Source organism: Strix uralensis, chromosome 4 (genome assembly GCF_047716275.1).
Source record: "Strix uralensis isolate ZFMK-TIS-50842 chromosome 4, bStrUra1, whole genome shotgun sequence".
Taxonomy (NCBI): domain Eukaryota; kingdom Metazoa; phylum Chordata; class Aves; order Strigiformes; family Strigidae; genus Strix; species Strix uralensis.
In genome coordinates, this window is record NC_133975.1 from 40393578 (window position 1) to 40597387 (window position 203810).

At 37.8% G+C, this 203810-nt stretch overlaps 3 protein-coding genes and 1 long non-coding RNA gene across 18 annotated transcripts; 2 read left to right on the top strand and 2 right to left on the bottom strand.

The window, feature by feature from the left end:
- Positions 1-371: 371 nt before the first annotated feature.
- Positions 372-8077, bottom strand: SPCS3 (signal peptidase complex subunit 3). The gene is made up of 5 exons (XM_074866433.1): positions 7815-8077; positions 5570-5645; positions 2859-2933; positions 1297-1412; positions 372-815 (listed from the first exon to the last, which is right to left on the bottom strand). The coding sequence occupies exons 1-5, from the start codon at positions 7955-7957 to the stop codon at positions 683-685; spliced, it is 543 nt and encodes a 180-aa protein (XP_074722534.1). The 5' UTR covers positions 7958-8077; the 3' UTR covers positions 372-682.
- ASB5 (ankyrin repeat and SOCS box containing 5) lies at positions 8072-49637 on the top strand. Of its 8 annotated transcripts, none has more exons than XM_074866424.1 (11): positions 8072-8402; positions 9710-9870; positions 10629-10760; positions 18699-18971; positions 21055-21347; positions 42075-42154; positions 43599-43706; positions 45136-45286; positions 45421-45555; positions 47441-47632; positions 49016-49637. In XM_074866424.1, exons 5-11 carry the CDS (start codon positions 21152-21154, stop codon positions 49141-49143), a joined length of 990 nt encoding a protein of 329 aa, XP_074722525.1. In that variant the 5' UTR covers positions 8072-8402; positions 9710-9870; positions 10629-10760; positions 18699-18971; positions 21055-21151; the 3' UTR covers positions 49144-49637. The 8 variants fall into 8 exon arrangements, with proteins under 8 accessions (XP_074722525.1, XP_074722527.1, XP_074722526.1 ...); XM_074866426.1 differs by having other exon boundaries at positions 18699-18790; XM_074866425.1 differs by having other exon boundaries at positions 10649-10760.
- Positions 49638-52318: 2681 nt separating this feature from the next.
- On the top strand, positions 52319-76417 carry LOC141942676 (uncharacterized). 4 transcript variants are annotated; one of them, XR_012628703.1, is made up of 6 exons: positions 52461-52767; positions 53161-53372; positions 55126-55226; positions 55884-57995; positions 75531-75603; positions 76357-76417. It is a non-coding gene; the product is annotated as an uncharacterized LOC141942676 (long non-coding RNA). The 4 variants fall into 4 exon arrangements; XR_012628702.1 differs by lacking the exons at positions 75531-75603; positions 76357-76417 and adding an exon at positions 52319-52428 and having other exon boundaries at positions 52647-52767; positions 55884-58306; XR_012628701.1 differs by lacking the exons at positions 75531-75603; positions 76357-76417 and having other exon boundaries at positions 55884-58306.
- WDR17 (WD repeat domain 17) lies at positions 58668-130825 on the bottom strand. Of its 5 annotated transcripts, none has more exons than XM_074866436.1 (31): positions 130793-130825; positions 126941-127085; positions 104218-104346; positions 102954-103137; positions 101677-101907; positions 96876-97127; positions 96024-96146; positions 95496-95683; positions 94139-94307; positions 92089-92180; positions 90843-90925; positions 89850-89936; positions 88953-89117; positions 85572-85774; positions 85299-85448; positions 85067-85197; positions 83248-83373; positions 78606-78761; positions 78257-78321; positions 77904-78036; positions 76326-76417; positions 75297-75396; positions 73980-74119; positions 71475-71495; positions 70380-70491; positions 69522-69663; positions 69332-69434; positions 68360-68461; positions 63183-63278; positions 62814-62997; positions 58668-61112 (listed from the first exon to the last, which is right to left on the bottom strand). In XM_074866436.1, the coding sequence occupies exons 3-31, from the start codon at positions 104338-104340 to the stop codon at positions 60993-60995; spliced, it is 3873 nt and encodes a 1290-aa protein (XP_074722537.1). In that variant the 5' UTR covers positions 104341-104346; positions 126941-127085; positions 130793-130825; the 3' UTR covers positions 58668-60992. The 5 variants fall into 5 exon arrangements, with proteins under 5 accessions (XP_074722537.1, XP_074722535.1, XP_074722536.1 ...); XM_074866434.1 differs by lacking the exons at positions 126941-127085; positions 130793-130825 and adding an exon at positions 113349-113414 and having other exon boundaries at positions 58668-59441; positions 60989-61112; XM_074866435.1 differs by lacking the exon at positions 126941-127085 and having other exon boundaries at positions 130793-130821.
- Positions 130826-203810: the final 72985 nt, after the last annotated feature.

A 203810-nucleotide genomic window follows, 5' to 3' on the forward strand; every position in this document is an offset into this window, starting at 1 on the left:
TCTTTTCTTACTGACTTATGCTTCATACACTGAAAAGATTTTTTTATTCTTCCAGTTAGCTGCATTTTAAGCAGTTATTAAAATGTTTTATAATACAGAATTGCATGTGGGCTACATCAATGGTACACAAAACAAGATCTACAGGCTGACAGATAATGAACTATTGGTTTTCAAAGTAGTTGTTGGCAGTCCTAAAAAGGACCAAGCTTACCTCCTGTAACACGCTAAGCATGCACATTTAGCAAAATGCTGTAAACCAGAATAGCCATTTCCTTCAGGCACTCGCAGAAACTGACTCCAGAAGGTGTATTTGAGTTCTACACAGACTAAATAACTATCACAGTACCTCAAAAAACCACAGTAAGTCTACCTTCTGGTTTAAAAATGTTTATTTAAAAGAAAATGAGATCTATACCCAGATGGCCAGGAGAAAAAACAGAAATCCTCGGTTTCCCACCCCCCCAAAACATTACTGTGCAATTCACCTTTCCCTTAAGTTTCAGCTTCAGTGTTTCAATTAAAAAACCCCAAACACACCTGAACTTCCATTTCCTTCTGCTATGCTGAGGAAATTAAGTACCTTTCACTGAAGGGTTGCATGGGATGTGAGAAGAAACTGCCATAAAATTTATTCACAATATACAAGTATAAAAATATCTTGCTTAGGATTCAGTATTATAATTTAATAACTTTTCGTTGTTTCATAGGTATCTGGGAAAGGTACAGACACATGTCCTGATCCTGTTACAAGAGGTAGAATGCCAGCATTTGGTACAACATTCCAGGAGAGAGTCAAAGTGACATTCCTGTTTCCCCTGCAAAAGCAACAAAGACTATCAGTACAAATACTCAAGTTAACCAATTTAATTAACAATAGTAAATAAATTAGGATACAAATTGTTTTCATGAGTCAGAAACAATGGGCTTTTTCATTTTATGTAGTTACTTCATGAAGTATTATCTATTTCCCAGATAAGCCTTTTTTTTTTTTCTGTTACCTAACTCCTTTGTAGTGGAGTGCATCACAGAAACAACTCTACACAGACAAGAATATTGGAAACAGAAACCCAGAAGCCTATTGCTTATATTAGCAGTGTATCTTCTCGTCTACAGAAGAAACAGGATATCTTGTATTACAAGGTCATCTTCTAACAGTCAAGCTACAAAGATGCAGTAGACTGACAGAATATGATAGAATACATGTACCTTACCACGGCAGTAAAACCACATATAAAATGCAAAGTAAGCAAGTAAATCAAGACACCATGAACAATAATTAGAAAAGGATTTACTTACTTGAGACCATTTCCATCATCGAAGAAAAAGTACTTTGACTTCATGTCTTTCAAGAACAGCCTTGGGTTATCGCCTCTCAACATTATCTTGTCCCAAAGGACCACCTGGTTTAGAGCCTAAAACCAGAATTGTAATTAAGTCGGCAAGGTACCTTACAAGATCGTATTCAGTCACTGGAATTTCACAGCATTGTTCATCTAAAAACCCTGAAGTTGAAATACATGCTTGTAATCCATAACTAATTTAACAAAATAATGCTTTACAGGAGGGAAAATAGTATTACTACAGACTGAGATGTGGCACAGAATAAATGGGAACAACGAAGAACAGCTCAGTAAAACACGAGAAAGTCATTTAAAAAAAGAAAGTCATAAACTTTCAAAGTCTTACAAAGAATGATGGGTTTTCCTTTTGAATTGCAAAGTTAAGTCACTTTTCAAGCAGTATTTTGACTTTGTTTCAAATAAAGGACTTAAATTGAGCTATCATGACACTGCCTAGATATTTAACATTTTTCCAACTTTAATGAAAAAAACCTACTGGAATTGCAAGTGTAACTCCAACAATTGTATGAACAAATCAAAAGACTGACCCCAAAATCTCAAGTATTTGAAACTTTATACTGTTCTTTTAAGTAGTTAGGTGCTAAAGAGTCTTGTTTAGTACCTTACAGAACAATTTAGAAAAAAATATTTCTCAATATTTGTAAGAACTATTGATGTGAAAAAAAAAACCCTAAGATGAAATAAGACAACAAAGTCCCAGATATAGAACCCTAAAAACTATTTTAGTACAAACACAGTATTGGCATGTATAAAGTAACCAAGGTACTTTAAAATAAAAAAGAAGTAGGGAGATAGTTTTGTGTAAAAAGTTAAGAAAAAACCCCAAGCTTTCACTATATCCTTGCAAAGTGACCACAGTAGCTTTGACTAGAATTCAGTGGTACCATGGCATCATGATGTTTCATTAAGGTAATTTATTTCCATACACTGTTGTACATAGCTCCTACCAGATCAGTGAAAAAAGCCTTCAGCTATCCAAAGTGAAGTATCAGTAGCAACCAATTTAACGGACGCAGCAAGGCCAATTATTTTGAGAAGTATGACCAGATAGCATAAATGTATTATGGGGCTACAGTAACTGGTACAGGCAAACACATCTGTGGATCTATGAACAAAAGACCCACCACACCTGGCCAGACCAAAGGTCACTACATCTTGTTTCTAACAGCAGTCAACTGCAGAACATTAGGGAAAAGTAAAACAAACGGAACAAATAAGTGAAAAAAAAAATCATTTACAGTCCACTATTGTCAGTGAACAACCAGGCATGTGTCACTGTTCTCCCACTCTGCTGGGCACATACCAAGTTAGGTTTCATGGGGGTGAATTTCCCACCTGGCAGTTAACCTGTCAATAAAATAACAATCTTGAAGGCCAGTAAAACCGGTCCAAGCTAGTAGGAAATGCTGGTGCCTTAACTCTTCCCAGCAGACCTTCAGAATGTTAAAAATAGCTGCAGTACAAAATGAGTAATTGCTTCAACTTTTTGATACTTACATTGTTTTTTGTTGAATATTCTGCAGACAAATATAGAAACAATTGTTTAACATTCCAGTCAAATATACTCTGCAGATGTATGCAAGTTAAGAAATATACCATATTGTACTTACATAACCTTGTTTTATTTTTACAAGATTATATAGACTATGATAATTACAGTGAGTTCTTACCTTTCAACATACCTCATCTTATTTATAAATCAGAGCCCTTCCAGGAGTTCTAATATATATTTTAATCCTATTAAAGCAACAGGTTTTGGGGCTGGTTTTTTTTTTACTATTTAAGAAATCTAACAGCTATTTCCTCCAATGATTTAAGAGTTCTATATTTGACACTGCAACCTAGTAACAATAATCCACTGCTAGACAATCTATTATAAAACCTTAAACATAAAAAGCAAGACAGAATTCTTCAGTAAATACCTTCAAGGCAATTATTCATACTGTCAACTGGTATCTAACTGTGGATTGAGATACAGTGGCATTAAATAATATATAAACACAAAATTAACAGAGCATAGAGAGTTGAAAGAGCCTATAATACCCACATTAGAGAAGTTAGTAGATGGGAAGTATTGCATATTGGAAGGGACCTCAGGAATTAGCAAATTTAATTACCTACTTACTACAAAGAAAGTCAGCTTATTAGACTGGAACAAAACTGCTCAGATTTTTGATCAACAGTAAAGAACTGATGACTGCCATTTGAGAGTGTCAGTATGATAAGGCTGTTATTCTAAATACTTGTCTGCTTACTTAGCAATAAAATGCACCATGTGTGACTGCTAAGGAAAAGACCTTTTAACTCACTTTTATTCCAGTCTTGTTTTTTATTCTATTTGACATTATCTCAAAGAATAAATTGATTCCCCAACCAGCTGCAAAAGCTGTTCTATCTTGTTTCGCTCATCCCAAGACTGACTCATGTTAAGCCGCTAATTCAAAAGGCAAGTAAGGAAAGAATTTAATAATTAACTTCTGTTGCTGCAAGGATAGAGCTATTTTACTTGAACATTTTTCATCACCTAACTCAAAACAAGATTCTGAAGATCTCCTTTGTAGGATTTCTTAACACTTGCTGAAGTTAGCCACGAATTAAATAAGCTAAAAAGAGTTTGTGAAAACTGTCTCCTCCCCTTTCCTTTCTCTAGTTTCTTTTTCTGTCATTTTACTTAATTCTTCCTAGGACTAACAACTTGTTTCCCTTAGTTAAGAGAGCCCACGTACCAGTAGCTCTTTACAAATTTTGTCCAAAAAAAATAACCAGAAAGTTGTATCTTACAACCCTACACACTGCAAGGTTTATTTATGCCAGGCATGAAAGATTAAGTCAGAGATTTACATAAAAAGTATAAAACTACTGCTACTATTAGAAGTCATTAAAACATGGAATCTTTATGTCCACATACTGCAGACTAATCCTTGTACAAGAACATTTCTTTTAGCGGTCCTGTCCTGCCTTGCTCTGTCTCCTCCTATATACACTGCATACAATTCATCTGCTTTTGAATTTTAGTCTCTGATTTTAATATGTATAAGCATTTCAGAGGTAAAACTCAGACTTAGGACTTCACGTCTCCTGCTTCCATCTGATAAAAAAAATCCCACTTATTCCTGTGTAACGCACATCTGCAAAAATGTGATTAACCTGTTTATCCAGCATTCACATGCATTCAAGACTTCTATTTTGTTTGGTCTACTTACACAATGTCGTATTCTCCAAAACAGGGCAACTGAAACACCGAGGTAATCAATGCCTTGCCTAACAGTGACAAAAAACAGCAGACAGGGAAAAATCTCAAGAATCTCAGCCCAGCTGCAAAGCAAGGTTTAGTGTAATCACCTGAGGTAAAGCATGCTGTCTCATACTGACTTCTGCAGAAAAACACAGATTTTTTTTTTTTTAACATCAAGACCCTAAATCCTAAGAATTATACCCTTCTACTGTCAAAAAACCTATGCAAAACAAAACCAAAACATCCCCACATAACCCTCTTTCCTCAATAAAAAAAGACGCTAACAGGGAAGCAGAAAAATACAAAAGAAAAGTCACAAAAAGGTAACAGCAATGAGAAAGAGGCCAAAAAGTAATGTGATAAATTTTGTAGTACCTCATATGCTTCCCAATGAATTTCATAATATGCAACATTAAAGATTTGATAGTTTAACATCTAAGCAAGTAAAGGATTACAATGTCTTTTCATTTTTAAAGGAAGACAGGTACTCGTATGCAATTATTATGTGGCCAGAACTTTGAAAACCTCACAACAAAGTTTGAAAAGTGCACTGGAGTTTCTAGATTCAGTATGACAGTCAAAACAGTATGTTATATAAACCCTATAATTAATTCACACCTCAAACCAGCAATACATACTTAACGGTAACACCGTCCAGATGTTAAAATACAGTTCCCATGATTAGATACAGTGCACTTCACTATAGAGCTTCATTTTAAAACCAGGAATTTAAAAAAAAAAAAGAGAGAAAACATGCCCTGTGTCATCTACTAAAGACAGAACAGCTACTCCAAGTTCTATTTTACTGCCCTAGCTATGTAAATACTACTTTTCACTGCTTTAAATTTATATTTTAAGACAAATTGCTAGTTTTCCCCAAGTCCTGAATATCTGAACATTAAGTGGTAACAAAAATAGATGTAAAGATGTTCTTATTTCAAAGTGTTTGCAAACCATTTTTTCCATTAAGGATATCTGCAGTAATGTCAAATGTGATGAATCCCAGATCACTTCTTTCTCTAGGTCCAGTGAAATCTTCTACATTTTTTCTAAGACAAAACAAAACACAAGATTATCTTTCCTCATTATTTCTCTTTCATGCATTACATAAATTATTCTTATTACATATTTCTCTCATCCATTTCCTGTACTTTCTTTTAAATACTTTTGGCTAAAATATAGTCAACATAACAAAATAAAACCTGCCTTCCAGAAACTACAGAGCCCGTTTTGAATGACAGACCTTGCCACCACAGTAGTCTAAATTATACAAACAGCCTATAGACTTTTTCCTGTTAACAAAAATCTGTATCTGTACCTAAACTGCAACACATTTCATTTTAGTAAAATATGTGTTAGCCATCCGCAAATATATAAAGCTGACTGGAACACCGCCAGCATAGCTGTCTGCTGGCAATGATTTTCAATATTATTTCTCAACTTTCCATAAAAAAAGCCTCTAGTGCTCAGTCTCATACAAGACACTTCAGCCATTCTGATAAACAGAGTTTATGTTTGTAATTCACACAACTTAGAAGATTTCTCACTGGAATGTGTTTTCTACATTATTATTACACATCAATGTTTGGAGGAATATCTGACATTGCCATACTAAACCACATTAGAAAAAGAAACTGGAAAATGACACACAGAAGATATTTTCATATGTATTCACAAAGCTTATCAATTTACCCAACTTACCCTCTACAAGGAAGAATACCATAAGCAGGCTGGCAATCAGCTAATGTAACAAAAATTTTATGAATTATGAGCTTCTTACATTTATTCCAGCTTGAAGATTAGTCCATTAAAATATCATTTCATTAAAATTAATCTTAGTAATCTCAAAGAAAAAAAAGTTTACCAGCAGAAAAAACACTTTTGGAGACAATAGTTAAGAAAAACACCAGCAAGACTTCCCAATGCAGGCCTTGCTATGAATTTCCATCCCTTTGCAAAAAGCAACGTCTTTTTAAGCAGTAACCCTTATCAAGCACTTGACTTCATTTCTGAATCACTGTCAATGTGGTGGAGTAATGGGCCTTAAGCCTGGGGCATGCAGAACTTCTCAGAAGTTCCAAGAAAAGCAACTAAGGTATAACATCTCTCATTAATACCAGATCAGCGCATTGTGGAAGGGACTGGTATAACACTGTAAGTTTCATACAAATTAGGTATTAGTATGCTACTTCATACTCATCAAGCTCATCAGAGCACTCAAAAATATGCTTTTATGGTGGTTTTATATTGTTTGCAATCCTCAATCTAGCATAAATACAGAATTTATTTCCACGAGAGATTATACCAATACAAAAGGCACTGGCAGTTCACACCCTTTATTTGCATTCACCTCCCCTTTCGAACCCTGCCGCTAGCCATCCACTCCTGCCACGTACCTTGGGGTGGTCCAAAACTCCATGAGCTGCTTTAGCTCACTGACTTGGCCAAAACCAAACTAAATGAACTCATTAGTCGAGCTAAAACAGCTCAGTCTTCTATGAGCCCCATTCGCCTGTGCAGCTCCGGTAAAGGACCATGTGGCTAAAAGCAGTAGCAAAGACTTCCACTTTTTGGAGGCTGTAGCAGCTGCTCAACTGCTCGTGAAACTACGGCCATACACACTTAACTTGACGAAAGTTTCCTGTGACAGTTTCCTTTTAAAAAAAAAAAAAAAGTAAAAAAGGTTCCCTGGCACAAATTTGCATCGGCATATTGCGTCACGTGGGCAACATGCTTTTGATGTGGTATCACGTATTCCACACCTGGTGCATCTCACGGGAAGATAAACCAGCCCAGTCAGGCCACTGTCACCGAGTTCGAGGAAAAACCCAAGGGAACTACTTAATTAAAAGAGAGGTACTAGGGAGAGAAACCGTACATTCGCTTACGTCCCTGCAGTTTGCCGCGCTGACCGGCAGCGAAACGCCCAAGGCGGGCGGCGCCGCCCCAGCTCCCGCCCGGCCGGGGCGTGCGGCGGCGGAGCGCCGTCGTGGGGCTCCCCCATTGGCGCAGGCGGGAGCGAGGGCGCGGGCAGGAAGCGGGGACCTCCGCGGCCCCGGCCGGGGCAGCCGCCGGAGCGGCAGCGGTAAGGGCCGCCGCCGCCGCCCCGCGGCCGGGCGCTGGGGCCCCCAGACAAGCCCCTTCCCCGCGCCGGCGGGCAGCCGCCGCCCGGCCCGGCCCTCCGCCGCCACTCCCTCCCCTTTCCCGCCCGCACTCACAGCGTGACCCGGGAGACGGCGATGCTGACGGGCACGCTGCGCTCCTTGAAGGCGGTGGTGATGAAGCAGCCGAAGGTGAGCGCCGCCATCACGCTCAAAGAGAAGGCGAAGAGCGAGTTGGCCCGGGACAGCACCGTGTTCATCTCCCCGCTCGGCCCGGCCGCCGCGCCGCGCAGGCTCCCAGGCTCCGGCCGCTGCTCGGAAGGGGGGCGGCTCCCGCGGGCCCGGCAGCGCTGGGACGCGGCAGGAAACGGGCGGCGGCGCCTTCACTGGGCCGGCGGAGGGAGGGGCGTGGCCTCGCCGAGAGCCCGCCCTCTGGGGCGGGGCCACACGCCTCCCGCGCCTGCGCTCGCGGCGGGGGCGGTGCCCTCCCGCTTCCGCCGGTCGCAGCATGGCGGCGCGGCCTGTAGCTGAGGGCCCGCCTGCTTCCTGGCTGGTCCTCTGCTGCCCCCCGTGTGTGCTCCTACTGCATAGCTGTTAGTTTTGCGCCGCGATGCCTTTTGGGACCCGCGCCCTCCCAGACCCCTTTCACACTTGGGAGTTCGGATAAAGAAGAGGGTTATCCCCTTTGGCTGTGGTGTATCAAAGGTGACTGACTTTCATAAAAGAGCCTGTACAGTATTTCTGCATCGGTCTGGTTTGTAGAAGAAAAAATACCTGAAGGCAAGATGTGCCTGCTTAGTTCTGTTCTGTTCAGCTGTGGGTGGTTTATTTTCCTTCTGTGAGCAGGTGCTGCAGTGGCGTGTCTATCTCCTGCGTGGCTGTGGGAAGGTCCCCAGTGCTGCTCACAGCCGTGGCCCCTCAGAGCAGCACATGGGGGAGGCACATCTGGGAGTGGGCCCCGGTGGAGGGCTTCGTGGCGTTGCTATTCACTACTCTTGCCATTAATTCTAGCAGTATATATTCTTACCCTAGTTCCTTCATAACTTTGGGGGGAAAAAAGGGATGTTACGTGTTGGAGCATTTTTTATGAATTAATTGCCACCTGCTATGTTACTAAGGCATTTGTTCTTAGAGTGAAGTTAGTATTTGTAGCTCTGTTGGATTTTTACATTTATATAATAAAATGTAAATAACTTTTGAGGTGAAGGCTTGTTTTTTCGCTTGATGTCTAGATCTTCCTTTCATTGGCATTGTGCCTTGCCATTCATAACCTTGTTTCCTATAGGATGTTCCTATTCATTTCTGCTTTGTTGCATACATACACAGTATGTAAATATCTTGTCTAGAAACCTTATTTAGTAGCACAGCATGTCACTGGAATCCTTTTTCTTTACCAGACAGCTCAGTGGTCCTGCACCATTCTCAGGATGAGGCAGTCTTTCACCTTACCCCTCTGAGTTCGTTGAAATTTTGCTTCAAATTGGTGCTAACAAAGCTTAGCTTATGTAGTAAGGTGGTTTCTAACTCCTGTTCTTAGGTCTCTGCTTGGCACCCATTCCTGCTCCCAGGACCTGCAACATTATGAGTCTGAGAACTGGAGGGGGAAAGAGAGCCTGTATACTGGTGTTTTGGGGTTTTTTCCATATTCCACTGTATTAAGTACACCAGGCCTAAATAACACAGATTTCTCGGTGTGGACAACAGGTGTCAGCAGTGGTTCAGTTATATTTAACTTCTTCCCAGCGCTTAAGATCCCAATGCTGTAAATACAGGAGCTCAGATACAGGGGTCTAAAAAGGTGGAAGGCCTCATGGTGACTGAAGGGATAGGGAGAAGAAGGTGTGGACTGTCAGGACATTTTGAAATTCATAAGTTCTGTAATGATGGTGCTGTTTCTTCTCCTCCCCTGTAACAGAGTCAGGTCTGTGATTCAGGGAAGAAAAATCTTTGCAAATAAATGTTGGGAATGGAAGAGGCAAAAGATCATACTAATGCTCTGTGTTTCCACCCAGCTTGAGTATCTGCAGCACATCTCTGTTTAGCACTATTATTAAATGCAGGATGTGAAGGATGTGGAGACATTCCTTGCAGCTGGGAACCTCTGTTCCACTATGCTGTTGGTTTCTGTGTCTGTGCATTTGCCATAATGAAATCAGTCACTGGCCCAAAGAGGGTAAGTTCATTGCAATGTTCTGATGATAAACTCTGCCAGTTTGCATTTGATAATTCTTGACCTTCCTGGTATTTCAGAAGAGTTTCAGAAACACAGAGAGTTTCTTTTGCAAAGGTTTTATTGACTAGTTGTTACTTTATGTTTTGATTTTCTATTCAAAATGTTCATTGTTGTGAGGTAAAGGTTTTTGATTTATGGTTTATGGAACATAGTGTTACTGAAACCTTGGATAACTGTTACTGAAAAGTGGGTACTTTTCACAAAAATATTTGAAGACTTAGAAACAAAAGGAAGATTTTACTGCAAACTGGGGAACCTAAACATTTGAAGTTGTTAAATCTTTGCTATAATCAACAAGATAGTTCCAAATGTGAATGCTATTATTTTCTTATATATGCAAACAAAAGGCTCATTTGCCTTTGCTCTTGCTTTTAGTTCTTATAGTGGGTACTCAGTTTTTCATTAGATATTAAACAACTCTGCTGTTGGTGAAAACTTAAATAACTAAGGCAGAACCTGTAGGAGTAAAGTAGTGAAATTTCCAAAGCAGTCAAGTACCTCAAGAAGACTGAAATCAAAAGGTTTAGCCAAATTCATGTTAGCATGTGTTTTAAGACAAATTAATAAATATGCCTGTTGCTCATGTAGTTTTGGATTTCTTTTAGTAGAACTCTTAAATAAATGTCACTTAAAAGCACAGTATGCAGGGAAAGACAGATGGTGTAGTTTATTCAAGGACTGATCCATTACTGTTTCAGAACAAAGAAATCTTCTGTAGGTTTTCGATGACTGAAAATCTTGCAAAATTAAAAGAGGAGAAAAATTTTGAAATTAAGAAGGCAGTTGTGAAGTAAGAACGGAAGAGGATTATACGCAATAGCTGTTTGCTGGTAAGTTCCAAGTTGTTCTGTGAAAAATATAAAATCTGTTCTTTTAGTAAAGAATAATGGCATAATATTAATGTCAGAAGTCACTGTCAGGTAAATATATTGTCTTAGTCTGAATTGATCAAATACTATAATTCTGAAAACAGATTTATAGAATCTTGGGGAGGCAGAAATGTTTGGGAGACCATTTCTAAGATGCAGTGGTGTAAGGTATTCAGTGTGCCTGAGCAGTCTACTCAGGCCCAGACCAGCGGAGCACCTAAGGTATGGCAGTGCTCAGGCTGGTTCTTACTTCAAGAAATTTCAATTGTTCAACTGAACAAAATGCAGAGATGGGATTGGGAGCAGTTCTGAAACGTAGAATTCTCCCTTCTTCTGTCCTTCCCCAGAATTATCCAACTTCAGAATTGTGCTCTTAGGCACTCTTTGAACTATTAATGTGTTCTTTTATTATAGTGTCGGCACTTCAACAAGATTGATCCCAGTCAGCAACTGGTGATTAGTCTTCTGAAAGTAGCTTGCTTTCTCTGGTTGATATGTTTCTACTCTGATGTTCAAGTTAGTGAGTGATTCCTTTAATCATCTTTAAACAAAATGTCAAGTGTTGACATTGACCATCAGCAGAGATCGCTATGAGTTCTTTGTTTTTCTGCTGAAGTCAGATTGGTTCTAACATGGTACACATAGGCAGGAGCTTCAAGGTGGCTGACAGTTTGGGGTGTATGGTTTGTGAATTCCAAGTGAAGGGGAGGTGTTAACTGTAGCCCACGTGGTAGCAACTTCAGCCTTCTTGGAGCTTAAATTTCTAAGTATACATGTGAAAGTTTAGGTGCCTGTGGCATTTTCGGCACCTGGCTAGTTAGGTGAGGACTGTATAGATAACTTTTTTTGGTCTAGGGCCATGTCTATACTTACTAAATTTTACCATAAGTGCTAAATCCTTTATTGAATGTCTTTTATTAATTATTGAAATGTTAACTCTTTAAGAGGCAATAGCAACACACAGCCTCTTGGGCCGCGCTGGCAGTGGCGTTGTGCAGATGAAGATTAATAATAAATTAAAGATTAAGAACAAATGTGGCCATGAACACCTTGGGGAATTTTTGTCTCTATTGCAACAGCCCCCTTTCAGCTAGCACCTCTTCTAGGTGGACCATTTTTACAAGTGCTGTGGAAAGGCTGTGGCTAAGAGAAGTAGTCTTTCCAGACTGCATGGAAGGGTTTTTGTTTCTAACGTTCTCACCTCTGTTTTTTTGCTTTGGATCTACAAAGCATGGAGAATAAGAAAATAAGCAAATGTAAATTTTCATTTGCCTCTGTATTCTTATTGCTAGTCCTTCAGCAAGAAAATCTCAGGAAATTTTAAATTTCTGATTTCAGAATGAACTTGATATTTTATAACACTGTCTCATTTAGCGGCATAAGAATGTTGCGTTGGAGATGGAACCAAGTATTCTTGGCTCCAAAAGCAACTCTAAGTATGTTTTGGAGCCCAATGCAGTTCATTTTTGGCTCCTGGCAGGTTTGCTATTGCCCATTCCATGGCATACGAAGCCATGTTAGGTAAAGTCCTTTCATACATCAGTGCTTCAGCTGAAGCTTTCACACTTCATTGTTCTTTGCATTCTGTGGCAAGAAGCCTGTGTGCTGCTGATCCACCTCACTCTGGTTTTACCTCATTTCCTAAGTCAGTTACAAGTTCTTCATCACAAAGTATTTTTATGTCTCTTGTTAAAGCACCAAGCAGAGATTGTCATGCCTCGGCTTGAGGAAAAGAATGTTTTGCAAGCTCTGTCATGATGATATCACTTAACTGATACCAATTTTAGTGGATGGAAAAAACCTTTCTGATATGAACGCTAGCCCTGAGAGTCAGTGTATAGTGACATATACTTGCAGAATAAACTTTTAACTTTAATCCCTACCAAGTCATGAAACTGACTTTGTAATTTCCTTTTATTAATACCATTCACAGGCACCAAAATATACTTTACACAGAAAGGAGACAAATGAAACCCCTTTTACTTAGTCTAGAAGAAAACCTGACAAAAGTCAGAAGAAAGGAGATGTAAAGTTAAGAGAAACAGATTAATTCACTGGTTTTAGAAACAGTTTGTAATGAAGAAAAAAAAATCAGTTAAACAATCAAAGAAAAATTAACAAGCAAACTAATATAGAATATAATTAACAATTTTTAAAGGAATTCAGATTGGTGACAGAAAACATTAACAACTCAGAGATACTGTTTTGAGCAAGCTTTTCACTTTGGAATTATTGACAGTTGTCTCATCTTGATGACATAATTTAAAGGTCTTACACATAAATAAATAAATAATTACTACAGATCTAAAATAGTTTCATAAGTCCAGGTAGTATTATTTCAAACAGCTGAAGAGGTCTGTCTAGGTTTCAAAGTGGCAGAGAGTTATTAGTTACAGGTGCAAATCTGGTCTTTTGAAAACTCAGTTGAAACAGAAAATTTCTGTCAAGTTCATTTCTCATAGTACTAACTGTATATGTGATGAAAACCAAATCTGCACATCATGGCTCTCTGGGATTTGAATGTTACCGATTTATTTGTATATTTACTTATTTATTTACAGTTATTTAATAAGAACATGTAACATTTTTGCAGTTCATTAAAGAAAAGATCAGCTCTAACGACTACAGAAATACCAACTACAGTTGCATGAATTTAGATTAATAGGGTGGTTCCACTGCCTACTAGAGAAATGAGAAATAGCAAAGTTAGTTCTGTCAAGCTAGTTCAAACACCAAAAGCATAGTAGCTGTACTACCACATACCTAAGGAAGAGGGTGAGTTAGTTGCTGAAGAAGGAATCTGTGAAGTTCTATAGGCAAGTGGATGGTGATTAAAACATTTGATGGACCCAAGAAAGGAACTGTACAAAGGGAAAGAGATGCAAAATTAGGAGACTTCAAAGTTTCACTGATGCAGCTGTATCAGTACATTGAGTCATCAAAAATTACAGCTAAATATACTTATTAAGAGGCAGCTTGTATGTGCATTTTGACATTACTCTCCCCTCATAGTGTGCTACTACTTTTTAACAGGAGGTTACTATCTCTGTAGCAGAATAGGTGGTAGGCAGCATGAGTGGCTTTTTCAGTGTAAAGTCCAGCAGGTTTAAACTCATCAACAGCTTGAATTGACAGATCTTGAACTGAAGTGGCTGAATACCAATACACATTCCTTCCTGTTGATTTCCTGGAGGAGAGAAAGAGGGGCAGGGACCTTTAGCTGAGGAATGGATTCGGCAGCTGGAGGTGGTAACTTTTTAAATTCCTGGAGGGCAAGATTTGCTAGAGTTTGTCTGTCAGCAGGCTGTGTGTGTCTGCTGTCTGACACGTTTCTGGTTTATGGTAATGTCTTCAAGGACACACACAACTTATTTTTGAATCTTCTTCTGTAATACTTTTATTAACTGGGTTGTGTTAGGTATCCAAAGAGAACTGCAATGAATACAGCAGGACAAATTTACTATGTTTATTAGGAGAACTCAGATTGAGTTTACTTGTAAGCAGATCAGTTATACCTGCTTCCTTCTGTATAGAACTTTATTGACAGTGATTAGATGGACTGGTTAAACAGATCAAGCACGCTCATATGATAATGTTGCTGATAGCAGGGATTGTTTGATATTAGACTTGAAGTGGAATCTATCACCATAATGAGAAACGGCTGTCTAGTGGGTGTCTAACAAAGTGATACAGCTTTAAAATTTCTGTATATTCTTTCAAAGAACTGAGAAACTTAGAAAACTGGAATTTCATAATTGCTTAAATTACTTTTTGTGCTTTTAAATACATGTGATATACAGAATGTCTGCTATGTCTAGAGATACTGATTGAGACTTAAATTCTTGACCAGTAATTCCATTCTCTGGCAATCCAGATAGGCAAGTCTGTACGTTAGAACTGTTTTCTAAGATAGAAGTAATATTTTCAACAGACAGGAAAGACCAAACACCTGAATAAAACCAATTTAAATTAACTAAAAGTTAGCAGTAGAACAGGCAAACTTTCCATGATGTTACAAATGAAAGGTTGCATCATTCACGTACCAGAACAAATTGATTTGTACAGAACCTAAACTGTATCAGAGCACTGATTTTAATAGTGGAGAATAAAAAAAGTACTACCGTATCCACCCAAAGGCATGAATTTAGACTTTCTGGAGAAGTTTGAGAACTGATGGAAATAATGTGCATCACCAAAATACAGAGAGAAACTATACATGTTACAAAACTTGCATAAGATAAATTTTTGTGCATTAAAGCTTTATAAATGATTTGGTGTGTTTCATAGTCTTGTGAGAGAACAGGAATGGTGTCTAAATACATAGCTGTTCAGTAGAATGAGTGTCAAAAGTCAGAGCATGACTACTAAGAGGAGGAGGGTGACGTGTTTTATGACACTGATTTTCCCTGTTACAACACTTAAGATGTCATTGCATTGCATTTTGAAAGAGACTTTTGGTCAAAGTCTTCAGTTAGGTGATAAGGAGACCAGCATGAATTATGAGAACTGCAGAAATCTGGATGAAACATAACTTTGGATATCAGTTATAACTTCACATGGCATTGTGTTGATTCTGAATAGACATGGCATTAAGGTACTTCAGGAAGAAAAGCTGTGAAGAGGAGATGTAGGTCTTTATTTGTTTTACAGTGTTGTGTTTGCTTCAGTTGGCAACACAACTGTCAGATATTTGTGCTGAGAAAATGGCTTTGTCATGTGGTCAAGTAAGTCTATAGAATTTTTAAGGATAGCAACAGGGTGCAGTGAAAAAGCAGTTCAGATCTGAACCAAGTTTGGTCTTTTCTGGACCAAAGTTTGTGTTCTCTCACTTTTCTTCTTTTCACTCCCCCAAAACAGTAGCACAAAGTCTGTACTTTGGCCACCTTTTCTCTTCATATTTGACAAAGAAAGAGTAGTGTCTGGGTTATGCTAACGGGCTTGAATTCCTGTTTAGAAAAGGACTCAGCAGCTGTTTGATGTCTTCCAGTCACTCCCAATTTCTGAATTTCTTGTAGCTATCGGATAAATCGGGTTTGTTTGTTTTTCTATGCCTAAGCATAGATGCATAATACCGTTACCTTATGAAGGATATTTTTGAAAAGAGTGTTTAATATTTTTTGAAGGTTGTTTTTGTGGTATGTCTGTCTTTTTTGTCTTACCTCCAATGTTAACTTAAGGTAGCATTTTGCATAGCAACATATATGAGCAAATGCATTTTAAAATAGTTTCTCTGTGTCTAGATTTATTCAGTTCAAATGCTTTGAATAGGAGATAATAGAAAAAATTACTTAACATCAAGGAGGAAACAACATAAACAGCATTCAATAACTTTAGATGAGTGTCAGATAAAATTTTAAGTATTGAGGATTAGCATCCTGTACACCTACTAAAATACAAGTCAGCAGGTCACTAAGCAGGTCATTTTTCATGGTGAATTAGATGTTGCCTTTTCAGTAGTTCAGGCTTCTCAGCATTTTTGAGTCCTTCGTCTAGTATTGTATGCTTACATCAGAAACTTAGTACTAGAACTGATTTTATTTTAAACTCTTTCTGTTTCGAGGTCATTGTTTTAGAAGTTTCTCCTCATGGGTTATCTATAATGTATACAACAGTATACAAAGCACCTAAGAGTTCCCATTCCTCTGCCTGGCATCCTATTTCATTAAATTATCTTCTGTTATATTTGTTATTAGGCAGAAGTTTCTAAACCAGAATGACTATCTTAACTTCTTGTGTATTTTTAGCCAAATCTCTGGTATATGGGGAAAGACATGCAGGTGAAGGTCATACAAATAATTCCCTATAGTGTATTGTATATCTCATCTTTAAAAAAACATTTTCAGACATTTAGATGCATCTCCAAAATACTGAAGCAAACTATTAAGACTAACTGTAGCAGAATTTGTGCCATGAGTATAATTACTCTTCTACAGCCTATATTTATATTACTTTAAAAGATTCAATTAGAAGTAAATATATTTTCCAGAACTAAAGACACAGTATATGCTGTAAAGAAATCATATTTCTAAGGGTTTTACAGTCTTTAGTATTAAAAAATGCCTTCAAAGACTAAATATTGTCTCAGTTGTGTTATTTTTTCTTGTGTATCTTGCCTTACTGAACATTAAGCACACCAGTCTTCTAAAGCATTGAGGAGAAATTGGCAGAATAAAATAATTAATGTGCTTGTGTAATTAATCATAGAAGATAGAGCATACTTTTTTCTGAAAGTTACTCACTTAGGGTATGGGTAAATTGCACGAGATTTCACCATCAGTTTGAACTAGCATAAACAGGAGCCACTGCTGAATACTGTCTGCACTTGGCCACTACACAGTAAGGCATTAAAGAGCAGGCTACTTTGAGCACTGAGTTTGAAATGAACCACTTTTGTAGTCATTATAAATGGCAATATTGTTATCTTGAATATACTTGTTATGTTCTTTAGAAATGGTACCTGACCAAGCTACATTAAAAGGGAATTTAAGACCATAAATTCAAGCATTTTAAGTTTTTTAAATGGTTTTAAAATTACAATAGTTACTTTCCAGAAATGGGGAAAACACACCAGAGAAATGATGACATTGTTCTTGTTTTATTTGCTGGGAATATACTAGTATGTCAAGCTAGGGGGATCGTTGTCTGTCACAGTATTACTATGTTCTTAAAACAAAACAAAAATCCTAATATGGTTTATCTGCAGTGTAGCTTGATGCCATTTTCCTGTATGCTATGATGAAACCTTAAATGTTGTAATAATTTTACATGCTATCCCTTTTGTAGCCATTAAGTGAATGAACATTCAATATTTCATTTTATTTCGTTTTGTTATCCAAATTATGTATTGAAAGAAAAATTATTAGATAGCTAATTAGTTTCAGTACTGTTTTCACCAGAATATCTGAGTGTTTTGTTAACAGCAATGAAGGTCATCTTCAGAATGCTCATCTTGAGTGGTCCTTTTAAACCCATTTTACAAGTGAGGAAATGAGGCAGAGAAATTTCATTCCCAAAATTCAAAACTGTACAGGAAATGTGAATGTCCAGATTAAGCCACTGCTCAAGTGCTTTGATATTTTTATTACATTGTATATTTGTTACATATTGTTGATGCATTTCTGTTTGGAAGCTCTCAGTATCCTGAACTGCTTCAGGACCAGACTCCAATCTCTTCATGTTGCTATGCAATAGAAAACTTGGAACACTTGTCAGTTTTTTATGCTCTTTCATGGCATCACATTGACTGTCCGATCCTTTATTATGCTTCTACTTTCTGATTTCTGTTACAACATCTGTAGCTTTAGCTTTCTGTTACTGGTTCTCTCTCCCAGTCTGCATAGGCTTGTTCTCCGCAATTTTATGTTCAAGTTTCAGTATTCACAGTGTTGGTTCTTCCAAAAAGCTGTCTGAGCATTAACATCTGAACAGTTGTTCTGTTTTCATGACTGAGTGCCTGGTAGCATCGATTTGCCAACAAGCTGTAATGGCAATTTCAGCAGAGTTTAGTAGCCTTAGAGTAGGATAAAATTGGTTATTCTGTGCAGTTGGGAGAGTTTCCAGTTAGGGTGGCACATATGAGTTATAGAGCGTTGAAAAAGAAGAAATATTATTGGAAAAGTAATTTTGCCAGCTTCTTATGAGCGTGTGTGACCTGAAATTCTCAAAACTCATAATTTCTTTCATTTTTATGTAGTTTGTAACTAAGGAATGAAATTTTTGAGAGGTCAGAAGACAAGCTTTGATACAGAAGTTACCCTCCTGCTCAATGTTCATGTTGTTTCTAAAAGCAGAAGTTTTGCAGATTGATGAGGATCTTTGATAGATCACTTACAAAATATTACATGCATCCACAGCCTCATTTTTGAACATGTTTTTGTTATTTTTGTTGACCCTTTACAGAAAAATTCAACCTGAAGAAGACAACCTAACAACTGAGAAATTTCTTTTCAGTGATTTATCTACCGCAGTTATAAGAAGCAGAAAACACTATTGTAAGGGGAAGATTAACTCGGCGCTGCTGTTAACTCCAGCTGTTATTTATAGTAGTTGCTATTTGGATTTTCGCCTCTACAAAGAAAGACTATTTTGTTAATTAACAAAATGTGGGAGAAGTTCAGATGAGAAAGTGCAATTTCTGTATGACAATATGGAGTCAGGAAAAAAAAGGCTCAGGTAAAACAGTATAAAGAAAAAATATTTTCCATGAGGTAATGATGATTCTTCCTTATTCTGGTAAATTTGCAAAACAGGTACTTAAGATGGCTGGGGAGTTCTGTGGACTGATTGAGTTAAGCTTAATAATACTAGCAGAAATATGGAAGAAGTAAGAAATTCCAATATTGGATGTGTTACTAAGGAAAATATCATTTCTATTAATGATTGAAACGGAAATTGGCAGTGGTGGCTCAGAACATAATGCCTATTTATCCTTATGGAAAACATGACACCTCAATTCAGTGTCAGATAACAATGTGCCAAATATAAAAAGGGATTTTCATTTGGCATTTTAAGTACTCGCTCCTGCTTCTAACTATGGTATGAGGAGAGCAGTTCCTATTCTGGCTGGATGAGAAAATGTCTATAAATGAAATTTAGGAGAAAATGTGTACATTTTTCACAGACTAATATAGTTTACAGTGTAAACTGCTTTTGAATTGCCTTTTCTAGTTACTGTTTTGACTTTTATGTGGATTAAATTTTTTTCAAAGAAAAAGGCTGAATGTCTGTTTCTCTCAAGATAAGCATAATTCAGTTCCTGTTTGCGAAGAATCTTGATATTTATTTCCAAGCACATTTCCTTTTATCATTGTCTTTTCTTCATTGATATAGGTTTATTTGAATGTAGTTTCCAGAAAACATTATAGTTTCTTACTCTAATAAATTACTTCTGGAGCCAGATGATAAGAGGTTTTTTATTTTGTATCCTATTTGAATATAGTTTCCAGAAAACATTATAGTTTCTTACTCTAATAAATTACTTCTGGAACCAGATGATTAGAAGTTCTTTATTTTGTATCATATCTTTAATGTCTGCTATGCTGTTCATTGAAGTCAGGGGGATCTGTGGATGCAGTGACATTTGGATCATACTCTCTGTTCCTGATGGACAGTTGCCAACATTCTAAAATGTTTTTTTCTCACCATCAGACAAGAAAATCCAGGGTAGAATAGAAAGGGTGTTTCAGTTTAAGATTACTATGGGTAGAATATTTTAAACTGGAATTCAAGACACTATTTCTTTTATTTAAAAGGAAATATGAAAGTTTAGAACAGGACCCTTTCTTATGCTGCCATGATTCATTATTTTAGGGTTATAGCTTAGGAATCTAGTTCCGTCCTTCAGCTCCTCAGTTTGTACCATGTTGTGACACCATTATTTACTCAGCAATTACTCACACTAATGGAACAACTTGTGCATATCTGCTCATAACTGTGAGTAATAACTTTATGGTATATAAGCAATTCTTAAAAAATGTAAGGAATTCAGATTCCCCTCTCTAAAACTGACCAAGAAGTACAGCCTGTCATGTCATAGGTTTAAAATAACACGATGAAGCACAATGAAATGTGTATCATAAGCATTAGAAATTTCCCATGTTGTATATTTACCATTGCATTTATTTTTAATTAATCTAATTTTAGATGCACCAAGATCTTATTTATAAAAATATCTAAGAGTTTGATTCTTATAATCTACTCTGAATACTGGTTTTTGTATAATGCTATAAGCAACGTATACTAGATATTTTCAATCAGCCTGAACAAGATAATAAGAGACTGTCAAAGCTGGTATTTATTAAATCCCTGTTTCTTTAGTAATGTGTATTTCAAGTGTTTACTGATGTGGTTCTACTTTTGTAAGAAAAAAATATTAGTCTAACATAAAATGAAGTAGCACAAAGAACAACTGTACTTAAGCAGGAGAACTTATTTTAACAAAAACTGATTACGTGTTAACCTGGTTTAGTACATGAAATTATTGTTCTTAATAATAATTCTTATGACAGTGTATTTTTTAAAATGTATTAATAGGGTAAATAAATGAAATAGAAATGCAGAATTTGGAATGAAACAGGCCTTCTAAGTGGAACAAGTACAATCCAGGGTCTTGGAACCTCTGTCTGTTATATTCTGTCCCACTTGAATATCACCAGGCTAGCAGGAGTGGTAGTGAACTCAATACTATGTACAGTATAAATAATCGTCATATTTTGAGCAGCAAGCATCATGACCAGCTGATATTTTCTTTCCTCAGGACCAGTTGTTCCCAAGAGTGCGTGGCTGAAGCCATATGATCTTATCAACACATTTGAGAGCCCTACCCAAACACTGAGAGAGATTTTGCTGCAGCAATGACTGTCATAGAAGAAAGTCGCCCTTTTGCCCAGCAGCTATCCAATGTCTACTTTACTATACTTTCACTTTTTTGTTTTAAACTTTTTGTGAAGATCAGCCTTGCTATACTTAGTCATTTCTACATTGTGAAAGGAAACCGTAAGGAAGCAGCAAGGATAGCTGCTGAATTTTACGGAGTTCCTCAAGGACAAGGTATATTTGTACTTACTATCTTATCACTACTGTTTGGGGGTTTTGTTGCTACTGAGTTTTTTCCAGTCAATTACTTATCTGCTAGCCTCATTTATATTCAGTTTGTCAAACGATATGTGTGAGTGTTGTTTTTTTTCTGTAGTTCTCACTGTATTTTTTTAACAAAAATGTTTTGTTAGATTATTTAAGCGCTTTTTTTGATTAATATTAAGTTCAGAATAAAACTGAAGTATTACAGCCAGTGTCCTGTTAGGAGAGAGGCAATACTTAAGATGGCTATATTTAAGATTGCCGAATACTTCCCAATCTAAGACTATATTCCCAGATGCTTCTGAGGTTCCACAGCTTACCTATATGTGGTTGAAATTTTCCACGCTTGGCATGTGATTATTTTGCAACACTTTAGTGAAACTAGTCCAGATATTTCTGAGAATTATTTCTTGATTAAGTTAAAATTTTCTTATAATAATTTATTTGAGAAGATACAGTCCTTTTGTACTAGTGTCTTGGCACATATCAGGAAGCTTACTTACTGTTTGTCAGGGTGAGCTTTTGGGCATCTGTGTGGAAACCCGTCAAATTTTACGTGGTTGAAAGCTCTTGTGAAAATTCCTTTTTCAGTTTGCTCAAGCAGAACTTTGGTAGAGGTGGGCACTACTGTTCCCCCAAGCTCATCTATGGTGAGCCAGTACCATTTTCATTCAACACTTTTTCTGGGTCACAGAACACAGAAAACTCCTTGAGAAGATGCACCAGGTGGTTGCTCTACTTGGGATCCCTGCTGCCTTGCTTGTCTTTATTGTTGTTCCTTGTGTTCTGGGATGACATCAAGTTGGAGTTAGGCAATGGAACAGGAAGAATTTTCTTGCCTCTTCTCACCTTTACCACTCATCCCTGGGGCCTATGAAGGAAAAGAAATAACCTGAGTTAAAGGCAAAGGGAGAAACTGTAGAAATGAGCCAGAAATGGTTTCAAAGCTAAAGATCTTTTCAGTCTTCAGTGTTGGCACAAAAGCTAGACATTTTGTGTGTATGTGTTTACATTTGCAAGCCAGAGACACTTCCTAAAGCAGGAACTAGCTTGCTTTGCAGAAGGTTTACTTGAGGTGAATTTATATCATGTATTCTCTGCACAGTTTAAAGATCTGAAACCCAGGGGTTTTACATCTGAGTATGTTAGTGACATAATTTGAACTTTTACACATGTGTGTGAACATATTTACAAATACACATATATGTGGGGGTGTGGGGGTGTACTATGTATTCACTACAATAGGATGGGAAGGACTGACTGTCTATCCCACTGGCAGAAATATTTGCAGGGAATGTGGTAGCCCTCACTTGAAATCAATAATTTTATGTCAGAAACTGCTGGCTAGCTCTAAGTTGACTCATTTTGGGAAGAGTAACACAGAACCTCGATAAGGAATGAAAAAGATTGGGGAAAAACTAGAGGGAAAGGAATAACATCTATCAGGTTGGAAAGTCAAATAGTCTCTACAGTGTTACCTGTTGCTGAATCCGGGAGACTTTAGTGTGGTCATTTGTCAAATGTCTAAACTATTATATCTAAATAAATGTATATTCAGCATTCTAGTAGCCAGCCCGTGCAAAAGGTGAAAATCTATCACTCTTGCAGGTTACTGTTTTGCTCAGGTAGCAGGGACTTATTTTGATTTATAGGCTCAAACAGATGGTAGAGTTTCTGGTTTTCTGTTTCATTTATTAAAAGAAAATAGTGCAACTATTTTGTGCTTAAACTGTATTTTTACAACTTGACACCAGTGTGTCTTAATTTTTCATTGCCCAACTCATAGTATTTGGGTCTGGACTTGTAAAAGTCCTAAGCACAGGTTCAGCTAGTGTTACATAATCTGCAGATTCAGCCATTTGTTGTGATTAACAGGACCAATCCTTGCTCTTTGGGATGCAAATAAGACTCCTCAAAATTACTATTTTATCTTATCTTTCCTATACCTTTGTTCTATGTTTGTAGAAGGGGGCATGTTACTGTCTCAGCTCACACAGTGTTGTGGGATTTGGTTTATTTATGTTTGTGAAATACAGTAGAATACCTCGGTAAGGTTTATACAATATCATGTAACAAAATACCCTGTTCAAAGTAATATCTGGAAGATGTACAATAAGCAGTGTGAAACTACAGCTTGAAACAGTAAATGATAAAATTAAATACTGAATATCATCTTAATTAGTGATCCTGTTCTGTGTTTTTTCTTAAGCAACAGAGAAGCCTCAGCAGAAAGAAAAGAAAAACCACCCCCATCCCCTGAAAATTAGCCTATCATTGCCTAATTGAAGTTTATACTATTTCAGGAAGTAATTCAAATTAGAGGAAATGTTAGTTTTCATTTTCTAGTTTCAACCTAATTACATACTCTTAAAATTCTGTTAGTGTTGGTATTTTCAGTTTGTTTGTAATAGTACAAAAATGAATTTTTGCTATTATAATGACTTGCCTAGGATAGAGTGCTATAATTCTGAAGAAGAAAAGAGCCTTTGGAAATAATGTGCTACTAGGCATAGGTATTATTTCATGTTTACTGAATTGAGTTCTTGAGTTAAAATAAGACTTTCTTTTATGAAGCCTGTCTAATTGAGGACATTTTAGGTACTGAGCAGTAGTACTTGGTGGAACTCCTTTCATCAAACTGAGGGTGTACAGGCCAGTACAGGGTTTGAGGCCCAGGCGTCGCACACTTCATGGCTGACTTCCTTTGTTTTGTGGTTTGTTCTTGGTTGAATACAAGGAGGCAGCTTTACCTGTGTGATCTGCCTACCGTGGTCTTGTTGCTGCATATTAGCAGTGAAACAGGTCATATTCCCTAATATTTCAGGAATATTTTCTCTCCAGTTTGGATAGTCACCAATCTACTGTTAAATCTATCCTTTGGATGTCGTATGTATGTGAACAGCTGGATAGGAATAGGGTCCTAATAATTAGTTAGAAATTATATTGTGTATGTGGCATTGAAATATAAGAACTAGATCAGTGTTCAGCATCAGCCAAGACCAGAAAAGTGTTTATGAAAGCTCTTCTACTTGTAAGTCAGATTAATTTGTTTATGGAGATGAAGTCTTAGTAAAACTTTTGTGTACAGCTGAAAGGCACCTTCAGAGGTAATTTGGATGCTCTAGGATCAAATATATGTGGGTTGTCTGGCAAATGTTTGGCTAACCTGTTTTTAAAATGCTTGGTAATAGTGATTTTTGCAGCAACCTTGTGCAACCAATTACAGTTTTTACTATTCTCATCACTAGAATGCTTCCCACTCCCCCCAAGACCTACCTAAGTCTTTATTTCTGCAAACTAAATACATAAAATATGAGTAAGGCATTTATCAGTTTTTCTCCATGTATGAAAAGTAATCAATTTAAAGACTATTACAATGCATCTTTCTACCTCTACTGTTTTTGTCTTTTCTAGAATAAAGAAAAAAGGATTTAACTTGGTCTGTCCTCCTAAGTTTTGTTTTCTAGGCCTGGAATTACTGTAGTTGCTCTCTTTTGGACTTCTGCCGGTTCACATACAGTTCATAGACAACTTTATTGATGTCTAATTCCCCATGTTAAACAGAGTGCTCCAGCTGAGTCTTGGAACTGTTAGCTGCATAAAAGCAGAACAGTTATGTCACGTGCCATATATATGATACCCTATGTAATGCCTCCTGGAATGATGCTTTTTCTTTTCCTTTTTTTACCCCCTAACAGTAAAGTATTAAGGATATACAGTCTGTAGCCTATAAATCCCATGTTAAAACAGAGTCACTGTACTATGCATTTGCTTTTTCCTCTCTAAGTATAATACCTTGTACCGGCCTTCAGCTAACTTCATGTTCTTGATATCAGACAATTTCTCCATTTTACTCAGGTCTGTTTTGAATTGTTTCCCTCTGAGCAGTTGCAGCACCAGCAGTTTAGTGTCATCTACTGATTTTTACATTTGTTTAAAGACCCATATTCTTTTTTCAGTGAAGTCAGTGGTGTTATTACCATAAAAGAATTAAATGCGAAAGGGATCCATTCTGTTATAAAGGTCCCATTTACTGGATTATTTTGAACTTCGGCACTAATTTTGTAAACTCTTATTCATATACACATACTTGCCCCATTGAATTGAAATCAGGGACTATAGCTGTGTTATAAATAGGTTATGGTGCCTAGCTTTTCTTTTTTTATTGTGTTGAAGTGAACAGGTATTTATACATTATGCTAGCAAAGTCAACATTTTATTAATTTACTTCTTTATGGAAAAAGCCAGAGGATGTATATGTTTATTCCATTTTAAAATTCTGTGCCCCTACAAACTGACCTACAAAAATTAACTTACTTGCAAATTAACTTTAGGTATAATTAGCTCCTTAGCAGGCTATCTGCAGTGACAGTGATCTGCACAGTAAGATTTCTTTTCTCACTGTATGTCCAGACCTGTGAAGAGTTAATAACTCATCCTTTTGTACAGCTGTTCCTGGATAGAAACCAAAGGATCAAAAGCAACCTTTCGACTCTTCCTACTATACCAACTAGCTGGTCATATCATGAAAGTGCTCTGTATATACAAGCACTGAGCTGGAGCTTCAGCTGAGCTTTATAATAAAATTCAGTAGCTTTAGGATGAGATAGTAACAATGTGGTATGAAGTGATTTCAAAGTGTAAGTTTATATCAAATCTTAAGAGTTAATTAATTGTCAAGTGTTTTGAGTCTGTAAGATATAAACTCTACTGACAAATACTGGTAAGAGCTTGGTTTGTATGGAGGAGTCCATACTTTGATAATACAGATAACTTTATAGAAGGAGGTATAGTTCCCATTCATAAACTTTTTATAAGGCAAAAAGAGTCTATTTTATCAAAATTAAACCTGATACTCAGTAACTCTCAGAATGCTTTTAGCTGCAAGCAGAAGGTGATATAGAGGAACTTTCTTATGAAAGAATAATTTTCCAGAAGTTAATACAGCATAAATGACAAACAACTACTCATGTACTTATACAGATACCTGGGATCTGATGCACAACCTAAGTAGTTCTGACAACATAAAATGCTTTTTCTTTAATACCCTCTTTTTTAATTATGTCAACTCTCTTTGCAAAAAATTGCATAGAATATCACTTTATGTATAACTATACTATTCTAAAGTAATATTTGAAAGTTATTTGAAAGCAGAATTTGTATTTGTAGTATTTGAGTATATCTCCTCAAAATACATTACACTGTTTTTGCAGAACTGGAGAGGTGAATATTCCCTGATTTCTTCTAAGTTTAAAAAAAATAAAGACTACTCTTGAATGAACATAGCAAGTTCTAAGCTACTTGTCTTTGCTCTATCTGCCTTGGCCAGGCATGGTAGGAAAGCTCAGTACACTAGTTATTCCTTGTTACCCTAAATGAAGACATCCGTGCGATTGTGGTAGATCAAGGCTGGAGTCCCCATCTCCTTTCAGGATTATGAGACTTGTAAATAGTATGAAGCCTTTTGTTTCTTTCTTTTTCTTGTTCACTGTGTGCTGCTTGGGTGGACCCAAGAAAGCGGTCCATTAAATACAACTCAGATAGCAAATAATGCTGTGTTTCAGTGTTAGAGATCTGCTGTTTGGAAAGCTTGATTCCCTTTTGAACTGTAGTGTATAATTAGAGCAAAGTTTTCCTATTATTTTATTCTAACAAGTTGCAATTGATAATGTCACTCAGCAACAGTTGTTAGGTAGGAAAGATAGGCACAAGGCATTTTCTCAACTCGCATTCCACAGAGATCACAGTTCTATTAATAAAAGCCATATAAGACCCCTACTAGCTTCCTGGATACAATAGGGATTAATTTAGTAATGACAGGAATATTGTATGGCATACCTATTCACCATACCACTTGGTGTAAGGCACCCCATTTAGCATTTGTTTTTCATATGCGGCACGTAAGCTAATGGTATAAAAATGCTTAAGATAGTGTGAATGTTCTTTTTTAAAAGTTCAGAAGGGAGTTTTTTTTTGATGGAGCTCATCACCTTCTCTTATATGCTAAATAACTTTGCCTAGTATGACAAATAACTGTCAAAGAAGAGTCACACTTCAAAATAAATCTCAAGAAGACACTTGCTTAGAATGAAGCAAATGACAGCACATATCAGCAAGATACCAGAACCATTTTCCTCTGAAGAACATAATTACCTTAAAGCGATTTTGATGAGAGTTACATGATGCAACTAGACTGGTGTGGCCAGAGTTCTGACCTATTTGCAGTAACAAAAACCAAGCACATCTGTTGGCAAGCACTGACTATTCCCTCACCTTAAAGAAAATCTCTGAGGCTACAGAAACTTCTAGTGAATATATCTGCTGAAGCCTGTTTGCATACTGGCTTCCCTGAACGGAGATACCATGTGGATTCCTTTGTGTTTTTTTATTTATTTGTATGTCAGAATCTCCTTGAGAATAGCATTGCCACAAGCTGTATTTCATGGTCAGTATCGTTTATGTGCGCCTCCCTAAAATCTTTTCTGAAGATGGACCTTAACTTGTCACCAACCTAGGTCTTGTTGGCTTGCTTGATGTGCACGCTCTTAAGTTAATGCACATGGAAATCCCCTTCATCAATCGATTATTTTTCTGGAAGAAATGAACAGTAAGCTTTTGAACTACAAACAAGTACAAAATGAAACATTATGAACTGGGATGTAGCTTAAAACCTGGGTTTTTAAAGGTGCATAGCAATAAGACTGAAACATAGTCCTGGAGCAATCTGCCCGCAAGGCCTTAAAGACTGCTGTTGTTAAAGAAAAGTCATTAAGAAACTCCAGTACTGGATCAGAGCAAGCTCAAACATATCTGCACTGGTCTTTTTTGCAGCGGTGGGGCGTAAGGCAACAGGGGAAGACCAAAATAGCATAGCTCCCTGAAGGTGATGTTCCTTCCCTCAGCCGTAGACGGGTTATGGCCACAGTTCTGCTATTCACACGCCTCTCTTGTAGGGGATGTTCTCAAACATTTGCAATGCAGGCAGGCAGCGAGTGAACTGCTGCCAGAGTTAGATGATGATGGCTTTGGGGGAATGCATTACGTGCCTAAGTAGTGAGCTGTATTCATGATTGCAGCAATGCTGGCTGGTTGGTCATAAATCCATTATGGCATGCTGCATCTGTTGCACTAGTGGATGTTACTCTTTGCTATGTCTAGAGTCTTTCTGGCAATAGATATGATCTCTCTCTCTTTACGGCTGTTGTCTCATGGTAATTGGCCGAAGATCCACTCTGTGGTGCTCCATACCACTCCCATGCTGACTACTTCTCTCATGCCTTGTGTCTTTCTTCTCTGTCAATACCTGAAGCCCAGGCCTGCTTGGTAACTGGTTTGGCTAGGTTCATCAGCATGACTGCTGTGATTTGGTTTACTTTAGCCCACATATTAGCAAATATTCTGTGTTACCAATGCGTGTCTGCATGAAGAGGTCTGGTGGGTACACACTGCAAATCCACAAGCCAGGCAATGTAGTAAATGTATCATTGTTCCATATTTGACCTCTGTGGGGGCTGAGACAGAGCCTTTATCATATCAGAATTTTAAATCTTTTCCTAGCCTTCCATTCTGATTCCCATCATCCAAGGATACAAGGCCTAACATCTGCAAAAATCTCAGAGGGAGAGGTAGGAAAATTACTAGCCATCCATGCTGTTGCTACCTTAATAATAGTAATAATAATTTGTATTTCCAGCTAAGAGACAGTGATGATACTGTGTAAAGAGCAGGACTGTGTAATAGGCTTTTTTTAGTGCTTATAGTGTCATAGAGAAATGTCACTTTATGCTTAAATAACTAATAACCATTTAAGTATTATCTGCATATCTGCTGGCATTTGTTAAGATGTGGAGGACAGAGGACTGGTTGGTGACACCTGGGTAATGCCCAAGCTTCTGGTTGACTGCTAATGACTTTGAATATCATTGTATTGGCTGTGAAGTATGACTTGGTGCAAGAATCTGTTTTTATATAAAAAAAAAATAGTTCCAGTCCTTTCCCTGTCCTGCTGTTAGAGCTTTATCACTGTACTTTTATGGTGCATTTAAGTTCCTTGGCATTGAGCCGGCACTGCAGGATGTTATAGTGGCTACTGTGGCCTCTTAGGATGCTTTGTTTTTGTTGGTAACCATGTTTCTCTACTTATTTCCAAAAGTTGCTTTGTCTTGGCTTCTCTTACAGGGAGGAGTGTTCAAGATCACTCTGCTGGTTCATTTCTGTCAACGTCAAATAACAGGCAACTCTTGGGGTACTGGAACTGAGATCCAGGGAGCCTATCTATCATTTCAGCTTCATGGTTGTAGTCTGTGGATCACATTAGCAGGAAGAAGCAGTTTCTAGTCCTGTTCCAGATTTAGAGTGGCAGGTTCCATGCAGTCGCTGTGACCCCATAATAATCCTGGTCATAAAAGTAGAGTGAATCTGAAAGTATAAAACAGTTTGGGAAGCAAGGTGGCTCATTAGTTGGGTCTTTTGAGGAGGGTTGCACACAAATGCAGTTTTGTCCATTTTTTCCTAAGATAAATTGTTGTTACTGGAGTTTGGACTGTATTGCATTGGGCTGCATCATGTGTTGAAAGGTCTGGGGGGGGGTGTTTGTCATTGTTTTTATTATCATATTTTTTTGTCTGTTATCACAGTTGCATCTTTATTGCCTTAAGAAGAGTCTTTAAAATAGAATGAGTTTCCCATTGAAAGGGAGGAGCAAAGATTTCTTTCCATTTTCATTCCCACCTCTTAAGAACTGCTGCTGCTGCTGTAAACTCAGAGCTATTTGCTGACATAGAAATGTTGAAACTTTACTGATACTTCTTTTTATAAAAATCTGGATAAAAAAGATTGTGAAGAAAATAACTTGAAAGTTTCCTTTAACAGTTTTTCCCCTGGGTTATAAAAGTTGAATAGAACTAATTGTTAGTGAAATGCAGTGTAGTGGTTTATTTAAAGCTTGTCTGCTAAATTAAGTCAGAATTCCAAACTCTTCAGTAAAATCCTCCAGTTTCCTTACTCTCAGACTGTAGTGTCTGCCCCTTATTCTGGCTGCTTTTTGCAGGTAGCTGCATTGCTTCCATGAGTAACTATAATCTAAATACTGTCCCCAATTGCTTGTGTGCCAAGGCAGGGAAGGTAATGGTCTCTACTGTATTTTCTACATGCTTGGATATCTACTTAGATTTCTGTTACAGGTTTTCTGGTGGATTTTGGAAGTGTTTGAGTTTCTTCTGTAGAGAAAATCTGAACAACAGAATCTGAGTGCCAAGCCCTAAGTAGTTTCAAATATTAATAGTTTTATTACCTAATAAAGTCGAGAGATACTGATTCTTATTTTGTAAGCCAGTGCATGGATGGCTGACTTGAGGAAGATCCCATAGCAATTCCAAGTCAGAGGTGGAAGTGAACTAGTGAGTTCTTCAGTCTTACTCCACAGTTTTAACTGAATGTTCATTGCCTCTTTATATCAACATCTCAAGTATATTTTTAATACATTTCCAGTTCTTTTCTGATATTGTTCAAACTTGCTTTTTTTTTTTTAACTTTTATTTATGTACTGTTTTAATAGGACTTTTTAATGGCTTTTGCCCAGAGAATAAATGGTTATGCCTAGCAGAATTTAGTGAAAAGCTGCTTCTAGAGTACTGAATGGAATATGCTTCACCTCTAAAGCATGAAAAAAGATAGCTCATATTTGTATACATTGCATTCTGATGTCCAACAAAGTATTCAAAGTAACTTCATAATAATGAGTGGCAAGTGTCTATGGAATAGAGGTACTTTTCCTAGTACTCTTGCCTTGACGGTGGCCTAACTCCCTTGGTAGCTCATTGCTTCCTATGGAGTTCTCTGGATGAGAGTGAGCAGGTGCTACTGACTCCTTGGGGGTCTTCCTCTTTGAAGCCATGGCAGCTGTCCGTGTATCTGCTGGCTTCCTTGCTCCTGCAAGTCACACCACTGAGACTAGTGAGAGAGAATGGGGGCTGGAATATTTGTGGAAAGCAAGTTGTATGAACTACTTCCAGGTTTGTAGCACTCCCCTAGAAGGACCCAACTTCATTCTCAGCTGACAGCCTCACCCACAAAACTCCTACAAAAACATGTGGGTCTTGTCTTCCTAGCCCACTGTCAATCCCTGCTCTGCAGTGCCAGATGCTTTGCTTGATCCTGATCCTCACCCCTTCTCCTGAATGTTCTGGGTTTCCATTCCAAATGGAAAGGAGTGTAAAACTGAGATGAGCCTCAGAGCCATGGCAAGTACAGAAATTGTCATCTGTTATTTCTCACCTGGAGAATAGTGCTGATATCTTCCTGACACAGACACATGTATACACATCCTTATTCCTGTTAATTCATCTTCCAGTACTTATTTACTTGAAGAAAACACTACAATTTAACAAGTAATTCTAGTATTAAAGTGATATATTTCTAATGTGCCCTTTCATAATGAGCCCTTTCACGAAAGCTCTGTTCAAGACTTATTTGCAGAATCTGATTGCTGAATGTGTAGAAGTGATTCTTTCAGTCTGTGAGATATTCTGGTTCATTCAGCTAGATAAAACCTGAGGAAAATGGCTTTCAGAAAGCAGCATAACGTCTGGGAGAGTGCAGTTTTGTTCTCCCTTGTGAGAATAGCAGTAGCCCACTTGCTTCTGTTCTGTAAAGAGTGTAATGCCGTTCCAGTAGGGCAGTTCTCATGTGCTGCCATTTCAAGGTGAAACTTGCAGCTGCTCATTCTTCCCCTTACCCTACATAACTACAATCTTGCCTCTGATTTTCTCTTAAAGAAAACCAAGAGGGATATAGAAAATGTCATTAAATACTTGTGTATTATTTCAGCATCGTAGGGCTTAATTTTTGTCAGGTACTTGAAAGGAGGAGTATTAATGAAGCCCACTAATGTTAATTTCCTTTTAAAAAGTTTACAAAATGGCTAGTTTTTATATCAGTAGAAGAGGATAGTAAGGAAATGCCAGAAGGAAGTGGTTGGGGAGGTAAAGGCAGCTTCTTAACATGTTACTAGTACAGAGAAAGCACTGTCCTTTATCCATGCTGGAATTTTATCATGGATTGCTTCTCACTGCAGATTTCTGTATAGTATCAGCATGATACATAGTAACAAACAAAAAAATTCTACTACTAGTTGGCTGCCCTTGTATTTGTTATTATGTTTGAAAAATATTGACTTGTGCTTCTGACAAGACTATAGCCTTACTTTCATAATGTGATCAGACTTTGAAAATAACCAGTGAAATTTTTTTTTTGTAGTCAAACCATATTTTTATTTATTCAGGATGTAGTTTCTAGTTGACATCTGTAGGATACCTTGTCCCCTATTTAAAAAAAACCAAATCACAAAGAACCAGAACTACTTCATAGTTTCATGGATTCTTCTGAATTCCAAAATCTCTCATAACTGCAAGTTACATGTAATAATTATTGTTTCTATTATTAAAACAATTGCCATTCTGATAAAACAGTTTTAGTTTTTCTGTTTCAGGTTGCTTGTTGTTCAAGCAACAAAGCACTGAATGCTTTTGCTTTAAGAATCTGTTTCTTTTTTGGTTAAATGATTAAAAAATTAACACCTTCTTTCCATTTAAATCATGTAAATAGTTAAGACTCATGCTGTAGCTAAGCTGATTCTTTCTCTGTTTTAAAAATAGAAAATGCTAGAGCAGTCCCTCCCTTCCCCCACTATGTACTCACTAGTCCAAGCTAGTAAATGTTACTGAATGGATTTCAGTGTTGTAGCCATTCTACAGTAAGTACAGCAAGATCCTTTGTGAAAAAGCAAAAGGAGGAAAAAAGGTAGTAGAAATCCATTTGTGGATGTTCGTCAGACCAGAGTACCTGCACCAATGACAGACAGTCTTTCCTCGAGAAACAAATAATGGCAACAAACACTGCTGTTCAGAGGAGCCAGAATCTCCCCAAAAGACGCCTAGAAAGTATAGGGGAGTGTCCTGCAAAACGAAAAGCTAGCTGGGGTATTCTGACCAGCCAAGGTTAGTATAGCAGCCATTTCAGAAACCGTGTACTGAAATATGCTAAGCTGACCCAATTTATGATGTTCTAGCTCAAAACTGTTCTTTTTTTTCTAGCTGTAATATAAATGCATGCTTATGTTAGCAGCACTTTATTGTCTTGCATGGGTTAATACAAGGGTGTTGAAGCTATTTTTGTTCTTTCTGCACTTTTATCAGCTGATCTAAAATAAATTTTCTTGTTTATCTGCCCTATTTGTTTAAGGCTTGACTTACCCTGACTTTTGCTGTCCTGTCACAAGGTAACTGGATACTGAAGGCTAATTGTTTACAACAGGGAACAGGGGAATGAAAGGAGGGGGAGGAGTAAACTTTACATATAACTTTATATGTAAAGAGAAGTTTATAGGTAGTTGAAGTAGGAAGCAATGGGTGAACTACAGGTGACAATTATTGTCCTGTACTAAGATACTAAAGACAAAGATATAATTAATTGTAAGGGTTAGCATAGAGAAGTACTTAGGAGGTATTTAAGTTGCTGGACACTGACATTTTCAGCAATGGGAACAAACTGTTATAAATGTTTAGGACTGCTGTTGTCTGTGCCATATTTTCCTAATTTTTTCATAATACAAGTGTGTAAAAGGGAGCTTTGAGTAATTGTGAGAATCTAATAGGAATTTTTTGAGAGTGATCATAATTCCAGTTAATATTGACCGTATCATAAGGCTTAGAGTGAAACAAAAAAGAAAATAAGGAAATCAGACTTTAAATTCTTGATAATATGATATCAAATTAAAAACTGGAGATGTTAAAATAGTCAAGGAAAGGAAGAGACAGGAAAGAGAGATTTGATATATTGTGCATAAAAATAATTATGAATTTACCATGTAAAATGTAGCTAAATCTTAAAGGAATCAGTTATTCTTAAAATACCTTTGCTAATTTCCAGTACTGCCAGTTTTAGAATTAAGCAATATTCAAGAATTTAAGCAACAGTTACCATAGCTTCTCAAGTAACTGTTTGAATGCAGTGGTACTCTAAGGTAATATTTATTCATCAGTTTTAAAATGCAGTGTATGTTTTACCCTCATATTGTTTACTGTTTGGGCTAAGATTTCCTGATATATAGTAGCTTTTATTTATGAAGATTTCAGCTAGTAGTTCCAAAAAACTAGGACATTCTGCCTCCAACTGAAAATAAATTTTACAGTTTATCTGTGTTAGCACAAGCCACTCCTTGACATGGTTCAGGGGTAGGCTCTTGTGCCATTCTTATAAAGAAATAGCCACAGCTAGCGGCTATTCGAAAATTTTCAAAAACACAGTAAAGTAAAATTTTCTGAAGAATCCATCTTAACACAGTCCAGCTACTTATAGCCCCTTTGTGACTGTCAAACTGGGCATATATTTTTCCTGATGGACATCTTGAAGTACTGAGAGACTTCTGTTGCAGTTGAGTCTTCTGATTGTTACCGTTCACTTGAATAACAGGTATGTCTAATATCAAATCTGAAGGAGGCTCTTTTATTCCCTCTCTATTCCCAGCCATGGAGGTATCCAAACCGAACTTTATTCTTCAGGCACCCTTGCAGAGCAAAGGAAGAGAAAGTCATACTGCAATGCAGTATGTAATTAAATATGCAGATTGGAAAATGGACTAAAAGTGATGTGGGGGGTGGAATATGTCATTATAAGACTTGGTAGAAGGGCAAAAGGATAGAGTCAGGCTAGGAAAAGGTCTTCAGCCTACCAGCTTGAAGGTCCGCAACCAGACTGTTTTACCAAAATCTGGACGTGGCAAAAATCAGCACAGTAAGGCCCAACTTTGCTGCCCAGCTGCGTACTGCTTTTAAGGCTAGGGATTAGGCCACATGCTGCATTCATTCTCTGGCAGGCTGGGAAAACACTGAGAATTCTGAGCACATCTTGAGGAAAACTGCTTGCAGTCTGGATTAAGACAGACTGCATTTGAGGAGGAAGATTACTCCACGCAGAAGTTCTCCAGAGTCTGAACTCAGCTCAGAATGTCTGTATGCCTTTTCTGTCACCTTCTGGTGAAGGCTGCTGAAAACCCCTTACTTTTAGTGACTTGTCCAAGGAAATAACAACAGACTAAGAGTACTACCTGCTGCTCCACATACTCTCATCAAATCTGATGTGGGTCTAACAGATTACTGAATGTAGACTTTGATGGGAATTTATACCTGGCTGCTCTAGCTATGGCACACAGAGTTTGCAAGCTACTTTCAGCTAGAAAAATAGCAAGTCAAGTTGTTGATCCTTCAAGAAGATGGAAAAAACAAACCGCATGAGCAATGGACAGGGGAGTTGTTGCTGTGCTTTCATGTGACAGGCGAAGGGGCCTGACACACTTCTTCCTGTGTGTGCAAGGCCCGGCACAGAGCCAGCAGCAACAACTGCTGCTGCCGCTGCCATCATCATTACCATTGCCTTCACGTAGCATAATGTTGCCTCTGTGGGGAAGCAAGCAAATTATGTTTGGATATCACTGTTGTGGTTTTTTAGGATTTTTAGTACAGTTTAGTGGCTCATGTTTCTGTGTGAAAAGTATGTTAAATTGGAATGCCAAAGCACTCAAAATCTAGGAATTGTTAGAAGTAATGTTGCCTGTGCCATGCTGATTCGATCCTCTAATGCATTATAACTCAGTATTTGACAACACAGTCACACACTGTACTTTTCCACAAAGCCCCTGCTTCCTTTGGTGTGCAAGATGGATGATGTTATGAGAAGGCATTAGTTTTATACTCAGAAAAAATACACCCTATGTTTTCCTGTATGTTGCAGAGGTTAGAAAGTCTGTAGTGAATGGTAGGGGAAAAGGGTCAATGTTTTAATGTCCCTAAAAGCAAATTCTATTCTTGTCTTTGCTGTGGCACCTGTGTGTTTTAAGACCAATCATCTAACCTGAAAGTTTCTTGACTGATCATGGTTATTATTATCTAAGGCTGAAATTTCAGAAGCTCAAAGCTCTCATAACCATAATTAAACTATGCTTTCAGTGTACACTCTTAATGCTTAAGTCCTCTGGAAAAAATAAGTTATTAGATTGGTTTTACAATTTAAGCATTAAAACTCTCTGTCTTTTGGTTCCTTAGTTATAAAACTGTATGAATGGATGATGTTATGAAGATAGATTCAGCAGGGTTTTTGAAGTATTTTTTGTTATTGGGAGAATACCATGAGAAAGGCAGTATAAAATTAACAATGTTATTTATTGTCAGTTTATAGTTTGGATAGCATGTCTTAAAGAGCTAGAGATCCTACTAGATATGGAGATACAAAATAATTTTAATACAGCACTGGAATGTCAAAACTAATGCGTGGTCATGTAATGTGGTTGCATCATAAACAGAACTGTGTGGGAAAATACACTTGGTTTGTATGGTTTTCAAGAGTAGGAAATTGTTGGTGTTTGCATTTAGAATGAAATCTCCAACTTTTGAGACACATTGCACAGAATATTGTTTTGAACCAATCAAGGTTTCATTTTTTTGTATGTGTAAGTTTATATATTTATGTGTTTATATATTGTCATATAATTTTCAACTGAAAACAAAGATTATTTGAAATATTGAAATTAAATTTTTAAATGCCACTTGAACTACATCTTCTCAGACATATTTTAATCATCTCTAACCTAAATTCTGATTCTTGGGGATCTTCAGTGTGATTGTTGTAATTTCATTTGTTGAAAAGAAGTGGCTTCTGTTTTGCTGGTCATATCTAATCATAGTAGTTAAGCACCACAGATACATTTCTTAACTTTTAAATCCTTGATTTAAGATTCTTTTCCAATAGTTTTTAACATCAAATATCAATTAAGTGGTTGACACCCTTCTTTATCCTGCAAGAGCTTTAGACAAATGGATGATTTTGTAGTGCCACAGAAAAATCTGTTAGAACTTAATTACGTATAGGAAATATCAGGCAGTTTTAATAACTGGAGTGAAGTGAGTCCGTTGATCTTGGGACTATAATGTTACAGAGTTTTTCTGTTACAGTTATTGGTCCTGTGTGTTGCTTCAGTTGCCACAAACTGAAACACTCAGAATGCATTTTAAGGAGTAAAAGGTAACAGTGATGAGCTTAATCCATAGCATTTGTTAGTTTTGCAGAAATAAGTATTAGCTGTAACACTTTCCAGCAGTCTGTGTTTCTCATCTCCCAATAATGAACTGTGGCAGGCTTCTGTTTTCAGTTCTTCTCTGATGATACTGCTTCTTCTGACAACTGGGACACCATCTATTTATCCTTAGAGCAGTACTTTTCTAAAGTGCTGAGCTCTGGTATAAATCTTCTCCCAGTGAAGTCAGTGAGAAGATTTTCATTCATTTCCAGTCCTCCTTGTTTTGAAAATCCAACTTTTTAATGTACCTTTCATACTGTTGTTTGGTTTGGTTTGGGGTTTTTTTTTGTTTGTTTTGGTTTTGGGGTTTTTTGGTTTTTTTTTTTGTTTTTTTTTTTTTGTTTTTTTTAAGACTACACAAGTTTTTAGAAATAAAAACAAAAGGATGGGATGACTGGAGTTAATGACCTTTACGAAAATATTTTTACTTAGTATTTTACTGCTATGATCATAACTGCAGGAATGGCTTACAGATAATTGCAGGTGGATGTAAAGGAGTGAAGTCAGTAGAAAAACATGAAGAAAATAACATTAATGACTTAGAAATGGATCAAAGTCAGAACTGAAAATCCCCATTTTGGGGGATTTTTCATTGCTGAGAATAGTTATCAATACCCCAATTTAACAACCAAAGAATTGTTCAGAAGATAATTGAGGCAATAGTGAACTGCTAAAAGAAAAACACAGTTCAGCGTACTGATCAAATAGCATTTGAAACATGTTCAGAATATCTTTGCTTATTTCTTTTCTAAGTATGAGTAAGTAGTAAAATAATATATGAACATTTGGCAGTGCTTCCCTTACAAATCTATGTACTAATACTGATTTTTGAGGATACAAAACTGTGTGTCTCATTGTATGAGGTTAAAAAAGGAGTTTGTCCTGTAGTTCTTATTCAGCAGAAGGTTCTCTTGGTTTTACTGTGAGTTTCTCTTGTGTTGAAATTCCAGTTAATCTGTCTTGGAAGGCAAATGAACAGATACTGGCATGATCAGAAATGTGAAAAATGAACAAAAAGGGCCACAGTCCTTTAGCATAAGAAATGAACAGATACTGGCACATGAACAGAAAACTGGCACATTCAGAAACGTGAAAAATGAGCAAAAAGGGCCACAGTCCTTTAGCATAAGAAACTGGCAACTTGTATATGCTCATATCTTTAAAGCTGTGTTTACTGAAGGGTGAAAGTTCATATTACAGTGAGCTGCTGATCTCCTTCCAAGCATAGCTGGAGTGTATTAAGAACAGGCCCAACTAGCAAGAACAGATTTTTTTTAATTTTTTTTTTTATTTTCCAGATTGAAAGCAATGAGTAGGATTTATAATTGCAATTGGTTGGAAGTACCATGGGGTGATGGAGATTTAGGTATTGTATGATACTTTGAAATTTTTTTTTTTTAACTTTGCCTGTTAATACAGTGAATATGTTTATTCTTTCTTGTTAGTGTTTACAAAGCAATGTAGGCTGCCCTTCCTGGTAAACTATACACCAGAGAATTTGGAACTAACGTGGCTTCTAATTATAGTTAGAGGTACTTTGTATACAGCATCTGTCAGAGACAACATCAGTAGGGAATTAATGCATTAGCAGTTTTGGAATAGACTATGTTTGTTGTCTCTAACAGCAGTATTAGCTATGAATGAAAAAATGTCCTCGTTTATATTCTTGATAATGCTTTCCAGGTGAGAGACATAGCAAGTCTGTAGATTAGTAGAAGGCAGTAATCTAGACAAAGAATTTATGTTAAGACACCTTTGATGTTTATTTATGATACATATTTATTTTGAACATATTTTTGTCCCTGTGGTATTTAATGATTAATTACTACGTTTATTGATAAATCAGTTGGAATATGAAAGGTTTTTTTCCAAACCTGGTTTGCACAAAATATTTCTGCAGAATTTTGCTTATAGATTTATTTCTAGTAGAGATGACAAGCATTTTGTATTTGATGGATTTAGCAGAAACAGCTAGCTGCTGGATGTCTCTACATGAAGATAGGGATATAAGGTGGGTCTACGTGCAAAACAGAGCTCACAATGGGTGTCATTTGATTCTCAAATGTCACTGGAGTAATGACATTAACAAACATTCTTCTGAGCAATCCAAGAGGGAAGGAGGTGAAAGATAGGTGGAAAAAAATGTTGCTTTCAGAGCCTACCTGCAGCTTTGTTCTGTTTAGAGACATACACAGCTACAAAAATGTCCAAAGTGTGAGTGTATTTAATGGGCATAAAAACGTCATTACACTTACAATTTTATTAGAAGTTTTTCTATATAATAGTTAAGTGTCTTCTTTTTTTTCCTGTTAATTTAGTAGGATAAACTGTCAAGAGAGAGGTGTTCTCATCTGTAGAGATAGGGGGACAAAATTTCAAAATCAGTCTCTAAATACAGCTTTTAATTATTTTTTGCAGCTGTCAGCAGGAGAACTTTATGGATCTAATTAATTTGAATTTAGAACGACTCAAGTGCTGGTTCACATACTACCACAAAAGGAAAACATTGGTCAAAATTCTCATAGTGATTGAACACATCCAACCTACAATAGGATAAATATATCTGAGCTTATTGGGATGACAGAAAATACTGATGTTTTGTCAAAATCAAGTCACTTTAAGATTTCTGAGCCCAGTTTTTGTAGTATAATGCCCCATAAAATCCCAGTCATTTTGTGTATGTTTTTTTTTAGCTGTTATTCTGACCAACAATAAGAATTGCAAAATATTACATGTAAAATCTAAAGGAAAAAATATAGGGAATGATGTGTGCACATGCACATACACATGCACACACAGATGATCAGAGCTTATTTCAAATAATTCTGAAAGAGTATTGGAAGCTGAGTCTTGCCTATGGTCCATCTACTCCCACAGATGAAGGAGTACAAGGAGCTTTACAGATACTGGATACTCTGACATTACAGAAATCTCTATGCATTTTTAAGATCAGGTTTACAAAGCTTTAATCTCCTGTATATTTTAACTTCTGTTATCAGCTTTATATAGTCTTATGATAATTTAAATACTCGTCTGTGCTTTTGTTTTGCTAAGTTTTTGATTCAATAGCATCCAGTAGTGCAGAGTTCCACAGTATAGTTATACGTTCTGTGAGAAGATACAGTTTTACATATGAATAAGTTTTAGTTTAATTCATTAACACCTCTAGGAAAACTGAGGTTTTATCTCAATTTCCATATTGTGCACAATTTGGTGTGTTTTTAAGCATGCCCTCATTTCTTTTCAGGTTGAGCAGTCTTAATCTATTCGGTTATTCTTGATGTGATTTGAGGGGGTTATTTATTGTAACCGCAAGTGTGCTTTCTGAAACAGGCTAGTGGACAGAAGGGGTCCAGTAGGGAACAGGAACAGAGTCTGTTCCTAGTCAGTAGTTACCTTAGAGGTAGTTACCTTAGAGCTTAGACTGGTGATTGCCAGTGATTGAGCCTTCTCATTTAAAATTCATTGCCTTGTCACTAAAATGCAGTCACTGGCTTTGCAGGCAGTCCTAGTCCATTGCAACAGACAAAGTCAAATACGTTTACACACTGGAGATTCATCTGCCGTTGTTACCAATTCATCATACTTAGCTAATTCTACATTTCTTAAGGGATTTTTTGGCAGATTGATATAACTCACGTGAATGATTGTATTAGCATTTTACAGTTTCAGTGATTTTCTTCTTATAGGAATAAATATTGGTAATTCATAATATATTTTGAAGATGGTTCTTCTTTACACAGTCTCTCAAAACTTGATTTGCAAAGTTCACACAAAAAATTGATATCAGCTATGCCTGCAACCCTGTCTGGCTGGAGGGGACCTGTCAGTGGCCAGTCTTCTAGAGGAAAGGGCAGGTTCTTCATCAGGAGCCACTGGATGACTCTGGGACCTGTGTTGGGAGTTAAGGGGACGTATGTCTGTAAAGGCAGGGTTGTTGTTTGTTTTCTTTTCTGTTTTTCCCTCTGTTTTTTGGGGGGTAATAAATAAATGAAAATAAATGCCAAACCTTTACATTAAGCATATTTAGCTATTTTTAGCCCCAATAGCCTATTATAGAATGAGAACTTAGACTTAATACTGTATTTCTACTATAGCCATTTTTTTAGTGTGATTCTCACTGTATTTCTCTTCTTGCACTTGTGTAGTAGCTGCAGAATAATCTCATCATATATAAGTATTTCCATATTGATTTTCACATACATCAGCTTTTTTAGGATTTTTTTCAGGCAGGTTTATATCTGGTTTAAGTTCAAATATCAATTTGTTGAAGTCTGTAAATTTCTATATGCCAGTTGCAAAAATAAGTCATATTATTACTGAAATCACTATATCAATATTTTGTTCTCTGTACCATATAATAATTTATTAGAGATGTTTACAGTTAATAATAGAGCAGTTTTTATTGTCTATAAACTGATAATTTGAAATACGGTCTCTAAAGAGAAAAAATTAATTTCATGGGACAGTTAACTTCATTCTGTGCATTATATTTTCTGCTTTGCTCTATGCATTCCAAAATCATTCTAATTCATATGGTTTACTCAATAAATGTTGTTATTATATAGGTTCTTGGGCAGATCGCTCACCTCTGCATGAGGCAGCCAGTCAAGGACGTCTTCTTTCTCTAAAGACTTTATTGTCACAGGTGAAGGCTGCTTTCATTTTTAATGTTACTTAAGTTCTCAGCATAGAATATTAATGCAGATTTAGTATGCTTTGCTTTACTTTTTTCACTTGAATTTTTCAGAGAAATACACATTTAGGAATTTTTTATATGATAAAATGTAAGTTAATTAAAATATTTTGTCTGTATGTTTTAGAACTTCCCCCCAAAAAAGCTTTTTACAGAAGCTGTATCTAAATGTGTATCAATCAGTCTTCCCCTCTTGCATGGTATAAGTCAGTGTGGTGCCACTGCTTTAAGCTCAGCAGGGTTAGTCAGGAAGATACTTGTTGAGGGGAAGAATCACTGAAAGATTCTGTGTTTTGCATAGTTGTGATTAAAAAAAAATATATTTTGTTAATGGCAGAGGCTGTAAACTGCTTAATTTTAATATTACAGTATTGTCATATTAGCTACTACTATACTGAAAAATTATGCAATAGAATTCATCTGATGAAAGCAAATAGATGCAATTATTAGTTTTTCAGAATCAAACAATGTCTACTGCAGAAAATTTCAAGGGCTTGATGATTTTATCAATCCAAGAAGTGTTTTCCTTGCTAACATTCATGGCTTTAGATATTTCAGACCTTAAGTCAGAGAATCATAGAACCACAGGAGACTTTAGGCTCAGGGCCTTATTGAGTTTTAAAGATCACTGTGGTGGTTTAGCCCCCGCCGGGGTCTGAGACCACGCGGCCGCTGCCCCTCCCCCACAAAGGGAGTGAAATACAAAGCCCCAAGACTGAAATAAGGAAAGGTTTAATACAACAATGCAATAGCAACACAACAACCAATAACAATAACAGTAATAGTGATAGCAATGAACAGAGCAAAATAGCTACCAAATACAGCAGTTTGAAGCACGATGTACAAAACCACGAGTGCACCGCGCTCCCGTGCCAGGAAAATGTGACCTGCCAGGATGTGACGTCCCCATGGTATCTGAATAACCCGGCTAGAGCTCCCCCCCACTGCTGGGGAAACTTAACCCTATCCTGGTTAAACCAGGACAATCACCAAGGGTGGAGATGCACTAACCTGTCTGGACCCCTGTTTAAGGGTTTCACTGTCCCCACAGTGATTTTTTTTTCCATATGACTAATTGGAATTCACCACATTCCAACTTGTGTCTGTTGCCTTTTGTCCTCTCGCTGTGCATCCCAACAGTCTTGTTTCCATCTTCTTTATACCCTCTATAACCTATTCCTATTTCTGATTTAAAAAAAAAAGAAGAGCTGACAACTTCTGTTATATACATTGATTGATGAACAATTCCTTTTATGCTTACTGACGATTTATTTATTGCAAGTAGAGTTTTAAGCCTATTTAGAGTATTGTAAACTATTCAGTTGAACAGTAGTACGAGGAAAGGACTCTTAAGAGCTTTTGTATGATCTTTATATGTCATTCATTTCTTGTTTAGGGGTACAATGTAGACACACTAACAATTGACCAAGTAACTCCACTTCATGAAGCCTGCCTGGGAGATCATGTAGGATGTGCAAGAATCCTTCTTGAAGCAGGAGCAAATGTAAGGGTGGTTTTTTTTGTATATGAAGTCCAGTGCTAACCTTGGTTTGACTGAGAAGGATATATTCCTTAATTATTATTTTTTTTAATTAGTATTTCTCTCTACTCACCCTATTGATTGCGTTGATCTCATTTAATTACAATAAACTGCCATTTGAAAGCTAGCAAAGGAAAGTGATGGGCATACACTGAGACATATTAATGAATTGGAGAGAATTTGCGAGCAGTATGTGACCAGTCTTACTTCTCTGAATTTAATTACGTTATTTCTCTTCTAAAATATGGAATGCGTCCCTCTCTTTACTGGTTTCCTCTTGCTTTGAGTGGCTTGCGGAAGACAGCTCTTTTAACTTGCAGAATGTCTTTTGTCACACTGTACCTGTGTGCTCTTAAGATTCTTTGGTCTGAGTACAAAAAAGCACTGGCTCTTTCCTGTACTCCTGGCACAGGCTGGCTGTCTGTGGACAAAAGCAGGACTTTACACACCACTTTCACTACAATCTCTGCTGACATCAGAAGATCAACTGAAGATGCATAATTTCCCAAGTTTCTGATCTGTGATGGAAATATTTATTGTCCTTATAATTCCGTTTTGAGAATCATGTAGGATATGTCTATGTTATTACAGAAAAAGAAAAAAAATACATAGATGCTCCCCAAACCAATTCCTCTCCACTTCAGCTAGCACAAGGATCCTAAAGATACAAAACTATAGATACTATAGACAAAACTATAACAAATTTCATTTTCCTATCTGAGTTTTTTTAGTACCTTTAATTGTTTTGGTGGGTTTGGGAGGTGCGTGGAAGAGGATAGGCCAGAGTCCTGGAAGGAGCCCTCTCCTAATGCCTGTGCTCCTTCCTTTAGTATTTTTAGCCCTCACAAACTTGCCTAGTTTCTCTCCTCATTTTCTCACACTGGGAATATTAATTTAACTAGTGAGGTGGCAAGGTTGGTCTTAAAACAGCGAGCCTGTACTATTAGCTTTGTCTCCATCCTGTGAAATACCACTCCAACCTGGAGATTAAAACCACAGAAGAAAATGGCAAATAATTCTCACATTTAATATGGAGTTTGCATTCTTGACAGAGCTGCGGAGAGAAGGTCCCCATTATCCCATGTATCAATGAAACAAGCTAAGTGCAATGACTTTTGAAAATTATTTACTGCATAGATGTTAATGTGTGCTCTTTAGTATTCCAGGTGTATTTTTGTTTATTCAACATAGTTTAACAAGAATAGTAGAGAACTAATTTCAACTGAGGGGTGTGGTGAGAGGAAGACAGTAAGTAGCACAGGGACTGATCAGTCAAGCTATGTTGTTTTAACCAGTAAATTTTTTGCTATTTTAATGCAATTTCTAACTATATTCTGTTTAAAATTTTACCTTTCTTTCAGTTCTGTTTGTAAATAGATTTTATATATTCTAGGTAAACGCTACAACAATTGATGGAGTGACACCTTTATTTAACGCATGTTCGAGAGGCAGTGCAGCATGTGCTGAGCTCCTGTTAGAGTATGGGGCCAAAGCTCAGTGGGAGTCCTGTCTTCCGTCACCAACTCATGAAGCAGCCAGCAGAGGTACAAATTACCTGCTGAACAAACACGGAGCAGTTGACGAATGTCTCAATAATAGCATTAAGAAATGTGTCCAATTTTGTCTGTGGGACAGCTTACTGAAGTCAAACAAACTCTGTCGTGCTTTGTACTGACAGGTCACAGTGAATGTCTGGAGGTACTGATATCCTGGGGTATAGATGTTGACCAAGATCTTCCTCATTTAGGAACACCTCTGTATGTAGCATGTGTTTCACAGCAGATCCACTGTATTCGAAAGCTTCTTTATGCAGGTATGTCATGACTGAAATAAAAACATTTCTAGTTTGTAAAACAAGCATACTGTACTCATCTTTGAAGTGAGCTGTGCTCAGCCAATGAAACTAGAACCCTTGCTTGCAGGGGTCTACTTCTAAGTAGATGTTCATTTTCTGTAGGAAAACAAAAGTTAAAATATCAGCTTTGAGAAAGGAATTTTATATAGTAATCATTGAACTTTCAACAGAACTTTTTTAGCAACGTAGTCCCACCCTTTTTCATTCTTCAGCATGTTGTGATTGATCTTTTCACAAGGCATAGAGGCTGAGGTGCAGAAAGAAGAGGTAAGGTAAAAGGCATTTGATCCTCAATTTCACATTATTTATTTAATCAATTGGAAAGAGATCTTGGAGACTCACTCTGTTTCAGCACAGGTCCCAGGACACAGTTGGCATAGCTAAAGGATCATTTGCTGTGTTTCAGGTAGTGACATACAGGGCTTTTGTGTCCTGCAGCAGAATGAATGAAAGTGTATACATGAACAATTACAGACTTGCCATCATTGTACCAGAACTGTTTTTCTAGTTAATTGCAGGCTGTTTAGAACTTAAGTAGTTAAATTATTTCTCATTAAGTCAGTCTCTTTGTATGATTAACTATCCTATCTCGTAATTCTTATGTTTAAGAACTGCAGAAGTAGAATTAGCATATTTTGCGATTCAAATACTACCATACATTAAAAACAGTAACAGAAGGGCATATTCTACATTTGTTCATGCCCTGAAGTAGAAAATGGTATGTAAATTGAGCATATAAGTAACTACTTCTGTCAATCTGAATTTTTGCATATTTTACCAGTTTATGAGAATGTGTTAGAAATTGAAAAGCAAATAGACAATGAAATAGGCAAGAGAATGATACCGTGGAAGTACTGTCAAATTGTTAATACTGAGAACAATGAGTTATTCAGACTTCAAATCTAATTGCTAGGCCTGTGATATTATTAAATTATTTTACTCAAATGAGAATTAAAAAAGCAAAAATTGTTGATTCAGGGAGAAAAGTTGGTACAGAAGCCAATTTTTAGTCTCACAAGGTCAGTAAAGCTCTCTTAAGAAGTCTGGGGTTTTCTTTTGCTAGAATAGTCTAGAAAACTGTTGGGGCAAATCCAGTTTTAGGGGACTAACAGCGAAATTCTTCCATACTAGCTTTTCTTGAATATGAATGCATTATTGCAAATTAATTTAGTACATTTGAATTTAAAATAAATTAGCAGTTCCTTATTAATACAAAAGTGTAGTAATTAGAATTCTGTGGATTGAGAGAATTAATGTTTTGAGGTTTTTTTCCCTGTTGGCTTTCTTGACTGTGTACCCCACCTTAATTAATTTTACGTCTTTTATAGAAAAATAATTGATAAAGTTTGGATGGGAATCTATTTCAAACCCTTTGCCAGCTTCAACACATGAAAAACTATGAAGTGTCCAAGTTAGATTCCTTCTTGAGTTGGTGTACTTACAAAGATACAAATACTAGACTTCAGTCTAGTGATTCTTTTTAAAGACTTAAGTATATTTTTATGTAGCAAATCTTCTTAGATATGTACAAAATGTACTTTTTTATAATTAGGGCAACAATGATGCTCACATGACCTAATCTGATTTTTCTTTTCCTCTTTTTGTAAAGTATTTTCCTTTAAATTCTAGTTGTGTTTATGTAATAAAACCTAGGATACACATATGGATTAAAACCCCCCACTGATATGATTAGCTATACAATAAAATTAATAAAGTGGCTAAATTTACCGTGGCATTCTAGGACAGTGGGGGTTTTTTTTGTTTGTTTTATAACATCATCTTTAGTCAATGACAGTTTAAATTAATCTCTTCTTACATCTCTTTATGTGCATCTACCCACCAGGTGCCAATGTGCAGAAAGGAAAGCATTTGGAAACTCCACTCCATGCTGCTGCCCAGCATTCTAGTACAGAGATTGTAAACTTACTTCTTGAATTTGGGGCAGACATAAATGCCAAAAATACAGATTTTGAGAGGCCTGTTGATTTAGCTGCTCCAAGCAGTTTAGTGGAGAGACTGCTGCTCCTCCATGAAGGTAAGTTTTACATGTGTTTTTGCAACTATAACTTGTATTCTTTAAAAAAAAACCACCTTACCCCCCAAAAAAACCCCAACAGCCCAAACAACCCATGTTATAGAAGCTAACATTGTGCTTTATGAAATGAATATATTAACATTCAGGTAAATTCCTTTCTAACTATAAAAATACACAGTAATATTTCGTTTCAGTCCAGAGCCTGCTGACCAAGCAGCATCAGAATTTATACTAGCTGAAAAAGTATCATCTTATGTTTATTGGGTGTTTACACAATGAGACATGAAAGCTGCATTTTCATTGGCTGTTACAGGCCTTGTTAAAAGGAAACAGAATATTTCAATTTCAGATTAAAAATATATTTAGTTTTGACCAGCCGTCCCAATATTTTTAAAAATATATTTTTAAGTGCATATAAAGCACTTTATTTTGATTGTAGGCAAAAAGTATAATCAGTTTCATTCTGTAAATTTTATTTACTGAATTATAAGTACCTGAGAAATAGGATTCGACACTTAGGAGTCCCTTAAAACTCATAAAGGTGTGTTGCCTTAGAGAGAGAGACAATATCCCAAAGGGAACTGGATTTGTTCAGACTGACCTATGTACAGTGTATAAATCAGCCACAAGACAAATGTGGGAAATTAGCAGAGAAACTATTGCAATAACCATGGGCACCTCTTTAGAGGTGAACTGACAAGTAACATTCATTTATGTTTTCCTTCAGAAAACATCTCTTTAGTCTGAATGCTATTAAAAAACCCCTCTAAAAACAGTTGGTTATCACAAAATTACCAAGGCTAGTAGGATTTTTAAAAGCCACAGACAAAAAAAATAATTGGCATGAAACATGTATGGCTGTTTTGCCCAGAGAAACACAGCAATGTGTTCATTTTGAGGGAGCAGGAGGAGCGTAGAGTGACAAAGGCGTTATCATGAGCTAGTAATACCACTAAACATGGTCCAGGATCACGAGGTATTTTGCCTGCTTATATTTGTTGCAGTGATGCATTGGTAGTGCAGCTTGTAGTGCTGTAGCATGTATTTCACCTGTTCTATGAACAAAAACTTTAAAAAACCTGCAGTTTTTACAGTTGTTGACATCAGGTATTTTCTGGGAGCAGGTTTTTAATTTAAAAACACAAACTGTTTGATGACCTGACCTTGCTTGTTTGAGTATTTCCCTAATTATTAATAAGGTTTCAGCAGCCCCAGTCTTTGAGGGCAAAAAGATGATGAAGGAAAAGGAAGGAAGGAAAAGGACAAATATGCAAAATGTGAAGTTTTTTGGTTTTTTAGAAATTGCATTATCGTGCAAGACTGTTGTAAAACAAAGTACTGGCTTTTTATATTTGTATAAACACCTTTCTTTTTTGTTTGCAGCCACACCACCTTCTCTTTGTCAGCTCTGCCGACTATGTATCCGAAATTACATAGGAAGAGCTAGACTGCATCTTGTCCCACAACTCCAGCTGCCAACAATACTGAAGAATTTCTTACAGTATAGATAACATAGTAATTAACCTTCAGAAACTTGAATAACAAGTACTTTTTCTTCATTCTGTTCATTGTATGTTTTATCTGAAGAACTGCTGGGCGGAAAAAAAGCCTTTTGCATATTACTTAAAAAAAAAAAAAGCTATCTGACACCTCGTGTTGGTATATAATAATAATAATAATTGGGAGCCATTCAGCGACTGGTACCAAGGTGCTAATAAGGCTGAATTGACTAAGTGTGCTGACACTCTGGGAAAGGATTGTATAGCTTTAGCTTAACACTTACTAAATGATTTAGTGCTGTTAATTTTAATTGTGTTTATACTTTTAAAATCTGTTTGACACACCTGAACCACAAAGAGTTTCTTCATTATTATTTGTTAAGTTTGTCCATCTGGAGTCATTATTTCATGTGTTTTTAAATTTCTATTGTTTGTGTACCTAAAAATACTTGGTGATAGGTGCACTATATACATTGATAAAAATAAAACAAATAGTGAGAAACTTTCTTTATTCTTCCTCACTGCCTGTGCTGTGAATTGGAATTATGCTGCTGTGAACATAATCACAATTTTTTCAGCCATGCACCATTTATAGATTCTCTGTTTATTAGCACAGTTAGTAACTTCAAAAATTCCAGAGGAATATTCCTCAAAAGCCTTAATGCTGAGATACTTTTGATCTCCTCTTGTAAAACAGAATTATCTGTGCTCTTTCCTTATCTTTTCATAACAATGCTGTATCACAACTCATAGGCATATTAAATAATTATTTGCCTCAGAGAAAGGCATATATTATTGTACAGTATCTGTGAGGTTTCTCAAGACATATTTTGGAGATGTGGATACTGAATCTTCAACCTCAAATTCAAGAGGTGGATGCAAGACTCCAGAAGTACATTAGTTCCCTGTATCAGAACAGGTATCACCCTGAAAAGGACATTGTTTCTCTTGCTGTCCAGTTTATAACAATTACCCAGCTCCAGAAATCATGCTGCAGAATTCCAGAATGCTCTAGCAGGCATTTCTTTGATCAGGTTGAAATGTTATTGTCCAAGTCTCTAGCCAGAGCAGGAATGCTGACACCCCAAGAGCCATTAGGATACCCAACGGATTTCTGCCTCATGCCCTTGCATGGTGACAATTGCCAGTCATGTCAAAAAAGGTGATCTATTTCATTGAAATACAGCACTCCTTCTCTCAGTCTTTTCATTGGGTCTTTCTCTGAGAACAGAATACTTCCTCAGTGACTGATACTCAATTCCTGCAAAGCAAAGCATGAGACATGTGAAAATTAAACACTTGCCCTTAGTGATTCACCCTCTTCCATTCCTTTTCGCTGACTCCTTTCAGTATTTCTGTTCCTACTGGAAAGATGCTAAGTGAGGAACTAACTATAGGGGAAGTTTGCACAGAGAAGAATGCTTACTCAGTTGCTAAATTATATCCACCTAATAAAAATGCAGCACTCTGACACTTGTTAAAAGTAATCTTAATTTGCTTCTGTTCCCTGAAAAAACTCTAGTGAAGGCCTCTTCAGGAGTCCCTGTAAAGGAAAGTGAGATGCAAGTAGAAGGAACTGCTTAGGAGTCCATAAGGTACATACTCTGTAATGGAGCAAGTTGGGTGGTTTTGGTTTTCATCCAGAAACTAGTAATTTGTGGTTTTATGTACAATACCATTACTGTGTATTACTTCAAGAAACAAGGAAGTGCCAAGCCAACCATGGCACTGTAGAACTTTTCTATGCAGAATGAGATCATTTAGACCCTCACCTTCAGGTGTGCACAGCACTTTTCAAGTTTGACTCAGGAAAAGTGTCATTAAAAAAAAAGCTCTCTCATGTTCTACACAGTAAGATTAGTTTTCAGCAAGCATGGCTCTTCTGCAAAACACCTGTTCAAAACAAGACCAGATAATGTTAAAAGTTTTGCTGAGAGTCACAACAGAGTCCAAGCCAGCTTTTTGCAAATAGGTGTGTTTGTGCTCTCGTGGCATTTGCAGCGTCTGTTCCCAACCATTTCCACTGATCCTTGCTGTCATCAAAAGAGCAAACAAGACCATCTTTAAGAGTTTACAGGTATTTGGTACTACTTTAATTCTGTAGAATGCTAGACTAGCGGGAAGAGCAATCCAGAACTAGTTTACAGTAATTTATGACTTCAATCTCAGGCAACATGCAGCACTCAACATAATCTTTAATCTTTTGTTACCAGGTAATTATATGAAAATAGAGTCACTTTGGCAAGCTGAGCCAAGTTGGATGGGCATCACTTCTGTTACTATGTAACAGGAACAAACAACATAGGGAATGGATGTTGCCCTGGCAAGACTATGTACTGGAACAGGTCTCTGGCAGATCAGACCATGCTAATGCCACATACCAAAAATACATAGTAATGAAATGCCTGACATTAATGTTTGGCAAAATTCTTTCCAAAAAAATGATCCCTTGTTTAGCCAGAAATGAAAGGGGCTTGCTATTGTTCTCGTTATGTGGGGGCCCCGTTACAATGGGGCTCTGATGGGTTGAATTCTTGGTACGAACTAAATGTTATGTATTAAAATATTAGGAAACAGGATCTGAAACAAACATTGAACCACGTCAGAGCACTGTTAAAGACTACTACAGCACACCCAAGTTCAGAAGGCGCCACCTTTACTAGCTGAAGCATCTCTTGTTGTATGAATTATTACACCAGTAAAAAAGCATCACAAGACATTTTCAGGAAAAAAAAGTTGTGTAATATCTCAATTCTTCAAAGAAATCCAGCTCTGAAATCCTGCAGGCCTGCTGGCATGGCACTCGAGACACACAGGCTCTCGGAGAACACACGGAACCTGCCGGGCGTTTATGGCCGGAGCTGCCCCCGCCGCCGGCGGCGGCCGCGCCCGGGCCGCGGGGCTGCTCCGCCCGCCCCAACGGGCCGCCTGGCAGCGGCTTCGGCGGCCCTGCCCGGGCCCTGCCCCTGCCTGGGCCCTGCCCGGGCCCTGCCGGCGCGACCGCTGCCGGGCTGCGGCGAGGGGCTCCGGGCGGCGATCGTGGCCCTGCGCCGCCGCGGCTTCCCGGCAGCCGCCGCCGCCCCGCACCCGGCTGGGCTGGCGGCAGAGCCCCGACCCCTGCCCCGGGCAGTGCCGCCGGTACCGCGCCGGGGGCCGGGGGGCCGCGGGCCGGGGGGCCGCGGGCCGGGGGCGGGATCCAGCGCCAGCGCCCGCCGGTGCTGCCGCGCCCCGCGGCGGCCGTGGGGGCGGCGGGGGGGCCGGCCTTAGTGCTTTGAGTTCCCACTCCACGAGAATGAGGTGGATAAAACGCAAACGCCCAGGCTCAGGAGTTGCTTTCGGCGAGATTTGGCTTATTTTTTGTATTTGTACAAATGAGGCCTTAGGACTGAAAGCCTCCTTGGGTGAATAAAAGGTTTTTCTGGGGCAACAAGAAATCGCACTTTGGGTAACAAAACCGTACAGGCATCTTTTTCACACCTCCTCATGCCCGAAATATTTTTTCCTGTTGTGTTAAGTTTTTGCGAAACAGAAGCTGAACCTGGCCCAGCAGCTGCTAGAGGGAACTCTCTTCACTGCAAGCCAGGAGCAGCAGGAGCGCCAGTGCAGGACATCCACGCGTTGCTACTAACCGAGGAGGTGAGCTGGTGATGCCTACGGGTGGTTTTGTCACTGTTCATCACTAGCACTGAGCTGTTACTCAGTATCTTTCATATCTTGTCCTGATTTGGCAAGAAATAGCAGAGTCATAAATGAAAAATGTGTTTTAAAGTGAAATTTGGCTCTGGAAGAAGAGTTTGAGAAGCTTTAACCTAGCTGATTTTGCTCACAGGCCTCAATATCAACTGCTGCTGGATTCCCTTCAGCTTGACCAAATTGCTTTGGCCAGGCTATTTAAGATGATTGTATACTTGTTTCCCTGTTTTCAAATTAAGTTAATTATATGTTATAGAACCGTAAAAACTAAAAAGCTAATACTGAGTGATTTTTTAAAAATATAATCAATTCCTGAACACTTTTTTTTTTCTTCAGAATAAAAAAAACCTCAAGACAGGGAGGTTGGTTTTCCTGACTACTATTATCAGGCACAGGCACCCATGGTCACCAGATCAGCAGCTTCAAATGCTATCAAGAGTAACATCAAACTAACAGAAATAATGATGGAGCCCAGTATTAACATAAACAGAAGGTTAATGCCATCATTAATATGTACATGGAAATGCAAGAAGGGGAAGAGGATCTATGTGAGTGTTGTTGGTTTTTATTTTCTTAAAAAGAAGAACAGGACCAGAGCTTGGGTCAGTCATGTTTTGCCACAGGTACAATGCTAAGTGTCAGAATAACTGAAGGCAGCGAGCAGCAGGCCTCCTTCGGTTGCCTTTGTCTTGCTTGCTTAAACGTGGTTGGGGAGTGCCATTAGAACCATATGGGTGATAACATGAATTGGGTCATGTGTACAGTCTTTTGAATTTTTCCCAGTGTTTCGTGATGTTTGGTGACTGCTGTGGGACTACATTCAACATTCATTGGGTAGTGTATCAGGTTATGCTACTGGAGTAAAATCTAAATTTAATAAATAGCACTTCTACCATTAACATGTTATTGATAAATACTCCCCTCTGCTACTCCTGATTACTCAGGCTGGTGAGTTCCTTAGCTCTTCTTGGCTGAATCATTATACCTATAGTAGAGATAAAACTTGTCACTGATATTCTTTGAAGAACTAAATGGCTCTGGGTTCAAGGGAGTAGCAGTGGATGTTGAATAGTGTCCTTGTAGTCAAATTACCACGATGTAGAGTGGGTAAGTGGTTGAGGAGGTGCGTGGAATATTGGCTGGACTGTCATATTCAAATGGTGTGATTGAATTGTGGTAGATGATGTCCAGCTGATCCTTAGGGATCACTTCTTGGGCCAGTATTGCTTAATGTCTTTATTAATGACCTGGGACAATGGGATGGAGGACATACGTAGCAAACAGGGAAGTGACTGACAAGCTGGACGTCCCTCCAGGTTCAGAGGGACTTCCACAGGCTGGAGAAACGGGCAGACAGGACATGACACTCAGCAAGGACCAAGTCCAGCACTGGGGATGGAGTAACCCGTGCACCGCTACAGGCTGCAGCCAGTTGGTTAGAAAGGACCTTTGCAGAAAAGGACGTAGGAGTTCCTGATGGAGAAGCAGTTGAGCCCTGATGGGGGCCAGCAGCATCTTGGGCTGCGTTACTTAGTAAGGGTGTCATATACCAGAACTTTGTGAAGTGATTCTGATCCTCTGTGACTCTTGTGAGACTGCACCTGGGGCACTGCACTCAGTGTTGGACCACCCAGCACCAAACATACATTACCATGCTGGAGCGAGCCCAGGAAGGGCAGCCAAGGTGGTTACTGGGCTGACCTACAAGGAGCGGCTGAGAGGATTGGGTTTGTTCAACCTGAAGAAGAGCAGGTGAAGTGATAATACAGTGGCTAATTATTTCCTTCTTCTGCTAATTAGGCTAATTTATGTGAAAAATGAGTATTAGGAATTGAATCAGTGATAGCATCACATGGTCTTCAAGAGTAAAATGATATTTTTCAATCAATCAGTTTGAGTTTATAATTCTGTTCATTTTAATGTTGTTTATTACTCCTCTCTTCTGTAAGAGAAACTATATGACCTTTTTAAAAAAAATGAAACTCCTGTATCAATCCAGTCTTGCAAGTATTTGTACATGTATTGGTCTTGCTGCAACCAGTTCAGATATTTTGAGGCCTATAGAGATCATTAGCCTGTCTAGTTTGACCTCCTCTGTCTTGCAGGCCACTGCATTTCACCTGAATTTTCTTACATTTAACTTCCAGTGTGTAACAACCAGTGTGTTAACTAAAGCATGTTTTGTTTTGTTTTTTTTTTTTTTTTTTTTGAAGACACTCTGTCTCAATTAAAAGTCATTGTGGCCATATCAATTATGTTTCTCAAATTAAGTTGAGTTCTCTGGTTTGTTTCCTTTTGGAGCCCTTTTCTAGGCGGTGAGTTCTCAGTGTCCTTCTCAAAATGCTGGCACCGACATGGAACCTAACATTCCCCTATAAGTCTGTTCTATGCCACAGACCATGGTAAAAAAATCTCCTCTCCTATTTTTTTTAATGTACCATGTGTTGCATGTACAGGGACAAGTTCTTCCAGCTTCTTGATACCAGTGGCAGTTGCAGGAGTAAATGAGGCATATGCAAACAGAATTTAGACATTAAAATTCCGCTGCATCTTGCCCTGGTTTCGGCTGGGATAGATTTAATTTTTCTTCTTAGCCAGAATAGTGCTGTGCTTTGGATTCAGTATGGGATTTGGTATGAGAAGAATGTCGATAATACACTGATGTTTTCAGCTGTTGCTAAGAAATCAAGGACTTTCCAGCTTCCCATGTCCTGCCCATGTGCAGGTGTACAAGAAGCTGGAAGGGAGCACAGCCAGAGCACTGGACCCAAACTGGCCAGTGGAATATTCCATATCATGTAACGTCATGCTCAGTGTATAAAGGAGGGTCAGCCAGGAAGGGGGAGGTTTCCTCTCTCGCTTCCAAGATTGTGGTTTCGGGATCTTGTTTTCTTTGGATTGCTAGCCAGGAACGGGCTGGGTATCAGTCGATGAGTGGTGAGCAATTGCATCTGTACTTTCTATTATTGTTACTGTTTTATTTTATTTCAATTATTAAGCTGTTTTTATCTCAACCTATAAGTCTCCCTTTACCTTCCAATTTATTCCTTATTCCCCAGGCCAGGGAGGGTGAGCAAGCAGCTGTGTGGTGTTTGGCTGCGGCTGGATTTAAACCATGACAATCTTTAAAATTTCTGAAGAGAATAAAGTATTCTGATTGACAGATGTCAAATGAAAAATTTGTTCTGGACCATCAGAAGGATGTATATGATCACAGTTCATCAGAGGTTGTTTTCTTCTTTCTTTTCTTCAATATTGGATCTACTTTGCCAAGTAAGATGTTTAACTAGAATGACAATTATCGTACTCTTCAAATAGTTGTTCAAATTCAGCATGTGTGGTTTTAAGACATACTGTGTAATTTCTCAACATTCTATTTCATGCTTATGTATGATGATCTCATGCATGTTATGCCCCCAAAATGCTGAAGCCATCCCATTTTAGTGTTTTTCAACATATGCAAAATGTTGAAATTAAAAAGAAGATACAGTGCACTTTTACCACAGAACCTGTTTAATGTTTCCCCTTCTCTTTAGAGGGTTTGTTTATGGTTTTTTTTTGTGTACTATTCATTTTATACAGCTGCCAAGATCATCTGGGTGTCAGTCAAGTGGGGGGAAAGGGCTGTAACTGCAAATAAACTAGAGAACTGAACAGCTAACTGATCAGATACTTAACATACTACTGAAATGAACAACTTGTGATTTTTGCTTTAAAGGGTGGTTTAACATTAAACGAAGTTTGGGACAAAATGCAGCATCTTTGTTGCTCCACATCCTCTGAGAACATAGCTGGTATCCGAAAGGAAAAACTGTTTGCCACATCATCTAAATTTGTTTCTCACATCACATTCAGTCTTCATTTTAATCTTTTCAGATTGTGACATTGTGTAGTTTGGTTTACTTTTACTGTAAAGGCAACAAAGATTTTGTGTTTAAAATTTGAAGTCACCAGATACAATTTCTTAGAAAATAGAAAGTTTGGAGGGGGTTGCCATTATTTTTTTAACATAACAATCCTTTGAGCTTTTCCCTGGCATAGCATCTACAGAAATTATTCTAATATTCAAAAGTGCTTCTATTACCTTCCTGAGAGCTTTGGTTTATTCTGGATACTTTCACCACACTGAAATCAGTTTTCCTCCCTCCAGTTACATAATGGAGATCTTCATTTTGTTGATGAATGCGTGACTCGGCAGGTACTCCAGTCCTGACCTAAGCAGTAACACCCACAGCCCTGACAGACACGTGGGCTGTGTAGGGAACTGTGGGAGATGGTGCAGGAAAAGCAGGACAGGAGGAGGCAGCCCTGCAGCAGGTGAGGTCTCCGCTCACAGGCATGCTGCTGAATGCCCCGAGGCCCTGCCCCCATCCATGCCAACCTGAGGGGCTGGTTTGGACCCTGGTAGCAATAGTCCCAAACTAATCAGTCAGATCAATTTTCAGGTTCTTTGTGTGTATTTTTCACTTTTCCCACCAACAGTAGTCTATATTGGTTCAAATAATCATACCCTCAGAAGATGGTAGTGCTTGGGCTTTATGTATATATAGGGCTAAAAAGCTGCTTTCGTAAGGAAGGATGAGGCCTTCTTTCACTGTTTAACTATAAAATTGTACACTAAACTAAAAAGGTGATTAAAACAGCCCTGGCACTTTAAAATTATGGAGTTTTAATACTTTGTATCTTCAAAGGCACTGTCTTTTAATATAGTTTGCCAACTTTTCCCTCCGCCCCCCCACCCTGCATCTAGATTCCTCAGAAACAAGAGGCAAAACAGGAGTTCATTTTAAAGACAACCAAGTGAAACAAGCTGACAGATCCTCTTAGGATGAATGATTGGTACCTCCCAGGAGACCACCAAAAGGATTACCTAGAGCATGGAACTTGAAACACAAACCCCATTCTGATTACAGTAGTGTTGATAAATAATCAACAAAAAGAAATCTATTTTACTGTCTGTTAGGGAATAATGCTCTTTTAAGCAAATGAATTGTAAACCTCTTTAAAATCATCATATTCTAAAATGCAACTTAAATTCTGCAAGACTCTAATTTACTTGGTTTTGTAACATTGCCTTGCTTCCTTTTCAGCTTCATTTCTTCCTAGAGCTGGTTTACTATTTTATCAGTGAATTTTTCTGATGCTACTGATACAACATTAGAAGCCACAAGGTATAACTGTTGCATGTGAAATATTCACTAAATCTGAGAGTGTACTTCATGTGTTCATATCTTGACCTACTGTGCAAACTTCACAACTGCTTTTCTAAATCTATTCCCCACCCTGTGTTTTTAGCAAGTTTTATCTAGAGCAAAGATGATCCTGGATTTCATTTCCTTCCTACATAAAGGTGTAAGCTTCAAGTTTTAAATAAAGCTAATGCTTATTCTGAAAAGAGTATCTAGACTCAGTAGTTTAGTTTTGTTTTCTATGTAAGGAATGAAGGGCTTTTCTTGCATTAGTGTCATCTTAAACTGTTGTAACTCTGGATTTAAGTGATTTTACCCAATGAAATTCAACAACATGGATTTAAAGTGTCATATCTCATTTTAATGTCATTCTTTGCAATGGGAAGAGTTTATTGCATGACAGATTTTATTTTTGTATTGTTTTGGAACCCACCTAGGAAAGTCTCACATGTGACTGCAGTCTGTGAAGCTTATAAACGCGTCAGTAATGTTGGTCAGGTTCTTTCAATAGAACAGTTAATTTGATTTTGTGGGGATAAATTGATGTTAAACTTAACTGAGATATAATAGTAATTGGAAAGCACCAGCTGTATAGCTTGATAAATTTCTTCATTCAAATAGAAGTACAACTTTTACAGAAGAGTCAAACAATCATTTGAAGACAAAGGATTCTTTAATATTAAGGGGAAATATCTGTATTTGACTAGCTGTGCCAGACAATGAAGTCACACATTAGCAAACAATCTGAAATTATTTTTGAAAATGATGAATCTATATAGTTCGACAGTTGCAACCACAGTTGTAGCAGTAGACACAATTACAACCTTCTCTGCATGTTCCTCTAACTCACCACATGGGGTACAACCACATTAAAGAAAATGCAACCTCATTTTATTCACAATGACTGTTACCTGATGGATTCCCAACATAAAAAGCACCCTTTAACTTAATTTTTGTATTTCAGCAATGAGAGTGTTCTTAACCCTTACACTAATTTAAAGAGGGACTAGATTTGTCTAAGTTTCCATGTTAAGGCGCAGTTTATGTGCAACAAATTGATGAAGTTATACTACATACTGTAAGATATTTAAACCAAAATATTGGTAAAAATCCTTAGGACACAACAAAAGATTTTAAATACAGTGGAGTGGCAGTTGAGTCAATCCTTCAGATCCCAACCATCAGTCATAGGGCCGCAGGTTCAGTTCTTACCTTTGCTCTCCAACTCTGTATTAACAACTTTTACATATAAGGTTGTACAATTTATGTGAAAAAAGATAGCTAGTCTTTCATTTGACAGAAGCAACACATCAGATACTGACTGGTGGAAGATTCTTTCAAAAACTATGAATTTTTATTTCTGAAGTCCCAACTCTCATTCCCCAAGCTCCACAGGATTAAACAAGGAAAACATTTTCCAAACAATACCTGCAAAAAGTAAAACATTCTGTTCCAGCATCCAAGTATGTACAAAAATGTGTTTGTATAGATTACAAAACAGCTAAGCTTTTTTTTCCCCCAATATATTCTTACACCAGAAACCCTGTAATAATACTCTAGAACACTGAGAGAATAAATTTTAACTTTTTAAAGAGGGTGAAAAAAAAAAAAAAGGGAATTTTTTATTTCTAATCTCTATTCCACCTTTCCAGCATGGTGGCATTGTTATTTCTAGGTACATAAGAGCATTGTTTACCTATATATCTAGGATTTTGTTCAATAGGGTCTGCTAAGAGACTTGTGTTATTTCCAGCTTTACAACAGTTTCTCTAGAAATAGTTCTGCCAATTTTAAATTTTAACTTCTTTACATTTTATGTAACTATTAGAATTTAAAAATTTATTTTAAAGCAGCATCAAAAATATAACAACAATAAAGTAGATTTCTGGTTGTGTGCCATCAATTAAGCTAATAAAGAATACTATAACCAAGGCATCTTTTCCACAGGGAAGTAATTCTAAGAATTATTAATAAGATTTGCCTTATGGTTAAATTCAGTACTATACACAGCTTTAAAGTTTAAATATTCTTAGTATTCTATTGCCATAATTTTCTTTCCATTTGAGCACAGCTTTAGTAAATAAAAATATATCCACAGATATTTACTTCTGGTCTGTCATACTTTATGTATATTTATAACTAATACAAAATGTAAAAAGAAAGCAAGCATTTTAAATGTACATAACATACTTAAATAATTTCAATACATTTGCTGTTTGTTCCTTACAAACCCTTTGTTTTTAAAAAAAAAGTTTTATAAATACATTTTAGCTTCCAGTGAAAGTATAAGGGGGAACAGTTGCCAAAGATGAACTTACTAAAAAATAGAATTTTATAATCTAGATATTCAAACCTATCTAAACAAAACATTAGTAAACATCTTTGTTCTGCTATTAAAGCACAATAACTAATGGATGAAAAAAATCATCTAAGCACTTTTTATATTTTACTTTTGCTATAGAATCCTGTGTGTAAAAATTAGTTAAAATTAAAAAGGGGGACACAAGGTGTGAAACAGCCACAGGATTCCAGTCATTCTAAAAACAAGTTGTAGTGGCTATCAATAAAGTCATTCTATTATGTATTTGAAAGTGTGTTTATGGATTTCACAGTTTGCTACCAATATTTTGATAATGTGCAGATAGTTGCTTACTTCCTTTACAAGGCATCTGTTTACACAGAGTTGACTGAAATATGTCTGTATTGTCTGACAACGCTTATTTAAAAAAAGACATGGCTGTCTATGAAGTTAGGACTTTTTTTCTTTGGATTCTCAAATAACATTTTCTTTGGATTATCAACAAACATTTGTATAGAAATCCTTTTTTTGTTCTCATTTTACAATTTCCAAAGTCCAAGTACTTGCCCTTCAGGAGGAATCAACTGCCATCTTTCTGTCCTTTGACAATCAAGGTTAAATCAGTATTAACCCCCAGAATGTTATTTTAAGCACTACAAAGTACAGAGGAAAACACCTCATCAAAATGGGTTAAGTCGTATTCCTGTTCCTAGTGGTGAAAAAGGATTCACTTTGGCCCACATCAAAGCATCGTTCAGTGAAATAGCAGATTTTCCATCTTCAAGGAAGAACACTGGACCCTGTACAGCAAAAATGTTTGGGGAGGAAAAGAAAAAGAAAGTACACATGTGTTATGTAAAGGCTACCACAACAGAATGCACATTTTGTTTTATCTGAGAAGAATGTGAAAACCTGATTTACAACTATCATCTATGTTTGTGCAAAGATTGTAACCCACCAACTTAAAGCTTTGATAATAGTTACACATTATAAATTGAGTGAACTTGTTATGTTCCAAAATCTGGAGATCCCAACATTTCGTAATCCTTAAAATTTTAGTTTTATTTTCAATAATTGTGGTATTTTAGATATGTTTGTCAATTATTCCAGAGTTAATTTTAGTCTGAATTAGAAGCTGAGGTAACAAGTTTTTTTCCTTCAGAATACAGTACATATTTCATTGTGTTTGTCATTACCTGTGCTGATCTGTGTGTTTCCCCATCTACAAAAAACCCAATATAGTGCCTCCATAAATTGCTTGAAAACATGAAGTCTACAGAATAATTTAAAATGTTCATTATGAAAGGACAAAATACTAATTTATCTGATGGAAGAGGAGCTATTTGCTAATTTCTTTATTTGACAAAATACAGTCTCAAACCTGCAATTCAGTTTAAGTGCCCTCTTAAAGAGTTATGCTCTCCAAACATGCTACTTAAAACTTGTAAACCCATGCAATCAGGCTGCTGTACCTTAGTGTTAACCAAGTGACATGTGAGCTGGTCTGCATACCTAAAGCAATGACTCCTAATGTTCAGTAATCCAGAAAGAAGGGTATTGTAGATGACAAGCTGGTGACACCGTATTTGCTATTCTTGTTGAATGGATTATTACAACGGCAGCTTTATGTGGCTGTTGGCAAATGTTGAGAGTATAGCCACAGACAGCAACTGCTGGTCTGATATGGAAGTGTTGGCAGCAAGGGTTTTTTTTTTTTTTTAGACTTGAGGGTCTGCAGTTTTGAATTTTGTTTACCTCAAAAATCCCACTAGCATTTTGCAATCTCCAGTTTCTGATGCAAAACTATCCCTCTTAATCCCCAAACAACCATGTTACTCTTTGGGGTGGCATCTTGCACTGGACGGAGGAAATAGACTCAGCCTCATGTAAGAGAGTAAATTCACATGGAGGAACTGTCTGGAGACAGGAGCCTGAGGGTAGTGTTTTCAGGCTCTTGTCAATTTTCCCTTTATGAAAGAGGTGTTAAAAGGACTGGTATGTATTGATCGTAAAGTTCTATGTGAGTGATGAATAAATATATTTGAATATTTGTCCTCCAATATCTGGCTTTTATTTAATCATGAATTACAAGTTTTACAGTAAGCATTTCCATAACGATAAAATACTAACAACAGAGTAATGTTAGTGTGTGGTTGAAGATAAATAATTTCCTGGTTTTTATTCAAGCTGTGGTGAGGTAGTGGGCAAAGTTCTGTCTAAAATTACATGCACTTTAGACAGAACATTTGTCAAAGAAAATCTGTCTTTCCCATGGAAATTAAAAAGTTTTGGATTGGGAAATTAGGCAATTATTTGATTGGACAATTCTTTACATAGCTTTTCTTATATAGCACTTGTCCTCCTTTAACTTCTGCTACTGTGACACCAGGGAAAAAACATTTTTCTTCCCAAATGATGGGAGAGACCTTAGATTTGTGGCAACCTCACGACTAGTCAATGCTATCACCAAGAACGAACTCCTCAGCTCTCTGAAACCGTACCTGTATCCTTAGCCCTGTCAAACAAGAGATGTGAACATCTGAATGACTAGGAAGATTTGATCCAGTGACATAGTCGGGCCCAACCATTCCCTTCAGAGGCTCCTCTTGTATTCGTGATACGAGTGATGAATACACTGTTCTCTGTGATTCAGATGGCGGGGTGCATGGCAATTCGTCGGTAGGCCTATGAACAAAAGACACTTGTTTTTCAACTATACGTCTTAATTTGTGTTAGAAGCTGAGCGCCAAAAAGTACTAATTTTTTACATTCATATTCATATTTTACAAAGGAAGTAAATACTGCATTTACAACTAAATGATTAAATACTAATAGTCTCATTCATGGTAGTTTTATATTTTTCTACCTACTTGTTTAATTGAGTACAAGCTCTCCATGCCTCTAGTTCCTCAGAAAGCTGTTCAATTTTCAAAGGTACAGATACTTCCCGTCTTTTTAAAAGCTGACTGAAAAGGAATGCAAGAAATTGAAGTCCAAATTAATTTTAACAATGAATATTTTCTTAAAAGGAAAACAAGATAGTAGTAATATAGGACTATTTGTGATTGGATATAGAAATAACTTCATGGAAATAAATTGATCCTTCACAATAATCACTATATTAAACCTTAGAAATATTAAATCACTAGATATATAAGTATACCTTCTGATTTAAGTTTGATTTTAATTCCTGTTACTATTATATAAAATTCCCATTCCTATTATATTAAATCCCTATTCACACCTTATTTAAGCTTGTCTTTAGCTCTATTTTTTTCTTTGAGGCTGTTCTATGTTTTAAGACTATATGTGTTCTTATTTCTTAATAGTGACAACTTTACTAAAATTAAGGATCCATTTTGCCTACATATAGTAGATATGATAAAAATACAATTAGAGTAACATGGTTTAATACATGCTCTGAGACAGCCTTGTTTCACCTGATTACTTGCGGAAAACAGTTTCAAAACCCTTGCAGTGGATGCATTTTTTTATTTATCACAATGTAATACAAGGGCCAGTTATTCCCTGACCTAATTCAGCAAACTCCTATTTGTGTTGCAAAGCCTTAGAAAAATCCATCTTAAGATGGGCTGGAATCTAAAATAATCTATGAATCCTGAAAATAATGGGCAACCTGAGAAAAAAATTTAGAGCAGTATTGTTCTGTGGTTCTTTAAATCCCAGGAAAACTTAAAGCATAACAGCCAAAGTATCACAAACTGAATCTCACAGACAGCTTGTTACTAGTCTATTAATTTCCTGTAAAAGCTTATATTTCATCTTCTTGTTTTCCATACATAAGTCTGGTGGAGGAGCAAAGAAAAAAAAACAAACACATGAACAGTCCTTTTCCCTTTTCTTTATCCTCTCACCAAGTTTCAGAGACGAGGATGGCTAAGAGGAAGGAAGTGTTGTTGAAACATCTAATGGGGAGGAGTTGAAGAAAAGGAGCAAACACAGTTCTGACATGTTAAACTTACGTTGTTTAATTATAATTGTTAAGCAAGTCTGATAAATATCAGGAGGTGTAGGAAAGCTCACAATTCTATTAAGGTATAAAAGGACTGGACAACATATATGCAACATTTATTCTTGAGGAAGAGATAAATGAGCTGAAATTGTTAGCAAAGCTACAGTGGTCAGTTAGTGCAGCTAGTGGAGCAGTAACAGCATGAACAATGCCAACACAGCTTGCACTATGAAATCAGTGACGTTTTGGAGCTGGCCTTGCTAGCCAGCAAATCAGGTGACAACTCCAAAAGGATCTGACAGTCCCAAATGGTGGAGGAAAAATGGAAATTAGTTAGCTGGATAGCAGCATGGTTACCAAACCAGACAGGAAGACCAAACAAACATGGTTATACTCTGAGGAAGGAACACTAAAGTATTGTATGTAAGCCTATTTTATTAATCAGGTAAGATAAAGATTATTGATCTTAATCTTTCTCCTTTCAAGTCCAAGTTGGTTGGTTCAAGTCCAAACGGAACAAGTGGGGTTAGGTCAAGTGTACCAAGTGAAATCAAGTGGGTCAGGTTGAGCTTATCAAGGCAAGTCTGGTCAACTGGGCTGGGTCAAGTCAAGCAGGCCAAGTCTGGTCATGTCAAGTGGGTGAGGTCAAGTCAATTGGATCAGGCTGAGCTGCTTCAGGTCAGTCAAATCTAGTCAGGTGGTCTAGTCAGGTCAGGTCAAGTCAGGTGATGGGTTGGTATTGAATTGGGCCAAGTGGGCAGGACCAGGCCAGGTCGGATCAAGTGGGCCAGATCAAGTGTTTTAATGTCTGGGAATATTAGATTACTGAGTAACAGAAGGCTATGATCTAACTGACATCATGGAGATGTGGTGGGATGGCTCCTGTGACTGGAGTGTTGGAATGGAAGGATACAGGCTCTTTAGGAAGGACAGGCAGGGGAGATGAGGAGCGGGGATCAACCTCTATGTCACTGACCAGCTGGAGGGCATGGAGCTCTGCCTGGGGATGGATGAGGAGCCGGCCGAGAGCTTATGGGTCAGGATTAAAGGGAGGGCTGGGACAAGGGACATTATAGTGGGGGCTGTTACAGGCCACCCAGCCAGGAAGACCGAGCAGATGAGGCCCTCTGTAGACAGATAGGAGCAGCCTCACGTTCACAAGCCCTGGTCCTCGTGGGGGACTTCAGCCATCCCAATACCTGTGGGAGGGAACAGCACAGCAGGGCATAAGCAATCCAGGAGGTTCCTGGAATGCGTTGATAACTTCCTTCTCCAAGTGATAGCGGAGCCAATGAGGAGAGATGCTATCCTGGACCTTGTTCTCACCAACAAGGAGGGGCTGGTGGGGAGAGTGAAGCTCAAGGGCAGCCTTGGCTGCAGGGACCATGAAATGGAGTTCAAGATCCTTAAGACATCAAGGAGGGTGCACAGAAAGCTCGCTACCCTGGACTTCAGGAGGGCAGACTTTGGCCTCTTCAGGGATCTGCTTGGCAGAGTGGCACGGGCTAAAGCCCTGGAGAGAAGAGGGGCCCAAGAAAGCTGGTTGATATTCAAGGATCAACCCCTCCAAGCTCAGGAGTGATGCATCCTGACAAAGAAGTCGTCAGGTAAGAACACCAGGAGGCCTGCATGGATGAAGAAAGAGCTCCTAGACAAGCTCAGACACAGAAAGGAAGCTTACAGAGGGTGAAAGCAAGGACAGGTATCCTGGGAGGAATACAGAGAAACTGAGCAGCCAGGGATCAGGTTAGGAAGACCAAAGCCCTGATGTAATTCAATCTGGCCAGGGACATCAGGGGCAATGAGAAAAGCTTCTATAGGTATGTTGGTGATAACAGGAAGACTAGGGCAAATGTGGGCCCTCTCCAGAAGGAAGTGGGAGACCTGGTTACCTGGGACGTGGAGAAGGCTGAGGTTCTGAATGACGTTTTTTCCTCAGTCTTCACCAGCAAGGGCTTCAGCCACACCACCCAAGACGCAGAAGGGAAAGGTGGGGACTGGAAGAATGAAGAACCGCCCAGGAGATCAGGTTTGAGACCATCAAAGGAACCTGAAGGTGCAGTAGTCCATGGGACCTCATGAAGGAACATCTGAACGGACATCTGAAGGAACTGGTGGATGAAGTGTCTAAGCCACTATCCATCCTATTTGAGAAGTCATGGCAGTCCAGTGAAGTTCCCACTGACTGGAAAAGGGGAAACATAACACCCATTTTTAAAAGGGGAAAAATGGAAGACCTGGGGATCTACAGGCCAGTCAGTCTCACCTCTGTGTCTGCCAAGATCATGGAGCGGATCCTCCTGGAAACTGTGCTAAGGCACATGGAAAATAAGGTGACTGGCGACAGCCAACATGGCTTCACTAAGGGCAAATCGTGCCTGACAAATCTGGTGGCCTTCTACAACAGGGTTATAGCATCTGTGGATAAGGGAAGAGCAACTGATGCCATCTGCCTGGACTTGTGCAAAGCATTTGACCATGTCCCACACGACAATCCCTGTCTGTAAATTGGGGAGACATGGTTTTGACAGATGGACCACTCGGTGTATAAGGAATTGGCTGGATAGCCACACTCAAAGAGTTGCGGTCAATGGATCAACGTCCAAGTGGAATACAGTGACAAGTGGCATTCCTCAGAGGCTGGTATTGGGACTGATGCTGTTTAACATCTTTGTTGGCAACATTGACAGTGCGATTGAGTGCACCCTCAGCAAGTTTGCTGACCACACCAAGCTGTGTGGTGCAGTCAACATGCTGGAGGGAAGGAATGCCATCCAGAGGGCCCGTGACAGGCTTGAGAGTTGGGCCTGTGCAAACATGTTCAACAAGGCCAAGTGCAAGGTCCTGCACATGGGTCAAGGCAATCCCAAGCACAGATACAGGCTGAGTGAGGAGTGGCTTGAGAGAAGCCCTGCAGAGAAGGACTTGGGGGTGTTTGTGGATGGAAAACTGGCTATGAGCCAGCAATGTGCACTCACAGCCCAGAAAGCCAACTTTATCCTGGGCTGCATCAAGAAAAGCATGATCAGCAGGTGATGGTGATTCTCCCCCTCTGCTCTGCTCTCATGAGACCCCACCTGCAGTACTGTGTCCAACTCTGGGGCCCCCAACATAAGAAGGACATGGACGTGCTCAAGTGAGTCCAGAGGATGCCACGAAGATGATGAGGGGGCTGGAGCACCTCCTGTATGAGGACAGGCTGAGAGAGTTGGGGTTGTTCAGCCTGGAGAAGAGAAGGCTCTGGAGAGACCTTATAGGGGCCTTCCAGTATTTAAAGGGGGCCTACAGGAAAGATGGGGAGGGACTCTTTATCAGCGAGAGTAGGGATAGAACAAGAGGTAATGGTTTTAAACTGAAAGAGATTAGATCCAGATTAGATATAAGGAAGAAATTCTTTACTGTGAGGGTGGTAAGACACTGGCACAGGTTGCCCAGAGAGGTTGTGGATGCCCCCTCCTGGAAGTGTTCAAAACCAGGTTGGACAGGGCTTTGAGCAACCTGATCTAGTGGAAGGTGTCCCTGCCCATGGCGGGGGGGTTGGAACTAGATGATCTTTAAGGTCCCTTCCAACCCAAACCATTCTATGATATGAATTCTGTGATATAAGGTCAAGGTACGTTTCTTGGTGGGAATGAAGCTAGTGCCCAGTCATTAACTCTAAATTCAAAGCCTGTCCTTGTTGCTATTGAGCAAGTCTTGGCTAATAGACTAGGCATAGATACAAAATTAGAACTGTTACTGGCAACATATAATCATGCATGGAGGTCATGCTGAATACTCATCTACTTCTAAGAAGTTTTTTTCTTACAGAATGAAGAGTTTGACTGAAATCCTGGCTTCACAAATTGTTGCATTACCTCACAGGCTTCTACATGTATAAAGAAAGTAAAGAAGGTTCTATATGCAGGCATGGGTATATCCTTTTAACTTTATAACAGAACTGGGAACTCAGAGTTGGTTATTTGTTTTTTTTTTTGGGGGGGGGGGGGGGGGCGGGGGGGAATGGGGAAGTGGGGACAGTGTATGGCATACATCATAATATATTTCTCAGTGTTACTGAAAACATAACATTACCTTGTATACTCATAAAGTGCAGGTACAATGCTATTGTACTGTCTTCTGATAGCAAGTAAAGCACCAACATAACCACACAAAATCAGCAACTCATTCCGAAACCTGTAAGCGGACAAGTATTAATCATGAACAATAACAAGTATTTGCAAAAACACTAAACAAACTCATAGTCTAATTATAATTTTAAAACCTAATTTATCCATCCATTTTGTGAATATGTTTGCTGATTATACTTACTTTCTGTGTGATGTAATTGTTAAGAACAGACTCCATCTGCTTTTCAATTATTAAATTTTAAATAGCTTGTACAACACAGTTATTAAGCACAATTATGTAAAGTTACAAAACCAATGTCACTCAGACCTTTTAATGTGGTAAAACTCTTAAGTGTAAATAAAATTGCCCCACATATTAGGGTGGACTCCAGTTTTGCCAAGTTTCCCTACAGGCCACAGATAAGAGTTAAGCTTTTTGCTCCTTTTAGTTCTTCAATGTACACCTGTGCAGGCACTCAGGCCTAGCTTCCACAATCTGTCATAAAGGTGAACCACAGCTATTCAACTATTTTAGAGTTAATTCTGAGAGCAACAGCTCAAATTTCCTTAACAATTTGAGATAGAAACCTGTATTATGTGTGGTACCACTGCTCCTTCTTCAGGAAGCTGAAACCAGAGCTGATCAAAGTGAGATTCTTCAAATAAAACCAACATTGATTCACTCATTGTAAATGCCCCACAGAAAAGGAAGCAGTAAAATATCTTTTTTTTTTCCCTTGCTAAACCTTGAAAATTTAGGAAAATTCCACTTTCTATTCTCCAGATTGGGAACTAGCCTGCTGACTGAAATTTTTTTGTACCCCTTTTCTGGTAAGCAAAAATGATACTAAAAGTGTGCACCTATATATTTTTTTTTAATTCCAAAAGTCTCCTTTAATGAAAATTCCACTTTTATAAGTAAGGAAAATATACTCACTCACTACATTTATGCAACACTAATCGTTCAGTGCGTATGTAACTCAGAAGATCAAGATACGGACAGACTGAATCTAAAGTCCAATCTGAGCCACAAAGTTGTTCTGTTGAAAAACAGAAACAAAAATATCTCAAGAGGCAAGCTATACAGATTACTTAGCTTTAAAAGGTTTCTTTATCCAAGTACCTACCTTTCACATACTGAATGCCAATAGGGAGAGCCTTTTCAGGTTCGCTGCTTAACAGATAGTACTTTATAGTTTCGAATATATCCCCATCTGCCTGAATTGTCTCTGCCAACCGCATACATTCTTCTACATCAGGAAGATTACACTAGAAAACAAAGATTTTGCCAAAGCATTATTGTAACATTCAAACAATTCTCTAAGATGCAGAGAAATACTGAAGTTTGATCAAACTCTCACTGAAAGAGTTGTCATTGTTTGAAGGACATACCTGCATATAATTAAGAAATTAAGACAGCCATCTAGACCAGAGAACAACACAGGAGGAGAAGGTTCTGTAACTTTAATTTAAGCAGTATCAGCTTTCATTGCTAATGTTTTTGTGAACTTTTTATTACTGCTTAATAGATGTGCAGTCTGAGTTGAATTTTAAGGGATTTAGTGGAGCAGACCCTTTTGCTGCTGAGGAGGAAAGGGGGATTTAAGATTATAGACATAATACGTAAAACAATTCAGAACAGTACAGAAAGCTGATCTGCCAAGACATGAATAGGCTGCACTTCAGTGATGAGGAGGTTATAAACCATACTGACAGGTAATTCTGAAGAGCATAATTTACTTCAGGAAGTAACCCATGTCATGGAAAGACTACACACAGAGTAGAATTAAAGAACTAAAGATCTTCTTGTGCAATACTGAAAATAAAGTCAATGAAGACTAAGAGCAAAAAAGATATGTAACATATAAGACTGTCAGTGATAAATTCATCCTACAGATTTATTTGGCCTTAACTTTTCTGAAATTAGTAAACAAATCAATACATAACCTCTTGTTAACATTCAGGTAAATTCTTTTCCATTGTACCTTTTCATGCAGGTCATTTATTTCTGCTACGCATCCAGGATAAAAAGCACATAGTTTTACTAACTGCAGTTTATTATCAGGAATCATCATAAGAAGATCAGCTGCTAAATCCCTGCACAAACAAAAGATGACATGTAGTTACTCTTGATGGTTTGTTATAGGAGGAAACTCTAGTTTTCTCTTTTACATTCCTTTTATAAAGAAGAGTTTACTGAAAAAAAAACCCTTTTTCCATAGAAGAGCAGAAACAACTTCAGCCTCTAAGACTATTTTGGTGCAATAAATGAGACTTAACCTATTAATCTTTTTGAGGAAGTCACGTGTTAATTTTCTGTTGCTTTACTTGGTTGAATTAAACAGCTGTGCAATCCTAAAGCATCAGAACCACCTCAAAGTGAGATGGAAGAATATGTGAGCAGGGATGGGAAGGGAGAGTAGGACCTGTCCAGTTTGAATGAAAGTAAGATGCTAATGTGGCTCTGTGTCATGAAACCATCCTCAAAGGCTTGAGGCTTCTAGAGCTCCATGACATCAGCATAAAGTACCTCTCAGTCATCCAGAACGGCTAGTGCTTCTGTGACATTACAAAAGAAGAATTATACAAGAAAATAATGTGATACCTATTTTTATCCTTCTGAAAAGAAAATTGTGTTTTAGCAAACTGACATTTCTGAAATATTCTTAACTTTTTATCATCTGTTACCTGCTCCCTCAATACAACAAGCAGCTGGAGGGAACACATGTAAATATTAAGAAATTATTTTGAAACAATTTTTCTACTGAGCTTTTAATAATTGACTATTCTGGTTGTTCTGTGACTCTTCTATTCATGCAGACATCATTTCTCCTGTGAAACACAAGACTGACTTGCCCCTGTGTAAGGCAAAAACTCCTACCACGCTCCCCAGGCTTAAATGCGGTCTTTGGCTTAAAAATATTTGAGTAAGCTACTATCCAATATTTGCAACTGCTTTTTATCCCACTTTCAAGTATTGGTCACAATTAAAAAATGAGAAAACTTATTTTAAGCTTATTTTTATCATCAGTAAAGTCACACGCTTTTCAAATCTCTCTTTCTATAAACAAGCAAAATACCTGTATCCAAGTGATGGAAAGCTAAAAGAAAGACATTGAAACAGTAATGAACAAAACTTTGTTTTGTATTCTTTCTTTACAGAAGAAAAATCTAATAGAAACTACAACAGCAAATCTAAGGGTTAGGTTAACTGACTTTAACAACAACAAAGTAGTTTTCCAATGCCTTTTGACAACCTAAAGAAGTTAATGCCAAAAGGTCTTTGGCTAACGCCAAAAAATCTGTTATACTATTACCATGCAATAACCATTTCTCCAAGTTACAGAAAGGCTCTTTCATATAGGATAATACAGGATATTTCACAAGTTCTTAAACTATTTTCAAGATCTGCTACTCACATGTACTCATCTTCATAGGCAATTTAACCATTTTTTAAAGGTGATTAGAAATTGCTCAGCCAAAAAACTGAAATCTAACATTTATTTAAAAAAATCCAAAGAAGCCTTCATATAACAGCCTATAAATTGTGTTACCTGGAATGTTTTTTTAAGAAGTAAATGGAAAACACTATCAGTATAAAGAACAAAATCAGGTGGCTGAGTCTGCATATGCAGAATTCAGTATGTCAAGTAAAATACCACTAGCCTTATGAATAGTAGAAGGTTGCTTTTAATGGCATTTAGGTGCTAAACACAAATAAAATGAAAATGATGTTCTTAAACAGTCACACATTTCCCCAAGGCTGTATATTTGGAAAGATGGGGAAGAGTGTGGGTATGAATGTTTAGTTTTGACTTTTTTGTTTCGATTTTATATTTCAGAGCATTTCTAAAAAAAAAAAAACAACCAAACAAACCCACAGCAACAAAAGCCCCCCCAACCAAAAACCAAAAAGCATTCCATCAATAACTTATTTAATTAACAACTCATCAAGGTCCTTGCGGTATTCCTTGAGGTGTCTACAATTAAGCGTGTCTCTACAATGAAATGTTTCCAGTTAATGGATATCCTTAAGCATAACAAGCAGTAAAACCAAAAAAGAAGCCCTTCAAATATCAGAGGCCCTTGAACTCCAGCTTCCCCATACATGATCTTATACATGCAGAGGACCAAGGGTATTACACTGTGCCAGTATCTCTTTATTACAAAATATTAAGAGATTCAGGAATCTCTAATCTTTTCTTACAGAATAGAAAAATATGCTGTAATGATAACAAATCAGAATCCAGGATTGCAGGTTGTAGCTGTAATAATAGGTGTTCAGTATAGCATATGAAACCCACTGACAAATCCAGATGTATACTTGGGCAATATGCAGGACATATAATTTTATGATAATTTTATCACAAATACCCACATAGACTTCAGTGTACACGTGCCATAAGTTTGCAGAAGTTTTATGTACATACACATAAATGCTGTACTATTATGAGTACTTGTTACAGCATTGAGATCAGAACAAGCTTTTGTTATGGAACTGGAAAAGATATACATACATAACACCACATCCACTGAGGCTACATAAAAATCACTCTTCACAATGAAGGCACGGAGATCAGAAAAAGAGCTTCAGAGACTTCAAAAGGCGCAGATGGAGTTGCCAAAACAACCCCGTTTGAACTGGTGCAATGCAGACATGCTAAATCATTGCAAAACCAAAGCAGCAAGTCATCCATTTCCTATTTTATTGTTTTCTGCAATGGTTTATTGTCTAAGGCAGGCTAAATGCTCTGTAGAGAGGACTTCCACTATGTTTCTCTCAGGCTACCTCTAGATACTTAAGCAAGTACCAACTGTGGCAGAAAAACTGATGTTTAATTGCAGTACCTGTTTAAGCACGTTTCTATGAAATGTTAATTCTGAAACACCTGTACAGCTGCCAAATATACCTTAAGAAGATTTTCTGCTTGTCATTGGTAAACAAAAAGCAGACCAAAACTGTATCCTTCAAAGTAAAACCACTACAAGGAGGAAAAAAAAAAATTTAGAAGCGATAGTTTCCCCTATACGCAACAGAGAAATTACTTACTCCTGCAGAATTAATTAGTAATCCTGTTTCATCCTTAAATCTTGTCAGCTATCTTGTATTCCCAATACCAATATAAAAGAATTCCTCAGCCTCTCAGATTTTTATATTTTTCAAGCAAGTACTTAAAAATCACTTCACAGATATTAAGCAAGCTTCTGACCTTTTGACTTCATAATTCAATTCTAGCCTTTGTCTGAAGCAGTCATTTTTACTCAATACAGACTAGGATTTTCTATGCTACCTATTGCCCAAGTAGCTAGGGTTTTTTTCAGCGGGTTTCATACTCTGTTTGACAATGACTCTTCTCTCATTTACAATGCATACATAATGTATTTTGAGATTAAAGCAGAATATTTGCATGCCCTGTACTTCGAAGGTCTAATATAGCAATTCTTATTCAAGCAGCAATTCTTATTCTACCTACCCATAGTGATTTGGTTTCTATAAAAGTTTCAGAATGAAACACCTTTATTGTTTTGTCAGGGGGGAAAAAAAAAAAAACAAAAACATCTTCTTTGGATTAAGAAATTCTTACCATGTTGTTACTGTCATACATTTTCTTGCTAGTAATTCTAGGGCATAATGTGTTGCTTGTGCTGCACTTTCTCCTAAGACAGTACCCACACTGATTGCCAACTCCAGTTCATTTCCACGAATCAGGTTTGCCATCGCAAGCTTGCTCAATGAAAAAATTATATCATTAAGGGACACAAGCATTTCTGGGGATTCACCATGTTGAGCATATGACATTCATTTATGAGACTGCTTTTCACAGGACAAAATATGCATTAATTAACGCAACTTTATATATAATTTGGATCTCTCTCAAGAGTAAATAATTGTGCACCACGTGTTAATCAGTTTTTAAACAACCAAATAGATTTCCTTTAGCAGAATCTTCCTTTATTCAACCAAAGAGATTACATAAACATCATCCCAAAGAAGCATGGTAGCAAATCCTTTCTAGTCTTAAGTAAGGACACTAGCTTTCAGAGTACATATTTCCCCTCTCTTTTGATGAAAGGAGACTCAAAAAAACCAAAACTAAACCAGGAAGGACTCTCCTGTTCTTACCCTCTTTGGGCAACTGGAGTTGTTGATAAGCATAGCAGAATATTAAACAGTAAGAGATTACACAACAACTTGAAATATGCCTATTTTGAAATACAGGCATTAGCTGATTATTGCTTTCTCTCTGAACAACTCATTAAGATGGAATTTTACTCATTTTGGGCTAGAGATTTTGGGATAGAGGAGGAAGAACATGTTGAGTCAGCAACAACAAAATCCAGAGAGAATGAGGAAAAGAAACAATTTGTAAAACTACAAAGTGAAAAATCTAATAAAATGTTTCTTATATGTCAGCCCTATTTTTGTACTGAGGGAGGGGGATTTTTTTCCTATTTAATTCATCATTTAGACTGCAAACTCTTCAAGGTAGAGAGTGCATCTTTTGTAGCACAATGAAGTTCCAGTTTGAATGGGCCTTTTGAGTCACTATAAACAGTAAACAGTAATACTTGTGTGTATATGTATATCTGTAAGGTATTTAGGTACCTTATATTTTCTAATATAACAAGATACTGTATACATGAAAACACAATTAAATAATAACATACTACTTTCTGTGCATGAGAGAAATCTTAAATTTAACAGAACCAGGGGAGTTTTGCTACTAACTTTAATATTGTAAGGATCAAGCTCTTTATATAAATGTATACAAAGCAAATACCAAGTATAAGTAATACATTTCAGAATGTAGTCCATACATTTTGAAAAACAGTTAACGTGGAGATGTAAAAAGGAAGTCAATGCTGACCTTACCATAATTAAAAGAGGAAAAAAAAATTACCTCTATATTTTCAACAGCCAGATGGCAACATGCTGCAAGCACTGCATGGCCATCCTGGAAATACCATTCTGCCAATTCTTTACTGACCTTGTGCAGGAGCCTGCAAGAACAAAACATGAATTTTGCAAGGTCACTTAAAAGTTGGGGTTCTTTGGCTCTTAATTTACATACAAGTCACCACATCTGCTTCTGCACCCTAAATTTATCTAAATTTACCCTATATTTATCTTACAGATAATGACACCACTAGCTTTCAAAATGCAATCAGTTTGAGCTTCATCCACCACTTATGTTGGTGCATATGCAGGTGGGTCAGTTTCCCAAAATCTACATCAGGATGGAAATGCCTCTTCAGATTGACAGAAGAAAAATCAAATATTTGGATATTCATTTAGTACCTGTGAACTCTGCAAAAATCTCTAATTGCTCAAAAATTGCACATGCAAATGAAGTAACTACACAGCCTCCAAGCTGCTTTTGTTACTACACATAGAACTTGATAATGTAATTTAGGTTTTTGAGCACTGTTCTAAACAAGGACAGATGCATGATTTCTTTTATGGGCACATACAATGAAAATATGGCCATTAGTGTACACTGTCGGAAACTTCACTGATGATAAACAGCAAAGCTTCAGGAGGAGAAGGTGCATAAAATAATAGGGTCTCACAGATACTTGTTAATGCTAATTCTTACTCTACTTACCAAAAGTTCTAAGTTAATATGCTACATATTTAAACATACTTAAGGGCATAGGAATGCACCTTAAATATCATGCAAATGAAAAGCATATTTATAATTACAATACATACCTATGAAAAATCCATTCAGTGCCAGAAGGCGGCACAACAGGGGAATTATTCAGTGTATCATCAGTTAGTAACTATCAACTAAGTACTAGAAGATGTAATATTTTGTTGTCAAGTTCTACATTGCTGATGTCAAATTAAGCCACTAAAGTTTATCTCGCTTGATGACTTTATGTGCTCCACTAAAATGAGCCTTTAGCTATAAACTAGAATAACTTACTCATTATAATCATCTGTATTGTTTCCACCAGAATTTGAAGATCCACTTGTTGCGGAGAGTGGTGACATCTGTATATTTCCCTCACAAGCCGCCTAGAAGTGAATAAAAAAATGGATTAATGAATGCATCAAACTGAATATGAAATGTGATTTTTCAACAACAAAAAAATAATTTAAGATCTATAAAAATTCTTCTAAAGCCCAGTTATAACAAAGGAAACGTTTAAACCAATTAACTTACTCATAACTAAATCTTAACCTAGTTTTATCCAGCCATACAAAAATTCTCCAGAAGCAAGACCTCTTCCTTCTTATGCATTTGTACAGGATTTTTCCAGCATTTGAATATGTTTAAAATGGACAGAGTGCTATAACCTTGATTTTTACACCCCAAGGAGCAAGTGGCTGTGAGGGAAGGATGAACTCCCTAGATACTCCTCAGTAGTTATACCAGCAAATCTGGAAAGGTTTATATAGAGGTAGAAGCTGAAACTTTTGTTCAGTTAAATGTCTGGCAACAAATTATTTCTAACATTAAATGAGAAGAGATCAGTGTGGGTTAAAAGGAAATTCTTTCATGTGCTTTAAGGTGTAGCTGGGATAGCAACATTAAAACTCAGGGCTCAGTTAAAAGGGAAAGAAAACCATGTTATTTTATTGCTTAATGTTAGCTGATTAAACTTCTGAGACAAAGACTAATTTATGAATTGTAATAAAAGCAATCCCCTGCAACACCTCTCTAAAAAGAAAAATGAAGATCTTTCTAAAGCTTTAAGGTCCTTTAAGGTACAAACATTATAACTTGTTAAATTTAAGCATAACTCAAAGTTCCATTCTGTGCACTATTCAGCTACTATTAGAAAAACAACAACATACAGATAGTTTCTAAAGGACAAATTCATGTGCATTATCAGAGTTCTTATCTCGAGGCAACTGAATGTTCAAGAACAGGTAGGCATGAGAGAATGTACCAGGGACAAATCTTGGCATTTTATTTAACAAACTATATTAGCTATGCAGAAATTACTCAAAAATAATACATGAATGGTGAGAAAGCGTGAAACAAAGTATCAGTCTTGCATGTTTTGTGTGCCCTTTAACTTGTGTTTACATTAGGAACCAGAAAGGACAAATGTGCTTTCAATAATCTCTTGTACTGTTTTTTGCATTAATTTGAACGTTTGATTTCCTATATTGATTACTACTGCAATTGAGTAGTTTCACCCAAAGATGCTATAGGAGGTAGTATAACCAAGATCTCAGCAGAAATGCAAGAGAAATCCTACACGTCTTTGATGTTAAGGGCAATACCGACTGCTGAAAGTCAATTGAAGTAGAAAACTAACCTAAGACTGAATACATCAGTTTTCATTACGGGCATTTGATTGCAATTTAGAAGAATCAGGCTTAAAATCTGTAAACATGAGATAACTTCTGCATAAAAACTAGTCAATATAATACAAAAGTATCATTAATTAGCCATTTTGCAAAAATGAACAGACCTAGCCTTTTAAATATGCTTGTCATCTTCAGAGTTAGAAAGGAATAGCTAAATACATCTCCCACACTGTAATAATACCTGTGCAACAAGAAGAGCCTCTTTAAGCTGGCCTCTTGAAGTAAAGAAAGAAACTAGTTTCTTCACATCTCCAATAGCTATACAGTATGGGATGACATCATCACTTTCTTCCTGAATTAACTGATCAGCTCTCCTAATTGAACAAATGAATAGACAAGAGAGATCTACATATATACATATATTGCTGAAATACTCTACAGTTCTATCCCAAAGCTTACTGAATAAACCGTAACATCACTGGAATGCTGTAACAAAAGCAAAGTACAACTGCTATTAGTATCCATCCTTCCTACTTGTCTGTGTCCTTTTGTAGACAGAAGCTACAATTCAGCATCATATTTTTATTACCTTACCTTTGCATTAGCTTCCTCCAGTATTTCATTGATACACCAGGTGCAACTGAGAGAGCTTTGTCCCACTAGAAAAAAGCAGCAATACATTTAACCTGATCATTTTATTTTGAGAAACAGCTGTATTTTTGACTAGTTTCCTGTTTCTTCCATTAAAAATAAATTTGTCAAGAGATTAAATAAGGAATGAGCTATGCATTAGACTGCATATGTTAAAAAATATATAATTGGAGCAAAATTACTCTTTTCTGGACTTGTGACCCATTTTGTTGCTACCCCATCTTTGCTAGGGTAGCTAGTTTTCAGAAACCTTCATATTTTATTGTTCTTCAATAATGTTCTGATATTTTACCTCTCCAAGTTCTACCATTAGTTCACAATATCGCTGAATTTGTCCTAATCTTAAATGTATTTCTGCAGCTTCTTTAAGCCTTTCCTCTTTGCTTGGTGCACCAATACCACCTCCATACTTGGACATTTTTACTGTTGTCAGTTCTTGTGCCTTGGACTGAAGGAAAAAAAAAAAAAAGATAAAAGTAGTCAAAAAAACCAACAGTTTTCTATGATGAAAACAAGATTTCTCAAGAATGAAGTAGTATCAAACATGACAATGGAATATAAAGGCTATCATTTAAGAAAAAAACCTTTTGAGGAAAGGCTAATTGGAAGAAATTACAATGAGATTACAGTGTAGTATTTACATTGTTAAAGTAACTGTGTTAGTGTTTTGTTGCACACATACATTTGCCTGGATTATCTTCCTTTAATCTCTTCTATATATTTTTTTAATTCTCAACCATTTTCTCACATGTAATAGTAATTCACTCATATGACCATCATAAAAATCTTGATATTTTTTAAATTTCAAAAACATATTTGTAAACATAAACCATACAGAGCTGGAAATTGTACTTATTACCATTATAATGATGTCCACATAAAGAAAGAATAAAGAGAGTAGGCTCAACCTGTGTCCTGATCTGTCATACCACATTAACCTTATGACCAATAAATGATTTGTATTCCCAACCACTGCAAGTTTTATATTAGTTGAAGAGGTAAGATTAAATTTCTCCACCTGGCAGAGTTTGAGAAACAAGTTGCAACAGGATCACATTTAAATTAAAAAAAAAAAAAAAGCAAAAGTAGCTTCACTTCACATTTCAAAATTCTCAGTTTAACTCTATCATCAATGCACGTAAGACAGCGTTTGGCTATTCATGGCTTTACAATACCACATAAGGAGGATAGAGAATGGATTTTGAACATTCTTCACCAAAATAAACTGCAATAAACACAAACGGCAGTTACTGAGAAAGGCAAAGGATATGTTTTTTTAAAACAAACTATGTTACTTATTTTCTTGGCACCTCTATTTTTTTATCATTTTCATGCTGAAGTCTCCAATGTATCCTCTCTGTTTACTAGAAACAGAAAAAACACACAGGTTCTAGGTCCCTACTTCATCATGAAATGCCTAGGTGCTGCAACGTCTAGGTGCATTATCCAGTTTCCTAAGAAAAAACTGGTATTAGCAGCCATACGCAGGCAGTCAGCATCACCCTACCCCTACTTTCTCTTACAGCCCTCAAGCAAGATTCTGAGTCAGCAAAACCAGGACAAAAATCTTTTAATTAATATGAACACTTAATCCAGATCCACAGAATAATCAACAGTTACTGTAGTTACTCTAGGTGACCTGAATTGTAACTGCATGAAATCATGTTGCAGGGATAAACAGACTTCTTGCACTGCATGAGTCAAGAATTAATACAGTCTTCTCAGGATAACTGGCTGAGAAAATGGGTTTTTGGACACGTGGACTCAAACATAGAGAGCTTCATAGTATAGGAAGTAGGTAGCATGGGGAATAAACAACCTAGAGACATGCGCATGCCTGGGGGGCTACAATCTTATTGGCATCACAGAGATGTGGTGGGATGGCTCCTGTGACTGGAGTGTTGGAATGGAAGGATACAGGCTCTTTAGGAAGGACAGGCAGGGGAGATGAGGAGCGGGGATCAACCTCTATGTCACTGACCAGCTGGAGGGCATGGAGCTCTGCCTGGGGATGGATGAGGAGCCGGCCGAGAGCTTATGGGTCAGGATTAAAAGGAGGGCTGGGACAAGGGACATTATAGTGGGGGCTGTTACAGGCCACCCAGCCAGGAAGACCGAGCAGATGAGGCCCTCTGTAGACAGATAGGAGCAGCCTCACGTTCACAAGCCCTGGTCCTCGTGGGGGACTTCAGCCATCCCAATACCTGTGGGAGGGAACAGCACAGCAGGGCATAAGCAATCCAGGAGGTTCCTGGAATGCGTTGATAACTTCCTTCTCCAAGTGATAGCGGAGCCAATGAGGAGAGGTGCTATGCTGGACCTTGTTCTCACCAACAAGGAGGGGCTGGTGGGGAATGTGAAACTCAAGGGCAGCCTTGGCTGCAGGGACCATGAAATGGAGTTCAAGATCCTTAAGACATCAAGGAGGGTGCACAGAAAGCTCGCTACCCTGGACTTCAGGAGGGCAGACTTTGGCCTCTTCAGGGATCTGCTTGGCAGAGTAGCATGGGCTAAAGCCCTGGAGAGAAGAGGGGCCCAAGAAAGCTGGTTGATATTCAAGGATCAACCCCTCCAAGCTCAGGAGTGATGCATCCTGACAAAGAAGTCGTCAGGTAAGAACACCAGGAGGCCTGCATGGATGAAGAAAGAGCTCCTAGACAAGCTCAGACACAGAAAGGAAGCTTACAGAGGGTGAAAGCAAGGACAGGTATCCTGGGAGGAATACAGAGAAACTGAGCAGCCAGGGATCAGGTTAGGAAGACCAAAGCCCTGATGTAATTCAATCTGGCCAGGGACATCAGGGGCAATGAGAAAAGCTTCTATAGGTATGTTGGTGATAACAGGAAGACTAGGGCAAATGTGGGCCCTCTCCAGAAGGAAGTGGGAGACCTGGTTACCTGGGACGTGGAGAAGGCTGAGGTTCTGAATGACGTTTTTTCCTCAGTCTTCACCAGCAAGGGCTTCAGCCACACCACCCAAGACGCAGAAGGGAAAGGTGGGGACTGGAAGAATGAAGAACCGCCCAGGAGATCAGGTTTGAGACCATCAAAGGAACCTGAAGGTGCAGTAGTCCATGGGACCTCATGAAGGAACATCTGAACGGACATCTGAAGGAACTGGTGGATGAAGTGTCTAAGCCACTATCCATCCTATTTGAGAAGTCTTGGCAGTCCAGTGAAGTTCCCACTGACTGGAAAAGGGGAAACATAACACCCATTTTTAAAAGGGGAAAAATGGAAGACCTGGGGATCTACAGGCCAGTCAGTCTCACCTCTGTGTCTGCCAAGATCATGGAGCGGATCCTCCTGGAAACTGTGCTAAGGCACATGGAAAATAAGGTGACTGGCGACAGCCAACATGGCTTCACTAAGGGCAAATCGTGCCTGACAAATCTGGTGGCCTTCTACAACAGGGTTATAGCGTCTGTGGATAAGGGAAGAGCAACTGACGCCATCCACTTGAACTTGTGCAAAGCATGTGACACTGTCCCACACAACATCCTTGTCTCTAAATTGGAGAGACATGGTTTTGACAGATGGACCGCTCGGTGGATAAGGAATTGGTTGGGTGGTCTCACTCAAAGATTGCGGTCAATGGATCAATGTCCAAGTGGAATACAGTGACGAGTGGCGAGAGCTGGGGTTGTTCAGCCTGGAGAAAAGAAGGCTCCAGGGAGACCTTATAGCAGCCTTCCAGTACTTAAAGGGGGCCTACAGGAAAGATGGGGAGGGACTCTTTTTCAGCGAGAGTAGGGATAAAACAAGAGGTAATGGTTTTAAACTGAAAGAGATTAGATCCAGATTAGATATAAGGAGGAAATTCTTTATTGTGAGGGTGATGAGGCACTGGCACAGGTTGCCCAGAGAAGCTGTGGCTGCCCCCTCCCTGGAAGTGTTCAAGGCCAGGTTGGACGGGGCTTTGAGAACCTGGTCTAGTGGAAGGTGTGCCTGCCCATGGCAGGGGGGTTGGAATTAGATGATCTTTAAGGTCTCTTCCAACTCAAACCATTCTATGATTAGCAGAGCAGCTGCTATTATTACAGTTAACAACACCAATAAAAAACTTCTATCACTTAAGTTTCATAAGGTATGTAGGAGACTTTTTAAAGAGTCTGTGATTTTGCAAAAGAGACAGCCTGCAACAGCAAACAAGAGGTGATACATGGCAGGTATTTAGCCCTGGGGGTGGCAAGTGGGGAGTTATGCATTTCCTGATGCATGCCAATGAATACCTTTCTTCTACTTCCAACTCTGTCATTACAGTACGGGATTCTTTAGTATTCCTAATAAGTCCCTGACAGAACCACGTAACCCCATATTCTGCACAAATTTTTTGTCTGGTTGCATATTCATATATGCAGCTAATAAGAAATTTATGGCCTAGTACTTGAATTTCACATTCATATCTGAGTCACTCTTCAGTTGCATATCTATATTAATTACAGGTTCTTGTTTTTCCACTCCTTCTTTCAGACAGCTACAAAGCATACTTCTGCTGACTCCCCTCCATTTTCAGACATGAATTCCCCTGTCCTTGCATTTGAACATAATGTTCGAAACGTCATGTTTATACATCAAAATAATTTGACTTTTCAGTAAAGTACAGTATATATAATAGGGAAGACAAACTTGCTTCATAGTTCAAGCTGTAGTGATGCTTGCTTTACAATTTCTTTCCATTATTTTGAAAACTGCTTTTCTAGTTAATAACTGTCTCCTAGCATTTTAACACTGAGCATGCATGAAGTCATGCAGATTGGCTAGATGCTATTGTTCTAACAGACTAGTATTGCACAGAGAACTGATATTGCATAAATATGTTTGGACATGAAATAAATTGTGACACTTTTGTAAATCATTAAATGTTATTTTAAAAGAGTGAAATACTATATGGATTAACAAAACAGTTTCACATACTGTTTATGCTTCACTTACCATTCTAAATCTAATGAGATGTTTCATATGCATAATTCCTTTGCAGTAGTGTTGTGGAAGCAAACTGTCATCCTGTCCTTTTATTACAGCAACCAAATCCCATAAATTTTTGCTGCCTCCTGGAGGCTAAAATTGTTAGGGAAGAAAAGAGTTGTATTACAGTAATGTTCAAAAGAGAAATCTGAACTTAAAAAGACATTGGAAAACATTTGTCATTCAATTCCAAGAAATACAACTTCAGATCATTTCAATATTAGAAGCTTTACTATGAAGACATGAATTAGTTCAAGACACTACAACTCCTTCAGTCTTCTTGAAGGCTGTGAAGATACAGCAAGATCCATGAAGTATTTGGTTATGTGTGGACATAGTTGAGGGCTCACCATTAAGGGTTCTCCCTTTTGCTCCCAAAGGAATACAAGCTATCTAGTGGCTACTACTGGCATAAAACAACATTGGGCTGCTGGGATGCAGGAATTGCCCTAATACTTGTATACCATTTTCTGTAAAGCAAAGGCATGGGCCAAGTAAAAAACAACTTCAAGGCTTGACTGGTACAATCTGGTTTCCTACCTTAAAATAGGCACATATGATATAACTGTATATGCACAAAATATTGCAGGCCATCAAGGCCATTTTTTTTAAAAAATAAATTTTACGCATTTTTATTGGTCTAACATTTGAATCGATCCTTCTATAGAACTAGGACAATGGTTTAACACTGAATGAGGTCTAGAAGAGAGAGAGTAATTAAAAGCTTTGACCTGAAGGAACTTTTCTAAGAATAACAGGATTACAGGTTTAGAAGACCTATTATTTCTGAGCTAGTGAAAAATGGAAGATCCTATAGGAAAAAAAAAAAAACCAACAGATGCACAACACTATTTTCTGGACTCAAAAAGCACCACAGATGATCAAAAAAAGTTTTTGTTCTTGGAGAATTCTAATACTCTTATAACAGTGTTACTCTCGAATCAACATGGGACATCAAAAATCTGTAACTTCTGTAAGACAAGGAATTCCATAAAATATATTTTTATTAAACCAGGAAATGTCAAGATTTGTATTTGAGGAAGATTGTTTCAGCATTTCTAAATCATACTCTTCAATCTAGCTAGAAATTAAAACATTTTGGATGAACTAAGTCTTTGTAGATTAGTGTAGTGATTTAAATTACAACAGTACTTGACACAAGCTGTAGTTCCAGGTCATTTTTGTCCTTGTTCTACGTCAAGTTCAGCTCCTATGCAGGTAAGCACTCACAGGGACCCAGTAGTTTATGTTTTTAACTCAATTGCACAGAGAGATTGCAGTGATTTATAGGAAATATTACAGTACAATGGAGCAAAGGCTCTGGGGCACCGGGAACACTGGGGCAAGGGTCATCCAGATCTACATCTCCTAGAAGTAATATAGCAGTTTTAAGTAATATAGACATGGGCAGTTCAAACCTTATCTGTAATGAGGGTGCCCTTTTGATGGATTCAAATTAAAACCTTCAATGTTGTTTAATAAAACACATCTTTTCATTTTCTTCAATAGAAAATTGTCAAATCAAACTTTTCCTATGGAAAATGAAATTATCCTACCTATTTCACTTTGTGAAAAATTGGTGTTCACAACTGACAATTCAGTCATGGACATTTTTACATGCAGAAATGTTAAGAGACAGAATTGATTTCCGCATATTTTCTGAGCTCCCTTTAAGAAGCAAAGAAAAAAAAATTGTAGAGAAGAAAGAAATTTCAGTTTTGGAGATTGACTTCAGAAGAGAAAGTCGCGCACACTTACAACATCCTTAAATTTGCAGAATACTTACTGAAAAACATTCTGAAAACCACCTCAGTTTTTTTCCTCGAGGATTTCCTGTCAATTTTTCCACTTCTTGTTTAATATCCCTGGAAACTTTACCACACAGCAAAGGAGGAGCACCAGATTCCACAGCACGATCTAACACGCACAAAGATTTATACATGAAAATTTAAAAGAAAAGAGAACAAAAAAAGTATAGTAACATACAGAAAATTAAAACAATGGTATATACAACTTACCTGTATTACCAATAATCTCATCCCAGCATCTATCTGCTAAAATATTTATTTGTAGAGGGTTTATAAGAGGTGTCAATGACCAGAGTCTCACAGTGGAGTCACGAGAGCAAGATGCCATAGTAAATGGACGACTAGGATGACATGTTAGTCCTAGCAGAGAGGGCATTTAAAAATGTAGTCAAATAATTAAGTTTATCTAATAATCAGTTTGATTACATTATAAATGTTAAAATATTTTAAAATGCATTTCAATACAGAAATTAACAATATTACCATATACATCTGCACCATGATCATAAACTGTGTCCAAACATGTCCCATCTCTTGTGTCCCAGACTCGAATTGTATAGTCCCAACTGCCGGATATTAGAAGGTATGGAATTTCAGGATTCCACATCAGTCCCCGTACTGGAGCTGTATGTCCACTAAGAACATTTATACAAGCATCCTGTGTATAATCCCATATTCGAACAGTACTGAAATAGAATAAAAAAGACCTATGTCCATCATATCACCTACTGAAATATGATTATCTCTCTACTTCAGCAATAGGCTAAGCTTAAAATTTATCAGAATATTTATTTGCAGTATGTTTATAGAAGTTTTAATAGGAGGGGTTGGAGCCACTGCTCTTCATGTTTAGGATGCAGTTCAAAATACACCAAAGACAATTCACCAGCGTAAGAAAAAATTCCATCTTCCACCTAGTCTTTCAAAGTCTTACATATACCATTATCTTAGATGTCAGTGAGAGAAAGTTTGTCCATATGCCTGCATGCGTAATAAATTTCTGTTAGAACTCTCAAGGGGAAAAAAATGAAAGAAAACCAAAGCAAAACTGCAAGATCTATCTTTCCTATGGCTTTAATAGCCCTCTAACGACCCAGGAAACTACAGATCTGTTAGTCTAACCTCAGTTCCTGGAAAAATTATGAAGATCATAGTGGGTACTATTGAAAAGCATTTAAATAATAATGCAATCATCAGACACAGTCAACGTGGGTTGACAAAGGGAAAATCCTGTTCAACTAATTCGATATTCTTCTACAATAAGGTCACCTGCCTAGTGGATGAAAGGAAAGCACTGGATGCAGTTTTTCTGGATTTTAGAAGACTTTTGATACTGTCCCTCACAGCATCCTTCTGGACAGGTTCTCCAGTGGTGGGATGAGCAGGTTCACAGTGTGCTGGGTGAAGAACTGGCTGAACAGCTCAAAGGGTTGTAGTGAATGGGGCTACATCTGGCTGGCAACTCGTCACCAGTGGTGTTCCTCAGGGTTCAGCTCTAGGGCCAGTCCTGTTCAATGTATTAATCAGGAATCTGGATGCAGGAGTTGAATGCACCATTAGCAAGTCTGCTGATGATAAATTGGGAGCTGCTGTTGACTCTCTTCAGGGACAAGAGGCCTTGCAGAGGGATCTAGACAGATTGGAGCACTGGGTAACAATTAATGGGATGAAATTTAACAAGTCCAAATGACAGATTCTGCACCTGAGACAGAGTAACTCTGGGCACAAGTAAAAATGGGGAGAGGAGTGGCTGGAGAGCAGCCCTGTAGAAAGGGGTCTGGGGGTGCTGGTTGACAGCAGGCTCAGTATGTCAGCAGTGTGCCCTGGCAGCCCAGAGGGCAAACCGCATGCTGGGGTGCATCAAACACAGCACAACCAGCCAGGCAGAAGAGGTGATTATCCTGCTGTATTCAGCCTTAGTGCGGCCTCACCTTGAGTACTGTGTGCAGTTCTGGGCCCCACAATTCAAAAGGGCGTGAAGGTCCTTGAATGTGTCCAGAGGAGAGCAACAAAGCTGGTGAAAGGGCTGGAAGGCATGTCCTGTGAGGAGTGGCTGAGGACTTTGGGTTTGTGTAGTTTGGAGCAAAAAAGGCTGAGGGGCAACCCCATTGCTCTCTACAGCTTCCTGAGGAGGGGAAATGGAGAGGGAGGTGCTGAGCTCTTCTCCCTGGTATGCAGGGGTAGGATGCGTGGGAATGGTTCAAAAATGCTCTAGGGGAGGTTTAAACTGGGCATTAGGAAGCATTTCTTTACCAAGAGAGTGGTTAAATGCTGGAACAGGCTTCCTAGAGAGGTTGGTTGATGCCCCAAGTCTGTCAGTGTTTAGGAGGCATTTGGACAATGCCCTTAATAATTTGCTTTAACTTTTGCTCAGCCCTAAACTGGTCAGACAGTTGGACTAGATGATTGTTGTAGGACCCATCAATTTAAGTATTCTATTCTATTATCTTCTCTCCTTTAAACATTTGTCACATGGTCGAAGTAGACACCACATTATCTTAAACTGTGAAACTCCCACCACAATTACACAAGTAATGAGGAAGAATTCACACTAACTTTCTCACTGGTTTTTTCTTCCCTTTTAACCAAGTAAGTTTCTAACATTTCCTTTTATTTTCAGTAGTTGCTATCGCTGGGTACAGCTAATTGAACAGACTACAGAATGAGGAAGTTAAAAGTTCATTTTCTTGAAAAGATCATTGTAATTCTGGCTAAACTTTATTACATTATCAAATACGTTACCAAAGCTCACTCATGGCAGCAAAGCCACGTATTACAGTTTCTCCAGCGCTGCAGAGGGGCCATTTGATGGACCATGCATCACAAAGTAGAATCCACAAGTTCGAATATGTACTCATGTATGACTCTTGCATGCTGTTCCTATGTACTGTATAAGTCTAGGTGCTAAACAGGTCATTTGAAATAGTTCTGAGTTTGACTATGAACAAGAGTGTTACCAAGTACAATAAACTCAAAAGACTGTTTATTTTCTGTGTTACCTGGGACTCAGTTAGTCAGTGATCCCCTTCCCTCAAAGTGCAAGTGTGACTGGATTCTGGAAATCCCTCTGTAATCAAGTCTTATTACATAGCTATGATTGGTAATAAAATCAGAATATATCATAATGACACTATGACAGAATTTTCAATTCATTAGGTCTTGCCCATGTGAAATAGAGAAGATTTACACACAAAAATTTTGTTGTCAAGTTGATTTCTTTCATGAATCATCACACTATGAACTAACAGATTTTGCTGCAAGCATGGATATCTAATCAATGATGCTGGGGAAAGCAACAGAAGCTAATACTCCAAACTTGTGATCCTTCACAAAAACGTTTTGTATACTCTGCAGGGAAGTGGCTTAGAATCGTAGAAAAATCCTTCCTCCTGCTTACCACAGACCAATGTGTTCTCCCTCTAAAAAATGTCATCAAAACCAACAGAAGTACCTAGCACTCATCAAAAATCAGCACAGATTCTACTTCGTTATATTTTTGAAAGACATCAAATAAGAGCGGGTCTTGCACCCATGTCTTTAGACATAATGTAAATGTGTGGCATCCTCCTTGTATCATTCCTGGAAGTAACAGGTATCAGTCACTGACTATACTCTTTGGAAAGCATTTGGAAAGTTGCATTGCTACAGCAGTTATGACAATTTTAGATAATGATCCTGCTGCCCAAATACTATATTAAGCTAAAAGCAAAGCTACAGCCTGAATCTGAACAAGGCAGAGATTTAGATTATTGTATTATTCACAGAGTTTTTAGAGGTGCCAGCACCAGTACAACTAAAGATCTTAAGTTTCTCTAATAGTCCTGCTTGAGATTTTAAGTTTTCCAATAGTTCAGAAATACACACCCATCATCAGAGCCGCTGCAGAGGATTCCTTCTCTCAGAGGAGACCACCGTACATGAAACACCTTTGCAGTATGCCCTGTAAAAACCTTCAGTGGCTGATCAGAGCTGGTTGCTAAGTAGTAAACACGAACATTTTTATCCTCACAACCAGTAGCTATCATATCTCTGCAAAATAAAAACAGTAAAATCCTCAGTCACAGGTATCATCAAAAGTACTTATGTTGTTTTAGTTTAAAAATAAATATGTGTATTTTGCAATTTACTTAAAAAAATAACATATTTTTGCTTCTCCTTTGTCTTTTTAGGATGTAATTATTGATAACCCAATTAAATATACTAAATCAGAAAAAAAACTCTGATAAATATCCATTAGTTGCAATAGGGAATAGTATTTAGAATAGACTAGCTGCAACAGGGAAGAGACTATAGTCTGACCAAACACCTAACACACAACTATTAATAGATTGAATTGCTGCCTAATTGTTTTTTGACAAAGACTTCTCATGTTGTTATTAGGAATTATCTGCAAAATTAACATATATCACAGTGTATTTAGTTGCCTGCTGTATCATCAGCTTAGCAGTCATTAAAAGGAAACCAACCTAAACCCCTCCTTCGTGTCTGCATTTTGTTCTCCATTATATATTCAGCCAGAGAAATTTTTTTTTCCTCTCATCAATGTGAAAAGATCCTCTTTTGAAAGCTAAGTAAGTTCATTCTGGGCAATAAAATACACTACTGGGAATATAGAGTGACTACAGACATATCCTACCGTGGAACAGAAACAATTTCAGTCCTCTAATATCACAGTAAATATCACGTTCTAAATAACTCTGTGTTACTTTATTGGATTTAATAAGTAAATATTATCAATTCTTTGGGTCAATTTTTACTTACTTGTTGTTTTGACTCCAATCACAGCCAAACACTGCAGCTGGATGCTTGTACTTGTGAAGAACCTTGCCATCAATGGTTCGAATAATACTGAAACCAATTACAATGTAATATTATGAGGAAAAAGGCATTCTGAGTAGGCTATCCAAAAGTCAAGTTTGAGTCTGTGCAAATAAGCCAGATATCAAAAAAAGTATACAGAAAGAACATGAGAAATCTTTATTCCTACAGCCCCTTAACTAAAAGACTAACTATATATTTCTGAACAAAACATTTAATTGGACTTCAGAGTCCATGTTCCTTCAGAGGGGCTGTAAAGATGTCCACTGTGGTACCTCCCTACCTGAAAGAATCCTCATAGCCCAAAATCTAAGTTTCAGCTATGGCTTTAAGGTAGAAATAGCTCTTTAGGGATTTAAAAAAAAAAAAAAAAAGGAAAGAAAAAAGAAGTTGATTGTTTTCTAGAATTCATGCTTGTTATGTTTGAGCTGAAATAACATGGGTAGCAAAGGGAAAGAATGAACAAGGATTTAAAAGTGTACTGAAACACAATACATGCAAAATTGTTCTCAATGGGCAATTACTTTGGTACAATTCTCAAATGGTACAACTGCAATTACTTTGGTCTAAAATAGTGATCCCTAGTCCTTGAAATAAACTTAGAAAAAATTTTAAAAATTAAGACAAGCAAAGTGGGATAGCTTTTGAAAAGTGTCCTCCATATCTACAGATAAGAAACCTAGAAGAATATACTTGGCTAAATAAAAATCAATACCCAGTTTCACTGAGTGTCTTAGACACTATTCCTCTTGCAAATATCTCCTTTATTTTTTTCTTAAAATCATGAAAAATATATCCTAACAAGTACAGGAGATTAATATAATCCAAGTTTTGCCCAGTAAGAAAAGTTTTCAATTTAATCAGTGACAGTACTGTCGAAGTTTACTGATTTGAGAAGTGCATTTTTTTGTTTTGTTTTCTTCCAGTAACACTCACCAAAATCCATCACTGCTGCAGGTTGCTATTCTTTTGGAATCTTTATGACTCCAGGCAATGCAGAAGATTCCATTCTTTCCATGCTTCAAAAAATGCAAAATACCTATCAATAAGAAATAATTCACTCCTTTTTCTCTCATCTATTGACTCATCTTTTTTATTTGAAAAAAGATGAAGCTCATATGGGCTTCAGCCCTTTTCTCCCAGTAAAGTATACTGTACAGAAACACATTATAATGAGTTCCCAATATAGCTGGGATATTTGAGAATTCAAATCCAAAAAATTGGGACTGAGGAGAGACACAGTAAAACTGCCATACTCTCCAGGATCCAAGAGACAAAACTGGGTCAAGTTGAAGAATGAGCAACCCATAACTATATAAACCTGAAGCTTCAATAAAGGTTAGCTACTTGTTGGAATAATGAAGTTAGTGGGCATGAATAATTGTGGTATGTGAAAACTCAAGTGGGACATGTATCAGGATGAGTGTTTGAGAAAAGATGTTTAGTAGCACAAGTGCAAATCTTCTGAGTGTTAGAACTCAGGAACTCCTGAATGTATGTATATGTGTTTTCTGCCTCCCCACCACCCCATCTCTGTCTTCTTAAAGAGCATCTTTTGTCCTCTGATGCAGATGCCACAGTTAATTATATCTGTATAATCTGAAGATCACAGCTATAAACTAAGAATACACAAAATAGTACAGAATACCACAACACAGTATTAAATAGCTCCTGCTGACAATAACAATTATGCTACCATTTCAGGACTTGCAAAGGCCTGCATAGATTTCAGGTAATACAAGGCAAGATTCTAAATAAGGCATACTGTTTAGTGTACTGCAAAATAGAGCTTTATTGGTCTAGACTTCAGGGACTGATGCATTTTTCTGGGCCTTACATTTGAAAATACAGAACATCAGTTTAAAGTCTATATGTCCATATACATTTACATATTTAAGAAAAAAACAGCTATGCTTTTGCTGTGTATCACTACAGAACTGATTTTAAAATAATGGAGACCATCTGGTGCTTCATCATTCTCTCATGACAAACGCAGTCTGAGAAAGTAAAAATATTTCTGCCTCAGAGATAAACTGGCACCCACATAATTATTTCTATAGATTTTTATATTATAGCACCTTTTGAAAACATATGAACTTTGACCCATCTTTATTTATTGACACTAGAGGAAATTACTAACTTACATTTCATATAGACAAAAAAAGAAGTAATCTCATTTTACCTCACTGAATCTGGTTATCATTTTGCCTTTTGGGACATCCCAGATGAAGCCACCGTTTCTGGATGTTGCACCAGCTATGCAGTTTAGATCTCCTTTAGAGAAAGATAAGTTTTTAACATCTCACAATAGATACAAGATCACAATATTGTTTGAGTAGTGTGTTTCTACTTCAAATTCAGAAAATGATCAATGGCACATAAACAAGAGTTTTTCATAGTTTAAAGCCAGCATTTGATAGTAACTCACATATATCAATTTCAGCAAAAGCCTGACCTGCTTTTCTACATTCCTATTTGAGGAAAGGTCAAAATAAGAGCTGTATTGTTGTAAAAAGTATTCTCAATGCCTGCTGAAAGTCTTGCAGTTAAGGTGACAAGAAAATAATGTCCACGATTCATATGCCTCAAACTGAAAAACAAATACAATCTCAATGTTTCAAGCTTAAAGTTGTAGCAACCACAGCATTTTCTTTTAAAGTTCCCTGTGTACTAAGACAAATCAGGAAGAACGTGACAGAACATGTAACCGTACTTTGCGTTCTTAATCTTGCACCACTGCAGCACCTAAACCTACCAAGAGTGTAGCTGAATCTGTTACCACACTCTACAGGGTGGAAAATCTGAATATATGACTCTGTAGTGAGAACCTGAAGACCGAATTCAGGCCTAATCCAAAAGCCACCAAATTCTCCTCACCACAGTGACCCTCTATCCCAATATAGCTATACTTTTCCTAAATAGCTACATGGCACATTATATAAAAGCTTTGACTGTTTTATACCACACTTCAGAGGTGGAAAAGGCAATCTATACAGAAGGAGTCTAGAAAAGTACATATATAATTTGAGATTCAGGTAGGAGAATGATAGGAAAAAAATTTAAAAAAATGAGAGTAATGTTCAAAGGTCTTTTGAGACTACATACAAATGGTGGCATGAGTAGGATTATATATTAGGAATAAAGTACAAGGCAGAGAAACATTCTCTAGGAGTAAGGGATGTGAAAGAAGCAGGACAAGTTCTGTATGGGATGGACGAGGAACTTTTGGACAGAATGGTAAGGAACTGAAGTTGAAGCACATGCTTCCAATTAGCTTTTTTTTTTTTAAAAAAAAAAATCAGAATACAAGACTTGAAAAGCACCCCCACAGTGAACAAACTATCTTCTCAATGTGAGATACTACTACAAACCGAGTTTAAATTTCAAACCAAAATAACACAAAAGAAAACACCATGTTTCATATTGCCATAATTTCCATAGAGCAAGACAAATCATCTGTGAAGAGGAACAACGTGCAAGAGACACTCTAAAATGAAAAAAGTGCAAATTCATTTCACATATGCAGACTACATTGAGCTTCATATCACAATATTTCTTTACTGTCAGCTATTATTTCTTAGTTTAAAAACATAGGAGAGAAAGGCAGTCAGCTGAATTATTTAGACTTTTAAAAAAATGCATCTGCTGTCCAAAGAATTAAAACACAAGAGAGCCTACTTATCATCAACTACTGACATTAGTAACTATCAGAAATGTACTCCTGGGTTCACCTAAGTGGGTTGCAGAACAGTTTTAAGAAGAAAATTTCCAACTGACTTCTCTAAGAAAAAGTAGATGTTTTGCAGAAAAGGTTCTCCCTATTCTAATAAAGTAAAAGCAGAGCTCTTCAGTGATGAGAATCCTACACAAAGAAGGAAGAGAAAGAACTAAACACATACTTTCCACTTTTTCAACACAAAACAGAATCTGAATTCTTTTAATTAGCTGCTTCCCATGCAAAGAAAACTTTCTCATCATCCACATAATGTAATGCTAGAAAGGTTCTGGAGATTTTCCTTCCTCTATCCTGGCTCAGTATGAAATACTGAGATCATTCCTCATAAGGGTAAACCTCAACAAGGTCTGAAGCATTGAATTCTACAGGTTTCACAGATAATAGCTATGCTTAAACCTTTTAAGATTTCTATCTAAAATTAATACTTTTATAACACAAATTCTGCTAGTCAATACTTATTCAAAAAACATTTAGACCTAAAGCAAAATATTCTTACCTGGAGCCCAAGAAAGGGAATAAATAACCCCCTCATTACCAGGAGATGTGTAAACTGCTGTTAAAGTATTTATGTCCCAAACTTTTATTGTGCCATCAAATGAAGCTGTAGCAAGAAGATCAGGGTTATCAGGTTTGAATTTGCAATCAAAGATGGTCTCAACATGTCCCTTGAATGAAACAAATATTTAATCCATTTTTATTACATTTGATTTTTTTTCAGAATTTCAACTCTAGATCAAACTCTAAAATAAACTGTATTATAACTTGTCAGGTCAATTATGAGTTCCAAAAACCCTGTATGTTATGGCTCATCAGTCAAAATTAAAAAGCATAAAATAGCTTGGACTATAACACTCCTCCCTTTCATAGATCATTATTAAAGACACAAAAATTCTGCCCTGAAACAACAGGGTGATGCAAGGCCAGGGAGCTGTTAGCATTTTCCATTGGAACTCAGTTGCTAAAAAAATTGAATTAAAAAACTTAAGCTAAAAACCAAAACACACCAAGAAAAATTAATTTTTTAAAACAGAATTAATCTGACCCTTTAGGTAAAAAGTATCTGACTGAAAAAATAAAGCTTTGTATGTTGAGCATGTTCTACAAGTTTTCTAGTATTCCACTGAGTTTTCTATGCTTCTACACTGTACTGCAGTTTAAACGTCAATCCATTAAAAATTTCACATTCAATTGCTTGTTTTCGAAGACATGCATTTGTAGACTTTAACTTGACACATACATGAGAAACATAATATGTAGGGACTTTTTTAAACCTCAGCTGCTTTACAGGACCAAACCCATTAAAAATGGAAAAATAACACCGACTCTATTCAAATATGTATTCTCAGCACAACTGAGAATCATTCAAGTTTTTCCAATGAAAAGGAAATGAGGAAAGAGGAAAAGAGAAAAATCCTCAAGAATAACAAAAATCCCAGTGAAGAGGCAGCTCACCTAATACGTTATAAACCCAGTTTTGTGTTTCTGCTTTAAAGATGATTTAATAATTCAGTCTTTGTCATTTTAAACTGAGTGACCTCACTGAAATGCACATATTTTTCTCTCTGATTTGACTAGAATTTTTATTCTGGACTTTCCGAGAAGGCCATCAAATCAAAATTTCAGTTAAAAAGAAGCCCACGCCCTTAAATCTTTATTTCTGGATGAAAACAAACTGCCAGAATACTTCCAACAGGATGTGGTCTTTTGCAACAAAGAACTACTTTCAGCTTCACTCTTTCACATGATAGAAACTGTTTTACAGTGCTGTGAAGACTTCATTCTCCATTTTTTGCTGTTAGAAGAAGTGTATAAGCCAAATAAGCTCTCATTCCAAAGACAGAGATAAAACGTACCAAATCTCTAAGGAAATCCCACTTTTTGGCTCCCATGTCGTAAAGCCCCACTCCACCATCCATGAAGCAACAGACAGCATGACCAGGAGGAAGAGAAAATGCTTGGTTTTGGGTTAAAGTTGGAGGAGGAACAGCCTCACTTGTTGAGGATGTATGGTGATTTTTAGTAGGATACTGTGATGAACATGCTTAACAAAATAAAGCATAAGATATTAACAGATAAGATTATTTTTCACTTAATAATAAGTAACAATTAAAAAGAGTAAAATGCTTTGTATTCCAACGAGGCTAAACACAAAAGAAATGAAGAATTCCTGTATGAAGCCTGGCCTAGTAAAGCAGGACCTTATAAAGTGCTTGATCCTTTACACTTTTGTCTAGTTCACTGGCACCAGAAGGTATGTTGTTTAATTAAGAACTACAGAGATGACAGAAATTTAGAGATTGACTTAGATATAACAAGATTCACAAACAAGATTTTCTTAACTTGCAGCCATTGCAATGAATAACAATAAAAATGACACTTACGCTTTTTCTTTGGAGGAGAACTTAGCACATGCAAACCATGGAAACCAGTTTTCTTCAATTTAAAGTTATCTATAGGTGTTGTACGTGATACATTCCAAACACGTAACACACCAACCTGAGAATCTGAGGTTTAAAAAAACATACAAAAAATATTTATTTTTTAAAATTTGTTATCCTCTTTTTACTGTACACAGAGGTATGAGGTTTAAGGACTGAGTTAAGCAAAAATACAACAATGAATTAAACTTAGAATCCTAAGAAGAATTTTATAAGCAGGCACTGTCATCTCCATGGTAATATCACTATTAACAACAATAATTATTAACATTAGTTATTTAAACTTCAGTAGATAGATTCTATGGAACCTCTCTCATTATAAAATATTCTCAGTCTCGCTTTTCTTATTCATTAATTCAACCTCAGCAGTAACTAATGTCTATGGTGTAGACGAGAGGCAGGAAATACATTTTTTTTTTTTTAATCCTTCTAAAAATAGAGAAAGAAAAGCAGGGGATCAAGAAGTGACATCCACTAGTAAAATACATTTTTATTCCTATTCACATAGTAACTCTCACATTTGTTGCTAAAGTGTGCATGAGGAAAATATTATTTAGTATAAAAAAATAGTTTAAAGTCACTTTTTCATGTACTCAACAAATACAGAGCAAGTAAAAACTGCTCAGTGTAGGTTTGTGTTATCTTCTACAGTTTTATGGGTTGGGTTTTTTTGTACAATGCATGTATGCTTTTATTTGTAGAAATGTTAAGAAACAAAGATCAAACTTGGTATCAATTTTGAATATTCAGTCCTATATTTATTAACTTTGTAAAATCAGGAAACAAAAGGCTTACCTCCAGTTATAAACATTCCAGGTGCACTAGAAACCCAGGCTAAACACTGAACAGATGCTGCTGCACTGGGAAAATTAAAAGTTGTGATACAGGACAGAGATTCAGAATCAACTAGTCGAATACCATTATGTAAATTAGCAACAAGAAGGTAGTCAGTTGACAAAGGGTCCCACTCCAGCGCTGTAACTGGATCTTCTTCATCTGTTCCTTCAAGAGACTCTGGTCTTAAGACATGTTTCTGATTTTTAGAACCTTTAGGGGCACAAGGAAACATTATTTCAAAATGAAATCGAGTATATCTTTTCAATAGTTACAAGTTTGTAAACATCATTTTTATCTCTCCCTGAAATTTTTAATAGCCTGCTCCACCGTCTGCACCAGTGAAATTAATGAGCTGGCTTTGCAATATTTGACTTAAAGTAGTTCTGGCTCCATCAGATCTGACTTTAATAGAGCAAAAAATAGAAACAGCTGTCAGGTTTATTAAGATAATTTTACACTAAAGAAAAGTATGTTAAATCATATACATTGTCGAAACAATTTCCATGAGTAGAGGCCTGCAGTGCAGCCTAAAATACAAGTCATTTGAGTATAAGTAAATCTGCATCCCACAGCAAATACAGGCAAAATAAAGGCAGTATGAGCTAGAAAAAAAAATTGTGGTAGTCAAAATAGTGTTTATGAACAACTGCCTTTCCATTTTTTCTTCCTCAAAACTATGTGTGCAATTATGAAGCGTTCATAGATTTTCCTAGATGAAGCCAGAACAGGCCTTTAAATATCTAATTGGATACCTGCATAACAGAAGACATATTTCATTTGATGATTGAGAACGACAATTTTTAACATTAGGAAAGACATCATCCCACAAAACATGATGTTTAGTTCCCACTTTTGTTTTTTATGGAGAGCTGGCTCTTAGTTTTATAAGATAGTGTACAGTCCAAATGAATAATTAACAACATAGATCTGTATTTTTGAAGTTGTGATCTTGTAATAAAAAAACAAACTCATTTTATACCCCTTTTCTAGAAATAAGGAATTGACATCTTCCATTTATCAGTTTTTAATCTAATTTTCAATTTTGATAATGAGGAATAGAATTGATTTGTCACATTACAATAAATGCCAAGACCTACCTATATTCCTTAATGATTGATGTAGAACAAAGACTACTCTGATACATACTAAAAATAACGTTGAAAAGCTTTTGTTCACTGAGTGAGGGACATTCTGAATATTGTAACAACTCTCATTATGATCTTCCAGGGAAAATGCTATTATTAGTGCTCATTATATCTAGGGTAACTTTATAAATCAATTACCAGAAACGAGGGAAATAATTTCAGACTGCACAACAATTAATAGCATAAACTGATTCTCATTCTATTTATGTTTGTAATTATGACAACTGTAAAGTTGAAGTTGTCTCCTTCTGAAGCACCAGGAATAACAACGGGAATAACATCAGAAATATCATCAGATAGCTGCCTTAAATTTACCAAAAACTTTGGGATTCCCGCTTTCTTTAACAATGTCCCCTGCTTACATTTCAATTCGGATTTTTTGTTGAATGAAAATCAACATTCAAATGAAAACCAAGAACTAACAACAAAGCAGAATTGACATTTTTCAGTTAGCTTTACAAGAACTAAAGGCAAAAAGTCCTCAAGTGATCAAAGCCAGTCATGTTCAAACACTTCAGACCCAAGAAAGCAAATCAACTGGTGGGAGAGAATGGATATCTAGGAGCTATTCAGTTTTACCTGTGCTTCACAAAAGAGTCCAGAAGCAAAGCTCTTGGAAAACCTGTTAAATTTTATTTTCCATTAAAAGAAGACATCAGCACTGTGAATCATGCAAATGAGTCACAGGTCATTTAAGTAAGCTGTGCCTATTTTGAGAACAAATGAAAGGTAAACTAGTACAGAACATTTGACTCTATATGACTGCACTGTATTTCTTTAAAAACAGGGTACTAATCTTAAATCCTTGCATATTTTTTCTTCACACTAAACGTTCTGCTACATTAATGGATAGTCTGGAGTTAACAAGAATAAAATTGAGCCACAAGCAAAAAATGTAAGTAGATAACGATAATGAAAAAAAAAAAAAATTGTGTAGTCTGCTAATTGTGCAGCTGGGACTCACATTTAAATAGAAAGACTAGAGCTTTCAGTGAGTCTACACTGAACTTTCAGGCAATTAACAGGAACTTGTGGATGTTCGGGTTCTCTCAAGTTAGTGTTTTGTAGGATATCCTACAAAAGCACTGAAACCTTTAAAAGTAAGGAATAGGATTTTTTTTTTTTTTTTAATTTATTTCATTTGGTGACAAACTAAGTTCTGGTCCAATAAGAAGTCATTTTACACATTGTGACATGAGGTAGATGAGGGCTGAACTTTGATCTCAAAGCAGAAAATTAGCTTTCTAATTCTTATTGAAAAGTACCAATTCTTTATGTGTGTGTCCCCTTCTTTTTTAAATAGTGGGCCTATAATCATCCTATTCATACCACTTTCTTCTTCTATGTATTGTTATTTTTTAAAAGCTACCAATTACAAAAGTCAGATGAATTTTTACTATAAATTCCAATCTAGAAACCCACAGGTTGATAAAATAGGTAATTTGGATAAGCCTACATTTGCAGTTATATCTGACTGTTAAGACACATATTAAAGTCATTTATGAAAGTGTAACCACGGTAATGATACTTATATTTTATTACAGTAATACAACCTATTTTTCAATATTACCTAATTTTGAGACATATTTTAATGAATTTATCTGTTCACCAAAATTTTTGTGATCTATTCTTAAACACATCTATGTTTTTATCTAAAATTCTTTGTCTTTTTCTACTAGTGTAAAGAGAGCAAGTTAAAAGAAAACTAACACTTGTCTGTGTTCTTTCAAATTCATTATGATTGCTTCAATGTCATTGTCTCAATTACAAGAATATAATCCTTTGAACTGAAATATTCAAATTTCTTATTGTATGCAAGTCTGGGCTTTGAATGGCAGATCTATGGTATTTCAACTAGTAGTTGTTCTTCAATGCATTTGAATTTGTTGTACTGATTTATACCACAGAGCAAAATTTGCCACTCAGTTCTGACAATTAATTTGTAAGTAGACCTCTGCAGATCAGTGATTTTTTGTTACGTAAAATCAAATAGAAAACCTATTTGACTAAAAAGTTTTTTACATCCATTTCATTGAAAGAAGTGTGTTGAGGTTTAAAAAGCACTTAATATGATCCAACAGAAAGTGTACTACATTTCTTGAGTAATTTTGAGAAAGTGAAATTCTAAACAGTTTAAAACCAAACACCTGAAAAGTTCACTCTTTAAAAGCTAAAATGCAACATTTTCTTTTTAAGTCTAAAAAATTTATTAGATAAACTGCACTACTGAAATCCAGGATTTTCAGTGAAAAAGTTCTGACAATTTTCACCCAACTGTGTATAAACTTTCAACTTATTTCTCTGTTGGAAACCAAGAATCTTATATAAGTCAAGAACAGGAAACAAATTTTATGGTTATTTTTATTTTAAAATTATCTTAATGAATATGTATAATATTACAATAATAATGGAAAACTATCCTACCTAGAGAGACAGGCAAAATTTCTGTGATAATCTAAATTCAATTTCAAACTGATGCAAGTAGGTTTTTTCCTCAGCAGTAATGGATAACTTGCAATAAACAAATTTTTATAGTAACTTCAATTGTGATACATACAAAACTGCTACTGCTGCTAGCTTTTTTGGCCAATATTATATTTGCATTTGCAGAACATTATTTTTGACATTTTAAATTATTTTCCTACTATTGCTATTTTCATTTTCAAATCATTCTAGACAAACTTCATGAAAAGCCTCAGTTTGATACATATTTAGAGATTATTATACTAAAATAGATTTTCTTTTCCCAATGCCAATACTAGTACAGTCAGCACTACAGAAGGAAGGGAATCTATTCTCTGTGACATCCTGAGTGATAACTTAGTAGAGTGAACTGAAGGAGAATAAATTTTGCATGTCTGTTAGAGCATAATACTATGTAAAATGAACACATGATTTAAAAAACAATTTTTCCCCACAAAGTTGAAAATCAGTTTTTACCAGAGGAAGAAAAAGTAGCCAGAAAAAAAGATTTGAAATAGTCCACCTAATACAGATATCTGTCTTTGTAGAAAGCTATTTATGAAAGAGTGCTAAATTTTAGCTTTAAATGAGCTTATCAACCAGACACCTTCACAAGCAGAGTACTGAACTGTTTATAAAGTATGCACAAATGTGCTCAGTGGATTTCAGACAAAGAGATAAATATTTCCCATTTAATCTTTGACAAAACAGAATCATGAAGGTAATATGAAGCATGACATGAGATTCTAGCTACAAAAGTACAGAGGACTCTAGAACAAATGCAAGCAAAGTAATTGACTAAGCAAAAGATTCAAGTCAATTCAGAAGAACAAACTTGCTGGAAAACATAGTTCAGTAGAATATCATGGCTGTTGTCATTCCTTAAAAAAACAGTTTACTGTAGTTGTGGAAAATTGCAATGTTATCTTGGTCACAAAAGGGAGAAGATACAAAGAAAATGCTCTGCACTCTTTATCTAAGAAAACATTTTTTTGCGATATTGAAGGAGTAGGAATACTATGAACTAAGAACAAGTCTTATATATGTACATACATTATAAAACCTAAATTTAAAAAGCACAGAATTACACACATATACAGAGACAAGAAATACATATATAAAAATAAATATTTTACCATATCAGTTTTTACCTGGCTGAAAAATAGATAGGCTTCCATCAGTATGTCCAAATACTACTTTTCCTTTTTTCTTTGGATGCCATCTAAACAGACTGATATCTGACAAGAAACTATGTGCTTCTCTATGTACAGTTACCCCGCTGTCAGGTCCTGAGATAGTCCAAATGTACAACGGACCTCTGTGGGATACAAATGCAACGGCATCACCTGCATTCCAGCACCAGCTAAGTGACGCAGGAATTCCTGAAAGATACAGGTAAACCTTATAAGAACAAGGATATGAAGTTCAGTGTATTACTGCTTGACCCAGTATTAAAAATTTTCTTGAAAAGCTGTAGAAATAATTATTCTACATAAAAATGATCAGACTGAAATTTAGACAACTGCGTGAACATCTTACAGTGTAAAAGTATATGTATTGAAAAATAAGTATCAGGCTTTACATTAATGCATAAACTGATACAATATTCCTTTTAGAATAGATCAAATCAGTGTGGTTTTTTTCCTACTTATTCCTTTTGCAGGATATACAAGATGTACAAGATTTTCAGAGGTATCCTATGTGTTCTGGAAAGAACGGAGTAGGGGGTCCCAAAATGTCTTAGAACCACTTGAGATACTGTTTCTGGATTGCACCTATTTTCCAAGAATGCAAATGTAGGAGTCAAGGACACATGATAGAGACTGACAACAGAAACACAGTTACTGGTGTTGACTGAAGGGTATGAATCAGAACTGGGCAGGGAAATGTGCCAGTCACAGACAGACATTTAACCCCCTACACTTCTATTACAATCTCCAAATCATCACTTTCAAGTCCTCAGAGAAGATGCAGGTAGACAAGCATTAGGCTATTTAAACAAAAACTGGTTTTCAAATTCACTGATAATTTATACTTGAATCTGTTGAAGGCTACACTTTATTTGCTTTCATTTCCATAAAGTTGTCATGAAAACACATAAGGTGTAAAACTTAATTATTTATCCTTTTACGCAGTGATGGAAAATATTTTTTTTCCCGCTAAACAAGAAATCAATGGCAAAGTAAATTCCTGAATTGGTCATGTACTTTAAAAAAATTAACCTTTCTTTACCAATTACCAGATGGTTGAGAGCAATTTACTCAAATACATTATCATTATTTTCTAAAAATATGCAACAAATTTGACAGGAATATTGTGCTAAACTTCTGGCCTATCAACTGCTTAAAGTTTACTCTATTTCAAGTATTTCTGATACCTGTGGATGAAAAAGCTGTACGGATCAAATAGATCTCCATGTCTGAAATACCTTTTGTATTGTCCAGCTTGGCCACAACTTTCTGTTCAGTCACATTCCAAACAACCACTAAACTATCTGCACTGGCACTTGCAAACACGTCAGGATTGTGGGGACACCAAGATATGGCTGTGATTGTCTTTTTATGCTCAGACATAATTGCTTGTAGCTTGAATTCATTGTATCGGTGATCCAGCTAAACAAAAAGTAAAATTCATTTCAGAAACACGTATTTTGTAAACTCACTTTAAGTACCGTTGGGTTGGAGAGTAGTTTATATAACAGTATTAGACTTACAGATGAATTTATAGTGGATTTAACAAACGTCAGTACCTGACATCTCAATAAATTAAATTCTCATACATTTGACTTGGACAGAAAAGTTGTCAAATATTCAATTAGTCCAACCAGTATTAACATAGTCTGTCCTCTTGTCACTTATAAACTATCATATTCTATTAATAACTGCACTCGAACACAATCCTAAAATGCTTTATTTATAGGCATGGTAACAATCATTTAGTAATCTGCAAGGTGTTAAACAGGATAGAATATGAAAATGAGTTTGAAATCCTTCTAATTTCTTAAATCACTTAGTACAATTAAAAACAATAAATTAAATGCCCAAACCTGACACAGTAAATTTTGTTTATTTTAATCCTACCAGCAGTATAACTCATGAAGTTAAAATAAGTGCATCCTTTATTTCCTGACATGTTTCTCAGCCTGAAAATTCCACATCAGAGCATTTCTATTTTTTTGTTAGGTGTTGATGTATAGTAACTGCGAAGTTCAGAAGACCATGGTGCTGAGCAGTTCAGAAACGAAAAAAAGTAGGAACTTCTTCCAAATCAAAGAAAGATAGGCCACTGAATCCACAACTTTGCACAGTGGATTAAACTACTTCAAAAGACTACTTTCACACTACAGCTTCAAATGAAACCATGGAATTGATTTCTCTCAGAATCTGCTCTTTATCACTGCACTTCATTCATCTCAAGTGTTTGCTGGATGGACAGTCTGTCTTTTAAGAATAATTCTTGACATATACAACTTCGAATATAAAGTTTATATCAGTCTTTTGCACTAGCTATAACAAGCAGAAAAAAGAATTTGGAAGGGATATCTTGAATGGAAGACTGAGCTTTATATAGACATCTTCTCAGCAGCAATCATACTTCCAAAAGCATTGTAGAAACATTTACTGAAAGGGTTCAAAGTGAGATAGGCAACAGTGTAAAAATATAACTAGTCTGTTCAATAAAAATAATCTTACCTGATAAATATAAATAGCAAGGGTAGCACAGTAGGCAAATCTGTCCCCACTAGCAGCACATACATCCTTGTTCCATGGCTGACATCCAGCAGCTAAAAGTCCCACTTGTTTAACCTGTGACATTTTTGCCTTTAAAAGAGAAATTCATTAGACTACAATAAGATTACAGAATGTTAAAGAACAGAATAAGACATTTTTGTTCCCATAAATAACATATACATATGTACCTTAAAAATATAGCTAGCCTTTATGTTTTAACAGTATCATCTTGTGTTTATGAGGTACAAATGAATGTATCTGAAACAAAGCCAAGCAGATGTTCAGACGCTTCAGTGCTACACAAGACTGTTCACAGGAATTAATTTGGGAGAAAAAAAAGGAGGGGGACAGCACGTGAAAACTTAAATTGTTCTTGATCAGCTGAAGCTGTTCTTCATCACTTTCAATTTCTTCTGCAGTCTGGTTCAACACTTTCTACGTTACAATGCAATGCTTTCTCTGCTCTGTTCTTCCCTTCCTTCCCCACAAAGACAGCTGGACAAAATAAACCATATGCTAATACTTTTGTTTTAATTACGTTAAGCAACATGTCTAAAAAGGTCTTCACACCACTTGCATAGAACAACTACGTATTACTTATTATCATTATCCTTTTTGGAGAAGCTTTCTAAGTTTTCTTAACAATTACTGTTTAACAAAAAAGTTGAAGTAAAGTATGCCTTCACTGTCCAAAACAAGTCTCAAACTACCAGCTCTGCTCAGAATGAGGCAACAACTGACTTTAATGTAAAAACACAGGAAATGTTTTGCCAGGCCAGACCAATTATCCACCTAGCCCACGTTTCATTCATGATAATATCAAAATGTTACTTAGAGCACATGAGCCTGGCCATTTTTCTATGACCCATTTACATACTCTACTATGACCAAGAACGCACACATTTGTAAAGGTATTATTAAAACTAAAATCCTGTCTGGGTTGTACAAGATGACCTCCAGAGGTTCCTTTCAACCTCAACCATCCTGTGGTTTAAGAAAACATTCAAAATAAGCCTTGTTGCGTTTATTTACAGCAGACAAGTAAGGAAGGCCATCCGTTTTCACAGAATCTCTGAATTCACTTAGAAACCAGTCTTCATGTGATACAAATGTTCCAGGTTCAAGCCAACTATCAACTGATGCAATGCCTGCTCCATCAACCTGCAGAAATAATTGTGGCTTTACCACCACTATAGAAGGCTCCAGTGGCCAAACAACTACAACCGAGGTTGACAAGGATGACTAAGTAGATCACAGTCTGCACCAGTGTGGTGATCTAAATGGCAGAACAAGGTCCAAATACCTGCAAAAAGGCTTCAACACTTCTGCATAGAAGTTAAATCAATCCAAACAAGGCTCTGTGAGCATGACTGAAAGTACTACCCATACACAGGATATTTAGATAACCCATAGTTGAAAGCTCATCTTACATCTGACTTCAGCTGGGCTAGCAGCAGAATCCTAATACCAGAAAACAATTGTACTTGTGTCAGTGAGAGCTCCTGCAGACAAGAATCTTCTTGTGCAGACTGGTGAAGGACAGTTCTGCTGAGTTTCACCATAACACTAAGTGCTTCAGCATGGGATAAGGTAAGGTCCAGACATAAAAATTTACTTCTCCAACTATGTTACAGAATGTCTCATTTAAGGACATGTTTATACTGTGGATAAATTAATGGACTAAGGGAGATTATATGGAAAAACATTACATGGAGTATGTAGGATAGGATCTTTAGGTCAGAGAGCTGAGACTATAACCTTCAAAAACAAGGAGAGTTACGTTCAGTTCACCAAGTGTTACGTATGTTTTCAAGCCCCAAAAAAGGAAAGGGAAATAAAAAGAAAAAATGAGACTTCACACACAATCAAGCATTTTGAGGGAGCAACTGCTGATTAAGTGCAAGGGTTCGTTATGCAACGCTTGGCTGTGTAACAGCTTTAGGAGAGATATGTTGTCTGCAGATCACTCTTCACCTACTTGATAACAACTGTATGGAGGGGGAAATATTTTTCTGAATGACATTAGTATTAAGGCACATATAGAAAAAAACTTTATACAGGTATGGTGATAGTGACCTATAGTACCCAAGGGAACCTACCAGTCAGTGTTGACAAAAAGCTTATTATATAAATGGTAACAAAGTTTCATTTTAATGCATATATACAAGGGATGAAAATGAAGTTGAATGATCAATTTTATCTTCCATTTTTCTTGTCTGCCTGAGGTATCTACTTGGCAGATAAATAGTAATGAATAAATATAAGAAGCAACCTCCATGAAATTGTAAGTCTTTCACTTTGGAAAGTGTGAAAGAAAAAAATAAATTGAAAGAGACTTATTTTGAGTGCTTCTTTAGTAGAAGATCAGGATCAGATCAAACGTTTGGGACTGATCATCTCAAAAATATCACTGACTGTAGTTAGAGTGCTTAAAGGTTCTGACAGTTCTAAATGCCTAAAGAAAATGAAACACCCATGTTTAACCTCTGAAAATTTTGGTAAAGGAAAGTGTACAACAACAGAACGGATATATGCAGAAAAACAAGTTATAAGATACAGCTCTGCTGCAGACCAGCGCTTTGGCTGTTAGCCTTCCTTTCTGTCTCTGACAACAACATTAATCTTCTGACTTCTGCAGCAAATAAGTTAGAGATTCTAGAGAGAACAGTTCTATAAATTGTATCCCTTTGAGGTTCAGTTGCAATCCATATTATGTCATAAGTTAAATTTATTTCTGTGGGACTCATGTATCTTGTTATTTAAAGAATCATCATCATCACAAAGTCACAAGAAATAGATTGCAGATTTCTGATTTTGCCATTTAGTGTTCTTTTTAGTAAAATTAAAATTCCAGAGGTCCCTTCTGTGCAATTAAAGTATCAATCACACCTATTCAGAAATATTTGGATTTGGGGCACTCAGAACTGCAACACAGACTTTTTCCAGTTACAATGAAAAAATAACTGGCACCATTAACAAACACTTTCTCTAAAATTTAAGTCACCCAGGTGATTACATAACAATTTACTAAAACACAGAGTAATACCTAGAACCAGAACTCTTGGTTTCCACTCTTGATTCCAGAGAAAATGATGGCTAAAACACTAGATGTGTCAGCAAACAGGTAAGGAACATTTAAAAAGTCATGGTGAAGTAGAAGAGAATTAGATGTACAATACTGGGTTATCATAGGTTTAGTTTCTAGGTCTACCACATGTAAGACCGATTAAAAGTTAACATCTCTTGAGACACTAAGAGTGCATAAATATTTATTTAATCGTAAAAACAGACTTGTCTTATTTTGTACAGATCCTCTTTTTTACCTTCTCATATGGGAGCTAAGAGGTTCCTGAGTTGATGAAGTTTAATCTGTAAGAAAATATTATCTTAAATCTTGTTTAATTTGCAGTTTGATTACAAGTAAAATTCATTGTAAAGTTAAGATCTATTACAGATGCTAAAACAGAATTCCACAAATGTTTCTTTCAGAGTAACAACAGATTTGTCTTGTAGGATTCTGCAGTAATCTGTATTAAAAAAAAAATCCTCTTAATATATTCAATAGACCTTCATTTTTAGCCTGATATGAGAGAAGGTTTTCATGACTATATGAACTCTAGTCTATAGGAAAATACTATTCTAAGTGGCTGAAAGTAAGGAGGATTCTAAACCTAAGTGCTGAAATCTAGAACAAAAAGGTGCTCTACACTGGTTTTACAACTACCATGATCGCACAAAACAGACTAGCATTTTGGGTTTGGAGATTGTTCCACTGCTAGTGCTACTACTTCCATGTTTTCTATGCAGCTGATATACATAAAAGCCTCTTCATTGTTATTTTTTCATGTCATCAGGACACCTGCATAGCTTACGGTATTTCAATGGTTTTCAAATGCATATGTCACTGATCAGAATTCAGGCTACGTTAATCATGACCAGAAATCATTTCATCAAATGGCTATAAAATTATTTCAGCCTAGTTCTGAATGTATGTCTATAAGCATTACTGGGTATGTCATATGAAGTACTGTATTTGAAATAGAACACATTTGTCTTCTTTGTTCTACATTTACATTAATGACAAAAGGTCGTACATTTTTTTGAAGAAATTCATCAATAGAAGCCTCATTCACAAGTGTAATTTCAAACAATCATTCTTTTGATAATGTACTATTTTTCTTAGTCTGACATCCAAATCAAAATGTCTCCTAAATAAGATCAACATTTAGATTTAAAAAATGCTGCCTTGTGATATATTGTTATTTCACTAAGTTAGTAGTTCATGCTTAAGAAGCATTATTAAACTTTGATTCTTCGTATGGATTTTTCCTATTCAAGTATATGTTAAAAATTACATAGGTAAAATATTCTGAGCTGTATTATAGAAAGGAATTTGCACTTTATTTATTTAATAATATTTGCATTTTTAAACTTGTTAATGTTTCCTGTTCCTTGTAATGAGTTATATACTGTTTTACAAAAAATACTGTAATTAAGAAGCATTTGCTTTGAAATTCAGTACAAGAGCATCTAGAAGAAATTACAATTCTGTGTCTTACTGACTGTTATTCTCTTGTAAGTACCATGCATTAAAGCAGTTTCCTGCAGATCTTTTCAGACATTATAGATTTCTGTTGAATATACTTATAGTACAAGGGAGAAAGCAGCATTCATCAGAACAGCCTGAGTAAAATGGCAGAAAACAAGAAATGCAGTATAACTGAATAAATATATATGTATGATTTCACACAGGTTGCTTTTTTATACAATGGAGATTTTTCAAAATAAGGGATGTACAAGTAATTATATCGGACTCTTAAGAATAGATGGAAAAAACTGTGCATGTAAAAAAACGTACATCACACTGGGAAAGCTATCAAAGGATGCCCACAGTTTCCAAGGAGATGAAGGGAAGAGGGAGGACAACAAAAACCTTTCTTTTCAATTGGCATGAGCAGCAACATTCTAAGTCCTTCCTTGTTGCTAAATATAGAAAAAAAATTAAACTGAAATTTTGTATACCATAGAATATTATTTAAAAATAATAACTGAATGGACTAGATACATAGACATGGCTATATATCAATAACTTAAAGATAAATGCCTAATAATCCCTACCTTAGCATAAGTATCATTTTTTGTAAAACACTTAAGAATTTCCACGTTCATTCCGATACCTTGCTGCTCCCAAAAATGCAAAATCTTGCTCTGGTTGTAGAAGGAAATCACTTTACTTGACAGATGAAGGAACTAAACCTTGATGTTCACAGAATAATGCAGTTACTAAAGGATGCAGGAGAAAAGACTGAGCATTGTGTCGCACCACACACACAAAACGGCAGTGTCAGTAGCCTGGCAACTGCAGCTCTTTAACAGGCACCATTTTAATTTTAACCTAACTCTGTTTTCTCTGCTTCAGCTACTTAGTGTATTTCATTGCTGGTTGTATTTCCTGAGTATACTACAATGATATTTACAGAATAATAATAGCTCTTTTAATCCATCACTTAGCACCCTTTAATTATCAGAGGTGTGCTTGCATGTTATAAGTTTTCATAAATTTATAACCATCAAACACAACCAAGAACACATGCTTATACTGTTAGCGATCGTGGTTCACATGGCGTATGACCTGTCCAAATGAGAACATATGCGATAGGGCATGCACACTAAAGTGAATATACTGTAGCCTTATGCTAATCAATATGCTTCTGTGTACACAAACCCCCAGTTTCTGAACAGCTATACGTAGTAAAGTATTAGTGTTCTCTGCTTCTGTTCATTCTATTGTCACTATCTTCAAATTAAGTTCATGTATTTTCTTATGTGGAAAGCTTACTGTCACTCCTGTATGTCTGACACATAAACCTGTTATATCTCATGCAGACTACTGTCCCCAGGTACCGTTTTTTTTGTCAATATGCCAATGATAATGTAATAATTAAACATCCTCTTTACTGATATAAAAGTGATGTCTCCTTAAAGACACTGGGTATATTTACCCACCTTTGTGGGAAAATCCATTGGAGATGAAAATGTGACCTGTGAACCATAGAGTTTCAAACTCACCACTCTATCCAATGGGACCAGTTTGAAGCACCAGATGAAACAATGAATTTATCTTGTTAAAAACATGAAGGTCTTCCAACCTACCAAGAAGTCTCTGCTATCCTGCAAGGCACAGTGGAAACCAACTTCTTCCTAATTGCGCCTGCCTCAGTAACATCAAGTCTCATGTAAGAACATAAGCATAATTAGTACTAGCCTTCTTCCAATGGGGTTGGAAAACACCAAGCACATTATAGCCACATTGAGAAATTAAATTCTGATTATTATGTCCAGACCTATTAAATAAAGGATAATTGAAAATATTCTGGTACATACGCATCTTAAAAGCCAATAGACAAATTAAATTTACTAAGACTAAACAGAGCAATGACATTTCCAAAAACTTCAATGTTTCTGGAAGGACCATTTAAGAAGTTAGTACATTTTCTAAATTGTATTCTATGCTATCTATGCATTACATTTAAATGTATTTATATCCATTACTTTATGAATCTGGGAATCTCAAAAGTAAAAGTAAGCACCATCAGAAGATAAGCAATCTTACACTATGAAAACTTTGACAATATGTATATTGTCAAAGATCAGCTGTCATGGATTTTAACAGATCCATAGGAAAAAAAGGTTAGAAACAAAGAAATAGATGGCAGTGTCATATTTCAGATATAATTTCTTAAGAACCAGATAGCTCAGTAACAGTTGAGCTACTCCCTTTAAACAAAAATTGTTCCTACTTTGCGCGGAGTACCACAAAATGGTAAAGAATTTTCAGTTCTTGATGTGAACAATCAAAGTGCAGTTACTAACGTAAGTCTCAAATAATCTTACTGACACCGTACACACACTTCTGCTAGCAACTGCTTCTGCGCAAAAGATGAGCAAAAATTAACTATATTAATCATGACAGTCACAATGTAGAATAATGTAGAATAATTACGTAGGTTTATGCATGTACTGCTCTCACAAAAGTTAAGCCCTTCATGCTTCCCAACAGAATTTAAGGTAGCCTACTGCTTAAGAGTGTCAGGTTGGTTGCTAGTTTACTACTGACCACTATGGACAAAGAGTTTGTATGCTTCTCTGTGAAAATTAGAAAAGGTTTTTCTACATTTGTATACAGTTCATGACACACAGACTGACTGTGGCTCTGGAAGAATCAGAAGATTGACCAGAGGAACGAAGAGAATGCCTTGGACAAGGCTTTGAATTTCAGCAAGACTCTTTAGAAACACCAGAAGCCTTGGCTAGACTGTTGCAACCAGCATTTGCAGATGGCATTTCATAACTTATGATAACCTGTTCAAAATAAGTACATTCAGTTATCCAGATGCTGACTAGGAAAAGAACACTGCTATTAAAAAGATCATTTTTAATGAACAGTGTTCTACTAGTGTTCACAGCCATTTTAAACCTTCACAATAAACTCAGAGCCAAATTACTACTAGAACTGATTTAACCACAGTATCTTTGGTTTCACAAGGGAAGAAGGTGGAGACCTCTCACTGAAGTCTGGATAAAGTCTGGATTTGAAATCATAGTATGAGACTGTATTTTTACAGAAATAAACACTTATTTGAAACCAAATATATTAACTCAAGATAGATATCCTGCTTAGAAAACCTAAGGCCAACCTTAAAAGATCATAACTTGAGGTAAGTCTTACAAAGGAGTGTTTTTGACTGTCTTGACTACAGTACTTGTACAGTTTAACTAGAATATCCTTTACTGTGAAGCTTTAACAAGATAATCTAAAAAGCAACAATAGGGTTTGAAACAGAACATGGAGAAGTGCTGGTACTTCTAATAAGGCATCACCAGCAATGTTGAACTACACACCTAATCAACCTGAGACATCGTATCTAGCAGTGGTAACAAAAGTCATACGGTACCAGAAATCTAGTTTTTAGATACTGTATGATATACAAAGAAATACATACAACCATGTTTGATCTCAGTATAAAGCATCTAAAAGTCTCCATAAGAATTTTGTTCTCATCTTCCAACCCAGAGCTACCACAGTCACCAGAAGATTGCTTTTCTACTGGCAAATTGCCAAGACACTTTTGATTTCAGATAGTTACCTCTTGATGCATCTCACACGTGAATCCCTGACATGAAGCTATTAAAAGATAACTCCAGATCTGAAACATTCGTATCATCAGTGACATGTAAAATGAGAACAGTGTAAAAGTATTAAAATCTCCTAGTTTTTAATACTTATGAGCATGTAACTGGCACTACCGAGTAATACACAATAATACAATCAAAGCAGCTGCTAGCTCTTATGTTTCAGTAGCATCTCCTGCATTTTGATTAATTAGCTAAGAATATACTATCAAAACAAGAAATAGAAATTACAGAAATATATGGTTACATAAAGGAGCTTGATACAATGAAAGAAATGTGACTTATATTCACCTCCCACCATAAATCTATGAAAGCAGCAGTAAATCAAGCTTGCCCGAGGTATACAGTTAATAAAATGTTAAAAAAAATCCAAGATATCCTGCAAATGTTGCTATAGTAACAACTCCTCCTCCCTGGAAAAATGTTGATGAAAACATACAGATATCCAAGGTACAACTTGGAAGTAACCCTAGGTGAATTTAGTATCTCCCAAATATTTTTGGTTTTCTCAATTACTGCTTATAATTATTTTAGTTTACTTCATGCACAGTATATCAATTCCTCCTAACCCAATAAAATTAAATGTTTGATTTCTATCTCATTACTTGTTAAAGAATTACTACTCATTAAATTATGCAACCTAAAAAATGCAAGTAGGTGGCCACCAAACTTCCAATATCTTTTATCCAGCTATCAATATTAATTTTCAAAAAGCTCATTTTAGATGTGCTTAGATGAGATTATCTCTGATTCAAGACCTCCTTAAAGCTACTAAAAAATCCTTCTTAGCACCACTATGGGAATATTACTTTTGGTACTAGTAATATAATAAACAGCAGCTTAAAGAAGAAAAATATAAAGGAAGTAAAAGAGAAAATATTAATTTAAACAATTCTTACTCGTTGTTGTCCTTCATACCAATCATCTTCATCAAACCAGTGGGAAATATAAGTCATCCAAGCCATGACAGAAGGCACAGTTGAAATAAAAAATACAGGACCTGAACACAGGTAAGTACAATGAGTCCTGTGCTAAAATTTACTCAACACTACAACAAGCTACTCAAAAGATGAGAGCTGAACTCTGTGATATGATTCTACATTAATAAGCTTTACATTAATAAATATATAATCTGAAATATTTTTAGCAGCAATTTAAATGCTGTATGTATTGGATTCTGAACTGGAAAAGAGAAATCACACTAAAACACTAATTATATATTCCAGTATTCTAAATTAAAGCAGGTCAGTGCTTCAAGCTCGGTTTTACAGTGCTTCTGTGCTCTGAAAATGAGGTGCTGTTTGAGCCATTCTTATTTGTCTCCTAAAAAATTATTTTCCTTTTTTTCAAATGTACTGTCTGTAAGAAATGTGGTTCAGTGCACAAAAGCTTGTATTGAAATGTAAAACACCTTCAGAATCATGGGAAATGATGTGTTTTGGTTATGTAGGGAGTGGTTTCAACTGGCACAGTAGGAGGGGCCATGATTATTGCAAGTGTCAAATATGTTATGTTTAACGTTTTTTTAAAAAGGGAAAAAGGAAAGAAAAAAAGATCTGCATCTCTGTTGTCTGCAGCCAGCAGAGCCTGAAGGGCTCAGATACAGCCACCAGCACTGGCTGGGAAATTTATAAACCCTGATTTTCACTAATTCATCAGAATGCATCTGCTTCTTTTCTCTCCCTCGGGCGCGTTTCACATATCTGACTATTTATTCCTTCTGCAACTAGTTATCCTTTTCTGGTATGCTCACAAGTTTCACAGCAGATTTCACAGTGCATTATACCAACGAAAACAAGAGGTAAAGCGAGGAATAAAAGCTGTATTGCTCAAACCACAATTCAGTACTGCAGCAGCACACTTCATGAGCTGTGCTGTTTAGGAGACATTATCATATATATCTTCCTGACTGCATGGTTGCAGCAACTATCAAAACCTCAACAGAGATTACAGACACCTAAAAAAACCCCAGTTTCTTAAGAAATCTAGAACCCAGACAACCTCTGCCTTTCTGTACTGGATTAACAAGCTGTTTCCCAAAATTCATAAGATAATAAATGTGAAAGCTAGACTGTGAAGTCAAATGTTCAACCAAGAGATAAACAAAGCAAAGTAGAAAAAGAACAGCTGGAAGTACCAGATATTAACCTGGAGTTAGCAGGCAACGCTACTTAAGAGCAACTCAGTGTCATTGCCAGGCCTACTCTAGCACACATCGTTTCCATTAAGGCTTTCATATGCGCAAGCTACATTCTCAGATACACAGCAGGGAAATAAAGAAAAGCAGCAATACTTTTGCTTTCCAACCTCTTAGTCAGAAATTATGACACCAATGGGGAAAAACAAAACCCAAACCACACACACAAAATAATAAAAATTTAAATCAAGACACCCACTATATTTAAGTGAAGTAGCATTCCCGGATTAGCAGACTTTTTTTTTTTGTGGTTATACAGTCCTCCAGATAAATGGATACATACACAGGAACATAGAGAGGAACTTGCCACCATACTGCTGAAAAACTTAACTCCTAGAGGGAGTTAACTCCTAGGGGGAATGATTCTGGTAAAGTAACTACATTTTAGAAACTAAAGTTGTATGCATATGTAATAACTAGTATGTAAATATATGATACCACAGAAATTATATTATCAATGTATGTTACAAGTCAAAAAGGTCTGTTACTATTTACCACTCACAAACATTAACTTCTCATCATTTGAAGTGGAAATTGCAATAGTGTTGGAAGTGTGGGAAAAGCAAAACAGCGAAAAATCTGCAAAACACACATTTCCTTAACACATGGTGCCCAGAACAAACACAGGGCAGGATGGAGATCCAGTGATTTGTGTTGCCATGGTACCAAGAAGCGAGGTGGAGGCCACATGGTCCTGTTCTTCCACTTTTCTCAAGGAACATATGACATGACTATGCAGATTTATCTCCTGCTTTTCCTTCCCCGTCTCTCAAGGACTGTTTTGCAGTACTCTGCAGACCTTATCTCTCATGCTTCCTCTTCTCCCACAAAAACAGCACACACCTTGCACCAAGGAACGTGCTGTGTCATTACTCAAGAAACAATGGATTGACCAGAGTCCCACCCACTCATACATACATACTTAGAGAAATACTACCGCAAGTTTGTATCTCATTCGGAGGGACAGATCGACGGGTTTGTGCTCCTCTCCACCAACCCCCCAGCTCCCGCGAGAAGGGACACCTTTTGGCAAGATTTGGGCCCTTGGCTACGTTGAGTGATTACCCAGCAATTAAGTGTGTGTGATTGCAATCATTCTTTTTGTGTGTAGTGCTATATAGCCAACCTGCAGTTTGTGCATTTATCGTAGGCAATCTCAAAGAATCTGTAGATGTTGCATAAGAATAAACCGTACTATTCGTGAACCTGACTGCTTCTCTTGAATGCAACCAGACCTACAGCATACGGGCTGTTCGTGCATCTGGTGTCAGGCCTATAGCTACGGCCATAACTGGCATACCCATTAAGAGATAAGTCCAGCCGCCCCTAGCCCCTCTAATCTCTGAAGACTAGCTAGAACACAAGGGGATTCATCTCTTACCAAATTAATTCATTATCTTAAATGCAACAAATAGCTATCAATGCTGTAATATATGTATAATTATAAAAACATGCTTTAGAGAAATGAAAGATATCTTTCTGGGCTCAACACTTCAGCTGTTTTATATTACCATGTACTTTTTAAAAAGCAAGTGAGATACAAAAAATAAGCCAACTAAAAGCATACAAAACTAGCATTCTAAATTTAATGCTGTTCCGAGTCATTTCACAATGCTCCTCCTGCATCCACAGTCATATTAGCACATATTCAAGTGCATTATCCACACTGCCCACAGCCATCACCAAGTCTCACTGAGATTGTCAGAGGGCTATGAATGAGTCAGCATGCGCTGGAGAAGGCCAACATCTACAACTCCATAAAGACAGCTGGACAATACAGGACTGTAGACTCTCAGGGAGACTTCCCATTAGGAGTAGGGCTCTTAATTGCCTGTGGTAAGACCAACAGGGAACAGCATGAGTAGGCTACTTTGCCAAGTATGGAAGTCAGAAGCCAAAGGTGACTGCAAAGCAGGCAGAGGTGGGGGGATGTGGAGGGGGTGGCCTCACTGAAGAGGAGCACAGTACTCAAGAGCAGCAGAACAGGTCCACTGACAGTAACCAGGTTCAGGTGACAGTCCAGTGATCACCAGTCAAGTTCACAGCGCCAAAACAAATCCAGGATCAAGACAGGAATTCAGCAAGGCAAGGTGAGGAGCAGCAAGGTGTTAAGGGCAGGCACATTGTGGCTATGGTATAGTTCAGGCAAAGACCAAGGCAACAGCCTCGGCTCCAATGCACTCTAGAGCCAAGGGGTGGAAAGTGCATGGATGGAGACCCCAGACAAGGTTTCTCATAGTTCTTTCTCCCAACTTCACTATTTTCATGCAGTGACCCAAGTTACACAGCTGCACCATAGCAGAGCTTGCCTTGAACACAGAGAATTAAACTGCTGGCATGAGGAGGAAAGAGAATAAAGGTGGAGACTCCAGAGCAAGAGTTATCGGCTGGTCAGGTCAATTAGAGCCAGTACATTGGCAGAATGGAAGATGCAGAGGAGCAGCCATACCATCGTTACATCAGAGTCTTGATGCTGTATCTTCATCAGGTCAGAGTCTTGTAAGCTCAGAAGAAGTCACTACACTAGCACTCTGATGTAGAAGGAGTCTCAGTTTGAATGCCTATGGTCAATTTTATTTTCTCACAGTATAACACTTAGTAGTGGGAAGCAGCTGACACTGGCAGTATTACGCTGAATAATCTAACAGCATTCAACTATCCTGAGTTCTGAAAAGTTCCTCTGCTCACTAAGTCTCCTGTGTCCTTCATCCCAAGAGTGTAATGAAACCCTGTATCTTGTTACCACAACAGGAGAAGGCTTTTCCTGTATTGCTGCTTGATAAACTTCAAAACCCCAACTGAGTTGGAATGGGGATGGCAGACAGAAATGGAACAAAAGATGTTTATTAAGGTGAAAGATACACTGTGGAGATATGGAGTGACTGAGGAGCTTGAGACTATACCAACAGCTGCCTGGATGCTCAATGAGCCAAGCCTGACAGCAGATAACTGTATAAATGGCAGAGAGACCAGATATCACAACTGTAACCTATGAAACCACGAGTTACAGGGATTCAAAGAAACTTGCTGACTCAGGAGGAAGAGTACAAACTAGGCAGATGAAGGAGATGAAGATGGCATTACACAGTTTATTACCTAGATGGGTCATACAAAGGTAATGCTGTTCATATAAGGTATTTCCACTTATAGAATTATAGAATAGGTTGGGCTGGAAGGGGCCTTAAAGGCCATCTAGTTCCAACCCCCTTACCATGGGCAGGGACACCTTCCACTAGACCAGGCTGCTCAAAGCCCCATCCAACCTGGCCTTGAACACTTCCAGGGAGGGGGCAGCCACAGCTTCTCTGGGCAACCTGTTCCCGTGTCTCACCACCCTCACTGTAAAAAATTTCTTCCTTATATCCAATTTAAATTCACCCTCTTTCAGTTTAAAACCATTACCCCTTGTCCTATCCCTACACTCCCTAGTAGAGTCCCTCCCCATCTTTCCTGTAGGCCGCAATTAACTACTGGAAGGCCTCTATAAAGTCTCCCAGAAGCCTTTTCTTCTCCAGGCTGAACAACCCCAACTATCTCAGCCTGTCCTCATAGGGGAGGTGCTCCAGCCCCCAGGTCATCTCTGTGGCTCTCCTCTGGACCCACTCAAGCAGGTCCATGTCCTTCTTATGTTGGGGGCCCCAGAGCTGGACACAGTACTGCAGGTGGGGTCTCACAAGAGCACAGTAGAGGAGGAGAATCACCTCCCTCAACCTGCTGGCCACACTTCTCTTGATGCAGCCCAGGATATGGTTGGCTTTCAGCTCTGCAAGCACACATTGATGGCACATAGTCAGTTTTTCTGCTACTCCCAAGTCCTTCTCCGCAGGGCTGGTCTCAATCCACCATTGCCCAGCCTGTATTTGTGCTTGGAACTGCCCCAACCCATGTGCAGGACCTTGAACTTGGCCTTGTTGAACTTCATGAGGTTCTCACAGGGCCCACCTCTCAAGCATGCCATCCAGAGGGACCTGGATATTGCTTCCCTCCAGTGTGTTGACCGCACCACACAGCTTGGTGTCATTGGCAAACTCGCTGAGGGTGCACTCAATGCCGCTGTCCATGTCGCCAAAGATGTTAAACACCGTCAGTCCCAATACCAATCCCCGAGGAATGCCACTCGTCACTGCTCTCTACCAGGATATCGAGCCATTCACTGCAACTCCTTGAGTGTAACCATCCAGCCAATTCCTTATCCACCAAGTGGTCCATCCATCAAATACATCTCTCCAATTTACAGACAAGGATGTCATATGGGACAGCATGAAAAGCTCTGCACAAGTCAGGTGGATGGTATCAGTTGCTCTTCCCTTATCCACCAATGCTGCAAACCCGCTGTAGAAGGCCACCATGTTTGTCAGGCATGATTGCCCTTAGTGAAGCCATGTTGGCTGTCACCAATCACCTCCCTATTTTCCAACTGCCTTAGCATAGTTTCCAGGAGGATCCACTCCATGATCTTCACAGGGACAGAGGTGAGACTGACTGGCCTGTAGATCCCTGCATCTTCCATTTTTCCCCTTTTAAAAATAGGTGTTATGTTTCCCCTTTTCCAGTCAGTGGGAACTTCACCTGACTGCCACGACTTCTCAAATATGGTGGATAGTGGCTTAGACGCTTCATCTACCAGTTCGCTCAGGACCCATAGATGCATCTCACCAGGTTCCATGGATTACTGCACCTTCAGGTTCCTTTGGTCTCAAACCTGATCTTCTCACAGAATCATCAAGGTTGGAAAAGACCTTGAAGATCACCTAGTCCAACCCTTAACCTAACATTGACAGTTCTCAAATACACCCTATCACTAAGCACTATGTCAACCTGACTCTTAAACACCTCCAGGGATGGGGACTCCACCACTGCCCTGGCAGACAATTCCAACACATAACAACCCGTTCTGTAAAGAAATGCTTCTTAATATCCAGTCTAAACCTTCCCCGGTGCAACTTGAGGCCATTCCCTCTTGTCCTATCCTTTGTTACTCGGTTAAAGAGACTCATCCCCAGCTCTCTGCAACCTCCTTTCAGGTAGTTGTAGAGGGCCATGAGGTCTCCCCTCAGCCTCTTCTCCAGACTAAACAACCCCAGTTCCCTCAGCCGTGCCTTGTAAGACCTGTGATCCAGACCCTGCACCAGCTTTGTTGCCCTTCTTTGGACACACTTGAGTAATTCAATGTCCTTTTTGTAGTGAAGGGCCCAAAACTGAACACAGTAATCGAGGTGCGGCCTCACCAGTGCCGAGTACAGGGGTAAGATCACTTCCCTGTCCCTGCTGGCCATTCGGTTTCTCATACAAGCCACCATACCATTGGCCTTCTTGGCCACCTTGGGCACACTGCTGGCTCATGTTCAGCTGGCTGTCAATCAACACCCCCAGGTCCCTCTCTGACTGACAGCTCTCCAGCCACTCCTCCCCAAGCCTGTAGCGCTGCTGGGGGTTGTTGTGGCTGAAGTGCAGAACCCAGCATTTGGCCTTATTGAAACTCCTACAGTTGGCCTTAGCCCATCGCTCCAGTCGGTCCAGGTCTCTCTGCAGAGCCTCCCTACCCTCGAGGAGATCAACACTCCCACCCAACTTGGTGTCGTCTGCAAACTTACTGAGGGTGCACTCAATCCCCTCGTCTAGATCGTCAATAAGGATGTTAAACAGGAGTGGCCCCAAAACCAAGCCCTGGGGGACACCACTCATGACTGGCTGCGAACTGTATTTAACTCCATTGACCACAAATCTTTGGGCCCGGCCATCCAACCAGTTTTTTTACCCAGCTAAGCGTGTGCCCATCCAAGCCTCGAGCAGTCAGTTTTGCCAGGAGAATGCTGTGGGAAATGGTGTCAAAGGCCTTACCAAAGTCAAGGTAAACAACATCCACAGCCTTTCCCATAAGCATCCAATAAGCAGGTCACGCTGTGGTAGAAGGAGATCAGGTTTGTCAGGGAGGAGCTGCCTTTCATAAACCCATGCTGACTGGGCCTGATGATCTGGTTGTTCCACATGTGTTGTATGATGGTACTCAGGATGAGCTGCTTCATCAGCTTCCCAGGCACCGAAGTCAAGTTGATAGGCCTGTAGTTTCCTGGATCATCCTTCCAACCCTTCTTATATATGGGTGTCACGTTGGCCAATTTCCAATCTGTCGGGACCTTCCCAGTCAGCCAGGACCGCTGGTAAATGATGGAAAGCGGCTTGGAGAGCACCCCAGCCAGCTCCTTCAGCACCCTCGGGTGTATCCCGTCTGGTCCCATAGACTTGTGTGTGTCTATGTGATGCAGTAGGTCACTGACTATCTCCTCCTGGATTGCGGGAGGGTCGTTCTTCCAGTCTCTGTCTTCTGGCTGAGGAGGCTGGATTCCCTCAATACAACTAGTCTTGCTATTAAAGACTGAGGCAAAGAAGGCATTAAGCACCTCAGCCTTTTCCTCATCACTTGTTACCATGTTTCCTCCTGCATCTAGCAGGGGATGGAGACTCTCCCTGGTCTTTCTTTTGCTGTTGACATACTTAGAGAAACATTTCTTGTTATCTTTGACTGCTGAAGCCAGATTAATTTCTAGCTGGGCTTTAGACCTCCTGATTTCCCCCCTGCGTAGCCTCACAGCATCTTTGTAATCACTGTGAGTGGCTAGCCCCTTCTTCCAAAGGCCTTAAACTCTCCTTTTCTCCCTGAGTTGCAGCCAAAGCTCCCTGTTCAGTCAGGGTGGTCTTCTCTGGCACCTGCTTCTCCTACAGCACCTGGGGACTGCCTGCTCCTGTGCCATTAAGAACTCCTTCTTACAGAGTGTCCAGCCTTCCTGGACCCCTATACCCTTCAGGATCATCTCCCAAGGGATTCTGTCAAGCAGGTGCCCAAACAAGACAAAGTTAGCCCTCTGGAAGTCCAGGATGTCAGTTCTGCTGTCCCCTTTTCTGGTCTCTCTAAGAATGGAGAACTCTATTATTTCATGATCGCTGTGCCCTAGTCGGCCTCCAACCGCCACATCATCCACCAGTCCTCCTCTGTTCACAAAGAGGAGGTCCAGCAGGGCACCTTCTCTGGTTGGTTCACTCACCAGATGTGTCAGGAAGTTGTCTCCCACACATTCCAGGAATCTCCGGGACTGGTCCCGCTCTGCTGTGTTGTATTTCCAGCAGATGTCTGGGAAGTTAAAGTCTCCCACAAGAACAAGAACAAGCGCAAGCAATCGTGAGATTTCTCCTAAGTGCCTATAGAATATTTCATCCACCTCTCTATCCTGGTTGGGTGGCCTATAGTAGACCCCTACTACAACATCTGCCCTGTTGGTCTTCCTCCTGATTCTAACACACACTCCACCCTGTCTTCACTATACTTGTGCTCGAAGCAATCATAACAGTCCCTAACATACAGCGCCACCCCACCGCCTCTCCTTCCTTGTCTGTCCCTCCTAAAGAGCTTGTAGCCATCAACTGGCGCACTCCAGTCATGGGAGACATCCCACCATGTTTCTGTAATAGTGACTACATCATAGCTTTCCTGTTGCATCATGGCTTCAAGCTCCTCTTGTTTGTTACCCATGCTGTGTGCATTGGTATAGATACACTTCAGATGGGCTGATGTCTGCAGCACCTTTTCGCATTTAGAGATCCTGAGTCTGGCCTGACCTTTCACAGGTGTTACCACAGTTACTGATCCATCAATATCCCTTGCATCTCATACAGTGGGCAGTTCTTCATTCTCTCAGTCCTCTGTGTCTTGGGTGGTGTGGCTGGAGCCCTTGCTGGTGAAGACTGAGGAAAAAAAGTCATCAGAACCTCAGCCTTCTCCATGTCCTGGGTAATCAGGTCTCCCATTTCCTTCTGTGGAGAAGGCCCACATTTGCCCTAGTCTTCCTTTTATCACCACATACCTATAGAAGCTTTTCTCACTGCCCTTGACATCCCTGGCCACATTTAATTACATCAGGGCTTTGGTCTTCCTAACCTGATCCCTGGCTGCTTGGACAGTTTCTCTGTATTCCTCCGTGGCTATTTGTCCTTGCTTCTACTCTCTGTAAGCTTCATTTTTGTGTTTGAGTTTGTCCAGGAGCTCCTTCTTCATCCATGCAGGCCTCCTGGTGTTCTTACCCGACTTCCTCTTTGTCAGGATGCATCACTCCTGAGCTTGGAGGAGTTGATCCTTGAATATTATCCAGCTTTCTTGAGCCCCTCTCCCTTTCAGGGCTTTAGCCCATGCTACTCTGCCAAGCAGATCCCTGAAGAGGCCAAAGTCTGCTCTCCTGAAGTCCAGGGTAGTGAGCTCGCTGTGCACCCTCCTCGCTGTCTTAAGGATCGTGAACTCCACCATTTCATGGTCACTGCAGCCAAGGCTGCCCTTGAGGTTCACGCTCCCCACCAGCTCCCCCTTGTTGGTGAGAACACACAAGCAACTACTGTGAAGGCTGTAATGCATGTATCCAGCACAATTCTAGGATCTGCTACGACAAGCAGCTATGTGCCACTGTAGAATATAGTGGCTGCACAAATAAGTGTAGGAATCCTTCATGTAAGGTGTTGATACTGGGAAAGGTCTATGTTCTACTCTAAACATTTAAATTATTATTTTTTTTCCAGCTTTACCGGTTGGTAACATGTATAGTCTAAGAGATATTGAGATTACAAAGGAAATTTCTTCTCATGTTTATGAGCATCATCTTTCAAGGATAACAGAAATTGCACAGTAGTTCTGTGAATATTTACAAAGAACACTGTCTGAAGTGACAATGGATCAATCCCACCACCAATATAAGGTTCTTTAATCTGTATTTGGATTCCTAAATCAAATTATTATCAAAAAGTTGGATATTGAACAGGTCAACTAGATTTCAAAATCAGAAACTTCTACTAGCTTCAAGTAGGAGAGGATTTCATTTCAAGTAAAGACTTACTTTATTGACAATGACAACCTTCAGTTATCTTAACTGTGGACATTAGGCAGGACAGAAAGCCCAAACAGTAGGACATTTCCTCTAAGATACAGTACAACAGGAGTAAGATAGTAATTGGGTTTTGTCAACTGCTTTTAATGATTCTGCCTTATGTGATAATAAGGAAGGATGTACAATCTAAGAATAATGGCAGTTATTGGAGGTTACCACCTCCAGTACGGCAGATAAAACAGCTGAATACTTGGCCCCAGAGTTTGCTTGACTAGACATAAATACAAAAAAACTAAAACAGTCAGAAGGATAAAATGGAAGTGATATTGTAAATTGTGATGCTTTAGGATAACAACATTACAATGTGTGGTTAAAGTTCAGCGCTACAAAGGTCAAGAATTACAAAAAAACCCAAACAAACCAAAAATAGAAATCAATGTTTATCTTCTATTTGTATTTGATATGAAAGTTGGATCTTATTTCTGGACAGTCCAGTGCAGATATCTTTTTATTATGAGAATAAGCTACTACCTTGCCCTCTACAAGGACACGACCTTAAAAGAGTCTGAAAGGATATGCTGAATAGTGGCCTCAATCTCTACACAATGAAACGTATACCTAAATATAACATGCATATATAGTTTACCTAGAAAACAGGGTAAAGGATTACATCTGAAAATAATGATCTATATGCCATTGGAACAAACAAACTGATACTATTCTCCCATGCTATCTGGTGATATCTGAAGTCAGAAATGCATTTCAGTTAGGAAGAAAGATCTTCAAGAACAGAAGAGAGGCAAGAAATCTCTCTATCTTGATCTTCCACTTTTGCCACCAAATTTGCTGTTATTTAATAATCTGTAGTTGATATACTGTGCCAAATCAACCCATGCACTTATTTTTTTTTCCAAATGCATTTCTAACCACTGTTTATGTTTCATCTTAAATCTTATATAGAGAAATATTTAGACGTTTCTCTGCATGATTTCTTTAAAAACTCAGTTTTGATGTACTCTTGCCATAAATCAGTAGCATTAAGTATGTTTTAAACTTAAGAATGATTTTCAATTGATTGACTACATTCACACCTCATGGGAACTGGTACTTTAGTAAGCTTGTCTCCAGATTCACTTTACCCAATTCTATGACAAAATTGATTCTCCATCAATCCACATAGACATTATTTCATAATATGTCCCACCATAGCTCTAAAAATTATCTACTGAATTACTGAAGACTAACATGCTACAACTTTACATTTTCTCTTCTGACACATTTTGAAGCCACAAAATCAGTTACAGGAATTAATGTCTTCGTAACAAAAAACACACAACAAAATAACTCAAGAACAAAATACTTCAATGAATTTTTATACTCTTGTAATCTAAGGAATTTTTACTTTCAATAATTTATATGGTATTATGTTAATTTATTACATCAATATCTATAGTAAAGAAGTCAATTAAAAAGCCTCAGGTTTTACTTATTAATTAAGAACCTTTACACTGAGACTATGAAGCATGTAACGATCCTAAAATACAATGTTTACAGTAAGGCTGTGCAGTAAGTAAACATAAAATAATGACACAGCAAACCTATGTCTCAGTGATCCTATGTCATATGAGGTCAGTTAAGAATTAGATTTCCTCTACTCCTCCCAAGCTACTAATGGCACAAACGTAAGCAGGGCTCTAAATGGTTGTCCTTTTTATTTTTTCCCATCATTTGCTCTTTCCCAAGAAGCTCTATGGATTTATCAGGACAAGATGACATACAGGATAGCCTGGCCACCTAACAGCGATTAGAATAAGCTGTAACAGATGTGCAACACCATCATCACCACCAGATCTGCATCAGGATGAGGCTTTAGAACAACCTTCCCACAAGAGTACAAGGACAAAAACATAGCTACTTTTAAGATTGAGCTTTATCAGTTTATGGAGGAGATTAGGCTCTAACTGCCAACAATAGCAGTGGATTGGACTTGATCATGCATCTTCCTAAGGATGTTCCATAATTGCATCTTGAAAAATAAATTCAGTGAAACTTTACAGCCTTTTTTTCTTTTAAGAAAATAAATTAATATCTTGAGAAAAAAAATGTTTATATGTACAGTACCACTGTTACTATGGCTTAGCAGATGCTTCCATTCAAATTCTGTGAAGAATACATATAACATTTAAGAAAAGAGGAAGTTATATATATGATATTCAAATCCCTTGGTCAGAAAAGACAAACAGGGCACACAGCACATGTGGAGAAAAATTATAACGTTATTCATAAAGCCATGTTTATACTGAAATGCTTGTCTGTTTCACAATCACTACCTGTATAAAAATCTGAATGTACTCAAAGCTGAAGTGCCCTAGTTTCTGGAGGGAAAAAAAAAAAAAATCATCCAGGCTGTCAACAAACAGTTAATATGGCCAGAAAGATGTTGCTTTTATTTTCTGTATCATGCTCATAGGATTTATCTATGTTTAAGTCATTTAATTCATTCAAATAAATTTAGATAATAGTGCAAATCCCTGTCTGGAACGATAATGATCACATGTTAAAGTAAATATTTTAATAATAATAATAACAACAACAACTTTTTAAACTATATTTTGCTGATTTGGATGTTAAGATAATACTAATTGTTATTTAATTTATATTTATTTCTACATCAGCTATAAGAAATAACAAAAACACTTGCTCAGTGTATTTAACTCAATATATCAAGAACTTTCCTTAGCGGAAAAACATTTCAGCATCTGAAGCACAAACAACCCCACAGAGAACATAACTTGAAAGTAGAAAATGAAAAGAAGAAATAATTCTCTCTACCTGTGAAGTTCAAGGTAATATTTAAAATCCCTCAGATCTCAGTCACATCCCTGTGCTATTCATCATCTGTATGTATTTGTTAATGGATTTGGTGAGCTAAGAGAGGTTGAATAGCCGAAGTGTGGATGACATCCAGCTGGATATCATTTGTACAAATTGTACTCTCTCACACATCTGCTATTACTAATTTTCCAAATTTGGAAAACTAGCTAAAGCTGGACACAGGCAAAATAGAGCTGATTTTATTAGAAAAACAGATCAACTCTTGAAAAGTTTGTCTCCAAGCTAATGTTCTAAAACACTGAGATTTTGCGCCCTAAGAATTTTTACAGAGCAGTCAGTTTAACAGTTCTGTTCAGACACTTCAAGGGCCACTTGTGCTCCAATAACCACAAAAGCAAAAAGAACCAAAAAACCCAAATACCACAACCACCTCCAAAAAAGAAACCTCTTTAACTGCAACAAGATTGTATTCCATTCTCTGGAAATCTGAATGGGATACAACTACATGCATGTTCATAGCCAGCAGGTTTAAGTATGAGAGACGTGCTGTAGGTTAGTAACAAATGATTACAGAGTTCTTCCCAACACTAACCTCCCACTTGAAAGTGGAATTCTTAATTGTTCTTTCCTGGCATCTAAACTTATGTATGAATTTGATCTTCAAGATCTGACATATCCTCTTTCATTCCATCATTATCAGTCTCCCACTACAGGTGTTTTCAGACAACAGGTAATAACTAGAAAAGGAAGTTAAGAGAATGAAAATAGTAGCATTAATTTTAGTGCTCTCAGACCTTGGCTTGCTGGGGGGGGCGGGGGTGTGAGGAATCAATGCTACCATAAACAACCCAAATGATTCTTCAACCAGATAGAAGAAGAGAATACAAAAGGTCAAAACCAAAAAGATTAGGCTTCAGACTATCAATAAACAAGGCAATTCATGTCTCATTAATAAAGAGGTTACTGAGTAAGAGGCAAAAGCAGGTTGTCTAATAGTGCAAGTAAATGCCAACAATTATATCTAAGACAGGAAAAAAAAAATCTTCAAACATATAAATCGAAGGGATGGGATAAACTCTATCCCCCCAAAAAAACCTGCAAGTAGAGATGATTTGGTTTCAAGAGACCACGAAACTGAATACGAACTACACAACTATTGTAGAACAAGCACAATGGAATCAGTCAAAAGGAGAGTGAGGAAAGACCCTTACAAAATAAGTCAAACATTGGATGTGATAAAGCACGGGAAAAGTATGAGCCATTAACGGGATGTGGCCACAAGAAGAGATATACAATGCGTTAGGAAAGCTATTTTCAACGCAGAAGGAAGCTTAACACCATTATACCAGGCACTCACGCACTATGTTTGGTAAGCATATTTGGGAGAGATGGATTTAAACATATTAAATGCAGTGTTTTAAAAAAGTGATGGAAGGAGGAGGTAATTACCAGAGATATAGAAGTTTTATTTACATCAAGACACCATAAAGGCTAAGCAGCTGGGTTCAAATTGGCCATGTAGGCCGGAAAGCAGATAAAGGTTCCTATACCTGAACCAAACTTCTAGTCAGTAGAAACATTAAGAAAAAAACTTCATTAAGTAGGGAAAAGGCAGTATTAACTTCACCAATATAAAGACCTATAATATACAGCCCAAGAAAAAAGATGACATTAATGCTCTTCCACTCCAACAACTGCTTCTGAGAGCATCCCCCATCATTACCTAGGAAATTAGACACTAGGCACTGAACGGAAAGATTCATCACTTATGAAGATTTTAGAAATTACTAATTATCAACTTGTCTGCTTACACACAGCTTCCCACATAAAACTCAACAAAGTAGCAAAGGTGAAAAATCTAAGGAGGAGCCTCAGCAGAGATGACTCTGGAGTCAAGGTCACCACCGTAAGTGCAAACACCACCAAATGACAGAAAGAACTGGAAGAGACAAGTTCCCACACTTCAGATTGCCTTGAGACCTTGTATATGATATTGTTTACATTAAAAAAAAAAAAATCATCAAAACTGTACAAGCCTTTACTCCTAATCTAGTAATCCCACACATCACAGCAAAACCAAATTCTCCAACCTGTGCTAGAACCAGATAAGGAAAAAATGGCCCCAATAGATTCAGCCAAGATGTACTTATTAAAGGACTGAAATGGGGAAAAGAATAGCATACAAAGCTTCCATTCTTGCCCAGCGTACAGCTCAGCTGCTACCATAAATAATTGCTAACTGAACACTATATCACTGAATTGCCTTTACCCTACAGGTGCATTCTCAGTTCTCACAGCCAGTCGCTATAATTCAAATGTTATATTGAGACTCACTTCTCTTCTTGTGCTGCATATCTTTTGCCTCATATAACAAAATACGTGAGTTACATGGTATCATCACTAGAATTTGCTGAAGTAACTCTTATTGTCCACATCAACTCTGACCCACAGACTGCAGGAAGAAGAAATATTGCTTTCCCTAAGTTATCATCTCCTATTCCCACTGTTAGAAATAAAATACTGGCCCACTGAGTTAAATGGACCATTAGTCAAACTCACTGAGGACTTTCTAATGTTGTTCTTGATACGTGGTCATAGCAGATGACCAAATTACAAGTTCATCATTGTGTTATGGGTCCTTTAAATAGCCAGAGCTATTCAACCAGTCCAGGATTTGGTGTAATAGAATGAACAGAATGACACTTCTGTTGAAACAGAGATGGAGGAAGACAGTAGATATCTTGTCAGGGAGAATAATTAATAAGTTACTAAAAAAATTAGTAAGTAAAACAATACTCACAAGGTATTTTATAATTGTTGCATTATCTGTATTACTCCATACATACTCCACACTACCTTTGCAAGTTATTTAGATCATCATGTCTCCATATGGGTTACAACAGTTAGTCAGAGATGACTAGTCTTAAGTGAAGCTTTTGAACAGTTCTGATATGCAAAACATAAATAACAATAACACAAACTTAGCTTGACCGATTTGTGCAAGGCACTTGTTCTCTAACAAAAACCTTAAAATATATCAGTAACCTACATAGCTGTGCCTTTAATCAGGAAATAAATGGCACAACCTAAGTGAACTGCTGCTATTTTAAGACTACAAAAAATTAGGAAGTGCAAAAGTTAGCAACATGACCTTAATTTAAAATAATGGGAGATATGCCTTACCATGAATAACTTAAGCAAAGTAAAACTTTGCTAGAGTCTGAAGAACATCTGATTGTTCTCTGTATGGGTTTTTTATCAGGATTCTTCTCCCTAAATGCTCTTATGAATAGCACGAAACTGCATAATGTCATGACAAAATATTTAGACAAGGCATAAAACCAAAAAGCTCTACACTCCTAACATAGAAGACATTTAAACTCTAGAAGTAGTTAGAAAGAGACACAATGGATTTCTCAGCCCATGACATTTCTGAAAGACTGAGTGCATGACCATCAGAAAGATGTTCTTGAAACAAGCAGTTTTGGGGCTCGAAAAGGAAATTTCTAAGTAATTATGTTCTATATCATGCAGTGGTTAAGCCAATTATCAGGAACACTATGGTCTTTATTGATCTTAAAATCCAGGATTATGATCTTTACTACAGCATTCCAAGTGAAGATCTCACTCAGATTTTCCTTTCATGCCTGCCATTTTCAAGTCTTCCAAAACAGTTTCTCAAATCTCCATGTGACCATTTGCATGTAAGCCTACATCTCTGAAGACATCAGAAGAATTTAACAGAACTTTAAACTCATATTTCTTCATTTGCAGAGTCTGCTGTCTTAAGTTTGTTCTCGTAAGCTTTGTTTGCTTAACCTTTAGTTTGCTTTTGTACTTGAATAATATTTTTAGTTCTGTAAACTTGTTTTTGCTCCCCCCTCCCGCACGTGTCCCAGCTGGGAAAAGCACTTTAATATAAACAAGCCCAAATCTCTCCCTCCCTACGGAGTGCAAATGTTTTCCACGCATTTCACTTCCTCTAAAGATTGCTGCCTCCGCGTTTACTCGATTTTAAGTTTATGTTCCCACACAAGTACGTCTGTACAGGGATACGCATACAGTAGAAAAGTCCCCAAACCAGTGGGAAGCCCCAAGTACCGTCAGCCCACTCCTGGGTACCCCAAGTACCAGTACCGTCAGCCCACTCCTGGGTACCTCAGACCTTCACACCCAAAGCCGCGAAAGCTCGGCAGGACCAGGCCGCCCCGCCTCGCCCCGGGCCGCAGGTGGGCGCAGGGCGGCGCGGCGCGGCCCGGCCGAGGCCGCAGAACCGCCGCCCAAGAGACAACCGAGCCCGCACCGGCTTCAACCGCCCGAGTCGGGCCGCGCCCCCGCCATACGGCGGGGCGAGGAAATGCCGCACCGCACACCTCCGGCCCGCTGCCCGGCGCGGAGCGGAGCACCCCGGGCCCGCTGCCCGGCAGCGGCCGCCAGCCCTCACCTGTCCGCCCGCAGCGCCGACAGCGCGTCCGCCGCTACCGCGTAGGGAGAAACCAACCCCGTCTCCCGGGCAACCCGGCGGGCCCGCCCCCGCCGCGCGCTCATTGGAGGGAGACGCCGTCGGGAGGAAGCGGGGACCGCGTTACTTGGCAACCGGGCGGCGCGTGCTCCGCGTTCCCCTGCGGAGCTGCGCCCCGGGGAGACCCTGAGACCCGGGACACCCTGAGGGGCCAACCCCGGGCCCAGCCCCGCGCTCCCGGCCGGTCTGGAGCGGGACGGTAGCTGGGACGGTGAGGGGGGGGAGCTTCCAGAGCCAGCAAGCCGCTTCCCCGTGACCGCGAGGGGATCAGAAACCCGGGTCAGGAGGGAAGGGCAGACTTCAGGCGCTCCGAGGATCTCGGGGAGCGCTGACCTTGTACCCCGGACGGCGCTGTTGTCAAGCTAAACATTTTAAGATGACATGAATTTTGAGCCGTCTAGCTATAGGGACATGCTGAGAGACTGAAAGAACTGTAGTCTATCGTGTTACACGCTGACGGAACCCGTCAAATGCGAGTCACAAAACGCATTCCGCTGGACCCAACTCCGCCAGCCTGGCGTCATCAGGTACATAGATGGGCGTTTAATCCACAGACATTTATTGGACAGCATCTGCTTGTTTTTCTCTTCTACTTTTTCCCTCCTTTGGTTGTTTGTGCTGCTGGATGGTGACTTGCACCATGGAATGAACTTGTTTACTGAACAACTATTTTTCCTTGAATTATTGTTCAGATAGAACAATTTCCTGATTCAACTCACTACGTCACTGTGTTTGTGTCAATGCAATGCAAATAGTGAGGAGGTAGCCCTTGAGTTGTGGAACTACAACTCCAAAGATAGTTCTTGATTTTTCACTAAAGCTAACTCAACCTCTGTAGGTAGTACCTATGCATGCTCAAATAAGAAAAAATATCTTCTTACTCTGGACAAAAAGAATCTATTGCTTGAGGAGATCTGTGCTACAGTGTAATTCCTGACCTTGCCGATAGATTCTTCTTTAGCAGAAGAAACTGAGAAGAGGTGGAGGGGGTACAGCTCCAACACACATCACCTGCCAGCAAAAATTTTGCTGAATTTGCTTCCTTCCTCGAAGCCTATGCTAAGTTTTAACCTGTATGATCTTCCTGAAGACCATAACAATCATAGCTGGTCATACCAGAAGTCCCAACAATAGTCAATACAAGAAGTAGGTGCCAAGCAAGTAAGGAACAAAGCCATACAGCCTCTCCCTCTTTACCTTATACCTTTTGACAATCATGAATCAGGGACTTGGCATGCAAAAGGTCCCACAAGCACAATATTCCATCTCCAACAAAAGCTTCTAGTGGAGGTAGGTGCAAAGAATATAAGGAAAAAATGTATTATTTCCCTCTTGATACTATATTTTTTGGCAATTAAAAACTATGAGATTCCTGTACTAAATGTTACATTCAGATCATGGATATGTACCCCTGACATTTATCTGTCCTCCTAAACTTTTTATCACTAAAACATCCCACCACACTGAATTCTATTATGAAAGTCCTGCAGAAAAGCATCTGCAGTTGTTGCTTTTAAAACATCCATCTGGTAATCTATGTGCTTCCTTTTTAATGACAGGTAGAAAATAATTTTATGTTCAATTTCTATGTGCCATTCATGCTTTCATAGCTCTTTTCATCCATCCCTTTCATAGGTTGAAGAGATCTAGCCTATTTTGTCTCTTAGATAAGACCTCATCTATAAATTCAAATGGCCATCCTTGTTGCCTTTATCTTTTCTAGTTCTACTTCATTCTTTTGAGATAGGGTGACTGTAACTGCCTAAAGGTTATTGCTGGAAAAGAGATGGTCTGTGGGTCATAGGACAGGTTCATGGGATCATAAGATAGTACAAGAGTATGATTCAGATTACAACGGGCCTTCTGAGACAATCTAGTCAAACCTCCTGTTCAAAGCAGGGTGAGCTACGAGGTCAGACCAGGTTGCTCATGGCTTTATCTTGGTGGTCATCTGCTGAACTTCATTTTGTTGACACTTTTCTTATGTTGGGGGCCCGAAACTGGATGCAGCATTACAGATATGGTCTAAGAAGTGCTGAGTAGAGAAAAAAAATTTAAATATTTGTAACAGAAAAATGTTTTAATACTTACTCTTTCACATATTAAGGATAGAAACCTTTTATTTCAATAGGACTGCTCACATCTGAGTGCATAAAGTTGTAATTTTCTCTGGATTCTGAGATTATATTTAGCACTGCAGTCTCTGTTATGTTGTATTTTATTTTGGTTAGTCAGAAAAGTAACACAATTTTTACTGACTACTGTGAGTCTTGATTAATTTAGGCATACATAACAACTCCCTTATGGAAGGAGTCCAGCTCTACCATGCTACTAAGAACAAATCCTACTACTTCTAACTTCTGTGTGACTTTCAGCTCAAGAAATGTATCATGGTGAAATGTGCTATCTTATTGCCATCCATGTCCATCATACACTGCCTTATCTAGAGCATTAGTTAGAGTTGCCAGCATCTTAAGTTTTTACAGAATTGTATCTTGTTCTTTCTCAGTCACTGAAAGCTAAACTGAAGTTTATTCAGCTAGTTGTTTCTTTTTTTTTACCAGAGCTCTGTATTTTCTCCTTCACTCATGTTATTAGTATCATAGAATCACAGAAGGTTGGAAGAGGCCTTAAAGATCTTCTAGTTCCAACTAGAAGATGGCAGGGGGGCCATAAGCAGGGACATCTTCCACTAGACCAGGTTGCTCAAAGCCCAGTCCAACTTGGCCTTGAACACTTCCAGGGAGGGGACAGCCACAACTTCTTTGGGCAAATTGTTCCAGCATCTTACCACCCTCACAGTGAAGAATTTCTTCCTTAGATCTGATCTAAATCTACCCTCTTTCAGTTTAAAATAATTACCTCTTGTCCTATCACTACACTCCCTGATAAAAGAGTCCCTCCCCTGTAGGCCCCCTTAAGTACTGGAAGGCTGCTATAAGGTCTCCCCGGAGCCTTCTCCAGGCTGAACAACCCCAGCTCTCTCAGCCTGTTCTGCTAGGGGAGGTGCTTCAGACCACTGATCATCCTCGTGGCCCTCCTCTGGTCTCGCTCCAACAAGTCTGTGTTCTTATGTTGGGGGCCCCAGAGCTGGACACAGTACTGCAGGTAGGGTCTCACAAGAGCAGAGTAGAGGGGGAGATTCACCTTCCTCGACCTGTTGACCATGCTTTTTTTGATGCAGCCCAGGATACGGTTGGCTTTCTGGGCTGCAAGCACACATTGCTCAGTCATGTTGAGCTTCTTGTCAACCAACACCCCCAAATCCTTCTCTGCAGGGCTGCTCTCAATCCATTCTCCACCTTATGTGTATTTGTGCTTGGGATTTCCCCGACCCATGTGCAGGACTTTGCACTTGGCCTTGTTGAACTTCATGAGGTTTGCACGGGCCCACCTCTCAAGCCTGTCAAGGTCCCTCTGAATGGCATCCCTTCCCTCCAGTGTGTCGACCGCACCACACAGCTTGGTGTTGTTAAAACAGGATACATTTACCTTGTTGTAGAAATAGAACTTCAAATTGGATCAAAAATTGAGTTTTAATTTCCATCATATGTAGAATCAATAAGTACTCAGAATTTTGGTAACTCATTTTATTCCTATGATGTGACTGACCTCTGGTGGGAGTCAGCAAATATTATTTTAATTTCTCACTAAGAGGTTTTTTCCACCAGTGATCCTATAATACTATTAGGATGCTGTCTGGCAAGGATCATATGCTTTTCTACCTTGTGTTAACTCAAATTACATCTAGCAAAGGATTTCACGTAGGACTCAGGCTGATGATTATTCTTCTCCATTCTTGCTGAGAATTGCTTATTGAAAGGTGTCAAAAGAAGAAAATACTTGAAAGAAGTTTCATTTGTTATGCTTACTTCATGCAGTTTTTTTATTAGATGCATACAGTCTCTGCTGTGGCTAAAATCAATAGCTCTGAATAAGCTATTTTAAGTGGAAGAACTCCCACCTTGGCAGTGCTGTTGTTGTCCATTAGTAGTTACAGCATTAAGATTGCCTAGAATTAATTTCAGGAAGTGGAATATCTATCACATATTCCAACATTTTCAAATGAAATCAGAACAAACCAGAGTGTCTCACTTGCCCTTAGTGACTTGTACGGGGTAGATTTTGAACACAGAGGTTCTGCAGGACCTGAGGAAGTACAAAGTGACAGACTCTTCCCAGCTGATGATTACCAGTAGTTTTCAAGAAAGCAGCTTTTTTTAGCAACATTGGATGCTCATTACTCTTAACTGGCTAGCAGACGGGTTCCAGTTACAAAATCTAGCAGCAGGGTGAGAATCACTTTGAGACTGGGGCACTTAGATTGAAGTGCTGGACTGGTAGGTGTATAAACTGCCATTACCATTAATTTCTCTCAGGAGTCCCACAATGTGGGAGTGTCAGATCTGTGCAGCTGTGGGAGATTCAATATGTTAAGAGTCAAATCATGTGTTACGGGTACATGATTAAGAGGCAAGTTGGCATTGGCCTGTCAGCACTCCACAGCTGTGGGAGATTCAACACTTAAGAGCCAAATCGACATCAGCTGGTCAGCTCAGCCAGAGAGCTCAGTTTGGGGAGCTCCGTGAAAGTGGTAGAGCTCTGCTCAGGGAAGTTCTGCTAAGGTGGAGAGCTCTGCATGGGAGAACTTTGTTTGGTAAGCTAGGTAGGAGCTCTGTCCTGTGCTGGCTTGGAGAAGCGCCAGCTCTACTCTGCGCCAGTCTGGAGAAGCAGCAAGGCTTTGAGGAGAAGCAGGCCTTGGAAGAAAGATAAGTCAGCTTGGAGAAAGCATGGAACTATTTCTGGGAGATAAGATTGATGATTGTCTAGTTGCCGATTTGATAATCGTGAAGTAAGAGCTAAGGTAGCGAGAGCATAAAGTACGTACCATTGTAATAATAAAGGATTTTCCTTCTGCACCTCAATGGAGCGTCTGTGCCTTAGTTGCCACGCCACAAGGTCTTTCACAGTCTCTCACGGAGTTGCTCAGTTTACTAGAGACTAGGTGTTTAGGGTAAAATGAATTGTTTGCTGGAATCTTTTGACTGTATTGATTAGATCATTACTGACTATAATGGGAATTTTAAAGACTTAAATTTAAGTCACCTGAATCCCTCCCCAGTTACTTACTGGCAATGGACTTTTAGCCTAGGTAATGCCACCCTTCTGCAGTGATCCTGACTATAAGACCATTGCATATTGCAGAGTTACTGGCCCAGATAACATTGACCCTGGGAAGGCACAGCCCTGTGCTGTGCCGTGCATCCCGCCTGGCTGTCAGGCCTGCGGTGTGCTACACTCATCCCATGACTGCAGAACAAACTCAGCCAGCTCCTTTGTAACAGAGGAGGCCGCAAGCCATGGTACCAGTGGTTATACCACCTGCATGGCCTTGCCTTTATCTAAAAGTGTGCCAGGAATTTCTCCTGTGAATATCCTTCTTGTTTACAGCAGAAATGATGAATAGAGTTGTTTTCTTGTAAGAAAATCCTATAGTAGCTCAAATGACCAACATGGGGTAACGTGTTCTACAGGCATGGTCTGCACAGTGTGCTGCATAATGATCAGAGGCCCATTCAATGCTGTGCAACTTTGGGTTCCCAGCATCTAAAGGGAGGTAAGATTATCTGTACTATTCTCTCTATATTCTTAGCTGTAATGGAGAGCATTTTAAATGATAGTTTACAGAGTCTGAGTGCCTTTCTAACTGGGATCCTATGGACCAGCACCTCCTGATGCAAAATACTTCCTTTTCTGTTTTTTTTTTTTTAATTTTTTCAGAAATATTTGTGGGATTTCTAGCCTACTACAAAAATAACTTCAGAGCCATATTGACGCTAGTTAAAACAAATATTTTAGAATCAAAAAACTGTGGAGGCTGATTTTGTTCCCTTCTTCAGGTATTGTACAGCTCCGGTTGGCTTGGCAAAATTCCTTCAAGGCAGAAAAAGCAAAGAGCTGGCAAATGTAATTATGTGTTACTCCTTTTATTATAGACCAAAATAGGTAAATTTTATAGACTAGAATAGAGGTACACTGAGAGCATTATGCACTTGCACATCTGTATAGGAACAAACTCTTAACAAAGAGTACATACAAGTCTTTTTGTTAAAGGCAGTACATACTAATGTCATGATATGTGCTCAGGTCATATAGCAGTAACTCATGCCCATGTATGGGTCTCTACAACAAAGGCCTGTGATTAAACTATCAAGATTCTGCTTGAAATCATTATCTCCTTGTTACAATGTCTTCTGCAGTGGCCCACTACAGCATCTTGCATAAATATCAACCGCAAAACCATGATAATTTCTAACTCTCCTGGATGTTACAAAACATGTACTCAATGGACCTATTTATTTAAAAGTACATTGTATTCTCCCTCTTGCTTGCTTCCTTCTCCTCCATAGCCTTCTTCAGAGAGATGGGTATAAACTGTCCTATCATTCAATCACACTAACAACACCTCTGATTTCACAGGTAACAGTCATATTTTTTTCTCAAATGGTTTATTTCATACACTTCTATTTAAACTTGAAGCAATTATTCTCATCTTACATTTAGCATTAAATCCTGTGAAATAGGTTTCTTTATTTTTCTCTGATTATCTTGGCACTCATTTGAACTAATAGATAAAGATACCATAAAAACATTTGTGTTGAGTCAGAAGCTATATGTTATGAGTTGCTTATGTTTTATAACAACTAGGCACTCAATTTTTTTAGTTTTAGGTATTTGCAGAAACCAGGAGTCATTTCGGGTCTTTAATGATAGACAACTTTTCTACTCATTTTCAGTAACTCTTTGCTGGTAGAAAGGAAGAAGATTATATTGCCAGTTATACTACAACTCTTTTGTGTTGGTTTAAATTTATCCTTACTCATGCTGTAAGCTCTTAACACTTACAATGAATTTTGGTAACCCCTACCTGGATCACAAGAAAACAAGGCTTGAGATGCCATGGAAGAGGATGAGATGCCACAGGCCAGGATGAGGTGTAGTGATGCCCAGGGAGGCAAAGCAAGTCCCAGCAGTGGTGTAAACAGCTGGAGGGGAGAGAGAAATCATGGTGGGTGAACCGCTGGGGACGAACTCCTCCATATGCCTGTAAGGGCAAAGCCTCTTCTGTGGCAGGTGGGAGCAGGGCTGGCTGTGCCCTTACAGACCATTACCATGACTCCCCTCAGGGTGCTGTGCGAGGCCATGGCTGGCACAGGAGTGGGGTAGTGTTTGCTCCAAACTAGTGTCAGGCTCAGGAGAAAGGGTCTGGCCACTACCAAAAATGCTGCAGGGGCACCTACATGTGTTTCAAATCTTACTTTTAACATGTACTCACGCAAGGTGGTTTCTTATTACTTTTTTATGCATGTTTGTAAAGGCTAAACCTGCACATGTTTTAATATCAGGCAGTGAGAAGCATGCTTGCACAGGGTCCCCGTCAGTCCCTGTCTCCAGCAGGCAGATGTCACGGCACTGCTAAGGCCCAGGTCTGCCAGCTTCAAGACACAAAGGCTGAAATCACCCCTTTGGCTACGAAAGGCTCTCTGTCATGCTCAAACAGCCGTGGCTGGGTCCAGATGCAGTGGGACTGGGTGAGTTCAAATAGAGTGCCGTGTCCAGTGCCGATGGGTGTGCGGGCTGTGGAACTCCCTGGGGTGTGCAGTGGTATGGGGATGGGTGGTGGGGCTGCGTGTTGTGGGCAGAGGCCATGTGATGGTGCTGCATGCTGCCACTACAGAGCGCATGGCACGTGTGGGGGCAGACCTCGCCACTTTGGGAGAAGAAAACTGGAAATTGCCTGGAGCTTATTTTTTGAGTTAGCTCTGTTCACTGTTGGTACATCAGATTGTAGAGCTTCAGTCTGATCTCTTCCCTTGTGGATCTGTGAAATCACATCTTTACTGCTCCTACCATGTCCTCCATGAACTTCTGTCCTCCCCTCCTGTTCTGCCTGCTTCTTATTTCTTTCAGTCCCTTGTCTACATCTTTTATCCTTGAGTAGCCTTTCATGGACCAGGTGCATAACTAATTATTTGCTTCTAGCCCTCTTTATTGTGCTTTTCCTAGTGTTTAAATCTACCATATTGTAGCCTCTACTCAGCAATTCTCTCTGCTTTTCTTTCACCTTCTCCTATCATTTTCTCTCAATTATAAGTTAAAAGCTGACAGCTTTTAAGTAAGGGATGGTAACTTAGTCAATACTTAGTAAGATGATGTCAGGCTGTGACAGTTCTGTTGAAGAATTAAAGTCAGAGTTCACACACTCTTCTTGTCTGTAGTAAGATGTTAATCCTTCATATGCAGAGAATGGAAGATTAAAGAACAATTCCACTTAATTCACATTTCTTTCCATCTTCTTTCCTGCCTCTGGTCCCTCCTCAGTGTCACTCAAACCCTTCAGTTTTCATTGAATAAAACAGGATATATTTCTTGTCAGGTGCTTTCATGCAGGTATAATTTCTTCATGCTTGCTTACTCATCTCTGGAGGCTAAATCAGTGGTTTTCAGGAAAGCAACATAGTGGATGTAACTGGAACGGGACCAAGTTCCAGAACTGAGATCTTGTTGTTTTCAACTTTGGAAAATTGTGGCATCTACATAAAATAAAGAGTACTGTAACTATTTTTGTAGAAACAACGCATTTAAAAAACTTTATAGTAGTAAGATCCAGGGGTAATGAATCCTGCCTTTCATTATAGCAAGCAAAAGTTTTATCACTGATTTCAGCTGGGGCAAGATTTTGCTTGGACATACTTGAAACAGAGATAAGGTCAGTTCTAAAGGCACTGTCACTATTCAGAATTTATTGAAACATCAGACTTGCTGTTAGGAAAGTACAGCAGAACTACTGTGGTAGATAAATGCATTGTACCATTTCAACTTAAAAAATGTTGGAAACAGCTGTCCATTTTTGAGCTCTAAGTAATGAACTCTACTTTTGACAACAATAATCTAGACAAACATGTCTGGTGGGATCACTGTTTTGATCTGTGGTGTAATTTTTTTATATCTTAACCAAATCAGAGGAAAGAAAAGGCAAAATTTGTTCAGAATTTGTTTGACACAAGCTAGTTACTGTATATGTGTGTTTAATTTATCTTTTAAATGGTTTCAGTATAAGCATATCCTAGGTTGGTGTATGACAAACCTAGAGGAATTGCTAATAGGTTGACTTTGAGCATTATATAGCTATATTAATTTCCTTTATATAGTTACCATAGGTTCTTGGGGTTTTTAGGTGCAATGCTGAACTACTAAAGAATATAATTCTAAATTACTTAAGTTTTTAAAAGGCAAGAGAGAAAAACATGATGACAGTTCAGACTGACACATTGATCATCAATGTTAAAGATGATCTTTTAACTTACCGCTAGTTCTTATAAAAAAATCTGAAACCTTCAAAAGCACAGGAAGCCTAGCTTCCTTCTTTTATGTAAAATTTTTGCAAGAGAAGAAAGAACATGTCTGCTTCTAGACTTCTGTGGTTTTACAGTGAAATGTTGCTTTCATCTGAAATATTTAGATGAGGAAACAAAAATCAATTGATTATAGAACTTATGTATCCTGTCTCTTCCTACTCATACCTACAAACTCAGTCTTATTCATTGGTACAAGTGAAAATGACAGTTCATGTATTACTTGGGATAGTCTCAGTCTTAAAAGAAATTTTTTTTGAGATACTAATTAAAATTGGTATTAGGTCTTGATTAGTTCATGGATTTAATATTATGCCAAGAATGTGAATTTCTTTCAGTCTGCATGTGATTCTTCACTCATGAAGCATGAGTTTTCATTTTACTCCTTTTGAGCTGCTTATTTCTATTCCACTTTGTAACTTCAGCATCCATATGTATTTCAGTTTTGAGTAATCGCTTCTGATACTTACAGCTTCAAGTAAAATTACGTTGCCAGGAAGAATGACCAAATTAGAAAATAAAACATAAACTGAATTTTTCTTAATGACTTGAAAAACTAAACCTCAGACGGATGTGAATGTTTCAAAATGTACAGCTAGTTTCAACATAAAATAGGGAGTGGAAGGGAAAGAATTGCACTGGTTTGCTACCACCTTCCTCTCTTAACCGGAACAAGGAGAAATAATCTCTGTCTCTCTTGCCCCTGGGAAAGCTGCAGATGTGATTGTCCTGACTATAGGCCTGTGGATACTCATCCTGGTCTAACTCCTTTTGGAAATAAACGGAAGCAAAACAGAACACGTGTGCAATTATTAAGTGACAGTCACTTAACAGTGAGTTTTAGAGTTAATACACATTTATCTTCTTTGAAAAGTACATTATTTCATAATTATCAGTATGCAAATTTCTAGTAATAACTACACTAGAAATTCTACTAGCATCAGATACTGGTATATGTCAGTGTTTCAGAGCCAGCGGTTGATAATGTAAAACTGTTGTAGTTAAAAACTCTGGTAGTATTAAGAACTTGTCTGGGGGGCATAAAGCTGTTCAATTTGTTTTGTTCTTGGATTTCATTCTGTCTTCTGTCAAGGAGGTTAATAGAAGTGATCTTAGGCAGTGAATTCTCATCAGATACTTTCTAACTAGATGCCCCATTGTATAAAATACAAGTTTTTAATCACCTTCTGCACTGACAAAAGCAAGTGTCCATTTTTGCTGAAATGCATGAAATTGAACATCTCTGACAGGAAAACAGCCCCTTAAAATAAACCAGTTTCCTATGGAAACACGGTCTTGTTTCTTCACTAGTGGAATTTATATTGTAAAATCTTGATAGCTTACTTGCAATGTTTAAAGAATAACACCTAGTTATTGCTGCCATTTAATAAAAAAAAAAACCCACATTAATTTTGCACTAGTTAGTGTCATACATCTTGGGGGGAGCTGATGTGGTTTTGGTCTAGTGATTCTAGTTAATAATTTGCTGGTGAATGCTAATTCTTCACATTATTTACCATCTGAAATATGTTAATGCAACAATGGAAATCTGCTTTTCTAAGCAATTAGAAAATGTATGTGTTTCAGATGAACGATGACAGTAGTTTTCTGTAGCCTATAGTATATAGATTTGATTTTACCTGGTATGCTGTAAACGGATTGCTAATCCTTACAGTTGGCAGTCTAATAGCTCTGAAGATGTGTTTTACATTCTGGGACTGGGTCTTGCTCAGATTACTGAAGTGTTTAGAAAATCATGGTGATCTGCCTACATTTTGGAATTTATAAGCAAAAAAATGTATTTGTGTAAATCAAGAGAAGAGTCTGAAAGGCAACAATAAGATTTTTTTTAAAAATCAATTGCTGATGATTCATAAAATAAAATGCAACACTGAAAAAGGGTCAAGTTTTTTGTTCTGCTACACTTGTTAAATAATGACGCATATGTGCTTAACTTGCCTAAATGAGTAATGTACTCTTCAACAAAATAAGTAATTTTACCTTTCATAATGTTGAACATTTCATAATCATGTCCCTTTTGCTGCATAACTGAAGCTTAAGAGGCAAGTTAGGGCAATATTCTAATTTTCCTATTTCTCTTGAAGTAGTTAAGGATATTTTCAGATTCCTTGCTCTTCCTTGCTTTTTTTTTAAAAAAACCCTATCGTTCTTTTACTCTTTTTTCCCCTTTGCCTTTTTCTTTCCTTTCTTATTGTGTGCTATTTTTACCTGTAGCTCTGAAAAAAGATAAGCCAAGTGAGTTTTTCCTCTCTGACCGAAAACCTCACAGCTTTCAGAACACTTGTCTCCAGTAACAGGCTCAAAGCTTTCGCCTTGCTGCTGAGAGATCCCATCTCCTGACCTTACAAGCTTTGCTTGTTGAGGCTGATAGTTTCACTCAACACTACTGAGAAATGTAGCAAATAGGAGGATTGGCTTTGTGGATAGAGATGTGCTTTTCCAGGACTGCTTGACTGCAGAATCTTGAAGATTAGCGTAAAAGATACTGACTTTGACTTGGTGTTGGTGAAGGAATCAGTGCACCAAGGAGAACTGTGGGCTGGTTTTGGAGTTTTTGTTAATGTGTTTTCTGCTATTTGGTTTTTGTTGTGGCTTTTTGTTGCTTTGGTTTTTATTCTGTGGTTTGGTTATTTATTTTTTAATAAGCTGCTCAGTTTACCTGCACAGCAGGATGCTGTGGTTTTCTGAGCAATGGTACTTGGTCCAGTAAAACACAGGAGAGTGGTAGTATTGCTGACTCCACGATCAACTTTGTAACTCATTCAGGCTTGTTTGTTTATTGCACAACACAGAGGTAATTTACATTTGGGTAGCAGTGTATGCTAGTGACATCTCCCAATAACGCGAGGTGATGGTTGTATTTCTTTTAGTATGGGGAGTATTTCTTTAAGGCTTTCTTTACAATCTTGTAATTTCTGTAGCATAAAAATGAATAATAACAAAACTTATCAGAGCAGCTATTTCAAAGCCATAAAAAGAAACACCCCCCAACAAACAAACAACGAGTAGGATGAAAACCTGTTGAAATATTTGTTCTTTATAAAAGTCAGTAGATGGAAGCTGCTACCCTGCCGTGACCGCTGTGCAAAGCTGAGGTCAGAAGCCGTCCCTGCGCACACGGAACGCGGCCAATGCTCGTAGCAGCTGCCGGTCCCTCAGGTTTGAGCCCTCCCCGTGTGAAGGGAGCGCAGAGCGCTGCCGGGGAGCCCGGCGCCGAGGCACCGCTGGGGTCGGTTCGGTGCCGAGCCGCGGGGGAGCTGGGGCCGCGCCCTCCGCAGCCGGGCTCGCCCTCCGCAGCCAGGCCCCCCCGCACCGCAGCGGCCCGCGCAGCCGCTCGCGCCGGGCGCAGCCGCTCTGGGTGCATTGTGCAGCGGCTGACGTCACCTTCACCGCGCTGCGGAGCGAAGCCCCCGCGCCGCGCGAGCCGGGCCTGGCGGCCCGCGCCGCCCCGCTCCAGCAGGGGGCGGTGCGCTCCCGCCGGCCGCGGCCCCAGGGACCCGCGGGGTCGGAGCTGTCGACGCGCTGGGAACTCCTTCCCGTCACTTGCCATCTCCTTTTAGTTGTACGTTTTCTCCGCTGAGAATTCATGAAGAACAGAGCACAATTTTTAACTAGAGAACCTTTAAAACCAGTGGAACAGAGTGAAAGTGAGAACATGATCTAATTTTGTCTCTTAGCACCCTGCTTTTTCCTTACTATATTTAATTCTCTCTTTCCCTTTCCAGTAGCCTGTGGTAGTTAGCTCTGTTCTATATATATAAAAAAGCAATGACTACATCATCTGTTTTTAAAGTGAGTGGAAATCCCTTTTCCTTGAGGAGGAGAGTGAAGCCAGGTTGCTCATATTTTCCTGCCAGCACAGGGTGGGCTGAATGTGGGTGCATCTGCCTGCCTGCAGGTGGAGAACTGGAGGATAAGTTAAGGTCTGACAGAGAGCACGTCAAGAGGGAGGACACAGGAGACAACGCAGTTCCTAATTTTAGACGGGAATTTCTTGAAGCCAGAATTGTCGGTTCAAGACACTGTCCCAACAGCACTGTTTTTCTGCTTGATTAGAGTTGATTTGGTTCACGGAGGAGTGCAGTTTGCATTGAAGCTAATGCATATCAAGCCAGTGCTAGGTAAGGGCAATGTAAAGCAAGGACCAGAAAGGCATGCGAGATGTAGGAGCACTGTGTCGACTGACCTTGTTTTATGGAACTGCACCCTGGAAAAAACAGTCTTTCTTAGCATCTCTGAAAAGTAGTTGTGCCCAAGCCTTTTCAAATAGCCTTTTGGATGGGTCTTCATTAATTGCAACAGGCTGAGTTAAAATTCAGGGGGATTTTATTAAAACACTAACAGAATGGGTTCATAGCCTTTCTCAAAAACTGGGAAAACTAAATCCAATCATCTGGGCACTATATGCATAACCTATTTCTGCTCAGAGGTAGAGAACCAAGTAATACTTTTCAGGGGTGGCCAGAGAGATGAAGGGAGAAGGTTTGGTGTGGCAACTAAGGCATGGACTCTCCATTGAAGTGTAGATGGAAAATGCTTTATTATTAAAATGGTACATACTTATGCTCTCACTACCTTAGCTCTTACTTCATGATAAGCAAATCAGCAGCTAGATGGTCATCAATACTCTTATCCCACAAACAGTTCCATACCACACAGGCAGTCTCGGTGCTGCCGTTTTCTTCACCACACTAGCACAGCCTGATATATCTCTTCAAAGGCCTGTTTCTCCTCCAAGCCTTGCTGCTTCTCTGGGCTGGTGCAGAGTAGAGCTGGCGCTTCTCCAAGTCAGCTCAGGACAGAGCTCCTACCTGGCTTGCCAAGCAGAGTTCTTCTGGGCAGAGCTCTCCACCTGCGCCGAGCTCCCCAAACTGAGCTCTCTGGCTGAGCTGACCAGCTGATGTCGATTTGGCTCTTAAGTGTTGAATCTCCCACAGCTGTGGAGTGCTGACAGGCCAATGCCGACTTGCCTCTTCATCATTTACCAGTAACACATGATTTGACTCTTTAACATATTGAATCTCCCACAGCTGCACAGAGCTGACACTCCCACAGTTGGGGAGAGGAGAGCACAAAGAGCATATCACATCCCTTTCAGTGCTTATCACTTTTGCCCTTATTCCAGTTTGGCTCCAATAGAAGTTTCTAAGGCTCTACCACTTAACACAGTTTAGACTTACAGGTAGGGATCTTCAAATGATTTGTGATGTTCCTGAAGGATGTGTTCTGTCCGTTGCTTGTTTTTACAAGTTGTTCTGTATTAAATTCTGCTTTTCAAGAGGGGAAAAAGGTCTGAAGGGATCAATGTAAAATCTGTGCCATGGAAGGGAGACTCCCTATATAGTTTTCTGTCCTCTTCAAAAGACTTTGCTGGTCTTTATCCAGAACTTGTTTTACCAGGTCTGCAAACTGGAACATTTGTGCTGTCTGCTGACCTAAGTACAGCTTTGTTATCCAACTACTTCAGATACTGTGAAATGGGATATTATCTCTTGGTAGACCTTATCAAGGTCCTTATTATGTTCTTCTGTTCAGCTTCCCTTATTTCCCAGCAAATCTTTTGAAGCGCCTTAGATTCTCAGTCTCTGTCCCTCTGAAAACCTCAAGGAGGTACTGCTTTTTTTTGCTTGGTCTTCAGGTCAGCACACTTATACACAGATACAGGTTTAGGAGGCCTTTACGGTATCATGCTTGGCATAAAAATGTAGGGAAATGTATGAGAATGTAAGGAATTTTTATTCTAGGGACTTCAGCTATGGTACAGCATGAGGTTGTGATGCAGATTGTGTTCTGGTAATCAACCTGGGTAAAAATACAAGGTTTTGATAAATGAGGATTGCTTATAATGTTACAACCTCATTTAATCATCAAAGTATTGCTGATTTCAGTTTGTTTTGGAAACGCCGTCTTGTAAGATGGAGCTTGTAAACTGTAGTCTGGGATCTTATTGATCCCAGAATAGCTCATATACCTGCACAAGAAAGAGTGAAAAAATTCTGTTCCTGTCTGTCAGAGCCCTCAAACTCCACTCTTTTAAAGAAAATGACGTATAATAGTACATAGCATAATGGTTCTTCCTGTTCTGAAATCCTTTCCTTGTAATGAAGGAAAAGCAAATGTGTTCTGTGATCTGGGCTTTTTCTAGTTTCAAGTGCAATCTCCTCATATTGTATTCTCTGCTTCTAAAACTAAAATCTTATGAACAGATTTCTTTTATGGAGATCTCTGCGTGCCACTGCCAGCCAGCATGCACTGAAAGTTGCAAAATGCCAGTATGTACTTTCTATTTATTTCATAGAAACAGATCTGAAAATGTAGAAGTGATTTGTGCAGTGCTTTTAATTTGAACATAGTTCCATTAATTTGTGTATGTTTCTATTATCAATCATCATGCTCTAATGCATATAGGATGATTATCCTGGGTAGGAGCACTGGTTTTTAAATTGCCAGCTATATAATATTACTTTTAATTTATTTAGTATTTCATTTGCTCATAGAGCTGTTCTTAGTAAAAAACAGAGCCATGGTAAGGGTGATACAAATGTTACTGGTGATAATGGCTATTGTGGTCCAGGACTGACTACAGGTAAGTAGTAATAACTGATAGTAGGTGCCAGGGGCATCACAGCAACTCATCTGGATTATTGCCAAGAGAAATATTTATTTAGTCCTGGCAGGTGATTTTTTCTGTCTAAGACTATGAAGAGGTCCAACAGTTGCTTCGGATATTGTTGAGGCAGGTAGACAGTGGCTCAACAAAGTTGCAGTAATCAATTTTCTGTTAAAGAAAATAAAATATACTGCTAGTAGTGAGTGGGAGAGAGCATGTTGGAGAAGGCTGGTTCCAAAATGTTGCTTGTGAAATACGAAACATTTTGGTGATCTTTGAAAAGAGAAATGCTCTCAAGTGTGCCAAAAAAATCCCTTTTTTTTGCTGTCTTGTTGAGTAATTTTGACTTTTGATGAGAATCCTGTTGCTAATAGTGAAACCAGTCAGGATATTGTCAGACATTAAGAGTAGCCCTGCAGAGAAGGATTTGGGTGTATTGATGGATGAAAAACTATGAGCCAGCAGCGCGTGTTCGCAGCCCAGAAAGCCTGGGCTGCATCAAGAGAAGTGTGGCCAGCAGGTCGAGGGAGGTGATTCTCCCCCTCTACTCAGCTATAATGAGACCCCACCTGCAGTACTGTGTCCAGCTCTGGGGCCCCCAACATAAGAAGGGCATGGAACTATTCAAGTGGGTCCAGAGGAGGGCCCCAAAGATGATCAGGGAGCTGGAGCACTTCCCGTATGAGGACAGGCTGAGAGAGTTGGGGTGCTTCAGCCTGCAGAAGAGAAGGCCCCGGGGAGACCTTATAGTGGCCTTCCAGTACTTAAAGGGGGCCTACAGGAAAGATGGGGAGGACTCTTTATCAGGGAGTGTAGGGATAGGATGAGGGGTAATGGCTTTAAACTGAAAGAGGGTAGATTTAGATTAGATATAAGGAAGAAATCATTTACTGTGAGGGTGGTGAGATACTGGAACAGGTTACCCAGAGAGGCTGTGGTTGCCCCCTCCCTGGAATTGTTCAAGGCCAGATTGGATGGGGCTTTGAGCAACCTGGTCTAGTGGAAGGTGTCCCTGCCCGTGGCAGGGGGTTTGTAACTAGATGGTCTTTAAGGTCCCTTCCAACCCAAGCCATTCTATGATTCAATGATACACTTTCATACTTATGAGAAAGCTAGTACAATCATTGAAGTTATTAAAGTGGGGAAAGAGAGGATGATAATAGCATAAACGAATGAAGGGACTGATACTGGTGTAGGAAAAAACAGTGAATATTTTGCTATTGACTTGTGTGTTTATGAAAAATAGTGAATATTTTGCTGTTGACTTGTGTGTTTAGCACTTCTCACTTTTATTAACAGAATGAGTAAAAGTTCGCAGGTATCCTAGCTAGACATGGTTTCTTTATCCTTGATATTAATTCATTTTACTGAAGCTTTTTTTGTTTCCTTTTCTCCCCAAACACAGTTAAATTCTTTGGCAATATCCCTGTACTCTCAGAGGTCAAATTTTTCAACTGACTTCTAAAACTATAATCATTCCAGTAGCATAGTAAAGATATTAATCGGAGATTTTTTTCTCATCCTTCAGTGCGAAAGTTGTATAGTGTGTGAGAAATGGACATGGCTAATCAGCATGTTTTTATATATATGGACTTTTACATTGTCTTCTTTTCCAGTTGTAAAAACACAGCTGCAAAACCAAACCCAAACCCAGTTTTATGTTTATAACCTTTTTTCCCAAAGCTGGGAAAAAATTATTACCTACATCTACTAATGAAGGTGTTACTTCAAATGCAGAAAAAAATGTCGAATATTCACTGTGCAGGTCACAGATTCTGAATTTAAAGATGAATATAATGACAATTTTTCTTACTTAACTGATGCTGGTATGATGAATGTTGATGAGGCCCTGTTGAAATCACTGGTCCTACTGGATTTCCTTCCTTTAATACAGAGATGTTAGCTCCTATGAAGTAGAGGAGGTACAAAAGTAGGAAACACTTTGAAGGAAAAACCCTAGGCAGAAGTAGCAGGAACCCCCCTCAAATGTCTGTGTCCTTCAAAGTGTTGCTTTTTTTTGTTTTATGAATATTTGCACGGGTGATGGGAGGCAGCAGAAGGAGTAACACAGGCAAGCACTTAACTGAGAATGATGAAATTGAACTTTTTGGCCGAAGTACTTTCTTGAGACTTGGAAGTGTAAGAGTTATTTGCTTTTGTATTGATTATTTTGTCAGTCAGGAAAAACGATTTTGTTTTATATGAGTTTTTCATTTCAAAACATGATCCCAAACAAGAACTAAATCTTTTCTGACCATGTCAATGTCAGATATTTCATACCAGAAAACTGCTTAAGTCTCTCTGAAGGTACTGATATTAAACATCATATCTGAAGTGTTTATTCATCATTTGCCACAGCCCAGAGGATGGCATATATTTGGACCAGGTCCCCTGCCACAGTCTTTATCTGATTAAAAAGTGTGTTTTCCGAACAGTTCTCTTACATTAATGGCCCAATAATGTACCAAATATTGGCACAGAGCGTGGCATAAATTTTCCCTTTTTGAAAGCAGGTACATGTTGTGAATCAGTAATATAACTAATATACCTCATGTTTTTCTATTTTAAGATTTTCAAATCTTGAAGTGCTTGCACAGGGCCTCTGGTCACTAGCCTCCCAGAGTTCTGTGCCTGCTGGGAGAGTTTGCAGGAGAGAAATGCTGCCTGTGTTAGAGGAAGATTGAGTTAGAGTCCATGTAGAGCAAACTGAGATTGCTGGATGTGCATCAATGTTGCTATTGTTGTGAGGGGCTTATTCCCCATCTTTTTTGAAAGCTTATGGTGATTATGAGAGGTCTCCAGTGACTGGAGAAGGGTAAATAACATGCTCACTTTCAAGAAGAAAAAGAATAATAGAGGGAACTGTACACAGAATCACAGAATCATCAAGGTTGGAAAAGACTTGAAGATCATCCAGTCCAACCATTAACCTAACATTGACAGTTCTCAAACACGCCACATCCCTAAGCTTTATGTCAATTCAACTCTTAAACACCTCCAGGGATGGGGACCCCACCACTGCCCTGGGCAGCCCATTCCAACACCTAACAACCCGTTCTGTAAAGAAATACTTCTTAATATCCAGTCTAAACCTTCCCTGGGGCAACCTGAGGCCATTGTCCTCTTGTCCTATCCTTTGTTACTTGGTTAAAGAGACTCATCCCAAGCTCTCTGCAACCTCCTTTTCAGGTAGTTGTAGAGGGTGATGAGGTCTCCCCTCAGCCTCTTCTCCAGACTAAACAACCCCAGTTCTCTCAGCTGCTCCTCGTATGACATGTTCTCCAGACCCTGCACCAGCTTCGTTGCTCATTGGACATGCTCGAGTAACTCAATGTCCTTTTTGTAGTGAGGGGCCCAAAACTGAACACAGTAATCGACGTGCGGCCTCACCAGTGCCGAGTACAGGGGTAAGATCACTTCCCTGTCCCTGCTGGCCATTCGGTTTCTCATACAAGCCAGGATGCCATTGGCCTTCTTGGCCACCTGGGCACACTGCTGGCTCATGTTCAGCCGGCTGTCAATCAACACCCCCCAGGTCCCTCTCTGACTGGCAGCTCTCCAGCCACTCCTCCCCAAGCCTGTAGCGCTGCTGGGTGTTGTTGTGGCCCAAGTGCAGCACCGGGCATTTGGCCTTATTGAAACTCCTACAGTTGGCCTTAGCCCATCGCTCCAGCCTGTCCAGATCTCTCTGCAGAGCCTCCCTACCCTTGAGCAGACCAACACTCCCACCCAACTTGGTGTCATCTGCAAACTTACTGAGGGTGCACTCGATCCCCTTGTCTAGATCATCAGTAAAGATGTTAAACAGGAGTGGCCCCAAAACCAAGCCCTGGGGGACACCACTCATGACTGGCTGCCAACTGGATTTAACTCCATTGACCACAAATCTTTGGGCCTGGCCATCCAGCCAGTTTTTTTACCCAGCGAAGCGTGTGCCCATCCAAGCCACGAGCAGCCAGTTTTGCCAGGAGAATGCTGTGGGAAATGGTGTCAAAGGCCTTACTGAAGTCAAGGCAAACAACATCCACAGCCTTTCCCATAAGCATCTAATAAGCAGGTCACGCTGTGGTAGAAGGAGATCAGGTTTGTCAAGCAGGAGCTGCCTTTCATAAACCCATGCTGACTGGGCCTGATGATCTGGTTGTCCCGCATGTGTTGTATGATGGTACTCAGGATGAGCTGCTCCATCAGCTTCCTGGGCACCGAAGTCAAGTTGATAGGCTTGTAGTTTCCTGGATCATCCTTCCAACCCTTCTTATACATGGGTGTCACGTTGGCCGGTTTCCAATCTGTCGGGACCTTCCCAGTCAGCCAGGACCGCTGGTAAATGATAGCGGCTTGGAGAGCACCCCAGCCAGCTCCTTCAGCACCCTCAGGTGTATCCTGTCTGGTCCCATAGACTTGTGTGTGTCTATGTGATGCAGTAGGTCACTGACTATCTCCTCCTGGATTGCGGCAGGGTCGTTCTTCCAGTCTCTGTCCTCTGGCTGAGGAGGCTGGATTCCCTCAATACAACTAGTCTTGCTATTAAAGACTGAGGCAAAGAAGGCATTAAGCACCTCAGCCTTTTCCTCATCACTTGTTACCATGTTTCCTCCTGCATCTAGCAGGGGATGGAGACTCTCCCTGGTCTTTCTTTTGCTGTTGACATACTTAGAGAAACATTTCTTGTTATCTTTGACTGCTGAAGCCAGATTAATTTCTAGCTGGGCTTTAGACCTCCTGATTTCCCCCCTGCGTAGCCTCACAGCATCTTTGTAATCACTGTGAGTGGCTAGCCCCTTCTTCCAAAGGCCTTAAACTCTCCTTTTCTCCCTGAGTTGCAGCCAAAGCTCCCTGTTCAGTCAGGGTGGTCTTCTCTGGCACCTTCTTCTCCTACAGCACCTGGGGACTGCCTGCTCCTGTGCCATTAAGAACTCCTTCTTACAGAGTGTCCAGCCTTCCTGGACCCCTATACCCTTCAGGATCATCTCCCAAGGGATTCTGTCAAGCAGGTGCTTAAACAAGACAAAGTCAGCCCTTTGGAAGTCCAGGATGTCAGTTCTGCTGTCCCCTTTTCTGGTCTCTCTAAGAATAGAGAATTCTATTATTTCATGATCGCTGTGCCCTAGTCGGCCTCCAACCGCCACATCATCCACCAGTCCTCCTCTGTTCACAAAGAGGAGGTCCAGCAGGGCACCTTCTCTGGTTGGTTCACTCACCAGATGTGTCAGGAAGTTGTCTCCCACACATTCCAGGAATCTCCGGGACTGGTCCCGCTCTGCTGTGTTGTATTTCCAGCAGATGTCTGGGAAGTTAAAGTCTCCCACAAGAACAAGAACAAGCGCAAGCAATCGTGAGATTTCTCCTAAGTGCCTATAGAATATTTCATCCACCTCTCTGTCCTGGTTGGGTGGCCTGTAATAGACTCCTGCTACAACATCTGCCCTGTTGGTCTTCCTCCTGATTCTAACACACACTCCACCCTGTCTTCACTATACTTGTGCTCGAAGCAATCATAACAGTCCCTAACATACAGTGCCACCCCACCGCCTCTCCTTCCCTGTCTGTCCCTCCTAAAGAGCTTGTAGCCATCAACTGGCGCACTCCAGCCATGGGAGACATCCCACCATGTTTCTGTAATAGTGACTGTATCATAGTTTTCCTGTTGCATCATGGCTTCAAGCTCCTCTTGTTTGTTACCCATGCTGTGTGCATTGGTATAGATACACTTCAGATGGGCTGCTGTCTGCAGCACCTTTTCGCATTTAGAGATCCTGAGTCCGGCCTGACCTTTCACAAGTGTTACCACAGTTACTGATCCATCAGTATCCCTTGCATCTTTGTTGTGCTGCATGTCTCCATCCCTTGCCTCCACTGGGATAGCAGGGTGAAGGTCATTGCTGGCACAACAGCCCACAAACTGTGGTAATCTACCCTGGGCCTTATGTCTGGGAGTTCCTGTTTTGTCCCTCTTCAAATCTAGTTCAAAGCTCTCTCAATAAGACCAGCTAACTCCTGCGCCAAGACCCTTTTCCCCCTCTGGGACAGCTGCGTTCCATCTGATGCCAAAATGTCTGGTGTCCTGTATACTAACCCATGATTAAAAAATTCAAAGCCCTGATGGTAACACCAGTCTCAGAGACACAAGTTCATCTGTGCAGTTGTCCTGTAATCTTCATTCATCCCCACAGCTGAAGGGACAAGACAGTCTCCTCTCAATTCCTGGGAAGATTATGGAATTAATCTTCCTGGAAACCATTGCCAGGCACAGGAAGGTAAATAAGGTGGTTGACAACAGCCAGCATGGCTTTACCAAGGACAAATCATGTCTGACTAACTGGATTACATTCTGTAATGAGACAGCTGGCTCTGCGGACAAGGGGAGAACAGGTCAATAATGATCTTAACAATACTTAACAATAACAATACTCAGCAATACTCAACAATACTTAATCAAGTGTTTTGACATTTTTTTTTTACAGCAGTATAGAGTGCTGGCCACAATGTTAGTGGGAAGCCAACTACACTGTATGTCTTGTAGAGCAGAGGTGAACAGTTTGAAGCCTAATTAGTGGCTGCTTACAAGCGATGCCCTTCAGAGGCTGATACTGGTGCAAATATTACTTAACATTTTCATCACTGACCTGGATGTTGGTATGGATGGTGCTGTTATGTTTCTGAATGACAGTGAAATGGGTGGGGGAGGGAGGCAGTCTATATGCTGGACTATACGTGAGGCTAGCATTCGAAGGGGCCTCAGCTAGCTGTAGGAGTGGACCAAAAGGTACCAGGTGAAATTTGGTGACAACAGACATAAAGCCCTGCAGGTGGGCTGGCGTAACCCTGTGCAACATTATAAGCTGGTTAGTGGCCATGAAACAGCTCTTTAGTAAAGGACCTGAGATTGAATGAGGATTTAAATGTGAGTCAGCACCGTGTGATGAAAGCTGTCTGCATGCTTGGTGGCCACAGTACGTGTAGCCAGCATAACAAGGGAAGTGATTCTTCCCCCTCATTCAGCACTTGAGATTGCATCAGGTGAGTACTGCGTGGAGATATGTCCATCCTTCCCCCCCACCCATAAGGAGATTGTTAAACTGGAATATGTTCAGCAGATGGCTGTCAGAATGGTTAAGGGGATGGAGCACAGTGGAGATATTACACCTTGAATCCACAGAGTTCTCATTTTATAAAGGGATACATATATACAATTATTTCATACAAAATGGGTCATTAAAAATCGTGTGCTTTTAACACCTAAGACTGTGTGGGCTGAGAAGTTGTGATGTGGAAGCAAAATCTGATACTTTTGCTACGAAGTAGTTTGGAAAGAATGCTGTTCTTTCCAAACATACAAAGGTTAAGAAAAATAAAGTAATATCTACCCTTAGTATTCCAATTTACATTATGAAAAAGATTAAAAATAAATAGATTAAAGGAGTTTTATGATTGGCTTATTCAGTATTTTCCTTTTACACTTATTCTTGTCTGCTTTGGTTTCCATAGATACTAGTTTAATCATGATGCACAGAGCTATTTCTAATTACAGTATATGCCACCATAAAATTAATTCTTTGAGTATCTTAAGTAACAAACAGCTTGCAGCTTGTTCTTTGGCATTTTATTACCACAAATCCTGAAGTAGCACGTTAGCACATCATATTTAATCTGTTCAATTTTATTAAAAAGAGAATAAGTTTTTAAATATATACCTGCTTAGATCTGTGTCAAGGGAGACACATTAAAGAAGGAATGTATTGTACCCAAGGTTGATGCACTTATTTCAAATTATGTAGCACTTGTAAATGATCAGTGGCTATTATAGAAAAGACTTGTCATACTGAACATCCAATACAATCCAGTTTTGTTCTCTAGTTTTTATTAATGTGAGATCTCTGTGACATCTTTAAATTGTCCTTAGGCAAATATATGTTTTTCCTTACAAAATAAAGGGAATGAATTAGATATATGTCCTGAAGAACTTGCAATATGCAGGAGTCGGGTTCTACAGCTGAGTGCAGGTGAAGCAGACATATAGTTCAGTGAGAAGTTATTCAAGTGCAGTGATCACAGAATAGGTCACAAATGAAAAAAGGCTGAATTTTCCCAGTGCTAAACATGAACAGTAGAACAGTAAGTGGCAGCTGATGGTCAGTGCTGTCAAAAACCATGCCAAGACTTGTTGTTATTTGTTTTCTAAATGAAACAGACATTTGTCTTATTTTACCTTATTAATGTACAATCTTCTCTTATGTCAAATAATTTTTATTTGATTTCCTTATTCAACTCTCTTCCACCTCCCAAGGCCCTGGCTATGCTAATACATTATCTTCCCAAATACGTTTCTGCAGTGTAAAGTAGAAAGAATAGAATTAGAACTTTTTGCATTGTGATTGTTATATGACAATAATAACATGCTTAATTAAAATGTCTTCTCCATCTTTTTAACTGTTAATAAGCTGTGTTGTCAGGAGTCCAAAATAGTCTTTCCTTAAATGTTTAAGATAAAACTAGACATTTGCAGATTTGTACAGATCTGAACTGGAATTAAAATTTAAGGGTTTTTTTTCAATACAGAATTTTGAAATATATATAAGCAAAACTGTTTTACAACTGTTGCTATACAGATCATCCATTTATCAATCCTGGAGTAAAGTGTGAAATACAGCCTTCCTGTTTCATATGTAGTGAGTGTTCTGGCAGTTTATTACTTTTTATATTGTTTCATTGACTCACCTAAACAGTGAAGTAGTATGCATTAAGAAATATCGTGCATACAAAAAGCAAATTTAAGGAATTTTAAAAATATTGAGATGATTATCATGTGCAGGTGGCTTATTGAATGTACTTAACTGATGCACTTTCTCTTACTCTTGTTTCTGATTTGAGACTGATGTAGATCTTCCAAGTTTCTTCTAATTAGCAGAAAGGAATAGATCTCTCTTAGGGGTAAATTCTGCTTCATATGTGAAAAACTTATATCAGTAGAACTTGTTTAAAACCTGAACTGCTACACAACGAATGCTTTTGATATTCATTTTCTCTTTGACTTCAGTAAAAGTCTTTCTGTGAGCAAAGGGTGTGAATTGGGATCTGAATACGTTTGTAAATAAGATCTAGAATTTCAAAGTTTTAAAAATGATACACTGACTTTGCTTGATTTACAGGTATTAACTATGTTTAATGAGTATGAAAAGCTTATGCTCATATTTCCTTTCAACAGTATTTGGACCATGGAATAGACAGAAGAACCAGTGTCTCTCCCATTTGCTTCTTCCATAAACATCCTTCAATCCTATATTGTATAGTAAACTCTGTCTTTTTATATAATGTATATTATATGCTTGAAGTTCTTAGAAAAAACTTTGCCACCATTTATCAATTCAATCACTTTCGGATTAGTTTTCATATGTACGTCAAAAGATGCTACACTCATTGTAAGTTAATCATTATTCTCTCATTTGTCACTTGGAAAATTATTTGCAGACTGAGATTTTTCATGAGTTTTTTTATGATAAATCTGTCTTGCTTCATCTTTATCCTTCATCTTCAAACTTTCTAAGAATTCTCATGTAGAAATCTACCTGCATGAGATGACTGGTCTACTAGATGTTAAAGGTATTTTTTTACATTTGGAAATATATGCTTTTTTGGGGGACCTCATTTCTGGGCTCGCATTACAACAAATTAGAATATGCTTTTAACTAAAATATGCAAAACTATTTCACTTGCTCATCTGTAAAGTATTCTTAAGAAGGTGAAATATTAATGTGGCTAAAAACATAGTTCTATGAGCACTGTGTAAAAAATTCTGTTTCATCAGTATGGTAGAGCTCCTAATCTAAATTGACCTGGATATAAAAGAACCAATGTTAAAAGAAACCAAACCAACCCAACAAAAAACCACCACCACCACCCCATGCCCCCCCAAACCAAAAAAAAGTAAGTTTGCTAGATCTGATGTACAATGCTTGGAATGCTTCTTTTTATGCTCTCTCAGCTGTTGGGCATTCCCATCATGTTACTATCAAAAAGTGCTGTTGTAATAGAGTAATCAATAGAAGATGGCATATAGTGCAGCACACTCAAACGAAATCCAATCTAAAAACTCACACAATTCTTGATATTCTAATATACTCCCATAAACACTGTTATTAAAGTTCAAGTAAATAAAAAACTATGGGGCTGTACTAATCATACATAATCACTTGCTTCTCTCATTAGAATTAACTGTGAAATTCCTTGTGGAATTTCCAAATGGATTGTGGATTCTTGCTTCAAAATGTATTGACGTTTTCAAGTACATTGGCATCTTATTTCCACAGAGTGGTTGGTCATCATTCATTATTGGCAGATGGAAGCGGTATCTCTATGTTACGGTTTATAGTCAACTCAAACCTTGTTCTCTCCTGATTCTTCAATCCTAATGGATATAGCATAGAGGACTGCTTACATCCATTTGTTTTAAATATATTGACAATTTACTCTTTTATTTCACTGTCTAAATGATCTTGTAACTATCCTAGTATGTTTGAGTAACCAAATAAGTGCTAGATAGCTCTCTGGTGAACTGAGGAGGGAGAAAATAATATAGGAGGTGCAAGAACTGATGGATTGTATGAGAATATATTTCGATTTTTCCTCATATTGGTGATAGAGGAAGTGTGAATTGAGCCTACAAACTTAAAGAAGTTAATGGTAGCCTGTTCATAGTTAGAATAACATGACTTGTTTTAAAGGTAGCTGAATCCAATGAACTTTGCTAGTTACAAGGTGGCTGCTTCTGTCTGTTTCCAGATAGTCTGTAGCCAGGCTACTTCCCAGTGGGCACACATACATACACAAACACACACACATATTATGGGCACAGCCAGTCTTTGCAGGCACCTACATAAACACATGCAGTGCTCATGAATGTGAACAACATGACCCAGACAAGTGAACTGACCAGTAGCTTGCTTACATGTGTCAGGTCTCTTTTATTCCCTGACTCCTCTCCATTTTGCTGGTCTTGTTCCTTGTTGATCCATCTTGATTGCTCCTTATCTCCACCCTTGTCTTCCCAAAATTAACAACTTGCATGTAATTACTTTTACTCTATGGATCCCAGTTGTACCTAGGTGCCACTGACTTTGCTAGAGTCCACTCCCTAAAAGGTCCCCATTGCCTGCCTTTAATTATCCATGAGGTTCGGCCATTTCTGTTCTGACTCTCCCTTAACCACTTGTGAAATCTGGCCGTTCCTCTCAGTGTGATTTGCAGCTTCTGTCAGATTCTCACTCTGTTATTCAATATGTCCAGAATTTCTCATATCGTGTTCAATAGTTATGTTGTGTTCAGGCAGCTAAACCCAATGCCAGAGCCTGTTCATCTGCCTGCATACCTTATCAACTCGAACAAACACTCAAACAAACATCATCTGTTGATGAAATATTGCAACATATTTTTCACAGACAATTCAATATGGTGTCCTTAGTGAGTATAACTTCCAGGCTTTTTTCCTCTGAAGTGAGGCAGTGGGTTGGTTTGCCTGGGTTTTTTTTTTTGTTTGTTTTTGTATTTTTTAACTTCCCAACACTTCTGTACACGTGTGGTAGAATACAGATTCTTCAAAATAATTTTCAGGTTCACCTGTGCTATTTCTTTGCACAGTTGTTTTGTACATACAAAAAACCCCTGCATGTACCAAGGACAGGTGCTTGAAAATTGTGCTTGCATGAAGTGAGATTCTGTTTACTAAATCTGTGCTTAGGTGGCTGTGTGCTTGTTAGATTTGTAGGAAATTGTAGGTGCTGAGCAGCTAAGGGTCTCTAGCCTTATGCAGGTTGTTCAAGACCACTTTTAAAAGAAAAAAAACATTCTTAAGAAAAGTGTGGCCTGGTGAAGTGACATAAATGTTAATAGCCTTGTTCCTCTCTGTCTCTGAAAATATGATTCTACTGGGGCAAAATAAGATCTTCTTGAACAGCAGATAGAATCAGTTTGACTGACTTTCCTTGATGTGTGACCTGCCATAAAATTGGTACGATTTTCAAATAAACCTGAATGCTTTGAGTTTTAAGGGGATTTTTTTATTTTTAGTTTTTTTATTTAGAATGCTCATGCTCAAATTCTTGTGGTTTAGATTAGAATTGTCATCAACAACAGCAATGGAAAGCAAATGCTGAACTGTAATGCTGGAATAAAGTAGGAGACACTGCTTGTATTTCAAGTTATATAAAAATAGTTACTAAAAACATATCAAAACTCTATGAAGACTTCCTGACTATCTATAGTTATCTATAGTTCTTTTCTAGGAGGCATTTTTGAGGCTTGTAGGCATGTTTATATTTCTGGAAAAGAGGTGACATAGTGTTTATTATAATTAAGGTAATTTCTTCTGTCACAGAATACCTGCTGTCCTACTTTCAGTGAAGTCAAAAATAATTTTTAAAATTTATGAGACTCTGTAGTGCATTATAAAGAGGCTTGTATTTCTGCAGGATGTAGGTGACTTCTGTGTTAGGACATGCCAGGGTAGTTATTTGCGTAGAGCAAAGATATATAAATGTAGATTTGGAAATACCCTTTATCTGAAAATGACTGTACATAGTAGCATAGTTTCCATCTATGCTATGAGCTGTATTATACTAACACTTTACTCTCTCTCTCTTTGGTAAAATAAGGCCATTTGGTTCATCTAACCTAGCCAACTATTGATATTGTTTTGTCTAAAATGGGGTTTGTGGGGTTGTTATTGTTGCTAGTTGGAGGAAATAGGCATTTGCCTCAACAATGGAAACAGATTTTGATAACAGGATTGTTCATAATATTTTAGTTCATGTCATATCACAGCTTTAATGTGAAACAGTGGTTAAAAATCTCATTTCATTCTAAAAGACTTAAAAATATTCTGTGTGACTCATTTAGGGTTTGTAGATTTGTTCTCAGTGTAAACTACAGCAGTGTGATTTTTGTAATATCTATTGGCTTTGAAAATACAGTGTATACTTTGTAAGCAAAGAAATTTGTACTGTTTAAAAAGCATGAAATGCAGATGTTTAGCATTATGCGAAGTGCTTATTTTGACTGGATGAATGTTCTGATGGGCGATGATGCAGACATTTAGATTTCATAAATGGTTGTTTTTCAGGGTTGCCAGTAATGGAACTGAAAAAATAGCAATATTTCTTGATTTTAGCCTTGAGCAGTATGGAATACCTAGTTTGAGATTCAGTTATTAAAAGAGTGGTTCTATGAAGAGTTTTATATATATGGTAATGGTAATATAGTTAACTTGAAAATCTCTGTAGGAATAATCCACCTACTCAGTTTGGTAGTGGCTATGTACAGATTAAAGTTTTTTCAGAGGGAATTAGACGGGGCAAATAGTTAAAATGCAGGTAGTAGGGAATAGTTTAGAGCATAAGGAAAAAAAGTCCAGAACTCCTAAGCAGGTTCCTGTTGGAAGTAAAAAGACAGTATTTTTGTAAGTGAAAATTGTATCTAAACACAGAAGAGAACAAAAGTTCAGGCATAATTGTGGTACTGTGTTTAAGTCAAATGAAAAGAGGTTTAAGCAGCAATTTACTGTGGGCGCAATTTCCCCACCTCCCAAATCTTCTTTAAGTCATAAAGATGCCACCAGAGGGTAATTGATAGACCACTGAGGTATAAAATTTGAAGTCAAGAAAGGTACAGCCATAACACACAAAGCTGAGTCATCATGATCGTTAATCACAGCATTGTTACTTAATATACAGGAGCTAGATTCCACCTAATGAGAACCAAACCTAAAGCATAGTCTCAAATGATGTGCAGTAGAAGAGGTATTTAATCAGGAAGATAGTAATTGATTGACAGAATCAAATAGAACTCATCTGAGCCTACTGAAAGAAACCTGAAATTGCTTAATTGATAACTGTGGTTTTTAATCTCCAGTTTAAACCAGATTTGGTGCTAGGTAAGTGGCAGATGGCAGACGAATGTACTCTTTTTTTTTTTTTTTTTTTTTTTCCCCTTTAAAAGGAGGCAAGAGAGGCTCTGAGAATTTTTTAGGGTGCTACAGACTAAATTTATTTGAATAATGAGGTTGTATTGTATAAAAGGTATATTCCTCATTTTACTTCTTGAAGTTTCTATTAGTATTTTTTTTTTTTTTATTGGGCTAGTGAGATGTTTTGGTCTGATCCACTAGGGTTATTTCAAGTGGTTTTGTGTTTTATTACACTGGTGGAATTTTGACTAAGCTTTTCTGTTCATGGATGGAAAGGTATTTTAAAGACTGAAAGAGCCTATTAAAAGTTAGGCTAGCGAGCGATATGCCTGATTTTCCATAAAATGTGCTTACTAACTGCTAGTGAATTCATACTGTATCATTGTTCCCAGCATGTGTATCTTTATAGTACTTCAGGAGGTCCCTTATGGTCTGTATAATGAGCTTAGTAGCAGTTGTGAAAGGATATTAAAATCTGCGAGGAAGAAAACTTAATTGCTAGTTTTGATTCTTAAATATTTGAAGTAGCAAAACCAGATTGATGTTCAAAACTAATTTTACAATTCGTTGGATGGATGTAAGAGAAGAGGAACAGAAAATAACTGAATTGACTTGGCTGAGGAGAGCACGAGAGAGGATCATTGAGTACAGGGTGTCAAAAGCATAACAACTGAGTCACTGATCTACTTGGGGAAAAGTCAGAGGACAGAAACCAGAACTAGCTTCGAGTATTTGGTAGGTTTTAGAGTGTGGGTGGAGTGTTTTGTTATTTTCTTAACATTAGGTGGGAGGAATGAGGAATGTCCTATCCAAAGAATGCTACAATTCGATGATGAGGATGTGTCATTAAAACTGTATTTGGGTAGTCTCGAGCAGAAAGGGCAAGTGAATTTGCATCTTTCATTTCACAAGTGAGTATTCTTGGGTTGTACTTTGGTGTAAAATATGTTTTATTGTTTCTCCATCTGTATTTCACAAGAGAATTATCTCCTAATTATTGAAAGAAAAGCAGTTGGCACTTGCCCTCATTCTGACACCTACTTTACTGAAGATATGCCAGTAGAGGGATGGGGTTTCAGATATTTTGGTTTTTTCAGTCTTCCTTTTAGTTATGCCTAGTCAACTTCCTGATTGATGTGCAAGATATTTTTCATACCCTTTAAAATATCTAGCTTTGTCCCTGGAGTCCTGTCATAGGATCCTAACTTTCAGACTTGGGACTAAAGAGCTGAAAATTAAAATGAAAGATAACCTGTAGATGCACAAGTCTTTTATTATATCTAATTCTTATCAAAGTATTGAAAAGATCTGAGAATATATATGGAAATTTAATTGCACATTGATCTCAAATCAGCGAGAAGTAGGAGACATGGGAGTTACTTGTGTAAATAGTTTTTTCTTATTCTGGTGCTGTTCTCTGGGAATCTATTCAAGCCTCAAAGAGAGAACTATTTAATAAGAATCCTTTGGTTGCAACTGCCAGTGAGCACTCGCACTTCCATGAATTAACTTAATAACTAGGCTAATTTTTTCCTTTCCTTTTTTTTTTTTTTTAATTAATGTTTCTATCAGACATATTTAGATATTATCATATGATGTTGAGTAACTCCTAGAAAATCAATCCTCATCTATTACATCTATTAGATCTAGATACATGAGATCTATTTGATCCTCAACCAATTGTTGGAGATTTTTAATTGCTGTTTTATCCCTTGCTTGGACTGACAAATGTGGAACTTGCTTCTGAGTCATTTCTGCACAGAGTATACAGAGACTATCATGCTGAACACACACCAATCATGTGACTGAAAAGTCTGATACATGATTTATCTTGAATCATACCTTTCTTTTTTTCTGGAACAAACAAGATATATTTGCAACTGCTAGGAGCATAGCAACCCTCACTGATTTTCTAAATATTTTTGAGTCAGACATTGCAGTAAGATCTTTAAAAGAGCAGAAAAGTTAAAGCTTATCCTAGCTGGTGCCAGGAGATTTAAACTCTATTCCCAGTCCTATTTTCTGTCTTTTTTACTTTATATGTAGGGACAACCTAGCCTCATTGCTTGTTTCATGCATATTTTCTTTGCTGGATGTGTCTGTGCTTTTGACTGTATAATCTACATATTGCTTATGTATTATGTAATCTGTGAGTCTGAGCCACAAAAGATACAAAATCATTACAGTCTTATTGTACAAAGCCTGCCTTGCATTACAGAGGCAGGCCTTTTTTTTTTCCCCTGATTTCTGGGGAAGAGTAGATCCTCATCTTCACTGTCTTTGTAGGCAAGTTCTGGGGTGTTCTCTGAGTTAACAGGGATACTGTCCAGTGTCTAGTTCTGCCATGCCTTAGGAAAAGAGCTTAGGTACTTTAAAGGGGAGAATAGTCTGTAGCTATTACTATAAATATATAATAGTTAAAGTCTGTAACAGCAGCTTTCAGGTGACTTTAAAAATCTTTTTGTAGATGTGCTTTCTGTTTTTTCATTTAAAGACTAACAAAGTTTTTAGACTAAGTGCTTCATTCTTTAAATGAGGTTTTAGAAAATTAATATTCCTGTCACTAGAACAGTACTGTAAACAGAAAGTAGTCATGCTGCCAAGTGACAGTGAATGCAAGAGTTGCTTCTGGAATTGAATGGAGTTCCTTTGGTGTAGTTTATACTGTGAAATGTTTTTAAATGTTTTATACTTTTCCACACTATATAAATGGAAATAAGAGTATGTCAAAATATACAGCTTTAAAATAAGTAGTATGTTTACTTGCTGATTTTACTTTGTATGCCCCAGAGTGCAAAGATTATTTGTTTCCCTAGTGAAATTCAACAAGGGTTGAATTGGAATTGTATTTATAGTAGAAAATCTATTTCAGAAACTACTTGCCTTGAAAGAATAAGCATGTTAATTTTAACTGGTCACAGACAGCTAAGTTTATTCCAAAAGTAAAATAGAAATTTTTGTTTATTAATGCATTATCTGCTGCCTTCTAGGCAAACTAAAATAATTTTGTTCCTTTCTAGTACTTGTATTTTGGAATTGCCACTGCCATTGCATTCTGAATCCTAAGGAGGTCTACAAAGAATTTTACTCTTAAGACCGATTCATCCACTATTTGAAAATACTGATGAACAATTATTCTATTTTAAGGAAGGAAGATGAAATTGTTTTAGCATGCAGTGGTACATACTATGGTATCTGTATGTATGTTATAGCTTTGTCTGTATTTAATTAAAAGATTAATAGATGTATTTGGAAATATGCAGCAGTTATGATTTGCTTTTTAAATATGTAGTTGGACAAATTCTTTGGGGCAGGTAAGCTGATGTAGATACTAGCAAATGTTTATTCTCCTTTTTTTGTGTGTGTGTGAATAGCAAGATCATTGTTTGGTATTTATATCTGTTCCACAGTGGCAAAGCTATTTTATTTAAATGTTAGTTTTGTTAAAGTATTTCTTTCCATCTCCGCATTGCCTATAGAACTGTTAGCAGCAGAATGCAGTATATTGTGATATTTTTTAATTCAATGGATATCTGAAAAAAGTATTCCAACACCAGTCATGTCACAGATGCTGATGTGATGACTCTAACAAAAATGTGATTACTCTTAAGATTTTACTACTCTGAAGTTTAACAAAAACATGTTTCTTCATTTTCCCTTGAACAGCACATATCTGTCTTAGAAACGTTTTAATTTGCATGTTGTAATGCTTCTCTCAGTCACTTTTTTTTTTCTTTTAAACATTAAAAAGTAGATACACTGTTTCCATTTAAATTGTAATTTCTTATATACCTAAATGAGAGAAGAATTAGTTTGTCAGGTATGCGGAATTCTGGAATTTTCTGTGGCCTTTCTATTGAGTATATTACTCAATACACATGAAGGTCTGTTCTATATCTTTATAAAACTGTTAAAGCTTAAGTTTCAGTTATTTGTGTGTTCTGGTAAGTTGCTTTTGCCCTTGATAGAGATCTTTTTTGCATATAGCACCTATTTAGAACTATAAATTCAATTCTTTATTTAATCTTTACTACTATATCTATGCTTTGAATTTTTCATGGATGGTCTGAGAACTGGAAGTCTTTGTCAGGAGTCTAGCTGGATACATGGCCTGAGTGTCAAATGCCCAGATTTCACAACTTGATGGAGTATACAGGCCTGACAGCCTGTTGTCAGAAGGTGAAACTTTCAGGCTATGCTCTGTTTGCTGTCATTACTGGCTGTACATGATAAAGACAGCTTAAAATAGGCACTAGATTAATTGAATCATATAAGACTTTGTTGCAAGTATGGTATGCAGAAGGTACTGGGTACTGATGGGCATTCAGTAGTACTGGTGGTGATAAAGGGGAGCAGGTAAAGCATCATGATCTGCTGGGGCTTCTCAATATAGACATTCTCATGAGTTCTGACAATACTGTTAAACAAAACCTGTCCTTTCTTCAAACTGGGTGTCTAATGATGATTTTTGCAGGGGGTGCAACCATGTCACTGAGTTTGGTTTCTTTGTCCTGATTAATTTTTTTTTTCCTTCTTGCATTAATAGTTTGCCTTCCCCCCCCCCCCGCCCCCCCCCCATGAGGCAGGGTACTACACTCTCTTCTATTAAATCTCTTAATTCCTAGCTGTATGCTATCGTATCATAATATCCCTAAGGCTATTGTGTATCAGTCTCATTAACTTTCTCATAAATCTGAGATACAAATAGCTACCAGAGTAAGAGCAAATTTATATTCTGCTTTAGGTATCTTCTACATATAAATATCAATTAAAAATCATAAACAAAACCCTGACCATCTCCAAACCCCTTCTGCTAAAAAAAGCTGCTTTTTAACATATGGCAGGCTAACTTTTTGTCTTTATCGCTTGAGTAGAGTTCTAGCATTTTTATCATTGACCTGAAGGCCCTATCTTTTCCAGGAACAGTCCTCAGACTATACCTACTTTATGTAGCTGGATTAGGATGAAACAGATGGCTGGTTGCAAAAGAGAATATAAAAATGCATAGAAATATTCTAAATGCTCTGTTGCTTCTCATCTTGTTTAGCACAAGGTCATTTTGTGATTTTTCTTACTGAAATTCTTGCTGAAGGTGAAAATGTGCTGTGGGTTGTAAAACTCTTAATTCCCCACCCTTAATGGCATGATGAAAGACTGAATAATCCCCATGCAAGTTAGAACACTAACATGAAGTCCACAGAGGCTGAAGGAAACCAGGAAAGCCTAAAAAAGAAAGATCAACAATTTCTGATTAAATGACATGTTATTTTAATTCTGTCTTGACTTAGTGGATGAGTTCAAATCATTGGATTTCAAATAAAATCTCTGCTACACAGTTCATCTAGAATGTGTCTGATGCAAGTTGATACTCAGCATAGAGGTTTACTGTCCCAGGAAGCTGTTTACTAATTTGGGGTGACCCAACTTTGTTGATCCTTAAGGGATAGAGTTCTTACTTTTAATGAACTTGAAGATCTTTATGCTTAATTGATAAGGTAGATTTTTAGAGTAGTAGCTCATGAATTGCTTAGCTTGAAAGGTTAGTTCTGCCTGTGGTCTGGGGTGTTTTCCAGTATAACCATGAAGGATGCAGAACTTTGTTGTGTGATAGTGTTTTCTTTTTTCACTTTTCCTCTGATTATCATCTCCTGTTTTATCCCTGAGCCTTCTGATCTGTTTTTTTATTTTAAAATATTAGTCTGATGGATTATTTGCATTGCTAGATTATCAGTTTGAAAGGTGAATCAGTGGAAGACTGATGAACCCAGTGCTGCACTGAATACAGTAAAAGATGTTTTCTACATACTAATACTTATTCCTGTCAGGTAGTGCGCTTAGCATCTCATCTTCTAAGACCTGTACGTCTCCTGATTTATTCACCTGAGAATACTTTGCAGTCTGCGGCGTTCCACAATATTGGTATTTTGTTTTGAAGACTGTGGTATTTGTATCAGCGGTTTATATTAGACAGACTTCTCCTATTCAATGGAAAATGGAAAATGAGGCAAACTGAGGAAATTTCATTGTGGCTGCTTTCACCTGGCTCCCAAATGTGAATTCCATATTTGAAACTGAAGATAGTGAATATTGATATTTTGCTCTGTGGTCCAGGGAATAAAGTGAAACGGTTGGGTCTTATCTGACTTGCTTCAGGTCAATCGTGACTAGCCCTACTGAAATCAATGAGGTTAGAGTAGTATAAAATCAGTGCTGAGTGTGTGTCAGACTGAAGTTCAACACTATTTGGAACTGAACGTTATCAGTGTTATTTCTATAGCCTAGTATTTCATCTTTTACTGTCACCTGGAGTATCACTGCAGTCTCTGTGAAGCCTTTTGTAGGAGGCTAATGCCTGGCTAAATAGTAAATCATTTTGAGAAGTAGTTGACAGAAGACCTTGTTCATAACCCCTATCCCAGTGTGCTATAACCAAAGCTATAAATAACCCACCTTCTCTCTCTCTGTCTGCTGAAATGTTTGCAGAAATAGACTTTCCCCCTTTTTTTTTTTTTTAACTAGAATAATTTCCTTGTATGTAGTGTGGATAATGAAGATAAGGCTATGAAGTTTTGTTTAAAATAATTGTTGTTAGTTAACATTTTAACTGTTTCAGATTTCCATAATGGTGTAAATTTGATGAAATTTCTCTTAAACAGCTGATAAGTGGTCATGTTGCTTCAGAATCTTTTGTTTTGCTTAGAAATAAATATTTCTAAGAAAAGAACTGTCATCTAACAGCTATTTTGCCAGCAAGATCACCTCAAAACATTCTTGAGACTTGTTCAAGATCATGTTTTAATACTTTATTTATTTATTTTCTTGTGATCCTAGAAATTACATAGCAGAGTTTAGAGAGCATTTCAAGGGCCTGGATTGGTGGATGAAATGCCAATCTAGGCAGTGCTTTCCAAGGAGTCTCAAGGAATGGATCAAAGAATGTCTTTTGCACTTGTGAGTTGTGCACTGTTTGAGTTTACAGCTTCAGTGATCTAATACTGCTCTAGAATATAGCTGCTCTGTTTAGCAGAGAAAAAGAGGTCACTTTCATCACTTTTTCAGAGCTTGTGGCCAGTTTCCCAGTTGCAAAATATTTATTTCACTTGAAGATCTGCTAGATGCTCTGAAAAAGGTAGTTTGAAGATTCTGAATGTTAAAAGAAATGATTCTTTCTTGGGATTGAATTTTTGAAAATCTGTCAAGATATCTGTGGCCTTTAGAGAAAACTAAAGGTCAACCCATCCTGACTCAATTTGTGTATAATAGCTGATATTATGAGTTAGCATGTGTACCTATTCTGAAAGAACTCAGGATTAACTCAAGGAACACGTGATAGCTCCAGAGTCTCTTGTAACCTCTAGGCTTCATATGTGTGCCATTGCTTTTCACTTCCATAAATCCTTAGTTTCTTTATTATATCTAAATCCTTCCTAATGTTTTGAGGAAGTATAATAAAGGAAGGGAGAGTAGTTACTTCAGTTTGTTGAGAAGGTTATTCTTAAAGACAAGAAAAACATTAAAGTTCTGACTTGCCAAACATCACATTTTCCATCACAATGTTTTCATGATGAAAATATATTTTAGATGTTCCATGACAAGAAAATTGTTCTAAGGACCTTGGGAAATGTAATCCAGTCTTTCATTTTTCATATTGTGCTCAAGTAGCTGCTGCTGTTTCTAACTGAAATTGATGAGATTGGGCTTTAAATAATGAAGTTGCTCCTAATGAGGTAGAGAGAGAGATGCTTGTGCATATCAGTCAAGTCCTGGGATGTTAGGAGAAGACAGGGACTGTAATTCCCCTGAATGAAAGGACAAGGGGATTTTCTGGCTATCCCTAAATGGAAGCTTCTGCCCAAAGATGTGTTAAATTGCAATGTATGCTTTGGAGATGAGAATCCTTACTGGTATAGAACTCTTTCAGGCATATCTGTGTATTCAGAGTTGCTATAGGAACACGATTTTAGATAGAGTTAAGTAGAGAATAAACCGAGAAATTAATGTACAGTACTTCCTGATGAATGAGATGTCCTTTAGTGCCTCACATCTTGATGCCATCTGGACTACAGTTCATTATTATTCTACTATGTCATATAGGTTTCTTCTAAAATATACTTTTAATTGTGCCTCAGCAATAAATGCTGAATGTAATAAACTGAGTGCTGAAGGCAGTGCTACTCTGCAGGGGATGGGTCATTCACAGCAATAAGGAGAAGGTTTAATAATGGATCTCTCAATTTCCTTTTACATATGTTAAAGATATGGCTGTAAAAATGCCTAAGAATACATACAATTTGCATAAAACTTCAAATAACAATTCTGGGAATTGACTGTACCAAATTTTATTCTAAGCATAATTGTCTTTTTAATTTAGACTTCTGGTGGAAGATGATGCCTGACTGTGGTGTGTTTTAAAAGTTAATGAACGTTTCCTTTGGTTATATTGACCGAGAAATAAATGGCAGCACTGACTATAGTTCCTAGTGTTCAAATGGTGTTCCTGGTGTTCAAATATAAGGGTTGATACTGAGAAATGCTGAACTAGTTAGTCATCAAGAGGATGATTTGGGATGACATATTTAGATGTTTAAAATAGAGGGGGAAAAAAATAGACAAAATAGAAGTCTGCATCAGTGAAAGATGCATGGTGAGTGTAATGATAGATTTAATGAACTGAGAATTTAACAGGCTTTAGGAAAGCACAGTGAAAACTTAGAAGTGAAATGCAGCAAAATATTTCTTTTGTTACTAAGAAGCATTCTCTAGGTGATACTGACTGCTACTAAAGCTTCATATTAGTTTCCTCTAAACGCTGTTTTCCCTATTCTCAGTATTATGGATGTCCAGCTGTGAGCTGAAACTTGGTAGCTTCAGGATGCATTCTGTGCTCCCTGCTGGATCCCCCCTGCCTCACTGCAGTCTCTTTTTTTTTTTTTTTTATATCAGAGACAAGCAATGTTACATATCAGACAAACTGTAGTCTATGTCTTATCTTTTGACTGACATCTAGGCTTTTAGATTTTGCGTATGTGTATGTGTTGCAGATTCATTCTGCATAAAATCTCCAGAGACTCAGTATTTCCTCTTTAACATATTTTAACATATTTAACATAGTTTTTACACAACTCTAACTTCCACATTGAGTTTCATTATCTTGAGATATAATAGAGATATAAGGCTTTTCAGTTAAAGGAAGTTTATTTGAACTGTCTAGAATTTCTCATTTTATGATGTTATGTGGGTTTTTATTTTAGCTTTGATTTTTAAAAAGTCTCTTCTAACATCATATTGCCTTCTCATTGTAAATAATTATGTGATGAAGTGGAACCAAAAAATTAAGATGAATTAGTTTTCATTAACTAGGAGCAAGGATTTTTGACGTATGTAAGGGTATACATATTACAGACATGACAGATGGGGAAAAATCTTTCTGCATAGATCTGCCATGGTTTGCATTAGGGAGAGGTTTGGATTTAAAAGACAGGGAAATACAGGAAAGCTGTAATTCAGAGTTTCTAGATAGTCTGGAAAGAGTTTAGTGCTGGAAGGGAAGAAAGGAGAACTGGTTTGCAAGAAAGATGTCTTCTGGCACAGCAGAGAGCGTGCTACCTCCTTCTCCCAGCCACGTTATATCTGGTAAGCATATGGCATATTACAAAAAATCTGTGAGAATATGGGAGTTTGGAGAAGAAAGGGCCATATAATAAAAATTGGCAAGCATTTCCTCCCATCCCCCTCCACCCTCAATAAAAAAAGTTGATTTTAAGCCTTTGACTTGCCATCCTGGGAGATGAACTGCTTGACTGAAACCAAAATCTCAGACCTAATGGCAAAGTGATTCTCAAATGCTATGGAGATGGTAAGATACAATAAATATCTCTTGGTGAAATTTAACTCAAATAATGGGAGGATCCAGAGGGTTGACTTGAGGTTTATAGGGGGGATATCTAGCATATCTGTAGAAAATCTGTTGTTCCTAAGCGGAAAAACTAGTAATGGGAATCCCTTAGGTTTGACTCTGACTGGTAGAGAGGAGGACTTTCTTGAATTGAAAAACTGAGTGAGAACTTAGGTTAAAATGAACACAAGTCAAATTCATGATTCTTAAAAAAAGGGATGAATGTGTGTCAAAAAGTAGAGTTAAGCAAACTTGAGAAACTTATGGGAAGGCCATCTGCAGGAAAACAATAATGCAGAAGTTCTTGCTGCTAACAAAAGAAACTGTGAACTGCAACTACCCTGATGTGGAGAAATGACGGGAAAATAATGATAGATCAGTAAGACTGCACCAGAAATCCCCAAAGATCTACTGGAACAGACAAAGAGTATTCAGAGTCTGAAGCTACAGGAAAATGATAGGCCTGAAAAGGTCAGGATACCAAATGAATTATGACAATTGAGGAATGGAAAAGGTTTATTAAAAAAAAAAAAATTATTCTGACTGATGTGGAGAAGACATTTAAAGTTTCAGCCTTCTCAAACAAGGTTATTTCTTGGTTGCTTATTTTTAAAAAGCAACTGGCAAAAAAGACTAGTACAGAGGAGCCAGAGATTGAAGACATTCAAGTCTGCAGGGCAATAGAACAATTACTGTGCAAATGGATGCAGTCTCTGAACAAATGGACATTTGAGAAGAATGGTTGAAGTCCCACAAGAGGAAAAACACAGTATGCATTTTTGAAATGTCAGGCTTGCCAGTCTAATTCTTTCTGGGGAACAGATTTTATTTCATTCGTCAGGGTAACTTGGCTAGTGCACACAGAGGAAGCAGTGCATCTGAAATCTTTATTAATACTTTTATATTGTCTCATATCAGAAAAGTAGAGAGGAAAAAAGAAGTAGTTTCATCTAGCCATAAGATCAGTGCACAAGTATTTCAAAAGTTTTATTCAAAATACGTAGAATTAGTATACAAAATGATCTGATAAATCGCGGAAGATATTTAAAATCAACAAGATGAAATAAAACATCAATATGTATGAGGTATTGCACTTAAGAGGAAAAGTCAAATGCAAATGAGAATAGCAGAATAGATGGAGCTATCACAGAAAAGGCAAATCTAACACTGGGAGATACTGAGGAAAGCATTGCATGAAGAACTTGAATGTGCTTATTTCTTAATGTTCCAGGTATTGTATTAGATGGCATCTGTCAAGTGTTGGCCACTACTGTGATGGAGTGATTTACACAAAATTGTGAGGCTTAAAAGGAAGGGAAAATTAACAAGAGGTTAGTGTAGAAAGACTTGAAAAACTTATTCCTTCAGTCTTTTCATAAAAGAGAAAAAGGAGAGTAAGGGAGAAATAAAATATAGTTTGTTAGAACAATGATTGTAATAAAGTTTTCTCCAAATCTCTCCCCACCACTGAAATGTGATAAGACAAGTCCCAGGAGGCAAGAACAATATGCAGAAAATTTCATTAATTGTAAAATAGAGAAACATCTACATTAAACAGTCAAGTCTGATTGAAGAAAAGTTGTATGTATTTTACCTCAGCTGTACTGTTGGCTTGCATCAGAAAGGCTTGCTACATTTTTGTTCAAATTTATATGATGACTTGTACTCTGAAAATTTATCATTTAATCTGATTATTTAAAATATTGTTTCCATTATAAAATGAATTTCACTTGAAACTATATTTGTATATTGCATGCTCAGTGCAAAGTTAGATGAAATTACGTGGAAAGATGCATGATTTCAGAACATAGGATGAGTATCTTACAAAAATTATATATATCCATTTTTTTCTTTAATTGAAGATGTCTGTTTTCTACAAAGTATAATTCAGGTTAATGTAAGAGTGTTTTCAGTGTGAAGAATTTTTCTGTTCAGGAAAGTAGACGTGACATTACATTAGGCTTTTTTTTGTTTAATTTTGTTTAATAACAAAAGAGAAACTAGTGAAATAAGGAGTTTATTCTACTTATTAATGGAGTAGTATTTAATCAAACATTTTACACCTACATTATAATAAAAATCCATATTCTTATTCATTATTTGAAAATATCTTTAGACACTTTATTGTGTGCAGAAAGGATGCAACTTCTTTTATACAACGTGGTTTGCAGTTATTTGAATAAACTTTTTTTGTATTCTGTGAGATGAAAACTTGCATAGGAAGTGCAGCATGAAGTGTAAGAGAATTTTATTATCTGACTTGTTTTTGATATGAATTATTGACAGAGAGTCAGACTTACTTATGTGTGGCAGTGTCTGTTCAGGAATTTTTAAATATCTGCTGTTGATGACTCGTAAGTTTTCAAATGGCCATCAGTTGCTTGTTTAAAAATTTATTTCAGATCTTACCTATAATACTTGTTTAATACTATGTAGATGTGGTGCCATGATACCTTATATTTGGATATGCTGTAGTGACAGGAATCTGAGTTTTCCAGAATGATCAAGTGCATTTGTCTAAATATTCTTTTATAGTGGGTCTCCAGAGAAGTAGGGGGTTTTTTCCTAACTCAAAAAAGCCAGGATTTATAAGACTAAAACTATAATAATTACCTTTTTAAATATAGAAAACTCAAAGTGATTATGACAGGGAGAGCAGAAATAAAAAAGGGGTGTTGTAACCATCTGCCCACAGTGACCTGTCATGTGGGGTCTTAAGTCAGTTTGAGTTTCTGACCTACAGGAAATTCTATGGACTCCTCTCTGGTGTGTGGGCTATTTTTTCTTTGAGGCTTGCTTGTCTGCTTCACATGCTGCTCATCAGTAATCTTATTCTCTTTGTTTAAACTGCTTTTGGGTCCACTTTGGTCCACTTCGGGTCCACTCTCTTACTTCCTCCTTTGCCTACTACCCCCTTCAAAGTATCTCCACCATAAGCACGCTCAGCTACTCTTTGGGGAAAGAACAGTCTTTCCCTGCCATCTGTTCCCATTTATTTCCAGGGGGTCTTACTTGAGCTAGGTAGTCTGTTAAAGGCACATAGCATAAATGAAGAACAAACCAACAAACCACTATCTGTTACATATATGCATATTCTTTTAATTTCAGTATTTAATTTAAAGAGCATTACATGAATCAGTAAACAGAATAACCTTCTGCTTCGGTTCCTTAGGGACTTTACTGTAGCATAATAAAACAAATGACATGAAAACCCTTTTAGCTATAATGAAACCCAAATAATTGTTTAAACTTTTATGAAGTAAACTGATCTCAAACTGAAATAATCTGAATGGATATTCTAGCTACATCTGGTTATGTAATAAAAGCATCAGACCAGACGTATTTCCCCTTGGTATTAGAAGGGTAATGTGAGTGGGAAATTCTTGTTTATAAGAGCTGTCTTTTCTAAGTTTCTTTTCAAGTCTGTTGGTCTGCTATTTCTCCTCTCATTTGGTTCTTTGATACTTTATTCTTTTCACCCTTGAGTTCTTTTACAGAAGAGGACATTACAGAAGAGATTACCTGAAGCTGTTTCAGAGAAGGATGTTTGATTCATTTTTGGGGTGTTTCTCACTCCTCATTTTATTCACTTTCTCAGCTAGTCTGGGTTGTGCAGCCACTGTTTCTTTCTTTCCTGGCAGCTTTTTACCACATACCTGCCCTCTTAGTCTGCAGTCAATTCTGTCCACTTCAGCTAGAGAGGCAGTTAAAGCAGCTGTTACTGAGCCAAACTGTGAAATAAGGATTAGACCTTAATCCTTGCATGACAGTCAGGGCTAAAGCCAGTCCAGTCTTGATAAGAGAGACTGAGATTTGCATTTTAAAGATTTAATTAAACTAAGAGTTTCAAAGGCACTCTGCCCTGACCTGGTTAATATTTAATGCTTTCTTCCCCCACCATGGACTTCATTAAATTTCCTTAGTGTAAGTGTTTGTGGTAACATTCTAGGTGTGGGGGATGATCCTCAAAAGACAGTGCTTTTCATGGCCTTTTTCTCATGGTAATACAGAAAACAATAACTCTCTTCTGCATCCCAGTGCTCTTCTGTGGATCTTTTCTAAATCTGACTTCTGCAAATGTGATGTTCCCCTGTAGAGCTGCTTTCTTTTGCTACATATTCAGTTTGGGCAGAAGGCTGGTGGTGGTGGAGAGTAGTGCCAGTCTGGACTGCCGTAAGTGAGTACCATAGCCAGAGAAAACATGAGTTGCTGCTCCCTGGTAGATCTGTGTTGCTGAGATAAGGTGCTGTGATAAACATCTAGGTATATTCACCTAGCCATATTGCACAAGGGCAAACTAAGTGATCTCTAAAGACCTGAGAATAGCTTCACTTCTATTATGAGTTTGACTGGCAAGTTAAGAATATGTACCTACCCTCTGACCTAAAACCTAGATAAGGCCTCTGGGAATGTCACAGAAGTTGATTGCAGAGCAAACGAGCCTGATTGCACAGTATGTGCCAGATATAAAAGCAAATGTTGTGCATCTGAAGAAATAAAATACTGTTGTCTTTCTAATACTGTCCCTAGCCAAAGTGATCTGCAGTACCTAAAAACTTAAGTGTCACTGGATGTGTGGTCTGGTAGTTTTATGTTACTGGGGCTTAATTCAACACTAACACAAATAAAAAATCACAGATCTCTTTTATGCAAATATAATCCCTTGTGTTATTATATGGAGCATCCTGAAATGCACTATAATTAATTTTGCTTTCAGAAAATGGATAGGTACTAGCTGCATTATCAATACTTCAGGCATGCTCTGTGGTGTAAGATAGGATACTTTGCTGTAGATTCATGCATCTGAATAATTATTGCATGCAGTTTTGGTTTAAACTTTTTTCTTACACTTAGTCAGGTGACAGGTTGAATGAAGATTAGTTGAATAACATTAGTTAAATGAATAACATTCATATAGTTATTAATAGACCTTGAATATATTTCTGGCTTCTGGAACCATTCAGCTATTTTCTTTGGCAGAGAATGTCTTAATGAAAATTAAAATCATAAAGAGTATTCTTCTGTTCTTACTCAGTTCCTTTAGTGCTTTCTGAAAGCTGTGTTTGTGGTTCCAAGAACTGCTTTACTGTTTGCTCTTTATTATATTACTGGGATTACTTATAAGTGATATTTCCATTAAAAGAACTGGCATTAGCTGTGTGCGCACCTGTCTGGATATTTGTACAGGTGTGTATATATGTGTATAATAAAGATATAGAAAACCAACTACATGCATTTGAATAAAAGTGATATATGTTTTTAGATTTTATTTTAAAACATGTTATTTTGCTACATCTATCTTTACAATTCTGCTTCCTATTTTTAATGTGTTACCTCTATTCCTCTCTTCCAGTTACTGTGTCTGGGTAATTACAGTAACACAACTGGTTGTTTTGGGCTCTAGAGGTTGATGTCCTTGATTTACTGATGTCTGCTTATAACCTCAGTATAGTAGCATGGCTAAAGACATAGCCATTATAGCTTTTCACTGTTATCCTTGATTCAATAGCATGGTAGGTGGCTAGGTTAGATTTTGTTTTGTATTTAGCAAAGCTAAGAAATAAGATCTCAGTACTAGTGAATCAGGGGTTTTGTTAACTGCTGATCAGTTTCAGGATTCTAGATTCAAAATCTAAAAACTGGAATGACTACCCAGTTGGAAATGGAAGACTTGAAGATGCATCAAGCTGCATATATAAATGGTGTCATAATTCCAGGAGGTGGATCAGACTGACATCATAATTTAAGTTCTCTGTCCCATATAATTATCTTCACATAATAAAGATCACCGAATATTACAAAAATGAGTATGCCTTAAGATCACAGAAGTTGCCATAAATTTGCCAGAAAGTTGCACCTGGCAACTTCTGGATTGGCAAATGGCAGTCATTAATGATGTAGTCTTAAAACACAGCAAGACTGTTACTGTGGATTAAAGTCAACTTCTTCCTTTGGTTTCCAGAATGTGGGGTTATAGTGGATAGAATTGAGATTGGAATGTGAGCTGATTTGCTTTTCTCAGTACTGATAAACAACAATGGAAGTGGATCAGTATATATAGACACTTAAATTAAAGCATCCAACTTAAGTTGGAGATTAATGGTAAAATGTTATTTTCAGATATTCACCAAACCAAGGTTTACTAGATTAATAGTCTAATAAACTGTCCAAATAAGTGAATTAAAATAACAATTAACATAAACACAACTAATGTTACAAAATGGATGAAAACAGTTCATAATATCTTTTGCTGTGCCAACTAAAATATACTCATTTAGTGATAGCTCCATCAAAGATGATGACGTCAACACAATAGCCCGCACTGAATTAGTAGAGATAATTGCTGAGATAATAACTGAACAAAGATGTGACTACTTAGGGTTCAGACTGGTTGTTGGAACCGTAACAACTTCTTTTTTGTGTTACAGATTTCTTTGACTCTTGCAAAAAAGGTTGGGTTTTTTTATACTTAAGCTTATCAAAGGCATGAAGTGAAAAAGGAATTAGCAAGCTGCAATTCATGCTGCAGACATAACGTGTCTTGATTCATTGCTTTATAGCCTCTTCAGGTCAGAATTTGCAGCAGCCTATAGAAAGAATGAGTCAGATAGAAATCCTCATAAGAAATATTATGTGGGTTAATCTGCCTCCTACACCGTGGCTCACTGGCACCTACCTTGAACTTGAGGATTTATTTTCAGTCTGAAGTTTGGTTTCACTAATTAAATCTCTAGATCTTGATTTGTTTGATACTCTGGCTTTTGTAATGTCATAGGTCAAATAGATGGTCTTCAGGTTTGAGAAATATGGGAAAACTTGCAGTTGCTGAAGGAGTGTTCAACACATGAGAATTCTTGTTGCATAATGGTGTGATTTTTAGAAATGGTGATGAAACCTGATCATATATGTTTTGTAGAAAATTAAATATTTTTGCAAAGTTGGCTTATGGTCCGGAAATTTTAGGGGTAGAAGAGTGAGAGAAATTTTTTACTGTGAGGATGGTGAGACACTGGAACAGATTGCCCAGAGAATTTGTGGCTGCACACTTCCTGCAAGTGTTGGAGGCCAGGTTGGATGGGGCTTTGAGCAACCTGGTCTAGTGGAAGGTGTCCCTGCCCATGGCAGGTGGTTGGAACTAGATGATCGTTAACATCCCTTCCAACCCAAACCATTCTATAATTCTAAAAAATGTCTAAACGTTTGAATCTCTAGATTTTCTGTAGTGGCACTAAGGGCTTGTGTTCATCACAAAGTTAATACAAAAATCTATAGCTAATATTTCTCCTTACTGCAGATGTGGTCCAACCATCTCCATCACTGGAGTGTGATTTTGATTCCAATTGAAATTTTTTGGCTGCAACTTGTTAGTGCAAATTACTGTACTTCAATGTTACTGTTTAGTATTATGGCCATATCACTTTTGAGAGGCAATAGAATGACAAATATCTATTCAGGTGACACATAATTCTTGCCATAATTTATGAGGAGAAAATTCCTCAGATAGTTCTACTTAGTGTAGAGATATAAGGAGATATGGATTTTAAGCCTGTAATTTCAGTGTTATTTTTGCACTAGGTTGCCTAGCTAGTCACCAAGTCACAAATGTGTTTAGCTCGAGGTATAACAGCTCCAATTAACACCACAGCAGGTGTTTAAGTCCAGATCATTTACTTCATGCTTACAGAAGGTGTGGAAGATGAGAAGTGAGGATTTGGACAGGCAGTAATTCTTAAGTGGTTAGGTGCAGTAATTTATCTTGAAAGCAGAGATGCAAATAAAGTAACAAAAATGACTGAGCTTTCGTCTTGCACTGTTCTGTGTTATAGTGCCAACATGCTCTGAAGTCTAAGAGGTCACCAAGTGGCTAAGTATCATATTGAAATTATGAATATCAAACCTTTGTTCCTGATCCTCAGACATTTTTCTAAATCCTTCTGCTCTTCTTACCTCTCTCTTGCACTGAAGTCCCCCCTGCCCCCTGCTTAGCCTTCTATTTTCAGGACTGCTTCAGAGGATATGTAAATGGCTTGCTGTTTTTCTCCTTTTTGTAATAGAATATTTGGTTGCAGTACCACAATATTACTAGAAAAACATTATGGTTCACTTCTACTTTCCATGTAATTAACATTCCTGGTTGAATAGGAATTTAACAATATTGTATACTTGTTCAAATGCTGTATAAGGACTTTCAGGAAAAAGATCAAATAAATAGTATGGTATCTCTATCAATATTTATTATAGAAAGTTGTACATATGCTCAAGTACATATGTTACATATGTACATATGTTACATATACTGAAAGTGGGATCATCAAGTCCTGCTAATTAGTAGACAAGATACTGCTCACATTACAGTTTCATGAAAATGAAAATTTTGAGTCTCTTTTTTTCACAGGTTATGCCATCTGGCTTCACTTTTATTTGGTGCATGATTAGCATTAACTTTTAATTCTTTTCATGTACAAACTGCCTGAATTAACTCCTTTGTTTCCCATGTCTTCTAAATTGTTAGCCTAATTAAAGAGCTCAGTTAGCAGAACACTGCCTATTATTCACATGGCCTCTTTTAATAACATGCTAATTTATTAGGATAAAATAACATGGTAACACTTCAAGAAATGGAACTTCCATAGTGTTTCTATTCATAATATCTGAATTTTCAGAATTATCAGCAGATACCATCATCCAGTGTTCTTACTGAGTTAAATGTGTGGTATCAATGCTCAGTGACGGAAATTTAATTTTCTTCATGGTAATATTACTTTCAATCTCTCTTCTTTGAGACAGTGTCAGCTGCATAATATTGTCAGACCTTCAGAAAGAGGACTTTCTTTTACTCTGTGGTTTAGTATGTAATTTTTACTTGTGGAAATATGAGATAGTGTATACATGCTTTTGAAATTTAATTCCAAACCCCAAAAGCCTCTCAGGTTTATAAGAGCAATCATCTATAAAATGAATTTATTTCTAATGTCTGTATTTTTTAGTTAGAGTTTACTATTGCAGATAGTACTGGAAGTACGTGATTTTAAAAAAATTTTTTTGCATTATCAAGAACAAGATTTACTGCATTATTAATTCAGTAGAATGATCACAGAAAGCCTGTTTTTCTCTCCATTGTGTCTCCAATTCAGTACAATAATGTGGTTGTGTGAACTGAATGGTTCCACCAGAAACAATTAGCTTGACAATACACTTGAACATATAGATATGCTTTAAATACCTTGATATTTCAAGTCTAATTTGTACATATTGAACTTAAGTTGTCACAAAAGCTGAGTAATTGCACTGAGTGAACTGGTCATGAAACATAATGCAACTTCTGAATGCTGGAGTAGATCCTAAGAGTTTGTAAATTTTGCTTGGCAGCAGGGTTGGTGTCACAGATTATACTATGTTTTTATGTGATCAGATATCTCTGAAAGTCCAACATTTTGCCTTCAAACTATTTCATATCCTAGCAAAAACATATCTTTTAGCTGCTGTTTGAGTAGTCTCAGCAAAAGATGGGCTCTTCCAAGCCCTATTAATAAATTTCAGCTTTTATGGATTCATTCTATGATTCTAGTCTTATTCTCCATGCTTGAAAGAGGCAATGTGGAGGCCCTCCTAACTGTCAAAACATACATCTTATTTATGTACCTTTTAATAATTTCTCTCTTATCCTGAAGAGATAAAAGAGAAGCTCACACGTTTTAAGAACCAGTTTTGTTAGGTTCCTAAAAAACCACTTGTAAAACAGAAGTACTAGCTCCTGAAAACTGGCATAACAGTTCCAATATTGGAAAAGAATGGTGTGAAAGAAATAAGTATTTATATTCTTATCAATATGATGCTGATCCGAGGCAAGAGATTAAATGTTTCTTATGAGACTTGATTAATCAGAAGCTGAAGGAATATAATATAATTAATGCAGTCAGGTAAGGTTAATGGAAAGTAGATCTTGAAAAAAATTAATGTAATGATATATTTAAAAGCAGACAGGGGATGCTGGAAATCAGTGTTCTTAAATATATGTAATACAAGTTTAAAATGGTACACTTTAGAGTAGAAGTTGGCTGATGGCTCCCAGTTAATTTTAAATGGGGATTAGGCTCCTATGTGTTGTATTTTAAGTGGGACCCTGAAGGGATTGATAATAAATGTTTAACGTTTTTTTCAGGCATATGGAGCAAAGTACAAAATCAATAGTTATAATGAAACACTCAGAGAATGCAGTGCATCATTTAGCTAAAGAGAAGAGCTTCTGAGATGGTCACTTTCTGAAGTATGATATGATAAACAAAAATTTGATACTAGAAAGCCATTTCATCTAGTCAGTAAAACATAGTAGACCCAAGTGCTGAAAGTTGAAAAATGTTTTTCAGACCAGTATTTGACTAGGTAGAATTTTGATGATCCAGATAGTCTTGTGTTGGAACAACTTTCCAGTGGCTATTGTGCTGGTCCTCTGACCTTGCAGTGATGCAACCCGCATGGATGGGTATTCATAAATGGGATTACACAACAGGAAAATCTGATGCTTTTCAAATATTAAAGTTGAGACTTGTCAACATTTCATTAGCTTGCTATGCATAGGAAGACCAAGTAGATGAGGCCCTCTATAGACAGATAGGAGCAGCCTCACTTCACAAGCCCTGGTCTTCATGGGAGACTTCAGCCACCCTGATATCTGTTGGAGGGACAACACAGCAGGGCATAAGCAATCCAGGAGGTTCCTGGAATACATTGGTGATAACTTCCTTCTCCAAGTGATGGAGAAGCCAATGAGGAGAGGTGCTATCCTCACCAGCAAAGAGAGGCTGGTGGGGAGTGTGAAGCCCAAGGGCAGCCTTGGCTGCAGTGACCATGAAATGGTGGAGTTCATGATCCTCAGGGCAGCAAGGAGGGTGCACAGCAAGCTCACTACCCTGGACTTCAGGAGAGCAGACTTTGGCCTCTTCAGGGATCTGCTTGACAGAGTAACATGGGATAAAGCCCTGAAAGGGAGAGGGGCCCAGGAAAGCTGGTTAATATTCAAGGATCTCCTCATCCAAGCTCAGGAGTGATGCATCCTGACAAAGAGGAAGTCAGGTAAGAACACCAGGAGGCCTGCATGGATGAAGAAGGAGCTCCTGGACAAGCTCAGACATAAAAAGGAAGCTTACAGAGGGTGGAAGCAAGGACAGGTATCCTGGAAAGAATACAGAGAAACTGTCTGAGCAGCCAGGGATCAGGTTAGGAAGGCCAAAGCCCTGATAGAATTAAATCTGTCCAGGGATGTCAAGGGCAACAAGAAGAGTTTCAATAGGTACATTAGTGATAAAAGGAAGACTAGGGAAAATGTGGGCCCTCTCTGGAAGGAAATGGGAAACCTGGTTACCCGGGACATGAGGTACTCAACTACCTACCCCAGTCTTCACTGGCAAGGGCTCCAGCCACACCACCCAAGGTGCAGAAGGGAAAGGCAGGGACTGGGAGAATGATCCTCCTGCTGTAAGAGAGGATCAGGTTTGAGGCCATGTAAGGTACCTGAGAATGCATGGGAGTCCATGGGACCTGACGAAGTGTATTCAAGGGTCCTGAGGAAACTGGCAGATGAAGTGGCTGAATCACTATCAATCCTATTTGAGAAGTCATGGCAGTCCAGTGAAGTTCCCACTGACTGGAAAAGGGGAAACATGACACCCATTTTTAAAAAGGGAAAAATGGAAGACTTGGGGAGCTACAGGCCAGTCAGTCTCACCTCTGTGCCTGGCAAGACCACGGAGCAGATCCTCCTGGAAACTATGCTAGGGCACATGGAAAATAAGAGGTGACTGGTGACAGCCAACATGACTTCACTAACAGAAAATCATGCCTGATGAATCTGGTGGCCTACTGTGATGGGTTTATAGTGTTGGTGGATAAGGGAAGAGCAACTGACGTCATCTACCTGGACTTGTGCAAAGCATCTGACGCTATCCTGCATGACATCTTGTCTCTAAATTGGAGATGTGGATTTGATGGATGGACCACTCAGTGGATAAGGAATTGGCTGGATAATTGCACTTAAAAAGTTGTGGTCAATGGCTCAATGTTCAAGTGGAGGGGGGTTATGAGTGGCACTCCTCAGGGTTCAGTATTGGGACTGGTGCTGTTTAACATCTTTGTTGGTGACATGAACAGTGGGATTGAGTGCACCCTCAGCAAGTTTCCTGATGACTCCAAGCTGTGTGGTGCAGTTGACATGCTGGAGGGAAGGGATGTCATCCAGAGGGCCTGTGACAGGCTTGAGAGGTGGGACCGTGCAAACCTCATGAAGTTCCACAAGGCCAAGTGCAAGGTCCTGCACATGGGCCAGGGCAATCCCAAGCATGAATACAGGCTGAGTGATGAGTGAATTGAGAGCAGCCCTGCAGAGAAGGACTTGGGGGTGTTGGTTGACGAGAAGCTCAACATGACCCGGCGATGGGCCAACTGTATCCTGGGCTGCATCAAGAGAATTGTGACCAGCAGGTCAAGGGAGGCAATTCTCCCCCCTCTACTCCAGTGTCCTGAAACCCCACCTGCAGTACTATGTCCAGCTCTGGGGCCCCCAACATATAAAGGACTTGGACACATTGGAGCGAGTCCAGAGGAGGGCCACAAAGATGACCCAGGGGCTGGAGCACCTCCCATATGAGGACAGGCTGAGGGAGTTGGGGTTGTTCAGCCTGGAGACGAGAAGGCTCTGGGGAGACCCTATAGCGACCTTCCAGTACTTAAAGGGGTCCTACAGGAAAGATGGGAAGGACTCTTTATCAGGAAGTGTAGTGTTAGGACAAGGGGTAATGGCTTTAAAATGAAAGAGGGTAGATTCAGATTAGATATAAGGAAGAAATCTTTTACTGTGAGGCACTGGCACAGGTTGCCCAGAGAAGCTGTGGCTGCCCCTCCCTGGAAGTGTTCACGGCCAGGTTGGATGGGGCTTTGAGCAAACTGGTCTAGTGGAAGGTGTCCCTGCCCATGGCAGGGGCTTGGAACTAGATGATCTTTAAGGTCCCTTCCAATGCAAACCATTCTGTAATATATTCTGTAGAGCTAGTATGAGTTGAAAATCTAGTTGTCATGACTAGTATGTTTGAATCCTATCTTTCAGGTTTTTGTCAGAGCTATGACTTGACTTTCTGTTACCATGTCTATTCTGGCATAAAATACTTGCAAAGAAAAGAACTACTTTTCTTACTCTCTCTTCTCCCCTCCCCCCTTTTAAGGCTCTTTTATTTTTTAAATGTAACACTCTCTTACACCTGTATTCTAAAACTGCAAACTCTGAGGAATGAAAAGGAAACTTGTAGGAGTCTTTGGCATTTGGAATATTATTCACATTTTATTCACTTTTCAAGCTATTCATTGCAGCTAATAAATTTCTAAGACCAAAGAATTAAAGTACCTATGAATGTAAATTTTCAAGTAACTTGTAGCAGCAGTTACAATGCTTGATGAATTCTGACCACATTGTGCCCAAATAGTTTAACGACTTTGATATGCCAAGAATCATGTCGTTAACCTAATCTATTTTATAGGCTATCTAGGTTAAGTTACTGCACAATTTATGTTTGATAGTTTGGTTAGTCCTCTTTTTTTTTTTTTTTTTTTTTTCCTTCTGTACTTCATTGAGGAATTCCGGAGTTTATTGTAACTGCTGAGGGAAAAATCCATGTTTCTAGAAATGCCTTTACAGGTATTGTTCCAGTGTTTTGTTTGAGATTTTTGGCTTATGAAAAGAATTCCTCAGATGGGTTATAAGAGTGAGGTGAACAAGAGTGTTTTAGACTCACTTTAAAGTGTGCGGATTAGTTCTGATTTAAGACACTAATCTTGCTCCGAGACAATCTCCTTGTCTTCACTTAAGGCTAATTTGCAGCAGCATTTTTGAGTCTGGACCCCTAACTGTTCGCAACAATCATTATTTCTGATTTATAAATGGATAGAAGTGGGGAAGAGAGAGACTATCTTCTACTTCTCTAGCCACATTTCCAATAGGTGCATGAATGCACTTACCTAAATAGTTTGTCTTTTTGAGCACCACGTAATGAAAAAGCTACGTTTTCATTCTGTAAAATACTGTTAGGTTACAGCTATATCATGTAGTTAGCCAGATTATCCATGCTTGATGGAACTCAGACTTGGGAAAATCAAAATCCTGCAAGATGGGGTTATTACTCTGTCATTATCGTTATATCACTGTAGAAGCAGCTATCAGCATTTAATTAGTGATAGCAAGGGTGTTGGGAGTCCTGCTACTCAAGGAAGTGATTTTTATTCTTTCAAGTCTTTGGGTGGGAACAATCTCTTCTCTATACTTGCTTTAAATCTGTTTCAGTCTCCACTAGAGAGACTAGGAATTAGTAGGAGAAAAGTTGACAGAAAATGTCATATGGCAGATAAACCTGCAGCTGAGAAGAATGTATAACACAGACTGTAGAGAATAAATGGGATGTCTTTAGCCCAAACTATTCAAGGTGGTTGTTGTTGGTTGTTATACAGTTTGCCTGATATTAGGTACCTGGAAAGCAAGCATTGAGTGAGATACTCTTAAAGAATATGTGTTGTGTTTGTCATTAAGCAGCTTATTTTGAGAAAACTTGAATCTGAGATCTGATCTTCTCTGAGAATTTTGGGGGTGTTACCATGGCTAGGAAGATATCTAGATATCTAGAATACGAATGCAACCTATATAAGTTACATAGGTGAGTTGCATGTAACATGAGTTCTGCATATGTGGCTGAAAATCTGAAAAGTCAAGAGGTAAAACCTGTGGGGCTTTAAGGCATAAGGTTTCCAGTATGCAAGCTTCTGCAGCACCCTTGTCTGGACAATTCCAGCCATCTGTGTTTTGTCTTTTAATAGCTTTGTTTGCAATAACATAGTGTATAGTGTTAGCAAGAACAGTACTGTCTTTGGATGCATTGTTCTGCAATGTTCAGTAGCCATTGAAAGAGACTCCATGGGAATTGAAAACCTTTCAAAGTTATTCCTCCAATGTGAATTGTCCCTTGTTTCATCTATTATCTGTTATCTCTCTCCCCACTGCACAAGAAAGTTTGAAGGTCCCTAGAAATATTGCTCTTGTAATGATGCCTTTCTTGTTCCTCCTGAAGGACCAATTTTGTCACCAGTTTCCCCAGCTGTAGTGAGGAAGATTCTTGAGACCTATCTTGTTCTGAGACCCAAGAGGACAAAATGCTATTATACTCAACATAAGGGCTCTGCAGCATTGTGTGAGAGTTACCTAGATGGTGTTTTAAAAACCTTACATCTTACTGTCTGGACTGGTGGCAATGTTCTCTTCAAGAGCTAAAAAAAAATTATACTAGATAAAAAATGAGGTGTAAGTTTCTGTTGGAGGAATTAACCTTGAGATCTGACATGTATGCTAAACTGGGGAATGGTATAGATGAATAGAATTAATATCTGTGCAATTTTACAACTGAAAAGGCAGTGAAAAAATCAGATTTAGAAACAGATAAACAGGCATCTAATTGATACTGTGGAAGTAAATTGGTGATTATATCAACTACAGTAATGAAATATCTATAGAAGGCAATTTTTCCTCTTGGTGGAAGGTTGCCTTCCTTTTCTTCATTATCCACATATTACAATGTCTCAACAACCTCAATTTATACACTAAAGTTTATATTAAAAATTTTCTAAAGGTCATACAGATAATAGATGTGCTAATTCTCTTAGAACTGCATAAATAATGCAATGTGCTCTGGGGACTTTTTGCAATGTTTCTTTTTAGCATATTGTCTTAGACTGCTACGTGCCTAAGTAAATAGTTGATTCATGTGTAGTTTGGTTTAGGAGGCTGGAATGAGGCCTAGTAATTATGTCTTTTAAGAGTTAGACAGAGGGTTATTCTGACTTTGAAGCAAGAGTTATGTGTCCATTATACGTAACACTGGTGAAGAATAGGATAGCTGTCAGTCCGGATTAGAATCCAGAGATGTTTCAACAGAGCTCTTCACGTTAGTGTGTGACCCCTGTCGACTTCCCTTTCTCATTTCTGCTTGATGTCAGTGGGAAGGAGTGAAAGGATGTTTATTCATTTCTCACAGCAATGCTCCCAAACACAGGTCTTCAGGGTCGCATTTCTTTTTAAAGTAACAATTGACAAAGCTTCAGCAGTTACCTCTTAGTGTATTTTCAAGCTGTTACATTGCATTTAGTGACATTTTTCCCTTCATGGTGGAAGTCTAACAGAAAATGTGACTATCGTACTGTAAGATATTACTGAAAGGAAATAATTATCAGGGCAATGACAGGATTGTGGGAGATGGTCATACACCTTTCAGCAGATGTCCAAATAGGGGAAAAAGTGTTGATGGAACCAAAACTTCATTTGCAATTTTTCTTGGTCACAAGTTAAGCCTGTGGGTTTTCGTGTATGATCTGCTATTCCCTTTAAGAAAAACAATAGTGGGAGAACATCAAGTTTCCATCCTGTCTTAGTCAAATGTCTTGGTTTTGACCCTGTTGCAGTTCATAGAACTGCTGGATCTGCTGTTGCTTTTCTCTGTAACAGGTGAAAAAAAGATGTAGTATTAAGCTATTAGTAGTAGAATTGCTCATAAATATGATAAATCATTATAATTTAAGAATTGAAATAATTCTTATACAACATATTTGAAATGTTTATTTTTTTGTTTGATACTTTGTAAGAAAACCAAGCAGAAATATATATCTTAAAAATATTTCTTCTACAGTTGTGTGTGATTTGTTTTTTCGCCAACTGCCTCATTTCTTTCCCCACTTGTGGGTGGACACGTGTGTGAATTCAGGCATTACTTAAATGTAGGAGATTGGAGTATTCACTTTAAGGAAGTGATGTTCTGACAGAGTCCTGTCAAACAAACAAAACTGGAGCAAGCAATCCAAAGATCTCCCAAACAGCTTTATAAATTTAAAGATATAATTTATTGGGACAAAAGCTAAAATCTGGTTGCTTTTGAAATAGAAATTGAGATGTCTTGGGTGTTAAAGGTTAAAGTGATGGATCCTTTTCTTTTCTTCACTTTCCAGTCCAACATCTTTCACTGGCATTCTTGGTTGCAGTAAGCAATGTAGTCCTTGCTGGGTTCCCTGGGAAAAGTTTGTGTGGTTTTGGTGTGTGGTGTGTTCCATTTTTTTCTCTTTTTTTTTTTTTTTTCTTTTCTCCCTAGTCACCTCTAAGGTCTGTCTGGGAGTATGCTCACTTCTCCTTTTCAGGGTCTCCCATTGTACACCCCTGCAGGTTGCCTACCTGCTTTCTGTAAGCTTTTGACAAATGAAGGTGAGGAGTTGCTTTTCAAAATAATCTTACTGCTCTCCAGAAGTCTGCATTTGTCGCCATTAGCAGCAACAAACTCAAGGCAAATAGACAGCCCTTCCTCTGCAGCTCAGCCATACTTGCAAAATACAGCTTACAGATAAGAAGTGGTGAACAAATAAATGAAGTAGATGCTTTCCATCACAGTTCATGATAATGTCTTAAACAGGACAGAGGATGTCATTTGGCCCAGCAGGAAATTGTTGGGAATGAACAGGTGCTTAGAAACAACAGAACTCTGGATGTTGAGCATGTAGTGACAGGCCTGCTTTGCTGGATAGCAATGCTCAAGAACCAAGCCGGGCTTGACAGCTAGCCAAGAAGTTTGCCGCTAATATTGTACTGCTATGAACATTTCACTAAATACTGGATTAGAAAGAGGCTTTTCAGAGTCACCAGATCATAGCTTGTTTTGACAATTCCTCAGTAAAGATAGTGGCAGGTACTGTGCTAGTCAGTCAAGGAAATTGAGACTCTGTTTGGGGGTGGAGGGAGGGAAGATATTAGACTGTCCATAGAAATGTGAAGCAGAAAAAATACCCTGAAGATATTCTCATAACTCACACAAACACTTGAAATAAGGGAGAATAAAGAAGGAGGTTTGTAGTTCCTTTAGGCTTGTTTTATAACTAGTCTGTTTGCATATGTGTAAAAAATAAACACGTAAGTGTAAAAGACCATGGTAAAAAGTAGAATAAGTAAAATAACTAATTAAAAAAAATCTAAATAGAGCTTTGCAAGGTTTATCAAAACATTTAAACAGTTATAAAAGCCTTGCATATATTTGTATGTTGGATTAGCTCCAGAAGTATTTTTTGTACAGTAAATTCTAGCTGATGTGTTATGAGATGCTCAGTTTTTCTGGTTGAGGATCCAGTTCCTCAGCAACCCTATATCTTCAGGTTGTCTTTAATGGAACGGTATGTAGATTTGAACATGTCATCCTTTTATTATGTCCCAAAACCATTTTAGCTTAATAATCAGTTTCAAACATTCTCTTTTTTCCATTCCCCTCCCTTTTCTTCAACTCTCTCTGTCTGAAGCTCTTAGGTTATAATTTAGTTAGGAAGCTATTTCAGTCTTTCTTTTACTGTAGCATTGCTTATACTCCCCTGCTTAGTCCATTTGGAAAGATGAGGTATGATTTTTGTCTAATTAGATAGAAAATGTAGACAGCTAAAAAGTATTCAGCTAATGCTTCTGATGCTTTGATAGGGCCTGAGCAGAGTTTGTCCTTTTGCAGAGAAAAATGATCTTCTCCCCACCCAACACAGTGTTTATATCTCTGAATGAAATTTTCTACATGATCTATTGAATTTTTAATGCAGACCTATAACTTGTTAATGATAAAAAACATGATATGCAAATTTAACACTCTACAATGGGTAGCTTAGTATGTTACTTCTGTTTTTAAATGTTGGATAGTCTTTTTGGTTCTTAATTATCTATGTATAAGAATAATAGTTTTCTATGGTACTCAGAGAAAAGATTTAAACTGATTAACATGTAAACAAGGATATTACAGAAGAAACTCAGCAGTGGAAGGCTCCCAGTACTTTGCGTGTCAAAAATTTATTTGCTCAATAAATTTATACTGGAATATGTGTGCAGTTCTTTCAGGTCTCTGTGTAAAGTTGCTTTCTTGTGACTTCAGATTCTAAGATGATTTCATGTATGTCTTTGGTGTAAAGTTTAATATGTTTACTCTTTCAAAAGGAAGAGTGTTCTGAAGTTGTGTAGCAGAGGTCAGAATTACAGGTCACTCAAGACATGTTTTGTACTCCAGAACTCTTGTCTGTTGTTACTGGCCTGTCTGTATCCGTGCTATTGAGTAGACTTAATAACATAATAGAAAAGATAGAAGTGGATTTTATATTTACTGTCTTGCCTTTCCTATGTTTGTTACACATTCTAAGGATGTATGACAAAATTCAAGACACGTACAAGCTGTTCCATGAGAACAAAGAATGTTTAAGGAGGTATTTTGCTGAGGTTATTGCCCTGTGAGAAGGGTCCCTCAATTTACTGTTCAAGTGCATCCATTCATTGCAAAAAAAAAAGTATTATTTGCGTACGAATATCAAAGTGAAGCTTTAAGTGAGAGAAGAAGAAGAGGTAAAACCTTGAATGTCACACTTAAGTGTTTGTTAATACAATGCAGTACATTATTTTTATGCTTAACTCTATTAGACAAAGAAAGCTTGGATCCTATTCTATTGCACGTTAGGTTGCTGTCACTGCTGGTCCTGTTCGTGTTTCATTCTCCTTTTCCAATCTGAAGAAAAATGTTATTCTTTCTGTGCAACAAGTATTTTTGTGCTACTAGTATACATGATATAATACAAAATGACAGAAAGAAGTACCTTGGACTTTGACTACATTTGCCAAGTGCTTCACTCACATGTTCTCACTCTGAACTCTGAAGTAGACATTATTCTGTATACTATAGGACTGTAAAGTGAGTGGTAGTACAGTGAGTTTCAATTCCATCTTTAACGTTTAAGCTAGTAGGTTGGTAGCTTATTGAAAATCAGATTTCATGAAATTATTATTTTAATAAATGTACTAATCCTAAATATTCATAACATTCCCATGGAGAGTATAGTCAAAACGTATCAGAAGTTCTCTTTGACTTAATACCAGGTAGCTCATTAGATTCCAGTCAAGGGTGTGATATTTTATAGTCTGGCAAGCAATTTTGAAGGACGTCTATCCATGTCAGGCTGAACTTAGGTGAATTTAAGTGACCAATTTTCTATATGGAATTGTTAAAACTAGCACACTTTTTAAACAAGTTCATATAATCTACTTTGCAGTCTCGGGAGGATGTCTACACCCTCAAAAGGGTGAAAATCCCACCACTGAATGGACAGAATGTACCAACTGCTAGTCATCCAAAGTTGCACACCTCTAATTATTTCTTTTAAATAAGGTTTGAATAACTCTTCAGTCCTGGTGTTTTTCCAGCTATGTCTGACCTCAGCATTCTTATTGCTGAAGCAGTTTCTGTGGTCTAGAGATGTATTTCATGCCCTTCCCATATCCCAAAAAAGCTTAAATAGACTTCTTAGTAAATGGTAATTGTTTTCCATCATTATAGTTAACACAATGAAATATATGTATCATCCTATATTGCAAGGATACTATTCAAGATTTAGAAACTTCTGCTGTTTTACAGTGGATAGTTTCTTTTTAAGTTGCGTGTACGTGTGTTGGTCAGTTTATCTTTATTTGTTTAATGGCTGACATTTGCCCTTGCACTAAACATAGCAGAGGCACTATTACTACTTCACAAAGTTTATAGAGTAAGTAGCGACAAATGGTGGTGTTAGGCAATCTAGCTACTGATGGTCACAGATATCTCAGAATGCAGCATTTTTAATATAATAACAACAGTATATTATAAGAATGTAGCAATAAGATTATTTGTTTCGAAAAGTTGTCATGTACCAAGCAGTTGTTGATCATCTATTCAAGTGGAACATGATTACAACTCTTGACCTAGAGTACATCATTTTTCAAGTTTAGCAGTGCACTTTCCCAGCATTTTTTAAAACACTTGCATTTTATGATCATCTATCAATATTTTAGAGTAGCTGAAGTATTACATTTTATTTTTAAAAATAGGTCAAAATCAAAGAAGGAGGAAAAGATTTAAAGTGGTCACCTCATGCAGCAGAGGTAGAAATGAATTCCAGAAATACTAGTTGATATACTAGAAAGTGAAAGATCAAGAAATGAAAAAACTGTGAAGTGAGATGAGGTTTTTTTTCATGGATGACATTGATAAGATGAAAAGAGGTACTGGCAATGGCGAAGTTAGATTGAGTCCTGAAATTGTGTTACTAGCAAGATACAGCAGAAAGCTTAGATCCAGTAAATGACGTCGTCCAGCTAATGAACCTCATATATAGCTGAAATTCTGGAATTTTATTGGGCTGGAAGAAACTGGGGAGAATAACAAAATGGGAATAATGTTAGGAAGAAGGTGTTGGGTTTTTTTTTTTTAATTTTTATTTGCACAGTGTAAGGAGAGGCATTAAGTGTTTCAATAGCTAAAGCTAAAATGATAATTTTTGTTCAGAACAGGGATGTCCATGAAGGAATTGTATAGATACAGTTATAGTGATATAAGAAGGCTGGTATACTTCCCTTGTTAAGAAAGACTGATTCTGTTTCTCAGTCTTAACAACTTAAATGTGTAAAACATTGGGGCTGCTGTGAAAAGATGGTGCCTGATTACGTATAATGAACAAAGAGGAAGGAAACATATATCTATAAATAACAACGTAGAACAGTGTCTTAATAGCAAAACTCTATGGAATTGTTTTTGAATGAACTTTTTAAAACCACCTAGAATGGGCGTGTGAGAATTTTGTAGCATTTCTATAGTTTTATAACTAATCTATGGGCTTATTTCTGAGAGATAAGTGTTCAGCATTGCTCACAATAACTGCGTTTCTTTCCTTTAAGTATTGTGTAGTGAGGTTTTCTTGCTTACATATCAAAAGAAACCATTTGTCTTGTGTTCTCTTATCAGTTTGTTTATGGGAAGACTCCAGAGGAAGGGCTTTTTCTGTTTTAAAAAACCCAATGTAATAAAAATGCAGTCAGTGTACTGTCTGTTAGAGAAAACAAGTTCTTCTGAAGTATACTGGCCCTTAATGATGTGTTTCTGTTGTCATGGAAATGGGGATTTTTTTTTTTTTTCAGGTAGGATTATTTGTTCTACTTCTGCTTTTTATAGTCCTCCCTTCATAAGTTTAGTTTTGTACTGGCAGTGTTGTGCTTCATGAAAGAACAGCCATACATCCTTTATCATCCTTTTACTTCACTTTTATGTCCATTAGAATTTGATGGCTAAAAGACTGAGGAAGAAGCAAATATTGGCAGATATGAAGATACCAGGGATGTACCCCACTATACAGAAATAGCCTCAGTCTGTCAGGAAAAAGAAGGCACTGTTGTAATGAAACATGCATTAAAAAAGTTAAAAACTGCATTGGAGCAAATAATAGCTATTGTTAGCACTTACCTTTTCATACACATGTAAACTGCAGAGTTAAATTACAGATGAATGCCATGAAAACAATCCAATTCTTACTGTGTCTGTTCTCTGTCATTGCCTGAACAGGAAATTTGTTGTTAAAAAAGGTTTTGTGCTTAAAGACAGTTTCAAGTCATTTACAGTTCTTTCATACTTGTTTATTCTGGATCTTGGTAAGAAAAATGACTGAAACGTATGTGGTTAAATGCAATTTACTGAATAATTAGAAAGTGAGAGTAATGAGTTAATCCTATGTCACTTCTGATGCTAGGAACCCCGAGGTGTGTCAGTGTCAGACAGACCTCTTCAAGGTGTCCATGACACACTGCACAGAATTCCCATCCATGGTGATGTTCAACATACCTCACCACCTGCCACACTTTTATAGTGTTCTTCCTCACCGTTACATTTATCAGTTAAAGATGGTCTTTCTCCTCACAATAAAACCATTAATTTGTCATCTAAAGAGTGTGAAATGTCAGTGAAGGACAAGTCATACATGTTAGAACATCAGACAGGACCATCTGTACGTCCTCCTGTAACATCTGTACATCTTTCTGTAACACCTGCAAGCTATCATGACAGGACTTAGCAGGGGGTCATTCAGTGGCCACTTAGGCTAACATATGGGTACCAGCTAGGGAGGTTTAGTTGGGTCAGCATATACCTCAGGATCACTAGTTCCTCATTATGTCTTCAGACATGGTTCCTACTGTAACAGTTTTTCTGTATGTGTATGTTAAAATGAGCTGAAGCATTGTAAGCATGTGATATTTGTAAAAAATAAGCAAATAAACACTTTTGTGCTGATTCAGAGAGAGAAAACATGATTCAGACTGTATAATTTGAGCCTCTGCTCTGAAAGTATGTGGTACTTCTGAGAAAAAGAGGGAAAGGTTAAAAGATCATAATTCAGAAGCAAACTGAGAATGTCTCTTCTTTCACGGGAGACTCTGCTATTGCATCTGCCATTGTTTTTGCTCTGATATGATATTTCACCCTTCCTTCAAAAGTTCATATTATAATGAAACATGTATGTAGTGAATGACAACTGCAGTGGAGTTCCTAAGAGGAGGATCTTGTAAACTTGAAATCATGAGTTACTACAGCCTGATTAGAGGATGAAAAACATGGAGCAAAAATCAGCTAGTCATAGCAAATCCCATGTTTATCCATACCAACTTTCACCTTTACCCAAATCTTTATGTTAGATGCATGCCGTGTTTCCAGTGTAGTGAATTTCAGGAGTCTTTATGAGGATTTAATTTTTTAATTGTCCTGTTCATTTCTTTTTACCAAGTTTCCTTATTTTTACACAGTTCCCCATGTGAACTTTAGTATAACAATGGTTGATATTTTCTGATCTTTTTCTTGGTCTCGTCATAGCTTTTTCTGTGTGTTGCTGTATATTTTGAAATCTAGCACTACAGTGTTCACTGGTTGTTTTCCTTCCATACTGATGTGCTTAGTTTATTAATGCCTTCACTTAGGGCAAAACTGTATTTACATTTGGATAGGTGTAAATTGCTCTTTCTCTTTAAAAATAAACAAGACACTCAAAGGTATGGTATTTCGATCCCTATTATTATTACAGGTATCATTAATAATTGTTTAAGAAATGAATAAAATACCTTGTTAGTGCTGGGTAATTAAAAGCAGCACACTAGTAAGTTAGTATTAAACTTGTCCTTTAAAAAATTTATGCAAGTAATTATTTCACACCTGAACATCTCAGATTACTTTTTTTATACAAAGTATTCTTGAAATGGTTAGAAAACAGTTTTTGATATTGTAGATACTCCTGATCTACAATATTAGCAGATAGATTCAGAATGACATAAAGAATCTTCATGTTTGTCATGCATTACACAAGGAGAGAGTATTCAAGTTAGTGTAACCCACACCTGAATTCTTAATGGTAAAGCAAAAAATCCAGGGTTTTTTTTTATGCTAGTAGGATACGTGTCATGAGCATAATAACATGAAAAAAATCCTGACTTTATTCAGCCAGAATTTTCTGTTATGAAAATGCTTTAGACCATAGTTTGAGAGACAGACCAGTAAACTACTTTAGAATCTCTCATCACATTAAGTGTTGGCTTTAAAATTATTATATTTATCCAAGGATTAGTGGAAAAAATATTTTGTGATACTTTTATTTGGTGGCATTTTTACAGTGCAGAGTGTAATTCCTCCCTTGTTAAAACACTAGATTTTAATAGGTGCATAGATGGTTTAAAGGTGTCTGATACCTAAAACACAAATCAGTTTAGCTATGCTAGAGTAAAGGTGGTAATTCAAGAAATGTGGTTTGGCTTGCTGTGTTTTAATCAACAGCTTTTACTCTCTTTGTGGGAACCTTTTTTTTTTGGTCATCTGAAAACTGATCTGCAATCCATTTATGTAATTTAGTTTTCCAGATTAGGAAGATCCTCTAATCACATTCTAATAAGAGATTGCAATTAGAGTTTGTAAAGGAATCTTACCTTGAATATCACCCAAAATGTGCCACTTAACTTTTTTTTTTTTTTTTTTTTTTTTGTTAATCTTTGTTTTCCCCCAACCTGTCCTGTTATAACATTGCTGTGTAATAAGGATATTGTATGCTACTTGGATCCTTTGGATCCTTTCAAAGGCACTAAATGTATAACAGACATTAAAAAAAGGATTACAGGGTCCAGGGAGTTTGCTGAACCAGCATCATTAAACCAGTGCTTATGGAAGATATTTATAAACTGTTCTTTTGTAGCCTGTAATTGAACAGTCAATTTCAGTTATGGTTTTTAAATCTTATTCTCTTATTTTCTAGGCATGATAAGGGGATGGGTTGACGGATGCCGTGCAGCACTTAGTGTATGTTCTCTTAGGACATGATTTACATGCCTTTTATTACTGGGCATGCATATTGCAGAAAGCTCTCATTTGCTGAATATTTTGCAACTGAATAGAACTGCATAGGAGTATATATGTGTATGTGTGTGTTTTATATGTATGCATCTATGTATGTATATACATACACACACATATATACTTACATGAAGCACATATGCACATATATATAGGTGCACTTTATCTATAGAATCTTTCTCTCCTAACAGAGTTAGAAGTATGCAATCTATTCTTATTTTTGTCAAAAAAGTTAAGTTTTGTTTTTGTCATCACAGTTATTCTAAGAGAATGACAATGATGCCTGTTTTAGATTCCTTACATTTGTCACATGTAGGCCATCAGAGACAGTGATGCATTGCTCATTAGGGGATATACTAAGGAGTAACAAGCTTGCTTTTTATAAATTGTTATAAGCACAATTAAACTTTCATTATTTTACAAATTGAATATTTGTGATCTCTCCAGTTTTAACAAATAAACACAGGCAACTAAACTTGACCTTAAAATAAGTGTTAAACATCTATGATTTTGTCAGCTTCACAGTTCTCCATAAGCCTTGAGCTTTCTGTGGCAGTGAGAGGACTCACCCAGCAGTCTTTTGTTTATTTCTCTTCTTTACTTTACTGCTAATCTCCCTTTTTTGGCTTGTTTTCCCTTCTTCATTCCCTTCAGAACTTGAATGAAATGGATGCAGTTGGAGAAAAGGCCAGTGGTAGCAAAAATGTAACTGGCATCTACACAAAGAATCTACTGTAGCTGCTCCCTAACCAGACCTTGAAGAAAAGAGTCCACAGTGGGACATCTGAACTCGTTAGCAACCAAATATTTACTGCCATTGCAAGGACATCTTGTTTGTTCTATTCCTTTTCTTTCTCTAACTTCTTATATTCCATAAAGCTCAGCTGAATCTTCCATAATATTCTACCTTGTCTGACATGAAAATTCTCTGAAACAAAATGACCTCAGCACCCTGCCTGGGTCTCCCATGCACTTTATGATGTGTGGATGATCTTAGATGCATCATTTTCATTCATGTTTCCATGTGGTTAATGAGAAGCCTCTTCTCATGAAAAAATCATTACTATAGACTGTCTCAAAATTGATTGTATTCCTTTTTTTTTGAAATGTATATAGTAATATATTAATTTTGCAGTTCTAAAAAGCAACAGTTTAAAAAGTCAGAACACTTTTCATGTCTGTGTTTTCTGAGTTTCTATTGAGAGTAAATAACACCTTCAGCTCTATGTAAGATGATTAGAATTTTTCCCATGGACTTTTGTTTTAAAATATGGCATGTATCATTCATGCAGTTATATGTTGCATTCATTTTATTTCACATGACACTTCGTAGTGTGGAAAGCCAAGCATTAGTAATTCCTGATAATTATTCTTATGTCTTGTGATGTCCAAAAGTCTTAACTGCAAAGACTATTCTGTGTCAAATGTGCGAACAAAGACAATGTAAACTACAACTTGCAGAATAATGGAAGGAGAACTTTAAATTACCTGACTTGGGTATTGCAGGTAGTTTACAGTGTAGCTTACTCTTTTGTGGTTTATGTGCTGTATATGTGCAGTAACTTGGCTATTTCTTCTGTGTTGTGATTCATGTGGAGAAACTGTAAAACCTAAAGTGGAAAGCAGAAGAAAAATACGAGTTTATAGAGATGCCCCATCAGTAAGTGTAAATCAACTCCTCCATCCGAACCTTGTAAGCAGGGTGTGGGTAACATCTTGAGGTAAGATTTAAAGGATAATTGTGTTTTAATGTCACCTTGAATTTTGTCACTTACATCTGCACACACTGAACTGTCATGGAAGTGAGGGAGCATAAGTTCGGTTGTAAAAATGTGATGCTTTCTTTCCCTGTGAAGCAGTATCTCCTCAGGAAGCTGCTCTTTCCCAGTGGGAATGGTCACACTTCTTTCTCTCTGATAAGTAGAAGCAAGATATGACTGATGGTGAGAACCATTGTGAAAAAAGGTGCATTCTTGTCTGTGCAGTTTTATCCCCCCCCCCCCTTCCATACTGTTATGTTTATTTTTTCTTGTTACTTTAATTGTATGGTGTGTGTGTTGCATATTCTTTTGTGCCCAGCTGCCTTCTCACAGAATCATATAGGTTGGAAGGGACCTTGAAGATCACCTAGTCCTACCATTAACCTAACACTGACAGTTCCCAACTACACCATATCCCTAAGTGCTATGTCAACCTGCCTCTTGAACACCTCCAGGGATGGGGGCTCCACCACCTCCCTGGGCAGCCCATTCCAACGCCTAACAACCCGTTCTGTAAAGAAATGCTTCCTAATATCCAGTCTAAACCTTCCCTGGCGCAATTTGAGGCCATTACCTCTTGCCTTATCACTTGTTACTTGGTTAAAGAGGCTCATCCCCAGCTCTCTGCAACCTCCTTTCAGGTAGTTGTAGAGGGCGATGAGGTCTCCCCTCAGCCTCCTCTTCTCCAGACTAAACAATCCCAGTTCCCTCAGCTGCTCCTCGTATGACATGTGCTCCAGACCCTCCTCAAGATATAAAGGGTTAGACCAAGTACAACCTTTTGAAATCATCAAAAAGTGCTTTCAGAAATTTCTTAAACTTTGAACATAAGAGAGACTTTACAGAGCCAAAGAGAAGCTTGAATGCTTTAATAGACTGATAGCCCTAGTGGAAGAGATACACAGGGAGATACACATACTTTTGTTGCATGTGGGGCAAATAACATCTTTAACAGAGTGTCAGCAACTTCCTCCAAAAGACTGGCTGTAATCTTACATATATCAGACCTCTAAATTTTGAAGCTACTTGAATGAACACTTCGGTGTACAAAGGCCACAGAAGTCAAGGGAATCTCAGAGCACATTAAGATATGAAATCTCTCAGCAAACATAATTACAGCTTTAATTAAGTGATTAAAAAGCCATAAGGGACTAATGTGGTCACCTAGTCCAAACTCCTGCATAATGCAGGAATTAATCAGAGAATTCCTGTGACCTAATTAAACTAAAGTATGACTAGGAAAATATCAGATCTTGATTTAATTTTTTTGTGTATTCAAGAATCCAATCTTGACAAATTTCTCTAGTGTTTTGAAGAAAAATTTGAATATAATTTCTGTTCTGAATTTGTCTAGTTTTAAATTCCAGCAATATTGACTGAACTTGAACAAATTTGAGATCTGTTTTCTTGTAGATACTTTGATGTAATGTAGATGCTCCTTAACTTTTTTTGTTAAATTTACCAGACTAATCACTTTGAGTTTTTAAATTGAAAGGATATTTTCCTTAACTATGTCTGTAGCCATTTTTTGAAGTACCTCCAGTTTTCAGGTGCATTGATGGCACAAAAAACTATATGGCGTATTTCAATAATAGTTATACCGGTAGGAAATCTTAGACTACAATCACAGCGTGGTTGGGGTTGGAGAAGTCCCCCGGAGACAGTGTAGTCCAAGTCCTCTGATAAAAGCAGGTTCATCTAGAACTGTGTGTGTGAATATGCTACCCCGTGAAATGTTCTTTTTTTAGCAGTACGTCCAATACACATCAGTATGGGTATTTACCAGTACATCCACTATCCACAACACTATTTAGGGGGAAGAGAGCTCTGTTGGATGTTCACAATGCTGTGCTTATAGAATGGCCTCCAATTTTGAAAGGTGACATGAACAGCCAGCTGCCACTGGGCTTTAAATATGCTCATAGGCTTAGAGTTGAGACTTAGAGTGTCCATGTGGAGAATCTAGCCATAAAATTTAGAATCCCTTATGTATAAATGTGATATTGGGAATGTCCCTGAATTTTACTGTCTGGCATTCATGTTCAGCTGACTGTCCTGCATTATTCCCTCCACTGTCAGCATCTTTTCAGAGTTAAAGCTTACTGGATGAGTAACAGTATCCTATGGGAATGTGGCCAACTTCTTTTGTCCCCAAAGGTATTAATTCATACTTGGCCTGTTAAAAAAAGACATATTTTTTTTTATTTTTAAATATCATAATGATTCAAGTTCTTCAGAATTTTAGGGGGATAGTACTGGCAGTGTTAACTCCTTTTAATCTTGAAAATTTTACTTATTTTCAAAAGTGAAACTTTACTGATAATAATCATGAAACATAACCAGTCAGACTGAAGGTTTTAAATTATAGATAACACTTACAATAGCTACAGATAATAGTCTGGAAGTATATTAAGATTGGTATTCTGAATCAGTGGTCCTGTTAATCAGTTTTTTATTATCTTTCTCCTCTTGATTGATACAGCATATATGAAATACATATTTGAGTACTGAGAGAAAATAATTCTTATCTGTTGTGTTGTAAGGCTGGATATCATATGCAGTGGTGAAAGATTTTCTCAGTGAAGAAATTTTTTTAAACAGATGAGAATTTCACAAAGGGGTTAATTTTCAGAACATAATGTCGTTAGTGGTTATTAATATAGAACATAATGAGGCTATATGCAAGGAGGTCCCCTTCACCCTCTCCTCTTCAATAAAATCCCTGTTGCTAGAAGTGTTAGATTATAGAAGGATGTAGAAAGAAATGAGAATAAATTAAGGTCATTAAAGAAAGGATGTCCATTATACTTCTGTCCAGTGTAACATCCAGACTTGAGCACTAATAGGATTGTAATAACCTCTCAAACATCTTTTTTGGTATTCTGTGTTTGTATATCACTTCTTTTTTATTTTTTTCTCTGTTTAGCAAACAATGACTGATATTATTAGTGAGAATGCAAAAATTTATGTAGTAATAGACTTACTTGTATCGGGTGAAGGCCTGTTTTGAAATGTCTTTAGGTTATATGACCATCTTGCTATTTCTTGGATAACTGCCTGTTTTACACTGGTACTTTGTTCCTCTAGAAGAATGTAATAATTATGGGGAATTAGTAGAACTATACATAATCCCATCATTGGGATATGTAACAATATTGTACCACTGTTACATTTTACCTTCCACTTCCTTCCTCTCTTAACATTCCATTTCCCCACTAATTCTGCTAATTTTTCATGTCATTAAGCATTTCTCCTTTCTCTGGACACTTGTGTGAATGTCTGGCATGAGTTAAACTCTGTGATGTGATGTGCTGTTTGTTTATTTTGGTAAGTATCTTGTGAAGCTGTAAATAAGATATGCACATCCCAGAACAGGCAATTAGACACATTTTGGAAGTCCTAAAGCTTCTTAATGGTTATTCTAACCTTACTCTGGGATATTTCAAAGATGAAATACCTTTTGCCATCATTTTATGGTTATGTTTCTGTTTTGAATATAAACTATAAATGTTAATTGTGGTGCACTCTAAATATCAAATTTGATCATCCAATTTTAATTTTTCTGTGAGCCTTTTACAGATTTCCATAATATGCTGCCTAATTTTCATAAAATATTTACTGCATTAGTGTTTTGATGAGTTCAGGACTAAGCTTTTAAAGTCAATGTCCTAGTTTTCCCCACCTGCTGTAGTTTGGCTTGCATCACAGAATATTCTCTAAGAACACAAATTGTTTTTCATATAATGAAACCAAAACATGCTTTCCAGGAGTGCACCTTATGCCACCCCAAACCCTAAAGGGCAGTCAATCTGTGGGGCCTGACTGGCATTAGTCCAAAGTGAATTCCCCTGAAACACAAAGAATGGGTATTGCTTCACACCCCAGATGCATCACAACTTGTTCATGCAGTCATAGGCAAAGTGTTGCAACATAGCTGAGGTAATTCGAGCTGGCTTTTGATTTTTCTTGCTCAGATATTGAGGTAGTATTATCAACATAAATAACATTGTGCTTTCAAATTATGTTTTTGTGTGTTGATCAGGACATCATTGCACCACAACATTATCATTATTATGTAGCTGAAAATCAATAGCATTGAAGGATGGAGTGGTAAACTGATTTGAAGGCCATACAAAACTGGGAGTAAAAGTCAGGTGTCTTGTCATGCTGTTTAAAGCTGTAAGTGCTCAACTACATTTCATAATATCATAATGGATACCAGGGGATCTGTTAATGTCATCAGCTTCCAATTATTCTCTTGATTAACTGTTTATTTAGTCTCATTATACAGTTGGATGTTCTGTCTTGCCTTGCCATTTACAATTGGCATGGTTGTCCAATGATCACTTGCACCAATAATCTCATTTCACATTAAGAGGGAATTTTAGACAGTAATATGTAGTTCCTACTAAAACAGTTTCCTTCTGTGCCACAAGTGTGCCCAGAAAGAGAAAGTTAGCAGCTTGGGTGGTTTTTGGGTGTGGCTTTAAAGTAGCTTCTATATCACCAGTGGTAAACATGTTTCACAGTATGCTGAAGAAAGTAAGTCCCAACCGTTGCTGCTTAGAAAATCACATGAAATTGGCATTTTCTGGTTTAGTTTGTTACTCTTCTTAATGCTTGCAGAGTTTTTTCTGTTTGATTTTGGGATTAACACCTATTGATAACTTCACCTTGAAGGTCCTTGGAACAGTTTTTAAAGAAACATCTAGGAGGCAGATTTGTGCTTCAACATGAGTATGGTAATAAAATACAACCAAAAATGAAGGAAACTGACAAAATCTCTTTCACAGTCTCTCTCTTACACATACTCACACACAAGCTGTGAATGGATGGCCAGTTAATAGCACCTGAAACTAATCACAGTGCTCTTGAGAAGGAGCTTCAACACTTGTGTAGTTTGGAGGAGTTGATGTTTAACATGAGAAATATCTACACAGAGAAATAGATTATTGGAAGGGGTGAGGGGAGAGCTCAGAGCTGTTGTTTGGCAATGCTATACTTTGATTCACCAGTTACTGTGATTTCATCTTAACCTTTGACATATGAGTGTAGGCTTTTTAGGAAGTTAAAAATCCTCATTAAAATTAAGGTGTGTGTGAACCTGATGTGAAAATGACCATAGTGGGGACTAGATCAAGTATTCACTCCGCCCAGCATCTCATATGTTTGTGTCCAAAAGCAGACTGTCTTGGAAGTAGCATAAGTAAAAAAAAAACCAACTTTCCCACAAAATATTCCTCTACTCTCCAGTATTGCAGCTCAGGGATCCCCTGATCCAGACGTGCATCTTCATGTCCAGGAATCTTTGTGATTCAGATTCTCCTTGTTCTTTTGGGTTTTTTTCCCCTCCACAAGACCCTGCTGCAACAAGTTACACAGCTTAAGTACACGTTGTGTATTATGCCTTTTCTTTGGAGCCTAATTTCCTTGCAGCCCTCTCCCTTTATGGAACACGTTGTTTCTTATTCACCTTTTCTGTGTCACTCATGACAGTACAATCTTTATCGTATCATCTCCCAGTTATCTCTTTCAGCTTTTTTTTTTTTTTTTTTTTTTTTGTGGATGCTTTTTATATTTGAAACAAAGTTTGTAGGATTGTTTCAAGGAACAAGGTCATTCGGTTTCATAAGCAACCTATAGATTCCTTTGTTGCAAGCATCACTGTTAAAGAGATTGCTTATCTTAAATATTTGGTGCTATCAAGAAACAAAGCTTAGAAGCAGTTGCCACCCTAAGTAAAATATTCACCAGACACTTTTTTAAATATCAAGATTTATTAATGCTTATGTAAGAAAATACTTTGAAAAGAAAGTATAGCTGTATAGGGGAGACTTACACAGGAGATCTTCTGTTTTAAAGGAAATATGATCTTTTATAAAAAAAATATCTGACTGAAGGAATAATTCCTAGAAAGATGGAAGACACTTAGATGCTATGATGTCACAGCACTTCCATGAGTATAGGCAGTCTTAGTGTGCTGATTTTGAAATGATCAGTTAGATCTGAGAAC

Bases quoted from the DNA above. Each gene is read 5' to 3' on its own strand.
- SPCS3 (XM_074866433.1), bottom strand. From the start codon at position 7,957: ATGAACACGGTGCTGTCCCGGGCCAACTCGCTCTTCGCCTTCTCTTTG. The intron at 2,934-5,569 runs ATCCTTAATGGA...ACTTGCATACAT, and splicing joins CATTTGACATTACTGCAGAT to CTGCAGAGTATATTTGACTG. The intron at 1,413-2,858 runs GTAAGTATCAAA...TTCTGGTTTTAG, and splicing joins AATATTCAACAAAAAACAAT to GCTCTAAACCAGGTGGTCCT.
- ASB5 (XM_074866424.1), top strand. From the start codon at position 21,152: ATGACTGTCATAGAAGAAAGTCGCCCTTTTGCCCAGCAGCTATCCAAT. The intron at 21,348-42,074 runs GTATATTTGTAC...GTTATTATATAG, and splicing joins CGGAGTTCCTCAAGGACAAG to GTTCTTGGGCAGATCGCTCA. The intron at 47,633-49,015 runs GTAAGTTTTACA...TTTTGTTTGCAG, and splicing joins ACTGCTGCTCCTCCATGAAG to CCACACCACCTTCTCTTTGT.
- WDR17 (XM_074866438.1), bottom strand. From the start codon at position 113,414: ATGGCTTGGATGACTTATATTTCCCACTGGTTTGATGAAGATGATTGG. The intron at 104,347-113,348 runs GTAAGAATTGTT...TCTCTTTTAAAG, and splicing joins GGTATGAAGGACAACAACGA to GCAAAAATGTCACAGGTTAA. The intron at 96,147-96,875 runs GTAAGCCTTTTG...TTTAAACCTCAG, and splicing joins TGGAATGTTTATAACTGGAG to ATTCTCAGGTTGGTGTGTTA.